The sequence below is a fragment of the Strix uralensis genome, chromosome 5 (genome assembly GCF_047716275.1).
Source record: "Strix uralensis isolate ZFMK-TIS-50842 chromosome 5, bStrUra1, whole genome shotgun sequence".
Lineage (NCBI taxonomy): Eukaryota > Metazoa > Chordata > Aves > Strigiformes > Strigidae > Strix > Strix uralensis.
The window spans coordinates 28,166,594-28,409,976 of record NC_133976.1 but is presented as its reverse complement, the minus strand read 5'-3'; the positions used below and the strand labels follow the sequence as shown (position 1 = coordinate 28,409,976).

Sequence of the window (243,383 nt, the reverse complement as noted above, 5' to 3'; positions counted from 1 at the left end):
GTACAACTATGCTCCATTTCTGTATTCAGAGCCATTGCAGAGCATTTTGGTGCCAGAGCTGAGCCTGCTGCCCTGACCTCTGTGGCTTCTCCCCACCGCTGCAGCATTCTGTTCACCCTACCGCTGCAGAGCCACCACCCACTTCCCCACGTAGCAGCAGCTATTGGGATTTAGGAGAATTTTGTCTCCATTTAATTCTCCTTACAATCCTCCTTTGCTATGGGTCTGCTCATGTTTCTTACCTTGGGTTGTGCAAGTCCAGAGAAGCCCAGATTTGCAGAACCACTTGCTGTTTCAAACAGGCTGGAGTTCAAGAAGTATGATGTCATGAGTATTCAGCAATGCACAAGATCCCTTATTAATGACTACATTTAGATTCCTTCTCCATCACAGCTTTCTGTTTGCAAAAGAGATTATGGAAAAAGTCCATATGAAGTCTATGAAGTACTTGGTACTGTAGTGGTGTCATGAAAGGAGCCATCAGGAAATGAACAATACTGTATCCTACTGTAGCAGGATTTCAATAATAGGTAGTAAATGCGGTCAATAAATAATGGCAATAATGGAACTGCAGGTATCAACTGGCACTTGTGTCAACAAGCCAGTGGGGTATGTGAGAAATGCACAATGTTTCCTGGGGCTGCAGGCACCCACCTTGCTCCTACGTGTATAACAGTCTTGGCTAAGGCTGTCCAATTATGCTCAGCTGTGCAGTAAATTCAGAGCTGTATGATAAGAGATAATAAGTGGGATATAAGCAAATAGTAATTTATGACAGAGAAAGTCATTTTACTTTGGGCTTAACAACACTAGCAGGCATGAGAAGGAAGAGAATCTTCTCAGACCAGATGGGACTCCATCGCCTTACTCTTCTTTGTTCTTCACAATCCAAAAGAGGCTGAAATACAAGAATGTTATGTACGAGCGTATCTATAACATAGAATTCACCTAGGTCTGAGTTTGACTAAAGAGCACACAATCTATTCAAACAGTATAGAAGAAGAGATAGGAACTATTCAGATTAATATTAAGAGAGGAAGGCAGGCCTACTGTGACATCATTGAAATTTCTTCCTGAAACATGGTTCAGGTAACAAATGTGAGCATCCCACTTCAATGCAAGGTAAGATGTTGGCACCAACAATTAACACTGAGCTTTGTTTTGGGATGTTGGGCAACCCAGGTGTCTGTACCAGTGGCAAGCTTCACTCTCTCTTTCCTGAACCCATCACCTGCCCATGCAGGGCCTGAGACAGGCTGCAGGGTCTGTCAGCTCCTGATAACTGAACAAGAAATGTTTTCTAGAGAAGGGCTGCATTCCCCAGCTACCTCAGAAGTGAGAAACACTGCCCATGGAATTATTTTGCTGCCTCATGAGAATTTAGAGAGTGGATAGTCTTAGGCCAGGCTTAAGTCTGAAATGTCACTTTTGCAGCCAGGCCACTTAAGAAATGGCCATTGTGGATTTTCCTCTCCAGAACTCTTTCTCCTTAACAGACCACATAAGGGTTATCAACAAGGCTTTCTGTTTAGTCAGAGATTATTGGGTACGTTTTCTCACTACACATCAGTAAAATATGTTCCTCCTTTTTTCACAATATTATAACCTAAATATAGTGAGGTAAATGTAATTTGGGATGGTGATTGCATCATTAGTAAAAGGGGAGCCAAGATGGACTGAATGAAAGGATGCTGTGAGAAAGGAATGGGATGTGAAGAGCGACTACTGGGTGCAGAAGAGAGAATGCCGTGAACCAGCAAGAATATAGATCAAGCAAAACAGACTGAAGAGCAAAGGAGGGAAGATAGTAGGATATGATGAATCTAACATGTAAGACAGACAGTTGTTCTGTAGCCCAAATTTAAAGGCAAGAGCTCATGAAAACCTTCATCTGTGGAGAGGGAAAGAAGATGGGGGCTCCATGGTCTGCAGAGAGAGGTTTTCTCAGCAATGATGTACTGGATGAATGTGAAGAGGTGAGACAAGCAGGCCAAGGAGAAAAGAATTGTATCAGGCAAGGCAAAAGGATATTTTGGTACTCGATTTTGCAAAGGTTTAACGAGGTTTAGCTGTAATATAAGGAAATTGTGCCATTTGGATGCTACCTGCTTCCGTGGCAGAGGATGTGCTACTTGCTCCATCCCCATCTGCCTACAGTCAGAGCTGTTCTTATCCTCCATAACAGTTGCCAGCCTCAATCAGCAATAATTATCTGTACATGACCTAGCACTGTGACTGCTTGATTTTGTTCATCTGAATTTCTGGAGATTAAGTAAAATGTAACTGTCAGTGGATTTCTGTGTTTCTACTGTTACATAGCTGGTAAAGATGCTGTGTTGACAAATGACAGGGGAAAAATAAACTATGCTCTGCTAATTGCAGATTTCAGAGGATAGGAATTGAGACGTTTTTCTCTCTTAAAAAAAGGTTTACTTATTAAATATAGTACCAATGCTCAGCAAATTAAAGACCACTCTCAACATCTTTTTTCTTAAGAAAAAAAAGGCCAATATACCGAACAGCAAAAAAATTCCATGTCTTCTCCACCTCCTGCACCCACAAATGCATGTCCTTAAGAAAAGCAGATTTACTGTTTGGCTTCAGGCCAAGGCATGGATGTGGGGAGCTGAGCTCTTGTCCTTTTTCTCAACCTAAACGGGGGAGGGAGAAACCAGTCCTGGTTCCCTCCGGGCTTTTTGCCATCTGTCTCTGCCTCCCTGTTTCTCCCACAGCCTTGTTTGCCTCCTGTGACGTACAGAACATGTGTGGATGCAGATGCCAGACTCTGACTTGCCGAGAGCTCTTTTTTGACCAGGGGCCAACCTCGCAGCTCACATAATTCCTTTATGAATCCTAAGCACGTACCATCTTGTACAAATACTGATGTGTCTTGGTCCACCACCTGATTTTTATATAGGATCTTCATCAAATGCCTCAATGAATGTGTGTGTCCACCTACTTCATAAAACTATGTAAGTGCTACTGGGGGATATTTCCACAGATTATTAAAAAAAAAACAAACCAACATAAATTTCGATGTGCTTTAGCATGTGTGTGTGTGTTTGGGATGGGACACTTTGCTCTGCATTGCCTCCTAAGTGTGCTGGTGGTCAGGGTAGTACTCCCGTTTCATTTTTAGGAGAAAAGTAATTTGTTAGGCAAAAAAGAAAAAGAAGAAAACAGGTTTGGGTTTGGGGGGTTTTTTTGGCTTGGGGTTTGTTTTGGTTTTTTTTTTTTTCTGGTTAAGATTTATTTCAAACACTACCTGAAAATACTGAAATATTGCTCTGAGTTGCACCAACTACTTGGTAATACCTTTCTTTGTCCTGTCTTTGCATTGACATCTGATTCTTAACTGAGCCAGTTCTAACTCAGTTTTTGTGACTTGTCTTGCAATTAAGGCATCTTGTTGGTTGATTTTCTTGTCAGTAGAGATCTTAAAATGACTTTCAGGTGGTACTCCTCCCTCCCCTACAACTGTCCAAACACATTCTATGTCACCCTGTTTTTCTGGCAGAGTCCCCATGGCCACGGACGGCCTCATGGGTTTAGGGGAGTTTGCCTTCTCATTGTTTTCTCCATCCTCCTTTAGTTTAAACAGATCTCTGGGAATCTGAAGATTCAGCTCCCTCAAACTCAGCTCTTCTGCTTTCTGAACAGATAAAATGGGCAGAGCTTCATCCCCATGTTCCCACCTTCATACTGCTTTGGAAGTAATAAAGATGACAATTTTTTTAAGCTTTTTGACAAACGGTGCTTCAAGGCATGTGAATGCTTATTTGACTTTTCCACATTAGTAATGGTGGCATATTTTTAAATATTACTGTCCTCCTTTTAGCTGAAGAATATTCTTGTAATGCCATAATATCTTACTTCTAAGATGGGGAAGAGAAACTTCAGCCTGGGCACACTGTTCAGAAGTCTGTAGCTGCATACTTTTGAAATATCTTTGTTTTAATGAAAATACATTGATTAAATTGTAAATTAAGCATGAATTTTGATTTCAGTTTTTCTTAGCATATTTTCAGTTCTCTGGACTGCAGCTAAGGACCATGTGCTTTAGCTGAAAACAGATTTTTTGTATGTGTTTCAGCCATTTTATTCAGACTTTGGTGTGCCTGAAAAGTGCTGGGTATGGGATCCCATGAACTCTCCTCCAGTGCTTTCACTCACATTGGTATGCTGTTTCTCACTATCACTGATTTTGGTTTAGACTGCCATCTCCAGTTCATTCCTGATATTGTTTAATATGCATCTGATATGTTTAATAAGTGCACTATATGCATATGTATTTATGTGTATATAGATACACGTGTAGATATATGCATGCATGTATACGTTGTTCAATATATATCTAGATTAAAAAGTGTTGGGCATAACACTGCTTAGCTGGATTCAATTGCTAACCAGGCATCAGCTGAAGGTCAGAGGGATGCCTGGCTCCTCTGAGCCAAGTTGATGTTTCCCAGCACTCACAGATGTCTGGAGCCAATGTGGGTCTTGTTCATGCCCTTTCTGAACGTCCTCAACAAATGCGCCTGGCCATCCCTCTCGACTGCCAAGAAACCTGATGCAATCTTATTTTATAACTGGGCTCCAAGGAGACTGTACATTGTGGGCCTAGAAAAAGTTATTGATCTCTGAAATGTTCAGACAGAAGATATTTTAAGGTTTATTTTTAAAAACCCCACACATTTAAAACCCTACTACTTTGGTTCTTGACCCATAAAAAGATCAGATGGGCAGAATTTTTAAACTAGACTTTTTCTGCATAGAGGTCCCATCTATTCTTTCTTACTTGCCAGGACCCAAGTTCAAGAGCATTTCTTTCTTCTGGAAAAAAACAGTAACTTCAGTGTACCTCATGTTTAGTAACTGCCATTGCTTCTACTTCCTGATTTCATTTAGCGAAGTCATCAACAGTCATATGAGAAACTAGGAAACCTGAACTCAGTTTATAGCAAACAAATTAGTAATGTTCGCACTTACAGGTATCATTTTGAGGTAGGAACTGGGCTACCTGAGGGGTTGTGTGAGAGAACACTTAAATGAGTGGAATAATTGAGTGGAAAATCTTAGCAGAAAGGTAAAAGACTCTTTTCAAAATTATTTTTGTCTAGTGATCACTTCAGGTGTTTTCTGTTATGTCTTGACTTAGCAAATGAGTGCCTGGAGACACTTAATAGAATTGTGTCTCTTCATACTACTGAACAGTTTGCTTCTTTGACTTGTGAAATACATGTTTTAAAGCTTTGTATTAATATTTGGCACTCCTTTCGAACAGAACTGAAAGAGGAGAGAGAATTTGTGTTAAACAGAGCCTGAACTGTGAACTTGTCTTGAATGTCAGCTTAGGTGCTTCTTTAAGAGGGACAACAGGAATGGAATTTGTCATAGGAGTGCACCAAGCTAGTCATGAGTCAGATACCCTAATGGGTAATTGCTCTCCACCTCATACAAACATTTGGGTTTGGAGACATGTTTTTTCTTTCTTTCTTTTTTATTAGTATCATCATCATCATCATCACCATCATCATCATCTTCTGTGTGTAGCACCCAATGGGAAATCCACTGAAGTGTGCTGCTGGGAGCCTGAGGAGCTAGACTCTGTTGGCAGCTTGGATTTTAAATACTTTATGCTCACAGTAAAAACATTGGAGACCCAGGAGCGAAATGCATGAAATTACTGCAAAATATTACTAAGTGCTCTAATTCCAGGGTAAAAAATAAACAGGGGTGCTTAAAGGAAGAAAGGCATAAAATTAATAACTGTGCTTTAAGTGGGCATAGTTCACAGTGGTTTGGTCTTCTAGTAATACAGGGGATATAAAGAAAGCATAGCTGAAGAAACCAACACAGTCCACTCTAGTCTTTCAATAAGAGACAGTTTAGCAGAATGAAAAGGAAAAGTTGTTTATAAAAATAAATTTTTTAAAAGCCCCATAAACCACCTTGTCTTTCATACATAGAAGGAATTGATCAGTTAGTTTTATAATATAAATAATAATCTGAAAATTAGAATATGTAGAGGAAAAATTATAAAAGTGAAAAAATTGCTTAGTGTTTTGGGTTTTTTACTAATACATAAAAGAAAATGAGATGCATATTTTGATTTATGAATAACTACATGATGGAATAGTGTTGACTTTTTTCAGATGTTACTTACATGTTAAGTATTTCTTGCCTTTATAACTCGAAGGGGAAGCTGAAATATTTGAAATGTGGTTTTCGTTGGTATGTAATTAAACTATAAATGACCTTTTTGCAGTTAATCAGTATAGTCTAATTTTTAAAGTTTTGTGACTTATTAGCAGGAAAAACTTCTATCAGTCTTGCACCAATATTCCACTATGGGGACCACAGTCCGTTAATCAGAAGATACTGTCACTGTCAAATGCATAAGACACAGCCAGTGTTCCCCACCCAGCATCAAGTCCTGTAGCATAGTCTGGAAGAACAAATTTGGTGCCTTTGCTACCATGACAAGGTATCAATTCGTACAATTACAGATTTATTTTGGTTTAAGGTCTTTAGGTATTGTAAACATTCTGGAAAAGCTACTATGTTTTTCTCCATGATGACCTTTTCCTTGGCAGACTAGAAAATCTCAGGACAGAGTGGCTACTACCAGCTGGAAAAATTCTCCAGGATTTTTTGTTCTTTTGATGTTGCTTAAGAAATACTACCTGTTTCTTTAAATGCTGAAAAGTATTATCCCAATCCATACAAATTGTGGAAACACAGGAGAGAGATCCAAACAAATGGCAATAAATGGTGTCTGTCTACTTAAATGTTTGTAACCCATGTAACATCAAAAAAAGTAGGGATCAGTTGTGTTAACTGGCCTCTGAATTTTTGTAACATGCTCTTAATCTTGTGTCATGAAGAAATACCTCATCGAGAAAGTCATGAAGGAAGAAAACTGTATTTCACAAAAGTACAATTTTATGACTTGAAGATTATGCTTTATCGACACTATTTTAATGACACATATATATTTCTGCTGCCGTATAGTATCTTCCGGGGGGGGGGGGGGGGGGGAAGTTTTACAGTTCAGGACTCTGCTGGGCATTGTACACACAAATGCACACAAGCAAAACTGTAGTTTTACGCCTGTGATATTATCCTAGCAAGACGCTTAGGCAAGTAAACTGCTAAAAAACATCCTACATGAGCCCTTTTTAGGTTTAAAGTCCTGTTGCATGGTGAAAATACCGCCTGAAATTCTTGTTCAAAATCGTGAAGACGTGAAAAAAAAGTTGCACGGCCTTCTCCCCCCTCCCTTCTCCACAGCCTCTCGCTGTTTCCCCGCATTTCATCATGCAGCTGCTGCCACCGCAGCACGTCCGCCCGGCCGTCCGGGTGTGGGGACCGCCGGACGAGGCTTCTGGGCTCCGCTCTCCCTTCCCCGCCCTTCGGGGCGGCGGGGCGGGGGGGGCGAGTTGCAACCGAAGTGGCTTTGCCTAACAGCACGCCGGCTCAGCCGGAGGTGCGAGGGGACCGCGGAGGAGCCCGTTGTAGCCGGCCGGGCCTCGCCGGGGGCCGGGCGCGGGGGGGGGGCGGCAGCGCCCCGGGGGGACCCGCAGCGCCCCGCGGCCGGGCCGCGCCCCGCGGTGAGAACGCCGGGAGGGGGAGAGCCGGCTCGGGGAGGCGTGAATCATCCCAGAAATACACGCTGAGAGGTTGTGGCAGCAGAGAGCAGGGTTTGGGTTGTGTGGTGGTTTTTTTTTTTCCTTTTTTTTTTTTTTTTTTTTCTTCTCCAAAAACATGGCTGAAGCTGGGACGGGCTTTTTGGAACAGCTCAAGTCTTGTATCGTCTGGTCCTGGACTTATCTCTGGACGCTGTGGTTCTTCATCATGCTCTTCCTGGTCTACATCTTAAGGGTGCCCCTGAAGATCAATGACAATTTAACCACAGGTAGGGTGCGATCACCTCCGCGCCGCTCTCCCCCCCGCCGGCCCCTTCCCTTCCCCTTCCCCCGGGGGGCGGCGGAGCCGGGGGAAGGGGGCGGCGGGCGGCCGGCGTGGGGCGAACACCGCCGCTGCCCCCTCGGATGCCGGGGCGGCCAAGCAGCGCGTACCCCACCGCCCCCCCCGTTCTCCGCGATCGGCGTAAAACCCGCGGCAGGGCGCGGAGGCGCGCGAGTGTCCCGTTAAGGCCGGGTGTCCCTGTCCGTGTCCCTTCCCCGAAACGCTCCCGTGCAGTGGGTGCCCGGGGTGGTGGAAGGCAGCCCGAGGTCCCCTGGGCGTTTGCGCCTTCCCCGTTGTTTGCCGGTACGGGTGGGATTTTGTAAGGGGCTGCGGTGGGCGGTGTGAGCTTGTGATCCGCTCTTGACTTAGCCCAGCTAGCCCAGGGAGGGCTCGAAGGTGCCGAGGGAGGGCTTGAAGGAACACAGGGAGCTCAGCTGAGAGTTTCCTCCTGGATCTGGGAGCCTTAAAGTAGTTGTGCTGCAGCAGGAACAGGCTGTCGAAATCCCAGCGTCACCCAGAGGGTGCCCCGCGGTGTGCAGAGAGGTCATCTGCTCCTGGTGTAGCACTCTCCCCTTGCCTGGCCTGCTGGGTGAGGGGCCCGAGGGATGCTTGGTCCTTGTGCCACGTACCTACTTCTGCCTGCTCGGCTGTAAGGGCTGTAGTGGCACTGGAGGAGCTTCTCTCTCTCCTCTTTTATGCTGTGAGTAGCGGTAAAGAAGTCAAGATTACTTCAGGAGTGTAGGGCAAACTGTGGCCGTGCCCTAGCTGAAGCTTGCTGTTTTCTGGAGTTCTATTTCGCACTGGGCTTTTACTAAAGGAGTCAACATACTGATATTTGACTAGCAGGCTCTCTGAGGAAAAAAAAAATAAATGTTTTCAAGTAGTGGCTTAGGCTATCTATACTGGTTTTACTGAATAAATGATAGATTGCAAAAATGCTGTTTCCCCCCACAATGTCATGCTTTTTCTGTACATTTGAGAATAACTGAGAATTTCACGGGCTTGAGCAAAAATGTGCAGCTTGTTCAATTCACAAGCCTCAGTCAGGAACAACCAAAAGTAATTTCCATCTCATATGTGCCTGGTCTCAATTAATTTCAATAACAGACTTATCTTTGATGTAGACTAAGTATGTAAATACAGACCCATCTTCAGTTGCAGGGCAGGTCATTCTTTCTGGGAGCTTTCATCGGAGCAGGTGGCATATGCATGTTTGAGGGATTCCGAAGGAAAATTAAATTTGTGGAAAATTCTTGGTTTCTTTGAAGGATAAAAAAGGACCTTGATTATTATGGAGAGTATGCTTGTATTTGGGGAGTATATGGAGCGGAATTAATACTTTTCCTGTACAATTTATCTTATACTTAGGCATTTTTTTAACAGGATTAAAACTTTTATTATGTTTCTGATAAAAATTAGATATCATCTTATTCTTCTGAATGATAAGAATAAGCATACAGGTTTGCTGGAAGATTATCACTCTAGCAATGAACTTTGCTTTGACTGTTAAGACTCACTGAGGTGGTGTGCCCCTACGGTGCTGAATCAGCAGTAATTTATGTAGTGTTAGCCAGTCTGAAGTAGGCAGTTATGTCTTTATCTTGAAATTACTTATTTTTCCTTTCTACCTACTGTGATCTTTTTTTTTTTTTTTTTTCCCCCACACACTGGAGAAAGCTATTTGTTTTGGGGGCAGATGAGATGTAACCCATGTGGTATCCCTGCTGCTGGGAAGCTCAGTGTTATCTGAGCGCTCTTTGCCCGTCTTTCTGGCACATCCTCATTTGATAAGCCTTTGGCAAATCCAGCATCAAAGAATTAAAAAGTAAAAAAAAGATTCAACATACTGCAATTTTCACTTTAAGTGTAAAAACAATTGAAAATTACTTTTAAATATAATTTTGGTCATATTTTCTCAATATGTCTTTGAACAGGTATTCTGTTTCTTTTGACATTGCTGCACACTGATTAGAACAGGATGTAATTCTTGTTGCTAGATTCTTAATAATGTATGTAATGCGTATGTCCCAGGTAAACATTGCAGGCCATGGTTAACAAGCAAAAATGTCAGAATGCTTTATATTATCATTTTCACTATTGGAAAGAAAATGCAGCCATCTGTCTGAGACCTAATCAAGCCCCTGAGTTTGAACAAACTAATTCTTGATGCACTTTCTCATTTGAAGTGTTACTCCAGTTGTCTTCAGCTGAGTCATCTTTGTTTTCGTTGAAATGACCAAAATGCAAGTAAAATGACGGTATGAAATCTGTAAATGGGAGAGATTTTCACAACTGTGTGTTGTAAGCATTGAGTGGGTTAAAAAACCTGAAGAAATTACCAGTAAATCCCAAAGTGTGTGGTGAAAATGAGTTACCAGGGGAGAACAATAGGCACAATACGGCCTTTATGCATCATCTGTTCCTAAATGGGGTTTATTAAAAAATCAGCACTGGCAATAACATTAGGGGGTTTTGTTCTGGTTTGTTTTTCAAAGCTTTTGTGAATGGATTAAAAAGGATCTGATTTACTGTGGATTTTTTTCCCCCCCAATAGATCAGAATAGGATTACTCTCATTTGTTTAAGGTTGCTCATAAAGTACCACAGCAACTGCCCCAGATGTGATACTAATCAAATATATCTCAGTGATGTGATAATAAAAGTATAAACATTGCTAATAAAACTGCATCATGACATAAATAAGAAGGTGATTAAAAACAATGACCAGGCACTTTACCAGAACAAGCTGGATCTGTTGGTGAGCTGAGGTCAGCCCAAAGAGTTGTGGTGAATGGAGTTAAATCCAGTTGGCGGCCGGTCACAAGTGGTGTCCCCCAGGGCTCGGTTTTGGGGCCACTCCTGTTTAACATCTTTATTGATGATCTAGACGAGGGGATCGAGTGCACCCTCAGTAAGTTTGCAGATGACACCAAGCTGGGTGGGAGTGTTGATCGGCTCGAGGGTAGGGAGGCTCTGCAGAGAGATCTGGACAGGCTGGAGCGATGGGCTAAGGCCAACTGTAGGAGTTTCAATAAGGCCAAATGCCGGGTGCTGCACTTCAGCCACAACAACCCCCAGCAGCGCTACAGGCTTGGGGAGGAGTGGCTGGAGAGCTGCCAGTCAGAGAGGGACCTGGGGGTGTTGATTGACAGCCGGCTGAACATGAGCCAGCAGTGTGCCCAGGTGGCCAAGAAGGCCAATGGCATCCTGGCCTGTATCAGAAACAGCGTGGCCAGCAGGGACAGGGAAGTGATCTTACCCCTGTACTCGGCACTGGTGAGGCCGCACCTCGATTACTGTGTTCAGTTTTGGCCCCCTCACTACAAAAAGGACATTGAATTACTCGAGCGTGTCCAGAGAAGGGCAACGAAGCTGGTGAAGGGTCTGGAGCACATGTCGTACGAGGAGCGGCTGAGGGAACTGGGGTTGTTTAGTCTGGAGAAGAGGAGGATGAGGGGAGACCTCATCGCCCTCTACAACTACCTGAAAGGAGGTTGCAGAGAGCTGGGGATGAGTCTCTTTAACCAAGTAATAAGCAATAGGACAAGAGGTAATGGCCTCAAGTTGCGCCAGGGAAGGTTTAGACTAGATGTCAGGAAGTATTTCTTTACAGAACGGGTTATTAGGCAGTGGAATGGATTGCCCAGGGAGGTACATAGCGCTGAGAGATATGGTGAAGATGGGAACAGTCAGTGTTAGGTTAATGGTTGGACTGGATGATCTTCAAGGTCCTTTCCAACCTAGCTGATTCTGTGATTCTGTGAACTGGTTTTCAGTACCAACTGACACAGGCTTAAACAGCTGGTAAGAGAAATGCAGTTCTGTGGGTATGATTTGTACCTCATGAAATAGTGATTTGAAAAGGTTTTAAATATTTAGATCAAACACCTTAACCCAAGTCCGCAGTGGGCTGCTGTGATGTGAAGGACTAGTGTGGCATGTAAGGGAGAGTACCTGCCGGAGGGACTGGTACTTTGTACTACTGTGTGATTTTGTTTTTCCATGCCTGATGTCAGTATTTTTAAAAGGAAGTTGAAAAGCTGGAGAAGATAGTGGAAAAATTATTTAAGGGCTGGAGAGAAGCATCAGAATAAGAGATTTTGCTTGGGAGGTGACTAGATTACAGTAAGGAGGTATGGTCATGGGGGAGAAATAAATGGTCTTTTAATCATGAAAAGAATAATAAGAATTAATGATTGGAAGCAGAGGGCAAACTCCATTTAGTCATAATCAAGCATTAATTTTTCACAAGCCATGGATCAGCTGCTCAGAGGAAGCTTTGGGTTTCCCATGTCTGAAAGTCTTTAAATCAGATGGCAAAATACGAGTCACTAGTGTTCATACAGCCTCAAATCGGTTCTCAGCAAGGACTTGGGCAGTGGGCTGTACAGTGGCAGCGGTCAGAGTAATTACGGATAGTTTCATAGAATCATAGAATGGTTTGGGTTGGAAGGGACCCTAAAGATCATCTAGTTCCAACCCCCCTGCCATGGGCAGGGACACCTTCCACAAGACCAGGTTGCTCAAAGCCCCATCCAACCTGGCCTTGAACACTTCCAGGGAGGGGGCACCCACAGCCTCTCTGGGCAACCTGTTCCAGTGTCCCACCACCCTCACAGTGAAGAATTTCTTCCTTCTGTCTAATCTAAATCTACCCTCTTTCAGTTTAAAGCCATTACCCCTTGTCCTATCACTACACTGCCTGTTAAAGAGTCCCTCCGTGTCTTTCCTTTAAGTACTGGAAGGCCCCTATAAGGTCTCCCTGGAGCCTTCTCTCCTCTAGGCTGAACCACCCCAACTCTCTCAGTCTGTCCTCATACGGGAGCTGCTCCAGCCCCCTGATCATCTCTGTGGCCTCCTCTGGACCCGCTCAAGCAGGTCCATGTCCTTCTTGTGTTGGGGGCCGCAGAGCTGAATGCAGTACTCCGGGTGGGGTCTCACAAGAGCAGAGTGGAGGGGGAGAGTCACCTCCTTTGACCTGCTGGCCATGCTTCTTTTGATATAGCCCAGGATATGGTTGGCTTTCTGGGCTGAGAGTGCACATTGCTGGGTCACGTTGAGCTTCTCGTCAACCAACACCCCCAAGTCCTTCTCCGCAGGGCTGCTCTCAATCCATTCTCTACCCAGCCTGTATTTTTGCTTGGGATTGCCCCAACCCGTGTGCAGAACCTTGCACTTGGCCTTGTTGAACTGTATGAGGTTCGCACGATTTCACCAAATAGTCCAGTGGTTACTTCTAGTGGTAAGTTTTGTTAAGATGAAGTGTGGGGCCTTTTTTTCCCCTCTTTTGATGTTGTACAGCTGTACGTGCCCTGAGCATTTGGTAGCTCTGGTAGTGCAAGTCAGTCATCCTGTGTGTTTCATTTCCAGGCTTGAAACTCCTCACAGTTTAGGGCAAGTGTAATTTCAGTATCCTCAGTGGACTACATTACTGTGATATAATCAAAGGGAAATCTACTCTGTCATACAATAATATTAATGTGAAATCTGGCGTTTCATGGTTTTTTGCATTTTGTTGAAGCTTGATGTGCAAATCAATTAATAAAATATGAATAGGAGTGTTCGAACTATTATAACTGTACTATACCATTAGCCAGGAAGCAAGAGAGGAGACTTAATATGCCAGGATAAAACATTAGATATAGAATAAGTAGTTGAGAAAGCAGTTGTTAGCATCTTATTCCAAAACCATTAAAATAAACATGATTACTTTATATAACATGCTGTATTTTCCTCCCATGTTGGCACTTGAACAATTTCTGAATGCCACATTAATCTACACTAAGACACACCTCTTCTAAAAATGTGCAGCCGTGCTTGCTTTTCCTGACCTAACAGTTTGGCTTTCTAGTCATATCCTAAGAAGGAAAGAGTCCCAGAAGTTAAACAGTTTCTGATAATTTTATTTATCCTTTTGAAGTGCAACAGAAAGACAAATTTAATAACCAGAGCATTAAGTGCCAACTGGCTTGTAACAAAGCAGACAGGAGGAGACCTTTGGGTTGCTGAGGGTAGAAAAATCAGAAAAACTGATTTCCTAAAAGTATGATTAATAAATATATGGGTATGAGTTCTGGGTTGAATCTAGCTCTCAGTGTCTGTGGAGTATTACTAGCTTTCTGCAGGACATCCTGCTTCAGCTGCATGGGAGCAAGGCACCATACTGTTACCAGGTGAACATCTAGAGAAGGGAGGGTTAGAAACCTACAGCATGGAAAAAAGCAAGTAACGTTGTTCTGCCAGGCCCCCAAAGTCAGCAAGCCTGGGAGAACCACAGCTGGAGGAGGAAGACCACATCACCTTGGTGAGAAGCTGGTGGTTGTGACAAAGTTGTGTTCTGAGGAACATGGTATCTTTCTTCATTATGATTTTTTAATTATTATTATGACATTCCTACTGAAATAATTACCTAGGATTTTAATTAATGTGGGATTTGTGACCATCGGCTTCTGTTACAGCCCAGAGCCTGAAACACTGTGCATGGTGCCAGCCATCTGGAGAGGGGAAGAAAGAAGCTGATGTGCAACAGCATTTGCAGCATTGGCCAACACCAGGTTACTCACTCACAGTCAGGGTTTGTGCATGCATAGGCAGGAGTACAGAGCAGATGTGTTCAGAGAGTTTCCTCTGTCCCCTGTAAAATTAGGATAACAGCACTTTATCTTCATTGAAGAGTCTCTCTGAAGATACACAGTGGAGAGATTTTTAGGCAGCCAGATACTATGGTGATGTGGTCCACCTCAAATGCATTCACTGCTGTGTGTGTTTCGCAGGTGTCAGTTAAATAAAGCACTTGGACCACTCTTATCTCATTGAGCCCTCATTTTACAAAAACTGTCCAGTGTTTAACCATGCAGGAAAACTGGGTGTGATTCTATAAGCAGAAATACTGGGGGAGATGAAGAGATGGAGCATACTTCACAGGTTTAGGCTATGCTGCCTTAGGGTGGTGATCGCTGTCAGTGAAGCTCATCTCATCTTTCTGATCATCCCTTCCTGGGCTTCCTGACCTTGCAGATCTATACTGGGCACTGGTGCAATGTGCTTCAGTGGGGTGCAATGTGAGAAATAAGTAGCTTTTCATTCCCATGGTCTCAAATTCAAGTAGCAGCAGAAAACATTCGCCTGTTACTAAAATTTAACTAATGGTCACTTTTTTCCTGCTGGTGATATTTGGCCATCTGGAGCTGTGTGTTCGCAGAGCTACAGTGATAAACCACCCTTAGGGCAGAAGGGTTTTTTGGGGATTGGATGCTGGGGGGGGTGTCCTCCCTGGCCCAGGGAGCACAGCTGTGGGCACCTGTGCAGTGTGCTTTGTCACTGTAGCCACCGTGTGTGTCGCAGTATGTTCGCTGCGATAACATCTTGACAGCGTGGTCAGGAGGTGTTGTTCCCCTTCATAAATTTAAGCCTGGGAAGTTAATCATGAGGGTTGGAAAACATTAACCTGACAAAGGCCAGGGAGTTTCAAATGGATTAAAAATGAGTGAACAGCTTCTTTCTTTTGAGAAGAACTGAATAACAGTTACTTTTATGTTTGTGGACTTGCTGGTAGTTGCTTGGCCTTCTTTCAAAGTCATCTGCCATCGTTGGTTTCCCTGTAAGCATCTGCTGTGTGAGCTACAGAAGTGAGTGTGGTGGCATGTCCACAGAAAGCCTGGAGCAAAACTCTGATGCCACCAAAAGGAGATGGAAAAACTCTTTAACTCCCTGCAAGCACAGTGTAGATTTATTTTTTTTTATATGAACTTGACTGTTGAACGTAAAATTTTAAGTACATGACCACTTCTGGCGAGGTCAGCATTAATTCTGCATATGGATTTCACAAGAAACAGTTATATATAGATAGTTTGGTCACTGACCCCAAATCGCTTGTTGTAATTTTTGCATTTCTCAGAATGTAAATGAAGGCTTTCCTAAATATTGGTCTTATTTTCTGCAGTCCTAATGGAATGAAAGTAAGCGGTGTTTTGTTTACTGTTAACCTCCATCTTCAGCTGTATCAGTTAACAGCACCATGAAGCATTCATAGTGTCTGCTGAGCCTCCAGCCAGTGTTTGGATGTTAGGGGTTTCTTTGGGTTTTGCAAAAAATTAGTTGTTACCTGGATATAGTCTAATATTTAAGAGGTTATTATAAAATAGATTTTGACCATTTTAAGCATGTGTGTTTTCAGCACACTATGCTTGGAAACTCTCCCTTTAATTTTTATGGAAAAGAATATGATGTGCTTGAAAGTAATGTGTTATTTTTGACAAAAGTCTTTATAGATGAAACTTGGGATTTTTGTGGGGGAGAAGAGCCCTAACAAAACTTGTTAGATCAATTCCTGATGGATGCAGCGTACAACGATACTTGTTTTCTGCGAATTTTGGCATTTCTTTGTGAGTTTGATTTTTTGTTTGAGCTTAATTCTTAAATCAGCAGCAAATGCAGGAAACTGAGTGAAGTTTGTAGCAAATGCAAGGTTTTCAGAAAATACTTCTTTAAGAAATTGACTTTCATACTACAAAAGCTCTAGAAGATTTGCAGCCAGTATTTCAGGGGAAATGTGTAAGCCAGAGCCTTCAAAATAGTATTTGATAAAATCTTGAGTGAGCTTACTGTAACACTGGCTGATATGCAACCATGGAGTTGTACTGCCAGCTTCTAACTGAAGTCTAATGTCCTCTATGTGCTGATAAAAATCTTCAGAAGCGCTCCTAAAACTGCATATATGTAGTTGGATTTTCCCAAAGCATCCACTGAGTGCCCAGATAAATTTAGCCCAAAAGAACATAAGCCCCATTATTCACAGAGGTCGTAGGTCCTAATTGTCTGAGCAGCCACGAAAATACTACAATTTTAAATCACAGCAAAAATTTTATTTTTTTTTTTATTGGTGGTTATTTTGTAAACAAAGCAAATGCAAATATCTAGACCATAAATTTGCATTTGTGAAAGATACAAGAAGTGCTAAGTGGTGTCAGTGCCTAAAGGACTGAAAAGAGAGAGAAATACATAATTCTGTGCCAAAGGTCTATGTTAAGTGAAAGACATGATGTCTGCCTTGAGAGCAACACCTAGCAGGAATTAGGAAGATGATGTGGGATAAAACAGGGATTTTGGGGGGAATGGTATGTCTGTGTTTTAAAATGGATTCTGAAAACTGCAGCGTCTCTGAGAGGAACTACGTAGAGTCTAGCAAAAACATACTGCTAGCATAAGGAAGCTCAAACTGTTTATCTAATCACAGAGAAGCTACAGAAGCAACTTGGCAGTAGCTAAGGAGGAGTAAGAGCTTTAATCTAGTTGACAAACATATAGCGAGCTTCCTAAATATTCAGAGTTAAAATTCATGTGTTACACTTGGCAGAATTGGGGCCAGATCATCTGCGGTCTGAAGAAGCAGCCTGCCTGTAAGACATGCTGCATGCAATGCCCTCACTTTAGTAGAAACAAAGAATTGAGAGGTGGTTGCTTACACTGTAAACTATATGGTGGGAAGAAAATAGCAGGTACTAAAGTAGCCTTTAATATAGGGGAGACAAGACTTACAAAAATGGGTAGCTGCAAGCTGAATCCAAAGGAATTCACATGCAAAGTATGTTTTTAATGGGAGATTTTTGAAGATGTGTGTGTTTGGGCCCAACTGCTGTGGCAAGCGATGCTATGGCTTTGCAGCTTTGGCTACTGTGGTATTAAGACCATCAGCGTGATGAGGATTGTCAAACTCGATAGTGGGGGAACCGGGAGTGAAATCTAATGGCCTGTGATAAACAGGAGAGCTGACTAGTAAAAACACTATCATGCTGAGATTTAAAGAAACCCACAACAGCCAGCTGGAAGATATTGCTGACGGTGTGCAGGTATGTCGTGCAAGCACGGAGGCTTCGATAGTCCCCCGATGCGCGAGGACTTCGGTGCATGTGCCAGACTGGCGTCCCCACCAAGCCCAAGGTTTCTGTGCACAGCTCGGTCAGCTGGCAAGCTCTGTGGTTATGGGAGAGTTATTTGTCTTGTTGGCAAGTGGTAAAGCAAATAAAACCACTTAAGTGTCAACTTAATGTTGGATGACCGAGCAGTTTCTTCTGGACTAAAATCTACTGAAATGAACATCACTGTCAGAAAATTATGAAGATGCAGTCTTTTGTGCAGCAGTCACAAGAAGTCAGGATTCAGCTTATAAACAAGGCTAGTTGTTTAAGAAAATATTTTATATTTAACAAAATAAGGCCCTACTCCAGGTATCTATTGGTATGTTGAATACAACTGAGAGTTATGTTGAACTGTACAGGGAGAACTAAGGCACAAGGAAATGAGACCCCAATCCTGCAAATCTTTAATGGCATGGTTTGTTCTACAAGCATAGGTCCAGGGGTTTACTGCAAAGGTAGTTAATATGCGTGAATGCTTAATGACTGGAGCCTAAATAGTTTACCAAGGTATTGCAGGAAGCCTGTAGCAAAACTGGGGATAGAGTTTCCAGTTTCTTCAGTCCAAAGTCCCTCTTGTGGTTTGATGGTTTCGTCTAAGTTTTACCTTTTTTACCAGAGCTACTCAGGAACATATTTAGGGTATCTGGCAAAGAATTTAAGATAAAACCTAGCTTGGTGCTGAGGCCAGACTGTGAGATGCTTGCAGGATGTCACTCCTCCGTTGTCTGTTAAACGGGGTGTCTGAAGGCCCCTTCCACCTGTTTTTAAATTAGCTCTTTGTAGCACTGGAGGCATTTTTGAAAGATTGAGTTATAAACTCCAGCTCGTCCTCGTGTCTGTGAAGTGTCATGTGGACCAGTGATACTGTGTAAATACTAATGAGTGAAAGTTGCTTTGTAAACTGGCAGCACAGGCTAATTGGATTTTTCTTGTGTTTCTTAGTTGGGCACTGCAGAAGGACAACCAATTCTAACACTGAGAACACTAAGCTTAAGCAACGATAATTCATTTATAAACAAGACTTAATGTTGTGCTTTCAGCAGACAGAACAAACAAGTTGTTACTGTTAAGCCTGAGGAAAGGACCTAAACTCAAAGTCCAAATCAAATCTCATCAGCTGCTGAGAGAAGACAAAGATTTATTATTGTGGAGTCTAAACTGGAGATTTATCACTGTGGTAGATTCAATGCTTAAGTGATTAAGTGCACTTAAATATACCAATTAGAAGGATGAAAGCTATAGGGCAAAAATGAAATGCAGTCATCGTAAGATTCCTTTTCTGCACAGTGTGCCAACTGCAACCATGAGATTTAATTTCCAGCTCACTTTCTAGAAATAAACTTGGCTTATTAAATGTCAAGCCTGTTAGGTTGATACATTAGGTCTTGTGCTTAGCAGCAAGACACTCAGAGATCAGATTTAAAGCACAAGAAATGTTATCATCATCATAATTTTATTTTGTAAGGCTGCCATTCATTTCTCAAGAAAATATGCTTGTAACCCGAGAGTGCCATAGACATTGATCTTCACATAACTAAACATTTCGATGGCACTGCCTGTATGTTTTATGCTGAGGACTGAAAATTGTTTACAGCATGGCTTGGTCTGAAGCAAGGTTATATGATCCACTAATGCACTTAATCGTCCATGTGAAATTTCTCTTGCTATTTTTAATTCTGAAGTGAACTTGATAGCAGTGTACCCAGCTGATATGTTTTACACAAATCTCGGTTTAGAGTCTCAGACTAGTCATTTCCTCAGTTTTCGGTGAGAAGGTTAAACCAGATCCCATTAGGAGAAAGGCATGCAGCTTCCCTCTCATACCCTGTGCAGGGGACAAGGGGACAGAGTCTCTGAGTGCAACTCAAGCCATTACTCGAGCAGAAGCTGACTTTGCGTGGCAGCAGGATGCTGCAGCCAAGCTGATAAGCCTTCCCTGCTGAGAAAAGTTGCTGAGGAGGTCTCGTGAAGGGCTGCACTGATGCAGACCTACTGCTTGTAGGAGCCAGGGGTGTCTCCTCAATAGCGCTTGACTTTATGGATTTATCTGCCTGCTCAGAGTAGGCTCCTGTACTGTGCTGCATTAGGTGGTTTAGAAATGTCTTCTGATCCGTATGTCCGTGTGCCCAGCTCTTTGGGTCAGGGCAAAGGAGGAGTGATACAAGCACAAGAGAATCTCCTTAGCAATAAATATTGTCCTACATATTCCTAACTTGGATTTTGCTCCATAAATCCTTGTCAAGAGTCTATGCTTTAGAAGTGCTGAGCACAGCTGTTAGCAGCAGTGCCAAAAGCCATGTAGTCTTAGGGGCCACACAAGCCATGAGGAGCTCTCATTTGCTCCAGGACTTCTGATGCCCAGACTGCAGGTTTTGACTAGATGTGAGGATTTGGCCTGTGATACAGTTGAGGGCATTCTGTCAGTGGCTCTGTGGGAGCCAGAGTCTTCACCCCTGATGTTCTAGCATAGCTCCCTGCCTCCTGTGAGGAGTAGGTAGGAGCTGTGCTGTGTGGGACTAGAGAGGTGAACAAGGCTCTCTGGGTCCCCAACTCCAGTCCTCAGTCATATTTTATGTTATCTTCCCATAAACCACTGCACTGAAAGATAACTCTGACAGTTAGAAACCTTGCTCTTACACCAGCCCAGATGTATTGGTGGCTGGCTTGCACATGTTTGGACTTGTGACAGCTCTCTCCTTTACCTTCAGAAACTTCACTGCCGCCATAAGGACTGGTTCCCAATGCATTCACATGGTGTTTTTCCTCCTTGTCCTCCCCTTGTGAGGTTGAGTCAGTTAGGCTGTCCTAGCCTGCTTTCCTAAAATGGCTGGATGTCCTTGATCATACTAGTAATACTCCACTCTTTCAGTTTTCTATCCATTTCGTAACTGGGTAACCAGCATTGTACATCATACGCCATGGTAAGGCTTCGTTAACTGCTTTATATAGTGTAATTAATCTTTCTTGCATTCCACTGTAAATATTTTGCTGTGTAGTCATATGGTTAAAATTGTCTTTTTTTGTGTCCTTGGTGGATCGTAACAGTATGTGGTCATATAGTAGGTGTGGACCTGTCATGCCAGCTGACCAGCTGTGAGCAGAAACCCTTGCTGGTCCCTTGCCCTTTGCACCATTAACTTTGATCCAGCTTCTCTGGCAGCTCATACCAGCCTTCTTCTGCACCCTTCTGGTTTGGTAATGAAAATATTCAGTCAGGTTCGGCTGACAGCTCCATGGGCTCTCCTCATATGCCAGTGTTCCCAGGCAAAGCTGCAGGTTTCTCCATCTCTTCCAGTTCCTCTCTCTTTTCCCCCACATCATCTGTTTTAACTTCCTATGCCACTGTCAGATACTTTGCTGAAATCCAGACAGTTTAGAGCTACTCATTTTTCTTGGCTAGAAAACTGGCTATTTTTAATAAAGAGACACATCTGGTTGGTCTGGCATGATTTATTTGTTTTGCATTTTATCCAATTTTTCATTTACCTTCATTGCTTAATGTATTGTTATCTTTAAAATTCTGAAGTTTCACATAGTACTGCTTTGTCAGTAGTGCAGCAGCTTGAGACTGTGTATTAAATCTAGAAATAAGAGGTATTCTGGCATAGTTTGGGGAGTTTCATCAGTTTATTAAAACTGTCTTGATGCTGGGCTTGATTTTTCAAATGCCTCTTCTTTCAGTAAGATGAGTTATGTATATTCCCTTCATCTTGCACTCAGCCATATCCTGAATGTGTTAAGATCTTTGAATTATGTCTCTGTTTCTCCTGTCACAATATCTCTTTTTTTGCACTTTTTTCCCTCCACATGCAACAGTTTTGTTCCAGTTCAAAAGTAGTGTTCACTTTGTTTTGGGGACTATTGTACCCTACTTCTTATCTTGCTGTCTCATTATATATTTTGTTGATGTAATTTTACTGGTTTGCTGGGTTTATTTAGATACATATTAAGTGTTTTTATACAGCTCTTAGGGTATAGCTTAGTCTGACTTTTAGCAGATGTAATTTTATTTCTGTGCCTTTTGTCCTCACCAAAGCAGAGTGGAATCTTTGAACATCTGAGGTCTTGTGTTACTTGTACAGGGCTGATGTTGCTTTATTTTAAAGCACTAGATGATAGATTGGTGTCTATTAGGTAGAAATGGAATTTAACTTTCCAAGATTATTTTGAGAAAGTCTGTGTTGCAGTTCTGGCCTCCTTGAAGCAGTTGGCAAAGCTCCTACTGATTCTAATGAAAGGACTGTGTTGCCCCGAGAGTTTTTTGACATTAGGTCCTGGTAGAAGAAGGTATTTAGTGTGAATGACTCCCAAACATCGCCCAGCAATCTGAAATAAACCTGCACATTCACTGCCTTCCTGTGTTTGGAACATCACAGGTATCAAGAAACTGAGAACTGATAGCAGTGCAGGTTAGACAGCATTAAATGAAGATATTTAGTGAGTATTACGTGTTAAAAAAACCTGACTTGTCTAAACATAAACTGCGAAGTTTCTCAGGTGCTTTTATGTTTAATCAGTTATCTTCCCACACATTTTTTTAAGCTCTTGAAGTTGCAAGATAAATTTTCAGTTTTAAAAGGTATTGCAAGCTTTCTGACAATATGACAAATTTTACGCCATATAAGGCAAACCCAGTAATTAGTAAATCACTCAGCTGAAAATTCTGGGTGCTTCAAGTACTATTCTACTGTCTTCTAAACCTCAGGTAGATCAAAAATTCCCAATTTTTCTGCAGGCCACATTCAAGCTGGCAATGACTGATTAGCAAACATCCTTATTAGGCAATTGGTTTTATTTAGGTTTCTGAATAATTGCATAGTACTGTCCCCCTTGTGTTTGAGGGTCTAGGTCTATAAATACACAGCTCTACAAATTCTTTGTCAGTTGAGGTGCAGAGTCAGCGATGTGCAGGACTAGTCAGCATTGTTTGCTACTTTCCTTAGGTGAGCTAGTAATACAGGCTTGAAATAAATAACCTTTAATATTTTAATTACAAATCCCTTCTTCTCTAGATACAGCGGAGTTCGTATTACTGGATGGCAGAAATGCGTGGATCCGTATACCACTATACTCTCCACTTTACTGCAGGGCTGTTAGGGGCCGTTTTGTTTGTTGGTGCAAATGAGACCAGCTGCCAGTCGGTTATTGTGAAGTGGCTCAGTAGCTGTAAATGCTGACCCAGCTTGGTTCATCAGGAGGGCAGCTGCCGCCCTGGGGATCACCCAAAATCTCAGATCTTCCACTCTGGGTTACAACCCCTTTACATCTTTGCAGTGGACACTTAGAGCTACAGAGGAGTTTGTGGTTGAGCCCTGGGTGAACACTGGAGACTTTCTTAATTTAAAAAAAACCAATAACAATCCAAAAACCAGGCACAGAGAGAATCCACAGAGAGCTTCTCTGGCTGTTGAGCTCCATTACATACACAGCCCTCTGTAAATTGCAGTCATCCTCTTTCCAGTGCACATGCTCGTGATCCTTCTGCACAGGCACAAAAATCAATAATAAACAGTAAATGAATAACGAAAGGCCTGCCAACCAAAATCTCTCTTGTTTAATTTTGTGTTTCTTTTCCTTTTCTAATCTGACAGAGAAGCATTTAAGGGAGAAGGATGCTGGGAGCAATGAAATTTTATAAAGCCTTTTCTCACAAACGCCTTTGTTTTAGGAGGGAAAGGGCTGGTGGTGTCTGGGGGGAACAACATCCCCTCCCAGGGCCTTGCACGTCAGGCACTGCAGGCTGCGGCAGTGCGGGTCCTGGGCTTAGCCCTTCAGAAGCTTTCTCCTTGTGTAAGGATCAGAAACCCATTGTGTTGGCGGAGTAGGTAGAGATGTGTCTTGTGCGGGATGGACTCTGCAGTTCTCTGGATGTATTTTTATTTGTATGTGGAAGCAGTACTGTATACCCGTGCCCCCCCCCCAGCTGTACCTGAGCCTGCCTTAACTAAGGGCTTTGTCCTCTTCCTTCCCCCTCCCTCCTTAAATTTTTATTTGCCTTTAATCCCTCAGGTGAAAATAAATTGGTATTAAAAGTATCTTCTCTGTTCCTGTTCATTGCATTGGTTTATTTGGGGTATGTATTTTAAACCTGCAAATTGGAATTATATCTACAGGGTAGTGTTTTCAGATGCACCCGTGGTATTGCTTTGGTCAGCCATTAGTTTACTTATTAACATGTACTTATTTGTATACTCTTTATAATAAGCATAGTAATAAACCAGAAAGTGCTTTGCTAACTGAAAGAAAAGCATTAAATATCTGATATACACTATATTATGGGCATCTATAATGGCACAGTATCCTTTTAGTCTTATGCTGGTGTAATTCTGTACCGTGGATATAGCCGTTGCTTTTGCAGGAAGTTATGCTGTCAGTTTGGAATAAAAGTTAATATTAATGAGAGATGTGAGAATACTATAAAATAATAATAAACCAAAAATACACACCAGTTCAAACAAATTTGGTTATGGTGTTTGCTTTCTTAGAATGCCGTAGTTCAGCAAGATGAATGTTGGCTGACTCAGGTCCTCAACATTGTTCTTAAAATGTGGGTCCCTCTGGTTGGGGGATGGCCAACACTGCATGGCAGTAGATGGGAACAGTGTGAAGTTTGAATTCTGTTCTTAGTTTACAGTGAACAAAATAAACTGCGTATTTGTTTACAGCGACTGTTAACTTTACCGTTTGGCATGTTGCAGTTTAAGTTTAGTAGAAAGGTTTCATTGAATTTGTTTATGAAAGGGATAAAATTATAGTTTCAAATCAGCAGATGTTTATCATGCAGAAAGCTAACTAGAAGCCAATGCACTTGAATTTGACTCACTTCCATTTCCTAGTGGTTGCTATTCAGATGGGAACAGTAAGATTAGACTTTTGTTCTGTGCTGTTGGTTTGTAGGTATTTTTTTTCCCGTTGTCTTTGCTAGTTCCCTTCTAGTCCTTTCCTTAGCGCTTGAGCTGGCCCCTGCATCGTGCCTTACCTAGGCTGCCTTAAATAGATTTTGCATTTGATAAACAGTAATGTGGGCAGAAGTGGAAAAGTCCATGTACAGTTTACGCACTAGAGGGCATCCTGTTAAAGACACAGGAGGCATCCAGGGACAAGGAGAGGCGGCTGCAGCCTGTGGGAAACGTAGTCTGAAAAAAGCTTCGGTCTAATTGCATGTCAGAGACCCAATGAAGGTTGTCATTGGTTTCTGGTAGCGGACACATGCACACACAGACACAGCCCCATACAGGAAACTTGTGAATGTGATGGAGCCCCTTCATACGCAAGCGGAGACCCTTAATTCATTATATTGCATCAAGTTATCCGCAGAGGAAGTATTAAGTTGAACAGAGTCACGTGATAGGTAAGAAATATAGTTGCAGGGCCATCCTACAACTGATGTAGTTGTATGGCAAAGTCAAGTCCCACCCTTGACCTTCAGAAGTCTGCTTGTGAGGTGATCCTCCAGATTGCTTTTTCAAGGTCAGTTAAAAGATAAGGTTCATGAGACCCAGGTCCTGGACTACAGTAAATTGAGGGAACAGTGGTGACTGCCATAATGCCAGATTATTTTAAGTAGGACAAAAATTGGAAAATGTAGGACTAGAAGACTGATTGTTGGCTAAAGTCTCATATTTGTCTTCCTGAAGTGATTACCACAAAATAAGATCGATAGACTGTGAATTTGAAACAGTTGTGGTGATGAGTGCTTCATCTGTGTGTTAATGCTCCTGCAGACTGTGGACTTTAAGACAGTCAGGTCAATTTACATTCAAGTGCTGAGGAGGTAACCAGTACTGGCTGCCTCAACGTTAAGGCCACAAAGCATTTTTATAGACTTAAAGTAATTTTTAAGGCTCTGGAAAACTCACGCTAGTTTATACTGCAACATTTGGTGTCAGCCTGCAGTGGTCGAGGGGCTGCCCCCCCAAACACCGAGTACCGGCTGTGGTGTGTGGCAGGAGCAGGTAGGGCAGTGGGAGGTGAGCAATCCCTTGCCAGAGCTGCCGGCTGCCCTCCTGTGACACAGCCTAACCTACAGCAGAAGGCCGTCTCTTTGAAGACTGGTGCAAAACATCTCTGCACGTACAACCCTTCCCTGGACCATGACATGGAGCACTTTCTTGTGGAGGCAGTTATAAGTCTGCCATGTGCCCGACTCTACCTGGTTTGTCTCCTCCCCAGCTGTTATTAGATAACTGTCATGTATCATCTGTCTGAGCATTTGTACATACATTCAGACATTGGTTTTGGTTTTGGTTTTTATATTACAAACAAATTAAAGGTGGAAGTGATTTTTTTTTTATTTCCCCCCCAAGTACAGCTGATCCATTAGGCACCTGTAACTATGCACACTGATGCAATTCTTAAAAAATGCCCCTTTTGATTCAGTATAATCTTTATAAAAGAAGAATATATATATTGCTCATTTTTGAAATTTGACATTTTTTATCAGGGATTTGTCAAGGAAGAAGACACTGCTTTCCTTTGATGCTTATGTCTGCCTTGCTAAAAGAATCATATAGCAGGTTGTTCTGTTCATTCTGTGCTCTAGTTCTGTTCATTCAGTTTGTTCTCCAGCTGCTTTATGTTCTTCCTCTGGACTGCCATTGACATTTTGTGTATGCACAATAGCATCATTTAAAAATAGAAGTATGTAGGTGTTTGCAGCTGCTCAGACAGTTAAAACAGACTCTTCAGCATCAGGGGCCTCTGGAATAGTGCACATCTGCTTCATTGGGATTTTATCCATGACCTTACTTGGGGAGTTTCAACTAGATTGGGGCTCAGGTGACTAGTCTTTATACGACTGTGTATTAAATGCTAGCTGCCACCTTTATGTGACCTGTCCAGACAGACCAAAGATAAATGTAAGCAATAAAAGATGAAAAATAGCATTGCAGGCATGGTTTAAAATAGGTTGCCAAGTGCTGAGCAGGTCTCAGTGTTTTGTAATGGCAGGTCCCCTCCTGCTTCATGATTATTAAATTGATTTTTCTGTGTGTGGCTTGTTGTAACTGAACCATGACTTCAGCTAAGGAGACTTATAATGAGGCATACTAGGTAGAAGCAATTTAAATACTTAAAATTTTTCTCTGTATTTTAGTAAGAGCAGTCTCAGCTGTGACATGTTTTCATGACAGATACTCATAAATGGAACAAAAATATTTGCTATTGTCTATCAAGGCAGAAGCCTAATTAAGATTTTTAGAGAGATTTCAAAGAGAGAATGCAAGAAAACAAATTTGTATGGCTACCAGCAACTCACAATGAATGTCAAGGGCATAGGGATAGGTGTTCCATTCCAGTGAGTCATCTCCTACATTGCATAATGTATATTTCAGCCTTGTCCTCTCTTGCATTTAACATGGTATAAAATAATTGGAAGGGCAGTGACTTTTAAAGAATAACTGCCTTGGTAGACAAGCCCTCAGCCCTTCCTTAGCTTACCACATCTTCTAATGCAGAACAACAATGGCAAAGCCAGAAGAATTAAAATAACTTTACATGTTAAATAGTTTTCTATGGAAATACTTTTAACAGCTGAATTTGTATTGTAACATCTGAAGCTGAGAACATGTAAGTGAACATGAAATATGAGTGGGACTTACTGTGTATTTTTCATTAAAAGCAATTCTTCATATGTAAAGGAAAAGGCAAACAATGCCTGATTTTTTGATTTATGTCTCAAGTGTTATCCAATATAATTTGAGTGTCAAGTTCTCATTTGCTTTCCAGATCTTAAATGAGCGATAACTTTTTCACACACTCTTCCTCCAGTTGTGTTTGAATTTACTTTTTTCTTGCTTCAGCCATGTTACCACAGCCCCTTCCCAGATTTGCAGCATGTGGAAGAACACAGACAATGATATGGAAAGAATTGAAAATTCATGTGTCACTTTCTTTTTACAATTTTTAAACCAAATTTAGGTGAAAAGCTTTTAACATCTAGCTGTGTGGGGAGAGGGAGAACATAACAGCTTTCCTTTCCATACTTGCATCCTCTGTGAAGCCTTCGAGGAACCACTGCAGATAACATACGAAGTCCTGCATCTTTGCTAGCATTTATTTTAATTTTCTCTACTCATGCTTGGAACTAGGCTGTCTGCTTTCCTGGGAGAGGTCATTTGAAAATAAATAGGCAGGAAGAATGGGGTTTAATTGCCATGAAAGTTCATTTCCAGTGGTCAGATGCATGAGTTCAGTGTGTTGTATAGGAGAATGGGAAATGAGTTTAATAAGCTGGAGATGCATCCAGAGATTACCGAGAAGCAATGTCTTCATTACCAAAGCAGTGATTTTTCTCTCTTTCTCCCTCATGATATATAATTAACACCCATTTGCAGTACTGCTGTAAAATCTTAGTGGAGGCAAAATGTTGACATTTTTACTCCAAAGGCAAGTGAATCCCTGGCTGTTATATAGTGCTGACCTGGGAGTACGGAGAGTAAAAACCAACTGAATCGTGGTTAGATTTCATTTAGCATGAAAGCCAATGCACTTGAAGCCTCCTATGGGAAATGCCTCATCACTGTTGCCCACCTGACTTGTGCTGCAAAAGCAGGTATACATCTGGACAGATGTGGCAAGATGAAGCGATCTCAGCTCGCTTTTTCCATACAGTGGTTTTGCTTGGTTCTGGTTGTGATCTCCATCCCTCAGGCAGAGCTGACGCGTTGATCAGCTGTTGTGCTGTTATGCCAGCGGACCTTTGGGGGTTACCCCAGGTACGGAGAGCGATGATGACAGCTGTTCACAGTGAAAAATCACTTAACGCCTGACCTGGAGCCAGCAATACCTGTCAGACCACAGCCTTAGTCTTGCTTTTGCTGAGTGTCACATAGCTGGAGTAAGCTAGAGTGACAGATTGCAGTGCTAACTTGGGAAGACAAGACAGTCTCATATTTAAACATAATACAATGTATGTTGAAAGTTTCTTCAGGTTAGTCTGGAAATCATCAGAGTTTCCTGTTATCTGTAAAGCAGGCGTTTTAATGTGTTCTTGATATTTTTGAGCAGCATAGGGGATTTTGTGTGTGCTAGCAGGCTGTGCTCCAGAAACTACACAGAACATAGAAACCTCTGTGGTGGAGTCACTCAGTCCATTTCTAGTGTTGTTTTGGGGGAGGTGGGGACTGATATATTTTTTTGGGTGGTGTATTTTTTTTTTTTTTAATAGGTAGTACCAGATGCAGATGCGGCAGACAGTGTAAAATAACTCTTAATGAGCAGATGCCAATTGTAATCTGCTTCTCCTTCTTCATCTCTAATACACTTTCACTTGTGAGTTTGCCACTTGCCTTTCCTTTTGTTACTCTTCCGGATAGTCTTATTGTAATTCCAACTTTGAGTTTTGCTAAGTCTTGACTTCGGCATCATCTTTTTGTGTTGACTGTTGCAAGTAAATTATGTTTTTAGTGAAAGCCTGTTTTCTTGTACAGTTCTCAATTTGTCCCTTATTTTATTGAATGGCTGCTTTTTTGCAATTCTGCTTCTTTATTCTACATACAGTTAGAGTATCCCTTTTCCTTTAACTCTTATGTGACCTAAACGATACTGATTTTTTTTAATCTTACCATTTTTATTGCCACTGCTACATCTCCCTATGCAGTCATCTTTTTTTGGATGGGACAGTAGTGCTCACAAAGTATAGATTAACTACAATACATAAAAAAGATTATTTATTTCATATTCTTAACACTGTGTTTGTTTGGCTGGTTTGGGATTTTTGGGGTTTTGTTTTTTTCTCTGGCTCTGGCTTCAGCTGTTCATGGAGGGAGAGAATTCTGTTGAGCTGTGTACAGCAGCACTAGGATTTTCTGCTCAATCTGTTGCTCTGTATGGGGAGAGAAGAAAATGCAGTCGTTGTGTTTTAAATTTAGTAACTTGTAGTAATTTTGATGATTACTAAGATCACTTTTCCTATTATAAATAAACCACATTGTTTAAAAATATTTTTGACTAGACTGAATTCTGTCCCAAAATTGGAACAGGCTGAGGAGAGTTTGGGAAAGAAATTACGGTCAAGTTTTTGCATTCTTAACCGTAAATGGAAACAGAAGGGCATTGACTGACCAGCAGCTTTAATTTTATAGCTCTTGTAGCTAATGGAAAACATTATTTACTAAAAATGCTGTCAGATTTAGTCTGTCATGCTTCCCAGGTTCCTCTGGAGCTCTGTAGGTGGTTGAAGCCTCGGGCAAACCCTTTTGTCTGATGCTCCTTGGTCAACGTGGGGAGCGCTGAAAGCTGGGTGTGAATAGGTGTTAGGTGTCCTCTGGGGCTTTCTGTGATCTTGAAATCAGCCTCTTTGGAAAATTTCTACAATAAGATGCCAAAGTGTTTTACAGCATTGGGAAATTATAGATAATTGCCGATGTTAAAAGTTTGACATTATAAAGTCATACACAGGAATGTTTTACCCATAACAAGATCTTGACTGTGTGTTGTGGTTTTGACTGTTTAATTTGTATGACGTAGACATTTGATGAATTTTTCCATTTTCTCTAAAGCCAAGATTAAAAACCTTTTATGCACTACTTGCTACTTCTTTTATGGACTTTTCAAGTCCATAATCTTGGAAGAGATTTCCAAACAGTAGGTGTGTTTGAAAAATCCTGCTTCTCTGTCTCAAATCAGTATGTAGGCCTCTACTTTAGGTTAACAGATTTTTACCAGATATTTGTCTTCTTTCTGGTGTTGGTTTGTTAACATTTTTTTCGTCTTCAGCATTAACCAGAAACATAAGAAATCACTGTTCCTTTTTTCTTTATTTACTAGTAAATGAGAAGCTCAGGAGTTTTTAGGCATGTTTGTAACCATGTGTGAAATATCCCCATATAAAGGTATGAATTCTGTTCTGGTGTATGAAAACCATTGATTGTTGTAACTTGTGTTCTGGTTCACAGCATTTCTGTCTCAGCACAGATGTGATACTTCATGGACAGTCAGGGCCAGAGGAGATTTTCTGGCACAGCAAGGTATGGTCTCAACTGAACAGATTTTCCATACAACTGTGGCAGTTGTTTTCTGTCAGTGAGGCCCCCGACTATAGAAAGTCTCCCTGTGCAATTAGGCAGAAACCAACCATGCTTGTGAGCTGAGATGGGTTTCTGCTCTGTGAACTGCATGGACAGCAAGAGAAATGCCTTTGAAAAAAGGAGATCCCATAGGCATAGAGGTCTTCTACCCTAACAGACAAAAATCAGAATAGGCAAGAAGGACTGTTGGGATTTGGGGTTTTGGGTAAACCCAGCGCTTTAGGATGGGATAAGGTCCAACTGGTAGGGTATGTTGGATTTATGTTTTTTCAAGGTAAAACATCTGTGACTGGAAACCTTGTTTTGTTTAGCCAGTTTCTTTGGATAGATTGTCTCATGAAAGTACAAGTAGGGCAGTGGCATGTCCATACCCCTTCTCTGGGAGACATTTGCCTTAAATACCTGGGAGCTCCAGGAGGCTGTCTCTTGAGCCCTGGGTCTGAGACCACTGGACTGCCAGGAATATGAGGTGAGAGCCTGCTCATTAGTAATGACGAATAGGTTTTCTGAGGGAATCTAATTGCAAAAGTAACTGTGGAGGTGCAATTGTTTTTCTTATTTAATGCCCTGTTAATACCACCATGGAAGTTAGGTATCCTTGGGAGCTCCATGGCCATGGAGATGAATGTCCTCTCCTCCTCAGAGCACAGCAGATACTCAAACAGGGTCTGGTCTGTGGATGTGTAAGGTCTAGACAAAGGCACAGATACTGTTTTCTGCAAATACTTTCTGTCAGGTGCAGTGTATTCTCTAAGAGAAATCCTGTTCTTTCCACTTGGCAAACCATAGTGTCAGCAAATGCTATAGCTTTCAAACATCAGACATGGCCCATTATTCCGCCCATGTTGCCTCTGTTAAGCCAGTTTTAGAAAACAGTGTATTTGTAACTGTCTTCAACCTTTTAATGTAGTTGAGAGAAAACACTTTATACAGGTCAGACCATTGTATGTTTTGATTACCACTTGGTTTTTTGCACAACTTATTTAATTCCAGGGTGACATTAGCCTGTTACATTTTTTTCTGAGTGATCTGACCTTCTCACAGTGGTGTCAATAGCTGATTTCTCACTGGCCTCCATAGGTAAAAGTTCATGGCAACATGAATAAAAAGTATGTTTTCAGGTTTGGTCATGAATTTGTGGTTTGAACCTAAGTTGTGCATGGTTTTGAACAATTTCATATGCAAAATAGCAGCATAACTTTTATTATTTCACATACAGCCTATTCCTACTTGTTTTAGTAGAAGGAACTTCAAAATAAAAGTAAAAAATCATGACAGTGAGCAAAGCCAAAGTAATAATTCAACTAAAGGAAAGAAGAAATGTAGCAATTTAATGGAAATTTATTTGCAGTAGTATTTCCTATTTTTTCCCCTAGCAGCACACAGTAAGATATGTTTAGTCAATATGGTATTTTATTACCTACAAGATCCTTAAGTGCAGTGGAGAGATTCATCTGCTTTTACATGATATGGCAGAAGCACTTCTGTACCAAAGCATAATGCAGTAAGCAGGGAAGTGAGGAATAATTCCTGGTTGTGACAGGAACTGTGTGCCCAGACTCATGGGGTAGCTCCGTGGTCTTGGCATTATAAAAGCTTAATGTACTAAACCTTAAAACTTGAACCTGACACTTCAGACCTGACATGTACCCTTCCTCGTCACTGACACAAAACACACTTACCTTTATTTATCAGTTCTGTGGGGAAAAAGAAGGAGGAATGAACTAGTTTGTTAGAAGTGCCAGGCATTTAACCTCACTTTCTGTGCATGTATGATGTACTTTTAAGAAGTAACAGGGAATTATAGTATAGGAGACCTTCTCTCTCCACATCTAGGATAGGAAACCTTCCTTAGGAGAACAGGCCAGTTGGGATCAATGAGAATTGCCTTTGAGGAAGGCAATCTAGTTTTAGACCTATTTATCTCCTATTAAATATTAAACTTTACTTATTTGAAGACCTAGAAGGTCTCTTAACATAGACATATGCTCTTAACATAGACAACATAATTTAAGCGTTTGTTTCAGTAGCTGACCAACTATGTGCCACTGAAATACGGTGTACCTTTCAGACAGATCTCCAGTTGTTGATTAGTGTTATTGCACAGAGTCAGTCTTTATCCAAGTTTTTATTACTGCAGTTTTTTATTATTGCTGAGATTTGAAATGAAGGGCTGTGGATACTTGCTAATAGAAAACCATTATTTTTTATTCTGTTGCTCTTCTGAATCATATTTCCTGTGAAGGGGTTGAAATATTATGGAAATGATGATGAAGATCATTTGTTTTAAAATATATTATGCTTCATTCTTAGCCATGGATTTAAAAATAAATTGTCTGCTGAGGAAAAAATGTTGGGTATGTTCCAGTTTCACAACAAAAAGTGGGGGGTGGGGTCAGATATTCTGTTCTTGGGCTGAAAAGTGCAGAGGGGTTAGGTAAAAGGCATTTCATGGAGAGCCAAAGGAGAAGTCCAGCTGCATGTCTTGCATAAGGGAAAAACTTAAAAGACTTGCTCAGTATTTCTGAAGGTCGGTGCAACACTCTTTATATAACCAGAAAAGGAGAGTTAATAGATAAAGGTGACAGGAACTCTATCACCAGATTAATTCTACTTTTAACTTTTTTTTTTTTAGTGTTGCTCTTTTGAATCTTAGTTATTTTGTGTACTGAGGTCGTGATACAGAGAGTGGAGTTAGTCTGAGGGTAAGGCCATCATTTGATATGTTACAAGGAAGAAAGTCTTCTGGGAGTGTTGCATAAGATGCTTTAGTACTAAGTGCGTTTAGTTCTGTACATCGTCCTTCAGCCTCCAGTTTTAATCCTAGACCATCACAGTTCGTATGATTTAAACAGGGATGAACACATAGACCTCTCTGGCCTCTTGAGCATTCACCTGAATATCAGTGATAAGAGACTTTGGTGACAAATGATATGGGTATGGGTCAGTGGTATAGGTGAGCTACTGGACTGGTTAATGTTGCTAAAATGAAGTTCTGAATTTCCTTCCACATTGTCACGCATCTAAATCCTATTTTCAAAAGTGACGTGGCTTTCTAGGAAAGCCAATGGTACTAGAATAAAGAAGTTTCTAATTAACTTTTGAAAAAGATGGGTTTCCAAGAGTTTTAATGACACAGCTGAACCAATATTTAAATAAATACATGTAGCTAAAGCATGAAATGTTGTTTGAAACAATAAGAACAGCACAACGAACAATCATGAAAGGATGACTGAGAGAGAAATATGTCTACCACATGCAGAGTGCATGGTAGAGCTGATTTTGATAGCATTGGACATTGCTTCTTTCAGGGCCATAATTTCTTTCTGTCTGTGATATGTTGGGGTTATTTACCTCAATAAAAATCCACGGGCAGTAGACAGGATGAAACTAAGATACATATAAGGGTCCTACTGCAATGAAATGAGCTTTGAGTGGTGTTTTGGACTTTCTGCAGACCTGAACAAAACACCATGAAACAATGGGAGACCTCATCACTCTCTACAACTACCTGAAAGGACATTGTAGAGAGGTTGGTGCTGGTCTCTTCTCACAGGTGATTAGTGACAGAACAAGAGGGAATGGCTTTAAACTACAACAGGGGAGGTTTAGGCTGGACATTAGGAAAAAAATTTTCACAGAAAGAGTGGTCAGACAGTGGAATAGGCTGCCCAGGGAGGTGGTGGAGTCACCATCCCTGGATGTGTTTAAGGGTCGTTTGGATGAGATGCTGGGGGATATGGTGTAGGGGAGAACTTGTAGAGTAGGGCTGATGGTTGGACTCAGTGATTCCAAGGGTCTTTTCCAACCTGAATGATTCTGTGATTCTATGATTCTAATGCAAGAAAACACGAGGGAACTGGGTTGGGCTGGGCTGGGCTGCTGGTGCCAGTGACTGCATCTTGGGACACAGGCACCCCACTTCACACCTCTGCCTTGCCTGGCCCCGGATCAGTTGAATTGGCCAGAGCAGGGTCTTTGTAGGAGAAGAATCTTTGATCAAAGCCTGACCTGCAGTGATCCAAAGTGAAAAAAAGTGGATTGAATGCACCTGGTGATCAAATAGGGTCAAGTCTCTGGTCTGTCTTATCCCAGGCCAGTGCTCTGACCAGGGGACTCTGAGGGGTCTTCCTTGTTCCTCCTGGCCTGCAAGCCTGTCTGGGCTTCACTGACAAAGTGTTGTTGAAATTCATGTGCTTCCATGAAATACATAGATACAGTTGAAAAAGGCTGCCAGCAGAAAAATCCCTCCTTGCTCTTGTAGGGACACAGTGAATAGGAGGCTACTGAGAGATATTTATTAGAATTAGTCTTATAAACCTGTCATAGCGTAATTTATGCTTTCCTCTCCGTGCAGGCTACAGCTTTCCTACTGACAGGGTTGTGAGAAAGCATAGAGCGGTCCCGGACCAAAAGAAAAACAGAGTGGCTGTGAAATCTTGTTCTTATACAAATGCTGAGAAAGATTACTTGAAAAATGTGTAGGAAGAAAAATAACAGTGGCCATTACATATAAGAAGAAAAGTCTTAATTCTTAAGCTTTGCCATGCATTATGGGAACTTAAGGAACCCTGCAAAAATATTTGCAAATATTAGGTTGTTTGGGGTTTTTTTTTAAACAGTAAAGCTTGCAGTGTCATCTACATGGCCATCACCATGTTCTCTTCCCACTCACAGATCTGTGAGATTGTACAGGTAAAGAAAGTACTTCAAATTCTTCTTCAGTGTTTTGTTTCTTTTTTCTTCTTTTTCTTTCTTCTTTTTTTTCTTTTTCTTTTGGCCATATACATCCATAAGGTTCAGACACTTGTTTTATCTTTATCTAATGCTTGGGGTTTCTGTCCTTTTTCAGCTTTCCCTTGAATTTACAGGTAAGGTCAAGCTTGGTTATAATCATTAGCCTCTTAAGATTTATTCAGATCTAGTCTCCATTCCTCAGTTGAGCTCATGTGCTTGGCCATGTGGTCAACATGTATAAAACTTGCCATGCTGTAGTGCAGCCCAGAGAGCATTGCTCCTCATCACTTCAGCTGCTTCTCAGAGTTTGCTCATGGCTGAGGTTGGATGTTTTTTCTTCTGTCTGCTGGAATCCCGGGGATGTTACAATGCAATATTGTTCCTGGCACAGAGTGATGAATGTGATCCTTACTGTGGGAAAATTCCTCTGACAGCCGTGCTGGTTCTGAGGAGGTTTGTTGTTGATGCTCGGTCACAGGATGTGGCTCAGGCAGTGGTGGCTGCACAGAGAGGGACGGATGATGCTCCCTGCGGTATTACTCCATTAACCTTCTCCCATCTCCTGCCATTCCTCTCTTGTGCTCACACCTCAGTCTGTCCTGACTCTGTCTCTTCTCTGCAGTGTGTCTTGATTGCCAGTTCTCTCTGGCTTTTCAGCAGAGCCTGGTCCTTGAAGTGCAGCTCTCTGTTGCAGTTATGTAAAGATTTTAGATGAAATGGTGTTGCAAGTTCAGGTACATCGCTGTAGCAGTGAAAGCCTTGGCTGACCTGGGAAATGACCCCAGTCTGTCCTGTGGATTGCTGTGTGGCAGTGATATTTAGCTTGGGTTCTTCACTATTTGCTGGAAAGGGCTCTGTATTGCACTGCTGTGATGACACTAGACAGTCTCTTGCATAGTGCTTCCATCAGCCTGTTATTTGTAAGTGTGGAGGTTTGAACTGAGCCGGCACCCAGACGCCACGTGGCCGTTCACCTCCCCCTCCCCGCTCTGGTGAAATAGGGGAGGGACAAAAAGAAGTGAATTCGTAGGTTGAATAAAAAGAAAGAATTTACTAAATATAACAAGAGAACAACAGTAACAATAGTGAGTCCAAAAAGAAAACGGGTAAAATGAGCAGTGGCCTACCGAGTGCGTCGACCACCGCCCCCCAGCAACAACACAGCCCGACGAGCAGACTGCGCGCGCAAGCCTCGGGTGAAAAGCCGAGAGAGAGCGAGAGAGCCCGCCCACCTCAATCCCTGGGCATGACAGCGCATGGTATGAAATACTCCAATGAAAATTAACTCCATCCTGGTCAAAACCAGGACAGTAAGGCAAGACTTTCACTGTCTGTTGAGTCCTGTGAAGGTGGGTTTTGATAAGAACAATTTATGGGTATTTTTTTAGCTCCCTGCCAATGCAAAATCAGGGATGTAGAAAAAATGGGATAGCCAAGTCCACTCTGGGGCAGCAGAGGTGGACTCTGAGGCCTGTGAGGAGGCCCATGTCAAGAGCAGTTTTTTAGGGGTACAGTGAGTGATGGTGGTTGATGAGAAATCTCTGGACCCTGGCAGGGTGGGTGCTTGTCTGCCATTCCTCGAGTGGTCACTAGTTCCTTTCAGACAGAAGAAGGCTGTGTCTGGACTAGAAATGAGGGAGTAATAGGAGCACAAGGAGGAAGACTTCTGTGAGGCTTCAATGATGTCTGTGTAAAGGCCAAGTGCGTGCCACGTGGGAGAGCTAATACTTATTACTGCAAAAACATACCTGAGTACTGTATAGAGAGCACAGATTTGAAATTTGACAACTCAGCTCCTTCTGGCAGGGTCTGCAGATTTTAAATACAAAATGTACTGGAGCTCTTGGGAGCTCTTGGGGAGGCACCAGGAGACTCACTGCACTCTGCTGTCAGCATTTTCTGATCAGTTGTGCAGGTTGTAGAAAGAGGTCTTGAGAGCTGTGGTGTGGAAGTGGAAAGAGAAATGGTTTCTCTTTGAGTGTAGGAGCAATTAGGTGAGACTTCAAAAGGGCAAAAGTCTTCGTAAGGTTCTGCTGCCAGCTTGAAGAAAGAAAACTCTATGCAATAAATAAATAGATAGATAAAAGGCCAAAAGAGTTAGAATGAGTGAAAGATGCCTGGTGAACTCTCCCTCTGCAGTGGGAATTCAGAGAGTGCACTGGATCCACCTTTGTGGGATTGTGCTTCATTTCCCTGAACTACCTTGTGCCTTGAGAACAACTCTTGTCATTTGAGATGCAATACTCCGTTCCCATTTAAGGAGCAGAAAGTACTTCAACCATCACTGAAATCAAGAAGGATGTTTTATGTTTCCCATAAATGCATGCTTATTATACATGCAGTCTGTTGGTATCTAAAGGCTATTTTATCCAAAGGCTGAGTTCTGCCTGTCTGGAGAACAGTATGTTAGATCTGTTGGTCTGGTATGTAGGGGTAAGGTGACCAAAGGCTGTATTTTTAGTGAGCTCGATCATGACCACAATATTTGCTGCAGTAATAGCATCCCAGGTAATGGGAAACCTCTGATCCCCCAGATCTGTAAAGATGGCAGAGATGGCTGTGAATCAGTGGTGACTGTGCTCCATTGAACAGCTTCTCATGGGCGGGCAGCCGGTCTCACTATGTGCTCTTCCTCATGCTCTGCTCAGCCAGGTCTGTTCCCAGACCTGGTTCCCCACATGCAGCTCAGGAGAGTGAGTACCAAAAGGTGGGTTTAAGGACCACAGGTTTACATGGGTTCAGTGACCACACAGCTGTTGAAAGGGGAGTAGTGGTGCCAAGGCACAACTGCATGCAACTGAAGGGGATCATAAAACCTCTCCAGCAGAGCCTCTAAAGGCATGATTTTGTGAACTTTTGGTGCTGGGAAATACAGAAATTCATAGCTGGCTGCTGCAGAAGCAACAAAATTACGCCTCGGTATTGCCAGAAGAAATATGGATTTATCTGATTGTGAAATAAAACAACTGAGTTTTCAATATTCACCCTGAGCTAAAATGATGCATCTTAAGAGGATGAAAAGTTTTGTTTGTGGCCAACAGTATATTAATTCATATGTCAACTGGAAGAAAAAAAACCAAAGACTTGATTAAGAAGATATTTTTCTCTGAGGTCAGTGATGCCTCAAATCAAGGAAATTCAGAAACTCTCAGTTGTTTCACAACAAAGGCAAATAGGTTTCTGATTATTTTAAAGAAGCAATAAAAAACATTGTAACTTTTAAAAAAACATAAACCATTATTTGTTTCTGAACTACTATCTAGCCCATTTACTGTGCAGTACCCCAAAGTACATTAAGGAAAAGTGTCCTTGATTTGGGACATCAAAGATTCTAATGATATTCCTTTATCTGCAGAAGCTTCAGAACTGCCTGACACAATCTGTTTCATTGGGCTTGATGACATAGAAATGTTTAGTCATGTCATCACAGCATGTTTTTTTTCCTTAGACTGCAGTTTAAAGAGTTACTTCTATACTGTGAGGTCTGCAAAAGAGTCCTGTTACTATTGCAATTTTCTACTCTTTTTAAAGATGCTAAAAGGGGGAAAACAAAGACACACTTTCTGTGGCTTACTACTAGTATTTATTAATTTATTATAATCTATTTATTATACACTCTTAAACCTAGTTCAGTCTAATCATTAGCATTATTGGGGTCTTAATTTGGCAAAAGTTGTTGATTGTAAAGTTTTCACTATAAAATGTTCTTCACAGAGATCTATTCAGTAGTTCTGCATTAGGAGAAGGCACGATGTGGTTTCACATGCAGGCATCCTGCTCCTTAAAACTTGCTGACTTTATGTCCTTTTACCTCAAATGCAGGGATGGACAGAATAGTTTTCTTGCATGAATAGCCTTGGACAAATTACAGAAGCCTGAAATATATTCATGTGTTAAGGCTGAGTTTCAATTTGAGGTTAATTCCAAAGGCATGTGCAAAAATCTTGATATTCTGATTTTAGAAAAAGGAAGACAAAAAGAATCAAGATATATGGACATCTGCTTTCAGTGCCATTATTTAAATAGATTGTGAACATTGTTGTCTCCATACATTCATCCAAGGGACCTCTGGCTGAGATGGAAGGGTATTTTGATTGGGCGACTGCAAGGAGTGGTGGAGTCTGGGCCAGGAGGGGCTGCAGCCTTTGAGGTGGACTAGATACATGGATTGGATTCCCAGTGGGGCCCAGTGGCAGGACAAGAGGCAATGGGCACATGCTGAAACATGCGAAATTTTGTCCAAACATGGGAAAACACTTCTTTACTCTAAGGGTGTTCAGACACTGGAGCAGGTTGCCCAGAGAGTCTGTGGAATCTCCATCCTTGGAGACATTCAAAACCCAGGTGGATGTGGCCATGAGCAACTTGCTGCAACTGACCCTGCTTGAGCAGGGGGCTTGGACTCCCTTTCAACCTGTGCTTCTGTGTAGTGATTTAGGAGAGGCTTAAAGCAGAGGATATGGAGCAAGGCAGAAGAGAGGGGAGAAGATTCTTCTATGGGCTTGAGAAAAGTTGACTTGACTGTGCATTGGGAAGGGCTGGGTGCTCCCCAAGGGGAGGGATGGACACTGGTGCAGCAGAGGGTTAGGAAGTGCAGGGTAGGCGTGGGACAGGTCTGGGAAGAAGAGGGCTGCGACCTGAGCTTGGCTGTGGCCGGGTAGGTGGAACAAGTAGCCACCTTGCTATATGCATTTCATCTAACTTGGATTTTGACTTGAGTAAAGACCTATGGACATGACTGTCTTGCTCTGAACTATCCTCAGAGAGTGATTTATCACTTCACCATGACTTTTTGCAAGGGGGCTGTCCACACTATCCATCACCTGGTCCTGTAGGTTTTTATTTGATTTAGTTTTGCTTTGAGTTTACTGCTGGAGATGTAGTAGTCCTTGTCTGTTACAAACTAGTGAAGTCTTCTGTTTTAAATAGGCAATATTAGTAACAACAGAAAATAAGAAAAATTAAAAAGACAGATTTTGAAGAAAATAAATGCTTTAACTGCAGCTCACTAACCAGAAAATTACCCTTTCAGAAAGCTCCTGCCCTGGAGACACCTCCTGGCTCTGTAGTTAGTTCATGTAAATCTACTTTGTGGCAGAACTAAACTATGACTGTGGCTATTGCAAGTAAAATATTCCAGTTCCCTTTTGGTTTCCACAGTCAGCGTGCAGTGTGTGTCTGCCCACTGCCTGTGACAGGACAGGGCCTTACTGAAGGACACATAGGTCACATTTCAACAAGTGTGTTTTTAAAATCTTTTATGTTATTTCAGAGCAAAAGAAAAGTTATTGGCATTTCTTTCAGTGACTGTTACCTAACTGCATTTAAATTGATGTTAATTCAAGCTAGTAAATGACAATGAAAAGTCAGTGAAGGGTTAGTTTGCTGATGAAATATAAATTCACATTTGTGTTGCTTTCATTTGCATCTGTAATGCAGGGCTGAAGTTGAACTGAGTGAACTATTTTTTTTCATAGAATATATTCTGTAAAAATAATTGCTCTGGTAAGAAGCAATTATTGCATACAGTGAAAGCAATGTTCCAGCAGAATCTTAACTTCCTCTGCACAGACACAAGAAAGATATTTGGAATAAGAGGCACGTTGAGCACATGTTTAACATAGTGGGACTTTCCACTGAGGTCTTTTCCCTGGGACCTGACACTGCATGCCAGGGAAGACTGTATGTTCATAGTTTGACACTTGATATCACATACCTTTTTCTTATTAAAAAGTACTTAACCCTTTGCTTTTCCCTACCTGTAATGTGTTATACTAATTTCAGTCAAACACACAATTAGCAACAAGAAAAGAAATGAAGCCTGAAAGTCTGTTTTTACCAGTTTATAAAGAGATGCGAGGGTCAAGATGGGGGAAGGTGCCATACTGGACCACATTCATCAGTGATGTTTGGTGTGAGGTGAAGAAAGGCACAACAGTCTGCATCATTTATTTCAGAATACATTTTCCTAATAATTTTCATTAAAAAGAGATGAAACTATTTGCACAAGATATACTTCTCATGCTGTTTGACTGAACTTTAAAGGACCCGGAAAGCTTCTGCCCTCGGGGTGCCTGCAGGGGTCCTGCGGTGAAGCAGTGGTGTGGAGCCAGCCTTAATCAACCGAACGCAGGAGGCGAGTTGCTCCCTGTGCTCGAGGTTGTGTTTTGGCCAACCACCAAACCATCTCCCGTGAAGGATAAGTGGTGTCAAACACTACTTGCCTGTAGTGTAAACAGGGCTGGAGGCTAAAGTGGGTAAATAACACTGACTGACAACAAATAACGCTAAGCAGAGCCTGTAGCCATCTGAGGGCTGATGGATTTCATGAAGCATCAACGTGGGATGGTCGGAGGCATTCTGCCTACCCTGCAGGCTGAGCAGAGCTGTATGTGCTCTACTACAAGCTGAAGCTCTTCAGTCTGGTTTGACAACTGATTAGGTGGTGTTAAGTAAACTTCATGTCAGAAGGGCCACAAACTGTTCGACTTGCAGAAAGGAATGCGTCTCCATGCTTAAATTTGTTAGGAGGAGGAATGTCTCCGATGGCAGGGGAGACTTGCGATGCCTGCTGCTTTTATCCACTTTGCATATCTGCAAACGGTGTGCTCAGCATGACCTTCCTGCCTGGGCTGATGAGGTTGATAAACTCTGTGTGCCATCTAGTACCGGATACAAGCCCTTGAATCTTTCACGATACTGACACCAGAGAAGTGGCACAGTGCTTCCAAGTATCAAGAAATCACTGGTGTAATGGAGAGGTATGGAGCTGCAGGGGGGAAAAGGGTGTTTTTCTCAGCTGAACACCTGCTCTTTAGCTGACTTGATCATGCTGAAGTCTGGGACCTGTTCAGGGGGAATTTGCACCCATATCATCAGAGATCACAGTTCAAGGTAGGTTTGGAGTGCAAGGATCTACTTTTCCTTCCTCGAAGTATGGGGCCCCTGACCTCAGAACAGCTTTCTCCTTTTCCTATGCTTCCTCTAAAACTCCCAGACACACAGGAGGCACTTCTTCTATGCCTATGTAGATGTCTGTATCTGAGCTGCTCAAGCCCGTCTCTGTGTGTACTCTCTCTGTAGTCAGCGGAGAGAAATAGGGACCGCTGGAGTTGGCAACTGCTGAAACAACAACAAAACTATTCAGAAAATCAGTGCTCTCTAATCATGCTGACCAGGACTTTTCCTGAGATGAATGTTGTAGAGATTGGGAGCTGGAACCTCCATGTCTCCATCCTCTCCTCATGCTGCTGGAATACAGCAGCTCTGAGGGTACCACCACCCATCTCTCCAGGGGAGAGGCCAGGAAGGGGGATACCAGCACCCTGGCCCTGGGCAGTGTGGTCTGCTCAGAGAGAGGCCCACAGCTAGTATCAAGTTTCTGAGAAACTTGAATAGTGCTAATGTCTCATCATTTAATTGCCACTAAGTTGCCAGTGTCACTGACTGTCATGCCCGTCTGGAGTCACGGTTCTACCATGGTGTTCATACATTGACCATCACCAGACAGAAGGCGTAAGCTGTAGTTACTGAGGCTTCTTTTTGTTTCGGCAGCATGGTGGTTTGCTGTGAGAGGAACCCTGTGAACCAGTAAGTGCTGTGAGCTCCTAGTAAAAGTCTTCTGTATGTCCTAAGATGAGTTTCCACATGGAGTTGGACTTGGGAGCCTCTGCAGTTTTCCTTTGTGACTGGTGCCTGGTGGGAAGGATGTTGGTGTAGTTGACTTTGCCATGAGGAGAGCAGATGCCATCACCCTTTACAATGTTGTTTTCCTCTAACTGTATACGTAAGCCTTCCATTACCATGACTAAATGCCTAAAATTTTCTCTAGTGCTTTGTTTAGGAGAGCATTTCCAAGGTGTCTGTCAAGTTTAAAAGCCTACCTCTCCTCAAAGCCAGTAGTACTATGCTTAAGTGCTTTGGTGGGGGCTTCCTCTTAACCGTACATTTGTTCCTCAGGCTGGCCCTTATCCACATAAGTCTTCTTTTTTAATTTGGAGAATGCTGCATTTCCAGGAGGGGTATTATTCTTCTGGTGTTGAGTGTTCAGCAAATGAGACTGCTGTATCCAGGCTTGCTGCCTGGAACCTGCAGACTGAGCCTCATCGATGGGTGTCTATGCCTGCAGCAACATGCCCCAAAGGGATTTCCAACACCTATCAAGCTGCAGGTTCAGGAGGGCCTCTTGCTTGGATTGTTTTATCGACTCTTAGAAACTCTTCTTTCTTAAGAAAAGCTATGATAATCAAACATTTGCCAATTTTTGTAGTTAATCTTTTTTATTCTGAGAGAGGAATTTTACATCTCCAGTCTGCAGGGCTGGCACTGCAGGGAAGCTGAGTGGAACCCCTGGCAAGAGGGGCTGGGACATCACCAAAATGCTGCATCCTGAGAAAACTGAAATCCTTAAGTGACTACAGCTTTGTTCAGTGGAACTAGTGAAACAGTTTCCAGTGGACTTGGTTTCCCCACTGACTCCACAATTGTTGTATTTATGCCTGCAATGTCAGCTCATCCACTGTTATGCACACAAGTGTCCACAGAGGAAAATAAAAATGAAAGTCTCAGTTGAAGTTTTTCCCATGCTTGTGTTAGGATTCTTTTATGTCTGCCAGGGAGCGTGCTGAACACAGCACTTGCTCATACATTCCTCTTCCCTGTCTAATTCCTTGCTGTCACATGGCACATGGGATAACTTTGTTTCTCCTATCCCTTTCCTAAGTAGGGTTGAAATGGCTGACTGGTTCCAGAGTTACTAAGCCTGGACAGACAGAGTGTCTTCATGCGAGCATCTAAATTTCTCAGACACCTTCTTACCTTGTTTTGAGGGTATTTCCTCGTAGGCTTAGAAGTCCTTCTTAATTTTTCCCATATGTATGATGAAATCATTGCTATTTATAATGTCAGATTTAATGTTCTGTGTTTACTCAGACTGAGATGTAATTTAAATTTGAGCTTCCTCTCTCGACAATCAAACTTACTCGTATTTGTGAAGTTTTGGCATTAGATCAAACATTATTAATGTAGACCATAATGCAATGTTGGCAATGTTTACTACTCTTCTAAGTCTCCCCGACTTATTTTTTATGCATATAAATTGGATATTTGTGTTTTTTTCTGGGGCACACATGTTCCCTCTGATGCCAGTTTGCATGCAGTTTATTATGAGTCGGCCTTAGTCCTAATTTGTGGTCCCTCAGAGTTGCATAAAAAAATGATGACAGTTTGTTTATAATCTGTTTTTTAATTTGTTATCCACCTCTGTTCATTCTGACATTTGAGGCTTTCATGTGTGCTTTATGTGCAGTCCTGTGGTAGATCCTTGAAAATGATCCTGATATTAGGATGCAAAAAAAACCCCAAACCAAAATATTTCAGGTGTTTCCCTCAGTGTAGAAAATACACACTTTTTTCTTTCTTCTAATAATTTCTTCTTTTAAAAGACTTCTAAGTAACTGGTTATTTAAATGTATTTAATTTAACCACAGTGCTGATTTGGTTGCTTCCTTTGTTTTTAAGTTCTCCTTGGATCATATTGAAAGGTGGTGTGTTCTGCTGGGACATTTTTCAGATACAGTAGTGACCCCATTTTATCACACAGTTGCATGCATTTGGAACAAAAACTGCTCTCAGAATTTAACAAAGCCATTACACATGCTCTGTTGAGCCATGGGGCTTGATGTTATTGAAAAAGTAATGCATTTAATTTGGATTGGCTATGTCATTTGTACACAGTGAGTAGATTGTCATACAGTGTTGGGAACTGTCTTAGATATTTGTGGATAAACAGTTTTATGTTTAAAACGAAACCAACCAAACTGAAAACCAAACCAATGAAACAAAAAAGAGCTGAATCATCCTAATCTTTTGACAGTACTATACAGGTGAGCTCTACTCTGCCACTTACAAAATAATATTGCCTTATTTTCCAGTCTCACACTGAATATTGGAAGGGAAGTGGTTGTTGAAAACGGAAGATTTATTCTGCATCCTCTGCTGTAGGGAATGGGAATACCTTTCTGTTCTGTTGCTCCCTGTTACCCCAGGTATTCAAGTAGAGTCCAGGGGCTACTACCAGGGGAGAAATAGATACTGCATTCCTTAGTATCTCAGGGCTCTGTCACCTACAGAAGTTTCTGGTTCCTATGAGAAGACAAGAGCCCAAGATTTGGGGTTTCTTCAAGGTCATGAGGCTAACGAGGAGCAAACACCCAGCCTTCTGAAGAGAGCTAGACACCTGCCTAGTATCCACGATTTCAGACGAATTCTAGAATTAAGTGCTTAAGATGAGCTAATCCTTTCTTATTTTCTTTCTTGAACGCAATATTCTTTACATACAGCTTTCTATGTGTAATACACTATCATTTCATGTCCATTAGATGTGCCCCAGATGGGTGGCCTGGGAGAGGCAGAACACACAGACCTTTGTTCATTGCTGAGCATCTACTTGGAGCTGCCTCTCGCTGCCTGTAGTGAATGGCTTGCAGTAATCATCTACAGGGCAGTGCTGAACCTACAATCTTTGTTAAAATTGAAGTTGAAAGGCATTGCAATAATGGCTATTATGATTCATTGTATCTCTTTTTTAAAAAGCAATCTGTCTTTTGAACTTCATCTCTCAGATAAGGACCAACATAGACATAAAAAGGTTTTTTGGTGGCAACATTAAGTACTTGGTCTTCAGTCTGTTATTTGTGTGTGTGTGCATGTGTATGTTTACTCAAAAAACTTAGTCGTTCTAGGCATTAATTGTCTGAAAATGCTGCAGAAAAAGAATTTTTACATGAAATGGGATTGCATAAATGCAATATGGACTGCACAGAAGTATTTAAAAAATGGCACAAGAGCAAATAATAATAAAAAGAAAAAAACATTCCTTGAGTCCATAAATAAATCTGGTATAAAATCTTTTCTTATGTTGTACAGGACGACGACTTTGACTTTTTTTGTGCCAGCAGTCTCCTTCCTTTCTGTGCCAATGCAATAAGGGAACAGCAAGTTACAAAGAAGGAATGCGGGTTGAAAACCTCAAACAAAAGGTGATAAGAGCTGTCTATGAGGAGAACAGGGAGGACTTCCAGACAGCTCAGATGTTCAGGGGTATTTTCCAGTGCCTGGCTAGCCAGTCCCCTTGCCTTCATGCCTGGGCTGCCTGTTCCTGGCTCTGCTGCTTACCTCGCTCCCTGGGCTGCTCTTCTCGCTGCCCAGCCCAGCTCCCAGTGGGAACATGCTGGTGTCTCCACAAATTAAGCACTTCTGACATTTCCTTCCAGTGGGACATGTCTTTATTGGCTCTCCTTGGCTCTGAATGCTAAACTGGTGGACCCCATGGGACACCTGCCCACTTTCTTGCCGGGAAGCACTCGTCAGGACTGTCTTCCCTCGCAGCAAGCCGTGATCCCTCTTCCCATGGCCACAGCTCCAAAGGTGCCATTTCTGAGACACTGGCTTCATTTAGTGAGGGAGGTATTGGAAATATACCCCTCAGATGGGTAATTGTTCACACTTCTGTGCCAGGGACTTGGTGTCATAGCATCAGTGCAGGCCGTGCGGTTTGGTTGTTTGAGGTGTTTGTTTGTACCTTAAATACACGATCCTGTGAGATGAGATGCTGAAGTTTTACCACCATGGTAGATTCTCCCTAGTATAATCACAATATCAATTTTTTTCACCAGAGATGTTTGTTAAAGTTAATTAAGGGTCAGCAAAGTTGAGCAAAACAAGGCCGGAGAAAGTGTAAGGCCAAGGAGCTGTGCCTCAGAGGTACATGCTGCTATTTGGCTTAATTTTTCTCTAGAGCCTGAAAAAACACCTTACAGTATTTTGCCGGTGTCACATTGATCAATAATTGGTGTGGCAGCTGTTGCCAGAGCTGACAAAACCTACAGAAGCTGGAGATCGTCACAGCATGGGTGACTTAGGGGTCTTCGCTGGGTTTTTAGAAGGAAGCTAACTAACATTCCTAGAGGCAAAATAACTTGCTTTTGAGGGTTGCTGAATGGTGTGGACTAACTGCACAGTCACTCAGAGATTTACAACAGCACCTTAAATGCATTAAATTTTTTAATATCTTAAAAAACTTTCAGTTTTAAACAACTTACAGAACAGGGGACTTGGAAAGTAAAGTCAAGTTTAACTAACGTAATGAAAATCCTTACACATCTTTGAGGACAATTGAGATTATCCTTTACTTTCGCTCTAGAGACTTGAATATGTGGGACCTGTTTCCTTGCCCTGGGAGAGACAGGTGAGACCTCCCCTGTTGAGGTGAGCTGTTCAGGGCAGTAGAACAGGAGAACCTCACAGGTAGGATGGATTCGTTTCCCATTCCCAGAGTTTCTCCTGTGGAAAAGGAGATTAAGCTCAAAGTGAAATGTTTCTCTAGTGACAATAGAGAATAAAGATTTCTGCTTTAGTGGATCAGCATAAGGCACATGTACAAATCTACCTCTGTTGGTAGCTCAAATTTCCTGCTTACACTGTTTTTCTTGAGAAGTTACTCCAGAGCAGAAATTGACATCTGTATAAAAATTTAACATTTCATTATCCAGCTTCTTTATTAAAATTCAAACTATGCTTTAGGGTTTAGACACACATGTCCTTACAAACCCAAGTAAAATATATACATTATTTTTCTGCAGTAATAAACTGAGGAATAAAGAGTATCTGCTCCAAGAGTAGAAACGGTTGAGGAGCACATCCCTTTCTCTGGAAAATGTGAATGTATAGGAGAGAGCTTTGAATAGCATATATATTTGCTGATTTCAATATTTCATGCTGGCTTGTTGAGAAATGTATGGAAGTTACATTGTAAATGAATCTAACACCTGAACATTGTCTTGTGCAGATTTTAAGCAAATCACAGCAATGCTAACACTTGCAGGAGGTTTCATTTGACATTCTCTACACTATTTTACATTATCTTCACTGCTATGTAAGAGAGAGAAACTTTCTCATAGGAAGAGATTAAACTTCTTGACCCTTCTTTGCAGAATAAACCAACAGCAAAATTCAGGGTAGGAAACAGAAATTCATAATCCTGCTAGCTAGCTAGCAAACTAAAAAGGTTATGGTCTTACAAGAGCAGTAGATCAGAAACAGATTTTAACACTTTCTTCAAGTCATTTTACAAAGTGTTTCAGGTAGATGTGAAAGAATTTCAGAGAAGGTCTTTCAGTGGCCTGTCAAGAGTCACCTTCCCCACAAGGCTAAGCACTGACCTGGCAAGCCTAACGCTAATGAAATAAATTATTATGAACTCGTTCCATAGATACTGCATGGGTTGTTTAGGCTTTTCAGCTGCCTGTGTGCGTCACTGTAATGAGAACTTGGCAGAGGGCCTGGGCTCCATGACACCTTCAAGGATGTCGTTGGAAAGCCCTGAGGTTTTGCATCTTCCTGGAAACAATGCTGTGGCAAGTTCAGATCTGCTCATCTGAGCAAAACCTATTCTTCAGCCATTGCACAAGTGCACTAGGGGTTTTGTTCCAGAGATTTGTGTTTAAAGATGCTGGGAGACTTACTTGTACATAATAAACATGTTTCTGTTGGGAACTTGCCTCGGTTGCTGGAAAGCCAAGCCAGAACACTTGCTTTGCTCCATGCACTGCAGCTTCTTATCAAACTGTTTTGACTGAAGGAGGTGTTACTGGCTCCAATTAGTCAAAATAACAAGTTCAGTTCTGGGAACAACAAAACTACGGTCCTCTCAGAGTATTTGTGCCACTGGCATTATAACATTATGGTCAAAACCAATTTGGACATGTCTTCCTGGTGCTGAGCATCCACGCACATGACTGCAGATATTCATTACAATTGAACAGCCAGGCTATTAATTCAGGTGCTTAAGTACAAATCTGAGGACATCTGGTTGGTCATTGCCCAAGGGTTGATTTGAGTCACCATGCACTGGTGTTTTGTCTGCTGATGGAGAGATTAAAAGTTGCCTGTTCGAGAGTGTGTTGTGAGATGTCTCACCCCAGCGTATGGCCTCTCCCGTGGCTTTGTTCCAGAGATAAAATACAGATAAATGCTCCCAAAAGCCTGGTGGTCCTAAGTATTCACATGGTGTGTGCAGAACACAAAGGGACCTTCAACATGTGGGGTGGAAAGCAGGGAAACCATTGAAGAGTGTTTTGCACCAACAGAGGTTACCAGGAGAGGAGCTCTGTGTGCCTTGCAGGGTGCCCCCCACCAGGATGGGAAGGACAAGGAGATCAGGCTCTACACAGCCTCTTGATCTCCCTCCTTCCTCACAGCACCCGTGGGCCTGGGTTGTTGAGGGTCCATATGGACATTGGCGGGCACACACATTGTATGAGCTTGGGACCGTGTTCCCCATCCCCAGGAGCAGAGGGATAGCATGGCAATGGACCACTGTGACTCTGACCTATACGTTGCTTTCCAGTCTGCTCTTAGGGCAGTGGTGGCCCTGGCCAACACCTGCTTGGTTCTCTAATGATTTAAGCACATTGAGATCCTCGGGTGTTACTCATTTTTTCAGCCTGCTGTTCATATTCTGCAAACAGCACAAACCCCCTTAGCACATGGAGTAGCAGGAGCATTTGGGAAACCCACGAAGCATTGGTTACCTCACAAAAGATCAGAAATGGGCAGGGTGGGTTGTTTTTCTTTAAGTGCTTCACTTAAAGAATGGACTTGCATGTATCTCCTTTCTCCTGATCCACTAGCAGAGCTTTTCAGTCTTTGCCATCTTGGGAACTACATATATTTGTTCAGTGAGATTTACCAGAAATGTTCTCGGTTTTGTCCCCTCCAGACAGCTATTCCTATGGATGGCCCCCAATGTCTGGTAGCTTCCCACTATCAGCTTACTGCTTGACTGCTCTTGCCAGCACAAGACAGGCAAATTCCTTTTGTCTGCAGGAGGATTGGAAGGAGCCAGCTTAAGGCTTTGTTTGTATGATTGAACATTTTTAAATTACTGAGCGTCAGAAAAAAATACACTCAATGCACTCAAAAATGCACCCGCAGAGGCTAAGAAACACTAGATCTAGATGGTTTAGAAGAATAAAGAAGAAATAATGAAAATATTTCTTTGGTTGCTAGGGTGCCTATTTATTACTGAGATCAGTGTGGTTTGGGGTCTTTCTTTTAATTTAGATGTGTAACTTATTTATTATGGTTAGAACATTGCCACAGTGTATTCTGACAATAGATTTAAGTAAATGACACGGTTGGCTAACACTTCGATGTGAAAATTAGGTCTAAAGTGTAGATTGGCTAAGGATTTTAATTTTTCTTGGAAGGAAAAATAATGAAGAGAGTTAGTGATAGAAATTCATGGTTATTCTTTTTTGAAAATGCCGTAAGTGGCATTTACTAGGACATTTGTCTCCAAAATTTATTCTGTTTGCACAGAAACACTTTGCATCTCCTGCAGCTGAGAAAAGGAGTGTGAATTCAAGGCAGATATTTTCCTGCCAGCATTACAGCTCCAGGTGGGGGCTTTATCATCACGGAGGGAAATACATGTCTGGTTCTTTGTCTTCTGCTTTTTGTGACAAAGGAATTCCCATTTGAATTGCTCTGCTCCGTTCAAGCCCCCTCCGAGCCTCCGGGTTAGCAGCAGTCAGTCTTTGCAGTGTCCTGACGTCATCCAGTGTATGCATAAGCTCTGCTATTGTCTTACGGAGAGCAGGGGCTGGGGATTGCAGTATCTGGTGGCTGCTACCTATTTACGCCTGCCGGTATCACGGAAAGGACGCTGGCCTGCCCTTATCTCTTGGATTTAAACCAGAAGCTCCTGCTTTTTGCTTCCTGAAGAAGGACCTTTGCTGCGGTTGCAAGGAAAAGCTGTCTGCGGTGTGGAGCAGAGGAGGGCTGAGGAGAGAGCAGAATCTGGCAGCTTGGAGAGCCTGGACTGCATTGTCTGGCTTCATGACCCCCGCTGTGTAGCTGTCTCATCCCTACTCTCATACACTCCCTCTGTCTTCCACTCTTTTTTCTTCTTTCCTTTTTAAAATAGCAGCATCTGGGGCCAGCCATGTTTGGCACTGAATCTTCATGTAAGTAAATGCATCCTACTTACATCATTTTTCTGTTGAGAATAGGGTTTGTTTTGTCCTCGCTGTACCCACCACCCTTGCATTCCCTTTGCTGTAGGTCGTTGGCTAAAAGCTGCGGTCCTTGCCTGTTTACGAAGGGATGAAAGATGCCGGAGGGGAAGCATCTACCTCCTCCTTAACTGTGGGTGCATCCTTGCTGCCGGCAGCAAGGCAGCATAGGGCTGTCAGCACTGCTGAATTCAGGCTACTGAAAGATGGGGAGAAAAAGGCAGTTTTGCTTGAATGTATTAATTGATAAGATCACATCTGTCAATGATCGGGAGTTGCAAACGCTCTAGTGAATGCGCTACTCAGATGATACGTTTGGGGACTCGGAATGCTGCAGCATTAGATGGGCGAGAGCTGGGGGAGAGTGATTTAATCAGCAGGAAAAGACTATCTGTCTCATTTGCTTCATTTTTGTTTCTGGGAAGAAGGAGGCTTGCGTGGGATCCCTCCTGTAACTGGAGAATCCAAAATTAAATTAGGTGGAATTCTAAGTATGAGGTGAAAAATGCAAAATAATAGGATCATTTATTTGTTTCTTCCCAATCTTTGTGCTGGAAAATCTTAACTGAGGCAGTCTGCTGTATAATAGCAGTGCAGACGCGTGTCATTGAAAGCAAGCCAGTTTTGCTTCAACGGGAACAATAATTACCTACCTGGCAAATCTGGCTGCAGAGGAAGGCTGGGGGCTTATGTATAAATAATGTTGCTGGTGACAGTGCAGCTGTGTGGAGACCAGTCTGATCCAGTGATTATTGGGTGACTGAAAAATAGAAAACAGTTGTTTACACTGTATTTTGTGCACAAGTAGTACTGCATGTTGAAAACGTGTCTCATTTGAATATGAAGTGCTGGCTTTTTAGAGCGTTATAACATGCAGCGTGTGTAATGTCCCCGTGCCGTTAGGCTGGGACTCGTTCTGCGACTCGGCTCTTCCTGAGAAGCAGTGAGAGCAGCAGGATACTTCATAATCACGTCCTCCTGGTTGTCAAACCCCCATGCTCCCAAAGGGTTAATTGGTCCTGTTGCCTGGCTCTAGCAGCTCCCCCCCTCCTCTGCCACAACACCTGGTCAAGGTCAGGCAGCATAAAAACAAAATTTGCCTTTAGATTTCTTTTGTTTGGGGACTCATTTTTCATTCATGGTTGTAAACATGTTTGCAGCTCTGGGTCAGTGGAGCGTGAGCAGAGATGCCAAATGTTGTAGCTGCATCTGTTTAATACCCTGCCAGATCTGTAAGCCCCAGCCTGTGTGTCTACGGGATTTGCCTCTGCAAAATGCATATTAACATGCTCTGACATAAAATCAGTGGCGTACCTGCCCTTTTGCAGAAAGTGTGTACTGCATACTTGGAAAGTCAAATTATTCAGCCTTGTTCATTTTTGTCGTCCTCTTGTTTTATGAGGTGCATTAATAAACGGCTTCCTTGTCACATCAGGCTTTTGGCTAAAGTCACTGGGTTGTACCACCAGCAGCTGTGGCTGCTTTTGTTTCCATGGTTCCCGCAATTTAGAAAAGGGTGATGGGAGCTTCCTAACAGCCACTACCTGTTTCCCAGAAGGGTCTAGTGGCATTATTTGCCTTTAAAAAACGGGTTAAATGCATCATGTCTAGTTGCCATCGATCCAAGCAGAGACTGTGGCTAGTGCCTGCCTGCACTCCCCCACCAGATGAAGAAGAAGGCAGTGTGATGGCCTCGCCTTTGTTCAGTCCCCTTCCCCTGTGCCTCTGCTCAGGCCTGCACCTCGTACCCAAGGGGCCTCCTGGGACACTGGAGTTTCTCTTTGGGTTGGTTGGACTGCCTGTCCTCTTGCCTGCTGCTGCTGGTGCTGGCAGCTGGGAGGAGAGCGGGGTTACTGGTGATGCCCCCTACATCCCTGCCTGCTCAGGGCAGCCCTTGCATAATCAGCCCTGCCCGCAGCACTGCAGGAGGAATGGCGGGTTTGCTTTCAGAGAAAGAAAATTGTATCAAAATTAATTTAATCAAAATGCAATCGCAGCCAGAGGTTTTTGGTCTTCCCCCTCCTCCTGTCTTCATCATATTTCCAAGCTGTCAAATGTCAATACCGTGACGAATTGTTAAAATTTCTGTCTTGCTGGAACATAAAATAAATAAAATAAATTAATAAGATTCAGCATCATCTGGTCCTTGAAAACGACAGAGGCCATTTCTGCTGCTGCCCAAAAAGCATGAAATGAGCAGATTACATTTTTTTAATCCTGCTGTTTACACTTAGTATTTAGGCTTTTCTTTCTCTTCTCTGATTAAAAAAACAAGATAAATGGTCAGAAGCGAATTCTGGTTTAGAACCTTTATACTGTCACTGAGTATCAAAATATTTTAAATGTAAAATCAACTCTCACTCAGCAATCCAGGTTTTTCTTTCTGCTTTTAACAGCAGAAGGGCAATAAAAGATAGTCCAAGGGCTGTTGTAGAAACACAGGCATCTGCTTATCACCTCCTGGAGGCAGGGAAAGACAAACAGCAGACGACACCGGCCTGTAAAGGGGGATAAGGCAGCAGGCGATGCACAAACAGCTGCTAACATGATGAGCGAGGAAAAACCACTAGGGTGGTGTCAGGGGGGCTGTATGCATGGGGGGTGCAGTTCTCCATCCCACGCCACCTCTCCGGCTGACCTGACAGATTTATCTGCTCACCGCAATTGTTTCATGTTCTGTAGGGAGTAAATAAAACCTGGTTTGATAGAGCATTGGGTTGAGAATGCAGTCTTTTTGAAGCTGAAATGATGTTGCAGAGCTGCACCGAAGTGGGGAAGCGGTGGGGCTCTGAACAAGTGATGAGCAGGACCCCACAAGAAGGACACCCTCCGTTCAGGGAGAAGAGAGAACCCCAAGCCTAGGGGAATTAACCAGGAAATGTGCCTCAGCTGACTCGTAATACTGGCAGTTGCAGGCCTACAAGAGAGACAACACAGACACAAATTAAACTGAAGTGTGAGAACAGACACAGTCAGGGGGGCTCACCAGTGCTGGGGGAGGTCAGGGAGATGTGTGTGGCTCCACCAAATCTGTCTGTGTAATGGGAAGAAATGGTTCAGGGTACGCGGTTCAGAGCCTGTAAAGCGAGCAAAGAGGCGCTCAGAGAGCCATTTCATGCGTGTCTGAGAATGTGCACCATGTGTGCTTCAGATACCCCAGATAGGAAGCTGCGAGAAGGGAATCGCACACACACGTGTATTCCGCTTGCCCCAAAGCTGCTGAAAGGACCCAGATGCATGCTGTGAAAGTCTGAGGTGATGTTCTCAGTACTGCTGCATTTGTTCATGCCAGGGTATTTTAACCTACCAGCAATGCTGAACTGTGAGGGTTATATGGGAGGTAGTCTGGGAGGTGCTTTTCCAGCCTGGGCTGTTCAGGGAGATGCTCATGGTGGTCCCTGTCTGATAGATCAGCAGCTGCACTCTGGAAAGCGTAGAGACTCTGCACTAAAGGAGGGCTGACTAAAGGACAGGAGAAATGCCAAACCAAAGGGCAAGTGGAGCTTTTCTCCATCACAAGGCTAATGATGGAAGGCTGCTTTCCACGGAGAGGCCAGAGAATGCTGTGGAGAAGGGGAAACCTTGCCCACTTAAGTGTGCCAGGGAAAGCTGCTGTGCTTGTCACAGGCGCACTGTACTGTCTTCTGCTCTGTCTGTTCAGAAAGTGCTTTTGTTTCTAGGCATTTTTTTCCCCAAACTCTCTTCCAGTCAGAATTCAATAAATGGGAAAGGTCGCACCAAGATAATTGATTTTATGGCATCAGAACAGTAGTCGTATAAACCCCTGCAAAACAGCAGCAGTCAACAGTGGAGAATACAAGAGATCTTAGCATCAGATACTAAGAGCAAGGACGATCCAATTGGCATGGCTGCTGCTGCCCTGGGTCGGTGTGCCTGCATCCTCCTTTCCCCAGCACCAGTACTGACCCCCAACCACGGGAGAGCCAGCCAAAACCTGTCCGCTTCTGCAAGTAGCCAGTTTTGAGCATGTTGGGTCCCCAGGCTGGTTCGTGGGGTAATTAAATGAGCAGCGGTGCAAGCCAGGGTGGAACACAGTTGTTGAAACTCTGGTGGGATAGCAGCCTTGGCGAGAGTGGGCTCCACTGAACCAGCAGATGACCAAAACGCTCCTTTTTTGAGCATAAATAGCCCACTGCTGTCCTGAATTGCCAAGACCAGTAATAACCGTAAGTATAGGTACATGGCATCAGATGACAGCCACAATTTCACAGTGATGTTACACTGGTTTCTCAGGCAACTTGTACGTCAAAGACAGGTTACAGGAACGTACCAGAAGCTGTAACTTTAAACCAATATATTTGGCTGCTGAGGTTCCTGCTGTTCCTCATAGTCAGGATTGTTGAACAAATTGCAGAACCAGGTCAAAGACAGGCTTGGCTACAGCAGCGTCAAATGCCAGAGTAAACCTGGATTATGAAAGGGATTGAGTTTGCAGGAGCTGTAATAAACTTGACAAATTCAGCAGTGAAACTTCAAGATGTTTGGAGAGAAAAATATAGTCTCACCTCCTACTTTACATTAGATTTTGAGGATTTACTGAGTGCTATTATGGTTATTTTTTAAATGAACGCATTTTTTAAAAATACAAGCATGAGGTAAGAGAGGGTTCTGCAGGTTCTGTAAAGGCCTTTGGCTGTATTACTTTGTTAGGTGCCTGAGGCGATGTCTCCAAGGGCTTGCTTGTATGTGTGCTCAGGAGGACAGGGGCTTGAAGCTCAGCCCTCCTTCTCAGACAGCACCAATGGCAGTTTGAATTCGCTGTGTTGAGCTGTTTACAAGCAGGGAGCTCTTGGGAGGGTTTAAGTGCACCATGCCCTTTCGTCCTCCACAAAGAAAAAGTGAACAGAGACGTCTCACAGGCTAAATTTGACTCATGCACTTGACAGTCTTAGACAATTTGGCTCTTCCAGCCCTGGATCACCTTCCCTATTGCATTGGTTTAGAGGTTGCAAAGATGTGATGTAGTTACTGAATACAGTGCTAGTGTCTGGTGTAGCTGGGTCCACACACTGCCTTCTGGAACAGGGAAGAAATCTCAAGGTGCATACAGTGAATAGGGTAACCTTTTTTTTCAGATTGTCAAATTGGTTGGTCCTTGCCATAGCTAAAAGCATGAGCTATAATTACTGGAGGAGTCTGTGACTGGTCAAAGGTGACAAAAGATCTTTCAGATTCAAGACAAAAATCATAGAATAATTGAGGTTGAAGGGACCAGCCCCTCCCTCAAAGCAGGACCGATCTCCAAGCCAGTGAAAGATACCATCTCAATTCATCTGCATGTTTGCAAAATGGTATGAGATCAAAACAAGCTTCAACTTTGACCAGTTTAATTTACAGGACCAGAAATAGGGATAAATCTTTATGCTCAAGGACAGTTGAAAGATTATTAGAGTCCCTTTGGGCTGTGTGACCCAGATGGGAAGTGCAGTACATGCAGTGATGACTGTGTCATATTATTAGAGCTAGGGTAGCAGAAGTAGAGTTTCATGCAATTTGGGGGTAATTAATGAGTATGCCCAGCAAAAAAGACTTATTCACAGAACAATATAAGTCATCTCTTTTCATCTTAGCTAGAATACCCTGCTTGATCCTTGAAGCAGCAGGAAAAGGTCTGTAAAATGCTACAAAAAGAGCATGTGGGATTCAGGGAGATAGAGTATTACAGGTTTCAAGATTAATGTATATCTTTCCTGTTTGGTGAAAATACTGATATAACACCACTGTTCAGACCCTTTCATATGAAGGCCATTATCTATAATGACAGATTACAGAATCTTAGAAATGCCATTATGTTCCCTATTGTAAAGGATAGGATGCTGAGGCTCCATATTAGGGAAAGAAGATGTACAACTACAGAGAAAAACACTTGCAACCCAGAATCCATTGTAGCTCAGTGGAAAATTGGCTGGCTTTGCTGTGTTTGATCAAGGCGAAGCTTATGCTGAGAGATCAACTTAAGATGCTCAGAAACCAGGAGTGCAAGTGAACACATATTCTACCTAGACCAAGAAGTGTGCCATTGCTTCCCAGCATTAGATGGAAAGTATTTTTGGGGTTCCTAGGGCTGTCTATGGATTTAATTTGGAAATGGCATCTTGAGGTTTATCAGGTGTTTTGATCAGTACATGGGAAGTAGAAGGTAAATTCTTGTGAAACTAAAGGCAGCAATACAAAATTAAAGTCTGATACGTTTGACTTCTTTTGAGAAATCCAGTGGCTATGAAGATTTTTCCTTGGTGCAGTGAAATGGAGGATGCTGAGGTGTGACCCTCAAAGCATGCTAGGTAGTGTTTCAGCCTAAAGCAAGAGCTGAAGGTGAAAACATTACAACGTTGGTGAGCTTTTCAGAGAAATTATATAGCTATAGTGGGGACTTTCCACACTTGTATAGCCCTTACATAGCTTTTGTGAAGGTTTGACTGAACAGGGAAGAAGGACGAGAGAGTGGTGGGAATGAACTCTGGAAGAATGTGCCTTGTACTCAAAAGGCCTGTAGCCTACAAAGCCGTGAGGAGATTCTGAAGATGCCAGTGGAAAGATTATCCATCTCCCTTGGCCTCTCATGTTTAACGTGCCACTCATTAGCCCAGTGATTTTGCAATCTACAGTGATGATATGATTTCATATATGTCATCACTCCAGCAAATGCCAACTTACATTTTACTGCTAGGAATGGGTCTTGGAAAGCTGTTGTGTATTTGGATTTCCTGCTGTACTCACCTGAGTGTGGAAGTCCCCATCTTAGAATCATAGAATCATTCAGGTTGGAAAAGATCCTTTGGATCATCAGCCCTACTCTACAAAGTTCTCCCCTACACCATATCCCCCAGCATCTCATCTAAACAACCCTTAAACACATCCAGGGATGGTGACTCCACCACCTCCCTGGGCAGCCTCTTCCACTGTCTAACCAATCTTATGGTGCATCAGGGAGTTTTAAGAGGATACGGTCTTGACGTTGATGAGTTGTGGTTGTGCAAGTGCAGCAAAAGGAAAATGTACTAAATTACATATTTTAAAAGTTCCTGGATAGAAGTTGAAAAAGGAGATAAGATATTTTTCACTTCTTGTGTTTGCTGCATTTTTTAAAAGGAGTAAGGGATCATATGATGAGGACACCACTAGAAGGCGAATTCTGAGGGGAAGGGCATATATTACAGCTCCATGGAGCTCAGAAAATAGCAGCTGACTCCACTTGTTAAGATCTCTGCTACAAGAAAAGGAAAAACTGCTGTAAGAAGATAGCATCCCAAGCATAACCTGAACTGTATAAATCACTGGCTTACCAATACTTAACATGAGTCACACTGACTCTGAACTGACTTAGCACAAGGAAAATCCTGCTCATCGCAAATAGAAAAAAATAAAAAAAATAAAAGCATTGTAATTAGCAATACAGAAAGATGCTAAAAAGGTATATTTAACATTCAGGAAGAGCTGAATCTGGAAAATATTAGTACCACTAACCTTTTTTTTCCTGTGGGCTGCATTCATTACTGGCATTAGTAAGGTATCTAGGACTGCCGCAGTGGCAGTAAATTGTGCCACTGTATTTGCATAGAGGTAATAACCAGTCACTCAAACCATCCATCTGCTGATAAATGCTCTCAAGCTTTGATTTAGATTATCAAAGAGAATACAGTAGAACAGAAATGTCGAATTAGCTTGTAAAGAAACATGTCAAGTTGTGTATGAAGATCCCATGCTGTGCTCTGTCATCCACAAGGACATGAGCCCAAACAGTCCAACTAAAAGGCCCTGGAAATTCTATAGGCAGTGAGTGGAGGCAAAGGTCTGCTAGAGGGTTAAGTAAGCTGGGGAAAATGTTCCTGTAACTCAGCAATGTGTATCAGCCTGGCTGTTCTCTGTGTCCTCTGCTGCTTGCGTGGTCCACAGTGATAACTCCAGATAAGCTGTTATTATTATGTACAGAGCAAAGAGGGTGATAATCAGGCTGCTTGTGCAGATGGATGGAGAAAAGCTCCAAATGGTGGAAATGAGCAGCCGGATAAAAAGCAGCAAGATCTGAGCTGTAAGTGTTGCATTCAAGAGTGGAAGTTCCTCCAAGAAACCACCCAAGTGTGAGAGGCCTAACACATAACTGTTGAACAGGAGGATATAGTGTCCTTTGTCACAGGACAGAAGAGAAGCTCTGTGGCAGTATAAGTGGGAACATATTCCTCTGACTGCTGACCTGCTAGTGATGTCTTTCTGAGGCTTCAGCTGGAATGTTACGATATCACAAGGAGATGGCAGTAGGATGAAGGATTTCTCAAGTGCATTAAATAAAGACTTACTACATCATCTTTAGTATAATTTACAGTTGCCATGCTATAGTGGGACTACTGGGTGTTGCCCCAGCCCATAGGGATGCAACAGCTATGATGACCAAGGGATGAAGCTAGGTGGTCTGTCGCAACAGAGAGGAGTCCCACTAAGAACAGGCATTCAAAGGCCTTTACATGGGACCTTTTCTAGAGTTATCTTCATAGGTATAAATATTTTCACAACTGGGGTTCTCACTATGCTAGGATACACCTCCACGCCACAGAAGGTGGCATTGCTGTGGGCATTGCACGTTACAGCTTGCAGTGACCGTCTGGATGCAGACGGACGTTGGCTTGGTCGCTCTGAGGCACTGCACGTATGCTCATGACTTAGAGTCTCTGCGGGTCTTGGCTGAGTATCAGAGAGGAATGAAGCTGTAGATTTAAAACCAGTGCCTTGTACTGCAGGAGTTCAGTGAACTACGTGCCTGGCATTTAGTTAGGTTATGTCTTGTTTGTGTGTCTATAGTGACAGTTAGTTAATTCTTCCATAAAATAAAGTATAGACAAATACACAGAATTATGCAAAAAGACAAGAAGAAAAGGCTCGTGTTTGGACTTGACATCCTTAATAGTATCCCCTTAAACACAGAGGCTTCCCTGAGGGAACAAAGCGATGTGACTCTCTAATCTGGAACGTCAGCGCAGCCACCGTCACTGTAGAGAGAGGCACTGCAGGCAGCAGCTGCTGCCTGCAGTCTGGCAGTAAACACGCGGTGTCTGCATTTTCAGTTATTCTCCTTAGTTCACTGATTTTTATGTACTCCAAATCTGTTTTGGTTTACACTAGGAAGAAAGACATGTCTTTATGTCATTGAGCATCTAACTATGGAGGGACTTTAAAAAAAATCCCAGTTTTTATTTATTTATGTAGTATATATGTATATTTTTTTTAATTATTTTTTTTTTACTTTGACAGCTGTTGTGAGTTGAAACTGTAACTGCCTTGTTTTACTAGGATTGTAAAACAGACTAGTTGACCAAAGTTAAAGTCGTTTTTTCCTAGTGAAGGAAGAGCCTGAAGCCGTCTCCCCATATAGCACATCATTGCTGATGTGAAGCTGTAGTCTTACTGCTTCTCTCCAGAGAGTTCAGTACCATGGCAGGTAGCAACTCTTGTTGTTCCTGTGTGTGGGGAGCCCAAAAGTTTACATATCGTACAATCAGACTCCCCCCTCATCTCCAGAAGCATTGCAGATGTACTGACAGAAGAGGGTGGATATATACTGTGGGCAGCATGGGCGAGCCTGCACTGCAGCTGACTCATGTGCTGCCTTATGTACAGGTAAGGGAGGATCATTCTGCCAAGTTGGCTTTCAGAAACTGGAATTTCATCTCTGAAAATCAGCTGCTGGAGGTTACTGATTGTTTTGTTGTTTTGGGTTTTTTTTAATTGTCTAAAATCTGGCTGTTAGTCCTGTCTATATTTCAGAAGTTCAGTCTAGAAATACCTTTCAAAGGGAAAGATGCACAACTATTAAATGCTAAACTTGAATCATAGTTGTTGGGCCATGCTTCTGCTTTCTAGCATCCAAGCTCACAGAATTGGTCTGATTAAATAATTTCGAAGACGAAAATGAGGACAGCCAATCAAATAATAGCAAAAGTTATCAGTGGATATAGTCAGAATGAAACCTAATCAAAATAGACTTGTGAACAGCAATCTGAGACATTAAACTATAAAAGAAGTGGTGAACGAGATAGTCATGATAGGACAAGAAATATTGTAGAACATTTTAAAAAATCACCTTGTTTTCCAACATTTCATTTGCTTTCATTCTTTGCAAGAAGAATGGAGCACTAGCTATGAGCAAAAGTAGAGGTAACTTCCTTTTTTCATTATAAAATTGCTTTTTCCAGGGCCTTATACATGAGCCCAAGGCAAAACACAGCCTCCATGGTCTCAAGTTTTATCTGATTGCTTCTGTGCAAGTGATTTCACACCAGCTACAGCAGGATGCTAATGTCCGAAACTAAGTCAACAACCACGATTATCTTATGGTACAAGTCACTGCAATGGAGTTTGGGTATTGGCCATTTCAGGTGGTCACCTTTTTTTTTGGGAACAGCATGTCAAGGTGGTTTTGAGCAATGACAGACTTGTCCTAAATAGGTGTTGAAAACCTTTGTGCTGGGTTCTTAAGAGCTTAGGCTGATTGATGAGATCAGTCTTTTCTGTGATTACTACTCTCAGAAATAGTCCATGATCTCTTACGAGGTTTGTCTGCATGTGTCCTGACTTAGGTTTAAATAAAAATGTGATTTTTTTTTTTTTAAACAAGGTTAATTAAGATCTTATTGTGGTGTGTTGACTTTGGCTGGATGCCAGGTGCCCACCAAAGCTGCTCTATCACTCCCCCTCCTCAACCAGACAGGGGAGAGAAAATATAACAAATGTCTTGTGGGTCGAGATAAGGACAGTTTAATAAAGCAAAAGCAAAGGTCATGCATGAAAGCAAAGGAAAACAAAAGATTTTATCCTCTGCTTCCTATCAGCAGGCGATGTCTGGCTACTTCCTGGGAAGTAGGGCTTCAGTATGTCTAGGGTTGCTCCGGAAGACAAGTGTAAATAACAAATGCCCCCCTTCCTTCTCCTTTCTCTTAGCTCTTATTGCTGAGCAGACATCATAAGGTATGGAATATCCCTTTGGTCAGTTTGGATCAGCTGTCCTGGCTATGTCCCCTCCCAGAATCTTGGCCACCCCCAGCCTACTGGTGAGGGGGAATGTTGGAGAGACAGCTCTGATGATGCTGTGTGAGCACTGCTCAGCCTAGCCAAAACACCGGTGTATTACCAACACCTTCCTAGCTACCAGTACAAAGCACAGCGCTATGAGGACTGCTATGGGGAAAATCAACTCCATCTCAGCCAGACCCAATACAGCTGCAAAAAAACTTACACAGATTCTCAATTAGGACTAGATTCAGTTAACAAGGTGTAGGTTTAAGGTTAATTGAAATAAACTTTCTTAGCTGAAATAAAAATGTCCATGTGTCAAAATATGGGTGCAGGCAGGTCAAATTACTTTAAAGTAATATTCATGTAAAAATGTCAACATAGTTTATTGGTTTTGGTTTTGACTTTTAACACTTCTTGTAGTTTTCAGAAACTCAAAATGAAATATCACCTTGTTTGCTGTGCTCTTTGGTTTCTTAACGAGCATGAATGACCTTTGATAAAGGGTTTGAAGTTCACATCTGTGGAAGGTGAACTACAGTTTCTAAGCATAACAAATGAATAACTTTGTTTTCTTTGATCTTGCTGCCGTGCAGTTGGCCATTTGGTGATGTTTCTGCAAAGCTGATGACATATATTTGGAGGATGCCAAGAAAATGGATACTAGGTAGTGTTAATGCACAACCCATAGATATGGCCATGCTTCCCTGAGATGCTTGCTTGTGGGAAGGCCTAGAGACATGTCTATTGATCCATAGTGGCAGAGCATCAACAATTCTGAGACCACTAGGTGAGAATGGCCCTCTTAAATTGAGTGAGGGTGTTAACTATAATAGTTCAGCACTTAAGCCATTGTCCAAGGTGGTATAAAAGTTAGTCTTTACACCAAACAGCCTACTGTTTATGTTCTGTTCTGGATCTAAACACTGAACTTGAGCTGGTTTTAAAACTTTTGAGATTCTGACAAAAACAGGAGTCAAGCACAAAATATATTTTGCAAGATATTGCAAAATCTAGTATGGGCTAGATGGCTGATCTGTGGAGACTGAAATAAGCTGAAGAACAGTTGGAAACCTGAAGGAGGAGGTCAGATCATCTTCATTCTTGAGCAACAAGAAAATTGAGGAGGTGTGATGAGCTAGAAGAGAGAAGGAAGTCTGCAACATGGAAGATCCTGGAATAGCAAATTCTCGAATTGTGGAGGATTTGGAAATTGTGAGAGCTAAAATCTCATATGCTGAATAGGCACACATATATGTGTAAGAGAGGGGGGGAGGGTGAGAGAAGTGGTAGGAGGGGCAGATGTGAACAGGTTTGATGGTGGAATGCTTAATCCTGCCCACCCTTCCTTAATGAAGACCTGCTGACATTCTCATGAAGAAATCAAGAGACATCCTTAAGATGTAAAATGGAAATGGTAGGAAATGCTAGAAATGCTATTGAAGTGATTGTAGTAAACGAGGCCATTTTAGAAATAAAAAGCAAGACATGAGTCTCCGTTTATTCCAATATCTAGATGAGAAGGTGGATGGTAGATCATTTGCCACACTGACTGTTATCACGCAGTCCTTGACTGCCTTGTGAACAAGAGTTTATCATGTCCATGGAGCCAGCTCCTGCTTGGGGTGGGAAAATAGGGCAGTGTCTCTAGGACTGGGGTGGAGAAGCTGTGATGATCAAGGTGATCCAGGGTTTCAGGGGTTGACACAAATCTTGTTTTATTTCCAAATCTTTTCAGAGTTTGGAGTGAAGTCAGGCTCCTTTTTCCTTCCCTCACTTTCCAGTGGCTGCTTTTGTGATTTTCTCTAGGTCTGTCAATCCTGACTGTAGTCTGCTTTACTGAAAGCACCAATTAAGTAGCCGAGCATTTGCTCTTCTTCCCAGATGGTTCCTTCTTCAGTACGAGAAGCAATCTGTGCTGTAACAAAACGGGCAGGAGCCCAAGCTGTAATCTTGTACACAGATCGGTGCAGCCAGCCATTTGAAGCTGAATTAACAGTGGGATGTGAGTTAAGGGTGTAGTTAGCAGGAAAGAGCAGAACCGGGGTGGGGTGGGATCAGGGGAGAGGAGAAACTGCCTGACACTGTTTTGTTTGAGCCTGGCTTGCTCCTAATCCTGCTAGCCATTCAGCCTTGATGGTAGCAATAAGCCTGAGTACCAGCTGTGCTTTCCCATGGGCTGCCGCGTTATTTTCGGCTCCTGTGAAAATGAGGCATTTCCATTTAATTTGCATCTTTTTTTCCCTTCTCTTTCTCTAATGAACAAGTGAGTACAGCAAATGCATTTATGCCCTTCTTAGTGATGCCTCCCCTCTTTTCAGCTGCATCTACTGTAAGATCCCTTTCAGTCCATTGCTTGCTTTAGATCTAGCATCTTGTAGTTCAGAGGAAATAACTGAAAGTCTCTGCTTAATGATGAGATCTCCTGCAGCTTCCAGCTGCTCCACGGGCACTTTTGTTCAGAACTTGGATTTCTGAGTGTAGGCCTATTCACCCACTCACGATCACCAGCATGGCCCCACGGAGATTTTCCTGCTGGATAGTTTTCCCGTTACTCTGAAAAAACTCGTGTTTTCAGAATATGTATTGGGAACTTACTCGAAGAGCTACATTGATTTTCCTCCCTACTTTTCAGAACTCTAAAGGTGACAGTGGAGAAAATCACTGAACACACCACTGTTTCATGTGCTGTATGATTGCTTCCAACAGCCAGTGTTCCAGGTTCTCCCTGGAAGCTTAGTCTTTATAGTCCTCAGCTGTAAAAAGCACGATGCTATCCTTTCTATTACGGCCTGTACCAGCATACCAGGTAGGTTGCCTGAGCATAAGAAGGTGCACTGAATTAATTCAGTAAATCTAAAAAAGGCCATTTCTCAGTCTGTAGTGGACAGACCAGGTTTGGAGAGCTTGGTCTGCTACAGAGAGGGCTTAGCTAGGTCTCTGACATGAACAAGCCACAGTGTTTGAAGTATAGGTAGCCAAAACATGTATGTATTTTCAATTAACAGATAGCCATTGAGTGTTTTGAAAGTGGATATAAACCTGTTCTGAAGCTAAAAGACTGTTTTGATAGAATCCCTGAGATGGTAAGAAAGATAAGTAAGACGAAAACAAGCCTGTCCTCCTGGAGAAGGGAAACAAGCAGGCATCTAGAGAAAATAGTTATTGTTATCTATGACAGGGCCTTCAGTTATTTGGCTTGGAGCAGTCTGTCATATTTTTATCTTGAACCTGTTGCTTTTTCATTTCTTGTTAGTGACTGACTCCCAGTACTGCCTGTGGTTTGGCTGATCAGGCTCAATGCAATGCACAGTGCATCTCAGACACCAGAGTTACTCATTTTGTCCACTACAAACACATCTGTCTGGTCTTCAGGCTCCAGCCCTTCCTATTACCACTCTGGTTTGTGTAGTTATAGTGCATGACATTTTCTTGGAAATTGTTTGGTGGATTATTTTGTTAAGCACCTAATTTTGAGGAGAGACTTTTCATCAAGTCCTGTTAGGTAGATAAGTTTTCTGCTCAGTGGGACTTACTGGTCTCCGAGTGGACTGACAAGGGTCATCTCTAACAGGTAAGGAAGATAATTTGGTTCTTCAGCTAAAGCTTCACAGCTGGAAACACTTTCACCCCAGTACATCTCTGCACAACGCAATGCTTCTTCCAATTCCAGTCACTAATTCTATCTGCTTCGAGCAAGATTTAAATGTTGTTTATCAGCAAGTGCCTGTGGTGAGTGGAAGGTGGCTGCTGTGCTTGCAGAGAAGCACTTGCTTAAAGCACTGGCAGAATTTTATGTTGTAGTTATTTATACCCCAATTTTTGTGTTCTCTAGTTGTGTTTGCAGCAGTTACTGAGTAAAAGAATAAAAGCACGTGTATGTGCTCTTACTGTATGTAATAAATATTTTACATATGCATACAATGTTTATTACATATAGCTTGTATGTAATAAAGAAGCTATATGTTACCTTTTTATGTTATATCCTCCTTCAGGGAGAAGGCTAGCTGTCAGTTGTGGGTTTGGGAGTTTCTGTTGTCAGTTTTAGTGTTGGGATATAAAGAGAGGAACTGAGTCAAGGCTATGAAATGTAGTAAATACAGAACTGAAACTGATGACTTTAAATGCAGTAATTTCCCAAGCAAAGACATTTTAGTCATATTCCAATCAAATTTTAGTGCTGATCAGCCACTGGATGTTTCCATTGCTGAATTCTACTTTGATTCTTAGTATCATTTCAGAATGAAGGAAAACAGTGGTTTTGTCATTAATTTGATCCTATTATTTGAAGTAAAACAGTGAATTACAAGAAGAATCAGTTTCAAAATGACTGCTGATTGTTTTAAATCATTACTTTTTAACAATTGTTTTTCATTCCTTAGTATTTCAGCTGGGCATTAATGTGATATCAGTCTAGATTGAGGTGCTACTTGTACACTTAGATTACAGTTTTTCATCACACCTTAAATTTTATTTTGTTATCATTAGACAGAATCCCGGAAAACATTGATGTCAGAGAGCTGAGTCAGGGAAAACCATGTATCTTCTGAATAAAGGTAGTCAGGTGCTTCCTGAAAAGCCACTAATGAGATAACAAATGTCTATCAAAGCATTCAGATAATTACATCGTCTCCTGTGGGCTAGTAGTGCTAAGACTGACCAACTAGATTTATCCTTGAAATAATGTTGTGGGTATCGATGGCCCAGGCTGGAGTAGTTTTGCCCCACTTACCTATATGACCTATAAGCTTGTTTTGTTGCTGCATTGTCCTTGTCCAGCAGCAGGATGCTCTGGGATGGGGATCCGACTACATGGAGTCTTGAAGTGTTATTCTTTAGCATCTTCGGTCATTTGCCCTAACCACATCTTTCTTCAGGCTTGAGCACTGTGTTTACAAGATGATTCTCTGGGGTGAGAGTCTTCAATATCTGCTTGTATTCAGAGGAATACTATATTTTTAGTCTTTGTGATTTAAGATGTGCTCCTGAATGTATACACTGTCTATATTTGTACTTTTATATAGGTGCTTTTTAATAGCAATACTAAACCATTTTTAGTGGTGAAGCTGAAGAATGCAGGACACGAAGGGGCTGTCTGGGGCTCAGATCAGTTGCCTAAATGAGGCATCCAGAGCCATTTCAGATGCCCTAGGACATACTTCACCTGGCTTCCAGCTGTTGGTCTCTGGGGGTCTTCTGTCTGTGCCTTGTGTCAGTGTATCAGCTACCCTGTGCATCTCAAACATCTTTGGATGCACATGGTTAGACAACCAAATCAAGCTCTTTTTATCATCAGGACTTGTCGTTTGTGTAATCCAAAAAGATCTGGTCATGTTAAGTAATGTGGGAATCTCAAGATTCCTGAGTAACTGCAGGGTTTTTTGGGGTTATTTTGGTTTGGTTTGAGCAGTAGAGAGTAAAAGTCACAATGATGATGATAAACTTGGACTGGCAAGGCGCTCATGTCAACTGTTGCCGTGATTAACACCGGCTGCTCAGCAGCACAGGCTCAGGGCTTGGGGAACATGCTGTACTCCAATTATCTGGCTTAGAAATGCCCTCCACTTGCCATTTGCAAGCAGAGACAGAAGACAAACATTTCTTCCCCTAAATATGGGACTTGTTATAGCTTAGTTGCTTGGCAATCCACTTGACTGTAAAATAAGCAGACTATTAAGCAATGCTACTGATTTCCTTCCTTCTATGGCTTTGCAGGATATTCTGTGATCTTTGTACCGTTACAGTCTTTGCAACCATCTGTTTAACTGCAGGGGGAGATACACACTGCTGCCATGGGTCTGTCTTTGGGGGAAACTCACTGCATTTTCAGGTGTTCCTCCTGTTGTTTTTTTCTGTATGACACTGCATTTCTATTCCTACCACTTCCCTTTCTCCTTTTAAGCTTATTGGCAACATCTGTTGCTGCTATCTATAATTACACTTGGCACTGGGAGAAGGCGAGACACTGATCACAGCAACCTCCTGTGCCTTCTGCGTAGGTATTCAAACACATGTATTAATATAATGACACTTCTAGATTCCTTCATCATTTATTTCCCCCGATCCAAAACAAAGTCTTCTCTCTCAACCCTCCATGGACTAAACCGTAACTCTATCTCCTCCCTTGGTGGGGAAAAACAGAACCAGCTACTGTAAGGAAAAAACATATCAGATTGTATTTATAATGCATATAAATATAAATATTTTTATTTTTATATATTCAAAATATATATATTTATGTGGCTATCCTGTGATTGAAGTAGTGTCATCCATGTGCAAAACCTTGACAGCTCCCTGAAAGATACAAGTGTACTTTTGATCCCAAGTAGATGCTGTTCTTCCTGTGATCAAAATAATAATGGTAATTTTTAATACTTACTAATAGATATTACTACTAGTAGTAGTTCTGAATAATACTAATAAAGTACAAATAAAATATTCCAGATTGTGTGCAAGGTTTGCCTCAGGGCCATTGGAAGAAAGATCTTTTGAAAAACTGGGTTTCTGTTTGTAGAAGTTACTTTAGGTTCTGGCTTACTTTATCTTGATATGACCTTTTTCTACTGTTCAATATAGTAAGTGAGCAGAGCATAATAATTTAACCAATAGCTATAAGGAAAAGAAATAGAATAGAAAGGACAATCTCTATATGTAGCTAACTATAGGATAAAGAATGACAGTCTCATTTGGTGCAAATTCACAGTACATTCTTGTATATTTGAGGTTTAGAGTTGAAAACTTGCTTTAATCTTATTCTTTTCATATCATGTCATTTGACTTTCCCAGCCAATGAGCCCTGAAATATAATTACAGTCACCGCAGGAAGTACTAAATGAAAGAGCATTCAAATATGGGGATTAGTAGAACTGTGGTTAGCTAATGACTGCAATACACTTGGTAAGCAAGACATGCAAATTTGAGTGGAGCAACATCTTGAATCTCTCTCATAGGAGTGGGGAAAACCCCAGTTTGTCATTCTTTGGTACTCAGCCTGCTCATGAGTACTCACGGAAGTCCAGGCCATCTGTAGGCTGATGTTCTGGTCCAGTGGTGTGTGGGAGCAGGCTGCTGTGGTTGCACTTTAGAACACTAAGCTGAAGAGTCTTGAAGGTATAGATCTGGCTGGGGTTCTGAACAGCAAAGCACCTTTTCAGGTTCTAAGCCAGCTCTGTGAAACCAGCAGTAAGGTAGACACTAATTAACTCCATTAAATACAAAATCCATATAATTCAAACACACACATATATTGTATAATGTCTTGCATACATGAAATTTGCATACAAAATTAGTGCATTTCTGCTTGCTTCAGTGTATTGCTCTTTAATACCAGAAACAGATTTGCTGTCAGAAAAGAGGGAAAATATAGGCATGCTCACTGTCGACACATATAAAATGCACAGAGGGGGTCCTACATTAAACAGAATTATAGATACCACTTTTCAAAGAAACCCAACTTTAATGAAATCTCTCAGATGCCAATCGTACAAACATGCTTTGATGCCTTTAAAATGATAGATCATTATTTTTCCAGAGGGGAAAAGCATATACAGAACACAAATTTTAATTATGCCTGAGAAGACTGAAAGTTTTTAACATTTCAAATAAATATGGATGTGACATTTTATTTGAGTTCTTTTATGATTTTGAATACAGACCTCATTAGATTCAGTTGCTGTTTATGGCATCTGACATAGAGCAGTACATTTATGAAGATAGGAATTTAATATAAAGCTTGAGGGGCAAACTGAGTCAGAAGGGGTTTGTCACTTAATAAATGGAGCTAAGTTTTTCCTGTGAAGGGCATGTCTACATTGTGCAGTGGAGACAGCTTCAAGTGAGCTAGTGGAGTAATACCAAAGCAATATTGTTCTTCTGCACTGTACTCCAGCTAATTAGTCTGTCAAGCTGTTTAATAGGGTTTCACTGCTGTCTGGGATGAAAATGAACATCTTCACATGGCATTGTCCTACAGCACCACATGGGGTTTCTGAAGCATTAAGCCGTCGTTCAGGGTGCTCTGTAACATACCTTGCTTGTAGCGTTTAGATGTTCTCTCCATCTTTTACAGTGTCAAGTTTGTTCAGATCCATGTTAAATTTATGAAGGATGTTGTTGTTGTTAGAGAGGTTGTGTGATGATAGCTGGTTTTTGGCTTTTCCTTTTCTACCAGTACATGTTCTACCATGAACAACCCCCCCTGTTTTTCTTCTAGACCAGCTCTCAGTGGTATTTTTTAAATCCCATTTTATTGGACACTTTATCTAAGACCTTCCAAAGGATCCTACTGAAGATGTTCTCCATTCATCAGATTAGAAGTTTTTTAAGTGCCTTAATTTAAACCTCTAAAATTATAAGGTATTTTCAAAACTCTTAATCTATGTTTGCTTCTTACCTTCTGAGAAACATTTGATCATAAAAATGTGCTGATAATTTGCTTATTTAACTAGTTGTTTTTATCTAATTCGCATAAATTCAGATTGCCACACAGTTATAAATGGAACAAACATTTGAAAATATTGGACAGACCTTCATTTTATTGTTCCTTTCACAGCAAAAAAGTCTGCTTATATCAGAACACTGAGTGAGGAATCACACCCCTCAAATTCTAACAATTGGTCTTAATCTAACATCTCATATTTTTGGTTGCTGTTATTGCTTATAGTTCACTCAAAATTAGTATATAGACAGAGCCATTATTTTTAACTAAAGAGGTATAACCTTCAAATATGTTCAGTTAGGGCTAAGAAGGTCTCCAGATTATTTCATCTGTATCTTTCAGAGCCCCTCTACAAAACATGTGGAAAACCAGGCCATTCTTAATAGGAGGACATTTCCGTAAAGGAAAATAGGCTTTACCAAAACCAGAAGCCTGGAGGACCATCCCTGTGTTTCTCAAGCATCTTTTCTGAAGAAGGTGTGACAGCGTTTATGCTCTAGTCACCCAGGCTGTTCTCCAGGAACAATACAAGAAGACATGAAATTAAGTCCTGAAGGTGAAAAACAGTCCAGGGAAATAAAACATGGCTCCAGTCTATTTGTACTGCTAGCATCCCACATAGATTGGCAGGAAGATCTTGCAGTGAGGGGAACATTGGAGGAAAATACTGGGAGATAAACCTATGAGATGTGGTTACAGTCTTCAAGTTGCAGGTCTTGGTAAAATAGATTGGCTTTCCAAGATTTCTTGCAAAGGCATCTTGATATACTGCTTTCCAGCATGTGCTACATAAAACAATTGCTAAATACATAAACACATCTCAAGCTTTCTGTGCTATAAATAAAGGCATTTCCCTCCTGCATGCCCATTAAAGATCACCAGTTTTCATAGCTTCTTTGCTTGGGTAAAAGATGTCTAAGGATTTTAAAAGCCTGATTGTAAACTTCTGCAGAAGACAACTGTTTGAGCGTCTCTCAAGGACTCTTTCTGACTAGTTCTAATTAGGGTGAAGAGGGGCATTTCCATGGGAGCTTCATCACAGTGCTGCAAGCTTCTGGGCTGCACTGTGATCCCTGAGACATCCCCACAGGATGCTGGATTTCTACTATGCAGCTATCCAAATTGCACCGGGGAAGTGGGAAATTCCTGCCTTTTCAGCAGAACTGGGAAGGCTTGAATCAATCTTAACACACGCCTTTGCTTCATATTCTGTATTGCTCTTAGACGAAAGAGAATGAAGAAGGCTTTAGGTATATCAAGTATGAGGTTCCAGGATATGTAGCAAAGGATGGAGCTTTTTGTTAGTTATTGTGAACCACTTGTAGATTCTTACTAACACGCAAGCACAGTAATCAATATCTGGTGCTTTCCTAATATGTTATAGAGAAGGTACATGAATGAGGATACCTGAGCTCATTTCTAATCAACTACCCTTAGTCAGCAGCAAATGTCAGAGTTTAAAAGGATGAAGGTTTCATCCCTCAAGGATAAGAAGGGGAACTAAGCAGCCCTCCTTTCACTAAAGCAGTACTGTAGACAGTCAGTATCAAGAGAGCCTTGTCCCCACTAGGCTGGACAATGTCAAGAAGGCAGATGATGAAAATGGAGGGCAAAGTGAAGATGGCCATCAAAGCTATGAATAAAAAAACAAACCAACCTCAAAGCACACCCAAACAAAGAAAGAAGGAAACTGCAGCTGTCCCATTTTGTCTTTGTCATTCCCTCCACTGAGGCATGCACACACTGATCACACATCAGTTGTATAATAAAAATCTCTATAAAAATTGCATAGCAATTATATAGGGAAAAAAGAGTGCCCAGAAGGGAGCAGAAGAACAGTCTTCCAGTGCTGGCATGAGAGGACTTTCTTTAAACAAGGAGCTCTTGTATCTCAGTAAGGTTCTTTGGAAAAGTCCCTGTACTGACTGGGTTGTTCCCAGCATCTGCAGCATGACAGATGTCCAGAAAAGGCAGCAATACAGAGAACATTAGTCAATCAATCAAATTATTATTCTTTAACTCTTTAACAACTATTTCATTAGTAAAAGATTCTTGTGAAGCAAAGTGTATTAGCACCAAATGAAACGAACTGAGCAGATGTACAAAATAAGCAAATCAACTCAGAAACAGATGGTTTTTGGCAGTCAGGTCTACCTTTCTGGGTGCTGTAAGATCATTACTGCTTGGAAATAGGGCCCAGATGATGCTTTCTTCTGTCTGATGTATATGACTGTTAATCATAACCAATGTACAAGGGAAAAGGTATCATTGAAGAACTGTGCATTCTGCCGCAACCACTTAATTATCCCCCTGCATAGCTTACTGCTGTAACGATGACAGCCTTCTGGAGGCAAAATTAGCAAAATGGCTTTATCTGAATGATATTTTTGTGGAGTTGTTAACCTTACCAGGGAAATGGCAGAGGCATCAGATTGCCAGGGTGAAATCCTGGTCTTGCTGACGTCAGTACCAAAACTTCTCCTGGCTTCAAGGTGGGTAGATGAGTTTCCCCTGTGATTCCCTTCTGAGATCAACCACTGACTTGAGTGCTTACTAGTGCTTCTCTGTATCAGAGTTTTCCCTTCTGAAATGTGAATTTGATGCACATTTAGTTTAGCATTGCAGTTTGAGATCTATGACAGAAAGGACACTGAAATGCTAAATAAATTTGTTAGAAGAGAGAACTTCCTCAGACCAATTGTTACCGTTGGAAAAAAAAAAATAATTCCAGGCAAGCAAGCCCTTCTGAAGCAGAAGTCATGTTACTTATTCTGGCTCCTTTTTCCTTTGAGTTACAGAGGCTTTCTTTTGGACATCCAATTCTGGTATCTTCCATGTTGTGGTAGCAGAGCTTTTATGCTTGTGATGGCCTGAAGACAGAAATAAGGTTGAGGTCTGGAAGAGCTAGTAAACTCATGGAAGGATGGTAGAAAATAGAGTAAGAGACCTGAACTTAATTGGAAAAAAACGTTTGGAAGAGATTGCAGTCACATCACTAGTTCTTCACAGAATGTCATCCAGTCCATTCAGATACTGAGATATATTTAGATTTTTCCTGGATTTGTCCTTTTTACTTGGGCAAAATAACATACCAAATATGGAAGTATGATGGCAAATTGCAAAGGGTTATAAAAGTGCTTAGTATGAGCAAAATTAGTAATTAGGCAAACATTGGGAGATTTTGGTTGTCAAGAGCTGGTGAGTTCTGTTAATTTCTTTCTATACCTGCTTTTAGTCTTGTCTCATGATAGACAAGCACTGATCTATGTACTGCATATGCAGGCAACATACCCTTCATGCTGTTTTTTCATCCATATTTCATGTATTGTGAAGTGACCAAAAAACCACCACCACCAAAACAAGAACTGGAATGCTCTGGTTATTCCCTGGAGTCCCATATTTCCTTGCAAGGGACATGTTTCTGCACATGTGACTTCATTAACAAAGTTCCTTTTATTAGATATCCAGAAGTTATTTTCTGTTAGTTTTATATTAAAAAGTACCATTATTATGCTGCACTCTAGCAGCTGCAATTAATCCCACTTTAGAAAGTGGCTTCAGACCAGACTAAAAATCTAAAAATAGAACATCGGGATGAGTGCAAAGAAAGCAGAACCAGAGTTTTGGGGTGCACCTCTCAGTCCCTTTACCTCTGATCATGTCAGTTTGAAAATTGGCATCATATTAGGCTATTTTTGCAGGACTAGGAAGAGTCTTAATTTCTATTTGCTAGGTGGTCTGAGCATTGAGACAAAGGGTGCAAGTGCAAAAGATGGTGTTTATTAACATTTTATAAAATCCTCAGCAAAATTACCACTATCCTCATTTGTTACAGACTTTCACAGTGTTGTAACTTATAAATTGAAAACAGTATCTGTGTCAAAATAGATAATAGGAGTCTAGTTTGTTGGAAAATTTTTTTCATTTATTGTTGTATGAAAGGCCAAAATAGAGACAATATCTTGCTGAAAACATTCATCCAGAAGAGGTTACAGACAAACAGATTGGGAAAAAAAATAGCATCAGTAAGATAGGTTAGCTTCTTCATTTAATATCAGGAGTTGTCATCACAATCCTTTTCTGTTCATCAGGAGAAAAAAAAGTGTTAAGAAATTATTTTAGGCTGACGATGTCCCTTTACCTTGAAACAAGACAGTAAATCATCCCATTTTTTGTGGTTCAGAAAAAGAGAGGGGAAAATGCTGCCCAAGGTCATGAACCTAAAAATCATTGAGCAACTGCAGTCAATATCTTGCATGTATGGATGTAGAGCTGTCCTGGAGATTTCACTACTGGAGCACACAGTTTTGGTGCAGTTCTTGAGCTGAATCAAACAACCAAATCTAATTAAACCCTTCAGCTTCAATAATAGTATGGGTAAATGCATGGTGCTACTCACAAAGGCTTAGCTGCTGAGCCGCTGAGCTCCTGGTACCGTTAATTGGAGATGGAAAGCTAAATCCCTGGGCTGGAAATCTGTCCCTGGAGTCCATTTTAGGCACAGGTTAGTTGGGCAACTGCCTGGAGAGTCTGTGTCTCAGCATCACAGGAAAGTGAGAAGTGGAAGAAGGGGAAAGAGAGCTGGAGGAAGAAGAAAAAAATACAAGAAGTGAATTCTAGGTTTTCTAATATATATTTTAACAGGTACTCTCTTGGCATTAGAAGGTGGGTTATAATAAATCTTACTGGTTTACTCTTTGAATCGTGAGTCAGAAATTAAGTTACATAAGGTGCAGCATGTGTGATTGATGACATGAACTCTCGCTGTGCTGTTGTGTTTGCCCTGAGCAGTGAATACTGATGCCTGCAGCTATGCCTCGGTCCCTGGCAGCCCCGCCCCCCACAACAGGCGCTGTGCCCGGGGCAAGATACTGCACGGTGTATGATAAGGGAGCAGAGTTAGACCTTGAGCCCTTTGGCACTGAACTGGTTTTAACCTCTTTCTCAGTTCTTTCTAATGGAAGAAGTTGTGCCGTGGCTCTCCGATTTCCTGGTAGTGCACCAGGGGAGCTGAGTCTGTTGGGATGGGGTAAGAAATGGCAGTACCTGTAGGAATTTAACACACATCTGGAAAATCTAGGAAGAGTGAGCAAAAATAAGGCATGTGCCTTTTAAAACATATGGAGAGAATCAAAGTTAAACAGCAGTAAACTCGGATTTCTGAGTCTACAGGGTTTGGGGGCCAGGGCATCGTAACCCATCATCATGACGCCAGGCACCCCTACACTGCTCCTCCTGATGGCTGTGCCGCCTGGGTGGCATCATTCCCGTTCAAGGACCTTGCCCAGGGAGGGCCTGCATTGTCTCTTGCCTCTGCTTGGCAGATAGTGTATGGCAACTTCTTCAAGTACTGCTTTCAGCTTCTCGGGGCTTCCTCTCAAAGCGGGGTTCAGTCATACAGAGGCTGCCCTGAAGTGAAAGAGGCAGCCACTGCCGCCTCCCCAGGTTATCCTCACGGATGAGCAGCCCTCCACGAGCCTGTGTGCCTTTACCCCACCGGGCAGTACAGAAATCAGTTGTGGACTTTATTCTTGCAATAGAATTGGGGCAGTGATGCAATTTCCTTTTATTTAATAGGATTATTTTCTTTCAAGGTTAAAGGAACTATTTCATTCTTCCTTAAAATAAGTGGCTGTATTTCCTGGTCGTCCCCACTTGTCCTTCACATCTCTTTGTTCATCAACCACTTTTTTTGGAATTTCTTCCCTGCCTTTTCAGCTGAACTACAGGGAAATCTGATTTTAGGAAAAGCTTTACAAAATGATGTACTGAGAAAAAATAAATTGTTCTGTGTCAGTGGGGACTTTGACTAGCGCTTTTGCCCATAAGCATTCATTATGCTTTTGTACCATGGTTGTTTACCATACAATTAGATCGTATAAGGAAAAGTGGCAACTTATGCTGAACTCTTCAGAAATGGGTGCTGTTATCGATTCCTGGCAGAAAAGACATAAACCGAAGTTTTGCACTCCGGTTCCTTCTTTCTGAGGCCATTCCCAATGCATGCAGATGGTATAGGAGAGGAGGCTGTATCTACACTGCTTTTTTCAAATTACATTGCAAATGAAAACTAAATTGAGCCAGATGACAGCCAGAATGAATAATTTACATGCTGAAGAGGAAGGAGCTGCAATGGAGGCAAGCAAGTGGATGCACATCACAGAAATGAAGGCAAGAAGAGGCTTTAAAACTACTGCATCATGAAAGAAAGTAAAAATGGTCTTCTGAGCTGGAAGCTGGTGTGCTAGGGAACTGAATTTACAAACTGCAGGTGTGCCCTGGAGAGATGGAGCCACAAATAATTCAGCCATGCGACCACCTCAGCTAATCTGGTGTATAGAGAGCACTTCCGTTTCCACTGATGCTGGCCTCGAGCAAAAAATCTTAATGAGCCCATCTGCTATCAGAGCCTCTGTGCTTTCCCTGTCAGCTCTGTGGAGTGCTCCTGGTGAGAAACATTTCAAAGAAAGGGAGTATAACCATGGTGAAAAAAATTCTGTCTGCTCAGAGCAAAACAGAGAAAGCAGCAGTGGTCTACACAGAAAGAAAATGATACAGTTAATGACTGTCAGTAGAGAATCCCAGGCTTGTTTCATTTTATTTCTTGATTTTTATTTCTTTTTTCTGTTTATTCAATTTTATCGGTAAGGATTTGGCAAAAATTGCTTGGTTCCGTATTAAAGAAGTGTGAAACTGCAGGATAAAAATTCAGTTTCCCCTTTGCAGCCCAGCTGAAGGCAAGCTGTGCTGCTTGGTATCAGTGTGCTCTGCATGCCAGGGAGGTTCTCCATCCCCTGAGAACATCCTGGGCCACTTCAGTGAAGAGGCCTCTCCTTAACCACTCCTCTGGGGCTTGTTTTCAAACACCCAGGCAGCATGCTGGAACTCAGAAGGGAGTGCTTTATTTAATTATGCATCTGAATTTGTGTGCTATGTGTTTACTTGTAATTTTGCCTCAGTGATGCTCATGTAGCATTGCTGCTTCTATAATATTCGTCTGCATTTCCCAAAACTTCAGTACGGGGAAAATGTTTGCGGCATTTTGTAGCAGTTCAGTTCTCCTGACATATATCGATGCAGTCGGCATTTTCTCGCAGCTGAACAGGATTGACAGAAGTGGGACTGGCAGATGGGGCAAAGAGAGCCCAAAGAGATGGGGCAACATTTTTTCTAAACAATGTCCTCTTGCCATCCTTTTTTGCTTTGCCTCATAGGAGCAATCAAGCATAGGATTAAAAATGTTTCCTTGTTTTTGAAAAGCAGGTAGAGCAGCACACTTAAAATGGCAGCAAAAACCACTGCAAGCTGTCTGCCTAGCTTGGGTTTGAGACTAACTAATCTCTGAAGGATTTACCTGTTTGGTAGTATTAAATTAACTTGGGAAAACTGAAAATATTAAATTAACTTGGGAAAACTCCTACAGAAAAAAAAAAAAAAAACAGCTTTAGGGAAAAGATAATGACTCTGTCGCGTTTAGTTAATTATCCAAATTATGAGTACTTCATGAGCAACAAACCTGGAGTAGTTTCCTCAGGAGTCTTACTTCTCAGCAAAAGGAAACCACCATTTTGGAGCAGTCTAAAAATCTATTATTTCTAATTCAAGAGGTGCATTTTTCCCACAAAGCCATGTTCATAACTCCCAAGAAGACTGGATTTATTTATTTAATCTAAAAATTAAATGTCTTCAGGGCAAAGGACTTGTTAATGGGAAAAAAATTCTGAGATTTGAAAAACAGTTAAATATTTTTTGTAGTGTTATGCTTCATTGAAAAAATTGTGAATGCTTTTGGGAAAAGGTAAATTTAATATTTCTTTATTGATGCATTCATGCAGAAATAAACAAATCTTACCCCCCCTGCATGTCAGCCAAATACATTTTTTAATACGGCTACAAAATGGTAACATCTCTTGATACCATTTCAAGCTTGCAGACCTATTGGCATCTCCTGCCTTTGGCTTCTGCTGCCAGTATCAACTCTGGGCTGGCGAGCTGTTGCAAGTATTTGGGCATCGTGCTATTTCCCTCAGGCAGCAATGCCTTAACAAGTTCAGATCGTTTTCCTTAATTCCCCTGACTGATGATGTTTAGTATTTTCTGACTTCAGGATCTTTCTGCTCAGCGGCAGCTCTTCACCATGTGAAATACTAATTGCATAATATGAATAAGAACTCTTCAAGGGACCTATTCCTTAATAGTGCTAATGTTGCTGGAGCTCAAAGAAACCTCCTTTGGGGAGCTATTTTTCTTTTTTAGAAATAACAATGAATATAGGGAGATGGTAGCCAGACACAAGGAGATCCAAACCCAACACAGTAGGTTATATGTAGCCTTCACTTTTTCTGCTGTAGGGAATTTTGAAGGCTGCAAAACTATGTTAGTTTTTTGTTCTAGTCACCGGTACATACCCTCTCATGCTCTACTTCATCTTCCAACACCTTTATATAATGAGAGCAGGCAAATCTGATTCATGGACTACCGTATCTTATACTACCATGCTGCCCTGGGACAGGCTGGACCGAGATCAGGTCTGCTGGAAAGCACTAAATGAAATACCTTTCTTTGGATATAATCAGCTGTTTTCTGTAATGCCTTTTTGGTTGGGAGGGTGATAGTACCAGAAACAGCCCTTGGAGAAGGCCAGAACAATTCACTTTGCTGGTGTCTTAGGAAGGTGCTGCATGTAAGTGGAGAAACCAACAGGGGAACTATAAATGAATGCAAAGATCTCTGCTGCTTTTGCACACAAAATGTTACTGAGGTCTCTTCCCAAAGCACAGGCAGGGTACCCAAGCCCCAAAACATTACGTGAAAGACTGGCAGGCAAGCCAGCCATAAAGCCAAACTTGTTTGCCAATTCTGTGTTGCTCCGGTATTATATATCCCTAAGTGCATCTCTCTAATGGGCACTTCTAGCCAGAAAGTCAGCTGCCCTTCTCACAGTGGCATTTCGTGCTTTGAATAATGAACATTAAGGGGTTTGTTGGTCATTTAAATGCCACAATTCCAAGCACTTAAACACACTTAGCAGGTTCCAAATCTCTGTTTCTGAGCCAAGTGACATTTTGGAAAGCATTAAGTTAAGTAGTCTCCCACAACAATTTTGCATTCCCTCTTTGACCTCTCTGTACCAGAGTGCACTTTGAATCTATTGCTGTATTGATTTTGGTGTTCTGCCATTCTCAAAGTTTTCTTCTGGATTTTTCTGCTGAAGCAGTTGCTCATTCAGATGTGTGTGTTCAGAGGGGAATTTGCTTCATGGGCCACACACTTGGAGATCACTTTCCTATTGCTCTTCCTCAAGGGCCAGAAGGGAAGCTAACCACATGAGTAGGAAAACCTGGGAGTGGATGTGAGGTTCCCCATCTGTTGAATCTTTTTGCTGGCATTCCCCCCCTGAAAAAATTCCAGAAACTTTTGCTACTGCATTAAGAGAAAACACGGTAAGTTCTATCTTCAGAGACATTTTTTCCAGGGTGATCTGAGTAGGTCAATTTAAAGGACAGCAGAAAAAATCTCAGTGCAGTGATCACAATTAACCATCAGTATTTGAGGATTAATGTAGCCATAGTTACTAGTCCTAGATATACTAATATGAACAGAAGAGGAACAAGCAGATGCAAGAAAACCACAGCACAGGTTTTGACGGGCTGTTTTTGCAGCACGACCTTCTCTGGTCACCGGGTGCAGTGGTGAAGCAGTGTTCAGTCATGTTCGGAAATGAATACAGGCAACGGTCACTGGGCTTGCTCAGTGCTCAGGTCTTACCAACCCTTTGAGAATGGAAAGCTGAGCTCCTGAGGTTTGTCTCACCTCACTGCCTGCTTGACCAAACTTTCAAAACCAGTTTCTAATTGCAGACATTCGATTTGAGCCATCTTGGTCTGAGACCCCAATGTGCATAATGCAGTGGAAGGGAAGGGCAGCGTTGCTGACCACCTGTGCTTCCAGCATGCCCTCCCTTTAGCTCAGCAAAAACCAGTACAAAAACCAAGACATAGCCTGATAATCAGAAAGAGAAATAGTTTTGTTTTTTTTTTTTTTTTAAGGTGCTTTCTGCATCATGGTATCTGCAATAGAGCTATAGTTTGATACAGCATGACGTGCAGAATATTTCTCTAGAGTTATTTACTAAAAAATGGAGGTGCACTCTTCAGCTGCTTGATGTCCACCTGGAGAAATCAGACAGGTAAATGGGTATTTACTTTCACAGGTTGAAGACTGGACCTAAATGTAGGGTTTCCAAACACAACTAGATGTTTTACCTAGACTTTGAATTTTCAAGCTAGATCCAATACAGTATCTGACTGGGTCAACAACAGGGTTGGGAGACAGGTTATAGTTAAGTCCTGTGCTGGTGTTATTTCTCATGCAAACTTCTTGTTTATCAGGTATGCCTTGTTTGGCTAATTTAGTCCTACATTTTTCACTTCTATCTCCTCATTATTTGGCTTTAGAGGAAAAGAGAATTGACGGTAGCTGGTGGATAACACAGAGTGCTGGGGTTGGTGTATTTGTGTGGTATTTCTGAGCAGCCTGACTGCAGGTCAAGTGACAGTTCTGCACAGTGCTATTGGTGCTGTCGCAGCCCCGCCGAGTTCTGCCTGCAAGTCCTGCCCCACTCCTTCCATGGTCCCTCCTACCTTCATGAGGAGCCACGCCTCTGAAAAGATTCAGTAATTTTAAACAGAAGAAAATGAAGGAAGATGCTATTGGACAGAATGCTATTTTACAGTTGCTTTCAGCCAGCTCAGCCACAGCTCATGTTTGGAATTAAAACCATTAATTATTCAGTAAGAAAAACAGTGGGTGTCTTGCACTGCTGTTTCTCCTGGGATTTCATCAAAGGCCAAATCAAATAACATCATTATTGTTAATGTTAATGAGGTAGTCTAAGTGGCATTTTATTTGTCTTCTCATGAAACAAATCAAGCTTTAAAACTACGGACAGTCCAGTTTTGTCTAGCGGACACACAAGACCTTTGGAGAAGATTACACTGGAGAGAGACTTACTGCTTATGGGGACAGGAGGACCACCCTGGCCACAAGATGATTGTGTTTTAAAAGTCTAACTTCATGCTATACATCCATAAGGCCATGTGAGAGGGTGCTCCCTCAGCGTCCACCACGCCATTTGCTGTGCATTTGGTTGGAAATTCTTTCTCTGGACCTTACTCTACTGAAAATCTTTATTATGCAAAATTCTCCCCTGAAGTTTGTCTCCTCATCAGTCAGGTCCTGAATGCAGATTGCAGTTCTGTCTACAGAGTTACCTCAGAGTCTTTTCCATTTTAATAAGTTTTGGGTGTCCCGAGAGACTGGTAGACAATGGAAATTATACAGCACTTGTCAAACCTGCTGCTATGCTTTCTTTGAAATACCCCAAAATGGAGGCAAAGAGGTAAAAGTTTTGTACTTAACTTGTCTTCTTTTCAATTTGGTACAATTAGTGTGTGAGTCACTCAGCTTTAAGAATGCTTTGAAGGGGAAAGTTGATTATTAGATACATATGAATAATGAATCATACTCGATGGAAAATTCATTTTTCCCTTCTTTTTGTGCAACATTACCCAGACCATCAATTACTGAGAAAAAAATCCCTGCCTCATATAGAAATTTATCATAGGTAGAAATTTATCATAGGAGAAAAATGGCACGAACACCCTCTTGGTTTTGTAAGTAGGAAGCACGGATGAGTTTTCAGTGACAAGATAATAATATTAGCTATTGTAGATCTCTGCAGAGTTTTCATGAGGTTGTTTGCTCTAATTATGAAAATGTGAAAATGTTTTCCAGTCGCCTCTATTCCAAGAAGCACCTTGCAATTTCTTGTATGCAAAGAGATCAGCATCTTAGAGGCTCTCAGAATAGAAGTGCTATATAGAGTGAGGCTATCAAGGTTAGAACAAAAATGTCTGGAGTAGAATATTTCTCCAGAATTTTTTAAAAAATGTTTTTGAAAAATAGTAAAGATTTTAGTCAAGATGCAAATTTCAGCCATACTTTCTCAATTTTTTTCATTGCTGAGATGATTTTTTTGGATGCACAAAACATGATGATCCTCATCTTTGTATGCCTATGAATGCAACACACAAGCAAGGATGGAAGATGTAGCAGTGCTCCTATCTGTAGGTTTAGTGCTCATATCAAATCCTTCCTGGAACAAAAGGGAGCACAAAAGGAGGCTGCAGGGCAGCAGAGGGAGCTTTGTTCATGTGTTTCTTTTTGTCTTAGCATGGGAATAGCTCCTCTGAGAAAGGTTCCTGGATAATGGGAACCCATGGGATATTTTCTCTTTTGTGGAATGCCAACAGTTGGTGGTGAAAACTCTTTGCGTGATTTGTGTCTCTAGAGTAGATTAGCCTTTGTTATCTGTGGCATTGGAATTAATCACTGTGGCAAACTTTTAGTTTAGGGTATTCTTCAGACAACTAATGAACCAAAGTCAGAAAGATTTAATGGAGCTGTTACCTCCCTGAGTGTTGCGTGAAAGAAGAGGGCAAAACTCACCCTGTCCCATTGAGAGAACTGTGCTGATCTGGTGCTTGGAACAAAAGCCATTAATTGTCTTAAATTACTCCAGATAATGAGGTTTAGTAATTGGCTTTTGTTTTAATACAGCTTTGAAAGGCTAAACCACATAAATCTGTGTAATGCCTCAGAATAAGTGACAGTTAAGGTAACAGGTAGGCTTGACTTCACAAACAGTGCCTGTCCAAACTGGATAAAGCCATATCAGTTCAGTTACATGAATGATTAGTTAAGAATAATTTTAAAATACGGATTTGTGTGAACAGTTTGGGGTGCAGAGTGAAAAATAAGGTCATTTTGTAGGAGCGCTTAGGTACATCTTTGTGATGAAATACATTACTACTGATTTTCAATAGAGCCCAATTGCTGCATGCCTTAAATTTAAGACTTAAAAAAGACTTAAGATCATCTACCTAATAAACTGTGCAACAAGCTGTACTCTGGAGAGCTCAGTACACTCATGCTTTCTCTTACAATTGTGTATCTAAAAGAAGGTAGAAGATGTTTGTACATGGTGATATCTGCAGTCACATAAGAGACCGTCAAGGAATGCATCCTCATTTGACTGTAGCATCACATCAGGATTTCCCCTGTTTTTGTGTAGGGGAAATTGCTGATACACACACATGCTGATACGTTTGTGATTAGAAAGGGAAACCACAAGCTCTCTGTGAAGGTGCCTTCTCCAATATCTGAACTGGTTCTGCCTACAAAGACACCTTGTAGCATTGCACAACAGAGGAAACCCCCCATCACAAATCTCAGAGAGTGCTTCCTCATGCAGTGCAACACTGAAGTAAAAATTAAGACAAGGACTCATATGTTTCTTGAAACTTTAAAATCTGCAGGGGGGATGTGTATAATGACAGCGTTTCAAATCAATTTGCAAGCAACCTCATTTTAGAAGAATTGAGGTTGAAAGTGTTGCAAGAGAATTTGACTAAGAACCAAATGACATCCACATCTCCAAAAATCCGAATATTAATATCGCTGCTCAATACGTCATTGCTCATCCTTTGTGCCTCATTCTTACTTGGCCCAGTTCCTCCCTTCCACGTGTATATTAATACCAGGAATCTGCTTTTAGCATTAGGACACTATGATGATCAAAAGAAATGCAGAGTAGTTCAATCCCTGACAGCTAAGGGCTGTAAGGTCCCAGGAAATGGTTTCTCCCTCATTTTCTTTTTCTTTAAATGGAAATCCTGTGGGGGCTTTTGGTTTTATTTTGGTTTTTAACGTGATTTTTTGCTGCCAATATGTTAGCAACTCTTGGTGTTCATGCAGCATACTCTGCAATTAACAGGAGCTGTGTAATTAACTCATGTCAGCACTGCATTGTGAAAGCAAGAGGAAATGTCCCTGTCCCTTGGCAGGGGCGAATACATGGCAGCAAATTTGCATTATAATAGCTGCTTTCATGGGGGAAAGTTGATCTTTTTTTCTCCATACTTTCATTCTCCCCAAATCCACAAGGTAGGGAGTTCATGATATCATACAAATGGAATAGCAAAATACTGTGCTTAAGTCTAGCTATCCTAAGTTGGTTTTAGTGTTTAAATTCACAAAGAGAATGTTTTTCTTGGGGTGGGTATAGCACATCCTGTGCCTGTGTGTTCCTGGGGGAAAGTGTAGCAGCTGACCTTAGCAGGACATTCTGGGAAGATGTAATTGGAAATGGGAATCTTTACTAGCATGTTGCGTTAAATGCCTTAGTTTGTGAGACAAGGCTTTGGGGTATATTTGATAACCAAGGAATCACTTGTTGACAGTATCTCTTCCTAAATGACCGAAGCTGTTAGTGTTGGCAGTCTTATTTCTCCCAGTGAAAAGATACTTCTGAATCACAAAACATCTTTTGCTAAAGCAAAAATAACTTCATTTACATTCATGTTGCATGTGTCATTTCTTGTGTGTCTTTCTTGCTTTTGCTGTTCTTGTCTCAATGTTAATCTTTCTACGCATGTTAATTTTTATCTCCATTCCATTTTTTAATTTTAACTCTTCTCTGTATTATACTTGTCTGTCTTCTGATCTGGTTTTCTTTTCTTTCCCCTTTCCCAAGTCACAGTAGTGTCTAAGTAGTTTTTTGTCTTCCAGATCTGGTTTCCTGGATTCATCTGTATGTCCTTCTGCCCTCTGTTCTGTGATGGCTCCTGTCTCTTGTCAGTTATGTTTCCCTGTATATTATTCTCATTGGGGATGAGCAATCTTAATGTCTAACAGGCTGAATGGTTAATGCACTCTGAAGGACATGGTATATTCATTTAAGTCCCAAAAGCTCCAGAACCAGCACAGATTAATTCCCGCTAGGGCTGAGCTAGAATTTTGACCAATCTGATAACTTTTGGACATTACAACATGAATATAGAGCTGATGTTGAAAAGCAGGCCAGCACTGATCACTGTGTCACTTTGTTTTTTTCAGATATTTAATGCATTAAAATGTCAAGGAGAATGATGAAATTGAATTTGTTAGCAATCCTCAGGCATGGTTGTTTGTGAAAAGATGGACTGAATTTGCTAAGATTTGTTTCAGTTTTCTGTGCTGGATATAATTTGCTCAGTGGGCCACTGGATCACAAAGAGGAGAGAATGTTATTGGTGTCATCTACAACCTTCAAAATTCTTTATTTTTCAGTTATAAGTAAATGAATTTGAATGGTTTTGACCTGGAACTGGTACTGTATTATTGCCTTCTGCTCTTTCTTCACTTTGGGCTTCACTTTGTGGATTAAAGCCTCTCCCATGATACCTGACTTCTCTCCATAATAGACCATCCCTACCCACTCTCCCTTTTTATTGTGGCAAAAGTTCAAAGGGAAAACCTACATTTGAGATAAGTGTGGTGGTCTTCAGTCCAGAAAGTTTTATTTCACTAATTAGAAATATCTGTAAGGGCAGAACTTTGATTATGCGCAACTATGTAGTTAGTCAGAGTTCATTATTTATCTGAAGTAATAGGTAGCACATCACCATTTTTTCTCACCTGGGCTCTGATCCAGCATTCGCTGAGAGCAACAGAGTTCACCGGCCATTAGCTTAGGCTCCAGATGTCTGGATGTGTGTCTCATTCAGCATCACACCTTTAAGACAAGTGTAGGTGGTTAAACAAAGTGAGCCGGCATCTGGATTTCCTTGTGCACAGCACAGAGACACTGTCAGTTTCTGCCTGGAATGGCCATGTGTTTGTTTCTGAGTGACAGATGTCTTCAAGTTTTGAAAACAGATCTAGACAAAAGGCCTTACAGAAGGAAGTTGGGTAGCATTTGCAACAAGTAAAAATGAAACTCATTCTGCAGCATTCTTAAACTTTTGAATGCTTACTTCTTCTTTGGTAATTTCTTCAAGAAATCTGAAGAAGTTAAAAAAATCTCAGTAGCTTCCCAGGGAAAACCCTGGTAAATAGTAAAAGTTGTTGTTTGGGTTTTATTTTTTCCCTGAGACAATACACTGGACTAGCTTTAAATCTGGTAGGGTTTGTATTTATATTGAGCTGGAGGCCATCATAGTATATAATGCATAATTCAGCCTGACCCTAGCATGTTTTCCCAAAAGTGTATTGTTAACATTCTTACAAGGGATGGGTTGAGGGTTCAGAAAGGTTATGTATAAGTAGTTCAATTAAAGTCAAGTGTATGCAGCACTTTGTACTCAGAGAGGGGAATGTTATACATTTGTTAAAAGTAGTTTATTGAACTTTGTTTTGCCCTCTTTGCTGACACTTTGGTAGAGTTCTTCACTGCTGCAACAACTTTGACTCAAGGGGCTGCATTAATCGATGCTGAAATGTCCTGTGAAATAAGCCAGTCACTGCCCCATCCTCTGTACAATGTTTGAACACAACCTTGAACGGATGGTTGCAGTGAAAGGAAGCTGAATTGCTGTGTCAAAGGTCTTCAACGACAGGTTTCTTAGCTTGTCACCTGTCTAAAGGATTTGTGCTCTTGGCACTGGTGTTACAAGAATTTGCACTGGTCTGCATACCAAGCTAATATTATGGAGGGTGAAGACAGAAAGTACAGCAAAATTTCTTAGGGACACAGATATTTTACCCATGATAACTTAAGGACCAGTAATGTACTAGAAGGGCTCTGTAACTATAACCTTTTTTATGTTTTCTGGATATTTGTTCTCATAAAAGTTACAGCTGTACCCAGAAACCTTGTCTTACTTAGGAGCACAGAGATACTGGCACAAAAAGAGCTGTGCCTTCAGGTGTATTTCAATATGTTTGGGTTGTTTATGTTTGATCTTTAATTCTGGGCCTGCAATGCATCTTTTTATACTAAGTTATTGATATATATTTAATTTTATCTGTATTTTAAGATAACATTCTGTTCAGGGAATTTTCTTCCCCTTAGAAGTGCCATAAATGATGCGGTCCTGTCTTGGCTTGGTCTGTTTTGTGTGTATGATTTATGTAACATTGCCATTAAATTTTTATTTGCACTTTACTGTGCAAGCTACGTAGCCTCACATTCAGAAGCAGGTAATGGAGCTGTCATTTTAGTAGATCCACACGTGGGAATAGTAGGTAGTTTGCAATGCTCTCTCCCCTAATGATCATCTAATGTAATTAACTGATACAGCAGCAGGATAATCCTTTGAGCAGTTTAACCCCAGTATTTCCCCCCTACTGGGGTTCCTCACATGCTTGAAATCTGAATGTCTTAAGTCCTTGAAGAAATTTGTAAAGCAACACAGTGTTTTATCAGCTTGAGTGATACATTTTACATAATTTGAGGATTTTGTTGCTTGAAAAATATCTGAATTTTCCTCTTGTTTATTCCCATGTTCAGAATGAATCACAAGTACTGTCAATGAATAATATACATAACAGGGATGAAACAGCATCAGCTTTCAAGAACATTTCAATTGCCTCTTTTGATTAGCCTCAACAGGGAATATTAGGTATGACTTGTGAGCTTTTTTAGCTTGTCTGCCATGAATTGAATAGGATGTAAATTCATTTCTGTGAGCATGCACAGTTAGCAATGAAATAACAGTCCTTCCCTAAATATTATACAGTAGGGTGGAACGATTTACCAGTGTAACTTAGGCACCTTTGGAAATGTTAGTGCCTTATTCTGGGTGACTCAAGCATGATTAAAATGAAAGTAATAAAGAGAAGGGAAGAAAGAGGGGGATGGGTATTTATAAGGCCATGAGCAGACATGTTTGGCTTGTTTAGACAGCATTTATAGGTCATGCTGGTTTTCTTTAAAAAAAATCCAGACTGTACTGTATTCCATCATCTCTACTAACACACCTAAAATAAATCATTCACCGTCAAAAGCCTGTGGAAATAATTGGGATTTGATAGTAATTTCAAATGAGTTGGCACTTTAGGAACATCAGGCAAGTTTCTTTCTCTTAGATACTCATCAGTTGCCCTCTTTAAGTTCTACCAAGTTACAGACAAGAGATGATACTCCAAGCTGAGTAACTGCACCATCTTCCCTTTGTGGACAGATGTAATTATGCAATCACTGGCATGTTATGAATTCAGAAGAAAGGACAAACAGAACCACCTTTTGCTGGTGATTCTACTTGGCTTCTTTATTGTGCAGTCATCTTCTGCTGATATCTTCAACTCTCATTTCTTGAAATCTCTCTCTGCTCCTCAATCCTGCTACTTCATCGAATGGAGATAGAGGAGAAAAATACTGCTATCCAAATTTAGGCAAATGGACATTTGGCATTATTTAATGGCTCTAGTTTAGTGCAACACACTGAAGGAAACCTGAGTCCACTACAGGATGGAGGCACTGATGTGATAGTGATTTCTTCAATGTCAGAATGCTCACTGTAAATAAATGTTCTCTTTTGGATAATGATATATATCGGTGTTGTGGTTTGAGCTCAGAGGGCAACTGAGCACCATGCAGCCATTCACTCCCCCCTTCCCCCCCCCCAGTGCTGAGGAGGGAAGCAAAAGACCCAGGAATTTCAGATAAGGACAAGGAGGGATGACCTCATCCTTTAAGGCACAGGCAAAAACCAGACTCGTTAGGGGAAGAAAAAAAGAACATACATTTAATACAGACACTAACAATAACAGACAGAGGACCATGAGAAGCGTTACCACATCTTGAAAACACCTCCCATCCTTTCCTTCTTCTTGGGCTCATCTTTGCTCCTGATTTCTCTACCTCCTCCCCCCACAGCAGCACAGGGGGGCAGGGAATGGGGCATGTGGTCAGTCCTATCGCTTCTTCCACCTTGGGGTGGGGGAACTTCTGGCATTCTTCCCCTGCTCCAGTGTGGTGTCCCTCTCACAGGAGACAGTCCTGCACGAATTCTGACATGAGTCACTCCCGTGGGTGTGTGGGTCACCCCCACATGTTGCGATCCTCCCAGCACTGAACTGCAACAGCAGGGCCTCCTTCTCAGAGGGTCCTGGCGTCCTTCGGGCGCAGTCACCTAGGTCGGTGTGGGGCCCCCCATGGGCTGCAGATTGGTATCTGCTCCACCGTAAACCCCCATGGGTGGTGGGGGGGGTGGCCCTGCCATCTCACCACGGGATACAGGAGAGTCTCTGCTCTGGCGCGCTTCCCCCCTTTCTCCTCCTTTCCTCCACTGACCTCAGTGTTCACGCAGATGTTCTCCTCACAACTCCTCCTCACAACTCTCTCAGCTCCTCCCAGGTTCCCCTTTATTTTATTTATGTTATCGCAGAGGCACAGTTAACTGGCCTGGCCTTGGTGCAAAGGCAGGTCCGACTTGGAACCAGGGGAGATTCGAGAAGCTTCTCACAGAGGGCCACTGCTGTAGCCCCCTCCCCTGCTACCAAAAAACCCCTGCCACTCACTCAAACCAGGACAAATAAGCCAAAAGTGGGTTAATTTTTACTTTTGGGATTAATATTATGAGAACTAGGCCTTGATGTAGTTTCCACCAAAACGATAACTGAATTTTCATTGACTTCAGAATACAAATAGTCTGACCACAGATCCTCCAGTGCTTAGTTTTACTGCTTTGGAGATATGTTTCTTATTAGAAAGTGTTTGCTTTTGTTAATAATATTTATGGAGACAAAAGGACTGTGAGGGTAGTTAATAACTGGCAGAAGTTGATAGTTTTCATAATGGATTTTTATATTTAATAGTGGGAAGAAGAATGGAAAAAGGATTAGGGAGATACAATGCAGATAAGCAGCTCTGGTAGTTGAGTGCAACTGGAGCAAATCTACTGAGCTATTCCAGTTAGCTGGGAGTCTGGCCCATACAATCTAAAAGCATCCAGCGTTCTATCTGTTCACCTTGCCAGTTCTCATGACTAAGCTGTAAAAGTGAAGAATTGTAGCAGCCTATATTGAAGAGCATAAAGGAGCACCAGTATACATGCAAGCAAAGAAGAGAGCAGTAACACAGGTGCAAATGACAGATAAATAAAATCCTATCTCCATTCAGATCTGAGGGTTTGTCTATAAAACAGTATACATTGCTGGTAAAAGAGTGGTGACAGAGAAAAGCTAACATTTCTTAACAGCTTCATTCATTCTACTCCATGGAGCTAATTTGTTGAGAGGGCTCTTCCAAACAGGGATGCATTTCCCAAAGCAAATTTTATTGATGGCAGTCAGTGATGATAAGTGAGTATCTCATCACTGCTTAAGAAACTTTGTTCTCTTTGCAGCATTTCTTAGGGAAAAAGGCAAGAGGAATTTAAAGCAAATAGACTATACCATTATTCAATGGATATCCTCATGTGGAATCTTCTAAAACACCGGAGACTTAGGTAGCTTCACAACTTTGGAAATCAAATTTCCTCCAGGATAATGGGAAAATTTTTCCAGTTTAATAGGAACAATTCCAGCATTCCATGAGCTGTGAAGCTATGGCGGAGGAGTGGAAGAGAAAGCACCTCTGTAAAGTCTCCTGCTGCCTGGATTTTCGTGTTATTGTTGGCACTGCAGCAGCATTGTCCTACATGGGCGACACGGACATCTATATCCCATCATAGCATATTCTCTCTCAGGAATATCCTGACCTAAGCAGAGGAAGTAATTTCACTGGCAATTTGAAATTTCCCCAGTGACATAGTTTGATTATGTCTCTGGCTTACGTTTACATTCCAGAATGAGGAATGTTTCTTCTAAAGGACTCATGGTGGTTGGTAGAAGCCAAAGCTATTTCAGTCTCTCCATTCCTTGTCCTTCTGGGGCTGAAGAAAGCAGGGACTACTATTTCAAAATCAGCTTGTATTAGACATTAAAAAAAAAAAAAAAAAAAAGAAAGGAAGGAAGAATGGGAACAGAAAAAAAGAAAGAAGTTGGAAAATCCTGACTATTGATCCAGAGGCGGCATAAATCAGTGTAGCTCTGTAGCACATAGTAAAACTGGGGATGTTATGCTGATTTAAACTAGCTGAGAATCTGGCATCCAACTCATTTGTGAAAGAAAATGTACGATGTAATTAAAACCCACCAACTTCACTGTATCAGCTTGGTTCTTAATGCCACTCCAATGGAGCAGAAAATGAGACTTCCATTTTAACAGTTCATGGCTTTTTCAAGAAAAAAATAGAAAAAATATGTAGTCAAAACCCAAACAAAGCAGCTGAATCGCAGGGTTTCAATCTCTTTTTGTGATGCATTTCTGGAAAACAATTTTCTCTTACTGGTCATGGAAAACTAATAATATATTTGATGAATTGTATCCTGCTGTTGTCTTCTCTTCACTTTTGGCTCCATATTATTGAATATCAGTAAGTGTCATTTCTAAAAGGAACAGAATGAACTGAGGGCCTCCCACCTATGTATCCAGATCTTCTATCAGCATTTTTTAATGACTGGTAGTCTGCTACAAGCCTTTTAAATTTACCTGCTAACTATTCTCAGTTCCCTCTTCAGTCATGGATACATGTATATATACAAATATATATGCATGTATATACATATATGTATAGATGTATGAGAAATACTTTGGCACTGGTTAAGGATGAAACCAGTAGGTTTTTTTACAGAAGATATTCTAACCCTCAGTGTAGTTTAATAGAGAATGTTTTAATTTGTGGAAGATGGAGGTGATGGGAAGTTGAGAGTTTTCTTTAAACATCTAGAATTTAGTGAAAGAGCTCCAGTTCTCCCTGGTAGCTTCTGCAGAGTGATTCAAAACCTGTAAAAACATTATTTTATTCTCTTAAGGCCATTGGGATTTTCTGTGGGGTGCTGAGTACAACTACCTGGTGATTCTCTCAGCAGCTTCCAAAATGGGATATGACTAGAAAAGCCCTTTGAATTTCCAGAAGTCCATACAGATGGAATTGCCATTCCTTGCAGCTTGTCTGGCTTTGCTTCTGACCTAGATTTCAAATAATCTGTACAGCTATCATGATCTTCACCCTTAATTATCAGAAAGCCAGTTGGGTCTTTTCCAATCTGTTGTATGAATTTATTCACTGTTTTCATACTGAGTGGTTCACCAACTTTACTGCAGTGGAATGAGTTAGGGAAATGCTGTTATCTCCTACTTTATAAGTGAGGAACCAAGGTAATGAGAAGTAAAAGGCTTTTAAAAGTTTGCCCAGATAATTTCACCAGGATCATACAGGACGTTGAGACAATATTGGATGCAGGACATGGAGATCTGCCCCTAAGATTTCTAACTGCAACAGAGCAGCAAAGGCAGATAATAAAATGTCTTCCATATATCATGGGGAATCCTGAACTCAGTGTCAGTGGAGCACTGGCTGGAATAGGAAAAACATGTGTGCAATTGTTTTCCAATGCCTTGTGATTGACTCTGTTGTGAATAAAAAATTCTGCATGTGGCAATCTAACACTCTGCTTTATCACATGTTAGGCAGATGGAACAGGATGTTCTTTAAATTGTCTTTTTTATCAGAATTAAGGTAATACTTTATCTGAAGTTGGAAAGTAGTTGGGAGGAGGAGGGGACACATGTTCGGAACGTGTCCTGCTCTTGTACTCATGGTTTCTTTTCTTTTCTTTTTCAGTGAGTATGTTTTTGAACACATTAACCCCCAAGTTCTATGTTGCCCTGACAGGCACTTCCTCGTTAATCTCGGGACTTATTTTGGTAAGTACTAGATATATTAATATCACTTTAAGCATTGATTTTGTTATCTAGAATGGGATTTCAGTCTTTATCCAGATTAATAGATGTCTTCCTTTTTTTCTTTATACTTAACATTTCTGCAGTACATAAAATTTGTATTTCTTCATTTGTACTTCTTTTTCTGTGGAAACAGAAAAAAAGAGAATGTTTCAGTGCTATGTGTCTTTGAAGAAAAGAAGTCTTGAAGGACAGTGTGGCCCGTTAACAACCCTATAGTAATTCATAACAAGTGTTTGCACATTAGTGTTTACATCGACAAGTCCTACAGAAATAAAAAGCTGGTAAAAAGAAGAGGAGGAGAGGTACCAACTATCTCAGCTTAGCATGGTCCTATTAGAAAGTTACAGCAGGACTTAGAGAAACAGCAAGCAGAATATTAGCAGTAAACCTAGTTCTGGTGCCAGGATTCCAAGGGATAATTATTTCAGATCTCACTTTTACAATCTTTCTCAATACATACCTGCCTATTTGCTTAAAGGTCTGAAGAGTGTTTTTAAACCATTTAAAACTCCCTCCTCCCGTATGTAATCCCTGAGGGCTTCGTTGTTCAGATTGATGCAGTGGAGTGAATCATAATACCGCCACAGTGCAGGAGTCCAAACCAGAACATTTGCTCTGAATTTTATTTGGTGTCTTCTTAGAAACAAATGCAGGTAAAAAAATCTAAGAATCTGCACGGTGTACTTAGGGTATTATGCTTAGACTGGGCTGTTCTGTTTCCTCACTGCTGAGAGTTGGCTTTCTACTTGCATGAATAGAACAGAATAAGAATAAGAATAGAATAGAATAGAATAGAATAGAATAGAATAGAATAGAATAGAATAGAATAGAATAGAATAGAATAGAATAGAATAGAATAGAATAATCATCTAGTCCAACTGCCTGACCAATTCAGAGCTGACCAAACGTTAAAGCATGTTGTTAAGGGCATTGTCCAAATGCCTCTTAAACACTGACAGGCCTGGGGCATCAACCACCTCTCTAGGAAGCCTATTCCACTGTTTGACCACCCTCTTGGTAAAGAAATGCTTCCTAATGTCCAGTCTAAACCTCCCCATGTGCAGCTTTGAGCCATTCCCACGCGTCCTATCACTGGATACCAAGGAGAAGAGATCAGCACTTCCCTCTTCACTTCCCCTCCCCAGGGAAAGGTTGGCTTTTAGTCTTTTTTGTTCAATCAGTCTTAGATCCTTTGACTAAAAACAAGTTGTACGCTTTAAAAATCTGCTGGATACAAGCTGCAGACCATCCCTCACCATACCAAACTAGGCATGTAATTGGGAGACCAGTGAGTCCAATTTTAGGAGTGTAGTTATCATAGTGGTAAGTGGAAAGAGAGGCATATCTAGGGGCTAGTTCACAACACCTCAGGTCTACTGACCTCAGAGAAACCTGAAAGCAACAAAGATCCTAATTAAACTGTTACCAGTTTCATGTGGGAAATCTGCACCTCTCACTTCCACATTGCCTGTAGCTGATGTAGACAAAGAAATGACATCCTTGACTCCTGAATGCCTGTGAGACTCTCATCACACAGATGATTTCAGGTATAAAGCATCAGGTGCACTACTGCTGTGCCTTGCTCTGGGGTTTCCTTGTAGCAGAAGGCAATTACTTAATGTCTGCACCTTGGGCATTCATCATCCTTGTATAGATTGAGCCCCAAAGCACAGGACAGAGCTCCAGAGACATCAGCAGATCTTTCAGAATGTGAACAGGAGCTAGACCTATAAGACTTGGATTCAGCTCAGCACAATTCACTCAAATGCATGGGAGAAAAATACTGAATGTTACATTCAGCACTGTCACTCAGAAAGAAGAAACATTTAAAAAGCCAAGCCCCACCACCCAGATGAGAAGGAATGAGAGAAATAACACAGGTTCCACAGGGACAATTCCATATTTGTTGTTAGAGAGTGAAGACAGCAGGAGGAGGTGGCAAGAAAAAGACAATTTGTGACCTGTTGGGCTTATGTGGAAATATCTTACACAATCAAACAGGAACAAAAACCCTAAAGAGAGACTAAATTATCTGAAACTAAATTGTGTATAGCATGATTGCAAATGTAGGTACATTTTATACTGTAGTCATGAAGGCAGTTTCTGAGGAATGACCTCAGTAGGAGACTTGTGAGCAAGAAATTTCTAAGTGCTGTACTTTGATGGAAAGTACGAGAAGGAAGTGCCAAGGAGTATTCAAGACTGTGTTATGAAGAAGGGGCAGAAGAGCACTAATAGAAGCCTTCCAAGAAGAGATGAGACTGAGTGAGCCTTAACTGAAAAAAATCACTAAATGCTGCGTGACAAAGTCCATTATGAACAAGTTGAAGGAACAGTGAGGTGATGGAGCTATAGACACAGAATGAAAGAAGATTGAAAGCCTTTTTTTGTGGACTTTCACTACTGCTATCAGTTGTTGTCTGCTGTTCATATGCCACCATCCTAAGTGTGCAAAAGATACATAGGCCAGGCAGGTAGCAGCCAGGAACCCTAGTCTATAGGGTCCGTTGCCTGTGCCTGGGGTCTGTAAACTGAATGATGGAAAAGGAACTTAGCAGACATGATCATGGAAAGAAGAAACTGCAAGTTGAGCAGACCATGCATCAGGAAAGACAGATAGAACTGGAAAGTTCTAGTGAGGTAGTGCTAGCCTGTCACTAGCCCAGTTCTGCTTCAGATCAATTATTTCTTAATAATCTTGCTGTTCACCAATGGCCCTGTAACATGCTGAATTGCCTGCATTACCACCTACTTATCTGTCACACTACACAGCACCTGCAGTTCTAAAGGACTCTTAGTCCTGCTAACGGTATTAAGTGAAACTCTTTTATAAAATAAACATTCTCTTGTCAAATCTACATTGCAGGGCTATTTTTCAGACTAGATGTAGTAATATTCCTTGGAATTTTCCACCATATGGTCTGGCAGATTTCTCTCTGTTATCAGTTGGCTGCAATTCCTAATCAGAAGGAGAAATCACAGCACTGCAGGTTATGAAATGATGGAAAATTCCATCCATTTCAGAACTGTGGTAACCGATGGGAAAGTGAATGCTTTTCCTATTTCATGTTTGGGTCATGAAACAATGACTCTGCAGAGTTCAGCTTTGGGCAATTGCATGCTACGTGACTCCTTTGCAAAACACTGCTCTCTTGTCTCATTTTGTCTCTTTGTTTTCATTCTTTAGGTAAAATTCTGGCCTTGCTGTAGGCAATGTGACTTAAATGAAGTAAGGATTTTAGACCTTTTTTCTTTTCTGGGTAGCTCAGAACTGTACAGAAAATACTTTTCTATATCTCAAGCATTCTCCTGAATAATTTCTTGACTACAGCACATAGTTTAAAATGAACAATTTAACATATATTCAATTCATCCCTATTTTAGGGATCTATTTTAGGCATCAAAAATAGGAACCAAATTAAGTCCTAAGCTGCACTAGAAATATTGTACTGGAAACTTGGTTCCACCACAGTTACTTTTAATCCAGTAAAAAACAGGGTTCTGTCTCACAGAATACAATGAGCTGCATTGTATTCGGTGTCTGAAAGGCTAAGGTTTTCCACAGGTAGGGTAATAAAACTGTCATGAAACACAACTGACGTCCAGTAAATGCTGTGAACTGGAACTATGTAAATGCCACTGAGATTTCTAAATAAGGCCACGTATTTAACATACAGTTATCACTAGAGTGAAAGTTGGTTAGCAAGCGCGGGTGGCATTTGCATTGCAAACTGATGGAGTCTCCGTTCTAACAAAGCATAGCCAGAAGTGAACCCCAGTCTTGAATCTGCACCAAGAATGACTCGTATTCTACCTCAGAGCCTGGAACAATAAGAAGAGTTTTCTGCTACACAATGAGAAACCTTCTGCAATGCACAAATACCAGGTCTTTCAGAGATAAGAATTAGAAAACCAGTCTACAGAGGTAGAGAATGAGTGCTGAGTCTACACGCAGGCTAGCCTTGAGCACCTGGGCTGTCTGCTATTACCCAAGTATGTGTATAGTATGAGAGTCCCAGCCTTTTGTAGCCAATCGTACTAGTACAGGAAGTCTGAAAGAGGACCTGAATAACACAGAAGGGACCTGTCTTATTTTCTGTAGATATTAATTGTTCTTCTTCTTGTTTCATTACCTTTGTGTGGTCTGCTGCAGAGAGCACAAAGGTGACTGAGTTCTGGGTGTTGCCACAGACTCCAGGAAAGTCTGACAGTTGTGCAGGGACAATCTTTGGCAGCTGAAAAGTGATACATGGTACTTGTTGAAAGTTTCTGCTCTGCTCAATGGAAACTGACAGGTCAGGGAGGGCAGAATCCTTGTAGGGAGTTCCTAAGAAACTGGAAACACTTGCCAAGGAGCAGATGAGAGAGGAAGGGTCTGTAGGAAGGCAGGCTATAACCCAGTCCACAGACAAGAGAAAGGTATCATAAGTAACTGGGGTATACTCAGTGTTGAGAGAAGTACTAAACTTAGTTCAGGCAGTATATTATTTTCTTTCCCATTTCTGTATTTCCAGGGGTAGATGAAGTGTAAGTGAATAGCTATTTATTTTGAATAAGCTGCTCATTAGCACTGCATGTATCTTCTTACGCTGACTCCCTGAGATAAGATAAATGGGAGTTTGGTAACCAGGAGCAGAGTTGAAATACACCTGCTAAAGGGGCATATTTCACCCAGAAGGAATGGGGCTGCATAGCATTCCAGACTGTTGTTAAGGACACTGAGAGCATGGTCAGAGGTGCACTGTTTCCTGGAACCAAAATGGGCAGGACTGGAGTATCTGCTTGAGTCACTGGCTACCCCTAACAGCTAAATAAAACAGACCAGGGCCTTTCTTTGTCAGAAGGCAAGTAGCATTGTATAGTCACATCCATATGGATGAACTCTCTTGCCTCCCAAAACAGGATGATCTTTTGCATACTGTCTACTGGAAACAGCCCCTGGGCTGTGGTATCCCTAGAACATGTCCAGTCATTGCCTGGGAGAGTTGGCACAGGCCAGGCAGTGTGCTAGCAAACAAATGGCATGGATGAGTGAGCCAGTCAAACCTGTGCTGTGCTCCCATTTTATTTATCAAATAGGCTTAAACCATGGAATCAAGTTCTGCTATTGTTATCCTTTTCCTCAAGACAGTAAGTTTCATTTAAATCCCATTAGATCAGTTGTTAGCACTCCTCATATTAGAAAAGTACTTCAAATCTTACTCCTCTGAGACTGGGAAGCCTCATTACAAGGCTGAATGAGAACTCTGAACTGTGGAAGCTGCTGGCAAAAAAAATCCTTTAGTGCTTCTCTGGAAGACTCAATACACATACACTAGGAGAGGACCACAGAGAGTGTTCGCTCTAAGAGAGGATGCCTGTGTCGGATATGATAAACAGGAAAGCATAATTCAGATCACTGATAGACATCACTACTTGGTTCAGTGAGAACCACCATCAAAACCATCCCTTGTGAATTGATGCATTTATGATGGAATATGTGTTCTGAAAAACCAGGCGAGAAGATCAGATATCCAAGTGATGCAGAATAGATTTGTTGCTACACAGAGAAATAACATGATCCAGGATTGTCTATATGTGAGAGCAGAGATAAGAAAGAGGATGACTGTAATGTTTTCATTGCACAGGGGAAGACAAGTATCTGCATGGAGAAGCAAAAGCAAAAAAAGTCCAGAGCAAACATCTGAAATGCATTAAGAAGACTTATGAGTGATTAACCAGCTCTTACTTAACCTAAATATATTTGTAACCGACAAGTTTTTTTTTCATAGCCATGCATTTCTAGAAATCATCAATAAGGGTTTTCCAGAATCAAATACGCTTACATTAAGCATTATCCACACCAGATTAAAAGAATAAAAATTCTAGATTTGGATTTCTAAACACACAAAGCTGGAAACATTCAGAACAGGGTTTTAACTTGGCCTTTGTGAGCATAATAGTTTCAAAGATCCCTTGAGGGTTTGGAGATGTTTGACCCTGTTCTGATTTGAAAGCACAGGCACTAACTAGAAAGAGCCCAAAGAAGTTTGTCACTGCTGTGAAGGGGACAAGGTCTGTGAAGGTGAGTTCCCCTCCCACTGTATGTACATGACAGGAATGAGGTGGCCTTTTCTTTCAGAAGTGGTGCAGAAATGATCTTTCTCCTTAATTTCCTCTCTGATCCACATCTATTTCAATGGCTAATTAATCCTTGTGTAGTCAGCTATTATTCTGCCAGATGATCTCTCATCTGCTGAACTGTCAAAAGCTTGTTGACTTCACATTCAAACTAGAGCTGGTGCAGTTAGAAATCAAATTTGATTTATAGAAATCAGGTTTCAGAACAGCTTACGCTGTCTGAGAAAGGTACAAAAATTCTGCGAAGAGAATTTATTGTTTTGACTTCAGTACCAGATTACCTTCTCATACACCCTGAATAAATCACTCCAAGCAAAGGCTTATTATGATGATCATTTATGGCTTTAATTTCTAAGAGACCATATGCATTGAGATCTGGCTGATGTTTCCTGGCACTGGATTCGCTCAACATCGCAGATATTTTCAGAGCTGCCTTAAACAATTTAATTTTTTTAAGTAATTAATGTATTTGTAAGTCTAGGGAGGCAGACTGACAGCTGTATTACATGTTCTAGCAAGTTCCAGTCACTCAGATGAACTGTAGTAGCGACCACATATATATACATTCTTTCTGCTTGTATCCTGAGTTTCGTTGAAATTCAGTGTGACAGTTTTCCATCTGGTATACATTTGTGCAGGGCAAGTGGGCTCAAGCATGCGCTTGTGCTGCTCACTCTCCCTCTCTGGGTTTTACTGACTTTTTATCTAAAAGCTGATTATGATTGAAATAATGAGCAGGAATTTATTAGCACATTTTGAAAAATCTTTGTTTTTCTTCTCTTAAAGAAAGTATGAAGCTTGTTAGATATGGTCTATAACTGCCAAGAGTTTTGAGCAGCCAGTCTGGCAGCTGTACTTCAGTCCCTGACTTGTGTTACAGTGATACTCTTACTGAGTGTCCCTTGCCTCAGCACAAGACTATAATGTTTGATTCCTAACAGCCACTCCCTCTGAGGCCTTGGGCAGGTAGAACTGTGGCTTGTGTGCCTTGATTTGTTCAAGCTTCAAAGTTTCCAAAGATAAAACAGAAACAGATGCTCACAGCAGATCTGTGACTGCATCTCATGGCACGGCCTTTCTCTCATGGTCAGCCACAAGCTGCCTGCTTAGGTTATGATGCTCTCTTAGATCATAAGATTTAAATTCTAAACCCTTTAGAAAGTGTTGTGTGATTAAGACCATGAGGACAGCTAAAACCAAAGCTGGCTCACCTGTGCCAGCTCCCTGTTCACTGGAGGCAGTGGTGCATGCCAGAGGAAGTGTATCAGCAGTGCAGGGGCAACTGTTCAGTGATAGTCCTCAGCGTTCTGTCCCTGGCTTCCCAGGACCCCCACCTGGACACGGCTGCAAGCGTGTGCTGATGGAACGGGCACAGCGACAAATGCGCTGTGGAGACTATGTAAGGAGGAACTCCGTGCTGTGTGGGTTTTCAGTGATTTGCCTGGGACATAGAGTTCACAAAGATCTGGGTGTGTTTATGTTCTGGTTTCTCTGTGGCCATCTTCCCAAGTGCTTGTGACCTCTATGTGTTCACATAGCGCTTCTGCCTGCTCCTCATCAGACTGCTCCATTCTTCCTTGTTGATGTCTCCTAGAAGAGCCGTTAGATTGTTTTGGGGACTGAGTGATCTCCAGGGCTGCCATGCACTCTTGTGTGAACTTGTCTCAAGTGGCCACCAGCTACATTCCCCCTCCATTCCAGTGCAGCTAGGGTCAGCTTCCTCCGGATGAATGTTGTAGACACTTTAACAACACAGCTGAATTCAGGGGAAGCCCCACTGCAGAATGCATTGGAGTACCCTTTGGAAAGGAACATTTTCTTACTGTGCCAGAAGGTTAATCTTCTGTTTTTCCCCTATGGAATAGTTTAAAGGGGGAAAAAAATAAAGTAAGACAGAAGTCAGTTCAATTATATAAAGAGCTCAAGAGAACTTAAAGATGAAAAAATACTGTGGGAGGGAGAGTGTGGAGCCCAGCCTGAACCTCTTTGCAGCAGGCAGACTCCTAAGAGGCCTTGCAGAGCCTGCGGGCTCCTGGCTGGCCCGCCAGAACCTGCTCGACAGTGCACTGATGGTGTCAAAGATGTGAATGCAATCCTTTCACTTGCTGATTGTGCCTAGTTGTTGTAAGAATTAATAAATAATTTTTTTTTCAGAGATTTTGTAAAAGCTTTCAGCACTGGCATAAAACATGGAGACACCAAGTAATAAAGAATGGGCAAAGGTTGTTCACTATTCCTAGTGCAATCAATATTACAAATTTGTTCCAGCTGGTATATAGATGTTTGTGTGATGATTCAAGTGCAACTGCAAAATACACTCATTTTACATACTCATTATAAGCGTGTGTGCCTTTACAGTTTTTAGTCAAAACCTTTTCCCTATTTATATGAAATAGTCTTCATTTTCAAGTCCATGTGGTTTCCTGAGAGATGTGTATTCTTACCCAAGAATGTAATTTCATTGTGAAAATACCACTGATATATATATGTATATAATTTCAATTACAAGGGATTCTTTTGGCTGTGGAATGATTTTCCAAGTAAAGCTCTGTAAATAATAATTTTTTCTGCTAGCTGAACCAAAAGCTTAAAAATAAAATTAATTCAGAATCAGCCCAAGTCAGCCAAACAAAACAAAACACAGTTCAGTTGGGGAAAAAAGAATCCTAAAAGGAACAGGATTCAGCTTCCTGGAGTTTGCTTGGTATTTGTAACATTTTTCAAATTCAACTCAGTAAATTCCTTTGGAAGCATTACTGGGAAAACAAGCACACACCTGCTTTTCCTCAGTTTCCCTTGACTGCAGAGGGAGCTGGGGAAAGGTGAGGCGAGAGCAGAGTCCTGACTGCAGCATCCCATTTACGTGGCTGATGTCAGACGGGATGGAGCTGAACTGTTTTTTTCCAGAAGACAATTTAGAGGAATGCTCCTACCAACTTTAAATGCCTTTAAAAGAAGTAATTTTTAAAAACCCAAAACAATCAAACACATTTTTTTGCTGACAAGATTGAGATTTTTGTCCTCCTGTACACCAGGTTTTTAAAGCGATTTGCCAGATTTGGCATGAACTTGGATCAAATTTAACCTCTCAGCATGCCACAGGGAGGGGGGCCGGCCGGCCGCTGCGGCCTCGGTGGTCCTGGGGCGGGGAAGGCGGCGGCAGGTGCCTCCCCCCGGGTGCGGCGGGAGGGGGCCGCCGCCCGCCCGCCTGCGGCGGTTCCCGTTTCGGGTCGCGGGGCGGGGCGGGCCGGGCCGGGCCAGGCCGGGCGCTGACTTGCGGCGCTGTCGCTGTCTGTTGCAGATCTTCGAGTGGTGGTACTTCCGCAAGTACGGCACCTCCTTCATCGAGCAGGTCTCGGTGAGCCACTTGCGTCCTCTGCTGGGCGGGGTGGACAACAGCGCGCCCAGCACCGCCAGCGCCGCCAACGGGGACGCGGACTCCAGCCGCCAGAGCGTCTCAGGTGAGGGGCGGCGGGCGGCGCTCACCCTCACCCCTCACCCTCACCCCTCCGCCGGCGGGGGCTGCCGCCTCTCCCTCGGCTTTCGAGGCGGTGTAAAGCTGAAACTTTGCTTCTCAAGGTTCCTCTGCCCCGGGTCACCCGGCGCCGGGGAAAATGTCCTTTATATGCCTGAGGAGAGACATAAGGGGCTGTTACCTCGGGGGTCTGTTGAGCTGGGTGGAACTGGATGCAGGATGAAGCTGCTGGGTGGTGGCTGAGCCTCAGCTGCCTGGCACAATGGCTGTGCAGCTCTCCTGCCCCAAAACACCCCACATTTACCTCATCCAAGGGTGCCATGCTCGACTTTTGCCCAGGCCCGTTGTGGCAGCAAAAGCTAGGCACACCTTCGGTGGCGTGCTGTAGGTCCACGGTACAAATATCATCTCATGCTGAGCTGTGAGACCAGATAAGGCTTCCTTTAAACTTGTTTTGTTGTCAAATAAAAGGCAAAGCTGCTTCATTAGTTGCTGTGACTAATTATATCTTTCCAAATTCCTGCAGCGTTTATTGCTCAGGCTGTATTGCTAATGCATCTATTTCCCCCTTGTTCTGAAAGCCCTGCTAAACTGCATGTGCTCTTTCTACAGTACAATTTCTAAAGGCAGGTGGTATTTTTATTTAAATTCTTTTGAATAAACCAACACTGTGAAAAAAATAGAATCAGAAAAAGATGTTGGGAATGCTCATCTGCTTTTGTATCACTTTATTTTTTAGATAAATTAGGTAGTATCTAAACAACATTTGGATTTCACTTTAGTAAATGGAAGCACTGTGACTTTTAACAGCTTAAGGGCTTGTTCTGTCCCTGACTCTGCTACCAATTTGATTTGTGACTTTGGGCAAGTCATAATGTAGTCAGGTTTTTTAAAAAGGCCTCCAGTTTAGGGGACCTGATTTCAGGCATTTGGGGCTCAATTTTAGTGAGCTTCCAGACATTCACAGCCCTTATGAGTTTCAGTGTAAGGAGTAGGTGCTGCAAATCAGGCTGAAGGTGTCTGATGCTAAGCCCTTCAAGCCTTTAAAGTTGACCTTGACACTCTGGGGTTTCTTTCCTAGTGCATATGATTATTCTGAATAAACATATGATTGAGGAGGTGTTTTGAGAGCCTTATATAAGCAGTATAAATGTACGAGTTGTAATTTTTGTTATGTGTTTATATATTACTATAATAAATACAAATTTACTTGCTCTGGTGAAAAAGACAGTGTTAAATCAGAAGAAATCAGCTTTTATGTGATGAAGGAGAGAATGTCAATTTTGAACTGAGGCAGCTTGAGTCCTGTTACAGCTTTGGGGTCGGAGGATGATCTCTGCAGGTCAGTTTGTTCACATCACAGGTTTGGAGTTCTGCTGAGGCACTTTGAGTCAGGTGCCTGGTTGCCTGGGGATGGTTCCTCTGAGAGACAGGCCAGCCTGCCTCAAATGAATCAGCCCCCCAAGCACTGATCTTGGTGGACTGAAGAGGAGTCCCAGGGGAACTTTTCTCTCTGCTTGGGTGACTCAGCTACCTGGGGGGGATGAATCGAAAACTTAGCCTGTGAGTAATGAAGATGCTGAAATACTATTGCTTGTGGCTTGAGTTGGTGATACTGACTGTTAAAGAAAGTCAGGGCAGGAGCATCTCGGCTTGTGTTCCTCATCTGTAAAACAAAGTTTACCTATTTCAGCCCTAGCTTGGCATACAGGCCATAATCTTAATATTGGAAATTACTTCAACTTTCATTAGGGGTGTGGCCCTAGAATCAATTATGGTTTCATTAAATTTATTTCCTCTGCAGACTTTTAAAATATATTGGAATTAACAAGTGAAAAAAAGTGAATGAAAGAAACCCAAATTCAGTTATGGAGAAAACATTATTGTTTAGCAGCTGAGGTGCCTGTGTCTGTACCTGGCAAATTTTATTTCTGCCCTTTAGCATTCATGAAAACAAGCAAACAAAAATTAGCTTTGAACTTACAAGTTAAATAAAATAGGTGGCCTCAAAAAACCTTGCTCTCTACTGAGTATTTCTACTTAGGGAAGCCTCCATATAGCACAGCAAATTCAGCTGTTGCCATTCCCATCTGAGGAGAGGCTGTGAACAGCAGCACTGCATGGTCCAATATATTAGATTTGGATGGACTGGCAGAAAGCATGGGATGGCTTGGAAACACCTGTGTGCACTCATCAACGCTCTCAGTCACACTTCAGCAGCTCTGAAATAACTCCCATCATTTTAAAGCAGAAGACACATTATTTGGACTAATGAGGTTCACCCAAGCATCTTGACTTTTCTGATATAAACAAATAGTCAAGGAGCGTGTTTGCTTTCAGTGCATTGGCACCTGAGTCTATGGGTTGGGACTCTCACAGTGTCTCTGGATAGTGTGTCTGTATGGATAGCCTGTTATTTGTGCCTTCAGAAAGATATTGGTGCTCAAAACGTGATCATTGAACAAGGAGCTGAAAGATTAATCTTCAATAAATCCTAATTGCTTATGTAAAATAAGGACATAGTTATGTTATTAGTTTGTAATGTAACAGAAAAGGCAACCTTTTCGGTTTACCATGCATCAACACTGGGATGTTTCTTTCACTGTCCAACAAGGTGAAGATGAGTTTTTCACTTGTCTCACCATGTTTTCCTATGTAGATGTTTAACTATGGTAGAATATTGCAGTAGGTATCTTTGTCTTCAGAAAGGTCAGAAGAATGGTTGTTGTACTGAGACTGTGGTATCCACAGATACCAAGACAAAAGGAACAAAGAGCACGTGTTTAACTAGCCAGGCAGATGCCAAACTAACCCCAGGACAGGAGGTGCTGATAAAATACCTTCTTCACTTCCCCTTTTTGTTTCCTGATTCCACCTTTCCCTGGTACAGTGCTGAAGTACTGCATAGGTAAAGTATAGCCACTTTAAATAAGATGAGCAAGAAGAATGGTGTCACTGTGATCAAATAGTTGTTGCCTAATCTTGTTGGTTGCAAATAGAGTAAGCCAAGTCATTGAATTGTACCGCTGGATCTGAGAAGGCTGATGTTGAGTTAATATTTACAATGGTTTGATAGTCGTATTGGGTAAAAACTATCAGATTGAAGCCTGTCAAACAGCCATATCCTCTGGCTGCACAACAGAACAGCTGAATGTTGATTGAGCACTTCTGCTGACTAAACCAGTGGTGCTTTCTAGTATTAGCTACCTGCTGAAATGGTTAGTTGAAAGATGCAGATGTATAATCAATGCTCTCTTCCCAAACATCTTCCCGTTCCCATGTCTCTGTTTCATGCACGTGTTAGGTGATTGGGGCACCAAGCTGAGGACCCACCTCCTACGCTACCTGACTAGTTTTTGTGTAGCTGTGGGTGTCATTATGTTACTGCAAATAATTTATGTAAAATGCTTTCTCTCTGTGCTGCTTTAGCCTCATACTCAAAAGTGGGAGCTATGTCCGTGAGAAAAGAGAAGGGCTTGACTTGCCGTTCTGTATTTCTGTCTTTCTTTGATGGAACAGGCATAAAGGGAGCAGGCATATACTTACCAGTGTTGTATAAAGTAGGGTACCCTGCTGACTCAACATGCCACAAGAAAACTGTTGCTGTGATCTCTTTAGAAACAATGTCAGAAAATTTCATAGGGAAAAATGTGCTGGTTGACTTTCGGTGGTGGAAAGCAGCTGGTGAAATACTGCACGGCCCATGCTACTGATGAGTTTTTGCAGAGCACCACGTGAGGGGTCATCCAGTAGCAGATCTGTGGTGGAACGACATGCTGCCTCTCAGTCAGTCTTTGTGTAAATACTGGGTTTGATTCCGGTTTCACCTTCACTGGAGTGAATTGTCTTTGTTGAAATGAAGAGAACAAGTCTAGTATTAAATTAAAGGAAGAAGAGTCAGAATCTAGACCTTACCTTTTCAAATGCTATAGAAATTGAGTTTTTGTGATTTTTTTTTTTTTTTTTTGAGTTCTGTTCTAAATTACACTGTTATGGATTTTCTTATCTCTTCCTACCTGTAGTGCAAAGAATTTGGCATTTTTTTACCCCTGAGAGAAATGTATGAATGTTTTTAGTGTTCCCAAACCTTTGCAATGCAATGGACTTTTCTCTGCCATCATCCTTTGTCAACCCTGAGATGCTTGTAACTTAAGTAAGATCAGCAGATGTTGTCATGGATTTTTACTTCACGAGCTAAGAAGGAATTAAATTTGGCAACTGTAGCTGAGATTCTCAGTGATTTGCAGTATTAACTGGACAGTGAAGTTTTTCTGTAGAAATAATAAGTCCATAGGGACTGAGTTAATTGCTGGTTTTCAGTTCAATAACTCAGTGTGATCCCTCTTCAGTTCTGCATTATAGTAGATGTGAGTTCTGGCACTAATCAGTATTATCTTTTCATCTGGCATTTGGTGCTTTGTTAGTGGTTATTTGTCTGGAATGATTACATCTGTTGACACTGATTTATAATGAAAGTATCATTTAAAAAGGAAGAACAGTCTGGTTACCTGCATCTCTATGCTCTTGATTTATTTTTTTTTTCTTCCATTTGCACTTATAAAAAATAAAAGCCATTTGATAAGGCTTATTAGAAGGTAACTGATGTTTCTGATAAATCTCAAGTACCATTGTAATTTGGGAGAGATTCATTATCGTGTGTTTCTGTTTATGACAGAATGCAAAGTCTGGCGAAATCCTTTAAATCTGTTCAGAGGAGCCGAATATAATCGGTAAGTGCTATGATGTTACAGTTTCAGGCATAGTACTGGGTTAAGGACCTTAACTCTACTTTTCCATTAAGCTAACTCAGAGATGGAAAAACAAAGACACCCATGGACACATGCGCTCATACCAGATTTTTCTGTCATTTGTAAGAATTGCAGAATGAAAAGGAATTTAAATTTATGTTCATGCACTTGTTATTTCTGCAATTCTTGGTGACATAAAAAAATGGAAAAACCTAAGCGCGATGTACCTGGTACTGTTAATACAGTAATTTGCTTCAAATCAGTTATAGCAAACAACCTAATGAATTATATCCATGTAGTCTTAATGTTTGAATATGTGCATAACTGGTTTCCTGTGTGTGCTTTCCAACATCCTCATTAGCTCAGGTTCAACTACTGTTGCTCCATCCCAGTACAGTGAAATGAAATGTATGTTGGTTAGGAGTTTGGCTGGGTGAACTTAGTGGGCTATGCCCATCTCTAACATCTAGGATTCTTTTCTAGATTCATTTTGCTGAATGTGACCTCATTAAACAAAATGTCTCTTTGTTGGCATGTTTGCAGGTATACATGGGTAACAGGAAGAGAACCTTTGACTTACTACGATATGAATCTTTCAGCACAGGACCATCAGACATTCTTTACATGTGACACGGATCATTTACGGCCTGCAGACGCTAGTAAGAGACCTTGTGAACAACTGTTTTTGCTAATAGGTTAATGGTTGGTTTAAACTGACGCAAGAAAAATGCAGTCAGACATAGTAGATAAGGAAAGACAAAAGTCTGATAGTGCCTGGAAGGCCATTGCTGTTGGATTCATAGTATTCCAGATCTGGGCAAATATCTATATAGGTATAAACTATCTAATTTGTGTCACTATTTTGTTCTACTTTCTTGCTGAAGTCACTCAAGGTACCATTTGCAAGTGTAAAGACTTGGTTTTTCCTCCTGTTTCTTGCAGTGGCTTCAAACGTGTATAGCTTAATTTGCCTCCAGCTGCCGTGTAGTATGTTGAGTTACATTGTCCACGTCCTATTTAGTCTACGCTGACAGAAGAGAGAGAGCTTATGTAAAACTTGAGTCCTGTGTTTCGTTCCCCGACGTAGTTAGAAGCTCTGTAAAGAATGGGAACGACATATTTACAACTGATTTTGATATAAGCAGATTTAGTTGTATTAAGCCTTTACTGTTAAGTCCATGTGCAGACTTTGGTTCTGCTAAAAATGTACGACAATGATTTCAGTCGTCAGAATTTGCCTCTGAAGAGACAAATCTTCTTTGTCTCTTAGGAAAGGAGAGGTACTGATGGTTGGGCACCCCATTCTGAGGGCATAATTACAAAGGAGAAGATACTGTGCTTTTTTGACACAAGATAAACATGAATCTTATTTTCTGAACTCGATGGCCTAACTATAAGGTGGTCTGATTAGCCTGGATGTTGTTTCCATTTAATATTCACATAACGCAACAGCACAGTAAGGAACTAGAATGCGAATCCCAACTATCCATATATTCTTTTGTGCCCTGTGGAATCTACTACCCCAAGAGGAAAAAGCTGCTTGTCACCTCTGTATGTGACAGTGCAGATGGCATGATCTCTTAGCCAGACTTTCCCATGGAAAATAAATTAATTAAATGAAAAAATAAAGCTGAGTATCTGGGACAAAAGCTCATGTTGATTATGTATCTTTTGAGTGATCACTGAGCTGTTTGAAGTGCATCGGAGTGAGTCAGGCTGAGAGCAATAAATTTTGTTGTTATAATGCAGTAGATTCTCCTTGTTAACGCTGTAATGACTGATACGCCCCTGTTCTGCTTTGTTTATTGAATAGTAATGCAGAAAGCCTGGAGAGAGAGAAACCCCCAAGCCCGAATTTCTGCAGCACATGAAGCTTTGGAACTGAATGAGTGAGTGACAACAACATTAACATTTATCCTGTCATTTAAAAATCCATTTGATGATAGCTTAAGGCAGGGGTTTTGCTACAGTAATTTTTAACCATGATTACAGGCCTGTCACAGGAAGGCCTGCAATGGGAGGAAAAAAGCACAGCTGCACATTGTGCTAGCCACCCAGAAGATCCTTAGGGCAGTGATGACAATGGGAGTCTTCCCATTGATGTCAGTGGGCTTTGGATCAGCATAGCAAAGTGTTAATTAAGTTGCCTCCTGATGAGCATATGAAATATGCATTTATGAGGTGGAGAGTTCCCTTTTGGATTTCTCAGTCATCCTGAACAGAGGCAAGAAAGAAGGGACTCATAAACACCTTCTAAAATATTCATTTCATAGTGTGAGAGAATATGATGTAATTTTCTGGGACTTTTGGTCTTTGAGTCCATTATTTATTTTCTCAATGAGAAGTGTAGTATTCAGAGGTCCCACAATAAACTCAATGCTGTGATACTTTACTGGCATGGCAAACTGTATAAATGTTGCCAAAGTGTATAAAGTGGAGAGAGTCCCTTAGGTTGCTGTCAGAGATTACTGCGTTCTAGAATTCCATAAACCAGTGCCTCACGGATTGTCCTTCACATGTTTCATCAGAAGGAGAAAAATAATTGTTTGTTCCTGGACAGAAGTTTAACTGAGAGAGCATGTAGCATAAAAGGCTTTTGCAGAAGTGAGCTGTAAGCCTATCTTGTGCTACTCATGTGTCACAGAATCACAGAATGTCTGAGGTTGGCAGGGACCTCTGGAGGTCGTTTGGTTCAACCCCCCAGCTCAAGCAGGGCCACCTACAGCACGTTGCACAGGACCATGTCCAGGCAGCTTTTGAATATCTCCAAGGAGGGAGACTCCACAACAGCTCTGGACAACCTGTGCCAAAACTCAATCACCCTCACAGTAAAAAAGTGTTTCCTGATGTTTAGACAGAGCCTCCTGTATTTTTGTTTGTGCCCACCGCCTCTGATCCTGTCACTGGGCACCCCTAGAAAGAGCCTGATTCCATCCTCTTTGCACCCTCAATTCAGGTATTTACAAACATTGATGAGATCCCCCCTGAGCCATCTTTTCTCCAGGCTGAACAGTCCCAGCCCTCTCAGCCTTTCCTCATATGTGAGATGCTCCAGCTAATCATCTTCATGGCCCTTCACTGGACTCTCTCCAGTCTGTCCATATCTCTCTTGTACCAGGGAGCCCAGAACTGGACACAGCACTCCAGATGTGGCCTCACCAGTACTAAGCAGAGGGGAAGGATCACCTCCCTCAACCTGCTGGCAACAATTCTCCTAGTGCAGCTGAGGATACCATTCGCCTTCTCTGCGGCAAGGGCACATTGTTGACTCATGTTGAACTTGGTGTCCACCAAGACCCCCAGGTCCTTTTCTGCCAAGCTGCTTTTCAGCTGGTTGGCCCACAGCAAGTACTGGTTCCTGGAATCTTGTTTTCATGCAGACCTGTTTCCTGTTCCTCAGCTGATGACTCTTTGTGAAATGCAACCAAAGGCAGCTGCAGCCCAATTCTATTTCTGTATAAAGAATAATCTTACCAGCAGTGTGCTTTGTATGGTAAAGAAGTCAACAGGCTATCCACCTAACTTCAGCTGCTAAAAATGTGGCCACTGAGTTTAAAGTAGTTGCCTGGGCTCCCTCTATAGTCAATGAGAGAGGCACCTCCATTCAGCAATTCACCCTATTCTTAGCGAGATGTTTAAACGTGTGAAATGAATGGCTTTGTGAAGATGCTTCTTGATGGAAGTGGAGGGGCACAGATAGTTAAGAGATCTAAATCAGACAGCTAAAAGCTGGATGAGGTGACTGCCACCATGCATTTCACCTTTCTGTGTATTTCTAAAGCTCCTTTCCTGGGTTTGGTTTGGTTTTTGGAGGGGATGGTGTTGTTTGTTTTTTAATCTATACAATTATATTTATAATCTGTTCTTTGCATATGGCAAGTGTTATAGGTCTATTGATTCTTTTCATACCATTACAGTAATGGAGACGTTTTGTGTTAAAACAATAGTGCATAAAACTAGTCTTGGTTTCCAGAAGGAGTTTCAGTGATGTAGGCCACGATTGCTTGGTGAGACAGTGCTTTGCTTTCTGGGGCAGTTGTCAATAGGTTTATTCAAGTGGCTGAGTGATACAGTATCTACAAATGAGAGAAGCTGTAGGTTGCCGCAATATTTATTCGTCAGACTAGTTCAACAGAAAGGTATATGGACAAAACTTCATTGCCTCTGTATTTGGTACACCCTTGCCAGTCTGCATTTCTTTGTATAGCTTTTACTTCATGCAACTTTCTCATGGTTTTTCCTCTGATATTTTTGCAGGTGTGCTACTGCCTATATTCTCTTGGCTGAAGAGGAAGCAACGACAATTGTAGAAGCAGAGAAGCTGTTCAAGCAAGCTCTGAAAGCTGGAGAGGGCTGTTACAGGCGCAGTCAGCAGCTACAGCACCATGGTGCCCAGTATGAAGCCCAACACAGTAAGTTTCTCTGGAGGGAATAGCTGTTTCTAAAGGGAGAGAAGTTCTGGAGAGTTCTTTGATTTTTGAGGTGGTTTTTTTTTTTCCCTCTCAGAACTATGTACTCAGTATTTAACATTGGCTGGAATATGGCTCTAGAGCCAGACTATTCTGTTTCAGTGTTTTTGCTTGATTCTGTTGCTGAGCTAGCAATGCTCAGATTACAGATGCACCTTTTCTTTGTCATGGCAGAAAATACTGTAGCATGCACTTAACAGAAAATAAAAAGTAGGAGAGCTGAAAGCAGTCTGATATTCAGAAAATGCTGGACACTGTTTTAGGAAGTTGCACTGAAGTGCTTTTAGCCATTTTGAAAACATGGGCTCTTGTTGTGAAAAGGCTGAAAAGAATGATAGAAACAGGCGTGAAGTGATGCTTTGCCAGTTTTTTTCCATCAGCTGTGAGGGTAAATTTGTACAACACATTGTTCTATGTAAAAGTTAGTGAGACCCATTAACCAGTGTGACATTTGAAAAGTTAGTTGCATACATTAAGAAAGGTCACAGAAACATAAAAATTAGCAAGTGCAATAATACAGTGCTCTAACTGAAAGTCTAGATTTCTTAAAAATTTTGAATAAGCAGATTTAGCTGCTGTGATGATGTTTATTAGATGCTTCTTAAACCTAAGAAATACATGAGGGTTCACTGCCAGTACATGAACAAAAAGATAAATAAAACAGTCTAGGTTATTTCTAGACTACCTCAGGCAAAAATAATACCAATTAATTACATAAGTACAAGCACTAACATACTTTGGGCATCTTCAAGTTTCTCAGGACCTGAATTCACAGCCTCTGGCTATCTCGCATAATTTGAAGATTGCTGATAAAAATTGTATACAGTGAAATTGTCTGTGATCTCTAGTTTCAAGTGTACGCAAGCCTAAACCTGAAAACCTGAGGTTTTATAAAAGCTTATTTTAAACATTTGTTGGTTATAAAATGATATTTAGTATTATTTGCCTATTTTTGGTGAAAATAAAAATATAGAGCAGCTGGGACCCTGAAGCAACTTTCAGGCTCTAGCAAGCTTATGGTTGTCTGTGAAACCTTAATTTCTGCACTCAATCCATCCTGAGCATAGAAAATGACAGCAATTCTATGAAAGATGCACACTAAGAGTAATTAAACACTGTCATGATGCTTATGTCCAAGATAACCTGGTTAAGTTTGTGCAGGCAAATATAAGTATGGTATTTTTGTAACCTGTCTGTGCTAGATGGCTACTGTCATCATCAAATTTGACACCCTGAACCTTCAGTATTACAGCAGAGGAAGTAACCAATTGAATTGCAAAACTGTGCATTGCCACAGAGCAGGAGGGGCTGAAAAGTGGCTGCCAGCTCTGACTGCGGCTTCAGGAGGGGCTAGATTGTTGCACTTCTCTATACCACCCCGTCTGCCCTTGATAATGTCAGTGTACACCCACAAAAGTTAGAGAAGTTCCAGCCTCAGATGATGCCTTGGACACAGGTGCTTCAAGTAGGATTCTCTTGATTATGTGCTGGACTTCTGCATGGTTTCAAAGGTGGAGAGGAAGGACCACAGACAGATGTGTTGCAGTTCCATGGTTCTGAGATGTCTGTCATTCCATTTCTGGCCCTTGAAGTTAACTTCAGGATGAAGAGTGGGCATTTAATCTTTTACAGGTGAAAAACACTATGTAATTTCTTTAACAACAGCATATTGCTCTATGTTTCTGTTTATTCATGTGCTCTCCTTCATACAGTATTTTATGTTAGACCATGAATTTTCATAGAATCATAGAATGGTTTGGGTTGGAAGGGACCTAAAAGATCATCTAGTTCCAACCCCCCTGCCATGGGCAGGGACACCTTCCACCAGAACAGGTTGCTCAAAGCCCCATCCAACCTGGCCTTGAACACTTCCAGGGAGGGGGCAGCCACAGCTTCTCTGGGCAACCTGTTCCAGTGTCTCACCACCCTCACAGTGAAGCATTTTAAGAGTAAATAATGACTTTGAGCACCCAACTTAACCTCTTCCAAAAGGTACTAGTTTATAGAAAGCGCAGGCAATCTTTTTGAGGTGGCTCATGTTAGTCACCCCAAATCATTAGTCACCTCAGAAAATTTTGGCCTGAAATGTTATCTTGATTTCATAGTAAGTAGATTTCTTTTGAGTATTCCTTCTGAAAAGACTGAAAGGGAGCTTGGCCAGAAATATATACCTCTTAGCTACACTACATAAACATGTTGAAACAGATGTAACTAATAAATTGTTTATTAAATATATAGGAATCATTGCAGAGATAAGGAATTACATAATATAAAATACAGCTAAAGGAATTCCTTTCCTCCCTTATTTATTTTTTCTTCTAAAGTCAGACCTTTCAACCTGCTGCTTAATCTGTCTGAAAATTTTAATCACAGCTTTAAAACAATTTGTAGGTACTTGGAATGTTTTCAGTGCACATCTTGTTCTTGTTATGAAAGACTTTAAAATGTTAGGAACAGACTACAGTCTTTACAGACTGCATACTATACACAAAGATAATTTGTAGCAGGTGTCTTATGTTTTCATGATACGATAATTTTATAGATGATTAGCTATCCGCTCATTTCCTGTTGGTCCAGAAGCATGTTAAGAGTTCACATTGGAATTACAGGGAAGAGAATGAGAAATTAAACAAGTAAGAATTCTCCAAGAGAATAATTGTTGCAGCTGTTTAGTTTCTGTCATCTTTGCTGTTAGGGCATCTTCCAGTACATAGGACTGTCATATCTGAAACATACTAATTTGCCATCCATAATTAGCAGAGTGAGGAATTTGAAGATGATGACTGGGTAACAGGTAAAGGCTCTGTAAATGGAAAATTCTTCTAATCATTAAGAAAAAGACTGCTAGAGGATGAGGATTTGTTTTGCTACATCTCATGTTAACAAGCATATACTTCATAACTTACAAAAAAGGCAGGATATAACGTGCATTTTCATGGATGCCCTTGTCTTAACCATGTATGTGAATTGGTAAGTAATGTAATGCTGTGTGTGACCAGAGTTTTGTGCCAATGTTAACTTCATAGGGGTTCTCCTTGCCTCACTTGATTACTTGATGGCCCTATAGCGTTCTCTGTACCTTAAGATCTGCTTATATTTCATAGGTGTAAGGCCAACCCATGGGTCCTTATTTTACCTCTGTGTATCTGGAGTAATTCCACTGATTTCAGTGATGTTATGCCACATCTAAATCAGCAGAATTTGGTAATTTTTTATTAAAAGTATTGTGAAAACATTGATGATTGTGAACAAAAAATGGCAAGAAGAATGTTTCCTTTTGTGTTGGAATATTGAATGAACCTTTGTTTTATGTTTTTATCTTAATGCTGTTTCTTTTTCTTCTTATACAGGAAGGGACACCAATGTGTTAGTTTATATTAAGAGGAGGCTGGCAATGTGTGCAAGAAAGCTGGGAAGGACCAGGGAAGCAGTGAAAATGATGAGAGATGTGAGTTTGGATTTGTTTCGCTTGTGATACTTAGGTAATAGTAGCATAGAAATGATACGTGTTTGCTTACAAGCTAGCATCCATTCCTGATGCCTGCAGCACTGCTGATAGTCACTTTGTATGTGCAATGTACGTAAAGATTAAGTTAAGAGATCGTTTATTTATAAGGTTGTGAAAGCAACACTATGAAATCATAAAATACCAGGTGGACAGTTTCCCATACAGACTGAATTTCCCATCCTGGTACCTGTGCAATGGAGCACAGTCTTTAATTATTTGATCATGAAGTTCCTAACATTTTTTCTGAAGCATGTAATGAATGCCATTAACTTAATAAACAGGTCTTAAGTATTCTGTTTCCTCCTTGCAAAGGTGCAGTTTGGCTTTGTGCATTGTCTATTCAGACCCGAGGACGACGTTATTCACGCACAACCTATTACTGAGAAGTCAAACCCAAGTAATTAGTCTATAATGGACTGATTTCCCTCTGCGGTGGGGGATGACTATATCCCTGTTTTGTAGGCAGGGGAGCTACCAATGGTGGTCATAAGGCAGTAAGCTACAAAGCTACAAATTTGAATTTGAAACACCAAGCAGTAGCTATTTTGGGAATGGCAGGACGGGCAGCTGTCCGCATAAAGCACTGCATATGTTTCAAGTATGTAAAATGCTGAAGTTTAGAGATAGCTGTGAATGCCCAGCATTTCTTCAAGTGAGATCCCCTGGACGCAGATTAGGAACACAGTTCATTGAGAAGGTGACTTGCCTCACCCGAGGTAGCAAGTCTGTGACAGAAGGAGGAATGGAGTCCTAGAACTCTGGGCAGATGATGGTAAAACTGCTTACCAGTTTCTTGTGTTCTCCTTGCTTACACTTTGTTTCCCAGCTCCCACAAAAGTGGGGTGGAAATTAATCCAGCAAGATACAGAGTTCTACAAGTTAAACTGAAGGACCTAAATTTCCACCTGCCTGGTGAAAAGGCAGATTCTGGCTGCTAGTCAGTAGTAATTTTAACGTTAAAAGGCAAGTAACTTTCGCTGGAGCTTGGGCACTTGCATCAGCGTCACTGGGGCAAGTATGTCTGCCAGCTTGGAATCCAGCACCCAGTATCTTCTGGAACTGGGGCACTCATGAATATTTTTTGAAAACATTGAGCAGAGTTCATCATAATAATGCAGGTCTTCATCCTAAATAATCTACCAGATGGCAAGTAGTGAGTAACTTTGTTTCCTGTCTCTAGCTGGATTTTTTCAGGCACACATCTCTCACTCCCCAGAATTGCTAGGCTCCCAAACAGAGGTGTTGAAAAAGAACTTGTCAAAAACCCATCTATTGTACAGCTAGGAGTGTGAGAAAGGGGAATGAGGAAGAAAGACCTGGTTTTGCAGACTTGTGGTCAGCTGGGAGAACGTTGATTTCAAAAACGTTGTTTTCAGTCCAGCCAGCTCCACTGATTCTTCATGAATTTTGTTACATGGGCACTCTGGGAAAAATACTGAAATGTTTGGGGACAAACATTGGAATTCTAAGTTCTGGCATATAATATACATAATATACAAGAAAGATAAAATTTTGAATTTCACATTCAAATGTCACACATCGTAATGGCAACTTCTGGAGCTTACTATTGGCTGCTAAATGTGTTTTGTGATTTGTAGTTAGAGCTATGTGGAACAGATAGTCTGTGAAGCCTTCTTCTGCTGATGTCAATATGTGTGGTTAATTGTGCATTCAGAGCACTGGATTCAGGGACTTGGGTGATCCGTCTAGTCCTAGGTTTCTTATGCAAAGTAAGACCCAGAAAGCTTTGATTATAATGAATGGCTTATTCTGTCACTAGAGAGAAAATTGTGTATTGTTGAAGTTAAGTACAATGTGGATCTCAAAAAACAACAATAGGGAGACCCGAAGTCATTGTTAGATAGTTGAAGGACAGAAGACACTCTCCTCAATAGTGATGCTTTGCTAAAATGAAATGACTGGATGCAAGACAAAGGAGGTATAAAGATAGAATTTCAGCTTCTAGAGCTTCAACTCAGATCAATGCATTCTGTATTTTTCCACATACAGACACAGCCAAATCCTCAGAACTGAAATTAGATTCCTCTAGAGCTCTTTGTTGTGAGCAAACAGAGCTGAGAATTAGCAGGTCCCTAGCTGAAATATAAAAGCAGCAGTATCTCTAGGTCACAACTCCAGTACACTGGAACCAAGAGTAGGGTCAAGTCAGCTTTGCAGATGCTTTTCTTAGACTGGCTTGAAGCTACTTATTTCTGATGAATGCATATCCTCCATTGCTTCATAGAAGACATAAATAATATACTTATGAAGAAGTTTGAAGAACATGAATGTGTCACTGAAGGTTTCTGTGTGATTGATGAGGGAGGAGATGAATTTATTCACCCTAAAAAGAATATGAAGAATATGTTGGCTGGGGACTGCTGAATCTAGCATCAGGGAACAGAGGGCGGTGGCTCTGTTTGTGTTTGAAAGATTGAAAACAGATTTCTCAAGACATGGAACATGATGGAAATGAAGTGTTAAGAGGTTCATGACACCATCTGGGAAATATGATTGGGATGTAGTGAGTCTTTGCCACTTTGAAAAAATAAAATATTTGAGAGTGTTTAATTCATTGCATATATGAGGCCATCTTGAGGACATTACTGATGGATTAGATTGTCTTACTTGAATTTTATGTAAGAAAAGACTGCGATCCTGCTTAAAACACCTTAATGGAAAGAAAATTAGTTGTTGGCGACTTAAGATTTTGATTTTATGGTTATAGACACTGCTGATAGGAAAATCATATTCTTTAATATTATATTGAAGATATTTAAAACCAGTGTTTTTGAAACTTTAAAAAACTGTTTAAAAACGGGGATTTTAATTTTAAAAAATGGGTAGGAATTTCTCTTGCTTCTGTGATTGATTCTGAGATAGTATTTTGTTGCTGACTTTGCTGCTTGGATGCCATTAATTTAGTTGAGTTGAATGAGAATTATGAACCTGTAATTTTCATGGGAGCATGTAATTGAATCATATATAGGTGTTGCTTTTGCTTGTATTTCTGATGATAATTATTTACTATTTTTTGCTATAGAAACCAGCAGCTGTCACTATTTCTATATATTGAGTTAACCTGTGATCTCATTTTGATTAGTGTATTGTTGGAATAACTCCAGTCTAGTCAACAGTTATTCCAATTTTATTCCTGTTTATACAGAGCATGATATGGTCTGTGAGGGAACTAAATCTCTTTTACTGTCCCTGAGGAGAAAGTCTACAGTGCTGGTTGTTTTATTTGTTGTGCTGATTATGTTAGGAGAATTTAAACTAGTTTGTTCTAAATTACATTGGAAAATTTGTTATGTGCAGAGGTGAAAGGCCTTGATGGTGGCTGTGGGGAATCTTCAGTATCCCTTCATGTTCAATCTTTATTGTGGACAATGTTGCAAGCCAAGTAGCTACATCCTGATAAGCAAGGGTAGCCTTTTGTATCAGCTGCTCTCTGCTCTTTGCAGATTCCCTCACCATTACAATGGAAGAAAACAAAAGTCTGCTGGGTTATTGTTTCTTGTTTTTTATTGATTAAAAACAGAGAGGATGTGGAGGGTATGCAAAGGCACTTTCTCTACTTTGTGGGCGATTGCATCAGTGACTGCACTACTGAATTCAGGAGCAGACTGACATGGGATTTCCCTTCACTGGGTCACTGAAGTATCCAGGTGAAAATGTACTGTGCAAGAAAGAAAGTGAATTGTCAAATTAATTCGAGCTTCTTGGGATTGTTCTGGAGAACAGTTAGACTATGGAACAAGCTTTCATTGAAGGGTGATGTATGTTTAGGAAAGAGAAGGGTGGCAGGCAGAGGCAGAAGGCGTGCTAGTGGACAGAGTGAACAGAAACTCTTAATTGCCTCCTCTTTCAGAGACATGACTAAAGAAACTCATTCTAGAGTGTCTTTATCTCCTACCCCATAGCCCTGCGCTTCCCTGAAGACTGCTTTGTAGTTGTAGCAAGTATGTGTTTCTGAGACACAGTGGAATTGCAGCTTGACCCATGCTTTGCAGCTCTCTTTAGAAATGAGTGAGGTTTAGGGAGAGAAGAGACTCTCCAGGTCTTCCCTCAGCTCTGGATAAGGATAGAAACTAAAATACTTTTTAAGAGTCAGAAAAGTACATTTTGTTTCTGGGATCAGTCATATCTGCTGAGAAATCACTCTTCAGATCACAGTAAAGGACCTAGAAGTCTACTTCTGTGTACCTAGCTCCGAGAACCTTGTTGAGGATGTTTCAGTTGGAAGTATTTATGTGTTGTATGCTTATTAATGGGCTGCATGATAAGTTCTTTAAACACCCAGGCTGTCCTAAGCATTTAAAATGTGGTTTAAGAGGCTATATCACTTGAAGGCTATGTCACCTGAAGGCTTCAAAAGCCTACTCAACCATACTTAATCAATTTTAATGATATGAGAAAGTTGGGGTTTTATCTTTTTATGACCAGTGGTGTTAGTGATTTTTGCTGGTATGACGGTTCTGCAAATCTAGCATGCTTTCTTGGCAACCTTTTTTGCTGGGCTTTGAATAAGGTTTTCTGTTCAGTATACTCTTGGATTCTGTATTGTTGTGTGCATTGCTGCTTTGCTCTTAGTTAATGGGAATACACAGCTGGGACAGTGTTCTGTACCTTGAATTATCAAGCTGTGTGAAACAAAGAGAGTACTAGTTGCTAATAAAGATATTATGATCCCTAGCAATTTAACAACACAACTTCTGCAGCTTCTTGCATCGGCAGCTACTGTCTGTCTCTCCCAAATACTTCTGTGCTTGAGGCAAGGATTAGTGAGTGAGATTCTTTGGCTTGTGTTACGCAGGTCAGATTAAGCAGGCTGCTCTGCCTTGAGTGGGATTCTAGTTTTATTAACAACTGTAGCAGTTGCTTAAAGTACCATTTATTAAAATTTGAAGGAAAAGTACTTCTTAGTTAAACAAAACCAAGAGTTATCTCATAAATTTTAAAAAGGGCTACTCTTGTGAATTGTGACATTTGCCAATCTTTACCACAGAGTAGTATCTTCAGTTAATTCTTGTTTTGACATATAAGCACTGCAATAATAGCAAGTGATAAATGCTGATTTTAACATTTCCATATGTCTGTATATTCAAATGTGGTTTGTTTTGTCACAGATTTACATGTTACAGGTAAGTGGGAGGGGTGGGTTGGAACATCCCTTGTTTGAATGGGCTCTTAAAGAAAATGGAGACTCCTGTGATTCCCCTGATGCTGTTTATCCTTCCCTTTACCTGCACGTGACTCAGACCCCTCACTTCTTGTCATGACTATGATCCTGCGCAAACCCCTCAGAAACTAGAAATTTGGTGACTACTACCTAACCCTTATAATAATAATGTTTTTCATATAAATTATGGGTTTTCCATCATTAAGATAGAATATAGTCTTATAGTCTTTATAGTCACACGGTCTTGGTAGGAGCCCTAGTAACTTGTACTCCTTTTTGTCTGCCCTCTTGCATCATTCCATGTTCAGGGGCTTTGTATTGTCTTTTAATTATGCTTTTCCATCTCTCTGGAATCTCCTAGCTCATTTTTGAGCTACTAGATAATTCCCTCTTTCATTTAAAAATCTGATTCTAAAAATATGGCAAAGTTTCTGCAAAAAGTGCTTTGGAATGATGCAAATAAAGGAATGTTTTTGAAGAGGGCTATGAGTAATGACTTTGTTTTCATGCTTTATGAAGTTACTGATCTTTGATGTAACAAACACAATTTATCACTGTTACTACTTTTATGTGATGTGATTGTTTAGGAGTAAATGTACATCTGGAACAACTTGCACTCTTCTGGTTTCATGCCACATCTGCCTTTAAAATTCTCTTTATTCCAGAACTACATGCATTTTTACAGCACAGTCCAAATAACAGCATCTTCATAATTATATTTCTTAAAGAACTCAAGTCATACTCTGAAGGCTTTAATCCTCTTATTAAGAGAGAACATAAAGGTTGCATGTTCTAGCATATTTCCTTAGAGTTTGCATATTTGGGAAGATATTTTTCACATCATTGGCTCATTGTTAATCCTACATTGAAGAGAAGTCATATTATCTGTGAGTATTATGGAGCACTACGACTAAGCTCACATTTGCCAAAGTAAAAATATAATGTCAGCAAATTTTATACCTGTACCATCCCACAGTTAGTGTAAACTGTATCTGGGTCTTTTTCCTGACACTCTGAAGTTCAAGCATTAGATGACATGTCAAATTCCCTGAATTCCACATATGGATGAAAATATGTGGATCCTACTGCTAATTGTTTTCAAGCTCCAAAAGAACAGGATCTGGCAGATTTGGCTTCTTAGCTTCTATCCTTTCTGAACTGAGAAAGAGTAACTGTGGAGCTGCTTCCAAACAAAACAGTGATTATTTGCCAAAAGGAATGCAGCACATAGAGAAATACATTAAATGACAGAATCCTACTTTTGCTGTAATTAAGCAGAACTTTAATTCAGGTGGGTGCAGTGTATTTCAGATAATTTTCTAACTCCAGGAACTATGAGAGAGTCTGTTTATATCACATGAATTCCACTCACAATGAGACCACCCTGGAATGAGTTGCACTTTTAGGACCAGGAGTTAGCCTAATTTTTAAGCATCTGACATTGATAACAGGGCCTTTTTTGTGTGCTAGCCTTAGTCTGATGACTAGCCAGGTGAGCTGGCTAGGACAAAAATTTAAGCATTAGTGTATCTTATTAGACATCAGAGAGTCAACGTGGAGTGACATGTTGCAAGTGCCTCAAGACCAGAGTAAGCTTCAGTCAGAGTTTAGACACCGGAAAGCTTAGCTGTAGACAGTGAAGCCCACAGAAATGGAAGTTTCTGGTTTTCTACTCTGAATTGGCTTGGAGTTTTGCCTTTTCTACCTTGTTCAAGTTAACAGTTCTTACAGATTACAAGTCATATTCCAGAAAGCAGTTTAAGCAAAGCACTTGTGAAAATAACAGTGTTACCCATACCGTGTGCTTGATTCTTCAACGGTGGTGGACAGTTGCACCTGGAAGATTGCAGCCTCAGTCATTCCTCTTTTAGGAGACAGATTTTACCATTCCAGCTACCCGCTGTGGGAATAGATACACTAGGAATTGAAGTTGTAACAGTTTCACTATTTGCATTGAATTTCTCTTGTCTGCTTGTTGTTGTTTCTTCATTTTAAGCTGAATTAACTTTTCATATTTATGAATGCATTCTTTTGAATACATCGATCTAGAAATGTTTTTGTTTGTTTGTTGAGAAGATACGAGTATAAGCAGCAATGAATGGTTGCATGCTCTGCCCATGAAATATGTGACCATGCATACAGCCATAATGCAAATGAAGAATGAATGTGTCAACACCAGCTTTTATCCACCTCTGTATTCCCATGAGTCTCATGGTCTAGTCGTAGGCATAAATTGTAGCTTAAAGCCATTTTCTACACAAATAATGTAACATTGCTAATTGATGCATGATGTTAATGTCATCACAGGGAGAATAATGGGTGCAACAGTTAAAGCTACATTCCTTGAAAATGTTTCGAAAATTAGATCTAAATGAGAAAATGCTGATGACTGAAATATTCTCAAGGAAGGGAGTCCTTGTCATTAAAGAACAGTCTTTGGGAGATAAAACTTGTTCCTCATTCAGTAAATCAGATTTGGATTTCCTTGTACCATAAAGCATTTTTTGTAATCATCACGTTTTCATATCCATCACAAAATCATTGAACCTACACCCTGCAATATGGATTGGGTGAGTCTGGAAATACGGCCCTCCCAGGACTAGTGATAAGATATCTGATTGTGTCAGGCTTATTTCCAGAATTTTTCTGGGAACTTGTATTCCCAAAATATTATTTATCTAAAAAATTAAGATTTATTAATTCTCTGCAAAAGCTACCCTTTCTATATATGTGCAGTTTACCTAATGAATCCTTCAGCGAAGAGCAATTCTGCTTTTGACACATGTATCCATTTCCCCCCAAATGTGCAGAGCAATTAGAACAGAATATGGGCTAACCCAGCCTCAGGTCTGAATTTCATCACTAGAAAATATTTTGACCAATACAAACTCAAAGTAAAATCCTTGTAAACAAATGTTTGGTATGATATGTTCAATAGCTGTTTGAACATCCTTATATTGTAAGCAGGGAATGTGTTCACAGCCGTGTGGTGTCTGTTTTCATATGGTATGAAAATAAGCTTTGCTCGGTGGAGCACAGCTCTTTCATACCAGCTGAGAAAGCAACTAACTGGAATTTTACAATGAAACTTTTAGGCCTAACTAATGTTTATGTAAAAAGCTGTAGCGGCTCTGGTGAGAAATCTTGAGTGCTGAATTTGATGATTGTCTCTTGAGATCTTAAGCTGTGGAGAACAATGGTAACAGAGCCTTCGTCTTTTCTTTACATGCAGTGCTTGACACTCAAATGAAAACATTTGTCAGGTTACAGTAAAGACATAAAGAGAATGAAAATCGATAAGCCAAATGATTTGGCAAATGTTAGTCTGTAACTTCACAGAAAATAAATCTTTGGGTGCAAAGCGAGGTCTGTGCCTCTTAAACTAGAGTCCAGATTAGAGCTCGATGCTGTACAGGTCTGCGGAACTTGAGGGTGCATTCTTGTGTTCAGGGATAACATGCCCATCTTTACATCTCTGTGTGGCGTATGAGCCAGCCTCCCTCTCCATCTGCTAGGGAGGGGAGAGAGCAGGCTCGTGGTCTGCTCTCCGTTGCTGCTCAGCATGACGCAGTATTTGGCCTGCCCTGACCATCCAGCAGGCCTATGTTGCAACCTTTGTGGTGTTTGGTTTTTTTCCCCTCAGTGTTTGCTTTCACTATGAGACCTAAAAGATGACACATCAGAATATTCTGCCATCTAAGTGGCTGTACTTTCTTGGAAGCTTCTCAAAAACCAAAGTTTTACTGTGAGTGAAAATTATTTGCAGTGAAAACTATATACTCTACATCCTGAGATGACAGAGAAATGAGTTCATGTCCTCTCTTCTTTTTTTTTTTTTTTTAATAGCAAGCGTGCTGTCGTTTATGCACAGTCAGTGTTCGAATAACTGAGTGGCTACTTAGAAGTGTTTTATTTTTGTAGCTACAATATCAACTGAGTTCATTATGACTGGGTTGGACTTCTTAATGTTCAACCTTTCCCAGATGAAACCTTTATTAACACTTGTTAGTTTGGAGGCCTGGCAGTCCGGACAGTGACCTTTATTCTGCTGCTGTCTTAGGCAGGGTTTATCACTCTGACAGAACCTAATTAAAATAGAAAAAAAAAAAAAAAAGCTGAGAGTTGTATCAGTGGGAAATGGAGAACCAGAGTAAGAGCTTTTACTGGCCACAGTACGTCTATAACTAGCTGCAGCTCTTCCCTTTTCTTCACTGATGGAGGGAATGCTATTCTGCCAGCCATTATTCATTCTCAATGAGCAGAGATAATCTTACTTAATCCCTTGGAGGGCTTTCTTTGCAATATGTTCATTCTGAACTTTAAATCACTGTATACAAAGGGCCAGATTCTGTCATGCTTTTTCCTGCCAAATAGTAGCTTCCTCTGTTAAAAATGCAATAGTGAGTAAAGACAAGATTGAGGAGAAGTAGGCTCTGTGCTGAATCTTTAACTGATGAATCCAAGTATGTGAATTTTCACCTGCAGTTATTTTTCTTCATGAGCATGACTTAAAATTTTTATTTTGTTGTCAAATCCTTCCATTTACCTAGATGAGCACCATGGCCTGTGGTCCATTTTTTTGAAAACTGGAGAAGGAGAAAAGCCTGCAAACTGTGCAGTTTTGGTTGTGTTCTTTTTCACAGGTTCAGCTCCTACTATTGAAACTAGGAGCTTTATGGACATCCCCATGCCATGAGCATCAAAAATTCAGTGCCTCAGTGATCATAACTCTCACCAGAAATTTATATAATCAGTTAAACAAAACACTGCTGCCCTTGCCTTTGATATTTTAATAATCCTCAAACTGCAGCAAAGTCAGTACTATCCAGATAGCCAAATTTAGACAGATTTATCCCTAAAGGTCAGCATAGTTCTTACATTAGTTTATGCCAGACCACTAACACAAGGAAGAAATTATCTGCATTTTCCGTCTGTTAAGGTTTCTTCCTTAACAGAGTGAAGAAGCTCTAGTGCATTACCTGTTTCTCATTTTCTGAAGTTCTTAATAAATTCCACCCCTCTCACTTCAATCCTGGCTTATTTTTGTTTAAGTTACCTGTTTGCAAGGTTAAGATTTGCTGGTTCTCATCAGTTTCTCTATTTGTATTTCGAAGGTAGATTTAAGTGACAGTGTTTTCAGGTCCAGCTTACTATTTTCAAATTGAGCAGGGCTGACCTTGAATCATTTTCTTTACTTGGCTTTTTATAGTATTTCTGTTCTCATAAACCATCTCAGAGAGATTGTAAATGGTAGTGTTCCCCTGAAAGTTCCTGAAGAACAGTGGTAATATCAGCTATTGTAGTTCTACGCTGTGTGGGACCTTTGTGTGCTGAATGTATATCATGTAGGCAGTTAAGGTATAACAACCATAAAGAGGACACAAGGAAGCAAGGATCTTTTAACACTTCACTTCTTTAGAGAATCACTCTGACAATAAAAAACTATTTAATCAATTCTGCAGTAAAAAACATGGATGCTTCTCTCAAAGGGTTAGTTCGTAAAGGCACTGACATGTAAAAGGATTAGATTATTTTAACTACATGTTTCATTTAGTTTGTCATACAAGATGGATTGTTTAGTTATAGTGTTAGATTTGTATAAACTTTATCTTTCCTATTGTTGCTGCCTTTTCTTTTTTCTTTTTTTATTAGCCACAATTGCAATTGTGTTCTAAAGTATCCACAATTACAAATCCTACTTGATAATATAGTTGCATATATGTAACCTCTCATTTGATTTTATTTTGATTTTTTCAATGTATTTTCTGTTTTTTCTACTAATATACCAGAGAGGTGCTGGATTACTTACTACTGATACACAGGAGCTATATTGTTGAAGATTCTTTTCCAGTGCAATAACGCTTCTTCACTTTGAAGAAGCATCTTAATTGAAGGAAGGTTATGTATTCAGGCAGCTGTGTTCTTGGATTTGACTAATTACATCCAATGCAAAGCACGTCTTGTCAAGAAACCTGAGCCAGTGTCCATTAAGAGCTCAGAAATCTCTGAGATAACAGTGAATTCTGGGAAGAAGCCAAGAACAAGGGGAACTGGGGGATTTAAACTTGGTGTTTGTTATTTCAATGTGTTTTGAGCAAGAAACCCTTTTCCATGTTGATAATCTAACCCATTCATATGTTATTGATTTTAGTTGATGAAGGAGTTTCCTCTGCTTAGCATGTTCAACATCCATGAAAACCTGCTAGAGGCTTTGTTGGAACTGCAAGCATATGCAGATGTCCAGGCAGTCTTAGCAAAATATGATGGTAAGTTCATATATATTTATATTTTCTCTATAAGGTACACACAGAAGCAATGTTTCTAAGTCAAACTCTTAAAATTTAGGAAACACTGTAAATAAGGTGATTGGCACAAGCTTCATAGATCCCCTTATACAGTCCTGAATCCAAAGATTAACATTGTCCATTTTTTCTGCCAACCCATGCTTAATTCATTGTACAGGGTAATGGAACTCACTCACTATCAGCTCTTCAGTGCTTTCTTTGCTTTCTGTTGATGTTTAAAAAAGCCGACTGTTTAGGTTCTGCAGACTTTTTATTGCATGCTATTCAAACCTTGTCTGAAAAAAGGATTATGAGTTCCCTTGTGGACTTTTCTATGAATGTTGATTTAGCATACAAGTGCTTTACAAACATTAATTGATTTAACTTCACAGCAGTCTAGTGAGTAGCAGACTTCATGTCTTATGGGGAAAACTTGGAAAGCTCAGGAGACTAGGTGAACTTTTCGCATTAATTTTCAGTATTTTTCAGTAAGTATCAGTTTATGCAGCATTACATCACTTTTTATGTTCAAATCACAGCTCCTGGTGACTTCCACTCTAGTCCTTTGAACTTGAATTCAAGACACCAGGGTCTCACAGAAAAGACAGAGTAAGAAGCGCCAACTGGCATATTATGTTTAGTTTAAGTTAAATGGGTTTTACTTGTGTTAAGTAGAAACTTTGTGACAGAAACAGGAATATAATCCAGTTCTCTTGAGCAACGGTCATCAACCTGCACAGTGCCACTCTTCATACACTTCCTGCAGTCCCTCACTCACTATCCACATTCCAAGTTCTGCAACAAGTGAATCGGGAATCCTACAGCCATCAGTTTCCTGTTGTGTTACTGCACAGTCCTCATTCATCCTCAAAAAAGTCTCATTCTTATGCACTGGAATATGTCAAGGGAGTTTATGAAAGGAATGTTATGTAATTATATAACTAAGAATGAGATCATAACACACATGAATCAAATAGCTGAACTAAGTGAAACTGGTAGCCTTAATTTTGCTGTTTCTTTTCTTAACTCTCTAGCTTGATCTTGTACCCTTTGAAATGTTCTTAATTACTAGCTCTTACAGTCTTTCTGGTGTTCTTTGAACAGAGATTTTAAGGCTTGTAACTTCCAAAGTTTTTGAAAAGATAAATGGACATAATATGAGGTACTGCTGTATAAATGGCTACCAATATGGGCCCTGGAGCTTACATCCACAGTACTTTGGCCACTCTTTCTCCTGAAGGAATTAGCAGCTTTTCCAGCCTGCCCGTAGTTGATCTCCTGTCCCGTTTGTCCACTGAATTGTCTTCTACTTCCCTTTTGCAAGGTCAGTTTAAGCTTTCTATTGCTCCCAGTTCCTACCAGAGACTTCTTGTTCAGCCAGTACCACTCATTCCCAATTCCATTCTTCTGCCTTTCTTAACTACCTATTTCAGTCTTCTGTTCAGGGCAGTGATGGTCGTGATACTTGGTGATCCTCATCCACTTTCCAATTCCTGTCTTACCAGACATCTTTTCCATCTACCCTTTTCTCTGTGGCTTCTACCTCCTCTGCATTTGACATTCTCTGCTGCATTGTCTGGGTGCCAAAAAGCAGAACAGTAGGAGCTTATGCAGACAGAGACTTCTCACTGTCAGCCCCAGTACTTGGTCCCATATCATCACATGAAACAGTGGCAAGGGGTTGATGCTTAGGTTTATTGGAGTGCTGAGACGTCCCTACTTGATGAGCAAAGAATCTTTGGAGAGTATAACTGAAAAAAGTGCAGAAACTTCCACTGAATATGTGCTAACTGCTTTCTTCTAACATCTTATAACTTAGGAAATTAAGATAAATTTTAATGAGGCTAGCAGTAGCCCATTGGCTTGATACTAACGTGATCATCCTGTCAAATTTCAGACCCCTGCAGCAGACTGTGGCAGAGCTAAGGTTATTTAACAGAAGATAAATAAGCAGCTGATTATAGGCACCATTAGTTGGTAGTCACTGCTACCAATACAGCCTGGAATGTTTTTGACTCTTTCTGGAGTCAAATATTCTAAGCAGAGATCAGAATGTCACCCAGGCCCTTGAGTACTGCCATCTAGTAGCAGTAATGACTCTGGGAGAGATCTTGATTGTGTTTAGTTTGGTTGAAGAAATCTGCAGTTAAAGTGGTAACATCAGAGTCTTGTAGCTCCTTGTATTTCAGTAATTCCCATGACACAGGTGTAGATCCCCATGGACTTTATTTTGGCATATTAAGAAGCAAGTAAGCAGAAGTACCCATTTTTGTGCCCCAGGCACCACCGGACATTGGTACCTTCTAGTCTTTAATGTAGTTATGAGATAATAGTCCTGGGAGACAGCAGAACAGAACAGGGAATTAAGCCATGCCCTCCCAAATCTCGGACTAAACTCCTGTGCCAGCTCTGCTTTTGCATACTAAAGCATCGATACCTAGTTTTAGACAATACCATGGTGGCACTTTGTGTCATGGAAGCTGATAAAATTTGAACATGTGTTTTCTTTTCTCAAAAGCATCTGATAGCCAAAACTGAGGTCGTAAATGTAACAAGTGAGGCTTTTCAAAATAAAACTCTTCTTACTTTGTCTACTTGAACCCATGCAGTTTGAACTCATGCTTTGCCATATATAAACAAAAGTGTGTGTGTATACACTAGGTATGCATGAGGACTCAGCAAACACAGGCTTAACCAGTGTAACCCTTTACAGTTCATGAGTCTCAGAAGGCCCATCTCAGGGAGTCTCAGCTCATTTTAGAACTCATCAGTTTCATGTGTTGTAAGATTTATTGGAATATAAAACAATGAACTCATTTATACTTTCCTATCTGCAGTTTCTGTTGGTCCCACTCCACTGCCTTTTTTTTCACTAAGACCAAACCTGATTTATTGTATTTTGATAACATATGAACAAATCATTTCCTTGAGCTGTCTGCCCCCACCCTGGGCTAAAAAGTTGGATCACATTATGCGAAACCTCAGCCTCTGCAAGCAGTGTGTTAAATTGTGTTTATATTATGTACCTGGCAACACAGCTGATGTCCATACTCATTATTCATGGAAAAAGGGCCTCATTAGTGGGACAGCATGCACTGTTGCTGAGCTACATCATTATGGTTTGAGAGTTCAGTGTCTGTCAATAGAGTGCAGATGACCTAAATACTGTTGAATTCTGGAAAGATTTTTGGCTCTGATTTAACACATATCCATGTTATTTACAGCAGAAATAGTTATGGCTGCCTAAAGAGACTGTTCTTGATGGAGTAAGCTTCTGGTATTCATAGTAGATAAAGTTTCTCTCCTCTTCTTTCCTTGCTTTTTAAATGGATTGTTTTCCAGTGGAGTAGATCTGCTTGTTGTGATGCTTGGAGCAAATGATTTATTAACTTCCCTGGGCAGCCAGTTGTTTTGATTGTTATTATCTGGTAACCTGGGCACTGTGTGAAAACTCAGACCTTTATGGCAATTGAAAGTCAGATTTAAAAAGAATGGATGCCTACGTATTTAGTCATAGTGATGCAATGGTTCCTCCCTAAACCTGTCCTTGCTTCCCTTTTTTTAAATGACTGTTTTTCAGTGAGACTGTAAGCCTTCTAGCTTGCAGGAGGAACACCTTACGCAGATTCCCCTTTCACTTACTCTCTTGCAAAGAAGGAGAAGGACCATGTCACCATTGTAGACAGTCCCAAATTCAGAGTTCACTTGAGAAGATAATTTAGACCAAAGGCTACATAGAAAGAATGTGGTTTTTAAATACAAAAGGCATTATTCTGCTCTAGGCTATGACACTTTTTTATTTGGTAACAGCTTACTTCAAAGAATCCTACTTTGAATTAATGTCAAATCAAAATGCAGGCCTTTGAAGAAACATTTTAGAAACAGTCATCTTTGTCTTGAAATACTTTCACTTAGCGAAATCCAAACAGTTAATGTAGAGAAATTAGTTCTCTAAAATGTAGCCTATTCAGGGCTTTCTCCAGTCCCCCTCTGTCCTATTTCTTTTTGTCCTTACAGACTTATGAAATGGGTAAATTCTATTTACATTGAACTTGAAGGGATTCCTTTTGTAGAGAGTTGCAGATTGATGAACCAATTGCATGGACTCTTCAGTTATATTAGCTATGGTCTCCAGGGTTTTTGTGTATATGTATATATTTGAGATCACAACTCCACTCTATCAGTTTCATTACTTGCCATGATTACATTTGATGTTTTTGTGAAGATGTTCTACCTGGTGAAACTAACTGGGTGCAAGAGAAAGGGTTTTCTTCTGAGTTCAAGATGTACAAGGGACAGAACGGAAGCAACCATTACTTCATGCACACTATTTTATAATCCTTTTGTTTCTTTGAAAAAGAGACCTTAAGAGAGAGTTCCTTTTAGTTAAGGTCATATCAAGGCCTAGTCTACCTTCTCCAAGAGATGCAAATCAGGTAAGACCTCCAGTTTGTGTAATAGCAGTATCAAGAGAATAGTTTGTCTTTTTTCCTATTACATCTTTTCTAGCTTCTGCTTCTAAGAACTAGTTCTTTCCTCCTTGTCAAAATTACTTGTCACTTCATAGTGGCTTCATAGGGACATAGAGACACTTCATACAAGTCTCTGTATCAGTTCTGTGTCTGTTCATGCCGTCTGCTCTCTCTTTTGCCATATGATTCTGTGGGTTTTTTTGTTTTTCCTGCTTGTGCAAAAGCACAAATGTCTAAACTAATTAAACTAATTTTGCTCTTTTACTCTCCTATAGGAGAAATGATTCCTTCCCCTCTATATACATTTAGGATTGAATTTGGTCAAATTAAAGGGGTTGACACCTGCCTTGTCACAGAGATATCCATCTCGGCAAGAGCTGCATATGAAGTGTTTACAACCAGTAGTGACCCTCAAAATCCTTCCATAACTGCACACTTTTAAGTTTTAGTTGTGGTCATGGCAAAATAAACACTTTTTGTTTGTGTCGAAATGTTTCTTCCATCCTATCAGGGGATGAAAATCCAGGCCTTAACATCCACAGTGGCTATGTGTTTGTGTTTGATCGAGGTGTTTCCCACCACTGAGGAAGAATGTCAAAAGTATAGAGAATCAGAACTGCTTTATTTTGCAAGCACAAAATAAGTGTTAGATCATTGTGGTCATAGTTTTGCTCCCTCCAGCATGTTTTCTACTACATTTCGTGGAAAAATGCAATGACTATTCTCATGGAAGATAATAATACAGGATATTAGATCTTTTTGACAGTGTTTTTCCCCTGATGTTCAGTTCATACTTTCCTTTATTGAATTCCACCCCATTACTCTTGCTTTTAACCATTTGTATCAGCTTAATTCACTTTCTTCCTTAATGTCTGTGTCTTTATAGATGACTGCATCTCTCTTCTGTCATCACTGGTCCAGCCTGCACATATTTATTTGCTAGAGCACTTTCAATCTTTCCCATAAGTAATTCTTCCTACCACCTGTGCAAGAGCTGACAATCTAGCCTGCAGTTGCAGAGAACTGGGGGAGTTCTGTGCTGGCAGGGCAAGTGTTGGCGTACCACTTGGACACTAGTGTTCTACAGACAGGCTGAGGGAGAGAAAATCAGAGTTGGGCTCACCCTCAAGCCATAACACAATATATTCTTGTATTACACCATTTTTTTTTGTTTTATCTCTTCTCATAACTTCTTCCAGTTTGTTGATATACTTTCAGTTACATATTTGGAAATATATGAATGATTCCAGCGGCTTAATGTAGTATGTCTTCAGTGCTATATGAAGAAGAACTAGCAGTTTGACTGGAAGGATCTTACTGTGCAAATTATGATCCCAGATCTACAGCTTATTTAAGCAAATATTTAAGTCCTATTAGTGTTGATAAGACTATTCACCTATCTGAAGTTAAGCCCATAGAAATCTGTATTGTTGACTTGGGAATAACATATACTTTAAGGTCAAAATAGAGAATAATTTCTGATTAGTGACTTAGATTTTGCATTTATTAATGACTAAAGCAATTGCAACATGCCTGTGTCTTCACATTTAGGGCCTTCTGATGACTTGGAGAGGGGATGTTGCACCAGTCCATATCCAGATGCATCATTTCTTGGTTTAGTTGCTATTTTATAAGAACAATAGATCTCATAACCTATTTAGATGATATATGGCGTATTCTGGATATCTTGAAACAGAGAAGTTTGCAAGTCTCTATCCATAGCATCTTTCCATTAGTTCAGTCTCACAAGCAACCACTTAAGAAGACCAGTAAAAATTCACTTTCCCAACCTTCCCCATAGCTGACTGGGGCTAATCGAAAGAATATGCTCAGAAATTGTCGAGACTATTTTGTATTCTGTTTAAAGATACAAGTGATAAGGAAGAAGGAGAGCCTTTTTTAGATTGACACACCAGTTCTTATTAGGCAAAAATGTTCTGATGGGTTTGACAACAGAATAGCAGTCACATCTTTCAGCACATTGTGAGAACTCCACAAGTAATCACAGGAGGGTGGGAAACAGTATATGTGAAGATATTTTGCCAGATGGCTCACAGAGCTGGACACAGTCATTTATGAAAAACTTCACTTTGGTTCCTGACAGAGGACATATCTCCTAGGGCTAGTTTAGATTTGATTCCCTCGCTAAATTCAAGTTGTAACCAGACATAATTATTTTATGCTTTTCTGTAAAATATGAAGGTCCAGTTTTGGAGATGAAGCATAAATTATATGAGGATTTTAAAATATTGTACTGATCAGACAAGAATATAGCAGAACCAAGTACTTCCAGTTTAATGTGGAGCAAACAAAAAGCAAAACGCTTTTGGAGGGAAGCGGGCATGGACCTACAGAGGGCTATCTCCACAGCAACATAAACACGAACATTTGTATGTATTTCTTCCATTGCCAAGGGACTTGTAGGTATTATCCTCAAATAACTGCTGCTTGCTCATTAGGAGCATAGTACTGGAAGAGGCCTCCTGGGTGAGTCAGGTCCCCCGCTGTTGCATTCATATTACGCCTTCCATGAGCTGAGCAAACTCCATCCTAGAATTAGCTATTTTTCTTGTCCCGCTATTCTACCTGGAAATCTGCCTCAAAAATTCACTTCTTAGAAACCTTCTTTTAATCTCCAGCCTAAATTTAATTCTGAGCTGTTCATTGTTTTGCGAACATTATCCTTTGCAAACATATCCATATGCCTATCCTACGCAGCTCTTCTCCTTTCTTGGTGTTCCTTGTGGTTATGCATAGGGAACAGTTGTATTATCTTCTCTCAGATTTTGTTTAATTTGGATTGTTACAAAACCAATCCAGTCTTTCTGTTTACTTTTGTTATTCTTGACCATGGGTGATGAGATTTGAACACAACATTCCTTGACAAATCCCATTTGTTCTGCAGAAATGACTCATGTAGCGTACCTGAGCCTTATCTCACCTCACCACATTTCCCTTCCTTACAGGTACCAGCAGTTCATTGTGGATCAATATAGATCTGCAATCTATATGCACAGATGTTTCCAGCTCAGGAGCACTTACTGCCTACTAGAAGCTATTATTTTGTGATACAGTGTTTTGGTTTAGTATATTTAACCCTGTATCAAGCTCAGTTCCTACTGTATGATATCTTAATCTCTTTGCCAAGAATTGTAATAATCCTCACAACCTGGTCCATGCAACTTCCACTGAACATTCTCCATTCAAGTATCAATGATCTGATGCAGAAACTAGCCTTTATACATGTGATTAGAGGTTTTTTGTTGAGTGGTCTCCTTGTTTAACCTTATGGATTGTGTATTAGTGGCTCAACTGCCATTTTCTTGCTGTCATTCTGTCTTTTGATGGCATACCTGCTTTCTCTGATAAAATTGAGTGAGCAGCTTTCATCAGCATAACTGTTTTTCCTCTGCTACATCAGTTATATACTGCAGACCTCTTGATTCCTCCTGGTTTTCAGCTCCTTCAAAAAGATAGAAAAATTAAGTGGTGCTCTCACTGCGTTACTTGAAGAAGTCCGGGCAAACTTTCTCTTCTTGGTCCTTTTTTTATATGTGGAGTTTGCCTTTTGCCTGAGGAAACGTATTTCCAGGGATTTCTAGATAGACCTCTTGTTCTGTGTCATTCATGCAAATTTTGTAAAGGTCAGATCCTGAACCAACGTTACTAGGTTTGAACTGATGCAGGGGAAAATATTTCCTGTGAGGTAATGGTGACTTGATGACCCAGAGAAACACTTACAGGTAAGGGGAAAATAAGGTATTCTACTGACCAATTGAAAACCTTATAAATGACAGCAAATTTCTGGTTTTCTTGGGATTTTTTTACTTTTCCATTACTATCACTTTCACTCCATTTATGATTTGATGAATAAGGTTTATACTGAAAGAAAGAGACCAGTATGTTCTGAAAAAGGTAATTTCTCTTTACTGGAAATAACTTTTAACTCCTTATCTTAAGGAAAACGTGGTATAAGCAGGCTTATTGAAGGTGCTTATAAATATTTTCTCCTCCTGTTGTTGAAGATGTGCTCATGTCTGTGTCTGTAGCTAGCTTCTATTAGTGGAGTAATTAACATATCTATCACCCAGATTGCTTTGCCTGCTGTTGATTTTAATTACTTTAGTCACTACAATTACATACTCCAGTGAAATTATAATTAGAATATATTATAGGGAAGCCTCCAACAAGATCTTTACATCTCATAGTTGAAGTGCAAGTGCATAAAAAGACAATAGAGAGGATTTAACAGGTAGCATTTTCAAAGTGCCTGAGTCATTCTGGCAACTTTTTCTATCTAACAGAACAACGTTGTGCATGTCTGCTTAGTTGTTCATAAGTGGAAGATGGTGACTGCTGAGGTATGACTTGCTTGTCCCCTTTAACTCCATTTTGGAGCCCTGTCTTGCAAGACACTGGGGTTCAGTAAATAACAAGTTTCTCTTAATCCTAAAGTTACCAAGCTGTGGTAATTTCATCTTTCTAATCAACTTTAATGACAAACTGAGGGATAGATAGTTTCTTAGAACCATAGTCAGATTAGCTGTTCTTCACTTGGGCCTACTCCAGTGCCTTGTGTTTACTACACTGTGTATTTGCTGTTTACTATAGGAAGCTATAATATTGCAGTGTGCAGAAATGTTTGCAGAATCCAGCCTTTACTGGGGGTGATTCCTTTTTTTTTTAAATTATTATTTGTCTGTAATCTTTAACTTTTTAATGGTGAAATATTTTAGTCACTATATGGTATTTGTCTGCTGAGTAGATTACTACTGTGGAAGTCAATTCTTCTCTGTAACAGTGGGAAGAAATCTATAACTCAAGTGTGTTAAGCAACATTTCTCACTACCTTTTGGATGCTTTGTGCCAATCTGCTGGTAGAGAACAGGTAAAAATTAAGATGAACTAATAGGTTAAGTCAGGTTTATGGCTCCTGTGTGTCTCTGGGATGGCATAAAATGACCAGAGACTGTCTGGTGAATATTTTGGTCCAAGATTTCCTTAAGAGGCAAAGCACCTTATTTTATTGTTGATCTTTAACTACAATAAATTTAATGATTGTTTGCTTACAAGTCAAATCCATTATTACTTAAAAAGCTGTCTTAACTTGTATAGCTACCACATAATTGTATTAGAGAACTGCTTCTGAGTGAAAACAAAAAGACTGAATAAGATAGCCCTCAGCTATTACTTAGATGTTTTGTGAACTGTGGAAAAATTCATGTATTCCAGGTTACCTATACATTTATATATGAAGTAATGAATTCTTTCATGATGTCTCTGTCATGTCACTCTTTGAATTAGTTCTCTAATGAACCCAGTTGCTGCTTAAATAGCGGTTCCAGTGGTCGTTAATGTAGGTTTTAAAGCCCGTATATTGGTTGGAAATTTAAAAATCTGTGATATGGGAGTACAAGTCCCAAGATCAGAAAATATTTTGAATTCATGTAATAATTTTGCATATGCCATGCAAACTCCAAAGTATCAATCAAACACACTTCTTTCTGCAGACTTTTAAATTTTCAGATGCTGACCTTTTTCTTTCTTTTCAACAGATATAAGCTTACCAAAATCAGCAACAATATGTTACACAGCTGCACTGCTCAAAGCCAGAGCTGTCTCTGACAAGTAAGTGCATAAGAACCATTGTCCAGCAAAATTCCTGATTTAACTTGAGATTTCTCTTAGCTGAGCCCACACCCTAACAATCTGCTGGGTTAGCAGGAGAATTCAGTCCTGCAGTAAATTCATAAAATGATTTTATATCTAAGAAAAATTTGCAGTGATCAAACATTGCACTTCAAATATTACAGAAGAAGAAAAGAAGAGAAATAGCATAAATTCAGTTCTTGTTTCATTTTTATGTATACTGTCTGGGTGAGCTTTGGCTTCCTAGATAGTATGACGAAGATGCAACTAGAAGGTGTTGTGTGGCTGAACCTCTTCAACTTTGTATAAACTTGACCACAAAAAGGTAATAAATAAATGTGGATGTACTGGTAGCAATGTCATTTTACAAGTGCTGTCAGAAGGCTGCTCGTCTACTTAAATAGAGGCAGGTGGATTTAGCATTACTATGTCAGGGATTCTGAGAGGTAGATGACGTTCATATTTTTAGACACACAAATATCTGCTCATTCCTGTTACGGTTTTCTCTTGGGTCTCAACCTTCCAAGGTGCCGAGCCCATCTACTTGATGCCTGTGGACTTGAGAGCGCTGGCCCGCTCTGAAAGAGTGCTCAGCTCCTTGTGAGATGGAGCTCAAAAATCCCAATTCTGCTCTCAGATGCCTTCACACAAATCCCAGGCAGAGTTGTGTCTGTGCACCTGAGGGTCGAATGCCTCCCCAAAGTTGGAAAGCAAGTAGAGTGGAAAGCCATTTTCTTGATTGACATCCTGACAGTTTTTGCTTTTAAAGTGTATGTACACATCAAGATCTAAGTAATTTTCTTTCATTCTTTTTATCCTGTAGATCGCCAGTACCTACTGCAACATCTTTCCTCCCTACACAGCGACTCCAGCTTGGGAGGGCAGGGCTAAGGTTGTCACAGCTTTCCCTGTGGTGTCTGCCTGCCAAGTACAGCTCTGGAGTTAGCCGTGGGGTGTGAGGTGAGAAAGAGATTGCATGGTCTGGTTTTTCATTCACTGGGGCAGATGATTTGCCCACAGTTTGGGCATGCTACCCTCGATGGTGCTGCGGCCAGTAGACCACCTGCTACTGCTGCTGCATCGTGCTTCCATCCCAACCTGACCCAGGGGCATTGGGTTGGGAACCTCCCTAAAACCTCCCCAAACCTCTTTTTAATAGAAACCCTCCAACAATAATTTGGCATTGGTTTTTTTTTTTTTGCTTTTCTTTTTCCTACGACTTCAGCCTTGAATATGCCCCTTAGCAAGGTACCTAGAGCAAATTTAGATTAGTGACAGAGAAAGGACTGTTTGAACTGACTTTCTGCCGTGATTCGATGCAAACATGCTTTCCACTTCTGCTGGGATTTTCATTGACCTTGATGTAATAGATCACTCAGAGTTTCCACTTGCTATGGAAGTTTGGAGAGCATAGGAAATTGACTCAGTTTGGTTACATGGGCCCATGTTCTAGATTCCTTTTCTGGCTTTTTCTTACTAACATTTCTGACCTAATGTGTTTGTTTCTTTGCTTTTGTAGATTTTCTCCAGAGGCTGCCTCAAGGCGAGGGCTGAGTACTGCAGAGATGAATGCAGTAGAAGCTATTCACAGAGCAGTAGAATTTAATCCACATGTGCCAAAAGTGAGTATGGAGAAAGCATTGTTGTAGCTTTAACACTGCTGAGGGCCTAACTCCTGATTTCTGTGTTAGATTAACAAGTGTTGTGGAAAGGGGAGCAAACAATGGGAAGGGAAAGAAGCTGATAGTGTGCACAGTTTTTTTGTTTGGTATTTCACATTCATTTTCTTCTACTCTGGACCGTACAACTTGAAATTTTAGCTGAAGTGAGTCCTCTATGTGAGGAGCAATTACATGGTGGATTGCAGTAGTAGACACCACCAAATGCTACACTGGAGGACAGAACCATACATAAAGACAGATTATAATTTACAAAATAGCCGTTAAAGATCTTCTAGATCAAAATAGCATGTTTTATTTGTTTTGATGATTACATGTAAGAATTTGTTTTTGGCACGCTATACAAAGGAACCTATGTTTGGAGTTTGTGGTGTGCTTCATGTAAGTTGCATTAGTAATTCCTTATGCAGCACCCTGTCATTAAGTTCTGAGAATTCAAAAGCTCAAGAGATGAATAATTGGTGAGAACTACAAAGTAAGAAAAGGGATTTATGTTCTATATTCCTTAATCCCCTCTCCAGATATGTATCTCAGCAGTAAGAATCTTGCCCAGGGGCTACTAAAGGGTAATGTATTTTACTGTTTCATCACCTGATACTCAGTATTGCAGTCTGTAAGTTCATTGTAAAGGCAAACTAGAGGCAGATGCTTTTTGGCCCTTGGAGATCTGCCTCTGAACCTCACCCTACAAACCTCTGGACCAGTATTGTTCTTTGAAAGTAAGCAGCCTCCACTGGAGAGCAGAAGATTGGTGTGTGTTAGTGTAGGGAGCCTGTACAGCTGAACACCACAGTACAGCTGAACACCAAGTCTGGTCAAGATAAACCCAAAACTTCTCCCATATGTACACACAGATTGCAGAAAGTTAATTCTCATGCCTTGCATGAATTAAATATTTTCTCTATGAGCTGTTTGTTATACCAACCACTAAATAGCATGGCTTAACTACCTGAAGATTAGGCTATTTGTTTAATAAAATCATCTAGACTTCCTCTACAGGCAGTGGAAAGAAGGAACTATCTTAGACATCTCTAGACAGACTTTCCCTCCGAGGTGCCTGTTTCTACATTGAATATGAAAGGAGCAACTATTTTCCAGTAAAAGCCTGATTTTTAGACAACAAGATTTAGGTGAGATGAGTCCCTTTGTATTATTAGCTGATCTTCTATTTTTGTGCCATAAAATGAAAATACTAAATTAAGTTTGATTCCAGGACTGCTTCTGTGGAACTCCCATCTTTCTCCCATCCCAATGGTTCTTGCACCAGCATAACCATTGATATTTCTCTTCTGGCTGGTTTAACTCTCTATTCCAGTCCTGTTCTGGGTGAACCTTCCTGAATGTTTTACTGAAGGCCGGTTCGAGTATTCTATCCTTGTTGTCTAAAAAAATAGATATCTTGCCAAGCAAAGATACCAGTTAGCCTGTCATAAGCAATCCTTGGGAGCCTGTTCCATTTTCCTCACTTATTTCCATGCTTTTGATAATTCTTTCTGTCAAAATCCTTTTTAACAATTTGTGTACTAATGATTCCATATTAACACATATTGTTTCCCTCCTCTTTAAATGAACGTCACTGCATTTACTTCTCACATCACTGGTTCACTTGAATCTGAGTGGGGATCTTTTTGCTTTAAGTTAGTTGTGCTAGTCTGGCCATTTCTGGGACTGGTTCATTTACTGTTCAGAGACAGAGTCACTGGCTGCAGTGGCCTCCAATTCTGTACATGCTCCTAATGTCCATTCTGCTATTGTCCCCATGTTCTGCACTGCCATGAATCTGAGGCTGTCTTCATTTACTACCTTTTCGCTTGTCCTTTTTCTGTTTATACTTACGAGTTTGCTCTACTTTGGTTTGACTTCCTTTGCAAAATCTACCTTACTGTAAATTGTGGCAGTTGCTCCATAGCCTCTGCACTTCCAGATCTCCAAGATCCTGCTTTTCTTGTAGATCAGTACTTTCATTCATCGTTTGTGACCACCTTCTTACTAGCCAGCTTCTGTTCAATACAAGGCTGAATCTCCTTTCTGACAAGTATCCCCATGTGTGAAATGCAGATTGTGTGTTCTTTTCAGTACTTTTGATTTAAAGAAATTCTAGTCCTCTTCCTCACTCAAGTTCCTGAGCTTTTCAGTCAGTTCACATTGTTAACTGATTCCCTCAGTTTTTCAAAGTCTGTCATTTTGAAATTGAAATCCTTTGTGAAACATGTAAATTATCAGGATAACAAGGTAGTAATGGGAGAGGACTCTAGGGGGATTTTAGTTCATATTTTATCATTAAAACAGTGTAGCCTAATGCAGATTAATATGCAGCATTGCTGATTTCACACTCTTTCTGCTGTTAGCTAAAGGCTATTAAGGTGGCAAAAATATACTTTTGGTTATAATTTTATGCACAGTATGGATATTACACGTCATTTCTGATTGAAGTCATATCCAATTTGTTCATAATGAAATGGAGATAAGTTTTAGCAAGCAGCATCACAAGAAATCTAGCAGGGCTACGAAACTAATATGTCTTCAAAGATTCTTCAGTATTTAAACACTAATGAGTCTCTTCTTCAGACTGAGGAAGAAATAAATTACAAAGGTGACAAATTATTTAAAGCATTTGCAAAGTTCCCGGCAGAAGCCTGGAAAGCAGGAAACTGCGCTATTAAAGAGAAAAAAAATGGTTTGATATGTCTCTGGTTTGTCTTAAAAGATTTTACCATTTTCAGTGCAAATCATTACTATTTAGAATTATCGCATAAAAAGATTATTACTGGATGTGCATTTTCAAGACATTTTTGCTAATGAGATTCTGAGACAAAGGGAATGCAGGGAGCACACTCTGATCACCCTGAGAGATGCTGCTGAACTGGATTTAGCAAGAAAGGGAGACTGGGTTGTGACCTCTTGAAGGTTTGTGTAAAACAACCATGGGATTCTTACAATGCTGCTGATTCTTCCCTAGGAGATTATGGCCAGATTGCAGTCCAGTGTTCCATAGTGATGTTGCAGAAGTCAGATACACTTCTTATACTTTCTTTTGAATGTAATCTAAAGACGTAGGAAGCCCTTAAGAAGAAGCAGTTGAAAAGTCCCAGAATATCATCTTTACATAGAGGTGAGAAACCCTGCAAAAACACTTACCTTCCACATAGAAACCAGTGTGTATACATGGTTCTGGGAGTCTTCTCAGTATGTATGTCATGAAGATGTTGGCATCCACTTTCACTGATTCTAGATGACTATGCATCACCTTGGGTTTTATTTTCTGTCTGCACAAAAATGCTTTTTACATAGACCTAATATGGCTGACAGTCTTTCTTCAGGCAGCCACCCTTCCAGCAAATAACCTTCTTTTGACACAGGTCTCTTCTTCCATTTTTGAGTACATTTCAGTGACAATTTAGTTCTTGAAGATCAGTCCATTAAGTCTCAGCCATAGGTGGTAAATTCTCATTGGTTTTGGAATACACTGAAGTCAAGATGTGACACATGGAGGTACCAGAATTTGGTTTAAGTGAACAAAGGCAGTACAGAGCTCAGTGCAGCCTGCCAGATCTCTCCAGAAAGCTGGGCAGCTGGCATGGCTGTGCAGGGTAAGACCAGCTCAGGTTTGTCAACTATGATCTTGTTGACTGCAGCAAAAATCGAACCACTAGCAAACTGATCAAGACTTCTCATTCAGAAGATGTCTCACCTGTAAAAAGGTTTCTGCTTGAAAGTAGCTTAATTTTTTAAGCTGTACCAGAAAGTTATCTGATAAAAGATAATGCATCTGTGTACAGTTTGTCTTGTTTATTTATTGAAACAACTCAGCTACAGCAAAATGCAGCTTTACACTTTGACAGAAGTTGCCTATGTAAAAAGCAAGCACTTCACCAGGCAGAGTGTTTTCAGGGTTCTTTTTAGTACAAGAAAAACATAACCAGTAGCAGATTGAAGTCAGCAGTAGATCAGAAAGGAGAACAAAGCAAAGAGCTGTGAATTTCACTATGAGAAGAATCACAACAAATTGTATCACTTGTTTGTGAAGATTTGTCTGAATTCTTTTTCAACCATCTTTGTCTTAAGTGAGATCCTAAAGATAGTATCCTTTTGTTTTAGTGTAGTGCTATTCACTGCGGAGATGTGGTCCCAAGGAAATGGGCTGACACTGTCTGACAACATGCTGCTCAAAATCCTAAGAGTTAAAACAAAAAAGTTTTTATTGCCATTGAAGCAGCAGGGGTATTACTGTAATTCCAGAGGGTTTTGTACGGACAAGAGAGTAGTACATCCTATGTCATGGAAAGTACATACTTTGTGGAGTGGTTGGGATAAAAAGTATATGTGTATACACACACACAGAAAACTTCAATATTATTTACATGTTGTGTTTGGAGCTTCCCCACTTACATGTAATGCAACTATCCCAAGCTAATGGTGATAAAGTACCACAGCTGTTTCTGGGAAATTCCTCAATTGTGGAACACCCTTTCTGAACTGATTTGCAAGGCTCCCTCCCTGCATTCAAACTCCTCCTGAAAAGCCCCCCCACCTCTTTTCTGTGATCACGAGACACAGGCTATTCAGTAAAGTCAAAGGGAAGAGAAAACAGATGGTGGTCTATATATCTAATTGTTAAAAGTGAGTGAGTATGGATTTGCTAACTAAGCCAGCAGCTGAGTTGATTTAAAGACAGGACCTGCTGAAATTTACTACATTTGAATCAGACAAATATTGATATTATTTTAAGAAATGCCAATTTTGTGTGTAAACAGTTTCTTCGAAGGACATACAAACCATTGACTTAAACACTTTTAAAGATTTATCTATTCTTCATTTCATTCCTTCTCATTTCTTTCTTACTTATTTTCATTTTTTTTAATAAGAACTGTGTCTGTTTGTATGCTTGTGTGGTTTCTAGTAAGTTGTAGTTGCTAATAGAAACAAATAATGCAAACAAATTCATATACCAGATGGGAAATGAATATGTTCCTCACACCCCATGATATTACAGAGAAACTATTCCAGACACGTTTAAGAGAGTTTCTGACTGTTAAGTGAGACAGTGATTTGGTTTTATATCTCCAGCTAAAAGGCCAAACTTCTTAATTACCATCAGTCCAATGAGAACTTGTAAAGTGACCTTAAAGTGGCTTCTCTGGGCATGTAGAAACCAGCATTTTGGAAATGTTTTAAGCTTGTGCTGTTCATCCTGCTGGGAGGAGGAGAGTTCCTGTTCAAACAACTTTAAATTCTCATATTCTGGCCTGGAGGGATGCTGTCACAGGTGCAGGAGTGACTATTGCCTATTTGTGGCCTTAGCTGTAATTTCAGAGGCAAATTGCACAATTGAGGAAAAGAAGGAAACCTGCCTGAGATAGGTTGATTTATTTTATAAAAGGGCACTGAAGTAGCTCATTAATGTGGAATGTTAAAAGCACTCCCAGCAGAGGAGAATTAGTAGCCAGAGTGCTGTCAATATTATGAAATAAATAATGTATATTTAATCAAGTAAGAGAAATATAAACTCCACCATGTTGTACTTCATGTGTACAGGTCCATTGTCATCCTCCAAATGCTCGTTAAAAGGCATATTCCCACATGTGTACAGAATGGCTATAGCTGAGCAATATCTATTACAATGTCGTGTAACCGGCCCAGAAGCTCTCTGTGGAAGCACATGAAAAATACTGTTACTGTTGTTGTAACTCCTAAAATACAGGCTTTTGACAGGAAAAAATTTGGGGTGAGAGAAGAGAGAGACAAGAAAAACAAAAAAGACAACCAAAAAAATCCAAGCTACAACAATGCAGTGGAGAAGGGCTGATTGAGCCATCTGTTGACGACAGAAATCATTGCGCAACTTCAGTGTTCACTCATGGCTTCATTAAGACTAGGTCATTCCAGCTGAAATTTTCTAGACTGTCTTTTTGGAGCTGATTCGTTTTTTAAAGGAACATGATAACACCAGATGTTGATGATATGCTGTTTCCTGTTCTAGTTAAACTTCTCCGTTCGTCATTGAAAAACAAATGCAGTTGAAGATATGCTGGGCTTGCTATCTCCATTTCCTCCATGATGGCTAGCTCTTTGCTAAGTTTCTTATTTAGCCTGTTACCTGACTCTCCCTCTGAAGTGGAACCATGCTTGGGTTCAGAGCCCTGTCTTTCCCTGTGTATTCAAAAGTATTGAAAAGGTAGTGAAGTTTTATTTAAATTGTAAAGGTCATGGTTGAATCTGAGAGGATGCCAGTGTATCAGGAGTTACAGTTAACAGGGAGTCTGTCGAGAGGTTGTTTTCTTGTAAAGCCAGATGGAGCTGGTATGAATTTTAGTGGTATGGTAGGATTTTGTGTTCGTATTAGTCCTGTAACAGCTGAGGCCTTTGGAAATGTTGATATATAAATAGTCACATTCCCACCCTGAAGTCTTTGGTGGTTGAAGACTGTAACTTAGTAGTGTAGTATGTTTGATTAAGTGCAATAGCAGCCTCTTGGAAACTGCAGTCAGATGTCTTTGGCCGATTTTTTCCAAGAGCTGGAGATACTTGTTGCATGCAGAAGTCCATCAGGACTCTGATTCACACATTATATGGGCAGCATGAGGACTGCAGCCTATTGGATAGTTTTTGAAGAATGATTATTTTCGTGTAATTTCATTTCACTGGAAATTGTCTGCTTATCCAATCCAAAATGTTTCAGGGGGACTGTGTTGATTTCATGGTCAATCTGCTAGAAACCCTGCAGATTGCTGGGGCTCAGTCCCACCTGTCAAGTATCTGGGTGCCAGTAGCCTGCAGTTACCATAAAAGGGGGCTGCCCTTGGCTATGTTATCTCCAAGTAGACCCTGAGTCCTGTCAGTGAAACCTCCAGGAACCTGAATGCTCTCTGGGCTTTTGAACTCTCCTTGAAAATACAGCAATGCACAAATGGATATGATATTCTAGGACATCAAGACCATCCTAATTTTCATGGACAGTCATATCTCTCCTTCCATAATAATCAAGCCTTACCTACAGCTAGATACCTTTTTTGGTACCTATTGAGAGAAGTTAAACAGGTGGAGGCCTTCAGGTGCCCTCTCACAAAGCAGACTTGCCATTTCTTTGGTTAGCTCTATTCTGTACTTGCAGAATTTGATCTTTATGTTTCTGAAAATGCATGATGAGAACTGTACAGAGTGTTCCAGACGAGGTCTCTCTGGAGCTGTGTACAATTGGCATTCCTGCTGGAAATGCCTCCAGAATAAATTCATTGACAGTTTGTATGCCCAAAAGGTGTGGCTGACCTTTGTGTATAAAACAAAAACTATTATGAGACCCAAATGAGACTTGAGCCATCCATCAACTTTGTGTGTGGCTCTTCTTGAATATCACCAAAGCAGATTATGGACTTTTTGTTTGGGAAAATAGCTGTGGTAGAGTAATGAGGGAGGAGGGAGGAGTGTTTCACATTTTTGATCTGAGGAACTCTTAAAAATAGGTTTTTCTTTCTGAAACTGGGAAAAGTACAGACTGAAAAGTCCACACAACTGAGGACTAAAAATGATTTGCAAGTGTCAAGATACATCCTTCCATCTAGTATTTCCACTTGATTTGTCACTGGTAACAAGCAATACATAAGAGTCAAAATAATATGTTTTCATCTCAACACTCCTGGAAATAGGACGTTCCTTCCTGTTTTTTCTTTTCCTACAAGTAATGACATGGCTTTGAGTTTGTTTTCCTTTGACTGAAATATTTAGATATTAAGAATTTTCTCATCTACTTTTGCAAAAAAAATGGAAATAAGAGTCATGTTCTAAAATAATAAAACAGATAGAAAACTGCGGCTCTTGCAGCTGTATTCTGTTGTGTTCAACAGGTATAATGGGTGTTTTTAAAATAGTGGCACATTCATTAGGGCATGAATAAGAATGCTTGCTATATCTCTAAGCCTGGCAGCTCCCTCCCTCTTGTCATCTCTTTATTCTGTTCTCTCTGTCACTCTTAATCCCCTGTCCTGCCTACTAAATTGCAGTTTCCTCCATTAATCCACCTGCTCTGCAGCTCTCAGATTTTTCTCAAAGGCTTTAGAGAAAATCCAAATATCAAACTTATTACTCCCACTGCTAATTCAGTTTCTCCTCCTTTAATACAGTTACCTGCATCAGAAAGACGTGTGATTTCTCTTTTATCTTCGAAGTATTTGTCTGTTTCCCAGGGTTGACAGTTCTCTGCTTTGATCACAGTCTCTTCAAATCCTTTACCTGTTTGCTAGCTCCTTCCAGGCTCCTTCAGTTACCACCACCCATGCCTCTGCCTCACCTCTGGTGTCAGGTTGCCTTCTTGTGGGTGCCTGCACTGAGTTGTCAGTCCCTAGATCCTGCAGTCCTCCTCCTTCCAGACCAGTGCATAGGCACAGGGTGAAATGGAGGGGCTGCACACTTGCTCTCTTTTTACCAATAATTAACCATAACTTTCCTTTCCAAACCTTGTGTTAGGGCTTGATGGTCTACTGCCCAACTCATCTGCTGCCTTTTGTGTTCACTTAAATAGTCTGGTGGGGAGAACATTTGCGCTTGGGCATCCTAGAAGAGAAGGGACAGTTTCCCTATGCTATTGAAGAGCAGTCAGAGCACAGCTGAGGAGGAGAACTGACAAACAGGAGTTGATTTGGCAGCCTGTTATTTCTGTCTGTCACTGCTTTCCCTGTAAAGCATGCCAACAAGGGGTGTATCTTTCCCCTCGGCTGTATCCTTCCCCTCCACTAACTGGAATGTAGTAACACCAGTGATGAGATAATGTCTGCTGAATTGGTAGTTCACTGGCTGGGGAAGGAGGAAAAATCTCCTGCTTGAATAATGTCCAAGACATCTGTCTTTTCCTGTGGCATGAACCCTCCGTTTCATCTGCTTCTGTTATCAGGGATCCAGTAACTGGGAAAATTGCTTGTGGGTTTTGTCAGTGGTGCTTTTCATTTTCGTGCCATTTTCATTAAGTGTTTCAAGTAGCAAGCTTAACCATCTAATACTTTTTTTCCTGGAAATCAGGTATTTGTTACGTTTTGTAACTTTTTTTTACTTTGTAACTTGTCGGTAGCTATTTAGGTGGCTGCCAACTACATATTCATAGCCCTAGTGATCAGTTGATGGCAATGCAGTAAAGACACCTGTGTGCAAACTATTAAGTACTGCATGTTTCCTTATAGAACGACTATGTGCCTCAAACTGCTTAATGTTTTCTTTGCTTTATTATAAACACTTTTAATTAAAAAGCTCTTGTAATTAAATTCTCTTCTGCTTTGAGCCCTTTTTTACATCTCCTTTGATAAGAGAGACATCTCATTTTGAAATTCTGTGTAGTGCCCCTAATACAGCTGAAGAGCAGAACATTAACCATCTGTCAGCATACCTTAGTCTTTGGGAATAATTCAATAATTATCTTCAAGTGCAGTTGGTGATGTTGCGCATTTGATGAAACACTTATGAGGGAAAGTACTTTAGGGAAATAGACCTTTCAGTGTACATTGTAGAATTGCAGGCAGCTTTTTGTGTTTATTACCTCTGAAATAATTGTGGCTCTGCTTTTTTATTGCAGTATCTACTAGAAATGAAAAGCTTAATTCTGCCCCCTGAACATATTCTGAAGAGAGGGGACAGTGAAGCAATAGCATATGCTTTCTTTCATCTTCAACACTGGAAAAGAGTAGAGGGGGCATTGAATCTCTTACACTGTACATGGGAAGGCAGTAAGTAATTCTCTTTCTTACAAAGGAGCTAATCAAATATTTTTATTGAATGTCATGAGAAAATAATAGCTTTTTGTGAAGAATAGTATGTGGAATTTTGGAGGTCAGTTATATCCTCATCAGCACTGAAATATTTGAAATTCAAACTGAAAATACAAACTTCACTTAATGAGAAAAAGGGCTCTGAAGTCTTGGGTTGTGTTCTTTGTGTAATACTGAACAAAATTTCTCATCTTCTTTGACATATACTTTGATACTGGGAAATCATGGAAGTGCCTCTTAGGCAGATAAATATTGATGTGTAGTATAAAACAATACAGTATTATATGACTACTTTTTTTTTTTTTTTTGAATTGACAAACTGGAGGGAGTCCAGTGGAGGATTACTAGGATACATAGGGCCATATGGAACATATGATGTAGGAAAAGATGCTGAGGGACCTGGTTTTATTCAACTTGGAAAAGAACTTCTGGTAGGTAAAGGGGGGATTGAGTTGCTGTCTTCTGCCACCCAACAGAGAGATGACATGGAAGACAGAGTCGGAGTCTTCGCAGAACAGCACAGCAGAAAGACAAGAGGCAATACACACAAGTTGACATGAGAAATTTCATCTAGACATAAGAAAAATATTTTCAGAATGAGAGTGATGATGCATTGGACAGGTTGATGATAGGTTCTGGGATCTCCATCCCCAGAGATACTCAGCGCTCAGCTGGACACGTCTTTGAGCAACCAGACCTAACTTGGAAGATGACCCTGCTTTGCGTAGGAGATTGGAGTATATGTCCTCCAAAGGCCATATACTAACCTTCTAACCTGTCTTATCCTGTCTTTGAGATGTGGTTTTTTTTCAGGTTTCAGAGAATCAAAAAGTACCGTTTAGAATCAGCCTTTGTGGGCCTTTTATAATGTAGATACTTCTTTATGTAATCTAGTTCCCCTTTTCTGCTCTGCTTTATTCTGTTCTCTTTCAGCTTCTTCATATGTTGTTATACCACCTTATTTTTTGCTTTCTCCATTTGCTGTTCTCATTTAAGCTTTGTTAGAAAAGATAGTTTGTCATCATGATATTTTCTACAGAAATGCACTTAATACCTCCATTGTAAAAGTGACTTATTGTCTCAGTCACTGTATGAAATGGTCTGAACTTACCTAATTTGCAATGTAGGCTCCCTGAGGAAGCAATGGCTTTATTTCTAGGTGTATAGAACACCTTGCTCAGTAATCCATACCATTGCCACCTGGGGTTTCCTCTGCTGCATCATTTTCTGTCCTATCTGCTTGTTCTTTTCCTGTCATTTCTCCCAGCCTATTATTTTCTCTGTCATAGCTTCCTTCCCAGTGACTTATTTTCAGTGGTTTGCTTTTGTGTAGTGTTTCTTCTCTTCCAGATGCCTGCAGAAATCCTTTAGCCCAAGGCTCATATCCCATCATTATGGAACAGTATTTTGCAGGGAATCCTGAATAGATAGTCTTTTGCTTTGTCAGTCTGGGGAGTCCCTAAGGGGCTGTTTACAAGGACCAGCTTTTGGCACAGGAGGTTGGCTGCCCTGCAGGCCTCCTGCCACTTAGGAAATCTGGTAATATGTGCCTGAAGGCAGTGTAGGGCATTTCCATCTAACTACATTAACTGATTCCTCTCCTTATTACCTCCACAGCAATCTGAATATGTACTTTATTAGCTAATATTTGTATAGTTGCCTGTAAAGATGTAAATGAGAATTGTTGCATAACCTCTAAAGAAAAATCCATAATTCATTTTGCACAGTGATTTCAGAGAGAGATGAACAGTGCACCAGTTGTCAAGAATTTTGTTCAGATTTTGCTCATGCATAAAGACTCTCATGAGTTTTAACTGTTTCACCAGTATCTAGTCCAATAATCATAACTTTTGGTCCATATCTTAGTCTGGGTGATATTCTTTACGGATGTAATAAATTATGTCACTTTCATGTCCTTTACTTGCAAAAGGTTTCCTTGGCATCTCTGCGCAATTGTAAGTTAAAACCAGTGGAAACATGACAGAGAAATTAAATTTAATAAAATACTAGTTCTAACCAACAGTCTACATACAGTACATGGTTGGTTGCCATCACTTTCTTTCTAGGTATATATGTACTTGCCATGTGTTTAAAGCGTACTGTTCTGTCAGTATGCTTAAAGAACCACAAGTCTCACTTCAGTAACTTGTATGCAGGAATTTAATGCCCACATATATACACTATTCAGTTCTGACCTTGTGGGAATTGGGCAGAATTAAGTACATTAAGTCAGTCACTTGGGAGCTACATTTTGAATGGTTCAGAGAAGAATAAGGTCACTCCTAATTAAGACAGCCTCTAAAAACATTTATGCAGACATGCCTTTGTGATATTTTAAACTACGAAATTCTCAATGACTTTCTTTCCAAATTGCATTCAACAATTGAGAATAGTGAGGTTATAAAAATAATGATCATCATTGAACTGGAATGTTGGTTGTTTCCTGCTCTGTCTTCATTCGATCAGTGGAAGTACAGTTTTATTCATAGTACAACTAAAAAAGCCCAAGTGACACCACATGAAACATTCCTCTGGGTTTGGTCCAGGTGCTCTGTGTAGAAGGTCTGTAGTTTCAAGTGTAACCGAATTTCAAGAGTCTGAGGTGCTTGTTTGCCACTCCCACTTTCTAAACTTGTGTCATGTTTCCTATGATTTGCATGAAGAAGAAAAACTGAGGCATTCTCAAATACCACAGTAGCTTTTCTGATGAGCACACAGTTGAATGGCAAGCTGCCTCTGTGCTGCCTGAATTTATTAATGTAAAATAGAATCAGATAATACTGTAAGAGTAAGGCAGAGAAGTACATCTGTAAACACAAACTGATACAGATGAACCAGAGCACTTTCTTCTATGGCTAACATTGCTAAATAAACTGTTTTACTGTAAATATTCCATATTTGGTCTCATGTCAAAGATTACTGTTTAAATTCAGCAAAATCTGTTTAGACATTTTTCACTTGTTTTCTAAAGGCAACCCTCCCTTTTTATTTTGATAAGAATCTTAATACTACTGTGATTTAGGGTAAGGCAGAAGGCTCTTGATTGTCTGTTTAGATATTAAGCCAAACTGGAAGGAAAAACTTGTGTTAGTGATTTTTGAAATAATGAGCATTGAACATCGCTCCACATATGTTTTTGTACAGACACTCAAATTTGTTGCATGTGAAGATCATAAAGGCTTGAATTATTGTATTTGTACTTGGCTTTTTGGGGTGCTGTGGAGAAGGGGGATTTAATATTGGAAGAGAGTTATAGCCCAGGTTGGCTTACCATCTTTGAGGATTTCTGCCTTTTTTTCTATTCCTTTAAACATAGTAGTCAAGAATAAATACACTCATATAATTGCACAATAAATGCAGCTAACATTATTTCAGCAGTCAAAGATAACAAGAAATGTTTCTATAAGTATGTCAACAGCAAAAGAAAGACCAGGGAGAGCCTCCATCCCCTGCTAGACTCAGGAGGAAACATGGTAACAAGTGATGAGGAAAAGGCTGAGGTGCTTAATGCCTTCTTTGCCTCAGTCTTTAATAACAAGACTAGTTGTACTGAGGGAATCCAGCCTCCTCAGCCAGAAGACAGAGACTGGGAGAACGACCCCCCCACAATCCAGGAAGAGATAGTCAGTGACCTACTGCATCACATAGACATACACAGTCTATGGGACCGGATGGGATACACTCAAGGGTGCTGAAGGAGCTGGCTGGGGTGCTCGCCAAGCTGCTTTCCATCATTTACCAGCAGTCCTGGCTGACCGGGGAGGTCCCGACAGATTGGAAATTGGCCAATGTGATGTCCATATATAAGAAAGGTCAGAAGGATGATCTGGGAAATTACAGGCCTGTCAGCTTGACTTCGGTGCCCGGGAAGCTGATGGAGCAGCTCATCCTGAGTACCATCACACAACACATGTGGGACAACCAGATGATCAGGCCCAGTCAGCATGGGTTTATGAAAGGCAGGTCCTGCTTGACAAACCTGATCTCCTTCTATGACAGGGCGACCTGCTTATTGGATGAGGGAAAGGCTGTGGATGTTGTCTACCTTGACTTCAGTAAGGCCTTTGACACCGTTTCCCACAGCATTCTCCTGGCAAAACTGGCTGCTCGAGGCTTGGATGATCGCACGCTTTGCTGGGTAAAAAACTGGCTGGATGGCCGGGCCCAAAGAGTTGTGGTGAATGGAGTTAAATCCAGTTGGCGGCCGGTCACGAGTGGTGTCCCCCAGGGCTTGGTTTTGGGGCCACTCCTGTTTAACATCTTTATTGATGATCTAGATGAGTGCACCCTCAGTAAGTTTGCAGCTGACACCAAGTTGGGTGGGAGTGTTGATCTGCTCGAGGGTAGGGAGGCTCTGCAGAGAGACATGGACAGGCTGGAGCGATGGGCTAAGGCCAACTGTAGGAGTTTCAATAAGGCCAAATGCCGGGTGCTGCACTTGGGCCACAACAACCCCCAGCAGCGCTACAGGCTTGGGGAGGAGTGGCTGGAGAGCTGCCAGTCAGAGAGGGACCTGGGGGTGTTGATTGACAGCCAGCTGAACATGAGCCAGCAGTGTGCCCAGGTGGCCAAGAAGGCCAATGGCATCCTGGCCTGTATCAGAAATAGCGTGGCCAGCAGGGACAGGGAAGTGATCTTACCCCTGTACTCGGCACTGGTGAGGCCGCACCTCGATTACTGTGCTCAGTTTTGAGCCCCTCACTGCAAAAAGGACATTGAATTACTCGAGCGTGTCCAGAGAAGGGCAACGAAGCTGGTGAAGGGTCTGGAGCACATGTCGTACGAGGAGCGGCTGAGGGAACTGGGGTTGTTCAGTCTGGAGAAGAGGCTGAGGGGAGACCTCATCGCCCTCTACAACTACCTGAAAGGAGGTTGCAGAGAACTGGGGATGAGTCTCTTTAACCAAGTAATAAGCGATAGAACAAGAGGTAATGGCCTCAAGTTGCACCAGGGAAGGTTTAGACTGGATATTAGGAAGCATTTCTTTACAGAACGGGTTGTTAGGCGTTGGAATGGGCTGCCCAGGGAGGTGGTGGAGTCCCCATCCCTGGAGGTGTTTAAGAGTCGGGTTGACATAGCGCTGAGGGATATGGTGTCGTTGAGAATGGTCAGTGTTAGGTTAATGGTTGGACGAGATGATCTTCAAGGTCTTTTCCAACCTAGATGATTCTGTGATTCTGTGAAATACAGTGTGGACAACTGAAAATATTGGGGTATTGTGTATTTTAAACCAATTCCTTGGTTGCCTTGTGAGCAACAGATAATGGCATGTTATCGTGTGGCTGTGGGCTGTACCTAACATCTAAAATACACAGTGCTTCTAGGACATCTGTTGAGGAAAATATTGCTTCAGTGACTGAGGTTCATAGGAGTAGTGAGAATAACATGTTGATGACATTTTAACAGTGAAAATAATATATAGGATAATGGAAAAGGATGCCTTGATTGCAAAGCTATAATTCAGTCATGTATTCTGATGTTTCCATAAACCACACTCAGATGGCCTATGACATCATCACCGTCCAGATTTAGTAATCCATTTCCCTCCCTCTCTATTATTATTTTCAATTTTAAAAATTCGTAAGATTAAGTATTATTTAATCCATGACCTGAAGATTTATGTTGGAACCTGACTTGATCTGCTACATTTACAAAGAACTCATGTGAGGAAACCAGTTTTAATAATTCAGTATTAATCTTTGGTTGCCAGATATAAAATGAAAACATGACTGTGTCGGAAAACTGGTTCTCTGGGCTTGAGTCATCAATGTTACCTGGTTTTCTGGTGCGTGATGGAAAAAAACAGTGCACTTTTTCCATGCAAAACTTCTATTATCCATGATACACAGAGATTGCGAGTGTTGGCCTGAATTCACAAACTTGGCTGGTCATTTTTGTAGGCCACACCTGTTATATCAGATGCACTTCTTTCCTTTGAAATTTAAAAATTCTGCAGCCTAAAAGCCTAAGACAAAATGTGTAAAACTTTCTCCCAAGAATAAAAGCAAATGTAAGTGTTTGCAGGATTAAAAGGTAAGCGTATATTTATATTTTGGCATTTCATTAAGCAATTTATATGCTGTTTACAACCAAATATTAATGTTATGTTTTGTGTGTGCTTGTTTTTCAAAATTGTACATATATTTAAGTATGTCTAGTGACTGCCACACTCACAGTAACTTGTGCATGGTGTTTTCTTTTCAGCTTTCAGAATGATCCCCTATCCACTGGAAAAAGGACATCTTTTCTACCCTTACCCTATTTGTACAGAAACTGCAGATAGAGAACTACTACCATGTATGTTCAATTTTTCTCTTCCTATCATTGACATCAAAGTGTTGTTTACCCGAGTCTTGCAGCACTGATCTCCGTTGATGCTTTTTAAATTGAATACACTGGATTAGAATAATTGGGTTGACAGTGACTTCCTGGATCTCCTGTGGTGGTTTAAGAGGCAGCTCCTAGCCATAGTTCATAACAGTTAGCTATCTTTATTGTTGTTGACAGTGTAGGGACAGGGAGAGAGATTACTGAAGAGCTATAAATCAGTTAGATCTTGCTATTCTCTCTTGCCGGGACATTGGAAAATATGTCTGATCTTTCATTTAGGGTAGAATCCCATCAAACCAAAAGCACAGTGGCACAACCTTGTTAGTCTTTTGTAGACACACTAGCTACTTAAGTTCTAAGGCAAGATCAAACCTGCTTGAGGACAGCTGGATTATCAATGCAGCTGTTACTCTGACAGGTTATGCTGATGTTTTCTGAAAAGCAGTCTTAAATATCAAGAAACAGTTCTCTTCGTGTAATGGTGTGTGTGCTGTTATGGAGAGATTGATGTGAAATTACCTCAGTTATTTATTATATATGTTTATGGCATGTATTAGCAAAGTGCCAACAGTTCCCCGTGCTCTGCAAGATACAGATACAAAGACAGATCAGCCCTTGAGAAGCATTACAGTCCAAGCTAATGAGACTTACTGCAGTGCATGGAGTGAAGCACAGGAATGCAGAGGAAGAGCTGAAGCAGCCAATCTTGCAAACAGTTATGCTTCATTCCCACATGTTTTCTCACAGTGGGACTTTGTGTGAGCACAAGTGGAACACACACAAGTGCGGAGGGGTTTGCAGGGTTAGGGCAGAGGGGGCAAATACAAGTTGATCTAAGGAAGGAGATTCTTCTCTCACCTTCATTATCCTGAAGAAGGAATAAAGAGAAATCTGTTCTGGAAAAAGTAAAATGTAGCCTGCTTCTGCTGTGAAGGATGGTTTTGAGTGCATTTGCACTCTTTGTAGTCTTTCATTCAGAACCTCTCTGGTTTGGGCTGAAAAATGTCTTGCCACTTTTTATAAACCAACGTGAGTAAACATTAGGTGAGAATAATACAGCGAAAATCCACTCATTGTGAGTCTCTCCTTCACAGTACATTCTCACTGATATTACACAGAAATCCTTGGCAACTGACAGTATCTCCCCACCCCATTATAATCATCCTAATTATAACAACACCTCTTAGAGTGCTCTGCTTGCTTTACTCAGAGGGATGCTGAGGTGGGGAGGGTGGAGTGTCAGGAGATACAGGAATGACGAAGTCATGCAGAATTGCTCAGCATTCTCTTTTTAGATGCAAAACTAATCGTTCTTGTCAAATGTTAGAAGCGAGGGACTCTTTAACAGCATATGCAGACAGTTGTGTTCTGCTCTGGCAGTTATGGGAAATGCCTTTCACTGCAAAATCTCTTGGGTTTGAGTAGGGAAGGGTTTAACATACTGTGACAGACACAGGTCAGTTAAAGGGGTTTGCATACCTGTCCACACCCTTTAATTGCATGTGTTTTAAAGGAGAGTCAGCTGGAATTATATCAGAACACTAAGATGTGATAGGCTCTCCAAATTAAAACTATCGATCACAAAACTTTTGCCATGACTGGATAACAGACCGGAACAAGTTTGAGCCTGTGTCAAAAGCAAGTGCAAAAACATGAGCACAAGAGATCTTAGACTTATAAAGTCCATGATCTGTTATTTAAATTTAATTTAAATCAAAGAGAAGTTGCATATTATCTGTGTTTTTCTTTTTGAACTGATTGAATTAGCAGGCCCAAAAATCACACATATTTTTAGTTTATAATATTTGAATTTAAACTCGTGAATTCCTACTGTTGGTTTTGGAAACCACTCCACTCTGGATGAATGCAGTCAAGAATATTGTCCTGCCATGTTGCTGGATTACCCTGTGCTTAGGTTGTGTGCAAGTGCGATGAGATGACAGCTGGTCACTGAAGCAAAGAAAGTAGGCAAAATGGAAGAGTAATGTTTTGTGTGTATGAAGAATCATAGGATTTGAGTATATGGAAAGCCTTGAGATTGGTCCTGTATGAGAAAAAATGTTTCAAAGTTTACATTTATTGTGAATGTAGCTCCAAACTATGGACTGAATGAGTGAAGCAAGCAGATAAGAGTCCACCAGACCTTTTGCCAGCCCAGCCAAATTTTCACCTTGAATCTGAGCCACCATAAAAGTTTAAGGGGTATATTCTTCCAGTAAAATACTCATCCTTTTAGCCTTCTCAGTGCTGCTTTCTCCAAAGCCCAGTGAGTGATTTTTCATACCAGAGTCAAGGAAATTTCTGTATTCCTTTTAGTGTCTACTAAGAAACACCTTAAAATTTCACTATTAATTTAAATTCCAGGTTTTAACACTTAAAAAATTTGTTGTATTGTTATACAGAGAATTCTGAAAATCTGAAGTACGTGTTTATACGTCCTGCTTTTAGGATAACTTTTCTTGGTTCTGCAGATTAAACCCTCAGAAAGTACTGTTACAAAGGCTGTTTTACAGCCTGCTTAAACCAATCTACAACCATGCGTCTGCAGGGTTGGTCTCCCTGCTGCTCCTGGGTGCGTCTTTCTGCACTCTCTGTGTATCAGCATTAGCAAACATGCAGCCATGTGACTAGTCAATGACCTGCATAAAAAAGTGAATGTTTTATTTGTAGGTTAGTTTTCCAGGGTTAGTTGTTGCACAGCTGCATTATGGTTAGTGCTGACACAAGAAAGACAAAAGTAACACGTACAAAGGACCAGAGTAAGCCAGAAATATGATCTTTAGATGAGAATTATTTGGCAGTAAAATGACTGACACAGTGATAATGTTGGCCTTAGATGTTTCAGACCTTCTGCATATTCCTTCCTTCAAAAGCATCTTTGAGTGTCTCTGGCTGTTTAAACCATGTTAGAATGTTGGTTTGGGTTTGTTGTCCTTTTTTTTTTTTTTAAACGTATAATGCATTCCCCTTCCCATCTTCTTTTCTACAGCATTTCATGAAGTTTCAGTTTACCCCAAGAAAGAGCTTCCCTTCTTCATACTCTTCACTGCTGGACTATGTTCCTTCACAGCCATGCTAGCCCTCCTGACACATCAGTTCCCAGAGCTTATGGGGGTCTTCGCAAAAGCTGTGAGTATTCTCTGCTGCTGCTCTGTTCTGGTAAATAAAGAGGCAGATGCAGGAAGAGCTGAGCTAAATACTTCTGAGTATTAAATATCTGCATATTCGGCAGTATAAATAAAATGTCAAGACATGTCTGAGCAGGGGGACTTTTGAGCTAATCAGTAAAACACACTACTGTCTGTCTTCTCTGCTTTATATGACTCTTTTGTTAGGCTAGATCTCTTGTGATTTTGCCAAAAAAGGCTTGGTGGGAGAAGGGCATATCTGTGTTCTCATACATAATCCAATAAAATAAACTAATAATGGTTTGCAGAACCCCTCTATTTTGTCTAGAGCCATAGTGACTGTGCCGTGCTTTCCAGTGCAATAGAAACTCTTAGTATGAGCAGAAATAGAGTGTACTGTTAACCAGGGCAAATTTCTGTGTTCTTTCCTCAAACTGCCATGAAGGAAGTAGTCTCAATATTTGCCTCATAGCTTTACTTAACTACATCCAGGGAAGTCTCTGCTAATTCTCCTTTCTTAATCCACCAAGCATTAATAAATGTTGGAGGATGAGGGGAAAGGGCCATGAATTATGCTAAACACTTTTTTCTTTGCAAAACCAAGAACATCACTGCTCCAGTGTGCTAGGATATGAAAAAGCCACTTACAGAAGAGTTCTAGAATAATAAAAACCCTGTCTTCTTCTCCAAGAAATACTGAATATCCTCTGTTGTAATATATTTTCTCAAATATATTTGTATATCTTGTAGGTCTTGTGTTTCCAAAATAGCCCCCTGGTCTTGTTTTTAATGTCTTTGGTGCTTTTGATTTGGGGGCTTAGGGAGTGGGGTGGAAGAGGCAAGGCTGAAAGGCTTTGGCAAATTCCGGATTGTAAGTACGTTCTCAAACTCCTTTGCAAGTGATGAGAGACTCCCTTTGCAGGTGAACCAGGTCTTCTACCACCCAGGCTTGTGAATGATAGAGATCTGGTTCAGCAACAGTTCTTGCATCAAGAATTTTCTTTCATTAGCTCTAGAAGACAGAAAATAAGATGAGCTGTAGCAAAAGATACCACTTCTATCAGCAAGAAGTGCTGAAACAAACCTGAAAAATTATTGGTTTATTTTGTTTCTTGAGTATATATGTGGGCGTTTGGTGGACAGTAAGTGTGTAGCTCAGGCATATAATCTTACACTTCTTTGTAAAGCTTTTTTGGTAGTTTTTTTCCTTAAATCGTTGAAAAAGATAATCCCTGTTTGAGCACTCTTTCAATGTAATCTTCAGTTTTCTGATCCTGTCACAGTTAATGACCCCAAATCTGTCCCTGTTAGCCTTGTTCCTGTGCTTGTCGGCCTTGTATCTTGAACCAAAGAGTATATCTCAAGCTGTCAGCATGATGAGATTTTGTACTTAGTGCTCCTGCTACAGGCAGTGAGCTGCTGGAATCGGAGAAAATTGGTAGCATGTCTCCATGGGCTTAACTCACCTGGCTTTGATTGCTGAGTGCAATCAAACAGAGATATCAGAAGTTACACTGGTGGTGCATTAGTAATTGTTTCTCTGTGGTTTGGAGCTTACAGGTTCCAAAGCCATCTGGGGAGTAGAGTCAGACCAGAAGGATCTATTTCCCTGATGTGTAAGTGAAACTGCCATTGGTCTTAATAGAATAGATACCCCAAGACTCTGTATGTGGTTATTAAGTTCTGCATATCAGAGGAGGTAAAGCTCTTAGTCAGTAAAATAAGCACAGACAAATAGAATTGAAATGTGGGCTGCATCATGTGCATAAAGTTGGCAAGATTACTTCAAGATCTCTGAACCTGTATGGATGCAGTTAGTATGTCAGTTAACATGTATTGTGACTTGATTTAGCTATATCTTAATCTTCACAATCCACTACATGCAGCAGCTGAGTTTTTGTTGTACATGGAAGGGCAGAATTTAAGCCTGTGACATTCATTTAGTAGCTCGTAGAAAGGCTGTGATTCTGAAGGCTCATTTTGTGGTCTCCTCTGGGAAAAGTAGCCCAGGTATATGAGACTGAAGAAGATCATGGCAGACATCTCTTTGAAATGCAGCCGTATTAGGATAGGATAGGATAGGATAGGATAGGATAGGATAGGATAGGATAGGATAGGATAGGATAGGATAGGATAGGATAGGATAGGATAGGATAGGATAGGATAGGTTGGCCAGCTTCCCTTTCAGTTTTAGGGAAGATCATTCATAAATATCTAATTTCATAAATAGCTAAAAGATGAATGTGCTGACTGTTGCTGTGGCTGTGTGCACTGAATTGCCTATTCGTGTACGGTTGGTAGTCATTGTGATATGGTATATTATGTTGTGAAATTGTGCACATACACTTTAATTTTCACTGGTCAAAATTATTCCTTCTCTTATGCCTGCCAGTCCCAAAAGCATTGCACAGATGTAATACCACCATCATGGCCCAGGTTTATGTTACTGCAAGTTGATATTTACCATATTTCACAAAACCTGAATAAGTTAGCATGATTGGGTGTTGGGAACTGGCTTTGACCTGTCTTCCAGGTAGCATTTCCTTGCACCTTTTCCATAGCCCATTAACCCAGACACTGGGTTCTTTAAGGCAGAAAAAGCCCTTGGGTTCTGAGGACCTCTTCCACATGTGAGACTGCCAAAGGTGGCCTGTGCCACTGTGATAATCCCTTAGGGCAGCCTGCGTTCCCCCACTGGATGCGGAAGTCAAAGGCATTTTAAAATGTTTCTCTTCTGGGAAGTTCAGTGCAGGATGGAACTCCCGAAACTCCATCAGTGCACCCATGTTTTAGAGCTAGAACCTGCTCTGAATGCTGCCTGCCAGTTCAGCAGCAAGTTTAGATATCCCCAGTGTTGTACCTGGAAGTAAGTTTGACTCTTCCCATAATAAAATTGAAAGACTCCAGTTCTTCTTTGATTATTTTGTCAGACTGAATATAAATAACTTTAAAATGACAGCAGATCTTAGCATTTTCACTCAGTTAGGGAGAAACATTTTCATAGCTTGTGGTTTTAATTTTCTGCTAGGCTTTCTAACAAAAGGCTTTTGGAAGTCACTTAAGATATGAATATAAGCAGAACAAATTTCTGATTGCATGGCTTGGATAAAATTGTCAGCACAGTGTTGGCAGTATTGAATTTCTTTCATTGTCATGTAGAAATATAAAAATATCTGGGAAATGGCTAAAAATATGTAAGTGCAGGTCCTGTCATAACATGGTAGCAATAAGAATATCTAAAATAAAATTGAGAGTTTTATTAACAAGGGCGTCACTATATAATTTGAGTCAACAGTCTAAAAGTGTGGTGCCTAGTTACATTTTCAAAATGAGTTAAACTTTAGAAAGACTAATTTTTCTCTGATTTGATTCCTTTGCCTGAGATCACTGACACGATCTGTTTCAGTATTTCCTGTATGATGGATGAGACCTCAGTTCAGCAATCAGGTTTGCCTAGGGAGATATTTCATCTGCTTGGACCTCTACAAATGCTGAGGCAGGGAACATGCAAATCCGATCACAGGGACTGAGCAATAAATAGTCAGTTCCTCCATACAAACACCAACCAAACAGTGGAAAAGCTTGAAAAGACACTTTTGCATGTCTTTTTTAATCAAATGGTGCTATTTAGAAGCTGCTTTCTGCCAGCTTTGAAATAACCAGGTTGATAGTTTTCTTTTAAAATAGAAAGTAGTAATAGCAAACTTTTTACAGGTCTTCCATCACCAGTTCTGCCACCCTGAATTCTTACTCTACTGCTGCTTTTGTTTTTTCTGTTCCATGTGGAAAAAACAGTCAGTGTCAAAAGGAGAGGCAGAAAAAAAACCCAAATACCTCCGTATTGCACAGACTAAGCCCTCCTGGGTGCTACCATGTGGCAAACAAGCCAGACAGGCATCTGCCAGTGGTGTCTGAGGACAGGAGCACCAGCTTTCCAAGGGCCAGATAGCCCCAGCACAGATGTTGTCTGCATGGGCTTGTACAAGAAAGTAGGTGGCATCCTGAACCCCTTGCTGCCAGCAAAGGTTTTGCTTGGACTTCAGTGAAGCCAGGCTTTGGTATCCATGAATTTAAATGTATTTTGTAGACCAACTAATTTTCCAGGTGGAGAAAAACTTGGCTCATTTTAAGCTACAGATACTTTGCTGAGTTTGTTATAGGATACAATCAACTACTTCAGCAACAAAATTCCTACGAATTGCAATAAAACTTACTGTCAGGCAAGTTATTCTTGTTTCATTGATTTAACAAGTATGTAATTTGCACTGTTTACAAAGCTGAGTTTTATCCAAGTGGGTGTGATGGTGCAAGCTTACCACAAAGATCGAGTGCTACTCAAAGAGCAGAAAATATCCTCTAATGAGCCTTTTGCGTTTGACAAAATTAAAGGGACATACTTAAACAGTTCACAGGTTAACCAGAGGGAATGCTTCTACTCGAGCTAAGCCACTTAAAATAGTAATAGCAAACTCTAAGATTAGGTAGGTCAGTGTTACATTAATTCAGCTGTGATTCACATTATACAGCTTGACCTTTAGCACTACAACTGAAATACTCTGTTCAGCTTCAGTTAGAAGAAGTTTTTTCTTCGACCTGTGCTTATGACAAAATCTCATTACCAGTGATGGTGTTACCTGGTTTTCCCATGATGAACAAGTTGTCCATGATGTAGTGTCTGTACTGCATGCAAACATGTCCAAGAGGAAAAAAAGAGTTTGAATGCTTACTATTGCCTTTAAAATGCATAAGCATCATAAACATCGTACATTTTTACAGTTAAACTCTGCACAGAACCCATTTTGTTAAACAGTGAAACTGTTTGCAGGTATTTTCTTGCATGAAATGGTTGTAATCTCTTGCTGTTGAATATTGAAATTTTGAAATATTTTAAATACATTTGTCATAGATAGCTGTGCTTCAGCAGCACACAGACCTGTAACAATTTTTGAAATTGAATTTTTCATACTTAACTTTAGATACTTAGAAGCCTGAGGACATATCTCTATTAAGTAATAAAATATTGTTTGTTCTGTGGCTCCAAAGGCCAAGTGACACATCACAGTTCATGTCTGTACCTCTAAACTCTCCTCCCTTCAAAGGCAGGATGACCCCATCCTTGGGCTGCTGGGAACTGTCCCTGCCCTGTGCTATCCCCAAACTCTGCCTGGGCTTTGTTGAGGAGAGACTAGCTGGCATGGGCCAGAACTGTGTCAGGAGCTAACAGTTCAGGAGTGTGGCTGGGGCGGGCCAGCACCCCACACTGTGCTGCAGTCCTCCTTGCTTTACAGGAGAAGACAAAGCCCAACCTGGCTGGGGGTAGAGAAGGAACAGACAATTTCAAAGGGCAATTCTGGTCCTGAGATGGGTAGAATTACTGTCCAGTTTTCTTCAGTGACTGCAGGGGGACCAGACCCCCACGTCTGAATCAAGTGCCTAAAGATATATGGGACAAATTCAGAACATTAAAAGGATATATAAAGTCTGATGCTCTCTTTTGTCAGGAGAGAGACTTCTTTTGGGCAAAAAGAGAACACATCCAGGACCAGATTTGCTTTAATACTGACCTACCGAGTAGACGTCATATACACATCAGTGCAGTAAGCGGAGTTTATATGTTTTATGCCGACTGCAGAGCAGTAGCTGAAACACAAACCTCTTGCAGCTCTTTAACATTAATATATTGAAACCTCTTTCAACATTGCCAACTGTGTTCTGTAATAGAGGGAGGATGTTAAGATAAATTCCAGTTAGTGATGCCTCGGTGTGTATAGCAGATACATAGATAACCCAGAACCATTTTAAACCTGAATCTAAAGACATGCTGTTTGTCTGTGAGAGGTGGTTTGGCAGATTCTGCCATTATGAAAAAGCCTCTCTTTCCCTTTAGTAGATTTTGGTTTGAGCTTTTTGTGACTTCAGTATGAGCCTGAATCGAGGACGTGAGATGTGTGAAAACTTCTGTAGTTCATCACTTTGATCTTCATAAAAATGGGGCTCTTGCTTTCTTTACTGCAAAATCCAGAAATCTGTATATATGCAAGACTCAGAATTTGGCAGAATGTCTTTATATGTGAATTATTTAATTTTTATCATGCTGGAGGATTTTACAGAGGAATGCAGCAAGAGTTTCTTGTCTTATCAGACAGCTTTCTCTTGAGGTGTATTGTCTCCTGGATTTTGATTTGAATGTGTATCTGATTTCTTTGCAGTTTCTCAGCACCCTCTTTGCCCCTTTAAATTTTGTGATGGAAAAAGTAGAAAGTATCCTGCCCTCCAGTCTGTGGCACCAGCTGACGAGGATCTGAGGGAGCACGCCCGCTGACTGACTGCCATGACATCTTCTGTGCCAACTTTTTGTTGACCACAAGAAAGCATGATAAAAAAGGGAAGCAGTTCTGAGACTTAAAAACTCTTCATGGATTGTCTGTTCTCATATGAAAACTGTTTTGTTGTACAAAATACATTGATGTTAGGTTCTATTATATTTTGCCTTCAGACAAGAAAAACTTAAAAATAAACTTTTGTGTATTGCAGCATTGTTGTCTTTTGGCTGCTTCTTCAAAGCTCAGATTGTACTTTGTGTTCTTAAACATGTGTGGTGTATCTGCTTCACCACAGCTAGGGCTTGGCTGTCCATTCAGTTAACGATGAAACCCTAATAACTTCACAATTAAGCAATGGTATCACTGCCTTTTCTTACAAAGTTCAATTAGGGTGAAGCCCTCACTGCTACAGACAGTCTAGATGAGGCTTCTAGACAGTTAAAGCTCTCGCTTAAAGCAGCTTTAGGCTCTCTGGGCAGTTTGGATGGCACATTGGGCTTCTGATTCCCATCCCTGCACAGAGGTTTTACCATCATTTGAATTTTCAGAAAGTCCACATACTTGACAGATTTTCTTCACACCACTGTTATTTCAAGTACCTCCAGAAGCTCTGTGCTTTGTTTTCTGTCTGAAGAACAAAGTGTAAGTAATGGCAGAGAATTGAAGACAAATTTACCTGTAGAGAGTGATCATGGCATTCACGCTCTTATGTATTTATTGCTGAGTTTTTATTGCATTGCTGGTATTTTTCAAGTATGAAAAAGCAGGTACTTTTTCCTGTACAGATTAAACATCAGCATTATAAACTGTTGCTTGAGACCAGAAACTCATTAGCAAAATTGGTGTTAGTTCATGCACAATTAATAGAGAGGTTGGTGTTTCATCATTAGTGCTTACCTCAGGAAATCTTATCCTTGTGCTGTGAGAGGTTTAGACAAAGTATTCATTTATAACTTAGCCACTGTAGATGGAAACTTCCCGCAGGCACCTCTGCTAACTCACAAGGCCAGCTCTAAGATCAAGAATCTGATCTGGAATTTGAAGCAAGTAGTCCTGTTTTTTCGACTCCTTTCCCAGATAAGGAGGCATAAACCCGATGCAGTGGATCAAAAATGCCACTTTGCCAGTTCAACTTTGCTGTTCTTCTAAAAATCTGAGCAGCTTGAGGGACTGTGATCACCGGCAGGTAAGTTTATCAATGAGGAAATGGGTGAGCAAAGACAGAACTCCCATTATTGGAGCTGGTATGAAAGAAAAGTGTTTCTTAACAGTGGGAGATCCATTGCATTATTTTTTGCCCTCTTGATCACAGATACACTAGTCTACGTAGAAGAAAGATTTTTGTCCAAGTGAGCAATGGCACTGCATTAAAGCAAATACTGCTGTGCTATGAGGCAAAAAGACAGCCCCACGCCAGGAGAAATCAACTGTAAGAATGAGACCTGAGGGAGGACAGAGACGATCAGAGAGCCCCATGGCTAAATGTTAAAAATGGTGAGGTGTGTCACTGTTGGGGATTTCCATACAGGTTTTTCATCTCTGGCCATTATTTGTGCAAAACAACTCACTGTAAAGTTGAAATTAGTGTGGCTTACATTTAATGTGGGATAAGAGTAGAGATAGTGGATTGCTGGCGGACAGCATGTGGAAGTGTAAAATGGGCCAATATTTGTGTTCTTGGCTTTGCACCTGAATTGCTAGGACAGCCACAGAGAACACCACTTCTACAGCCAGCGTGCCTGTGTATCTCCAGCTGTAAAACCAAGGATAATCATATTCATTTGTTTGTCTCACAACGGCGCTGTCAGAATTACTTAAGGTTGGTGAAAATCAGAAGGGTCAGGAATAGTCAGCTCTTGATGTCCTGTGCTGCTTTGCATCTCTTATTCCCAGCCACCTCAAAAACCTTTCAAAGTTCATTTATGTATACCCTACATTACAAAAGAACAAATTGCTGTGATTAACAGTCATAATATGTAAATGTGTTTGCATATCGATATATATCTAGCTATATGCAAACATCCATGTTTGTCAGCAACTAAGGTAGCAGTTTGGTCTTCTGTTAGAAGAAGAGATAACGTGAATTATGATCTGTGTGGGAATTACTATCAGTAATAATCTGATAAAGAGGAATCCTTAACTCCTGGAAGAATCAGATCTTTCCCTTGAACTATGGGGAACTTTTAGGAACTCAAAAATATGTTTCTGCAATTCTATTTCTACTGTTTCTAGTATCCATCTCCCTTATAAGCAGTAATGAGCCATGGACTTTATCTAGAAAATATCTCTTTAGCTTTAATTATAATTCTAGGCATCTGGGAGACCAGGCAAGTCAGACAAAAGGATTTTCTTTTTCATTGGTCAGGGTTTCTTGCCTTAGGCTTTTCTGCCTCTGACATGTTTCCTGTGAAGTTCAGCATGGCTTAGATCAAAAGGCAAACACAGCCCATGATTATAATGATGGAAAGCCTCTGGCTTAGTGCGGAGATGAGCCTCCTGGAAATCTGGTTCAGATAATAACTCATCCAAATCTTCAGTTTGCAGATTTGAGGGCAGGGGGGAGCTTTTTAACTCCAAAGGTTAACAGTTCCTGGTTTTGTTTTTAAAGACAACCTAATACAATTTAGACACATGCTATCTCTTTACACTGTAACCTGCCTAGAACAAAAAAAGGAGAGACCCCCAGGAGTGTCAGGTAAGTCAAGCTGGCCACCTCATGGCCCTACCACCAAGTAGATTTACAGCTGCTCCAAGGCGAGAGCCACACTCGGAGAGGTTAGTGCTGCTCCTAGGAAAGGCTGTTGTTTTCATGGTGGTTTGTCATTTGCTGGAATTTGGTGTGAACGCTGAATGCACAGGCGCTGATTTTTCAGTGGGATAGCATAGAAGTCCCTACCCCAGTAGCAAGGAGGAAGAATATCAGGAGTTTTCCTGTGTTGCAGAAGCCTACAGAAGGTGAATATCCAAAGGAAGCTGCGCCCCTTGCACAGACTGCAAGCTCCCCTTCATGCCCGCTGTGGCTGTCACTGCACGGAGGGCTTGAGAGCCTCAGTGGTGCTAGTTAAGGCACAGTGTGCAAGGTAGCCCCCGGCCCCGCACGCCACCTGTCTCCCTGCAGGGCTCCTGCCTGGTTCCCACCACCGAGGGAGCAGAGTGGCACCCCTGGAACAACGAAGGAGGAGCAGTTAATATATTGTTTCACACATGTTTGCATCTTTCACACTGGAGAAGATCTTACATTATGAAGTCACATCCATTTAATCAGGCAAAGGAGCTGTTACACAAAAAAAACTACGCATGTTTGTGATTACAGCCCGTGAATTGCTCCTGTCTTTCAGATAATAGTACAAGTTCACTTGTGTTGTTTGAAGTGGCAGGAGGAACCTGGAGGCTCTTATATGTGATCACAAAACCACCTCTGCCCTCAGAGGTGGCCGTCACCTGCACACGAAGGCTGTAGCCCTTCCTAACAGTGCGAAGCAAAACCCAGAGAGATGAGCAAGTGTTGGACACTTCCTGCTGCCCCACTGGGTTAAGAGCTGTTTTTTTCCTTGCAGAAGCACCCTCCCCAGCCCCAGATCTTCACTAATCCCCAGTAAAACGTTCATTTTCCCTTTGCCACCGTAGGCCGAGTCTTGTGAGAGGCTGGGCATGAAGCCCGCAGGCAGAGACTGCGGCTGCTTGCCGAGTGCAGGTGTGATGAGCAGCTGTGCAGCACCATACCAGAAATGTGGTATTTTATTTCTAATTCACATCTGCAAAGAAGGTTACAGAGGCATGGGAGAGGAGGGTGAGATGCACAAATTTGGCTTAGATAGTTTTGCAGGAAGAAAAAGAAGCAACCCAGCAATCTCTTGAGCTACGATACCCACAACGCCCTAACATACACCACCATTCCTTAAAGTCATTCTCCATTTTCCATGCGGTAAAAGAAGATTATGCTTTTTTAATGAGATTTCTCCTAAAACAGCTCAACACACTTTTTAGGGTAAAGTTTGTTAAAAGAAAATCTAGTGGGGAGGGAGCAATCCCAAAAACCTTGGCAGGCTAACAGCGTTTCAGAGCGCTGCTATATTGTGATTTCATGCAGCAAATTAAAGGGAACTCCCTCAAGAAAATTGGACTGCATATTTAAAAAAAAAAATCCTACAACCTTTTGCCTCAGTTAACATTATTCTGACACTAAAGTGTCTACCTAGGGACAGCTGTTTCCTCTTCATGACTAAATACATGAGTAAATTTATTCCATAGAACAAAATATAGGATTTTTTCATTTGCCTTGCCTGATTTCTGTTTTTTCTTTTTTTTTTCCCTTCTTTTTTCTTTGTTTGATTAGCTGAAGGTCAAGGAGGTGCCTTTCCTAGCAATATTTATATCTCTGAGTGTCTTTTCCCACTAAGAAATAGCAAAAGCTTCTGGGAGTGCTTTCTTCATGGAAGCGGCAGCAGAAATGCTTACAGCTGTAAGAAGCCTACCTTGAGCTCTTTTTTTTAAAAAAAAAAATATCATAAATACAGAAAAAAAATGTAATCAAATAATTGGCCAGCTCAGCAGTTACACATTTGTTCTGCTGCAAAACATTCTGGTTTTCCTCTGGTGAAGTAAGTTTGGTGGCGGCATTGTATTGCAGCTTATTAATACGGCATTTGTGTGAAATATAAAATTCAGCCTGCTGTGTGCACCTTTGGTGGGTGTGCTGCTGAACAGGGCAGGGGATCTGGTGACAAAGGACACCGAAAAGGTCAAGGTACTCAATGCCACCATCTTCCCAGTCTTATTGGTAAGACTAGCCTTCAGGAACCACAAGCCCCTGAGTCCAGGGGAATGTTTGGAGCAGGAAGATGTAGCTTGGTGGAGGAAGAGGATATAAAAGTTCCACCTTTAACACAATGACCCCAAAACACTTTACATGGGACTTGAGAATTCAGGTGGGTTTGTCTTCTAGTGTATTAACCAAATGATGGAGTTAAGAAGCAATCTCATTTCATCACCTTTTATTCAACTGCTAGAACAAGTTCCCTTGTAAGAATGAGGCTTCCTTTTTCCAGAACATTGAAATATTTTCAGCTTTACTACATGGGGAATGTGTAGACTACTCAAAGGGTCCCTGAATCTTAAAAAAAAAAAAAAAAAAAAACCTTAAAAATTATTCTATTGCTTTTAAGTTCTTTAAGTTTAAGGCTTAAAATGTGACATTGCTCAGGCTGTGAACTACATGCAGATTTAATTTCACAGTGAAATCCTAATAAAAATTCTCCTTGGAGCTCACCTTTAAATACAATTATGTATGAAATTTTCCTTATCCAGCCCAGAGCTAGAATTGCCAGCAGTAATGAGGCCAACAGTGTAACCACTGAACGGAGCATGTATACATAGATGCACACTGCATGTGTGCGTGTGTGTAATGCACACACTGTACACTAACACTCTGACAGGGTTATTCCCACCAGCAGTTGGTTTATACACAGAAGCGTGATTATTCTTACTTCTAGCCATGATCATTACATTAAAGCCATATACAGTAACTGAAACATTATCTTATAGTCCAAATAAATACCTTTCTGGATCCTGCTAATCTTCTAATGCCAGCTGTGCCTTCTGGTGATGACTTGCCCATTTTAATGATACAAACTTTTTCCAAAGCCTTTCAGATGTAAATGTCTGCTATCTCAAGACCACTGAATGCAAAACCCCATTCCTTTTAAATACTCTTTTTTTAAAAAAAACACATAACCAGAGTACTCAATTGCCACCATATACTACTTGTATATTACTTTTTCATGCACTGTTTGTACCTGTTAGGGTTCCTCCAGTATTTTTAATTTTCATATAGAAATTTTACCCGCATCTACAATATGTTCTATCACCCATTCAACCTCTTTTCCTATGTTATTTTTTCATTACTTTGCCTGTCTCTGCACTTCATGGGTGCTTTTCCAGAGCCTATTAGACTTAGCTGAGCAGGACCCATCTTTTGTCTTGTCTCATTTGCTGATCTCTCTGAGGAGGGGCAGCTTGTCCCTCTCTGATCCAGCTCCCCTCCAGTGAGGCTACAATTTCTGGGCTGCGTGAGCCTGCACATCTTCCCAGCACTTTGTTGTTTTGTGCTGATCCCAGCCCAGCATATGGACCTGGCATAACCTGTAACTGCCTCCATCAAAGGCCAACGCACCCTTAATCACAGGTGTAAGTTTTTGCAGAAAGTATTCAGAGAAAATCTCATTTGGAAGTCCCCATCTGAATGGAAAGTATCATTCTGAACACATTTAATAGATTTATTAAATTTAAAAGAACATAGAAGTTGATAGAATCTTTAGAAACCCGATCATTACTGAGACAAGGTATTTCCTTCCCCATCAGCTTTCTGCAAATGTTTTTCTGCTTATTCAGTAAGTGAAAAATAGGAAACCTTATCTTTAGGTAGTTGAATGTCCTATGCCCAGCTCTCACTAGGCTGAGAAACAAATCTCTTCTCTTTGATCTTTCAGATCACAAAAAACCTCAGCAATTAATATTAATGACCTCTTAAAAGCTTTTAAGGCAAGTTTTCACAAATACATAACTAAGACATTTGCTTTGACTCTTTAATAGCTTATGAAAATGTTGTGGTTGAATACATCTCCTGCAGTTTCCTTTGCTTTTCACCGTGGGCCAATTTCTGCTTCACGGAAAGCCACAGCGTGCTAATGGTGGCTGGGTTGGCCCCATGTGGCCACCTCACTGCAAACTCCAGTTCACTGGGGATGGACAAACACCCCTCCAGTAAAGCCTTTCACCCACCCTGAATTTTCTTTCATGGAGGAATCGCCAACTGGTGCTCAAACTCCTGAGCACTTCAGTATCCAGGGCAAGACTGTGAACAGCACAAGATCCTTTAGAAGATGCTTGAGCAAGCTCAGCCCATGCAGTTGTTGGTGGTGGTCTTGTACGAAATGCCGCATCTTTGCATCTTGCTGTGTTCCTGGTGGCAGGAATGAATTGCCACAAGGAGTGCAGAGGAGAGTTAGTGTTGGTTGGAAGAGTCCTGGCAGAAGTACGTCCTTCCAGAGCTGCATCAGTTTATGCACAGACAACTCTGCAGCAACACAGTCATGCAGAAATGGAAAGTAAATGTTGCAGAGTTTGTATTAATTATTCAGCAGCTTCTGTGCAATGAAAGAAAAAGGCAAAACTGGCATAAAAGTAGAGAAGAACTTGGACGCATTCCCTGCACAGACCAGGAAGGGCAAAGGCTATGGTCCTCACGCATCAATAGCCTGTGCATCATGTCCGGGAGATCCAGCCAGCAGTCTTTGGTGCTTTGCAGGTGTGAATATCTACCACTTCTAGGCAGTCCTGGCAGCGCACAGCACAACACCAGTGGAATTTGCACTCACATTTTGTCATTCTGCTGACGCGGGAGGTGTCATAGCCTCTCCCACAGCACATCACTTCACAGCTGTCCATGCCGCGGGAGGTTTGGTTACAAACCCGACCAGCTGTCCCAAGGGACCCTACAAAGGAAACATAGTAAATGTCACAAGGTGGATTTTAAGGAAGGACAGAAAGCATATGAAAATATGTATAGGAGACATAATATGCAATGTATTTGATCCTTCAACATCACTTCACCCAGGATTCAATATCAAGCCAGAAAAATGCCTATAGTAAGGTAAAATTGATCTCAATTTTCTCCTAGAAATCAGATATGGAAATAAGGAGTAAAATGGACCAAATACTTCAAGGCTCTGCCTGATTCTGTCAGTATCATCATGCTTTGCTTCATCTTTCTGTAGCACCTTTTTCCTCTCCAGCAAGAAGATACCCTTCCTGAGGCAGCCGTGCAGCCCTCTTCTGTCCTCCGTGTCCAGTCCCCCAGGGCTGTGTGAAATAAGGTGGCCAGGAGGAGCACACCTGTGGTGCTCAGGAGCTCATGGGCTTTGCAGGGGAGCTCTGAGTGGGCAGGGGAGGGCTGGGAAAGAGTAGACTGTGAAATTTGGTGGCTGTGAGGGACACGGTGGGCAGAGTAACCATGCTGCTGGTGGTTAAAGTCTTTGCAGAAGTGAGCGCAGAAGCACCCCAACTGCTTGGCATCGCTGCTGTGTCCACCCATGGCCCCTGTGTCCACCAGTTCAGGTGACAGCTGAAGAGTGGCTGCACTTTGCGTGTCTCAACTCTGTGGAGTAAGCACCAAGGGTTCTTCTCCTATCTCTTGATAGAGATTAGAAGAAACTCAATTATAGCCTGTTGTGGTCAGAAGGAGGGGTAGGGAAGCATACCACACTTCTTCATGTTCCTAATACCTCTCTGGAGTTGTGGAAGTGCCTCTGCCTGTCACCACATGGCACAAAATGGCCCTTTAAGGCATGTCTTAGCCCAAACAGCTACTGTACCACATACAAGCTGCTGCTCATCTAATACTTAAGGTACACTTTAGAATCTATACCACAGCTGTTGACAGATTATTACCAGCAATCTGAAAACTTCATGAATACTCATTGCTTCCCCTGATTTCTTACATATTGCTATTATAAATCAATATCAGATATATCCATGGGATGAACATTGTTCTGACATTTTCCCTAGACCCAATTATAGCTCCATTCTTCTGTTCTTGGCCAAAATGGGATTCCCTAAGTATTGACTGTGGAACATTTTACAAAGACTATTCACAGGTGTACATCAAACATGAACAATTTACCTTCTTAAAGAAAAAAAAAAACACGCAGACATTAATTCAAATTTGCATGAGCTAGGATAGCAAGTCAATCTTAATTAATAAACTTAAACTGTAATTAATCTGAAATTAATAAAAATCTAAGATGCATAAATTCTAATTTTCTTTCTTTTTTCCACTATGGGGTACTTATGGTTGTATATAGCACCACTGCTGTATTGAAGCAGTTCACAACATACAAGTGTTTGTTGTTCCTCTGTCCCCTACTGTCCCCACCACTAGGGAGACTTCATGTCTTTTTGGGCCTGGGTCCAGCCACTGAGGTAGCAAGTGGTCTCAGGGACTTGAGTAAAGTCACCTTCTCAGACTGCAGTTTTCATGTGACCAACACATGATTTATCCTCTTAGCCACAGCGGGGGAAGTTTTGCTCTTTTTGCATCTAAGTCAGGACAGGCTTCAACTGCCGCCCCAGAGGAGTGTTTCAGTCCCTAGAAGGCCTCTCAGCCTTGTCTCCCATAGCCCGTATTCCCACATTTGTTTAAATATTTAAATATTCATTGGGTAGAAATACACACACCAAATCACTGGTCCAGGTCTGCTGTGGGCAGAGCAGAAGGGTGTTGCATGGCCGCCTGCCCCCCAAGCTCAGCAGGTTGCCCACAGCCGCCCCGGCAGCCCACCCCAGGAGCCACTCGCCAGCTGCTGCTGGTGACAGACACCCGCCCTGGCTCAGGGATCCTTAGCTGCAAAGGTGCTGCTGTGCCGGTCAAGCAGAGACCTGCTGAGCCACCCGAGAGGGAAAAGGCAGAGGGAGGAGAAGACACGCTGAACAGAGAGAGAGAGATGGGCTCCTGCACCTGCTGCCTGACAGATCCCAGATCTCCTCAGGGTCTGAGCCTGCTCACGCTTCTGCCCATAGACCAGCGCTCTGACATAGGATCCTTGGGGAGGCAGCTGAACAGCACCTTAAAGTAAGTCTCTGCCATTTGGGGGAGCTCCTCATGCTGATGTAAAAAACAGTGACATGTTGCATTGGGCATGCCCTGCACCAGGGTACCACCAGTAACTCCCAGTTTCCTGCCCCACAGCCAGTGCTGGCACCTGAATCCCGTGCAGGGGCTCCTGGGGAGGAGGAGGAGAGGTATCACCAGCAATGACCCACATGGGCACACACCACTCCTAGCAAGCCCTCTGCCACGCAGCTTTCCCACCAAGGCCAGATGCACCTGGGAAACCTGCGTGATAGGGAAAGCAGAGATGCCAAAAGGCCTTTCCCAGATCATTTTTTTAGGAATCACTTCACGTTGGGGGAAGAGAGACTTCCAGTGGCCCCTGATCTAGGCAGTGCTGTGGAGTCAGGAGGATGCAGAGCTATGTGATCTGCCTGTGGTCCTGTAGGAAGCCTGTAGCACAAAACAAACCAAACCCTGCTTCCCGGCCACCATGTTCTCCTCCATCCACAATGCTGTGCAAACAGCTGGAACATCTGAACATAAGTGCTGGTGCTTGAGTCAGTCCACAGCAATATCCATCGCATCCTGGACTGTGCAATGTACAACTGAATAACCACTTTTATAGGTGCTTGTCCTGCCCTCTCCGCTCAGACAGAAAAAAGGTACAAAGGCCAAGCTTGTGACTCATATGATTAACATTCTGCATCAGGAATTTGGTGTGAATTCCTGCTTACCTCCCTGCACGGGCTCCCGCTCACCCTTGCACCGCATGATGCTTTACCCCACCGACAAGGCCCAGCCCCAAAGTCCTGGTGTGCCTGGGCTGCATAACGCAGCACGCCTAGGACAGTAATCTCCAACAACCGTGATGTGGGTTAGATTTCGAAATGCTCGGTGTCTTGGTCTCTGCGTGTGCTTCATGTGAAATGAGCTGGACACTCAACAGCCTTCGTTGTGCCACCGTCCTGTGGCGGCCAGCCAGGCGTCACTCCTTGGAAAAGCAAAGCCGCTCTCCACCTAAGCACGCTCCTGGCGAGGAACAGAGCAGGGCCGAGCCACCTGGCTGCAGGAGGTGAAGGAAGACCCCACGTACCCCCACACCCATCAGGACCTGTCCTGGGAAGGGCTGACCACGTCCCTCAGCCAAGGCACAGGTTAATTTCCAACTCCAAAAGTTCTAATTTCCAGAGGTTTGGGGAAATGACACAGCAATAAAGGAGAACCTGAGCAGGATACGCCCCCTGGTTTTGACAGGAGTTTTGCCACTGACTTCAAAACCAAAATTATTTCAGCTGCTAACAGATAGGCAGAAGCTGGTATCATCTGATACTGCTCACAATACAACATCAACATCTACTATGCCACTAGGAGAGGAAACTAAATTATCCACAAAATGTGACAAAAGAGAAAACAGATTCATATAAAGGCTTCATTTTTGAGAAAACCGACTATTTTTTAAAAGTTCAAACAGCATCTTCAGCATCTCTTCAGCTTCTCTCATGAGAAAGAAAATGAGCAATAACTGACAGCGAGCAGCCAGGCAAGTTACTGAACTCCTTGGCGGGCACTTGGATACCCAGGTGATGAAGTCAGCAGAAGACACTAAACAAAATAAGGCAGGAGTATGTTCTAACTTCTAAAAAGTTTTTGTGCAACCTCTTTTTTTTATTTCAAGTGTTGGAATTGCTATGCCAACACACAACATTATACCTGCCAAAACATCCACAGCTTTTAATACAGCCAACTTTACTGTCAGTACATCAAACCCTTTCTACTTGCTTTGCACTGTTGTTTTCTTAAGGAAATATATGATAAGTTGAAAGATAATTTTTCCCATTCCTAAAGCACTAAAGTGTGTTTATTCCTTTATAACATGAGATTTTCTCTTCTATTTCTGTTGATTAAAAATCTGGCTTCAAGCAATAAAGTTCGTTATTTGACTTTCACCTAAAAAAAAAAAAAGCAAGCAGTGAAATCTCCCAAAACAATAAACTATTTTCCACACAAGTGTTTGAGGGTGAGCTGGGGGAGGAAATATTCACAGAAAAGTAGCTCTGAAACTACTTTTTAAATCAAGAAGGATTCACATGAAACCTGTGTACAACACCCCAGTACAGCAAGGCTGGAGAGAACAGGCAGCGCACACTGGAGGCAGCCCTGTCTAGAGGGGCTGGGATTTCCCAGGCCAGCAATGAAGAGATGGCAATGTGCTGATAAGAACAACTTATCCAGATTCAGTTTAGAGTAAACATGTGTCTCGTTCTAATTTCCATAGCCACTGACAGCTGTCATAACCTCACAGCTCCCAGAGGTGCTTGGGGCGATTGCGCTGCTCCCTTGCCAGATGGTGCTTGGAGGAGAAGTCATCGCAAGCTCCACTGTCAGCTTGCACAGGGCTGGGACTGCACCCAACGTGTTTACAGCGTGTAAATTGGGAGATACGGGCCAAGAAGTCACACAGGGACTGACTGTATGCGACTAACCTCGGTGAGAAGTTTTTGACATAAATCAAGATTGGTTTCCCTCCATGGATTACTTACCTCAAGTACTAACACATCTTGCCCAGGCTGTACTTTAGTTTCACATTTTTCTTTCACTCCAGACTTGGCCTCATTCATCTCAAAAGTGCAGCAAATAGCTTACAGGGGGTAGCAAGGGAAATAAATTAACGCAAAAATAATCCTGTGAAGGACCCGAAGCAGGTCACCCTGGGCATGTGGTTTGTCACCCAATGTGCAGCTCCACGTGGCTGCCCCTAGCACTGCACATGCATCTCCACAGTGCCTTCCACCAGGACATCAGGTGTGGAGGGTATTCAGACACAGCTGCAGCACCCTGTCTGCCTGTTGGGGACACAGGAGAAGGCCACCACAGTCCAGGTTCACAACCCACACCCTACATGCAGGCAGAGGCAGTGATGCCGGCTTTGATAGTGCCCAAACCAGGACCGTGTGAGTGTCAGGAGAAACCTACGGATGACTTGAAGCACATGGCACAGGGGTTTGCAGCAGGTCCTGAGGGACTGCTGCAGCAGCCTGAGACCATCTGCACATAGACACAACCTGCCTCTTTGCTCCACCACCACCTTCACACAGCTGAAGTCTCATTGCTATCAGAACAGTTGCAGTCAACACGTGCTCACCAACACCATCCTGCTGCTTGCCCATCACCTCCACCTTGAGGTGTACACTTTGGATGCAACCTCTCTGCTCCCTGTGCACCACCTCAGCCAACACACGTAGCTGAGCTCAGCCTGCTCCACACACTTTGGTGGGGGTCTCCCTGCAGGAAGAGGCTTCACTCAAACATTGCCTAAGTTTTTTGGTTGCTCTGTGACAATTAATTTTAAATAAACCTGTTGCAAAATGGGGTTTTTTTGCAGTAAAATATTACACAGCTTTAAGAGCCTCTATGAACAACAGCCTGTAACGAAGGCTCAGTGAGCAAGTGGGCGATGCCTGTCCTGCAGCTGCTCAAACATTAATCCTGAAGCAGTCTCTGCTTGTCCACCGGTACGTTCAAAACATGATAAACTTGCAACAGCTTTCAATCAACCTAGCCTGCACTGATGGTCAAATAGCAATCTTTTAAAACTTAAAACGCTTCTAACAGAAGCTTATAAGCAGACAAGCAAGAAGGTTTTTTACAGCATTTTGGAGGTGAAGTTACATATTCAGGGTAAGATAGTACATGCAACAGTGGGACTGCCACTTGTGTGGCCATCACTTTAGTTCCCTTCATAGCTTTATTTCTAACAGGTCTCTCCCTGTGTAGTCCTCGGTATGCTTGTATTGGTTTTGGGAGCTGAAAATTTATGATAATATAAGGGAGGACCATGCAAAGTGTGGCAAAATTTGTAAGTTCATGACAAGATTTTCAAAAGCCCTCTGGGATGTCTTACCTCTGCTTCTATCAAATTATGAGTACAAAATTGGGAGTAAAAATTATTTCAGCATACATGTGAGCAGAGTTAAGTGAATTCTGAACACTTCTGAAAATCTTCCTTTGGTTCTTTTCTAGAAGCCGTGAAATCTTAATGCTAGACAAGAGGTGGTCAGGTTATTACATTCTCTTGCTATTGAGTTGCTATTAGTGATTTCCACATATTGTATTCCTCCCAAAAGCAATGACTCCTCTTTTCCTTCTAGGAAAAAAAATAATACTGCATTTTTCACACTGTGGGGGTGATCCACGTATGTACATCCAGCTGCCTCCCCCAAACAGACTGCCAGACCCAGTGGGGTGTATTCAGTCCCAGCAGGCTCCAGTGGCTGCCCGCCACCAGAGAGAAGAGCCAGCGCTAAAAGCTCTGATGGCAGAAGACGAGGTATGTGGTTTTTTGGATAGGCCGCTGATGATACAAGCCCTGAGCACCTTTAATTTACTGGTTCACATGTGTTAGCACACCCAACCACAGAGGACACTGGCTTGGTCGTTTTACAGTTTGTGTAGCTGTCTCCCAGTCAAGTCGTGACACTTCATACGATTTGCTCTGGGAATCCTCTATTCAGTCCCAACACTAACCAATCTCCAGATATTTTTTTTTTTTTTCCTGAAGCACTAAATTGCTTGAATTCCCCAGAGAAAGAAAGGCAGAACTGTATTCAAGGACATACTAAAGAGCTGTGTATTAGATTTAGCTGGCACTGAGATGCTCCCCACCTATTTCCAGACTCAGACTTCCATAATCTCGTTTCATTTCCAGTCCTTTAACAGGGCTGACACTCTGGAGTGCTCGACAGGGCAAACCAAAGTACTAAAGCAAAAAATGCTGCTCAGCTGCTGAAATGACCTCTCTCAAAGCCAGATCAGGTTTTGTTAGTCTGATTCTTTCTTTGTTCCATGCAAGCAGGAGGGCATCCTGCATCCCGTTAAAGGTTTACGGCAGCTTGCCAAAAATGTGCTCTTCCAAACAGCAATGTTCTCTGAATTCTGGGCAGCAAAGAAACACCACCTCATCCACAGCCTTATCTTGAGCTGAGCCAAAGCACGTGTCAGACCATCATCTCTGGGCAGGCTTGACAGCATCAGGCAAGCACGCATAATATACTGTGGTGAAAAATGCCCACTTTCCTCCACGATAACAAGACTGACAGATGAGATTAGGCTTAGTACAAAGAGATTATTAAACAGCTTTTTGACATAGAAGTGGGTTGTGTACAGTCTCCTTTTTGGGGGGAAGAAATCATGGGGTTTACAATGAACGAGGCAACTTCAAGAAATAAAGTTTTGAATAAATCCTAGTTTGCAAAGTTAGTCTCTGCACAATGCCACAATATGCCCATTTATTCACTTGGATTAAAGTATTAGACTTTACAATACCAGTCACCATTCAAGGAACAATATGTGCTTGTGCAGGTAATAAGCATCACCTGCAAAGCCATAAATAACATTTAAAATTACCTTGACTACTCAACTAACCAGAAACACTTTACAACATAAGCGTACTGGATGAAATTCTGGATTCACTGAAGTCAATAGTACATGACCAGGATTTCACATATTGTTCTTATTTAAGTACAGTTGTTTTGCAATGCTTATTCCAAGTAAACTTGGACTGTAAATATGCAGCGATGCCAAAAAGAGTTGAGCCGCATTGCTATCCAGATACTTACAGATATGTCATACCGGGTGCAATCTGGTATGTTATACAACCTATTAATTAGTTCCACAACATCTTTCATACATTACTCAGTCTGGCTTTCTTTTCTAAATTTCTGGTTTTCTAGTTGCTAGTTTTTACTTGCCACATCAGGAAATACTATACATGGGTCAACAACTGTTAGCAGGATTCCTGGTGCTTGGCAATGCCTTGAATCCTGTAACACTGTTAAGTGCGTCCCTACTGAAACCTCTGAGAGCAGAAAACTTCAGTGTTAATAGCAGCCCTGAAACTTTACCTCTTCCCACTGGGGCTGGCACAACTCTTCAGCAAATGTGATGGTTATCATGAACAGAGCCAACACTGCCCCATAAAGAGGAAGGAACAGCTGTGTCAGTACATTGTGCTGTGCCCCACCAACTTCTATTATGTCATTCACCTGCACATTCTCCAGCTGCCTTGCACTGTTACCCACAGCTGCGTTGACTGGTGCGAGCATGGTTTTGCAAAAGCTGCCATACCTCCTACATTACCGAAGGGGAGAGGTGTGTCTACAGCGAGGGGGTCCATGGTCCACAGTGAGCTGCGGGGAATGTGCAAATAAAGGTGGACACTGGTCTCTCGGGAGTCTGCAGCAGTAGCATAACAATATGGAAGAGAAGAAATGCGACAGGAGGTGGTATTATAGGGTCATCACAGGACTTGGGGCTGCCGTAGTTACATCTGGCAGCTCTGGAGTAAGCTGTGTGATACAAGTGTGTATGTGGCTGTGTACAGTATGGACCTGCCTCCAGAGCATATTCACACTGTCCTAAGAGCAGCTTTTGCCTTATAGCATCTCCAGGGCTCCATAGCATCTGGAGGAAACTGATGAATTATATTATAACAACTGGCTGTCGTACATCTAGGGACATTGAGGAGCTTGTACAGAGCTGTCCTCCCAGAACATCTACATCTTCCTGCCCATTTCCCGCTGATTACATGCATGGATATTTTATATATATATATATACACACACACACACACATTCAATAATAATGATAATTTTTGACCTTTAAAATACAAATGTCTGAAATAAAACCATTCATGTGTAACAACAGAGGCTTACCTACATCCCTGTCCCTGATACAGTAGTCTGGAGAGCTTTCAAAGTATACCAGGTCATTCTTAGTTGGCTTCTTAAATCTCTTATTAGCCACAGTGAAACCCGTGCCATCTTGATTCATGACCACCTGAATCGCTCCATTGTATTTCTTCCACAGATAATCTCCTGTTTTCCTAAAGTCTGCCATGGCCAGCCAACAGGTCCTTAGAGTGCATGATCCACTCACACCGTGACATTTGCACTCCTGTTTCAAAAACCGCTTCACGGCCTGTTTAGAAACGCAGTAAAATATACACAGGTAAAACAAACTGCAATTTATGCTTCTCAGCCCTTTTCCAGTCATCTTGTAATGCCAGGCTTGCAATGGGTCTCCAAATCACGGTCTGTAGTGACACCCACTGGTAGCATCAAGTCATCCCCACATGGTTGGTCTGCTCTGGTTGACTCAACCATACACGCAATCCTGCGGCTGGTGGGATTACGTTCCCCGCTCCTGCCCGTCATCCCGAGGATCGAGATGGTCCACAGCACTAGGACACAGGCTGGGCAGGAGGAAACCATCTGGGAAATGGACAGAATCACTCAGCCCCTTGGTAGGCGAACGTAGCCCCTCTCCCCATCGTTCCAGCTGAAGCATCGCCATGCTGACCCTCTCTAGCTCACCCTTGTGAAGTTGCCCTTTGCCCTGAATAGTGTTTCAAATATTGCCCAGAAATTCATCGACAATTTATATTTAAATGATTTTACAGAGACTGTGCAAAGCATTGTACCTGGGCTAGGCATCAGGTCTATGCAAAATGTTAAAATATGGTATTTTTAAAATGCTTATAAACTTTTTAACAAACATTTTAGAATAAGACCTTCATAAGCTTGCACTGGAGAGATCATCTTCATCATTAATTTAATGTCTGGATAGCATTAAAGCCATTTCAGCTTCATCTCAGACATTTAAGCTATCTGTATGATGTTGGAGAACAACAGATGGGTTCATATACAATAAATAATTCATTCCTAATTCTGAAGATAAGGATATTTGATCTAAAAATATTATGCCTTAAGGGTTCATGAAATATGAACGTTTTGGAGTTCGTACAAGAGAAACAGCATCATGGGAGGAAGTAAGAGAGAGGAAAGCTCCATGATTAGAAGCGAGACTGATGCACAGCAAGGCAGCATTTTTCAGTCAAGCACTTAATAATAAAGCAAGAATATATTATAAAACCAAAGTACTTTTAATTTTGTTTCCATCTTGTAAACAATATGACTACTTCGAAGAAGTCACTGACATTCCCACAACCCCACTTCATTGCCAATGGCACTATCACAAAACTGGGATTTAGGCAGATTCTTGCTTTTAATTATCTGAGTAGAAATCAGTTTAACTACTTGTACGTTTAAAACAACTTGCTGGAAGAGTGGAAGAAGCACATAGGAATGCAGGACTTCTTTTTGTCAGTGATGTTCCTGTACTGATACAAAACATATTATTTTGTATGATTCATGTGGGAATATTCTAAATATTTATTCTATGTACTTTTGAATTAGTAAAATCTGAATAGTCTAGTTTTAAAAGAAACCTATCAACACCCCATTTGGGGGTGAGAAAAAATTGAGAGCAGAGCTGGTCCTACCCAGATCTGAATGCCAGGCTTGTGGGTGGGCCGAGGTAGTGAGATCTCTGCAAAGCAAAACCTGTGCTATTGCACTGTGGATACAAACTAGCATCCCTTTCTTTAAAGCAGGTCCTAGAGTATATGAGAATGTGTTGCTTATTTTTAATCGAATGTGTTTATTAAAGTCTCTTGATCTTTTTCTAAAAAACCTACCTGCTTACCAATACTGTCTTATTATTTGGCAAATGATTTTTTTAAACTTACTAAGATACTCAACTATTACACAAAGTACTTCCCAGTATGGAGCTAAATCACCCCTATAAAGTCTTTGCTTGTGTTGTAGACTGCAGTCTCTTTTGGACAGTAACATAAATACAGCCATAGTATTGCATATGCATGTCACTAATCTGAATAGCCTCATCTGTCTATATTGCATATCAATTACACCTGCTGGTAATAAACAGGTGGAGTTAAGATGTTGAAGGAGAAATATTTATCAGAAAAATCATCTACTTGCAGTACAATTCATTAAAATTGGATCTTTTCTCCTAATAAGGGCTAGTTAATATAGAACAATTTTAGTTTATAAAGGGAACTTTTTAATACAAAAAGATCAGAATATGAACAATTTATTTCCTACTGAATATAAGCAAAGGAAAACCAAAGACAAGAAACAAGAAGTCTCTGCAAATCACTGTAGCAGTGCTTGATCTAGCACTATAAATATTTTTCTGTATTATTTCAGATGTCATGGATGCAGAAAATTTTGAATATGTTTTGAATAATGAAACAGTGTATTCCAGTTTCATGCACTATTCTTACTACTTATAGCTACCATCACAAAATGTTAGTTCATGTATTTCTCAGCCTTTGCACCAGCAGTGGGCAATACGCCTGGCAACTACTCCTTCTACTCACCTACAGTAAAAGAGCAAGGATTCTTTTTGTTAAAATTGAAGAATGGTATTTTCATACAATGTACAGAAAAGGGGGTTGTTTAGAGAACGTCATGCCCCAAGGCCAATGCCTTTTGGAGGGACAAGTATTTTTAATTTATTTTTTTTTAAAGTGAAGTAATTGCATTTTGTCTCTGCTCATTTTGTGTTTAAGTTTACCATATACATACAAGAATGGACAAGATGGGTTTTTTCTCCAATGCTATTCTGAATTTGCTCTTTAATACTCAAGCCTGTTCTTCAGTGTGGTCTTCAGCCTCCCTTAGGAACTTGTATTCTATATTAACCAAAAGTAAAACTCCTCAAAGGCTCAAAACAAAACCTCCCTCCAAACTGATCCTGCAATGACTTGGGCTCGTGTTTAACTTCCCACACAAGGAACCACTGGGCTGACTCAGACGGGAGCACTGTTAAGCAGTTGCACTCAGTCTGTTTGGAGATCTCTGCCACTCTGAACCTCCAAGGGAGACAGAAATAGCATCTCAGGCTCCCGCTCATCCCATACTTCTTCCTAACTGCTGAGACCAGTCAGCAAGGGCCAACCGTTACCAGCACCAGATCTGTTAGAGCTCACTGAGAGCACCTCCAGGCATCTGTTGGATGGACACCCACCTTCCTTCCAGCTCTGTTATTGTGAAGGTTCATCAGTGCTCTTGCATCTTTTCCTTTCCGTTCTTTGGCGTCCACAAAGGCTCTGGCAAATCTAACACCATAGTCGATGTTATCGCTGCAGCCACCCCAGTCAAAATGGCCCTTGCTGTCCTTGGCCGAGCCTTTCTTCTTGGGATCGCAGGAGCAGGATTTCAGCTCCCCTTGGCTACATGCCCTGGTGATGGCAAAAACAACTCCAGCAGAGGAGATGGCATGTACAAAAGCAGATTCGCGACTACCTGAAACAAAAGAAGTCACTTTAAAAATTGTTGGGGTAGTTGGTTTGAGTGGCTATCCTAACTCCAGCCAGTTAGCCTGGACTTTTTTGCTGAGCAAAAGATAAAACTGAGCTGAAATCACACAAACACACATTCCCTGGAGCCAGAATTAGTCATGTCTTAAACTTGGACCCCTCCCTGGTAAAAGCTCATCAATATAGTGTTAGAGTTGGAAAACATTAAATGTTTGCTTCTGATATTGATTAATATACTTTCATGGATCAGTTGTTTTCTACAGATACATGAATAGGACAGCTGGTATTTCTATCATGTTTCATTGATTTAGAAAAATATATGAAGTGCTATCTCAGAGATAGGTTTAAGAAATTATTAAATAGGGACACTGGAACAACATGTACGTTGCAAAATACTGCAAATAACTTCAGAAACTAGCTTTTCCTCTTCGAAGCACTTGGAATAAATTTCCCTGCTTAAAAGGTGGTAGGGAGAAATCTTGGATGTTAATTTCTGAAAATAAATTAAATTCATGTTCTCTGCCTAGAACCAAGCCCGGTAACCATAATTCACACAAACAAGTTCCATTAAATCAATGGCACTGCTTGTGTCATGCTTGAGGCAGGATTTGGCCTGGCAGCTGTGACTTCTGCACACCAGCTGCTCGGGCAGTTTTCCTTTCTCTTAATGAAGATACTCTATTATACCAAAGAATATCTGCATTTCGAGACTATGCCTACTCTTAGGCTATTGGGTACATATTTCAACGTAGTAATCACTTAAGTTTATTTTAAGATGTAGCACTTTACAATACAGAGCTATGTTATATTGGCACAACTCTAATTATGGTAATGGAAAATTTTCATATTTCAAAAGTTTTTCAGCATGGAAAGAGTGAGAAGTGGATTTTTGTGCAGTATCTAAGACCATCAGCAGTGAGAGAGACCTGTTTGGAGGACTTGTAAGCCTTAAATCATGTTAGCACAGTAAAGTAGGACCCCAAAGAGGGAATCTTATCTGAGATTTTATTGTAGGTGCAGCAATATGCCATATAATTTACAATTTTATTACATATAACTCAGTATTTCTATTCCAGTAGCATCTAGATGTTTCAGATAGGAATAGGCCCTGGACTTCCATGTGCTGTGCAAACCTTTGGCAAATGGCAACCAAAACCTTGCAAAAAGATTGGGCAAACCCTGTCTTTCCTACAGTGCCTTCAAAATCAGTCAGAAGATACCACGGCTTGTTACAAATAATGCTGTTTTGAAGATTATTTCTGAGAAAATGTATTCAGAAACATCAAAACTTTTTAAAGTGTTAATTAAAAAGAAACAGTTGTCATTGGAAGAGAAATGTTTCATCTGAGTTCATTAAACTAATCAAAAACATTTCATTTCAAATTACCAATATCAAGCTATATTTCCCATCACAATCACTGCCTGATAGGCTTAGTGTAGAGCTCAGAACTGTCTCTGTGAGCCAACAGTGAAAACTTCACTGTTGGAAAAATTGCATTTTTGCTTTTTTTATGAAATAGCCTCATCAGAATTAGGCCATGTTCTGCCAGACATGTTTTCCTGAATGTCAGACAAACCTCATCAAAAACTTAATCTGATGGGTGATGTTACTGGTTACTCACAAATAATTGCTGAGGGAACATGAAGCTGGTTACGGGAACCAACTGCTTACCAGCAGCAAAGCCTGTCACCAAATGATGCTCTATGGATGAAATCCCACTGCTTGGGTCAGCACGCCCAGTGTCTCCTGTCCTCCTCCCCATTCCCACTGCTGGGGCAATGGCCCAGGGTGCTTCCCTCCTCCTCTCAGTGCAGGCACCCTGCAGCTCACAGCCTGGAGAGGCTGTCTCGGACGGTACCCGGGACATCCCAGGGACACAAGTGCCAGGGCAGGGTCAGTCCCACCAGCCGTGCACCACGGCTGCGTGCCCAGGTGTGGCATTTGGTGAAAAGAGCCACAGTTTGGAAGAATCTCATAATGTTTATCACTTGGATAGGGACATCCTGGCACAGTAACAGATCTCAGCCATTTCTTTGAGTCCAAAGGACTGTGTGAGCTCTCTGAAGACTCACTAGATGGCTTAGTCCACCATTTAGATGGCAAAAACACCCTGCTTAACCATCGTCCACCGAGGGTGGGAAGCTCATGGCAGCCCTCAGCTGCTCGGGATCTGCACAAGCCTGGCTCACCCCTATCATCAGATGTGTCCCCCGGAGCCTGATCTGAGGGGCCGGCTGTCGCACCCCCTGCAGAAGGCTGAGGGCCTGGGGGGCAGCGCTGCCCCAGCACGGTCGCAGACCCCACACCTGGGCCCAGCCCTCGGCCCACACCTTGCGGGCAGCACAGCGCCGGCGGGACGGTTCCCTGCTGCTGTACTTCCCCAGGGAAATGCCCCCGCGGGAACCCGCCTGCAGAAGGGGTTGTCGTCTGCCAGCCCAAGGTGTTGGGATCCTGTTGGGACGTGGGCTGCCCCTTTTGCCTCCCCCCCAGAGTACCCGTGTCCCTAGACAAGGTGGGCTGTGCCGGAAAGCCCTCTGCCCAACTGCTGCATTCTGACACCTCGGTTTCTCTTAATTTTCGGTAGCCCTTAATTTGTGGGTTTAGGGTCCATCATGCACCAAAAAAAAAGGAGAAGTCGGAAACTGCAGGGCCAGCCCCTAATAAGCCAGAATACCCTTTCTGAACCTTGCGTGTGTTTTTCTGCTCTGACGCAGGCCTTTAAGCAAAGCAGCCCTTCCCGTTACGGTACGTGCTGCTCTGCTGACTGTGAGACCCTAGGATAACTTTGCGTTCCCCTTCCCTTCCTCCCGAACCGCGAAGCGAAGCTTCCCCCTTGCTGAGAGCACGGCCAGCAGGAGCGGGGCCGCCGCCTCCCGTCCTTCCCCCGCCGTGACCGCCCGCGCCCCGTCGGTGCCAGCCCCGGCGCTGACCGCCCCCCCCGCCCCTCGCCCCGTCTGTGCCAGCCCCGGCGCTGACCGCCCCCCCCGCCCCTCGCCCCCACCCTCCGCAGCCGCTTCTACCCTCGGCCCGAAGGCGCCGGGCAGGCGCGGAGGCTGCGCGCCCCGCCCGAGCCCGCGGGGAGGCCCCGCCCGCGCCGCGCCGCGCCCCGCGGGACTCACTGCGCAGCAGGACGCGGCCGAGGAGGCGCTGCCCCCGCTCCAGGGCGTTGCAGTCCCAGCGGTGCCGGCGGAACTGGTGCTGGCACTCGGCCGTCCAGGCGGCCACGCCGCGGCCGATGGAGAGCATGGCCTCGGGGTGCCGCCGGCACAGCTGCCGCTGCCGGCTCACCAGGCCCGGCACGTTGTCGCACATCACCCGCGACGAGCCCACGGCCCCCATGTACCTGCAGGAGGGAAGGGGCAGGGCAGCGCCGGGGGCCCGCGGCGACCCCCGGGCACCGGCCCCCGGGGACGGGGCTCCTTGGCGCCCCGTCTGCGGGCAGGAGCCGACCCAGAGCTCCAGCCGCCTTTGCCTTTTTTGGTGGAAATCCTTTAAAATTACCCTCCGATGCCGTGTTTTTTAATAACGTGAGGCATTTAGGAGAATCCCAAACTCCGCTATTACAGCTCCGTGCTGTACTTTAAAAAAAAAAAAAAACAACCAACAAACCTTGACAAAAGTCAAATTACATCATCATCTGTATCCAGATGGTCTCTATTAGTCCTGAAATGTTTCGAAAGGCACCTTTCATAAAACCCAAACTATTATAGGTGTCTTTTGAAGGGATCAAACAGAAGAAAATGTCCTTTTCTTGTATTTTCATTATTTTATACGATCATAAAATCGTTAAAGCCGTGACTTCCAAAAAAAAAAAAAAAAAAAAAGTAGTATATATTTAAGTGGCAGTTAAAAGACACTGTGACAAAAAGCCATCGCAATAAATAATGTTTATACGGCTATGGGCACAGATAGTCATTTTATTGAAATATGCTCAGTCTGATAAATCAGGCTTTCATCCCGCGTCAGACAGTGTCAAGGTTAAATGTGTTCCCCAGGTTTATAAGAAGTGGTTTAACTCCTCTTCTACGCCAAGACTTTTCAGTCTGGGCTTGGTTGGAGTCCCCAGTTTGAGGGGCAGGTTTGTGTGTTCCCTCCAGCCCCGTTCCACGGGCCCGTTGTGCCGCCAGCTCCCCTAGACGCCCCGCACTGGCATCAAGTATCACTTGAGGTCGGGTCCTGCGCTGCCCGCGGGGCTTTCAACCCTTCGCACTTGCAGTTTGCAGTTCAGCGAGGAGAAACTTCGAAGGAGGGAGGGGTCGGGGAGGGCGAAGAAGAAGGCGGGAAGGAGGGGGGAGTGTGTGGAATTATTAATAAAAGAATATCCCCGCTGTAGCCAATTCCCAGCGCCGCCGGGGCGCGGAGGGCTGGCTGCCAGCAGCAGGGGCGCTTCCTCCGCGCACCTCGGGCGCGCTCCCTGCGAGCCTGCGCCCCTCCCGCTCCCTCCGGCGGCCCCGCCGCGCCGCCGGGAGGTGCCCGCTGCCCCCGCCGGGCCGGGCCGGGCCCCCCCGCACCCGTCAGCCCCGCCGAAAGCCCCGCTCAGCCCTCGCAGCTGCTCCATGCTTCTGCGAAGGAGGCCGGGGAGCAGGGACGGGGTGTGGAAGGAGATGCCGAGACCGTCTAATCCCGCTTGCTTTAAGGCCGGGCTTTCTGGACCGGAGCAGCTGGCAGCAGCGAGCTCCGCTTGTACGAGCCTGAGAGGGAGAGGCTTCCCCCCCACTCCCGCCCTCCCTTCCCTAATTTACAATTAATCCGACCCCACCTTCCCCAAGAGCAAATAAAAATTCCAGGAATTGCACAACTTACCACCATGAGGAGGTGACTGGTGGGGTCGCCCAGACCAAGACCAGGGGAAGAGACCACCAGATCCCAGGGAGAAAGTTCATGTTAGAAACGCTTCGGTCCACATCAGGTCAGTCGCGAGGGGCAGAAGAAATCCCATGGAGCAACAAGGACCGGCAGGAGCAAACGCACCTTGAGGGCTTCTTTTTCTCCGTGGGTCAAGCGCCTCCGCATCCCCACGCACGGCCGCGGGGTTTATTGATCCCCTCCCGAGGTACGGGGGATGCTGATCGGTGCATCGCTCCGGATTCCTCTCGGTTCGCCCCGCACCAAATCCTTCAGAACAAGGAGCTCAGCCCCGCTCCCATCCTTCATCTTTGCCCTGATCCAGCTCTTCCCTGCAGTCACAGCAAAACTGAGGGGCTGGTGTGGGCTGCTCACAGACTGGGTGGGTTCTGCTTTGGTTGGTGTCTTTTTTTTTTTTTTTTTTTTTCTTCTTTTCCTCTGAAACTCTGATGGATGAAATGATGTCAAGAGACACTGGGGGAAGAGGAGGAGGTAACACCTCTGATTAGGCAAGGAATCCCGAGGAGCCAGTTGCTTTCCAATAACCCCACAAGCAGACAGTTAGTTCCAACACGCCGGCAGACGCTACGCGCGCTGCCGCGGAGCCCGCAGCGGCGACCACCCCGGCTGTGGGAGCCCAGCAGCGCCGGGCACCTCTCGGCGTTTGGCACGGCGCCGCCGGGGTCCTCCGGTTGCGCACCCGCAAACACCGAGCGCGGAACGAAACCGCGACCCGAGGCCGAGGGGAGAAGCGGGGGACGCGAACAGCCCCACCGCGGGGTGCGACACCGCCCCGCCGCCTCCCGGGGGCACCGCGGACGCGCTCCGCTTGCGCGGCCCCTCCGCGGGCACCGGGCCGGAGCCGCCTCGCCCCGCACCGCCCACCCGCGCCCCGCGGGGACCCGCGCAGGGGACACACACACACACGCGGGCTACTCGCCCCCATCGCGGCGCTTGAAGCCCGGGGCGGGGGAACGGCGGGGCGATGCCTCCGGGACTGGAGGCCTTGTTCGAGAACAAGGAATTCAGCGGCTTTTTTACTCAGTGTCATCTCTGTGAGGCAAAGGCAGGGTGGCAGATACTCCAAAGAAGGCACCATCACTAACCAGATGGAGATACCCCAGTTCCAAGTCAGCCCTCGCTGGCTCTAACAAAGACAAACTCTGAAGGTTGCTAAGGGACTTAGGGACTGCACGGTTCTTGTTCCTAAAAGTTGCCTTCAGTTGTCAACTCCAGGTGAAAATCCTGGAAAAGCAAGCTAGGAAGCACCCTCGGAGATCTGTTCTTCAGGCAGCACGTTACAGCCATGACCGCGTGCAGAGAAGACATCAGTCTTCCAGGCTGTCGCTCAGTATGACTTCTTCAGATCACAGACATACAACCAGGTGTAAACCTGTAGGGTTTCAGAAAGAAAATGCAAAAGGTAGAATTGCATCAACTTTTGAGGTGGTTACATTCACTCACTTACCAATTTCATTTAAAAAAACTCCCCCAAACCCAAACACCCCCACAGAAGCCAATCAACTACCCCCCCCCCCCCCCCCCCCAATATCAGAAAAGTTTTTGGCTGCAAAGGCTTCATGTTAAGAGCAACTGAAGCGTGGAGCACATTACTGCTTCTCTAGCAGTACTACTTGCCCAAAGACAACTACAGTTCCAGTTACTAACTCCAGCAGGTCTTACAAAGCCACAGATGGGCATTCAACAGCTATTTGATGAAGTACACTCTCCAATTTTCAGCTGCTGGCCAACTTCAGTTTCTAAAGTTTACAAGATACACCTTGGATCAATTAGCAGGAGAAAGAAACACCAGGGAGGGGACAGAAAATTTCAGCAGTATTTTAGACCCCTCTGAGCAGAGGCTACAGTCCTCCCTGCTACCAGCCTACTCAGGTTTGCAGTAAAAAGTTGACCTGTTTGTTTGAGATAGTCCTCTGTATTAACAGGGGCTCCTTTACCTGTGGCAACATCACCAGCAGCTCATGAACATCCTCTTCCTCTCCAGAAGAGTAATTTACCACATCTGCATTCCAGCTTTATTGCTGTCCAGATTCCTTTTCCCAACCCTACAGTTCTGTGCTGGCCTTAAGTGAACTCACCTTGGATCCATTGTTTCTATTAACCACTCTTGTTAAAGTGACAGAGCCAGTGAGCTCGGAAGGGGCCCTGTGGGACTGTATTGGTTTTGCATGGCAAGGTTTAGCAAGGTTTTGCATAGCAGAGGAGCTACACGGGTGGCTTCTGTGAGAAGCTGCTAGAAGCTTCCCCCATGTCCAATGGAGCCAATGCCAGTTGACTCCAAGATGGACCTGCCGCTGGCCAAGGCCAAGCCCATCAGTGATGGTGGTGGCACCTCTGTGATAACATATTTAAGAAGGGGGAGAAAAACACTGCTGCGCAACAGCAGCCAGGAGAGAGGAGTGAGAATATGTGAGAGAAACAGCTCTGCAGACACCAACGTCAGTGAAGAAGGAGGGGGAGTTGGTGCTCCAGGCACCACAGCAGAGATTCCCCTGCAGCCCGTGGTGCAGCCCATGGTGAGGCAGCTGTGCCCTGCAGCCCATGGAGGCCCATGGTGGAGCAGATCTCCACCTGCAGCCCATGGAGGACCCCACGCCAGAGCAGGGGGATGCCTGAAGGAGGCTGTGACCCCCTGGGAAGCCCACGCTGGAGCAGGGTCCTGGCAGGACCTGTGGCCCCATGGAGAGAGGAGCCCATGCTGGAGCAGGTTTGCTGACAGGACTTGTGACCCCGTGGGGGACCCACGCTGGAGCAGTTCGTGAAGAACTGCAGCCCGTGGGAAGGACTCACGTTGGAGAAGTTCATGGAGGACTGTCTCCTGTGGGAGGGACCCCACGCTGGAACAGGGGAAGAGTGAGGAGTCCTCCCCCCGGAGGAGGAAGGAGCAGCAGAGAAAAGGTGTGACAAACCAACCACAACCCCCATTCCCTGTCCCCCTGTGCCACTCGGGGAGAGGAGGTAGAGAAATCAGGAGCAAGGTTGAGCCCAGAAAGAAGGGAGGGGTGGGGGAAAGTGTTTTTTAAGATTTAGTTTTATTTCTCATTACCCTACTCTGATTTGATTGGCAATAAATGAAATTAATTTACCCAAGTCGAGTATGTTTTGCCCGTGATGGCAATTAGCGAGTGATATCTCCCTGTCTTTATCTCAACCCACAAGCCTTTCGTTCTATTTCCTCTCACCTCTCCAGGGGAGGAGGCGAGTGATAGACCAGCTTTGGTGGGCATGTGGTGTCCAGCCAGGGTCAACCCAGCACAGGCACCTCCTCCACTCCAACCCCCTGCTCAGAGCAGGGTCAACCAGCAGGTTGCTCAGGGATGTGTCCAGCTTTGAGTACCTCCAAGGACAGAAACACTACAACCTCTCTGGGCAACCTGCTCCAGTGTCTGACCTGGGATGAATTTTTTCCCTTTAGGCTTAAATGGATTTTCCTGCATTTCAGTTTGTGCCCATTGCCTCTTGGCCCACCCCTGGGCACCAAGAAAATCCTTGCTCTATCTTCACTCCCCGCCCCTGCCAGGTATTTATCCACATGGGTAAAATGACCCAGAGCCTTCTCTGGGCTGAACAATCCCAGCTCTCACCCTCTCCACATAGCTCACGTGCTCCAAGCCCTTCAGCATCTTCATGTCTCTTCATTGGACTCACGCCATACGTCCATGTCCTCCTCATACTGGAGGGCCCAGGACTGGACCCAGCACTCCAGCTGTGGCCTCAGCTGGGACTGAGGAAGTGGTATGTGCCTTCAACAAGTAGTATGCACACAGTTCCTCATCCAGTCAAGAAATCACACCATGTGCAATACAGATGACAGTGGAGTACCCAGTAACAATGAAGGCCCAATTCTTTTGAGTACTCACCTTATGAAATTGAGCCGAGGTCTTTCAATACAATAGCAAAAATAATGTAGTTAAACCTGTATTTCTACATTCAAATGAAGACTGTTTTCTTCAGAAAAATTGAAGGCATGGAAGGTTTATCTGAGAAGAATAATTAGTAAGAAAAAAACCCAACGAAACCCTTAAGTAGAAGGTATCTTCCCATATATATCACAGTCAGTGGCACAGCTTAAAAGAACTGAAAATCCTTCCCAGAGGGATCCCTTTAAGTCCCACTTCCAGGGACTATGGCTCTATATTACATGAAACTACACCATTTGAATCAGGACAAAAACTAAAAGTAATTTAACAGCTATTAAAGCTGTTAAGGATACACATTATTCATTTAATGCCAGTAATACCCTATTTCATACCTCACTGCTTATCATTTCTGGTCTGTAAGAGACAGAGCCCCGTTAACTAGAAGTTCCTGTTCTAGAATAGGGAACTATAAATTTCCAAAGACACATTTCCCCCATGCCTCCAGAACAAAGAAGTGACAATAAGAGTCTTTAGAAGCAGAACCCTGCAGTTAAGATACCTGCTAGGCTTTTTATTTGTGCCGAAAGATTACCTCCCATATGAATACCAAAATAGACTGCATATGGATAACTATGGATCAATTAGTTGCCCTTCCATGACACAGGGTAAGATGGATTTATTCAATTTATTCTGAAAGTGACTTGCTTAGCAAGGCTCAAGACTCAGAATCTTCCACCACATAAGGTCCAAAGCAACATCTGTAGTACTTTACTAGTAACACAGCAGATTTGGGAAAGCTGACCTGTAACTTTTGCAGGACTGCTGGAACAGAGAAGGCAAATGCAAGCAAACACCTACTCGCTTATGAGCAAGTCAGACGTTTGGGGAACACCTGAAGGGGTTAAAAGATGGCAAGAGGAGAAAGAATAAACTGCACAGCTCAAGCTTAAGTCTTGTCCCAACAAGGTAGTTGGATGAAGAAGAAAAACCAAACACAGCACTTCTGTAAGTCAACAGGGAAGATAATAAAAAAGCTCACACTTTATTAATGCACATACCCAAAGTTACCATCTACTATTTGCAACTGGTACCCAAGAGAATTAGTTGGGCAATGTCTTATGACAGGCCAGGTACTCCACAAGTCAAATCTAAAGAATTGGGCAAATCCCAAAGCACGGGAAGAGACACCCAACACATACAACCTGCAGTTTAATTTGGACAGGACAAATTAGAAATAAAAATTCTTTAGGTTCTTTCCAATCTCCACAGGCTCACCCAAGGTCCTAATTTTACATAACAGTCTAAAGATTGAGAAAATGCCATTGCATGAATGTTCATCCATGTCAAGAGAAGTTAGGTATCCAATGGTATTGCAAGTAGGAACCTCGCTGCATCTTTAAGCAGCTACATATCTGCAGGATTTGGCCCCAGGTCCAATCCATTCAATCCTCCTGCATCTCAATTTGCACTACTGTAGGAGGAGAACAATACCTCACAGGGCTGTGGGCTTACCTGCTTAATGCATGCAAAGCTCTTTAGCATTCTCCTCCAATCCCCTCATAGATGTGCAAATCATTGTATTCTTACTGTTCTGGGATAATGACCTTAATTTGATGACTTACAGAAGGAGGCCCCTCAGCAGGGACATTTTCATCTCAAGGCTCCCTTACCGGGTGCTGGTGGGGGTGAGAATTTTGACAGCGTAGCTCAGAGGCCAGATGTTGAAGGAATCTCTTTCTTTGCTTCCTGCCCTATCACAACCATACTGTGATACCTTCTCAAACAGAGAATTTCAAAGAGGCACTGGAACAACATGAAAGTGAATAAAGGACCTTGAAATTCATTGTTTAAGCCTGAATATTGATTCTGAAGAGGAAAACACAAATTTCTTATGATACGTTAGGTTAAAATAAGCTTTGTTTATTTGGCTTTTAACATATTCTAGTCATGCAACACAGTTCATGACTGATCAGTTAGAGACAGCTCAAAATGGTTATTCCAAGACCCCTGCTTCTCATGGTTGTTTATGCCATTTTGAACACTATTCTTGAACAGTGCACCATGCTAAGGAGGCTGCTGGCAGAAAGCCTATGTTTAACCTAAATGCTGTTCACATGCGTGTTTGCAATTGTGATTATAAGCATCCGAAATAGGTGATCCATAAGATAATTTAGGATTAACAAGGACCAGCTTCTCCCAAATGTGTTTTGGACTTCAGCTCCAAGTGTTCAGACCTTTGACTCATCTCTGCAAAGAATGTTTTGTTACTCTCAAACTAGAAAAAAACCCTATCAATAACTATCACACATTATTTTTTCCCTCATAGGTATTTTACAGTGATGGCATCATTCACATTGTTATACCTGTAATTTAGTTAAATTCTGATAAAACTTTTCTGGAGCAAATTTCCTATTCAACTGCAAGACCTCCACGGTTAGCTTAAAAGGCCTCCATGTAAGTGGATCTTTTCTTCAAATTCATGGAAAAAAAAAATTAAATTTTTATTGTCTCAAATGGCAAGATCTACTAGTGGTAGGAAATGCACCCCTTGAAATGGAAACCACATTCAGTGTCCTTTAAAGTGGCTTTGTTAATGCAAATTCTCACTGAAATGGAGAAGGAAGAGTGAGGCTAAGTAACAATCTTTTCAAGGGCAGTATCACAGAAATCTTACTAGTTGTTGAAATAATTCCACTTAACTAAAGTGAAAGTACATGTTGGAAATACAGTCTGAACAAAACACCTGCCTACTCCCCCTCCATCCCCAAAACAACAACCAAAAAAAAAAAAAACCCAAAGATGTTAGGTGTCAAAGTTCTAGCAATACTTGTGAGCTATCTCATCAGTGAGCAACTGCATTTGAACTGTATTTTGAGCTCATTAGAGAAGTGCTGTGTATATATAAGGTTCCATATGTATGACAAGCCGTTAAAATTGCACTTTACAGATTTTTGTATTTCCATGGATTCTTCCTTTTGTGATACAAGTCTTGTTAGTTTAGGATTAATTATAAGGTAATACGAAGAAACAGAGAACTATTTTTTAAATATTTCCTTTTCTATACTTTGTTGGCTCAAGTCAGTATGCTGATAGCATCTGCACTTCTCCACATCTGCTGGTAGATGGTGGTGGTGGGGTATACAGCTTATCCCCTCTGACCCATGGTTGGGAACAGAATGGAAAAAACCCCCAACTTATGTTGTATTTGCCTTGGGCCCCATCACTTTGTAGGATATTCCTTGCATTGAAGGAGAAACCTGGGAGGAAAGGAGGTGAAACAGTTGCACTAACACCCAATGTAGTTTTCTAAAACAAAAAGCAGAGAACAACTGTGACAGCAACTGGAGGAGCACTCAAGTTTTTTTATCTTCTCCTTACTAGTCTCTGGAGGGAACATCAAAGATTAAGACTCCACACAACATCTCTGAAAACAGAGAGAGCTAAAGCATGACACACCCATTGAGAATTACAGTTTTTTAGACTCCTTTTGTTTTGTTTTGATAGAAGAATGTCTCTTCGGAAATATTCAGCATTTTTACAGATGTTTATTGAAGACTGCAAAAACATAACTGATTTGAATTAACTTACACCAATTCCCTTTTTTCCAAAATAGCTGGTTTGGTAACCAGATGAAAAAAAGATATTAATGTTTCACTGTGGAATTACAAACACCTTTTTAAATGGAGAAAATATTAAGAAAAAATTAAGCATGGATCTCTTGCAATGAAAGACCAGACCAAGAAAAAACACGCTGCTACACCTTCTGAGTTGCTTGCATTCTTATAGCAAAGGACTGCTATGATCCTTTTAATAGATGTGATGAAACACTTAACAGAAGTAAGGATCCCTAAGGAAGCAGATTTCAGGCATAATTCGTGTTGCAGTGGGAAATGACTTTTTAGGCAACGCGTAACAAGATCTCCACAGTCCTGTGATTGTGACAAAGAAAAGAACACTACACCTCACCAGAAAGTTTTTCAGATGATAGATTCATATGAAAAACTGCAAGAGAAAAGATCTTTATCAACATAAAATTGCATGAGATACTTCAAATATTTTAAACCCTCTCAACCCCCAAAACATATCTGCATCATTAAATATGAACATGTGATATAATCAGAATTATTTGCTTATGTTCACCTTTGAACAACAGCTAAAGGTAAAAATGAAACTAGTAATTAATAATTAAGCAATAATTACGGCTTTATGCCAAAAAAGAAAAGCAGCTTTGACAAGATTTTAGACCTACAGTCTAAATAATTTTGAAAATAAAAACCTAAGATACATTTAAGTAGCAGTTTTAATTTTTAACAAATTTATTTCTAGATCAAAGTACTTACTGGATGCAAATCCTACAGATATGATGAGAAACTACACAAATTTTCACATGACTTCAGCTCAGCTGCTTATACTGAATAGAAGCATAATGTGAGCAAGTTTTCCAAAAGTATTCATAGCACTAAACTTAGAAGTCAGGTTTTCTTTACCACTAACTTAGGTATAAAGAAGAAAAAACCAAATCCAAGCAATGTTACCACTCCCACTTTTACTAATCTTTTTTCCAAGGTGAGTGCTTTTTCTGGAAGTTTCACTTGGCTGGGGTCATTCCTCTGTTCATGCTGAGGCAGATGTTAAGTTCATGTAAAAAGTGCAACAAAGAACAAAAAGTTAGTGTGAAAGCTTCTTAAGTTTGTGATAAAGTACCCAGTTCTAAGAATTTGCATGCATCTACGATTGGTATTATTTCTCGCTATCTGTCTCTGCTGTACCTCAATTGAAATAAACATGTACAAACCTTTATCTTACCTGATGCTCAATCATTCTGCAATACATGTTAGACAAACAAACTGTTTATAAAGAAAGTTAAGTATGTTAACAGATTAGACGTCCTTGAAATTAAAGGAAGAGTAGAAAGCACCTTACAAGTGCCTGCTGGAATACATTCTGAAGCTGAGTGGAGCCTTGTCATAAAGTGCAGCAGGGTTAGGTTCCGATTCCCTACCTTAGTTTATAATGCTTGGAAGGCCATCTCTTTTACCGTGCTTTCAAAAACTATATGCTACAGCCATAACATGTACTGCTCACGAAGTCTTCTAATGACTAAGCTTCGCAAATAGCACTGAAGATTTTAAGGGACTTTATACAAACTATGAGGTTTAACTGTTTCACTTAAATTGGCACTTTTTGTAAAAAACGTTTCAGCACTCTACTAATTCAAGAGCGTCCCATCATAAATTAAATAGCACAAAAACATTTTGTATTAAAGTCTTCATCAATGAAATTCACAAAACACTACAGTATTTTAATAGAACAGGAATTACGTTTTTGAAGTAATTAGAAGGGTAATGTTTAACACTTCCGTTTAACGCTGGGTACAACATGCTTCATCTTGACAGCTATAAAACCTTAAGTTCAGATGAGAGCAAAGCCAAGTGGCACCTAACTCGGATTCCCCCCAGCCCTTCTAACTGGCCCTGCACGTACAGGATGCAAATATATTCACACAACTGATTTTTGCATATGCAAAAAAAGGAACACAAATAGTAAAAACTTATTTGCCACAACTTCTATCTACCTCTTAAATATATTTGGTGTTAAGTGATTTATTAGGAGAAGGCTGTTATATTACATTAAACTACAGGAAATTGCATTAGTAGCATTATACTCAAGGTCTGAGTTCCACATGGCTTCATTCAGCAACAGATTCCTTTCTGACACTGATGCTCCATTTACTCTATCCCAGCGGCCATTCCTTTTACTAGCCTATTACTTAAAATGACCCCATCTGACAAGAGCGTGTCATTGTGTTGGTTTGAGAATGAATGATGTGGTGCTAACATCTAGACTTGACCTCTCTCACCCTCTTCCTTTGTCACTCTGCAGAGTTATCTGGGATGTCTCCCATTCAATCCATAAAACCGTAGTATCTTCCTTGTAAGTCAAAGATTCCAAACAAAAGATTCCTTAATTAAGAAGTATTCAAAGTGGCATTTATGCCACAGTCATTGTCCAAGAGCACAGGCATACATTCCACTTAATTCTTTCCTGTGGCAGAAAGAAAATGACTGACAGTGCCTTCCTTTGGAGATCATCCACACTGATATGGAACATTCTAGATTATTTCTCATTCTGTCCATGGAAAGATGGAAGGAGGAGAGGTGAATGAAATCTCCAAGCTACTGCCAAAGAGCCTGAGGCAGACCAAGGTAGGAAACATTTCACTGATGGATGTCACATTTGAGCTTGCATGCAGAAACTTGTACACAGTTTTTAAAAGCCTCACTTACACATACCCACCTTCTCCACCAGGTCCTTCAGTTTGGTAACTTCTTCTCCCAGCTTTTCAACACTGCAAACCAAGTCTTTGCAGACTTCAATAAAACTTTCCGTCTGTGCACACTGCAGTACGACCTGTTAATAGTACAGTTATTTGCCAGAATTACTGTAGATTATAAGTTAACATTCTTTAGTTAATGTATCATAAAAGACAGTGTCAGAAAAGCTTATAACTGCATTTATGCTGGGTTTTCACTGTACGATTTTCGCACAGCATAATCTACTACTCTCTATCAGTCTTTGTGTGAACTTCCTGTCACCTTTAACTCCCCTATCAGCAGAAACACAAAGAAACAAATCTCCCTCCTTTAGTCGGGTGGCTTAACCCTTTGAAATAAATTATTAAAAAAAGTGTGCTTTCGAGAAAGACCATTGGACAGCTCTATATAACTATATAATAATCAAGATGGTTGATGAGTAAAATGTGTTTCATTTTACAAGGTAGAATAATATTCTAGAATAGAATAATATACTCTAAACCCAACTTATTTTCTTTGGTTGAATACCTTGTGAGAATTTTTGAGGAAATGCTTATTCATGGTCTGCACAGGAACAGTCAGCTTACTACACTCTTTATTCAACTTCTGAAGAAATTTGAGGAATTCATCTCCACTACAAAAAAAACCCCAATATTCTGTTATTTGTTAAAGTCAGTAAGTTTTTGCAAGCTAAATATTATCTATGTATTTCCAACACCAGCTAGTGAGTCAGACATGCAATTTCATTGCATTAAAAAAAAAAAAAAATCCAGTGTCATTTTAACACAGGGTAGGTAAACACTGCATTTAACATCTTAGCAATTTTTTGTTTCTTTTGTTTTTGTCTTCTCCCCCGCAAAGGACAACAAATCATTAAGTTATCTGGAATATTCAGCTAGTAAGACACACTGAAAGCTGAAAAAGTGTCACCCGAAAGCTTTTCAGAAACATTCTATTAACCTCCACTTCTGTTTCTAACTCTCATCAATCCTGTGTTACCAATGAAAACATTTCATTACCTGCTGCATGAATAATTTTGTAACACACTAGGCATAACAACTGCAACACTGTTTTCCTATACATGTGTGCATACAGACCAGTCTTGCAACACCAGAAATGGAGATTCAGTCAATTTTCTGCTGACATATCAGTATTTCTGCAGCTTACATTTTTGAGGAAGATGTGGGGGGGGGAAAAAAAAATCTGGTTTGTACTTTGGAGCTAGGATTGAAACAACTAGGTTAGAGTCATTTAGTCTCCAACACAGTGGAAGAAAAAAGAATCCAATAATACTGACTTGGCCCTTGGATTTGGAAACGTATTCCTCAAAGCCTAAAATATCTGATGTTATCTACTTTGAAGAAAATTTATACTTAGTGCTCAAATACATGCAGGAAGACAACTCTGAAAATTAGTTTGATCAGTATCTCCAAAGACTGGAGAAAAGGATAGAAAAATTTAACAGATTAATTTCAATGCTAAGTTTCTAGAGCTTCCATGTGACACTGAATTAATTTATTTTACTGGAAGCCTCAAGCGAGCATTAGTTATAAGTCAGGGTGCTGGCCAGAAAGTTGTTGCCATTAAGCAGGCAGAGAAAAAGGGGGCAAAGAAGAAGAGCATCCATTTGTTTTTACAGAGCGAGCCCTCAAACTCTGAAACTCGTGAAAAGTGCCTCTATCTCCAGTAGAAAAGTTTCCACTCCCTATAAGCCTATAAGGTGAAAAACAAGCAGGGCCAAGACTAGAGACAATTTTAAGTTCGCATTGCAGGACTTCCCGTTATATTTATGGAAGGATCTGAATAAATTAATTCAGACCCCAGGGTTCCACTTTTCCCTAGGGCAATCTGCCACAAAACTGAAATGCAACATACTCACCCCACCTTACTTGCTGCTGCTGCTTCTGATGGCAAAAAGGTATACACAAGATTTGCCAAACAGCTAAACTAAGCTACACACCAGTGTGGTACAAGTATCTAAACAGAGACTGAATTTAGCCCATAGGGTGTTTTCCTTCAACTTTGGCACAAGATCATTAGTGAGCAATGTTTCCACCACTACTCAGAACATCTGTGATTTACAACACTGCTGAACTGTTAAGACTTTAACGCTTAAAACAGAAATATATAGAAGCATCAGTAAGGACGCTGGAGGTTAAAACCCAAGACTGTTCATGGTTTTCACGAAGATGGGGAAGTAAAAAAGCCTATTAGCTTGTTTTTATAGAACAAATTATTATTTATTTCAGAACAATATAACTCAATATTTAGTGTAAAAAAAACACTAAACAAAATAATCACATCTGGAGCTAGTCTGAAAGTTTCTCCGTGTTACTACACTCAACGCAGGCTCATGAAAATTTTCTTCTACTTAGATAACTTTTTAGCTGGATAGGATCAGTTACGGCACCTTCTGTGTTTTGTCACAAAAGAAATTATTTTTAGGAATTCTGGAAGGATTCTCAGCAAAAATAAAGTGTGTCATGGGCATGAAATGGGGAGGGAAAAAGAGGGAAAAAATTTATACTTCTCATACTACTTTATTTTACCAATAACAGTTCTTAAAAACAATTTTCATAGAATTTTGTATCTGTTGCAGTGACACGTTCTTATATTTGCCAATGGAAATAATGTTTTCAAAAATGATCACTTTTAAAAAGAATTAATGGCTGTCAAAACACCAGTGGCTAAACAGTGCTAGACACTCTGAGTTGATAATCAATCAGTTCAGCATTTTCTACTATGTTAGTTTTTCTATGACTTAATGACTGATTTTCCTTCTCACAGAATGACTTTGAACAAGTGGGAAGTAAAATCTTTATATAATAGCCTGTAAACATAGCCTACAATAGTCTCAAGGTCAGATTCCTAGAATACATGTCAAGCCATTTTCTAGAAAACTATGCAGTGCTTGTTGTAACTGAAATGCTGTCATATTCTGTGTACTTCAATCTGTAATCAATAAATTATATTCTAGTTCTGAGAACTACATATGATCTAACCCCATACTGTATGAGGAATTAGGTATGTCACTCATGTGTGAGACTGTACCAGACATCATGTGAGTTTTTATTGTATATGGCCACACATGCAGTGAACTGCTAACTTTTTGCATTTCTCCACTTATTCCCTTTGTTCAAATTTTCGAACTGTTCTGCTTGAATGTATATACTAAACACCACTACAGAACAATCTGAAAAAAGCATACATTTCCAGCATAAAAATGCATGAAGCTTAAACTGGGCAAAGTCCTCTTAAACTGCAGCTAATTATCCCTTGCTGAAGAGTCAACATCCTTTTCTAAAGGTGACTAAATAGGACAGCTAGACACCCAGACACCTGGCCTACGACCTCAGCTCAGCAGCAAAGCCTCTATTTTAATAGGAATGGCTCAGGTGCTGTCAGAGTATTTATGGTGTATCCATATCACAGTGGTTTGTACCCTCTTGCCTGCTGGAACTTTAGTTCTACAGTCTTACAGTACATGTACTAGTTTGCACCTGGATTCTCTTCTGAAAGTACACACTTGTTTTGATGGAGAACCATAGAATGGTTTGGGTTGGAAGCGACCTTAAAAAATCATCTCATTCCAACCCCCCTGCCATGGGCAGGGGCACCTTCCACTAGACCAGGTTGCTCAAAGCCCCGTCCAACCTGGCCTTGAACACTTACAGGGAGGGGGCACCCACAACCCCTCTGGGCAGTTTCAGTACCTCACCATCCTCACAGTGAAGAACTTCTTCCTTACATCTAATTAAAATCTACCTTCTTTCAGTTTAAAGCCATTACCCCTTGTCCTATCACTACACTGCCTGATAAAGAGTCCCTCCCCATCTTTCCTGTAGGCCCCCCTTAAGGTCTCCTATAAGGTCTCCCCGGAGCCTTCTCTTCTCCAGGCTGAACCACCCCAACTCTCTCAGTCTGCCCTCATAAGGGAGCTGCTCCAGTCCTCTGATCATCTTCATGGCTTCCTCTGGACCCGCTCCAACAGGTCCCTGTCCTTCTTGAGTTGGGGGCCCCAGAGCTGGACACAGTACTGCAGGTGGGGTCTCATGAGAGCAGAGTAGAGGAGGAGGATCACCAACCTCAACCTGCTGGCCACACTTCTCTTGATATAGCCCAGGATACAGTTGGCTTTCTGGGCTGAGAGTGCACATTGCTGAATCACGTTGAGCTTCTCATTAACCAACACCCCCAAGTCCTTCTCTGCAGGGCTGCTCTCAACCCACTCATCACCCAGCCTGTATTTGTGCTTGGGATCGCCCCGACCCACGTGCAGGACCTTGCACTTGGCCTTGTTGAACTTCATGAGGTTTGCACAGCCCCACCTCTCAAGCCTGTCAAGGTCCCTCTGGATGGCACATCCCTTCCCTCCAGTGCGTCGACCGCACCACACAGCTTGGTGTTGTTGGCAAACTTGCTGAGGGTGCACTCAATACCACTGTCAATACCATGTTGCCAACAAAGATGTTCAACAGCACTGGTCCCAGTACTGACCCCTGAGGAACACCACTCATCACTGGTCTCCACTTGGACATCGAGTCATTGACTGCAACTCTTTGAGTGTAATCATCCAGCCAATTCCTTATCCACTGAGTGGTTCATTTGTCACATGAAGTCTCACAGACTAGAAGCAGCATCAAGGTCCCTGTATTAGGACACAAACACCCTGCTCTGCCAGCACACCTCAGTTTTTCAAGGGCTTCCCCAAATGCCTTGCATGTCCTCCCACATCCTAGAGCTCAAACTTGGCATCATGCTGCAAAAACTTTCCTCAAGAAGGTTGCAAAGCCTCTTTTGTATAAATACAGTAATGGATACAGATACAGTACCAGCATCAGGAGCAATTGATATGTGTAAGAATGACTAGATGGGAGTGGAGTACCTACTAGACAGACTCCTGTAACCATGGCACAAAAGACAACGCTATGTCAGGACCACATCATGACATGACTGCTAATACCCAGTGTCAGTGCGATTCAGCTGCCTCCAAAGGATGGTGACATGTATAGAATGAACTTGAACCCAAGCACATTATTCAGTACAATGAACATAACTAATGAAGTGTCTAGCCTTATAGTACCCAAATAATCCAGACAGCTCTTCCCAGTATTTTGGAGAGGGAAGAAGTATCTAACAGAGTAGCAGCACAGCTGCCAGGTCACTCGTCAAGAGGGAGCTACACATGCTTTAAAGAGGAACTGAACCCTTACTTTTCTAAGCAGTAGAAAGCTATTTATTGAGCAGATTTGATGCATGGAGTTTTTTCTCCAGTACTACTCTAGCCAGGCCACTGCAAATAAGGCAACACAATGCTATGTGAATGATGGTGGGACTGGGAAGAGAGGAACAAGCATAGAGAACCTAACTTACTGGATGCAGCTACAGTACAAGGAAGGAGCAGTATTTCCAAACTAGTCTTCTCTAAATTAAACACAGTTCAACTGAAAGGCAAGCCACAGTTTTCTGTCCCAGTCCATTTCTAAAACTTTTAAAATTAAAATACCAAACTGATCCTATTTTCAGAAGCTATTCTTCAATAGTTGTGGAAAGTAAAAAGAGGAAAGATACAAGCACAGAATCTAAATTAAAATCTAGGTCTCTCTTCTGGAAAAAATTATCCTCAATTTTCTTGTGTAAATAGAAGAGGTTTAAGAAATCTTAAGACACCTTTGCATTTACCATAGCCTTCATTATTCTTTTTGTGCTAGATGTGGAAAGTGCTCTACCAGTGCTTAGGGGACTGATGAAGTTTAATAAGGTTGCTGAGGGATGTTCCTCTCAGCTCAGGCCTGGCTTTCAAGGGACTGCATAAGACTATACTAGAAGTATGAGAGGTATTGCAGAACTGATGCTTAAGTCTGTAAGAAAGAACCTATAATGGGAAAAATATCAAGTTGGAAGGGAAGTTTGAAGGAGTAACACTTTCTTAAAAAACAGTTTCCTTATAAACATATTTCTACTGATACATATAATCTATGATAAGGAAACATCTTATGAAATTCTTAATTTGCAGTATGTAAAAAAAAATAAGGTCTTTTAGAAGCCAGTTAAAACTGCTTCCAGTGGATGAGAAAAACAAGGAAAAAATCCTGAATCTATACAGAAATCATATTTATGATTTAAGACAGTCATGTACAAGTAATTATCAGTCGAAAATTAAAGCCCTATGCAGAAATTATATGCATCTCTCCTTCCCACACATCTTTTTATTGCATCTTATAATCTTACAATTTGATTGAAAGACTGACAGTCTGCCTTGTCTACAGACACATTGGAGAATTACAGAGACCACATCGTGTGGGGTTTTTGTAACGGTCCATGACGCTCCTGAAGCATGGAGAAGCAAGGAGGGCAAGACTCCATTTCCATGGAGAAATTAAAAAAAAAAAAAAAAAAAATCTGCTTACTTAAGCCTATCAGAGAAATCAAAGAATGATTACTGGAGCCCAAGAAGCCAGTTTCAGAATTTATGATATGCACACAAGATAGTGAAAACCCTGCAGAGCAATGCCATGAAACCTCATTTGAGGTACAAAGAAAGAACTTATCACTCAAAAAGATGGCCGAAGTAATGGCATGTAATGGCAACATAACCCATAAACATATTCCTACAGCAGGAATGCTTCCAACTTTCTTTGTACAAAACACACCTACCACCAGCCCTCATAATCCACTAACTGGCATACTCTCATGAATGTTATGCATGGGATAAGGTGTGAGAGAATTTTTACCTTTGAGCTATAGAAAACAATGCAGTCACCTTAAATAGTTCATATTTCACTTCCATTTCCTTAGATACACAGTTAATACCTCAATTCCAGCTTCATCACTTCAGAGAGGTCTCCAATTCTTATTTCTTCCACTTGTAGGTCATTAATAGCATCTAGGAGTTTCTGTTGATCTCCAGGATTAGTAATGCCAATCTAAATTTAAAGAGTAATTCCAAACATGATTTACTTTTAATACTTATTAGACATAATAGTACAGTACCACTTATTGTGCGAGCTTCTAAGAGTCAAAAGAATTTGCTTTTAAGTTACTGCAACCAACTACAATGTATGTAACTGCCAAAGGAAAAAATAAAACCACAGAAACTATCCAATGATGCAAAACAAAATTACAAGAGCTGAGAAAGAGCCAAACTGAAATTGAACTGGATACTCAGAAAATCTGTTTAAGGTTTATTAAAAAAAATGAATAGCAGTTTTTATAAGTAACTCTGTGTTGCTAGGATGTTATGCTCATCTTTTTCAGAATCATCTCAGTCATCTCTTACAGCAAAATAACCAATCGTCATGATGGTGATACAGCATTAACTCAGAAAGAAAGAATGGAAGCTATCAAATCAGCATCAAATGGAGAATTTTACAGAAAGAAGCCAGATTTTAAGAAGGACTTTTACAAGCTTTTGGGTGTGTATTTTTTCCCAGTTAGAGAAACCTCTTTCTAAAACCTTATTTTCTTATAGAATCTCACTTAAAAAATAAGTTATGTCTACAAAGAAATCTAGTTGGTTCACACTACCTCTAAAACCTCAAATTATCAGAAACTAGTAGAGGGAGAGAACATGATCTTCTAAGAAGACATTCAGATGGATGTTTCTACCATGAAATAGCCTGTAAAAGTAGCCTTTTTATACATCTGAAGGACAGCATACTTATAAACTCAGAATAGATTTCTCGCCTCAAATTAAGACCAAGCCTAAATACTATTCAACATTAGTTTACACAGTCTCTAAGCTCATATCAGTTCATCTTCTACACTCTTGGCTAATGCGGCAAACAACAGAAGAGTTTTGAAGTGTTCAAGGCTTTTTGTCTTTTTTAGCTGAAGCACAATTTTCTTCAGAAGATGTACACTATAACTGAGATTCTCCAAGTGATGATTGTCAGCTGTGTTATTGATCAACTATCTCAGATTAAAATTTAACTATTTAAATCCTAGGCTGAGAGTTTTCTTGTAGAACATTTAAAGAAAACAAATAGTCCATTCATTACAAAGGAAGTGTTTTTGTGGCACATTCAATACTTTACTCATGTGACAGGCAGCTGTGCTACACAGGACTTCTGATGTCAGCAGCTTCTTCACACAAGTGAAAAAACCTCATTCCAAGTATGACTTTGTTCCTAACTCTCCAGCTGAGTACCTGGACTCAGCAGGAGTGGACCACTCTGGGATTTGAGACTGCAAGGATCTCACAGTCTCCAAAGCCAGAACATACGGGACTCTCAATGATGTTCTGAGGACCTGAGGTTTCCTGCTCCAGCCTCAGAAATCTGTAAGATGTTAGTATTTGCAGTCTCCCAGTTGTCTATAATCATTGCAGAAAGAATTTTAAATGAACAGCTGACAACACACATCAAATCAAAAGGCCAGGCAAACTCTTCCTCAGATGGTGTCGAGCAGCAATTCCAGGGAAGAGAAGGTGCCTAGAGAAATGCTTGCTTTGTGGAAGACTATTGTTTCTGATGCCTAGTGTTCATTGTGGCTCCATAAAACAGTTCTCCAGGTTCTCTACCAGGTGTTCAGAAATCATAGGTAACATGTAACTATGGGCTCACAAGTGTGCCGTTAAACATTTCAAAACCATATTGTAAGTCTATAGACAAGTAAGTTCTTCAGTAATATAAAATCTCAACAAGATTAACTGGGAGTTTAACTACAAGTGTCAAGAACTTCTGAGTTTCCAATAGGTTGCCATGGGTACCTGAACAAATTGTATTCAAGTCTCTTTGGTAAATATCACTAGCAGCCTTAAGAGAGAAAGATCTGGACTTCCTAGAAATAATTTACTTATGTTGAGCTGTAAGTTTGCTCAATCTATTAGTTCTCAGGTTTGTCTTGTGGAGCCCCATCTGGTACGAACTAATGTTTTCGTAATGCTTACAAAGCATTACAGCAGCCATTTCACAATGCAGAAGTAAGCCAACTTATACAAGAGCAGCAAGTTTACTTTTAATCACAATTAACAAATCAAATGAGCTCTTCCAAGGACAAAATGGCAGTTATTGTTGAATATTAAAACCATCTTGCTTTAAACAGGAACACTGTGAAGACTGGGTTTGCTTTTGACTCCATCTTCTCACTCCTGGAACAAGCAAATCAGGATACAGCTTTCTGACCCGTGTTATCAGGAAGACATTGTACTTTGTTTCCCTATAAACAAAACATAATTTTATTCTTCTGCAAATGGATCAGTGACTGAGCACCACCACACCCTGAAGATATGGCTTAGGAAGTAAAGAATGTGATAAAAGTCATCACAGATAAAGCCTTCCACCACCACAGTAATTCTGAATTCAGAGGTACTAGGTGCAGAACTTAAGAGACAGAAAGTGGTCAGATCAGTCCAAACCACTTCCCAAAGCAGACATGTTTTCCCTTTCTAGATCATCTCTGCTGAACATGAGTGTTACTCAGAACCTCACTATTCATGCAATGATGAATGCATGGAATAACCACAGTGCAAGAAGCTCTTCTTCCTTATGGATAAGCAAGCTTTTAAAGTTGGTGTTAGTTCAGTTACACTCTGCAGTCCAAATAGGCAAATATTATTGTGAAGTGGCTATATGTTTAAGACTGTACATGTATTGTACAAGAGCTTGCTTTATCTGTAAAACGGACTATGCATGGTCTAGATTTTGATTTTAGGCACATCAACTCTAACATCTATTTTTTTCTTTACTTAAATAAATAGATAAATAAAAACTAGCCCCTGAAAATCCATGCTCCAAACTCACGTTCTAACATCAACATGACCTTTCTGTCATCCTTCAGATGGAAATGAAAGAAGTGAATAACAAACAGATTGCCTCAACTCATGAAAGATGACATACTCCTCAGATGAGTGAAATTATGCATCCTTGCCATCTTGCCCAAGCGGCCGCTATTTTCAATAACCTGACAATCCTCTGCCAAATATTAAATGCTTTTTTAGGGTGGGCAGAGGAAGGAGAGTCCTGGAACTATGATATGGAAGCACACAGATAATTCTCAAATGATGAAGTTAAACTGGGCTATATTTTGAATTTTCGCGTGTCAACTTTTCATTATGCATTCTCCAATTCAGAACAGGATGCCAATTTCTCTTATTCCAAACTAATAAACATGTGAGAAAGGAACTTTCTTAGTCCTAAATGCATCCAGAAGTAAGATTACTTCTGTTGCTATCTTGTGAGACAAATGCTTAAAAAAAACAGACAAAAAAAGATCCAAGTGTTATGAGTAGTATAGAATCAGACAAAAACCTCCAAATGCTGAATAGACATGTCCCAGTATATTGAACAGACTTGTCTCAGTATGGAACAGTTTATAAGCTTAAGGAATGCAAGGATTTCAGCTTGAAAGAGTCACTGTTTAGGCTCTGTTGTAGAATACAGATAAAGATATTTACAGAGAAAATATCTTTCTGATATTGTTTGATGGAGGAAAGTGTATCATGTTAGTGACAGCATTTCTCCCCAGTTCTATGGATAAAAAGCAGCTTGGTTCGGAGGCATTCATCAGAGGTCATCATTAATCTTTGTAGTAATAAGATCCAGGGTCTTTAAAATAGCTGGCTGTTAGTTGAAGATCTGCCATCACACTAAAAACTTTCAACTCTGGAGTTACGAGGAAACAGATTAGATTTGTTCTATCAGTCTGGGGAGAAACTGTTAGCAGAGCTCTAAAACTAGACTGCATCAAGAATTTAGGATAATTTATGAAGTGCTAATAAACCAGAGTGTTATGTAATTTTTTTGAATTCTCAATTGAAGACTCACTAATTAATTTAGGACCATGCACAAAGCATGACTTATTTTCCAGAAACTGTTTCCTGCTGTTACAAAGCTACGAGACAAAACAATTCTGTTCCTATAGATATTATCTTCCTGTGCAAGAGCTGATCCAGGTATTTATTTCAGTTTGTCCAAAAAAGCCCTCTCTATAATAGGGAGCCTCAAACATGTTAGAACACTGAAACAGAACTTAGCAGTTCATGTGAAATTACATGTCTTCAGTGAAGGAACCAGAAGTCTCAGCCATTCACTAAAGTCCACAATTCTCTCCCCTTCCCCCAGTGTCCCCTGGACAAAACAAGTAACAGTTACAACATGGGTGATCAGTATGAACATATACTCAGTCAGATTTGCAGTTTAATGCAATCACGACCAAAACAGCAGCTCACACAGTGATGAGAAGAAAGCCACAAAAATCTCCTTTACGAGCAAAATTCCTGTCAATGGAGGCTTTAGGGTTCATATAAAGCCCACACCGGGATGCTGTCCAATGGGCACGATCCTGAGGCTTCAGAAAAGTGGTAACACCAGAACATGCTGACATGCCTTACAATATTTAGGTCTAAGTGAACTCTCAATCTCTTCATCGACAAAGCTCCCTGTATGTTAACCCTCTGAAAATACAGACTTACTTCTAAACTCTGTCAAAACACTTAAACTCTACTCAGCTACAAGATAAAACTTAGAATCATAGAATTGTTTAGGTCAGAATAGGCCTTTAAAAATTGAGTCCAACCATTAACTTAGCACTGCCAAGTCCACCACTAAACCATGTCCCTAAGTGCCACATTCAAATAGGTTTTAAATACCTCCAGGGATGGTGACTCAACCACTTCCCTGGGCAGCCTGTTCCAATGCTCAACAACTCTTTCGGTGAAGAAATTCTTCCTAATATTCAAACGAACCTCCCCTGGTGCAACTTGAGGCCATTTCCTCTTGTCCTACTGCTTGCTGCTTGCGAGAAGAGACCGACACCCATCTCACTACAGCCTCCCTTCAGGTAGTTGTAGAGAGCGATAAGCCCTCCCCCGAGCCTCCTGTTCTCCAGGCTAAACAACTCCAGTTCCCTCTGCTGTTTCTCATAAGACTTGTGCTCTAGACCCTTCACCAGCTTTGTTGCCCTTCTTTGGACACACTTCAGCACCTCAATGCTTTTCTTGTAGTGAGGGCTCCAAAAATGAACACAGTATGACAGGTGCAGCCTCACCAGCACCGAGTACAGGGGGACAATCACTCCCCTAGTCCTGCTAGCCATGCTATTTGTGATACCAGCCAGGATGCTATTGGCCGCCTTGGCCACCTGGACACACTCCTGGCTCATAGTCAGCCAGCTGTCAACCAACACCCCCAGGTCCTTTTCTGCCAGGCAGCTTTCCAGCCACTCTTCCCCAAGCCTGTAGAGTTGCATGGGGTTGTTGTGACCCAAGTGTAGGACCTGGCACTCAGCCTTGTTGAACCTCATACAATTGGCCTCGGCCCATCGCTCCAACCTGTCCAGATCTCTCTGCAGAGCCTCCCTACCCTCAAGCTGATCAACACTCCCACCCAACTTGGTGTTGTCTGAAGACTTACTGAGGGTGCACTTGATCCCCTCGTCCACATCACTGATAAAGATATTAAACAGAACTGGTCCCAGTACTGGCTGACAACTGGATTTAACTCCATTCACCACCACTCTTTGGGCCCAGCCATCCAGCCAGTTTATTACCCAGTGAAAAGTACGCCTGTCTAAGCCATAAGCAGCCAGTTTCTCCAGGAGAATGCTGTGGGAAACGGTGTCAAAGGCTTTAGTAAAATCAAGGTAGACAACATCCACAGCCTTTCCCTCATCCACTAAGTGGGTCACCTTGTCATAGAAGGAGATCACGTTAGCCAAGCAGCACCTGCCGTTCATAAACCCATGCTGACTGGGCCTGATCACCTGGTTGTCCTGTACGTGCCGTGTGATGGCACTCAAGATGATCTGCTCCATAACCTTCCCCAGCACTGAGGTCAGACTGACAGGCCTGCAGTTCCCTGGATCCTCCTTCTGGCCCTTCTTGTAGATGGGCATCACATTTGATAACTTCCAGTCAACTGGGACCTCCCTGGTTAGCCAGGACTGCTGATAAATGACTCACACAAAACATCACCTTGTCACCTTGTGACATCAACTCTGAAGGAATATTAACATCTGTATGCAAACGTTGGTTCCAGTTGCTAGAACACATACCTACTTGGTACCAGAATAGGGGGGAAAAAGCTGACACTGAGGCTGTGGCCAGCATCAATAGCAGGAAGCAGGCTTGAAGCAGCTACTTTAATGAGGCATCTTTGGTATTCCAGACCAGGTACAGAGTGCTCAGAAGAATCCTGAGGCCTGAAGTACTTACATTGTTCCAAGGAGACTCCTGTAATTGGATTTTATTATGGCATCCTCCTGTAAGCACAGGAAGTCTTTTATTTCCCATGTTAATAATTCCAGCAAAGACTAAGGAAAAGCAACCACCCTGTCTCACATGGAAACTGAAACCTTGTAACAATGAATCACCTAGTCCTGGATAACAGCAAAATACCAATCTTCCCAGCAGCAGTAAACTGTAAGAAACCAAATCTTTTGGTTTTTTTGGTAAGGTTTTACAAACCTGTGTAGGGTAAGAGATTCCACAGTATAAGAGCTCTCGTTTTTCCAGCAGAAATCACTACCTCACAAAGGAGGACCACATTTACAGTAGTTGTTTAGGATTATCTAGTGCTAATCCTAGCACTGATTTCCTTTCAGGGAAAACATACTTAAATACTACAAATGGTAACAACCAAAATTTAAAATGGAACTATTTCCTTCTCACCCCAACTCCCACATCATTTCAACAAAGAAATACTGGGGACTTCCACTTCACAGTCAGATCCAGGCAGAGAAGATGCAAGAGTTCAACTCACAATTTCAGGCTGATCTGTGGGTTTACATACTTTAGAGAAGCTCTGTCTACATTCACATTAAAATTCAAGAAATTGCAGAAGATTCTGAAAACAGATCTTAAAAGAGGAATTCTTACAAGGTTAGACAGTTATAAAGAGAAGACATTAAAAACATTTAAGAAAGAAAAGTAAACTAAATTAAGTTCTAAAGTAGTAAACTGACCTGTATTAACTCATCTTTTTGCATGATCAGAAGTTGTCTTAAAGTTATATCTCTTTCCTGTATAAAACAAAGCGTTTTCTGTCATCAAAAAGACTTTCAGAACAAAACACCATTTTCACTTATTTTCACTTATGTTTTACTGCCATTTTCAGAAACAAGACCAACTACAAAACACCATTATCAAGAGTTCTCTAGTTTAGAAACATCATATGTTGTGACTAATGCACATAATCACAATAAAGCAATCCAATCCTGTCCACTGCAGTTTAACTTAACACTTTATATATAAACTTCTGTTTAATAAATTTATTTGAATTAATTTAATAAATTTATTTGAATATACAAATAGTGATAGAACTTTTTTTTACGCTGTGGGTGCATTTTGCTTTCATGGATTACTTTACACATAGCAGATATACCACAAATTTACCTTCAATAATCCTATTATGTGTTCTAGACCAAGACCATGTAAAAACACTTCCACGTCATCAAAAGTTGAAATCGAACTGTAAATATAATTAATGAGATTTGAGATGAAACCAGGGGAAATTAAAAAAAACAAAACAAGACATCCAGAACAAAACACTATAGAAAAGTTCCCCAGACAAAGCACTGGGGAGCAATCTAAAGTTGTACACACCTACTGATGACAGTACTATCTCATAAGCATCACGGGGTACAATTTAATCTATCAAAATTTTATAAATGGCTTTTCTGTCTAATAAGTTGAATTGAGCCTAAAGGGAATGATTTTCATAAATAAATGTAGTTTTAAGTAGCAAAATGTTCCAACTGAACCTTAAAGTTGGGTTGCAAAAGCTTGAAAACATTGGAAGCGGGGTTAAGGAAGATAACTATGTATTCTTATAAGATAACATTCATACAAATTGGATTCAGGGCACAACTGTTACTCTTCCAGTTCCATTTAAATCGAAAAAAGTTAACAAGAAAACAGGAATGTCTATAATTAAACACAGTGGAAATTAGTCTGGTAAGAACTTTGTTGTCAGAATACCATTGTTCAGAAAGCTGACTGAGGAAGTAGTATAACCCACTGCAGGTTCAGAGTTTAACATTTATAAACAAAGGTAAAATATCAATTTTGATTCCCCACCCTACCAGAGATATAAAAATATAAGTGAAAAAAAAAAATCTAAACAGCTTTCAATATTCAGATGAACAACTGTAATAAACAGAATTAAACCAAAAAGCAAACAATACAAAATGCAGAAAGGACAACTGCAATTGCTACAGCGAACCTTCTGCCAAACCCCGAGTTAAAAGATAGTTTGCTCCATCTTATTCTAGGCCCTGAAATGAAGGTTTGGCCCTTTTTCACATCAAAGACTTAAAAGAGCGCCTACTAAAATTTGTTAGAAAAAAGGCAAGAAAACCTGCCCCCCCCCCCCCCCCCAACAAACCTCTCTAAAAATTATTCTGAATACATAGGAAAAGATTTCAGGTTTGCACACTAAGAATCTTGCATTCCAGGATTTCTGGTAATTAAGTATATTTATCCCTTTACGAGGATGGACACCCTAAATCACATATGAAGGAGTTTATGCAACTTCCACACTGTAACAAGTCAGTAATTCTGTGAGCATGCCTTCTGTCAGCAGGCAAAATATAAAATATAAAAAGAGTTTTAAATTATTTTAATGGAGTTTAAAGCCATCATCCCTACCGTGGAGCTGTGTAGAACTGTTATCCTCTGCCCAATTCCTCCCCCTTCAACACACAGACAACATCAGTCTTTTAAGCAAGCAATTCACATATACATCCAAACACTGTATGTACAGCCAATGACATCCAACTGGCAAGAGGAGACAGTGTATGAATGACCTGCAGTGATGAAATGCTATTTAAGTATTCAAAGTGCCCAGTTTGCAAAGGTTTTGGGAGTCCTTGGGTAACTCAAGACTTTGGTTCTGCTAAAGGTGCAAGGAAAGGACATTTTTTCTGAGGATCAAAGAAACAGGTATTCAGCATCCAGACAATAACTTGAAAGCCTCTGAAGCAGAAAAGGACCTAATCCAGGAGCTGAAGAAAGCAAATTCCTGACAGGTGTGTGCATTTCCTTGTATAGTCCAGGGCTCTGGAGCCAGGAAAATTGTCTGATTAGGATGGTAGACAGCAACGACTGAAGCTACACTCACTACCTAAGGATGACAACAGCAGTTATGCTCACTGACCCTGCATGATGAGGCACAACTGATATCCAGTACCAGATGATGCATTAGGAGCAACTGAGAGAACAGGGACTTGAGAAGACAACTGGCAATGCCTGTGGTGAAATTGTGCAGGCAAGTGGCTGGAAGGAGACATCCAGCTCAAGGAACTATAATGGAGTAAACACAGGTACCAGTGTACCTCTTGACTATCATTAGATTAAAAAAACTAACTCACTAGGGGGTGAGTACGTGTGTGTGTGTGTGTGTAAACAGATAAGCTATATTTTTAAGAACAGGCATTTAACAGTCAGACATCTGGTATACTCCAGGGGACCACTTCCTGAAACCAACACTTCTACTAATTACCAGAAATGCTCAAAGTTATGAAAAAACAGAACTAGCTATTGTTAATATAAAAATCCTGGAGCTTGACAGAAATGTCTGTTCATACAAACAAATCAGTTGCTCATCTGATGCAGAGAAAACCAGTAGAGTTTATAAGGCGACTACTGAAACATTGTGAAATCCTGGAAGCCCAAGAGTTGCCTAGTACAGAATTACATTTGCATAGCTAGACATCTGGCTTTCACAAAGTATTTTAAGTGGGCTTCAGGATTTCAGTGTCTTATTTTTAAAAGCTTATCAAGACTACCTAAACACTGGTCCTCTAGCCACCGTCAGGTTTCAACAGCACTAAATCCATTTGGATAACTGCTGCACTGTGTTAGTTTAATTTCCTTATACCAGAAAAAGCCTGGAAAACTTTCTAAATAACCTAAACCTATTAAAAAAAAGAAAAAAGATCTGTTCTAACACTGATGTCTATCTAGGAGCATGAGTCTTTGTGAAGAGTACTAGAAGACCAATCTATTTAAAAGAATGTCACCTTCATGGCAAGTATACAGGGACTCAAAAGATGATCCCCAAGGAACAGACAGATCCCACAGGAGACGTGGTTCATAGATGGGGAGATATACACAGAATAATGACTTCAAGAATCTATGAGTTGGTGAGATGCAAGAACAAGGAGGACAGCATAGATGATTTACCATGCAAAGCCTTCATCCCTCTGCTCCGAGAAGTACCTCTAAGATGACTGCGGTTGAAGCACCAGAGAACACAAATCTGATTGACATATACATTCATGTAGCAACCGCACCTGGTGAGGCTTTGTCTGAACTGAGGTATTCTGTTTGAGACTGAGACTACCTCAGTGTGAACTGGTACCTACTGAACTGCCTACAAAACCAGGGCATTTCAAATTCAGCATGACCTGGCTGAGCAGGGACATAAAGAATCAATCTGACCAACCAGAACATACTATAGGCATTGGAAGTTGTCTTCTCAAGACCATGAAGCTCCAGCTCAAGAAGGCAAGTGGATGGTTTGTTGAGGACTTCTTACTCAACATGTTCTGAGACAGAACTTATCAGAGATCTTCAAAGTCGCTGAAGCAGGGGCTGATTTCAGTCATAGGACACCTGCAAGCTTCAGGGTCAGGGGCATGCTATGCAAACAGTTCTAGAGCTCAACTGGTGTTGATTTAATTTTGACTCTTGTAGATGCAGAAAAAAAGAAAAGGGCATAGCTCTTCCTGGTGGCATGAAGCTGAAAAAAGGCATTCAGTGAAAGCATCAAAAATGTAACATCAAATGAGGATAACCACACAACAAGGAGTATCCAACAGGAGAGCATACAAATTTAACAGAGCTGAAATGAAGTGACATTGGATCCTGGCTCTACCATACTTTACAGCAAGTGAAAGGAAGGAAAGACCTCGAGCATGCTCTTTGTTTATAATGCAAAGGAACTTTGAAGTCTTGAAAAATTAATAGTACATTAATATACTTACTGTGGACTGTTGGTAGCACTCCAAACAATACACAATATATATCAGTACAATGTAATCACTGATATTAACAAATACAATCTCTTAGCAATGTTTATAAGCTAAAATTAAACTATGACTGTATTTACCCAACTCTGTGTTCAGGGACAGTTGTCAGAAATTTGTAGATACCCTCTTGCTTAATCGTTTCGTGGTATCTCCCTTGCAAGTGATTTGCAGTCAAAGAGAGTAAACTATAAATCTGGAGGAGCCAAAATTAATTATTATTCAAACTCAAAATGCATCAAAAATACACAGGAGTAAGATTACAAAGAATTCTATCATAAATTTCTACTTGAACATGAAACATCTGCCACTAATTACTTCTCTAAAGCATACAACTGGGAGTTAGGACTAAGCCCACAGAGTTTATCAAGAACATTTCTTTAAGCAGATTCTGGCCCACCAAGGAACTGACACAGAGCAAAACAGTATGCATAGTGTAGTCTAAAAAAAGTTAGCACCTGTCACTACAGAAGCAATACACCAACATACTAATTTTTGTGGTTTGTAGACAAGTTCTGCATACTCAAGGCAATAAGTTGCCTAAAGAGCATGAGGCATATTTTAATATCTCCCTTTCCAGTGCATATATGGACCCAACATTTAGCAATTTACAACTGACAATCTAAGTTAACTATATCTGACAGACAGGGATTCTTTCACCTGATTAAAGCAGCAAGCCTTCTGCCAGACATCACTACGCATCAGTGATGGATTCCAGAAACCAAATTGCCCCTGTGTGTTTTGAGATAGTTACTAGAAAATTCAGCAAAACAAGTAGAACCTCAATAAACTTCAAGGAATAGTGAAACCACTTCCCCGAAATTGAGGTCACTAGCCAGTTTTGTATACATATACACGTACACATATACATATGTGTGGTAGGTTGATCCTGGCTGGCAAACAAGCCCCTACCCAGTTGCTCACTCACTCTCCCCCTGCAGGATGGGGGAGAATCAGAAGGGTAAAAGTAAGAAACATACAGTACAATAAGTGAAGGGAAAAAAATCCCAAAAACCTAAGTGATGCAAAGGCAGTCACTCACCACCTCCCACCAGCAGACCAATGCCCTGCCAGTCCCAAAGCAATGGCCTACTTTGGAAAAACTCCCCCCACAATTTTATTGCTGAGCATGACATTATATGGTATGGAGTATCCCTTGCGTCAGTTGGGGTCAGCTACACTGGCTGTGCCCCCTTCAACCTCTTGCTCTGTCCCAGCCTACTTGCTGGGGATGGGGGTCAGAGTGAAAAATAGAGAAGGCCTTGATGCTGCACAAGCACTGCTCAGCAATAGCTAAAATATTGGTGTGTTACCAACACTGTTTTGGTCACAAACATAAAACACAGCACCATACAGGCTGTTAGAAAGAAAAATAACTTCATCCTAGCCAAACCCAGTACAATACGTAAGAAAAATATCTCCCCTCTGAGATAAAGTTTCCGCAGACATAGTCTATGTCAACAGCCTGAAGAGCAGACCCCCATGTTGAAGAAGCTCATGACCATTAAATATCTCAATACCATCTGTAAGACTTTGCAGTAACTGAGTGAAAGTTAGCGCTTCACAGGTCAAGAGGCCAGACCCACCTCTCAAGTGTGAGGAGTGTGTATTCCCTCTATGTCAGAGAAAGTTGTGTTATAAGATTACATGGCCAAAGCCTGCTGAACAAGTCATTTATCAAAAGCAGAAAGCATCTGTAGCCCCTTTCAGTAATCTGATCTAACAGATCACTGAGCGTCAGACACTGCTCTTGTTAGCATACATAGATAGCTTTGTGCATAGTTATCATTTTTGCTCCTGTCTAGCCCTGGAGTCTGGCAGGAAAAAAAAAGAAAGAAAGAAAAAAAAGATGTAAAGTGAATTACAATTCACTAGAGTGAATTACACATTTTTGAAGAGTGACTGCAAAAAGCCACATATCGGTAAGAGCAACTCAGAGCAAAATACACAGAAAGTGGTCTGATGATCCACCATGCATCACCTGCTAACAGCAGTAAACAGATTTATTTTAGAATAATATGTTGTCTTCAGCAGCTAGCTCTCTCCACTGATAATGAGTGGCTGCTCTTCCAATGATCTGATGACCAATTTACATTATTTTGCACCTTATTCCCTCCTGAGAATGGGTTCTGAAGATGGCCAGTGCCAACTACCCGCCCCCTTTAGCCTTAGTCTTTTCACTTCCAAATTCAATCAGAAACTATATACTACAATTTAGTTTGATATCCACATTCTCTCACACACTTTGGCAGATGGGAAAAAACCAACAACTACTTCTCATATCATTACTAAAATGAATAATCCCTTGTTCTGTATTCTAAATCTGATGTCAAGGGTTCTGGAGGTGAAAAAAAAGTTCCCAAAACATTACTATATAACATTTAAAGCCCTGTGAAAAGTTGGGATGTAACAGAAAATAGTCTATATGGATGTAATAGCACAAATATTCAACTAGCTGCTATAGTTTAGTTATTAAAGTAACATTTCTACAGAAAATTATACAATTAATGAACAGATTTTTGAGGCAAAATTTGCCTCAGAATTTGCATTTCACAGAAATTAAATGAAATACCTCTGAGTGTTTATTGATTTTTGCAAGCTCTGCTGCTGTTTTCTCATCCTTAGTCTGTAGATTTTTGTCAGCTCCCAGCTCAAGCAACTTACAAATTACACTTTTATGTCCATGCTGTGCTGCCCATATTAATGCCTGCAGAGAACAACTTTGTATTACCAAGTTTACATATGGAGCAAAAAAAAAAGAACAGAAATTCTATCAATAATACAGCCTTCATAAGTTCTTACATGGCAGAATCTGGAGACAAAGACAATTAATGCAAAAGAATCTCTAAGTGGTGTTAAAGCAGAATATACCAATGAGTATTTCTGAGAAAGCTGTACTTAGAAACAAGTTTGTGGGTTCTTGCTTTTTAAAATTTTTATCATTAATTACAACACACAGAAGTAAATCACTTACTGAATACCCATTTTCATCTTGGGCATTTATGTGTGATCCATGAGCGACAAGAAGAGCAACAACCTGAGGATAGCCTTTTCTAGCTGCATGCATCAATGGAGTCATTTGTCTCCTGACAGAAAAGGGGACAGGTGAAAAAAATTATTTCAAGATATCAAAATCCAACTGCATTATCAAGTTAAGAGTTCACATCTATTTTCTGATTGAAATGAAGTCAAGAAGTCAATTGTTGTCCTCCACAAGAAAGAAACTTAGAGGAAACTAAACAAGTCTCTTCCAGGAGTTGAGATATAGATCTATAGTACTTCTGGGAGAAAAAGTTTTTAAAAAAAAAAAAAAACAAACCAAAACTCAATGTTTTATCACCTCCAAATTCAAGTAGTGCAATAACACACAAATAATCTTAACATGTCCCAGCTATGAAACATGGCAGCTTGGTGACTAAGTCATTTCTTTTTTGGCTCTGAACTACTCAAACCCAGTTTTTAAAGACCATCCCTCCTGCTGCTAACCACAGACACAGCAGCAGACATCTCATTTAGCACACAGATCAGATTAATGAGAAGGGAATGGGAATAACTGCAGATCCCAGTTTTCACCCCACTAAAAGCAGAAAATATCAGCAAATCACCCTTTTTTTCCTCTCAATTAAAAGAAGTGGCAGAGACTTTAATTTTTTACTTCAAAAATAATTTTTAAAAGACACAGCTTAAGTGATGAATTGTACATACAGTTTAATTTAAATCCAAAGTTCTGAAAAGAAATACGCAGTTTTGTGGAGGGCAAGTTCTAAATCACAACCAAATATTTAAGAGGAAGAATATTAAGAACAACTGTGTACATACTTGCAAAACCCTCTCTGGTAAAAACAATAAAAGCAAAAGAATCACAGGTCACACAGCTCTCAATGGTGTACACAGGTGCACTGCAGTAGCAGAAGGTGCATGTGTATTATCAACATTCAGACACTGCCCCCCCCCTCCCAGTATGCCTGAGAGGAATCTTCAGAGAATTACAAGTACCATACTGAAAATTTTAACTTTTGAAGTGCTAAAACTAAATGCACATCAAAATATTTTTATCCTTTATTCAATTTTTGTTTCCTGATCCCAGAAGTGTAGGAAAGAAGGCATCAACACATACATATATTATTTCTTAAAATTGCTGAAGAAGTATTTACAGACAACACCCTTTCCATTATTGTTTCTTCTTTTTATATCCCAAAACCATGATCACAACAGTCTATTGATCTTAGCTTCTACTTGAGATGCTTATAAGACACTGCCATTGTGAATTGCTCTGAATATTTTGAAAGAAAAAAAAAATATTGCTCAAAAGCTTCTGTTAGAAAAGTATCTTTATAGATGCCTGACATTTATTCTTTAATGGAATAAGATTGCAGAATTAAAAAAAAAAGCAGTATTGAAGGACAAAGATGTGGAATTTCTGGTCACTTTGAAGTAATCAGATTTAAGCTAAAATATTTTACTAGTGATGTTCAATTAAAATTTATTATATCTTAAAATGCAATATTTTTTCATGAAAAACTATCATGTATTGCTTTTAATGTACAGCTCTGTGTCAAAAGATTATTCTATCTTATTAGGATATACTTGAGGGGAGGATTGCCCTTTCCAATATTGTTTCTTAATAATAAATTCAATACCGACCACTAGAGGGACCCCAAAAAGCGTATGTATACCGAAGCAGCCGTCTTAAAATAGACTTTATTGCTAGAACTAAGGCTTTGCTCATCTTTCCTTGTTATTGGTCATTCACAAAATGATAATATTTTGTCTTATGCAAACACAGTTAAAAGTGCACTGAAAAAATTATATTACAAATTTGAAAGAGTAATGATAGCCAAAAAAAAGTCAATTTCTTGGAGATAAGCAAAATGAAAGCTATGCAGGCCTTCAAGACATACAGTCAATAACAAACTTGGTAATGAAATGACCAGACCTGCATCAGTCTATAACTAATTCAATGTGGACCATCAATACTGCAAAAGCAGAAGTTCTGACTGAATATAAGGAAACATTTTTACCATGGGGCACAGTCAATCAGGGGAATGGGTTGCTCAGAGAAGCTTCATAGCCTCCATTTTTGGTGGGTTTTGAGACCAGATGGCAGCCTAGACCAGTGTCATAGCAGACATGGCTTTAAGGAAGAAGCTGGACTAGAAACCTCCTGAGGTGCCTTCTGACCTGAATTACCCTGTGATCCTATGAAGATTACTCTAAGAAGAGAGAAAAAGACTACAGTTTGCCTCCCTAACTTAACAACTAACTGATGAGATAGCGAGGTACAGATATCTACACATAGACATATACAGATATCTATAGATACCTATATTTTAAAGAATGAACAGAAGTTGATTACAACCTAATAATTTGTAACAACAGAAATTAAACTTGCTCACCCAGTGTGGACACTCACTCCCACACTTACTTTTATTCAGCGGCAGGTAGACTTTGACAGACTGCAAAATCAGTCCATTCATGACTGTTTTCATTTTAATTTCTTCTGCTGTCAATATTTTTTTTTCGAACTTGCACACTATTACTACCTCACAGTTACCTTCTGCTTTTTCAAAGGAAAAAAACTGAACAGAAGTCCAGAGGCTACAGAACAGTCTTTTCTCCAAAAACCATCATGTAGTGGTTACAGTTGTACAGTACTGCAGACATAGTATCTGAAATCAAGGCAACTACTTAATGACATTAAAGCCACTGAAAGTTTCTCATTTTTAAGTAAAACCCAATAAACATGACATTTAAAAGGTCCACCAACATGAATATGTAATTAGTACTTCAAGCATTCCATTTTAATGTTCAAGTTTTAATTTCAAAGGCTACAAGCTGTTTCAGGATAGAAACATATACAGTGCTGCATAAATTTGCAACTGCATTTATGCACTACTATATATGAGAGGGTACCGTTTAATGCCTAATGCACATACTGCATAGCCACCACCTCAGAAAGCAAGGTCCATTTACATGTACATCCACAAGAGGGAGACTAGAGCATCAGGGAAAACATTCTGTTTTCTTAATCCTGCAAAGAACCCTCACAAATAAACCAGCAAGCTTCAAGATGCCAAATTCACTGTTTCTTGCTAAAGCTGAAGAGAAATTAAATGTATTGGTACATCCTACTGCAATCTAAAAACGTACATAGGAGGTGTAGTGGTAACCATCAAGATTAAAGAGCTGAAGAACCCTTTCATCATTTTGAGGAACAGACATTTGCATTTCAGTAGTCTGGCTTGCAGATGACCTTCTTGTCCAAACACCCAAGAAGTCCTTTTGTACGGCACAATGTGCCACATGACATTTGCCCATATTGAACATGATTACTCAAGTCATAATCAGTAAATAAATAAAATCTTAAAAGGCATATAAGCAATTTATTAAGCATGATGTCTATTCCAACTATGTTTGCTTCCAGCTACACAGCACCTAAATAAAATGCAAGGATTTCTTCACTGGTCTCATACAAATTAAGGTGTGGGGTTTTTTGTGTGTGTTTGTCTTTAGGTCTCCCTGCCTTTATGTTAAGGCTGGAGAAAAAGACAAAACCAAAAGGTTTTTCAGTTTTCAAGGCCATCCAAAACTTTGTATGTGACATCTACACAAAGATACAACCAGAGGTTCTTACAGGCTCGCTTCATCTTCATCCTGTCAAAAAAATGGGGCAAAAACACCATCACAAGAGAGCAAATGGAGTGGAACAGCCCTAAAAGCTACCACTTGGAGGGTAGATAACCACAAGCCATGATAAAACTAGGTGAAACAGTGATAGCTAGCTATCCCACTGAAAAATGTCCTGAATATCTGCCTGTTACCACCAAGCTGAATCTCTGCTGCAGAATTCACCACATCTGACAAACATACATTCTTAAGTTTGGGATCATGCTCTCCAGCAACACAAAGTTCATCTTCCTAGAAAATTTCAGAAGAGGGAAGAGAGGAAGAGAGATCTTCTATCTAGACAAAGTTTTCCTTCCATTGGGGATGTATCTATAGAAAATTCAGTATTTCAGGTCGATGATCTTGAGAAGTATAACTTATATGTAAAGTCTCATAACTGGATATGTGTTTATTAAATAGACCAATGTATCACTAACATTAGAAAAAAAATACAGCAGGTAGAAAACAATTTAACCTTATGAATTTAGTCTCAATCTTTTCTTGTTGAAATCTCAAAGCAAGGAAATGAAGCTACAAGACACTAATATTCTAGTCTATTGATCTGTAAATTGAACACTACTTCAGATTACCTGGAAGCACCATCAGAAGCTTTTGGAGCCCGTTTCACCACTCCAGTGCTGTACGCTCAGCCTGGAACTGAGAAATGAAGCGGTAACAGCATGTCCACAGCAACTGAGGGAAAGCTATTTGCCTGTTTTCTGGTTTATTGGGGTTTTAAAAGATGAGGTGGAAAACACTATACAACAAGTAGTATTGGAATAACATACTTTACTGTACTGTGAGCTGCAAGATACTTTTTTCAGGCACTATCACCTGGACCAAGGTAGGAGAGTCCTCTACCTTCTTGAAGCAGAACTTGTTAGAACAATGGAATATACAGCTCTAGTAAGAAGGCTGGGCTGGAAAGAGTGACAGCTTAGTTCCAGGTTCCCTAGTTTTAGGTTTCATTTCAGACTGCCAGTTCTTGTACCTTTCTGCTTCTGAACTCTGCTTACATGATTGTTTTAAAATTAAAAAAAAGGATCTGTGTAAATTCTACAGTACACAGAGGTGGGAAGGTAGACAGCTATAAAGTTATCTTCATATGACTAGAAAAATACAAAGGATGTAATTATAAAAGGCATTAGCATAAAAATTAACAACGGGGATAGCAGAACTCTATGCTATGACATTCCTGGTTAACCTGCCCTGTCCTCCTACATCCTTACTCCAACACATTTTTACAAGCAAGATGGTTTAGCTGAAAACATGCATGTAAAGTAGAAAAAGAGATGAGTTATCCACATAACCAGAAACTTCTCAGACTGTTTTCAACTTTACTTTCAAAGTTGGGGTAAAGTCTGCAATCAAGAAATTCAGCACATACATGTGAAATCTACTCCATCTTTATAATGAAAGGGCAATTCTCTTGACATGCAAAAACCCCCAAACCTATTCTATGCAAAAAACCCATGATCACAGTAAGCTAGTGGCAATGACAGGAAGTTCGATATACTTGGGATAGAACGTTGCTGATATAATGCTAATGGATTTCAGTGCAGGTTTTGTTTCTGTTTTACACAAAGGCTGCTCAGGTGACATTCCAAGACACCACAGTACACTGTCAGAATGCCTCTGTTAAAAATAGCATCTAGTGTTTCTACTGTCCCTGAGTATTTCATACCTCTGCCCAGAAACTGTGATCAACAGTTGTAAGCCTGTTGATACCACCGTACAGTCAATATTAGCTGGGAAAAGTACAGTCATCTATTTCAGTGTCTAGACTCCTTCCCCCTACCAAAAGATCTGATGAACAAGACTCAACACTTACGTTCAAAAGCCACTCTTCCAAAGTCACAGAACTCACATTTACCATGCTTCTGACTTCTCCCTAACTCGGATAAGAGGAGGGAAGACATGCATGGACATAGCCCAGATGAACACAGTACTTTCGCAAATGTAACTTTGCATCTGATTTTTTACATTTAGCCTCTCTGCCCTGGTGTTTGACCAACATAATAAAATAAGTCTTTCTGTCCTGAGTTCATAGGTCTAGAAAAAAAACCTCTCTGAAAGGCATGAAGTATAATAGCGTGTAACACCACAAGGTATTTTTTGCTCTGAGGTGGGTCAAAGATGTTGACTCAATCACTATTAAATTCCCTCATTTTCTTGCTCCAGCCATAAAATGCCCTGTAGTGCATTAACTTTTCCCAGGCTATTTACCTTTACTGAAATGTACTGTTTGTCATTTGGCATGGTTAATTATCACAGAATGATAATGTCAAGGTCTCTGAAATTATTATGTGGCAGTGCAGACTTACTATCTTATCAGCAGCAATAAATATCTTGCTAAAATGGAGGTGTTACACAATTGCTTTATTCTGACTATGCAACCTGAAGAGAGACCTGCCTTGTGAACTGGGCAATACTGAGATGGAAATTTCCCCCTTCCATTATCATCTTCTCAAGAGGGCAAAATAGACCAAAACTTTCATCATTAAACCATTTTTGATACTCCTCAAAACTGCTCTTAATGTAAGCATAAGCAAACATATGTAGGTACTTAATACCAGACCTGAGTTGTGATTATATTTTTATGTATATGCATTCATGTACACGATAGTATGCTTCAAGCTCAACTTTTAATCTGTACAATGACAAGAGACAAAGGTCTAGTCTTATAATACCCTAAAAAGGAAAAAAAAAAAATCTATGGCTTTCTGAAGACTTTTCTTTAAACATACACAAAATTCATAATCATTTTAGAGCAGAAACACTGACAACAGGTTTGGTCATTGACCAGGACTCAATAGTGCCAGAAATCTTAAGAATGAGGGGGAAAAAAGCCACACAAACAAAATCAAACCTCCACATATCCCACACAGAACAAGAGACAAAGAGCTTATGTCAAAAGAAAGGAGGTTTCAGTCATTCACCTATTTGAACTTTCTTCTAACAAAGAGCTATTAGCATGAAACATCAACTCAAAACACTCTCCTTACTGGCAAAGCCATTAGGTTTCTTTTACTCTATGTAGACAAGAAGTTGGAGGATGTCATCACTAAAATCCAGATTTACTAAACAACCTATAACATGTAATCCTAGCAGCAGTAATTTAGTTACTAGTTGATCATGCCTTTTCCTTCTGTCTAAAACAAAATCACATCTTAGCATTAATAAAACCACTGTACCTTTAAGAAAGAGCTTCAGGTTAAAATGTTTTTTAAAAAAAGACTGCTTAAATATTTCCAGGCCTTACAAAAGGATAAAGTATATAATTTATGTTTTGGAGCAAGAGGGAGGCAAATGATACAAGATAAGCAGAACAAATTTCTCAAGGTAGCATTCACTTAAATAAAGCACTCAGGCTACAGTAGCTCTACAAAGGCTATCCAGAGCAGGTCTTACAATGCCTTCTTGTTTCACCTAGCCATTACCTTACTTCTCGTTCATGTTTCAAAACTCTTCAGTTAGCACTTATGCTTTGATACATATTTTCATCAACAGAATTGTTTTTACAGCCATCACTATTTAGTTCCCGATTTTGATTTAGCAAACATATCAGAAGTTACTCTACTGAATACTTTCTCCTCAGTACTCTATGCTACTGCAAAGAAATCCTCTACCTACCTACTCCTAAACTCATCGTCTTTCTAAGACTGCATTTCAAAAATCAGTTTATTTCTCACTAGTCCTTCCCCGCTCCATGCACACTTCATGAATTAGACAGAAAAACTGCAAGTTTCTGTGTATCACTTCCAGATGACAGGAAATAAGAAAGCCTACTGGCTGCCCTGACAGCACCACAGAGGAAGGATAAATACTAAACTTTACCTTACATGAAAGTTAAATATTCCACTTTGCATTCATACACATTCGTCATTGGTGGACAAAAGAGACGCTTCCTTAAGATCATTCTGGTTCTAAAGTGCTGAGACAGCCAAATAATGTGAACCTTAGTTCTTAACACCTGTGGTAAACTGACCACACAGGAAGTACTCTCACAATAATTAACACACTGACAGTCCTCATGCCCTCCTACAGAACATTCTGCTTGCTCTAGACAAAAGGGTGAAACTGGACTGCAGTGCCATGTAAACGGTCTGTTTTGATCCCTTATCTTCACAGAAGGTGGTTTGATGCGTTTCATCCTCCTGTTTCAGAACGCAGTGGAAGAAGCCCAGGAGAAGCAGCAGCTGCTACCTGAGCAGTTCTAATGATGGAGTGCTATGCACAGATGTCAAATACTGGAAAGGAACAAAGGCAGCACAAAGATTTTAGAAAAATGAAGACTTTGTCATCCAACTTCTGCTTTTGTTTGGTACAAATACGAAATTTCCGATTATCATTTAATTTTTCTTTTCATTTGAGAAAGACTACTATTGCAAAAGTGAAAAAAACATAACTGGACATTGTATCTGGTGCATGCAAGCATAACTCATATGTTAGCACAAGGTCTTAGGAAACAAAGAGATAGCAAATAAATATTTGTATATAAAGACCAACTATTTATAACATACTCTAAGTTTATTTATAAGTTTATTTGCCCTTAAAATTCCCACCTCTAGTGTCAGAATCCAAGGGGGTTTTTTTACAAAGTTTAGCCAAAGAACTTTTCAAATGTAAACCTGCAGCTTTGCACTCTGGCTTACATTTTCAAACACCCAGGACAAAGTTTAATAACACAAAGGTTTCCCCTATTTTTTAAAGCAGTGTATTTATCTTAACACCCAGCTATCTGATGGCAACGATATCATTTCAGAGTCTGTCATTTTCTCTTCTTTCATGAACAATTTTTAGCCTCTCTGATAAGAATAAATGAATAGCATTTAAATTTGGTACCAGACATCAGTAGCACTTCAGCACAATTGCTTCCTCCTTCTCCATCAGTACTATGCTCACAGTGAGGCTCAGGGCCCAGAGTAATTGAATTCTATTAATGAGAACCAACAGGCCTCCAATTGTGTTCTTTTTAGAGGGCTACACAGTCCACACCTCTCGGGTAATGTGGCGGAAGAGCCGTGGTATAAAAAATGAATTTCAGTTAGTTGAAAACCAAGCAGTTTCAATTTGACCCAAACAGTACCTTTTCTTCCAGCAGAGGGAGGACAGTTTATCCTGGGTCAGCCCAGAATTTGTTTCCTTTTGATGCAAAACGAATCACTGCATCAGACTATGCAACTACAGACATCTCACAATGCACTGCTTCCGACTGCTGAGACACAAAGTGGTAATTCAAGAAACAAGCTGTTACTTGTTTTTTAAAAGGAGATTAAATCTCCTCTTAATCTTGATTTTTCCAGATTGCACTGCAATAAATGTATTTTATCGACAGAGAAGTTTTCTTTTTCCATAGGAGGCTGTCTATGAAAGGAATATAGATAGATATCCACAAAAAGCTCAAAAGGAGGACACGAATTTAAATAGAGAATTAACTCATTTAACTTACATCCTTACACAGAAGGGACAATATGATTTGGAAAACACAGAGGACATATTTCTTGCCCTTATACTGCAGTAAACCAAAGTATTAAGATTAGTTTTTACCTTAAATTTACATTTTCTTCAGCTGAGGAACATACTTAAATTTGACAAAACTGATCATAGTCAGATGAATGTCTGTACTAGGAGAAATAAATATCTGGACACTGATCTTTCTTTATACAGACAGCAGCGAAGTTACAAAAAGCTAATGAAGTACATGTCATCTTAACCAACAATAGCTATTTCTATAATATATTTATGCTGTAGTCACAGACATGGTTTTTTTCGGTACCTGCAAGTTAGGTTAGGGTCAGCATTCCTTGACAGAAGCAGTTCTACAGTCTTCAGGATGTTTTCCTCTGAAGCATGCGCAGTACATGCTGCCATCAGCACAGTGTACTTATCTGTTTTGAAACTCGCAGTTAGAGAATTACATATGTAAATTCCATGCTAATCCAGAAGTTCCTTTAAAAGCTTTACATTTGCTAGAGTTGTTAATTGGGTTTTGATACTCTAAGTTATTTAGAAAAGGGTAAGAAACTTGTTTTCCTTCCAGCGAAAGCCACTACAATTATCAGGTAAGATAAAGGCATCCGAGAAGAAAAGATACTCAGAAAGAGGAGAGTGAATGGCATCTAAAGCATCTATTCCTACTGAAATTTAGGATACTTCTTAGGTACCCAAAAAAACCCAGTAGGAGCTTAACTATAGATGCTTGTTTCTCAAATCTTGTTTCACACCAGTAGATTCACTCCCTGTTCCTCCCCACCTCTCCCCAAAATACAGTCAAGGGAAGAAACAGTTTACAGGAAGTTAACTGCAATGGATGAAAAAAGTGCATGAAATGTATTATAAACACATAGCAACATCAATTTTAGGGAGAACAGAGGCCCATACAAAGGACAGCTGAAGTAACAAGGGTTTATTATAGACCTTACAGAGAAGGAAGTTTACTAAACTAGACTACTATGTTACAGTAGTGGCAGGAGTAGGATCAGAAGTATGGGTTTAGATATGACTTTAAAGAACATCTATACAGCCCATAAAGATTCATCAGGAGGAACTGGTGTATTTGCTCCAGCTCTGAAGCCAGCTGGGTGTTACATGCCACATTTGCTCACAAATCAGAACTGTACACCACTGATGTTTGCCTACAGAACAGGGGAGACCTTCCCCATGGTTTTCCTAGAGAGATATGGGAAGCATCACACCTCAAGGTCCTTAGTGAGTTAGTTGGCCCTAGAGTCAATTAGAAGACTGCCATTTGAATTACTGCCTGTTCTGCTTATTGCACAAACTTGTTCACAAGTTCAAACATGCCTTTAACAACTTGTTTTAACAAGTGTAATTTTAGCTGTACCTACTTCAGACCATACCATGAAGTGTTACAATGTATTTTCTAACTTTCTTGTAGAAATTTTAAGACCATGTATATATTAACATGTTTATTCTTCAACTGAGGTCAGATTTTATTACATTTAAACATGCGAAATTTGTTATGTACTTTACCCACCTCTGATCTACTTTCTTTATTTCTCACCACTTCCTGTCCCACACCCCTTCAACCAAATCTCAGTTTTACATTTAAATTAATCTGGTTTTTTAATATACCATCTTCTAATTTTCAACTACCTCATGTAGAAGTTCTAACACACATAAATCAGTATGTTAAATGAAAAATTAAGTTTCAGAGAGTCACTTAAACTCCTGAACAGTAAGCAATTAACAATTCAGTAAATTACTTGATACACTGACAGATTTTTTACTCAAAATGTTTAACCTGGTTATCAATACAACAGGAACGGAAAGATGCCAAGACTCTGAACAAAGATAGTGACCATCACTGTTAATCTGGGAATGATGTTTAGGAGGAACCTGTAGTTATATTTGTATGCAGTATTTCAGGTAGTGATAAGAGTGGGAAATTAATTTCTGTTAGCCTACCTATAGCTCATACATGCGAGCAAGAGAAGGTGAAGAAACACCTCAGAACTCTCAGGCTTTTCTTTTGCAGAGAAAAACTGGTAAGAGACTGAAAAAAAAGATTAGTTTATGTTCAGCCCAGCTGAAAAACCCAGAAGAGCCAGTAAATTTACTCCTGAAAGATGCTGCATTCTGATCCCATCACACAGTGAATGCTACATTAGTTCCTTGTTCTTCATGATTACCAAAAAGGGTAAAATTAAGAAACCACTTACAAAGAATGACTGAAATGTGACCAAAGGTGAATAACAGTATAGCTATTATTAGGATTATAAGCATTATAGGATAATTAATATAGGATCACTTATGTGATTGCTTGCTAATGTAAAAAACAAAAGCAGCATCAGCGGTGACATTTAGTACCACTTTAGGATGGCATAGCTTTACTGAACACACGTGGCCTGACCTGAATCAATGGCAAGCCTGTTCCTGGCTGGACAGTTCTCTGCTGCACATGATGCCCTAACTACTGTTTCCCTACACAGACTAACAGGGAAACAAGTGAGAAACCTGATCCTAGCAAGGTGCCACTTAGGGCAAACACAGTTGGTCACACACTGAAAAAATGCTGGTTAACTGGTCAGCTGAAACTGCTGCCCATAGCAGTTTCTGCCCCATTTATATTTCTCCAGAGCCATAAACAAGGAACAGGTATGAGCTGTAGGCAGTCATATGGAAGTTCTCTGAAGCTGGCTAAAAGGACAGTAATTTGAAGGCACAACTGCTTTTGGTGCAGGCAATCTACTCTAATCAGCTGCTAAGAAGTTCAAGAAAATTTTCAAAGCCAGATTAGTACCATCTGCAATTCAGACTACTACTATTACAGATATCGCCAAGTTACCAGAAAATACGATCACTGCTTTTACGTACTTGGCAGTATTGTGTCTCACATCAGTTTATTCTATATTGCAATGTTTTTTCTTGAACTTCGATAAATCTTCCAACACAATGAAAAGGAAGGCAAATAACGACAGTTTAAGTAGGAAAAAGGTATTATTAAGCCATAAAAATTGACAGAGGAACTGATAGTACTTAGAAGCTCCACTGAACTCCTGCAGAAAAAGGTGATCTAGCAATACACTGAAGAACAGTTTTCACTTAGAAAAATTGTGCTCTAATTTTAGAGAAGTCCACATTAGTTTCCCATGAACTGGAAAGCTATTCCTGTTGTTTGGGATTCTAGCTGGTTTCTGCATGTACATAATTGAAAACTGGATCAAACAAAGGAAGTTTTAACTGTAAAACTTTATCCTAGAATTTTTGAACAAGTATTTCCAAAACACTCTTTTTAAAAAAGTACTTGGGGATTGGAAGGTGTGTGTGGGAAGACAGAATGAGAGAGAAAGAACAAAAAACCCCATCAACTGATTCCAGATCAGTTCCAAGAATACAATTTTTATGTTAAAACTACTATTTTTTACTTCAAAACTGTATAAACTAGACTAGGTCCCAGTTCCACTGTGAAATTTTACTTTTTCCCTATATATGTAAAAAAAGAATAAGGATAGGACAATATCTGGTACTAAGCATTACTGGCCAGTACTTGTCATTCACATCTTACCTATTTCAAAACATGCATTAGCACCTCTGTCCAGAAGAAGACGCACTATTGCAAAGTCAGCCACACTTGCAGCACACATCAGAGGAGTCCATCCAAACTGAAAGCTAGATTCTATGTTTATACCTGTCAAAATTTAAGATACTAAAATCATAAAACTGCACCACAATAAACATGCTTTTATAAACCTTACTCTCAGTATGCATCGTTACCAAGGTTACACAGTTTGCATTTAGTCCTAGGGGGAGAAGTCTCTTACACCATTTTTGGTTTTTTAAGACACTTTTATCTTGAACACCAAAACCCAACTTTTAGAACTGACACCATGGAAGCTCCGTTCTCGTTCCAAGAAGTTAAGTACTACAGAAAGACTATGTTCAAAAAGCACTTAAGTAATACATTTAGCTGCAAAAATAATTTCAGAGAAGTGCACAGAATCTCTGTTTTCTCCACTTACGTGCAATAGCTTTCTTCAATGAAAAATTTTGATTCTTGCCAACTCAAGTGGACTGCTGTGGAAGTAAACTGCTTGTCAGGCAATTAAGACCATATTGACTAGAGTTTTCCTGCTTCACAGCTCCTCTTATTCCCTGCCTTGCAAGGCCATTAACTAGCAGATACCAGTTTTGCGTTCAGTACTAACAAAACATTACTATGATAGAAAGAAGAGATAGGTTATGAAAGATTCAATCACAATCACCAGATTTGTTTGTTACTCTTTATAACAGCCACAACTTCCTTTGTGGCTAGAAGTAAGCTTGCCAGACAGCCTTTCCAAATTCACCAAGAACCAAGTACCAGGTGAAGGTACTCATCTGACAACTTTCAAATAAAAGTCTCTATACATTTTTGCAATAAGAGGAATCATCTTTCCTTCAATCCTTTCTCAAATATTACTTCCTCTAGAACAGTGTCCATCAGCTAGTTCCATATTAATCCAACAGTGATTATGGATAATCAAAAATACTTCTTTACAAGAGATAGCTCTGAAAAAAAACCAAAATTGTCCTAAGAGATTTGTGATAGTCAAGCTACATGCATACCTTTTCATGCAAAATGTCTATTTACTTTCCCTGCCTTAGTAGTTTGTCAAAGATGTGCTAGCAACATAAAGTCATTAAAGCTGAGGGAGTAACAGGTCACTGCTCTTGGACTGATTCTTCAACTCTTTAAGATCACTGGAGTTGTAGAAGCAATCAGAAAAGAGGTGACATTCAACGAAAGTCAGGTGTTGAAGCATTTTAACACCTGCAAGCCACAGAATTTCTGATCAAATCTTCTTAGTAATACATACATACTAGCTGCAGTCCTTAAAGTCACAGCAAGCCAGTTTGTCTGCAGTATACAACACATTTCGTTGAAGCCCACAGCCAAGTTCTACAAGCGGAGCCAGCAAGTGTTCCTTAGCAGTCATATCTGAACTTCTTCATAGATGAGTCACTTCAAGAATTTAGAGAGCCTGATATCCAACAGCCCTCTGAAGGAACACTAGTAGGAAAGGAATACCAGAAAGCTGGCACTCTGCCACCCTTAAAAAGTCCCTTTTCCTCTCAAGAAGAAAAGCAGTCCATGTAACTAGAGCTCCCATCTAGAGCTTTTTATTTTAATACATATCTGAACAATACTGACAAAAGATCTATTTGGCAGGCATACAGACTTATTAAAACTCTTGGGATGGTATTTTCCTCGCTGCTTTCTTTACACATATAGCAGACAGTATCTACCATGACGCTAGTGATTTTTCTAAGTTCTAGAAGTAGAACGGTCTATCTGGCAATGAAACGTCAAAGCTGTGTTAACAGCTTGTTTGTCCAGCATGGTCTCCCATCTTTGTAGTGACTGCCTTGAAGTACCACCCACTGTGAAATCACAGTGCAAACCAGCTAGTGTCCTGGAGGAAGACAAAGAAAGGACAACTGAAACAGTAACAGTCATGTTGCTTCTTGGCTGCATGGTTATAGGAGCTGTTGATTGAACCAGAAATGTCTCCCCCTGGTTACTACTCAGACTCTCTTATTTCATGAGCTGTTCCTGAAGTAAGCAGCGTTAGTTTAGCATTAATGTCCCTTAAGAGGTCCTATAAGGCAACAGTGAAGCCCAGAAAAAAATTTTTAGTGAAAAATCAGGCCAGATCCAACAGCCAGAGAGAAGCGAGGCTGCTGCAGCTCTACATGCCCACGTCCAACTAGTGTTGATGCTGAGCGTGTATTCTCAGCAGGCACACAGATACACCAACAGCCACACTGATCAACACAAACAGCACCAACGGTCTCATCCTGCTCCCCTTTGGGATAGGTCTATCTCCCCCAGCTGCTGGCAGCACAGACACACAGGCGCCTGACTGCTGGTCCCACTCCTGTGGCTGGCACATCCTTTCACCTGAGTACAGTCACGGGCATCCAAGTAGAAAGGCCCTATTAGAGCCCTGGGAGTCCCTTTCTCCGAGTCCGTAATTTGGGTTCCTGCTTGCCCTTGGGCCCCTCTGCTCCTCTGAGCTTGTGGAGAGGGGCCTGTGATGGGCTGATGACTTCCATATGGGCCTGGGAAAAGCTGGGCCAGGGTATTATTTGGGCTCCCCCACCTGCCATTACCTGCTTCCTTTGTGGGCATAAGCAGAGGAGCTTTTCAGTCACAGAACCTCACAAATTATGTCCAGGAGGCAAAGCAGATACACCATTCTTTGTTACAATCCAAGTTACAGATAAATATCCTCCTCTTTAACCAGCAACAGGCAGAAATACCTTCTGGCCCTAGGTGAGCTCTACAGCAGAAACTCTATGAAGCAAGTGAATCAGAAGCACAAAGAACATAATTCTTTCATTGCTGTTCGATTACTACAGTTTCTCCAGTATCTCTTTCAGATATTTTGTTGATTGTGGCTAATAATAGTTATGGTAGAAAGGCTGTTTTTATACAGAAAAATGGAACCTCAAATTCAAGGTCATAACTTTTAATTTCATTTCAGGAAAACAAATATATGAATTATATGGTGTTAAGTATTTTTACTCCCAAAGCAAAGCAAAATGCTCAAGTCATCTTTGAACCTGCTACTTGCTTGCACTACTTTGTGACAGGTACTTCAGAAACTTGTTCTTAGTATGTTGCCATTTTATATGGGGGGTAAGAGAAGGCATTGTGCATGTCCATCTTCTAAAAGAGCTCTGTATAACTGCCTCAGCACTAAATATTCTTAAAGTAATAGCTAAGCAAGCCAGAAGACATATTCTTGCTGTACCTGAAAGAATGGCCCCAACTGTTGCTAGGAAATCCACTTCCAACACAAATCCTGAGTTTGGTCAAGTGCTGGTAGCAAGCCTCCTACAAGCTCTACTGAACATACACTAAAGGCAACTTCAGAAGCAAAGATTTAATCTGACTGAGCATCAATCCTCTGAAGGACAATGTTACCTTTCTTCAGAAACACCCCTCTGTTAGAGAGGTATTGTGTTCTACTGCTCTGCAAGACAGTACTGGATGGGTCAAAATTTACTGCTAAGTCATGTTTTCAGGAAATCTTAGAACCATAGAATGGTTTGGGTTGGAAGGGACCTTAAAAATCATCTAGTTCCAACCCCTCTGCCATGGGCAGGGACACCTTCCACTAGACCAGGTTGCTCAAAGCCCCGTCCAACCTGGCCTTGAACACTTACAGGGAGGGGGCACCCACAACCCCTCTGAGCAACCTGTTCGTGTCTCACTACCCACACAGGAAAGAATTTCTTCCTTACATCTAATCTAAATCTACCCTCTTTCAGTTTAAAGCCATTACCCCTTGTCCTATCACTACACTGCCTGATAAAAGAGTCCCTCCCCATCTTTCCTGTAGGCCCCCCTTAAGGTCTCCTATAAAGTCTCCCCGGAGCCTTCTCTTCTCCAGGCTGAACCACCCCAACTCTCTCAGTCTGCCCTCATAAGGGAGCTGCTCCAGTCCTCTGATCATCTTCATGGCTTCCTCTGGACCCGCTCCAACAGGTCCCTGTCCTTCTTGTGTTGGGGGCCGCAGAGCTGGACACAGTACTGCAGGTGGGGTCTCATGAGAGGGGAGGAGAGGGGGAGAATCACCTCCCTCGACCTGCTGGCCACACTTCTCTTGATGCAGCCCAGGATACGAATGGCTCTCTGGGCTGAGAGTGCACATTGCTGAATCATGTTGAGCTTCTCATTAACCAACACCCCCAAGTCCTTCTCTGCAGGGCTGCTCTCAACCCACTCATCACCCAGCCTGTATTTGTGCTTGGGATCGCCCCGACCCACGTGCAGGACCTTGCACTTGGCCTTGTTGAACTTCATGAGGTTTGCACAGGCCCACCTCTCAAGCCTGTCAAGGTCCCTCTGGATGGCACATCCCTTCCCTCCAGTGCGTCGACTGCACCACACAGCTTGGTGTTGTCAGCAAACTTGCTGAGGGTGCACTCAATACCACTGTCCCTGTCACCAAGAAAGATGTTGAACAGCACCGGTCCCAGTACTGACCCCTGAGGAATGCCACACGTCACTGATCTGCACTTGGACATCGAGCCATTGACCACAACTCTTTGAGTGTGACCATCCAGCCAATTCCTTATCCACTGAGTGGTCCATCTATCAAATCCATGTCTCCAGTTTAGAGACAAGGATGTCATGTGGGACGGTGTCAAAGGACAGATTCTCTTCCGATACTGCCTTGTGCATGTCAGGAGATGGGACACTAGACTACAGAAATCTCTGCCCTGACCTTACGCTCTTACAGATACTTGTCATCATCTTCAACAGGACAGAACTGCTCATTATGTAGCAAGCATCAACATGGAAAGCAAACTGTTGCTGTCTGACTGAAATACAAGCAATTAAAAACGGATAGCTGTAACGAAACAATCAAGCAATCTGATGCACAGACATCACTAAAAACTCTACTATAAATAAGAACACATTTTCTCAAAGCAAGACTGAAGATGTATTTCACTCAGTATTACACCTCTGTGTTTCAGTCTGTGCAACAGTTTTTACTTAATTTAGAAAGAAAACCATTCTCCACTGTGGTGAGAAACAGTCTCCTTCTAAAAGGGCAAGTAATGTCATTGTTTTAAAACTGAGAAAAACCCATTGCTAACTAGGAAACTACTTTCTTCCAGCCATAAGACAGATTTTCCTCAGAGAACAAGCTCTTGGCTACTATATTCTGCTTGCTTGCTGAAGCAGAACTTCCTGACAATTATCACTAGGCAGGTCAACTCAGCTATGCAGTTTTTGATTGCCCTGGATGCTTCAATAAGTGATCCAATCCTTCTAACACTGAGTAACAGAAACATATTACAAATACTGAGTAACAGAACAGGGAGAAAGGCTTTTAGTGTTAAGACAAACTACTTTTTAGTGACAAATGCCACATAAACCCTATTAGACCTTTCAGAATCACAAAATCTTTGTCCAGCTGATGTTGCCAGGACAGCAGTATTACACAGGGCACATACCAGAAACTTAACTGTGTTGTGAGAAAAAAAAAAAAAAGGAACTTCCAAACTGGGGGAGCATTAAAACAAAAAAAGCCATCCCCCTCAGCAACCTTCAACACCAAAGTAAGACCATGCATTGAGTTCTCACTCTCAATTTAAAGCACCTCAAATTCAGTGCTTGTAATTGGTATTTTCAGGTTAAAGATGCCTCAAAAAACAAAGAACCACCTTGTTTCGTAGTTCACACATTATAGTTTTCTCACTTTTCAGTGGTCCTGGCTGAAGAAAGAAATATAAATTAGAAGGAATTAGCTGGAATACTGCATGCTGAGACACTGAAAAAGTAATTTCATCTTTAACATAAGAGTTTATATCCTGCACTGGAAACATTCACATATTCCTACGTGCACTTGACACGTTATTTTGAAATGAGAAACTTTGAAGCTTTAGAATTCTTGCCAAGTTAAATTAAAATTATTCAACTTCATCACTGACTTTCCTCACCAGAGTTTAAGAGTTCTTCAATTAATGAAACATCACCACGAAACAGAGCCTTCTTCAACATTTCATTCTTGTCCGCTTGCAACATTTGATCCAACTGCTAGATAAGCAAAGAAAAGTTAAGTAAAAACCTAGTAACTGTTTCAAGGTAAAAACTACAGCTTGATTTCAGTATAAAAGCACTAATGAACTCTGTAAGGACAAAGCTGAGAAGAGGGGTGGGGAGAGGAACAAGGTAAAACTTTCCTTCTTCCACTGCTGTAGACCTGCTTAGGGTCTACTGTAAAACATAAGCTTTAAAATTAACCTTTCAGAAAGGTTCCATTCTCTGAAAATATAAGTATCTTCTTTCTCAACAGACCTGCTATCCTGCTATGCTGCTCTCAGTTTTTCTTAATGGTATTTGATTTCAATTAAGATTCTTTTTCATCTTTTGGTGCTAGAAAAACATTGCAACACATTTCTGTACCTTTTTTGTACATTTCACATGTTGCACAGCACAGCACTAGAAAATGTATCTATCAGACATAAAAGTCAGAGTTTGGGGCAACGTAGCTCAATGACCAGCTGTCTGGCTTAATACAGCATGAATCCAGTGCTGGAAAGGGTTGCCACTCCTTTTTCCTTCTACTCCCATGGTGGCAGAAGTATTTGTGTTGCTGTGTCATAAACAATTTGGCTGACAAATGCTCTGACCAAAGGACTAGTTTATGCATCAGACAGTTTTGCCTGATTCAAGTTCCTTTCAAAAGCATCACAGATTTGCTCTCTGTTAAAGCTGAGGTGCAGCTGAAGATTGTTGCTGGCATTATCTAGATTAACAAAACACATACACTGATAAATTGAGAATTATTCAGTAGTTTGTTTGCAGACAGAAGTGGGTATGGAAAGAAGAGAAATTATATTTCATGGTAACTTTTGAAGTCACAACATGAGAACTCAGAATTATACAACTTTCCCCAGCACACTGTAGTTTATATTTCCAACAGCTTTTGTAAAGTCTTTAGTAAGTGCTTTGTGTATAGAAAACCAAAGTCGATAAACAGACAATATAATAATTTAGCCCTATTTTTGCTCTACTCAGCCAACAGTTTCCAAATAATGCCTATCTTTGGATAGGAACCTCAACTTAAAGATCAAGGCCCCTGAAAAACTGACTAGAACCTTTACAAGAGTACTGCAAGTATTCAGTTACTTCCATTTTCCAATTCCAGCCACAAGACAAACCAATGGTTAAAAAGCCTTGCAGAATCTACCTCACACTCTCAGATGCCTCACACCTATTAGATACAATAAAATCACCTGAATCTTCATGTTAGCGAGAAACAGAGATTTAAGATATAAAACAGCTTTATAAACATCTGGTTGCTTTCAGATTTATTCTTATGTGAAATAGGGACTGGGGTCTGTTACTGGGAGAGAGAAAAGTGCTTTAAATAAACATTAAGGTTTTACATAAGACAAACCCCCAAAATTTAGGTTTTATTTACTCCTAGAGTAGGGGCACACCACCATTACCCTGCTAGGAAATAACCACGGAGGCCCCAACCGCAGCCCCTCCCGAGGCCACCCTCCTCAGGGAGACCCACCGAGCCCCGCTCCCCTCACCGCGGTTTCAGGCCGACACCACCTCCCCCGCGTTACCCGACCCTGATCCCGTCCGCCCGCCCGCCCGCAGGCCCCAGCCCGAGGCCGCCGGGAGCAGGGAGGCCTCGCCCCACCTGCGGTTCATCCCGCACGACGCCGATGTCCCAGCCGTCCTCGTCACTGTCGCTGTCCTCGTCCCCCCCCGCCACGACGCGGGATCCCCACGGCGCAGCGGCCATGGCGCGCCGCTCCGCGCTCCTCGCCTCACCGGGTCACGTGACCCGCGGCGGCCGTGCCGCTTTCCCGCGCACAGAGGGCTCGGCGGCGCGGCGTGCGCGCGGCCCTGGCGCGGCCGGAAGGGGCCGTCGCGTGGCGGGGACGTCGCGCCCCGGCCCCGGCCCCGGCCCCGGCCCCGGCCCCGGCCCCGGCCCTCGCCGCCCCTCGGGGCGGGTGAGCCCCTCGCCGCAAGCCGCCCCTTCCTGCGCATCCGCTTCTGGGCGAGGCAGTTGCAGTTTGTGAGGTGAAAGGGGAAGTCTGGTCCGTGCAGGTGGTGACGTTACAGCGTCAATAAAGTTCAGGATTTTAAGTCCGTGGGAACGTAGCATGGCTTACTAGTGGCTCAGCGGTTTTGTGGGGCATTAGGTAACGCAGCAGTGTTGTGTATGAAGTTGTCTCTCTAGATGGGTGACTGGTATATGTGTGTAAATCCAAGGTAAAAGATAAGATTTTCTGTCTTTAATTTCTGATGTCATTTATAAACTCTAAAAATGCCACCCAACCTAATAACAGACAGTTACGTTACTTGCGTGTATGTACACGGGCTGTTACATAGCCAAAGCCTGTGGCGGTGACAGTTATATGAGGAAGGTTGAACGGCGGCCCTGTGTAATGAGCTAAACTTTCATCCTGCTCCGTCCCACCTGAGTATATGTGGGCATTACTTTAGATTTTGGAATTGCGGTTAGATTTCTTTATAATGACAAATAATAATATCCATCACAAGGTTCACATGAAACTCTTTGAAGAACAGATGAGGAACAACATTCTGTATTTCATCCACAGGCAAAACTGCTATTTGAGCTCAGCACAGATCTTGCCCCAGTCTGAAATGAATTTGGTCTTCCACTGAATGAAAGAGAACAGAAGAGAAAAAGTCTGGTCTTGCAGAAGAGGCAGGTGCTAGTGTGGAATGGTGAGTGTTGGCTTTGCGCCCATGACAGTGTAAAATGAAATTTTTAATAAGTTAATTTTAGCAAAAATTTAACTCATTTTAATCAGAAGGTGATTGTGAAGCATTTCTTTTTTCTTTTTTTTTTGGTGCAATGCAATGTGTAGGGCATCTTTTAGCTTGTTGGGAATTTGCAGGTTAGCTAGAGCTATGCTTAGGACATACTAAGTGCTGTAAAAATTGCACTTATTAAAAAAAACCCACTACGGTTTGCGTATTTCAGTTGTGCACTTCTGACACTTTTAACAGCTGTTTTTTTCTGGATTTTAGTTGCTTGTCTGTAAAATATGACAACCTGTTTGCATAGAAGTATTATGAAAGTCAGGTTATTAACAATGAGGAACTCTGATACAGAGCTAGCAGAGCATTTTAAATGAACGCCCATGAAGAAGCTTCCAGTTCTGGAAACTTGTTAGAAATGTAAAAATCTTTCCTTTTGCACAGCCTCCCTAGAACAAAATATGCTAACATTGAGTCAACTGTAATACAAACCTTTATATAAAGGCTTAGGTTTATGTGCTTATTTTGAATTTACCTGCATATACTAAAGGTCTGTTTAAATTAGTTCGGTAATGAGGTTGTAACATTTGCTGGGTGTAATAATAAAACACTTTTGTAGCCATGTCAGTTCTTATAAAATTGTAACTTTTATTCTCAGAGTTTTCAGTTTTCTGATCACTGGCCTGAAGATTTCTTCTGTCATTTTCTGCCTGCAGAGGAAAAGTAGAATTTATGGCATTGTCATCTAGCTTCTTTGTATCAGTATGAGTCTACCAGTTGTCAACATTATAGTCTCCATATCCAGGATCAAGTTTCCATAATATTCTTTGTTGGGGTCAGCTGTGATGCAGAGCATGGGCTTGCTAGTAGAATTTCTATCTCTGGCTGCTACACTCTAAAGACAACTGAGTGTGACTTTTTACAGTTAACACGATGCAGTGCAAGAGAGTTGTTTCTAACTGGCGATGGTACTATGTATAAATTCCTTACTTTTAATGTGCTACTGATTATTTAGTATTTGGCAATTGTGATTTATTTGTTCTGGTTCAGATTGTAAAGTTTGAGATCAGTTGGGGCTTATTTTCTTCCCTTTTCTCTGCACCATCTCATGTACAATTTTAAATGTCACAGCAGACACTTCAAATGCAACCTGCATGCTGCTGCTTTGCTCAAAGGCCACCCCTCTTTAAAAAGGTCACCTTCAGTAACAGGCCTGACAGTT

At 41.1% G+C, this 243,383-nt stretch overlaps 3 protein-coding genes across 6 annotated transcripts; 1 reads left to right on the top strand and 2 right to left on the bottom strand.

Annotated features, from left to right (window-relative positions):
* The first annotated feature begins 7,529 nt into the window (after positions 1-7,529).
* ST7 (suppression of tumorigenicity 7) lies at positions 7,530-165,131 on the top strand. 4 transcript variants are annotated; one of them, XM_074870211.1, is made up of 16 exons: positions 7,530-7,918; positions 93,684-93,766; positions 96,993-97,034; positions 103,227-103,386; positions 108,076-108,130; positions 108,692-108,807; positions 109,962-110,037; positions 112,406-112,560; positions 115,968-116,065; positions 127,459-127,573; positions 137,619-137,691; positions 139,232-139,334; positions 148,948-149,098; positions 155,345-155,437; positions 158,460-158,599; positions 164,808-165,131. In XM_074870211.1, exons 1-16 carry the CDS (start codon positions 7,768-7,770, stop codon positions 164,901-164,903), a joined length of 1,707 nt encoding a protein of 568 aa, XP_074726312.1. In that variant the 5' UTR covers positions 7,530-7,767; the 3' UTR covers positions 164,904-165,131. The 4 variants fall into 4 exon arrangements, with proteins under 4 accessions (XP_074726312.1, XP_074726313.1, XP_074726314.1 ...); XM_074870213.1 differs by lacking the exon at positions 7,530-7,918 and adding an exon at positions 51,304-51,680; XM_074870212.1 differs by lacking the exon at positions 96,993-97,034 and having other exon boundaries at positions 7,531-7,918.
* Positions 165,132-172,184: 7,053 nt separating this feature from the next.
* On the bottom strand, positions 172,185-189,640 carry WNT2 (Wnt family member 2). The gene is made up of 5 exons (XM_074869344.1): positions 189,516-189,640; positions 187,832-188,055; positions 184,420-184,697; positions 181,242-181,506; positions 172,185-172,414 (listed from the first exon to the last, which is right to left on the bottom strand). The coding sequence occupies exons 1-5, from the start codon at positions 189,593-189,595 to the stop codon at positions 172,185-172,187; spliced, it is 1,077 nt and encodes a 358-aa protein (XP_074725445.1). The 5' UTR covers positions 189,596-189,640.
* Positions 189,641-197,910: 8,270 nt separating this feature from the next.
* ASZ1 (ankyrin repeat, SAM and basic leucine zipper domain containing 1) lies at positions 197,911-241,172 on the bottom strand. The gene is made up of 13 exons (XM_074869343.1): positions 241,068-241,172; positions 239,350-239,446; positions 233,417-233,539; positions 230,165-230,276; positions 220,694-220,805; positions 220,292-220,426; positions 217,803-217,915; positions 214,085-214,160; positions 213,655-213,711; positions 206,566-206,678; positions 200,281-200,386; positions 199,736-199,849; positions 197,911-198,057 (listed from the first exon to the last, which is right to left on the bottom strand). Exons 1-13 carry the CDS (start codon positions 241,170-241,172, stop codon positions 197,911-197,913), a joined length of 1,410 nt encoding a protein of 469 aa, XP_074725444.1.
* Positions 241,173-243,383: the final 2,211 nt, after the last annotated feature.

Excerpts from the sequence above, each read along its gene's own strand:
- ST7 (XM_074870211.1), top strand. The coding sequence starts at position 7,768 with ATGGCTGAAGCTGGGACGGGCTTTTTGGAACAGCTCAAGTCTTGTATC. Across the intron at positions 112,561-115,967 it reads CCAGTATGAAGCCCAACACA|GAAGGGACACCAATGTGTTA; the intron begins GTAAGTTTCTCT and ends CTTCTTATACAG. Across the intron at positions 139,335-148,947 it reads TTAATCCACATGTGCCAAAA|TATCTACTAGAAATGAAAAG; the intron begins GTGAGTATGGAG and ends TTTTTATTGCAG.
- WNT2 (XM_074869344.1), bottom strand. The coding sequence starts at position 189,595 with ATGAACTTTCTCCCTGGGATCTGGTGGTCTCTTCCCCTGGTCTTGGTC. Across the intron at positions 188,056-189,515 it reads CCAGTCACCTCCTCATGGTG|GTACATGGGGGCCGTGGGCT; the intron begins GTAAGTTGTGCA and ends TCCCTCCTGCAG. Across the intron at positions 172,415-181,241 it reads TATCAGGGACAGGGATGTAG|GGTCCCTTGGGACAGCTGGT; the intron begins GTAAGCCTCTGT and ends TTTCCTTTGTAG.
- ASZ1 (XM_074869343.1), bottom strand. The coding sequence starts at position 241,172 with ATGGCCGCTGCGCCGTGGGGATCCCGCGTCGTGGCGGGGGGGGACGAG. Across the intron at positions 220,427-220,693 it reads AAGATGAAAATGGGTATTCA|GCATTAATATGGGCAGCACA; the intron begins GTAAGTGATTTA and ends TGTTCTCTGCAG. Across the intron at positions 199,850-200,280 it reads TCCTCAAAAATTCTCACAAG|GTCGTACTGCAGTGTGCACA; the intron begins GTATTCAACCAA and ends TACTATTAACAG.